Here is a 257012-nt window from a genome sequence, read left to right as displayed (position 1 = left end):
ATTGGAGTGACCTAGCAGATCACCGATCTGGATACACACTGCTTCAGGTAGAATAAACAAACTGATTTTTTAACTGCAAAGATAGATTTTAAGTGATAGGTACAAAGTCAGAGTGGTTACCAAAAGAAAAGAAAATATAAGCATGCAGTCTAAACTCTCAACCCTATTAGACTGGGCAACATCTAGATGAAGCAGTTTTTCTCACCCCATTGGATAGTGCAGTCCTTAATATACAGGTTTGTTCCTTAAACCTGAGCCAATCTCCTCTGTTGGAGTCTTGTCTTCTCAGTGTGTTAGTTGCTTACAGTGAAGGTGAGGGCAGGAGAAGGGCCCAGTATGTGTCCACTGTGTCTGTTTTATACCCTCAGTCCATGTGCTTGGGGAGCACAAGTCCAGGCATGTCTGGGGGCATTGCTGAGTCTCTCCGCGCAAGGTTGAGCAATTCCCCTGGTGTGGCCTCATGCAGGAGAGTCATTGCATTGTAGCTCTCTTGCTGGACAATGACTGTTGGTGGGTTGTTTGACACCCCACCCAGGCGTTGTTACTTTCTTTGCTGTTTCCCCTGGGTAGCTAATATCTGGCTGATTCCCAATTTACAGCATGTTTTATTGACCACCATACAACACAACTCTCATAACTTCATATGCATTAAGGATACACACACACGGATAGAGAAATGACTTTCAGCAGATCATAACCTGTCCCCTGCTACCTTATAAGGCGTGCTTTATATGTAAGATCACGATTATGTGGAAATGAGGAATATGGGGGTACGCTCCCCCAAGGTATAGAATGTCACAGAGCCCACGTGTGGATGTAGTGGCCTAACGTAAGACACCCCATGTTGAAAATGCTGGTGTTGGGGCCTGATTTTCAGAGGTTCTGAAGTCAATGGGAGTTGGGGTGCTCAATATCAGCTCGTAGGTATTGAAGGTAGGATAACCAAAGGACCCAGAATTAGAAGCCACTTTTGAAAATTTGTCTCTGAATGACTTGCCTAAGGTCCTCCAGTGAGTCAGCGGCAGAGCAGGACCCAGAACCCTGGCCCCCGTGTCTGTGCTCCCACCAGCTGCACCACACTGTTCCCTGGTGTCAGCTTAAACAGGAAATCCCAGCTACAGCCCCAGCCACTATTGCCTGCAATCAGTGAGCTGTAAGCGAAGAGCCAGTCTTACCTGGGTAAGGTGCCCTTTTGCATCAGTGCAGGCCGTGGGATTCCACCAGGTGATCCAGACATGAAGTGGTGTGAGGAATGCTCAGGGAGCCAGCTGTCTGCATTCTTATAGGGCCCCCATCATCGGGGTATCTGCTTGGCCTTGGTTATGGTGCCAGAGCCCTTCTCCCCATTTTCGTCCTCTCCATTTGACAATACAGAGCTGTCTTTCTCGGTGGACCATCTGCCTTTTCCTTTGTCTGACAGCTGTTCCTGAGTGAGTACTTTCCTGGACTTTCATGTACCTGGGCTTTCATGTACCTTTCAATGATCATTCACAAAGGGTAACCAACACCCACTGTGAGTGTGGCATGGGGGACCAGTTGTTTCCCTTTGCAGTACAGTGCAGTGATCTCCATTCCTCTGTGTCTCATGTTTATGATCAGACCCATGCCTAGACTCTTGTTTGCTTAGATGCTGCTTTCTCCCTCTGGTTTTTGTTTTTTGGTCTTTTTATTCACTCTCTGAAAGTATCATTAACCCCTCAGTGGACACAAAAAGAAGAGTTAAATATTGACTGACTGGGGTACAAATATCCTCTTCAACTCTTGCTAACTTTAAAGTACTTGTTTATTTAGGCCAATTCCAACTGGTGGGCCAGGTCTGCGCAATTAGACCTTGAAAACGTTTAAACACTGCGGCTATTTTAAATGGCTCGAGGTGATGGTGATAATCCATGTTGTTAAAGCAGCAAAGGATTCCAGAGCACTTTGCAAAGGTGCCACCCTGCACATGCAAGCCACCCTCTGACTTCAGTGAATGTCTGCATCCGCAAGGAATGCGAGATGAGAACTTATGCACAGAGAGCACGGCTGAAATGCAGCCATCTCTAGTGTGACCAGGAAGCACACAGCCGTGCGGGGAGGGAAAACTGGGGAGAGAATTTCAGGACACTCCCCTTATGAAATGTACCATGGGATCTTTTTTGTCTCACCAGACCTGTACCCAGTACATCACACACAAGTCTGTCTGTGAAGCTATACATTAAGGCTGAGATTTCAAAATGTTAATTTAATTTTAGCTCAATCTTTAGCTGGTTGAGTTGTAGCCTATATTTGTACCCTGCATCCATGCTAGGGAAAAGGTCAAGTTTAGGTCAGGCTTAGCTAGCACATGTTAAGCTAAACTTAACCTAGACTTGACCACTTTTCCTAGTCATGACAAACCAGAGCAGCCCCAGACTAAAGGAGCATGGAGACATTTCGACCCTTTGGATCTTCCAGAGGAAGGTGGAAGCCCATCGACAGGAGAAAATTTGCCCTGCTACTCCCCATGCTGTGCCTGTCCTGGAGCTGAGTATGAGACTCAGGTACCAGCTTGAAAAGCCTTGAGACTATTCATAAATGCACAATTCACACTGTTTAAATAATAAACTAGCCAGAGGTTCCTGGAGGGGCGGGGGTGTTAATGACCTGATCGTGTCTTTAAGCAGGCAGACCCTTCGCAGCATGTTGTATCAGGATTTATAGCCCCATGTCCTTGGAGCTGTGGTGAAGCTTGCTTTGCCCTCATGCTGCAGGACGAGCTGTTAAGCACTGTGCCTACAGCTACTAGTTCCTAATTGTTCATAGTGTTTGTATATGAAACCTTTGTGCGCTATTGATGTGAGCGTGTTGTTTGATGACACCCACTGTGCGCTAGGGGAGATGCTCGGGGGTCCTCTCTGGGCAGAGCGCCCACATGAGAGAGAAGCCCCTTTGCTTTGTTGGATCTGGTATCCAACCCCTGCTCTGCCTGCCTATGGGGTTGCCACTGTCAGCAGCTCCCGGGGAGTGGAACTTGAAGAGATGAGGCCTGGCAGCTGTGTGAGGCCAAGGAAAAGGTATTGGAGGGGTATTAACTTAGGAACCCTTCTGCTGGAGATGTGCCAACACAAAGTGGGGTGGGTGTTACCTGGGGGGCTAGCTAGTCCCCCAAGCTGACAAGCTCTTAGGCGGTAGGTTCCACTCTTGTTGTTTCACAGGGGGGTGGAGGGTCTGGGGGTGGAGGTTTGGGGGTGCGGCTGTCCCTGCACTCTCTGCCTACTCTCTCCTAGTGAACCCAGGCTGCTGAGGGCAGGGTTTCACACACCGTGTCAAACCCATCTGGCCCCTGCACCACTGAGAATCCCTGGCTAGGCACCATACTCACGCTATGACTTTGCAATGCCAATGGACTTACTGAAACCGAGCTGTCATTTTGTCCCCACTTAAGAGGGAGTGGGGTTGCTGTCCAGGGGAAGGGAAGAACCCTGCTTTGTGAAGGACTCTCGAAGGGGGCAGGGGTTGAGCCAAAAGAGTTTCTGGCCCCTGTAGTGCCCCACAGGGAGATCTTTCCCTTAAGAAATCTGCTGCTTTCTCGGTGTCTTACTCCCTCATGCTTCTGGGGTGTTCCAGAGCTGGGGAAATGCCACCCCGTGCAGTCTGCCGATCGCTGAACGAACAGGAGGTGGGTGAAGCCGTCAGGTAAAGCAAGTGAGGTCTTTGGGGATTTGCAGGAAACTCTGTTTATTGGACCCCTTGGAGCCACATTTGTCAAGAGGCTGCTGTGTTTTTAATTCCTGGCAGTGTTCCCAGACATCTGCCACTGTCCAGCAGAGGTCACATGTGGACTTCAGTCTCAGTCTCAGGGGAGTCTCAGCATTTCCAAATGTTGAGGAATTGGGGCTCCACCATGGAGAGGGGCTCAGCAGAGGCTGGTAAGGTGCCAGTTCGTGTCTGGCTGGAGGATCTGCACTGGGGGGTTTAATGGGCCATCCTTGGATGGTTCGACACTTGGACTGGGGTTACCCAAGGATGTTTTCTACCCAAGCTCCCTCTCTGCCCCCCAGTCATTGTGTCTCGGATCTGCCTCTTGATGGTTGTGTTTCTCAGTGGACTTTGTGATCGATAGGGATATGATTATTACACTTTTGCTATCAGAAGGGCCGTTCAGCACGCCGGAAGGCAATGGAGGTCTTAGCTGTAGAACATAGCAGAGAGAAGATGAGTGTTTTATAAAGGCCGGGATGTTACACCATGGACAGGGCCTGCATGTCAAGCCTGGGACACTCTGACCTTCTCTTATTAGGGAGATTAGAGTTCAGAATACTCTGTGCCATTTGCAGGCAGGCAGGAACATCCAGGGCAAAAACCGCACTATTAATCAGGCCTGAGTGCAGCTAGCTAGCTCACAGGAACCCGAACGGCTTTTTGCTAGCTGTGGACCATGCAGAAACAGTGGCTAAATCAGTGACTCCCAAATGAGTTCTTGTCTCATCTGAGCTAGACCCAAGTCAGGAGCAGCGCTCAGGGCACTGGCTCCCAAACTTAATTGGCTTCAGTGGCGGGGCAAGAGGGACCATGAGAGCAGCCCAGGAAGGTGAAGTCTGTGGACGTGGCTCGGGATTCAACTGCTCCTGCACTTATATGTACAAGATCTCCCCTGGCCTGCTGGCTCCCCGCTGCCCCTGTACTTGTTCTTGAGGTACAATTTGTTTTCTGTTGCTCAGAGCCTGATAATGTTCGATTCAAGAGGAACTTGCTTCAATTTTCTCTCCTATCCCCTATTAGGGAAACAGCAGAGCTGTTATGCCAATTATTGTACACCAGCCCTCCCACTTGGGCTGCTGCTGCTTTCATTTGTTCAGTGCTTCTCTTTTTTTTGTTTTGCAAGGCATGGTGCTTGTGGCTAATGTATTGTTCTCAGAGGTTCTATTGTATGCAATAGCTCTGTACAAAGTGCCTTGTTGATGCCTGGGTTGGGTGGCTGCTGTTTGCCTTGAGTGGCTGCAAATAAACAATGCTGTGCACCTTTGGTGCTCTTTCCCTAGAGACTAATGATGTGCAGTTCCAGGTAGAAATCAATTTTCCAGGACTCCAGACAGTGGCCAAGGCTTTACTAAAGGCCAGAACCAAAGGTGCTGTGTAAATTGCCCCAATATGTGCTGAGCGCAAAGGAGTCAGCTGGTGTAACTGACACACTGAGCAGCTAGAAGAAAGTGCAAGTTACTGTAAGTGGGGTGCGTGTGCTGCTTTAACAGATACCTTGTTAGCTGCTTTTCTGCCTTCCCTTCTCTCCCCTGCTCCCTCAGCATGCATGATACACCAGCTCAGACCCCCGTAGACTGGATGGGCCAGATTCCAAGATGGTGTGTCATCGACGGGGCATGTTCCATGTGGCTAAGTGTTAGCAAGCCTGTTGGGGTCACATCTAAGTCGCATCAGGTTAGGTGCCCTTAGCCTCCCTTCTGAAGTTAGTTTGCATGGCCCAATCCTGCTCCTATTCACTACTGTGAAGATGAAGGCATTCAGCACACTGCAGGCTTTGTTCTTGCATTCGCCCCTGCCTGCCATGGCAAGACCAAAACATGCTGACGTAGTGAACGTCTGTGTCTTTCTCTCCTTTACACAAATGGGCAGCAAAGGTCATCTTCATTGGCCAATGTTAACTAACCCTGAGGGTCTGATGGATAGGCAGAGAGCTCTGAAGTCAGGGAGCGTGAGCTGGACTCTCCTCTGGGGTGAGAAGATATTGTCTCTTCGACACAGCTTTCCTGGAGTTCCCCCATCAGCCACATATGTAAACTCTAACTGTATATCTTTAAAACAACTCAGCAATCAGGGTTTTTGGAGGGGGGCCTTGAAGGTTTGCTTCCTCTGACAACGGCAGGGTGGAAAGGAGTCTCTGAAGGTCGCCGGCAGAGTTCCTGTTGAGCTGATCATTTTAATGCCGATCATATTTAATTGTATTGTTAATGGTTTGTCAGGACATGGGCTAGGGATGACATTTGTTATTTACATCTAAAGACGTCAATAACTTGAAGCTTGTTCCTGCCCAGAGAGAGTTTTTTGTGCCGACTCCTCATGGAAGGTGCTCCGAGACCGTGCTCACAGGCTGCATTGTAAAGCCCTGGAAATATGGGTGGAATGTGGTTGATCTCACGTGTTGCTGATCGCATGACAGGGGCTGTCTTCTAGAAACCAAGGTCGTTAAAAAGACAGCCAGGAACAGGGTTCCCTGTTTGCAGTCACAAGGGGGAAGACATTAGCCTCTGTTCAATCCTTGTCACATTAAAAACCTGCTCTGGCGGTTGTCTGGTAAAGAGCCGCCATTTCACTGAGCTTCATTACCTGTATCCCGTGAGAGGAAGAATGTGCTGTAAACTGATTTGGGCCCCCTGACAGCTAGAAGTGGATATAGTGCCACGCCTGCTTTTGGAACACCAGCGCCTCTTCCTTCGCGTCTCCCAGTCTTTATTTGGGATTGGAACAAAGGCGAGAGACTCTCATGTTCCAGGCTGCAGCAGATTGAACCTGATTGCTCAGGGCTGATCAAACAGTGCACAGTGTTCAGGGTAAGAGCATCACAAGTTCCTTGGCTTTTATGGTAAGGAATGTCTTTTGGACATGGCAAGGCGTGTTAATTAACAATGGTCATTGACTCCAGCTTTGACAAAGATCCAGGCTCTGAGCAGGGAAACGCGCACCCCACCTTTTTCAAAACAAGACTTTTTCCAAGTGGTCTGCACTTGGTATGTTCTGTAGCGCTGGAAGCAACACAAATATGGCAGCTGGAACACTGCCAGCTGAAACAATTGAACAGAGAGATGCACTAGAAACGGAATGGACGACGGACAGGACCAGAAATCTGAATGGAGATTTTCTTGACTTCATACAGGCAAAACTTATGGTAAATAAATGCATTATTCCCTCCCTGTTTTCCCTGTCTAGCTTTTTCTTTTTCCTTGAGTTTAATCAGATTACAATCCTATAAGGACACACAACATCCCATTACATTTTTACTGGTGAACCCCATGGGACAGCAAACCTGTTCTGCTCTTCATAACTGGGATATTTCTGGGCCAAAATCTAAATCCAACTTCTCTCTACCCTACCTTAAAGAGGAATGGATGGGCCACAGGAGAAGCAGAGGCACCATTTGCTATGGGGAAAAGGGGGGGGGGGTGTTGCCCATCCCAGACCTTGTTCCCACCTCAACTTTTCATAGGTCTATATGCTCCACTTCCACCCCACCCCCCGACTTTGCAGGATAAAATATAATCACAAATAATGTTTTATATGCTGACAGAACTTTGGTAGTGACTGGCAGTTATTACCAGCTGCTGAGTGTTCTGGGGTCTGCATGAAATGAACTGGATCCCTGTCCAGTTTGTAGCTGAAAAGTGTCCATGTCATAAATCTACCATGTAAGAGGGTGTCATGTTCTAGGACCCTTCAGAGAACTGTAGAGCTCTTCTGCTGACTCCCCCTGGCAGCCAGATTAGGCAGGTCCTGTTACCAACAGTCCCAGAGTATAGAAGAATTTTAGGGTTTGAGGGCACTAGGGACACAAACTGAGGAGTGCTGCAGGGAAAAGCCCTAGGAATAGTCAAGCTCAGGAGAAAGTTTAGGTTGAGACTTATATTTGTTGCTGTTATTAAAGTAAATAAAAAAAACCTAGGAAGGTGGTGGGAGGAGGTGGAATTTGGTGGCTGGCACCAAGCTCTGTAAAGATGTTCTCATCAGACTTTGGCCTCCTCTGACCGAAATGCTGTGAGATTCGTTAATCTTGTGAGTCTTCTGCTCATGCAGAGGGCTGGTTTGGCGAGACTTCTGCTACATCCAAAAAAGGACTGGAAATGAGCCCCCTTCTTGTTTAAACTCTGGCAAAGAGCCAGTCTATTCAGGCAGACTCTGATCCAGTGATACTTCTCAGATCCAGACACCTTCTCACTGGGCTCTACTTTCTGGTTCTGACTTATCTCTAAATATTTTAATTAATTGGGAAGAACTCAGAATCCCAGTTCCCAGATGTCCTTGACTATAAACGTGATGAAATCGAGGAGTGAATTTGGTGCTATTAATACACAATGCCCATATAATCTAATGATAAGAAGTCTCTGTCCTTTAGAAGGATCTAAGTAAAGCAAGGTCCCAGTGTAATGACGGTTCTCAGGCTGAACTTCCGTGGAGTCGGATGGAAGTCTAATTTGTTCTGTTTATTTTCGCTTTCCAGTTGAATCTGCTTTTATTTAACTCCACATTGAACAGTGATTGAACATTCAGTGGGTCTCATTAAAAAAGCTTTTTGAATTGATTGAATTCAAGCTTCGTTCCCGCACTTCAGCAGATAGATGCTTGAATATGAGTGGTGTCAACTGAACAATGATAATTGCATCACCCTGCTGAGATTGTTACGGTTCAGCTGTAACTTCTATGGTAACAGTTTTCCAACATCTTTTTTCAGGGCTGATGTATACCCGCTTTTGCAATTCTCCTGAGCCTCAGGTCTGCAGGGGTCTGGTTCAGCCACTGGCACAAGTTAGAGCAACCTCAGGGCTTCTCTAACTTTCACCAGCAGGTAATGGCAAAACAGCTGGTGATTATCAGAGCACAAAGGCACTGCAGCTGGGAAAGATGCTATATCTGATGCTAAGTGTAACCTTGGTATGAAATCAGTAGCAACCTCTAGACTGACACCAGATGCATACCCTGATGCATCTGCCAATCCCTGTGACATTATCCAGTGACCTTTAGTGGCTTTGCTCCTCGAGTTAAAAGATAGCTCTCTTCCCTGATTTTAAGAAAACAAAAACGACCTCCCCCTAAATTCTTTTTTTAACCTAGCAATTTTCTCAGTCCATCATTCGTAGCTTTTCCCTCTTCTCTGCTTTGCAAATTTATTTTCCATTACTAAGAAAAAAAATCCCCACCTTTCCATGGAGATGAATGGTTTGTTTGGAATGTGGCAGTTTTCCCCTGTGGTCTGCTTGCATGCCCTTCTTAGCCTTGTTCCCAGCATGGTGCCCCATGCCAGTCTGGCTTAGTCCAGCTGAGACAGCCTGACCATGCACATAGGAGCTGGTCTGCAATCTGCTTGGTATGTAGCCCAAGGAGAGAGACACCCTGGATATTGCTCCAAACAGTAGGGCTGCTCTGAGCCTTTTATCCTGCAGGAATTGAATTCCCTATGAGTATGTATTTTAATGCTGGCTCTTTGTGTGAAATTAATGGGAAAGCATCATCTTTCTGAGCTGAGGAACTCAGGCAGGAAAGCCAGCTTAATGGCAATAAGTGCACATGGGCTGAATGTTCCCGAGGCTTTGAGTGGGAGAAGGTAGCTCATTAGGCCAAGCCACAGAAAGGGCAGTAGCAATTTCTTATGAATTAGCAGGGTGTACTCCAGCACCACCCACAAAGACCGCTCCATCTCAGGTTAGAGCAGCGGGTCCATTTTAACCCCCTGTAGCACAGGACTGTCTACTTCAGAAATGCCCTGGGCCCGACCCTGATGGATCATTCAGCATAACTCCCAGGCTGACTTCAGTCTGGCTAAGTAAGAACCGAAGGGAAGGGCATTTGTGACTCCCAGACAGAGGGGAACTGCTGTCTGAACTGGCAACTCTGACATGAGGGAGGGGGAAGCTGCCTCTGTACCATGTCCCCTCCCTGCCCCTGACCTCATGGGAGAGCAGCTGTAGCTCCAGAGCTCCATGAATGAGTGGAGGGCCAGGAGCCAGGGGAATGTACATCATTGGCCTCCCACCCCAGCAGAAAATAATCACGTTTCTTTACTAATTTTCTTGCAGCTCTCTCCCGGCTGGGGAATTACAGGCCCATCACAGCAGGGCGAAGAGTCCCGCTGTGCAGCAGGGCTATGGAAATGCAGCAGACCTTAACATCTGCTAGCCAGCTGAGAAGACTGGGTGTGCCCACCAGCTGGCAGGCCATGCTCCTTTGGGGGTCACGCTGTCCTCCACTGCATAAGAGCACACCCACTTCCCTTGTGCTCCCAGGGGGCTTGAGCTGGACTCCTGGCCTGGTCCCGTGTGCATGAAGAGTGCTCACTGGAAATGCGTCCCAACATAGAGTTGAGCATTGCAGGGTCATTGGGTCCTTTAGTTTAGTCTCACACTTACACTGGTTTGTCTCCATATCTGGCAGGGAGGCAGACGCTGACAGCCTGGCATCAGCCTTGGTAACCCCAGAGGCAGTCAGCAGCAGCTAAACATCCTCCAAGGCCTGACGGCAGGAGAGGCCAGATAGTCCAGTGGTTATGGCACTAAGCTCAGAGTTGGGTTCAATTTCCCTGCTCCAACACAGGCTTCCTGTGTGATCTTGGGCAAGTCACTTAGCCACTCTGTGCCTCATCTGTAAAGCAGCATGGCCCTGCCTCGAATCCACTGCATTCTAAGTTCTCAGCCTGGGCTCATCACAGATGCTACATGCTGAGGGCCAGGTAAGTACCTGAGATACGGCCTGATGGCTTTGAACTCTGTTGTTCTGAGACATGGAGTGAGGAGGATAAATGGGGATTGGAAGAGGAGTCCGCGCCAGCTGCCCATGGATTGCATTAGGGCAAATGCTTTGCCTGGCACATTCTGATTCAGACATGAGTGGTGAGGCGGAGTGGCAGATGGGCCACTGATTAGCAGCTTATCCTGTTACTCCGTTCCGTGTTTGAGGGAAAGAGCCATGTATTAAGCTCCAAACCGCTGAGGAAAGCGCTGTAATTTTGCATGGAGTTTTGGCGGCTTGCCTCCCACCTCTCTTTGATTTGCTGTTAAGTGAGTAAAAATGCTGCTCCCAGATGTTGATGGAGGATCAGTGAGCTGCATCACAATTCCTGTTTTACTCCAGAGACCATGTCACCCTCTGTCTCGCTGGGTTTTTGCGTCTCGGCTATGGATGTTTACAGCAAGGTGATACTCGTCATGTTGACAGTGCCCAGTCACCTGGGATGCTGCTGGCATTAGGGGGGCATGGAGGCTTAGCTAATCTATAGCTTTCGGAGGCCAGATGTTTGCTTCAGTTGCCAATGGAACTTAACTTACTCGTGGAACTCACTGCCACAATCTACTAGTGAGGCCAAAAGCTTACTAGGCTTCAAAAGGGGATTTGACATTTGGGTCTCTGTCTTAGTCCTTGCGCTGGGTTTGCCCTTCCTTCAGCACAAGGCTCCTGAGGTGCAGATTCCAGCATCGGAGAAGGTTGTACCAGAAAGCATCTGCAATTGTCTGAATGCCCCATGTCTGGAGAAAAGGCTGTGGCCATAGTGGCTGAGGGCTACTGCCTCTGAGGACTGGCCCCTCACAGGGTGCTTTGAGATCCTCAGATGGTAGATGCGATGGAAGGGCTGAGCGGTGGGGTTCATCGCTCAGAGTAATCCTGAGGGTCTGCCTGAGTTTGATGGGCCAGCAAATCAGGACACTTTTATTTCAGTGCGTAACCTGAGGTTACCCTGGTCTGAGAAGGACGGCCTCACTGGTCCTCAGCTTGTTCCGTTGGTGAGATGGGGATAATGTTACTTTCCTACCTCCCAGGGGGCTGGGACAATGAAGGAATGGAGGGGTCTGTGAGGATGAAGAGCACAGTAACAACACAAAGGCTGAGACGGTCAAACAGGGCAGGCAAGTTAGCCGCATGGCTGCCTGAATCTCCTGCACTGCTTTGACATTTCAGTCAGAGCCGCCATAGCTGGGAGTTCTGTGAGCATCAAACACAAGCCACTCTTCTAATGCCTTTGCAGGAGACTTCCTGCCATGTCCAACTTTCCAGACTCTCCCAATTCTGCAAAGGCCATTCTGCCCCATGCACTCTGTCCATGGTCCTGAATCACATCTCACTCTGCTTGTACTCTCCTGTATTGGCTCGGAGAGCCTGACTGGCCTTTCAGCGCCTCACTATTCAGCCACATGTACCTGTGCGAAATCTACTCCGGGGTTAACTCCCTGATTGCTTGAACCCACACAGGGCCTCTGCAGCCTATTGGCTTTGCACAATGTGGTGGTAGTAGGCACTGAGCGTTTCTGGCATAACCTTTCCCAGAACACAGTTGGGGGGGAAAAAGCATTTAAAACTGATCAGAGGGAATCATTACACAGTGCTTAATTAACCTGTGACACTCGCTGCCACAATATATTAGTGAGGCCAAAAGCTTAACAGAATTCAAAAGAGAACTGGAAATTTACATGAATAAGAATATCCACAGTTATACTGGAGAGGGTTAAAAAGCCATACATGATCTAAACCCTCATGCTTCAGGGCATAGGTCAGTCATTAAGTGCCTGGCGTCAGAAAGGAACTTCCCCCGGGGTAAATTTCTCCATAATTCTCTATTGCAGGGATTCCTGGAACTTTCTCTGCAACATCTGGTACTTGCCACTGTCAGAGACAGGTATTGGACTAGATGGTCCATGGGTCTGATCCAGTCTGGCGTTTCTTATCTTCCTAAAGGCAGAGGTAGAAGTAGCATCATTACTGAAGACAGCACGGGGTAAAATTTCCAAAGGTGCTTAGGTGATTCTAGATACATATTGGGATTTCCAAAAGTGCCTAAGCAAGTCAGGTGCCTAACTCCTGGACTAGCAAGAGAACTTCCATGAGGAGTTAGGCACCTAACCTGCTTAGATACATTTAAAAATCCCAACAAGGTTCATCATTAGGCCCCTTAAATGCCTGTGACACTTTGGCCCAGTGTCCCTTTGGGAGAACACACTTGCTCCAACGTCTGGGCTTTACCCCCTTGTGTCTGAAAGCTGCCTTGGAGCGGCATGTTGGTGAAGTAGGGGAACTCTTCAGTGAGTTGGAATGATGCACAGCCACTGCCAACCAGTGTTCCCACTAATTTTTTACCTCCATGTGTGGAATGAATTTTATTATGTGCACCAATATGGAGGTGATGTGTGGTGGGGGTAGGGTCAAGGGGGTTGGAGTGTGGGAGGGGTCTCAGGGCTGGAGCAGAGGGTTGGGGTGTGGGGTGGTTAGGGATCCGGCTGGGGGTGCAGGCTCTAGGCTGGGGCTGGGGATAAGGAGTTTGGGGTGCAGGCTGCCCTGGAGCTGCGGTGGGGAGAGAGGGCTCCCTAAGCCCTCTCTTACTGCAACAGCTCAGGCCGAGGGAGGGGCGCCGCTCCCTGTTCATGGCAGGTCTGGCGGGCCAGGGGAGCAATGCCTCTCCATCTGGGGCTGTGGAAATAGCACCACCGCCCCAGCCTGCGGTCATAAGAATGTAAGAATGGCCATACTAGCTCAGACCAAAGGTCCATCTAGCCCAGTATCCTGTTTCCCAACAGTTGTCAATGCCAGGTGCACAGAGGGAATGAACAGAACAGGTAATCGTCAAGTGATCCATCTCCTGTCGTCCATTCCTAGCTTCTGGCAAACAGAGTCTAGAGACATCGTCATAGTAGCCGCTGATGGACCTATCCTCCATGAATTTATCTAATTCTTTTTTGAACCCTGTTATGGTCTTGGACTTCACAACATCCTCTGGCAAGGAGTTCCACAGGATGACTGTTCGTTGTGTCAAGAAATACTTCCTTTTGTTTGTTTGAACCCTGCTGCCTATTAATTTAACTGGGTGACCCCTAGTTCTTGTGTTATGAGAAGGAGTAAATAACACTTTATTTACTTTCTCCACACCAGTCATGATTTTATAGACCACCATGTCCCTCCTTAGTCGTCTCTTTTCCAAGCTGAAAAATCATAGTCTTATTAATCACTCCTCAAACGGAAGCCATTCCATACCCCTAGTCATTTTTGTTGCCCTTTTCTGAACCTTTTCCAATTCCAATATATCTTTTTTGAGATGGGGTGACCACATCTGCACACAGTATTCCAGATGTGGGCATACCATGGATTTATATAGAGGCAATATATTTTCAGTCTTATTATCTATCCCTTGCTGAATGATTCCAAACATTCTGTTCACTTTTTGATGGCCGCTGCACACTGAGTGAATGTTTTCAGAGAACTATCCACAATGACTCCAAGATCTTTCTTGAGCAGTAACAGCTAATTTAGACCTCATCATTTTATATGTATTGTTGGGATTATGCTTTCCAATGTGCATTACTTTGCATTGATCAACATTGAATTTCATCCACCATTTTGTTGCCCGGTCACTAGTTTTGAGAGATCCCGTTGTCGCTCCTCACAGTCTGCCTGGAACTTACCTATTGTGAGTTTTGTATCATCTGCAAATTTTGCCACCTCACTGTTTACCCCTTTTTCCAGATGATTTATGAATACATTGAATAGGACTGGGCCCAGTACAGACCCCTGGGGGACACCACTATTTACCTCTCTCCATTCTGAAAACTGACCCTTTATTCCTACTTTTTGTTTCCTATCTTTTAACCGGTTACCAATCCACGAGAGGACCTTCCCTCTTATCACGTGCAGCTCCACTACCTGCAGCCTCTCCAGCCCAGCAAAGTTCGGGGGAAGGGGCTGCCCACAGGGTGCCCCCTGGCACAGACCCCCCCCCCCACAACACTGTGGGCACCTCCAGCTTCACGGGCTGCTGGCCAAGTGGGCAACTTTGCATAGGTGGAGGGGAGGCTCTGTCTCCCACCCCCTGCACCCACGGGGGAGGTGCTCACAGGTGGGTTTGAGCTGCCCAGCCCCCACGGGAGGGCTAAAACCACCCTTGGCTGCATCAGCCACTGGAATCGCACCCCCCAGTCGAGCTCTGCGCGTAGGCACACGTGTCCCATGTGCCACGTGGGGGATCAGCCTTTGTTTCCCCGAGCCCACCAGCTGGCTTGCAAGGTTGGGCGAGCTCGGGGGCAGGCCTAGCGGGATGGGGGGCAGTGTGGCATTCCATCCCGCGGGGTGCAGCGGTGTCACGGGAGGCGGCTCAGGCACCTGCCGTTAACTCGCAGTTGCTCATTAAATCCACCAGACGAGTTGGCCGTAGCACAATGGGTCAGGGGTGGCGCTGCTTGTCTCAGGGTTTTAATCCCTCTCCACGGCATGTGACACCACCCCCACCTGGCCCCGGCCCCCGCTGGGCTGGGCTGGGCTGGGGGAGGGGTGCCTCTTCCTGGCTGCAGCAACTCTGGCTGGGCTGGGCTGGGGGAGGGTACCTCTCCCCGCCTGCGCGGCCCTTGATAGGCTGCTGCAAGGCCGCATGGCTGTGCAGCTTAGAGGGATGCTTAGCTGCCAACCATGCTGTTAATAAGTGCTAAACAAGAGCCCTAGGGCAAGCAGGCAGCTCATTGGCAGGCTACCCTCTGGGACAGCTCCAGCAGGAGAATCCTTGCTGTGCCATCTCTCTCCATGCCCCACAGGAACAGCTGATCTTGCCGGCGTGGACAGATGTGTCTGTGAGGGCTCTGAGGTTTCTGCTCTCTGGGCTGTTGACATGAGACATCAGAAGAGGAGGAGGATTTCAATTCCAACTAGTTAACTGCCTCTCCTATCCAAAAGCTTATTCAGCTGGATCCCAGGAGTTTGTCGGGGGAGAGCCCATCTCTCCATTGCATGTTTACCACAATGCTACTTAACAAGCAAGGTGACTCCCATGCACATTGGTGCACACATAATCTGTCCAATTCAAGAGGGAGGCTGCTGGCTCCGAAGCAGAGAAATGCCCGGTACTCCAGCGCTGGCCTGGATATTCTCACCCACTCTGCTCCGTTGCAAGGTTCCATTGTTGGATCATGTGCATGCACGCCCGCATTGCTCTATTTCCCTAGTTAGTACCCTGCTGTACTGGAAGAAAACTTCCTCCCCTAACATAAGATTTACAGGGTCCTTTTTCTCATGCCATCCTCAAATCTCCACTAGCCCAAAAGGGGAAGGATCATGCCTGGATGATATAAGTTCTGCAAGGACCAATCATTCTTGGTCTAATCATGAAAGGGCCATACATCCTCAAGGACCCTCATTTGTGCTCTGTGAATAACAGTGCATGGGTGATTTCTGTGCTTTTGGGATAAACTCACATCCCAATTGTGTATGGCACATACTTCAGAGGCTGACCCTCCCAACCTCTGGACCCGTGAGCTTGTTGTCAGGCCATATCTAGTACCAGGTTGACAGCAGATCCAGGGAACTCATGTGGCACAGATCAGCCTTCAGGAACCCAGAGACCTTTTCGCCTGGTTTAATATAAGGCCAGTACCCCATGTCTGCAGGGTAAATGGCAAAGAATCTAGTTCTGCCCCCATCTTTGGGTAAAGGCCTGCTTTGGGGCAGGAAGCTGTCCAACCCTGTCCCCCTTCACTTAAGGACTGTGTGTTAGAGCTTCCAATAGACTATGGGCAAAATTCAGCCCTCGTGTAAGAGCATCTCAATCTCAATGGAGTGAAGTCTGCTTATAGCAGGGCTGGACTGACTCTCCCAACCCAATAACTCCTGGTGAGCGGGACCAGGGCAGTGGAAACAGGCAGCATATGTTGTCAGGGCTCTCTCTCCATGAGGTTGTTATGGCAATGTTGGTTTGGAGGCCTACCTGCTGCTCGGCAGAAGGCACGCAGCAGGCTGGATTGTTGTTCCGATTGCAGCAGGGCACCAACTGCGCGGCAGCCTTTAAGAACATTGAGCTGGGGAAGCAGTTCAGGAGAATTGAACAGCGAAGTGGCTTCCTGGAGGGTGATTAATCACTGAAAGCCTGCGGCAGTCAGAGCTGTTCCGTAAACAGCTGGTGGTGTGGGGATGGACTCGGCAATATACCTGCCCCAGCCGTGGGGCAGTACCTCACCTGGGAATTGGCAGTGGTCAGATTTTAGAAGCCAACTCCCTTCTCCATCTGTAAAGACAACTACGTGGACAAGACAACAGAGGGTGGACAAGAGTCACCTTGCCCTCTTCTAAATCACCTGGAGGGCTTGCAGCTGAGCATCACACAGCAACTGAGTGTGCAGGCCAGGAACATGGCTTCTGATGGGAGTGTCTCAGGCCTGCCTGGGGGCTGGCAAGGAGAAGGTTAACCTTCCCCTCCTTCCAGCTCGCTGTCCATCTCCCTGAGCAGAGGAAAGAGCACAGGTGCATGTCCTATGTTTAGGTTCTCACAGGGCAGCAGAGCTAGGCTAGCTGTGATGAGTTCAATCCAGCTATAAAGACTCTGCTCTGCTAGGTCGGGTAGGCTAGGCTGATATTAGCAGTCGGTCCTTTTGTGGGTGTAAGGAGGACCTCTAGAAAAAGCCCATGTGTTGCTTAAATCTTGGCTCCACAAAGAAACTCTTCTTTGGTTAAGCTGGTTTAGACCCCAGGCTGAAAGGAACCTCTGAGCTTTTAATTTAAATGACCAGTGGATGGATCAGTTCTTGCTTGGTTGGTGGTTGTTTTCACCAGGGTTGGACACTCAGCTGAGCTTCTAATGGTCAATTGTCAGGAGATAGAAAGCTGGGTGTTACTTGCAGGCTGGTAGCTGTGGAATCTGTGACATCGAGCTATTGCTCCTCCAAGCCTGTAGCATGTGTTATGAAGCTGTGAGGGCAGGATAGACCCCAATTGTACCACTCAGTGGGTGGTTCTGGAAGAACAGGAGCAGTTGCCCCTCACTAATCCACAGCGATAAAAGCTTGGCTCCAGGATAAAGCTAAGCCCCATCCCAGCTAGGTGAGTCAGCAGGATCTTTGTAGTTCACTGTGTTGAAGGCCTGCAGATACCTCAGGCAGGATGAGCAGAGGTGTTTGGCCTCTGGCTATAGCCCTGAAATCATCCCTGTGTGCTACCAAAACGTCTTCTATGCTGTGACCTGGTCTAAGGACTTCAGGATGTTGGCAGCAGTTGGACTGTATTGCTTTGCCCCATCCTCATGCTTTTGCCTTGGAATTTGAGGTAAAGAACAGTGGGTTTGTTGGCATCCAGCACTGGTTTCCTAAGTACTGGCTGGACTTGGGGGGAGCTTGTCTAACGTCCCACGGGTAGCCACAGCACTGATCACTGCCAGCATTAAAAACTACTATGTCATCCAGAGCTGTTCTACCTCAGTTAAATACACATTCAGATGGACCATATGGTGTACATCTCTCACAGTGAGGGTAAATAACCATTGGAATGGGTTAGCAAGGGTGGTAGTGGAATCTCCAAGACAAAGATCTGCTGTAGGAATAACTGTGGGGACATTCTCTGACGTGTGTTGTGGAGGAGGTCAGACAAAATGATCACAATGGTTCCTTCTGGCCTTGGAATCTGTGAAATGAGACCGCATCAAAAACACTAGCAGCTAGTCTACGCTAACGTGTGCAATGGTGGGGAACTTTAAGAAGAGTCTAGTACAGATGGAGCCTTGTCAAGCCTTCCATGGACAAGGTGTTAATGAACCTGTCAGGAGTTGGTCGTGGAAAACCATCCACGACCATCAGTGATGCAGAGATGTGCAGGTGCATGTCTTTAAGAGATTGCCTCAGGTCTGTCCTGCTGGCATTGTAATTGCTTCCTCTGCGACCAAGGATGATCTAGGGGGAGAGTTCTATGCCAAAGTGCCTCACTGACCTATCACTTAATGCATTAGCAGTGCTGTACGTGGGAGGTGGGGACAGTGCCTGGTGTCTAGAGCATTCTCACTGCACCCAGCTACCAGGAGCCTGGCTGCAGCCTGAGTCATTAGTCCCTCTGTTGCGTGAGCCGCAAATTCACATGAAAAGTGAAAGGAAATGAATGTGACTTTAGTGCTTGCACTGACTGGAATAAACACCCAGGAGAGCTTTCAAAAAGGCTGAACTAGGCCAGGGCTTTTTAAAATGAATTCTGTGTCTGGTCTGCTGAGGGGGAGGGTGGAGGGCACTTGAACAAAGCACAAAAGATCTGAAGTGAATCCCAAGCCCCCGTGTGTTCAGAAGGAAGGTAAATTGCAGCATCCTTTGAATGCAGCCCCTGGGGAATTACTGAAAGGACCAAAGTCTGTCACTTTCCAGTTGTTACTTCTCACTGTCTTATGTCATGGAGTAGGTTGTTTTAATCTCCATTGTGTGTGTCCATTGGGTTGTGTCCTACCTGTCTGTGTTTATCGTATCTTACCCTCTCTCCAACTCCAGATCTCCCACATGCACCCTTCAAGTGTCTGGGCATCTTTTGCTCCTGGAGATAGATCTTGTCTTTAAGAATTACACTAGAGGGCTTTATTCACTGACCAGCTAAAGGGTGGAGCAAAATAGAAGCAAGAGTTTTTAAGTGAGGTGAAACTTGTGAGCAGTGAGCTCTTGGGGAGGGGCCTCCCTCTCTCCCCCCGGCGGCACCCTCACCTCACACCGCTGTCACTTCCCTTGCTTCTAGGGCCCCTCTAAGGTCCAGGAAGCCTCCTTGCCTCCCCTGTGGTGGGTGCCAGGGAGGCTGCCATCACGTATGCCCCTCCTCCCCTGCTGCTGCCCATCACTGTAGCCTCAAGGGAGGTGAGGGATAGGGCTGCCCCTTGCCCAGTGTGGGGCAGGAGTGGTGACTGCAGGCAGGGGGGGCCATGCTGGTGGAGGATCCTGCCAGAAAAGGGAAGGGTCCAAGGCGGAAGGGCAGGGTAAGGGCAGCCTGCCCTTCCACTAGTGGATGGGGGGCACTGGGACCCTGTGGCAGCAGTTGATGCCAGGAACCAGAAGAGCCAAAACAGCCTGGAGCTGCAGGGGAGAGGCAGGAATGCTCTGGGACCCCCGGGGGAGGTGCACTGGGGCAGCATGTGGGGGCTGGGGGACACTTGGAGGAGATGCGTGGGGGTGGCAGATGGGGCCGGAGGAGAGATCTGGCCCCAAACATTGATGGAGCTGGGCCCTGAATATTGCTGGAGCCCGTGCACCATGGGCCCATACAACTCGCCGCCCCTGCCTCCTGCATATCCAGCAGTGTATACTGCTTCCAGGGAGAATGTAATGTCTGTGCCGTTTGAGAGAGACAGACTTGCACCAGGCTGCATAGGGACCGTGTCTCTCCAACGGCCATGACGGACGCATGATACAGCTTAACAAAATGATCTTACTGCAAGTTGGGTATCATGTCCAATGACCGCACAATCGATGCAGCTGTGACCCCCCTGGCGGTGGCAACTGTGCACCATGGGGATCACTGGCAAAAAAATTCCTGTATCCTCTACCTTTAAAAACACCTTTGTCCCCCAGGACAGGGTCACTGTCTTGGTCTGGCTGTATAACAACTGCTGGTTGCCACCAATGAAGTTACTTTTGGTAGGTGGGTGCCTGCAAATCAGGCCCCTGTCTGCCGTGGATGCATCTAGCTACACCACACTACACTTAGGTGGCTTCACACTGACTAACAGCACTCAGATTATGCCCCCTTGTGCAGGTCTAACTTGCCATGTAGACACGGTTTGCACACCAAAGGCCTGGTTCGCTGTTGCTCTACACCCTGGGTAGTTACATCAGTGCAAATTGGGTACACAATACTCCCCTTCTGACTTGGCAATGCAAAACCAGGATCTAGGAATGGAAGAGAGTCCCTTGTATTCCACTGGAATAAAACCAGAGGAGAGAGAACCCTCCAAACAGTCCAGGAATCCCTCCCTAACAGGCAAGGGGACCCAGTCCCACCACGGGAAGATCGTTCACAATAGCCCCTTCCTACCATAAGGGTAAGCTTGTCTGTGCGGGAGCCAGCGCTCTCCTGGGGGCTGCTCTGAGACTGTGGGACAAATTCCCACAGGAACTGAGGACCACCCCAAATCTCCCCACTCCAAGTGCTGGGCGCACTTCTCCAGCCTGCCTTCTCCAATATAAACACTGAACATTAACAACCAGAAAATCATTTCACTGCACCCACAATTCTACCCCAAGGAGAGACTGACCCCGGGGGACGGGTTAGTCCTGTCACTTGCTGCAGTACTAGACGATGCTCCATGCTCATGTACTGCAGCGACGGGGGTGGAATGAGAGCCTGGGCCGAACAGAATAGCAGTACCTGGCCCGATTGCACCTGACCAGCCCCTGGCCCATTGCATAAAGGGGATGCTGGAGAGAGCAATTACCTAGAAAAGCCACCCAGGAAAGAGACTCGACAAAACAAAACAGAGCTATTGAAACAGCCTCACTGCAGCAAGCAAATCAGGGTGGGAATGAAATCAAATGGCTCCTCTAAGCCACACAAAGCATCTCCTGTTCTCAAGCCCCCTCACGGTAATGAAACACACCACTGCCGCTGCCCACGGAGTGCCACTCGGGAGGGAAAACAAGAGAGAGGTTACTCGGGTCCCTTTGCTACTCCATCACCAGGCAGCCTAGCAAGGCTTCCTTTGAAGAGCTGTTGACCCTCCGTTTCTCTTGCTTTTTGTCTTCCACATTCCTCCTGTTTTGTTATTCATTAGTCTCACCGCTACCTCCAGGCTTCCCACCTCCCATCAGCATGGCAGCAATGCCAGCCGAAAGCTGGACGGATTGAACAGGCTCTGGTGCCGCATGCTGTACACAGGCAGCGAATGCCTAGTGCCAGTCCCAACTCTGCCACTGATTTGCTGGGTGACCTTGGGCAAGTCCCTTAAGCGTTTCCTCCTCTGTGAAATGGGGGCGATACCTCACAAGGGTGTTGAGGCTCAATTAGCGTCTGCAAAGCGGTCCGAGGTTGCTAGACAAAAGGTGTGGTTTAAGTGGGGGCAGTATGAGTGTAAAGAGACGTGTGACGTTCATCACTTTACCTGCATGCTCAGGATGGGTTATGTAGCTACTGATTACTCTGCTGGGTCTGTGATGGGGGGTATACCAACCCTGCTCTGGCTGAGAAAGGGGTAACACGCTGCTGTGGGCTCGGTCGGCCCCTTCCCGCTATGCCCACAGCAGGTGCCAGGCTTGGAGGAAGAAGTTAAAGGGGAGAGCCCAGCTCAGCAGATCGGGGCCAGGAACAGCCTGAGAGACTGAGGGAAGGTGGTCCTGGCAGGGGGGCTACTTGATTTGCCACCAGTGTCCTGCCTGTTGGTGCTGAATAAACCTGCTGCAGGTGGGCAACTGTAGGGGGCAACAGCCAAATAAAAGACCTTTTGGTTCCTTACACATGACTGCAGAGCTGATGGTGGTTTGCTGGGAGCCCTGATGTTGCCCTGTCTCTGAAGGTCTCAGCTTGCCTGCCGACCTGCGACGGTAGACGACGAACGGTGCTGTCAGGCTCTTCGCTTGGGGAGCAAAATGACGGCATCCCACTGACCGCGTGGTCACCTGTGATGGAATAGGCTCTGTGCAGCCTCTCGTACCGCAAGAGTCAACGCACCAGCCGTAAGCCTGATCTGGGCCCTCGTTCTAAAGACAATGTGACCTAAATGATCATGTGAGCTGCCGGGAGAGGAAATGGATCAAATTCTGAGAACTGCTGTAACAAAATATTTCTAGGGTGAACACCTAATTCCGAAAGGTGCGTCTACAGCGGACAGTGCGTTGTGATTCCTATAGAGGCATCCAGTCAGTTCCATTTCCGAAGGTGAACGGAGAGGTGCCAGGCTGTGATTCCTGTAATGAGATAATGGGCTTAATGGGGGCCCATTTGTGGCTATTACAATCATTTCAGGGATGTGTATATATTTAGTGGCCACTGCAGGGGAGGGGAGCCCCTCCTTTGTCCTTCTGAAGCTAATGCTGAAGGCTTCAATATGTTAAAATCATTTCTGTGAGCAATCGGTTCCATCCCCTGCCCCCAGCCAACACTCCCAGCTCAAACCGAAGAGCAGGTTGACTGACAAGAAGAGACGGGATCAGATCCGAGGGAGAACACTGGACAGGGGACAGATAGGGGGCACACATGGTGGCATTAGTGCAACAGACGATAGGAAATTAACCGGTGATGGGGAAATGCTAAGCAAACAGGGGCCCTTCCAGAAGATCTGGGCAAAGCCTGACTTGCTGGGTGGAGGAGGGAGTGCCTCGGGGTAGCCGTGGATTCAGTGACCAAAGGCGGAGAGGAAATGCAATAAAAATGTCTTTGACCATTTCATCTCGAAGCTGCAAGTGTTTTGTCGGGCAGCTGTTCCCCTGGATACCAGGAATGCAGGAACCAGCCGGCGGCAATTTGCCGCATCCTGTTTCATTTGCTCCCTTTATTACTCATAATTTACTGGGAGCAACCTCAGTCAGCGGCCCTGGTTTCTGTGCCACAGCTGCTTAATGTGACCCGGACCTTTGGTTCCATCAGATGCGCCTGGCCTGGACCGGTCTGTGAGCTCTGAACGAGTCAGTCTCCCTCTATTCACACCCTAGCTCTGCTTTCAATCTGTCTGTCTTCCTGTTTGGCCTGACTCAGCCGGCCTGGAGCTGCTGCTGGGGCTCTGAGATCTGTGGGCAGAGCCCTGTGTGGTTGTAAAGGGAGCAGCCAGGTAGGAGGAGCTTGGCTGCTTGGCACAGGTACCTACTTGGTGCAGTTGCATTGCTCACAAGGGGGTAGCCATTTAGCCCTCCCTCTTATGGGCTTTAGCATGAGGGAGGGAGGGGGGTGGTCTTCTTTCTGCTTGGAGGAGAGACAGAGTGGAGATTGCTAGGCTTGGGGGCAGGGCAAGGGGCAGGCCAGCTCTAGGTTTTTTGCTGCCCCAAGCAAAAAACTTGCCGCCCGAAGCTCCGAGAGTGCAACTGCCAAGCAAAAAAAAAAAAAAGGAATGCGGGAATGCCACCACCACTGGAATTGTGCCACCCCAAGCACGTGCTTGCTTTGCTGGTGCCTAGAGCCGGTCCTGGCAAGGGGGGCAGGGGGGCGACTGGATTTGGAGGGTTTGGCAGGGGAAAGGAGGTTCTCTGAGTTGGAGGCCTGGGAGGGAAGGAGGAGGGGTTGCTGGGTTGGGGCGGAGGCAGGAGTGTGGGGTTGGCTGATGGAAGCTGGATGAGTGGCTCCGTAGCAGCAGAACTGTCCCTTCCAGGAAAACCCTGGGCAGCTCAAGCCCCTACATTCCCCAGCTCCCCCATCCCTCCAAGACAGCCATTACCTCCCCAGCCTCAGCCACTAGTTCATTTCCCGGGGCGAGGGGAAGCTCCCAGGCTGCCAGCCGTCGTGGATACCTGCCTAGACACCAGCTCCCCAGAACAGGTAGTCAAAGCCAGGAGCGCCCCCGGCCAGCTGAGCATGCTGCTTGCAGAGTGCGGGGAGCTGGGGCTGCCGTTGCCCAGGGACACTTGGATCAGCAGCCTGTGCACAAGTGCTCCGTCTGGGAAACTTGCCGGCTGGCCCTTACGTTGAAGGACTGCAGTGATGCTTGCTGGGGCCTGTGTTGGCGGAGGGTCCCTTGGTAGCTGCGGATTTATGCTGAGTCAGCTGTAACCCGCCTCAAACAAAGCAAGGAATTCGCTACTGCTTCCAAGGCCCCACATCTGTCCTTTCACTGGATCAAAATCTTACAGGTAAATTACCCCTCCGCCCCCCCAGCCACCTTGAGGATCCCAGGCCAGCACTGGTGATTGGGGTAGAGAACGGCTGGTGTTGCCCCTGATTTGCATGTGTCTGTATCACATACATGACGGTGACACTCCCATGCGAAATCACAGAGCCATGTAGTATAGTTCATCATGCACCTCTGGCCACTAATCCGCTGTGTGTCATAGACCCTATACTACTAACACCTAATGGAGATTCTTCTTTAGCTCACGCCGTAGAGGCCTATTTGGGTTTTTTTTTGTTTGGAGAACCTGAATTCTATCCAGCCTGTCACCATGAAGTTATGCATGTGCACCACAGGGCTAGCTCTGAAATCTTAGGAGGTGGCAGGTTGCTATGATCTATTTGATATGCTGGTTAAACTTTTAACCTAAGATCCCTTCTCACTAGATCTTAATCTTGAAGCAGAAGCAAAACACATTTTTGCTTTCAGCAGCTGCTGGCTCCAGAGAGACTGTGTTAACCCTTCCCCTTCCAAAGCCCTGTGGTGCGGAGACTCCACCAAACCTTTGTCTTGTTCTTAAGAAACTGCTATATTTTTTTCAGTGGGTCAGAGAGTTCAGAGCCTCACTCCCCTGGCAGCTCATGAGGTTAGCTGGGCATTTAATGACACATTATCCATTTGGTGTTTGTCTTTGGGGGGGTGTTGGTCAGAACAGCCACCCCTCCTGCCTGTATGGAGACAATCTGATGCTTAAACATCAGAAATCTCTGGGAGGGAGCTTAGCAACCCTTCTCCGGAGAAGACTCACAGCACTTAGAAATCATCTGGCCCGGGGGCACAGCTCGACATGATCGGTTTCGTGGCTCCTTCAGTCCCCTTGTTGCTTGTGCACGTGAGCGGTTTAAAGGGCCACACTGTGTGGATTGATCAGAGGCTTCCTGTAAGATACCCTCTTGTAGTAATGTAACTTTTTCCTTACAGTTTCTTCTCTTCAACTGGCCAAAAGTCCCTCTTCCTCCCTGTGGCTTTTGAGAGGAGATGGAACTAATGTGGGGCCCCTAGGGCACTGGATTGGCCTTCCGGCCAGCAGTTGGTATCTAGCAGCACTTTGGCCCATGTGCCCAGGAGGTTGGTGTTCTCAGTCCGGGTCATAGTGGATAGATCTCAGTGCTAAAAGCCATTCTTGTTAGCAATCCCAGCACCAGGGCAGATGTTTGAATGCGCCATGGAATCTTAGCTGGGCCTCATTTCTAGTGAGCATTTGCAGCCATTGGTGTCTAGCCACAAGGGTAGCTGCAACCCTCTGCTGTAGACGGGCTGGGCCATGATTTGCACAGGTGCAGCCTACACTGGTTTCAGGCCAGGGTTTCCACTGGTGCCTCCCCACGGGTGCCTGACATCCCCAGTGCAGAAAAGGCCTAACTCTCCCACCTCCCACTAGAAGTTGTTCTGCCAGCTCAGAATTTCAGCCCTCTGTCTGCTGCCCACACTGTACCTGGCCTACGGGTAGACAGAGGACCGTATTCTCCAGCATTAGCAACCCTGGCCCCTTTCACCAGCACTCCTAAAGCCAGATGTAGGCAGCTAGATAGAGCTACATGGGCTCAGTTCTGCTCAGCTTCAGGCCACTTCTTCAGGTGCCTACGTCTGGATTTAGGTGCCTACCTTTGGGTACCCAAGACTTGACAATGTTGATCCATCATTCACTTAAAATGAGCTACGGGAAAACCTCCTGGCTATTGTTTGGTGCCTTGTCACGGCAAGCTTCTCTGTTCGTACCCTAGCCCTATTATGGATGGCAGCAGCTCCTGTGTGTGTTACTAGCTCATTTTTACCCAGCAGCCCCTTATGGCCACATCTGCACGAGCTGTTTTTCAAAGCAATCTGTTGGGAGGTCATTAGTCCCTCAGACCGAGCTCCTCCTATTCCCGCTGCCCGGCACCCCCGTCTCACCCAGCCTCTGTCCTTTCAGCATCATTTAAAGCTTTGCCACTCCTACCTTGAGTGCTTGGGCTTATTCCCGCTCTTGCCACCTACCTAGCATTGTGCTGGCTTCCAACTAAGTATAATTAAAAAGCAAAACGTAGCAGGGGAGCAAATGAGAAACTCTTTAAGCTTTACAGCCTTCCTTTTTATTCAGGGCTCTGACTCCCCAGTTCAGTCCTGACCAACTGAGCCAAGGTTTATCTGGATGCTAACAAGTCCTTGGTCGTCTTGCAGCTGATGAGTGCTGTCCCTGTGTGCACCTCCCAGGGCCCTCGGATGGAGACGTGACGTTCTGGCAGCTGAGACAGGTCAGGGCTTAAACTTAATGAATAGACTGGTAAAGCCCTGGATGCGGAGTGGAATGGCGGATTTAACCCCTCCTGTGCCAGGCTGTGATGCATGATTTAACTGGGAGGTACCATTGCTTTCCATGGGCTGATACCCATTCCTTTGGGCGGTCTGAGCGGGTGTCCCTTTGCTGAGCCAGTATGTCATGTCCGGCCTCGTGTGCATCTGCCCTGTGCTCTGCCTTGGGCTTGCAAGCTAACACAAGGGGCCGTTTATCTCAAAAGGATGGCTTCTTTCTTTTGAAAATGTCTGGATGTCATGAAGGGAGGGACTCTCAGCACTGTCTTGAACTTGGCATAGCTTAGGGTGGCTTTCTTCCTGCACACCCCTCCTCCCAGGCATCTCAAGCCTGGGCTATGGCACCTCCTGCTGTTTCAGGGCTGAAACTGAAATATGTGTGTCCCCCACCCCCATTGTGTACGGGTTTGTGATTCACGTAGGGGGATTAGAACCAGAGACCACCCAAGCTGGGGTTCACCTCAGATCCACAGATGTCAAAGGCTAATGCACTCGCCCTCTGTGTCCTATAACTGTGTGTATGAGGGTTCGAGGAGCTGCTGGGAGAAGTGGTCTTAGATACCACAGCTCCCGGGGGTTGACAAAAGCCCATATAATGTCTGACCATCTTGGCCGTTTACGCTTGGGTGATGTTGACTATCTTGGTCTGTAGAGTGTACGGGGTGGGAGGTGAGGGGAAAGGGTGGGATTCATCTAGACCAGCAACTAATCTCATGGCGGTAAGAAAAGGGTAACTTTAAGGGATTTAAGTTAAACTTTAACTTTAAGATCCTCAGCTGGAGTCAGTGGAGTTATGACAATTTACACCAGTTGAGGATCTGGCCCTGAGATCTTAAAACTCCTGAATCTGATCCCTGCAACAACTCCCCCCCACCCCCTCCCAAACTCTTCCAGTCAAGGAGAACAAATGTCCAGGCACTAATGTGCCTCTTTTTCCCTTCTTCCACGATGTTAAGTAAAGCAAAGTCTTTCTCTAGTAGGATTTATGGCCCTTCCTTGGGCAGGAGACAGCTAATCGATTTGCATTACCCTGGCTGTCTCGTGAGTCTGTGCGTCATTTCATTTAAAAAAAGAAAAGGCATCTTGAAGAGATGAACTCGGAAACAGCTTCCTCCTTCCCCCTCCCGCTTGATGGAATTGAGCTCTTTTGCAGGGAGCCATGTGTTTAAGAATGTCACCAAGCTTTACATGAATGCACCACCATTTGTCAGAAGGGACCAGATCCTCAAATGTATTTAACTGCCTTACTGCCATTGAAATCAACTGGAGTTAGGTGGCTCCATACCTTTGCAGATCTGGGCCAAGGAGCCCAGAGACGGTGGAGAGTGAGGTGAGATGAGACTAGAACCATGGGATTAGAAGGGTCATCTAGTCTAACCCCCTGCCAAGATGCAGGATTTGTTGTGTCTAAACCATCCAAGACAGACGGCTATTCAGCCTCTGTTTGAAAACCTCCAGGGAAGGAGCTTCCACAACCTCCCTAGGCAGTCTGTGCCATTGGCCGACGGTTCTTACAGTTAGAAAGTTTTTCTTGAGATTTAATCTCAGTCTGCTCTGCTGTAGTTGGAACCCATGGCCTCTTGTCCTGCCCTCTGTGACAAGAGAGAACAACTTTTCTCCATCTTTTTTATGGCAGCCTTTCAAGTATTTGTCCCCCCTTAATCTCCTCTTTTCCAAACTAAACATACCCAGTTCCCAGTGGTGGCAGGTTTGTATAATTTTTGGTGGTGCCTAGAACGGGTCCAAGTCCCGCCCACATCTGCCTTGGACTGAATGCATCTCCAATGAAGTGAGCTGTAGCTCACGAAAGCTTATGCTCAAATAAATTGGTTAGTCTCTAAGGTGCCACAAGTCCTCCTGTTCTTTTTATTAAGAATGCATCCATTGTTGGTTATTATTACACAAAATTAATGGGGTGGGGCCGAGGGCTTTGGAGTGTGGGAGGAGGCTCAGGGTAGGGCAGAGGGTTGGGGTGCAGGGGTGAGGGCTGCGGGGTGGGGCCAGGGATGAGGGGTTCACGATGCAGGAGGGGGCTCAGGGCTGGGGCAGAGGGTTGGGGTGGGGGGGGATGAGGGCTCTGGCTGGGGGTGCGGGCTCTGGGGTGGGGCTGGGGATGAGGGGTAAAATATTCCTTTCCTCTCCCAGGCTGGAGAGCAGGCAGAACTGGATTAGTGACATGGCTGTGCGGAGCATTACTACTGGGGATGTACACGGATTTAACTGGATTTGTTGTTTTAACTATTATACAAATATTTCAGCCTAGTAACCAAGATGAAAGGAATCTAAAAGGAAATCTTCATTAACATGCACAGGGAGGTAAATGTGAAACTCTATTATTGGGGACATGGCCAGCCTGACAGCCATATATTGTAAACAAGTATTTCTTTACCTATTTAAGACTCTCTCACAGTCTCCGCATCTCTTATCTTGGACAATGAAAATCAATTAAGGTGCTTCCAAGTGCTCAGTGCTGTAATGTTTGGGTTGCGAACATGTGATGGAAATTTGTCCTTGCTGTAAAACCAGTGTTTTCAAACTTTGGCATTCCTCAATCCCAGGCATGGGCTAGGAGCACAGCCTGCCTTTATTAATATTGTCTCACTGTTTCCTTGTACTCCCCTGTCTACCTGTCTGTCTGTCTCCATCTGTTGTCTTTTGTCTGATACTTAAATTGGAAGTGCTTTGGGGCAGGGACTATCTTCTTGTTCTGGGTTTGGAGAGCACCTGGCACGATGAGTCCTGGGCCATGACTTGAGCTCCGAGGTGCTGCGGTAATACAAATAATAACTGAGAGAATGAAAAGACTGACGGTAGCTTGGGAAGGGAGTGGAGGCAGAAAAGGCCAAATGGAAGGAAAAGGATAAACTCCAGAGCTTTGCTCCTTGGTGCTTGAGGAAAATTACTCCCTGCTCAAGTCGTTCGGAGTGGCCTGATTGGCGGAGTGGATGATGGTGGCAGAGAAGAAGAATGGGCTGGTAGTTAGGGCACTGGCTTATGAGAGAAGAGACCAGGTTCAAGTCCCTGCTCCACCACAGACTTCCTGTGTGACCTTGGGCAAGTCACTTGGCCTTTCTGTGCCTTAGTTAACTGTAAAATGGGCTGTGCGCTGGTACTTTAGCCGAGAAACTGACAGATGTTGGCGCTACCCAACCTCGGTGTTGGAAATGGGGGATGATGGTAGTGGCAGGATTCAGAGCTCTGCCAGGCATTTCACTTACCCTCCCCCCCGCCCCCGCCATTTATCCGTTACTTTTTACTGTGTCTGTGAGTCACCCCACAGTGGTGGCTCTGGTTGCTCCCAGGTCCCACGGGGTTGGGGCTGGCATCCTGCTCTCACACGGGGCTGGGCCCGGTGCCCTGCTCTGGGCTTTGCAACCTGGCACAAAAGATCTCCAATTTGGCCCGCCCAGCCCTCTGTCATGACCCACTCATCTTGGGGGGCACGAGCGCCACAGCTGTGGGGTGGGCTCCTGCTGGCTGCCGGGATCTGTGTGGCGCTGGAGGCTGGGGCTGAGAGCAGGGAGACAGTCTCTTCCCTGCTGGCAGCTCTTCCCTGCTGGCTGGCACCCAGACGTATGGAGGGGAAGGAGTAATAGCCTGTCTTGAAGGCAGAGGGAGTGAAGGGGTATGCAGTATACTGCAGTCTTTAGTTATATGATCACATGCTATTTTTTCCACAGAGGTTAAAAAGGAATACTGAATAGCTGCTTGTTAAATGAATGCCGTCTCTCCTGGGCACTGAACGAGGCAGCGCTTGTGTGGAAGGAATAGAATAGTATGTGGTCGTGTAACTAAAGCCTATCATAATGCACATACCTAAGGAAGCCCAATTAAGATTCACAGTCACCCTACATTCTGGCATTTCCTTGCTTTTGAGATCTTGAATTTACAGCCTTAATCATGGTTTGTTTGGTTTTTTTTTAAATGCGAACAAGACTCAGTATAGCCCTTCTGGTGTTTAACCCATGCCGTTCTTTCTGATCACCTGCAAAGATGTTCGTGGACAGTTTAGAAATCATGGGCTTCATTTTATTCTCCTTTTTCATTTTACTGCCACGTCTCCTAAGAGTGACGTCAAAGGTACTAATATTAATACTTAGCTCTTGTGAAGCACTTTTCTTCCCAGAGATCTCAGAGCACTTTGTAGAGAAGGATCAGTATAAATCACTCCCATTTTATAGACAGGGAAACTGAGACACAGACAGGGGCAGTGACTGGCTCAACAATGAGTTAATGGCCTTGTAGGCAGAGAATCCAAGTCTCTTGACTTCTAGTCCATTCCTTTACCTATTGGACTATGTGGTTTGTACAGGTAACCCACTAGTAAGTCTGTTACAAGTCCCCCATGTGCCCAATCCACAGAGGCTAGAAAGCCTTGACTCAAGCCATAGCAGCTCATGCTTTTAGCTCTGGCAGTCCCCAATGCAATCCCGGGTCCATTGGCCAAGATGGCAGCTATCACATATGTGTCCAATGTAAGTGTTATTAAAGAAGCTCTGATGGCTGATGGCTATCCCAGGCCCTCATCTGCATTCCTCCTTCCCAATGCTGAGATCTGGAGGAGTTCTCATCGGGACACCACTCATTATGAAGAATTTCCTCAAGTCAGTTGACATGTCAAAAGTTGCTGAGCTCCTAATGTGTGGCACCGTCTGGGAGGAGATGTACAAATATTACTGAGGTATACACAGTGGGCGGGACTAGCCATAGTGACCTCAAGTTGTTCAGGAAGAGAGAAATCAGCTCTTGCTGTAACACAATGGAGCAAACCAGCTCTGCAACAGACTTCTAACCAAAGGACAATGTAAAAGTGATGTGATGTGAATTTTACTAGTAGAGGAGAGAAGTGAGGGGATATCAGTGAACCACACAGAGATCTGGAGGCTGCAATGAAATTAAATATTGCCTTGTATTGTGACAGATTTGTCCATCAGTCTAGTTACCTATATGGTCCCTGATAAGGCAAAGCACAGAAGGATCTATCAAGTGCTGGTTAAACTTTCAGAGTCAGGGAACAGTTTGGGGTGAAGCCAGATTTACCCCCACAAATAAATCACTTGAGTCTCCAGCCCCCCTCATTCTCTTCATCTGTTCTGCCTTTGAACTTTTCCATGGGTGACTAAAATAAGCCAGCAGCTGGTCTCTTGAGACAGAACAAATCCTGCTTCTGAAAGGTGAATCTAGGCAGTGCAAGGAGAGGTCATCCATCAGCCAGAAGAGACTCTCTCAAGCCCAAGAGCAGAGGAGTAGGAGAAGGCTGTTATTAGCCATGTTTCTATGGCTTATTACACGTTTTTCTTTGCCATGAAAGGTTTCAACCAGGAAGATAAATACAGAGATAAATAATGGAGCTGTTTATGCAATCAATGTCTGTGACTTATGCTGGGTGCATGGCTAGACTAAATATAATTATTAATAAAGAAGCATTGGGCAATTTATGGTCCTCGGCATAGGGCTAGCTGGATCTGGTTATAATAAGTTTTAATGGGAAAGATAAAATGTTTGACAGTTAAGTGCTTCTCAGGGGAGGGATCAAAGCAACAGGGACTGGAGAAGGAGCTTGTTGTAAATAGAGTACGTATTCCCAAGGTGTTTAGATCAGAGATGGGCTTCAGCCCAAAACCTGCAGCTAACCACCCTGAACTCTGGGAAATTTCAGATCCAAGGCAGGGTTTGAACTTTGCACCTTGGGGCCATCTCTGGAGCCAGAGCCTGAATTCCTTAATGAAGGCCTGATCCAAAGCCCATTGAAGTCAATGGAAGGGCTTCCATTAATGTAAGATAGGGCCTTCAATCTCCCACTGATGGTTGATTGAGGGTTGCCTTAGTGAAGATTTCAGGATGTGGCCGCAAGGATGGAGCCCCTGAAAAATCTGCAAAGCCCATTTACTGCTACTTCTGGTTCCTTTGAACGTGAACTGATTTATGTAACAGACCAGGGCCAAGTGAGCAGATCCGGCACTTAATATGGTTATAATTATTAATGACTTATGCATCTAGCATCCACAACTGTGCCAAACGCATTTAAAAAGAAATCCAGTCCCAGAAGCTTTGGTATAATCCATGTATCAGATAAGGGTCCTGCAGACTCAAAGGGCTTGAGATCTGGGCTGAAATGTGACTGTTATTGGATGCAGTAACAAAGGAGCAAAGTGTTTTGGCTCTTAGGGATGGGAATGGATGAAGAGTAGAGCAGGCTGGAAACTTTCCGACAAAACTTTTTTTTTTTCCATGGGAAAATGTTAATTCATCAAAACCAAAACTGTTCGCAAGGAAGGGTCGGCTTCCCCAAATCTCCTGATTCGAAGAAAAAAAAATGTGGACAAAAAGTTCAGACATTGTCAAAACATCCTGTTTCAACATTTTCAAAACAAAAAGTTTGGAGTTTTAAAATCTGAAATGATGCTTTATTCCCAAATTTAAGGGCAAAATCAAAATGGTTTGAAATTATCTAAAGGAAGCATTTCAGTTGATCCGAGCCACTTTTTTTTTTCCTTCAGATTATTGGTTCTTGAAAATTTTCAAGATTTTTGTCTTTTTGTCCTGTTTCGGGACAGGAAAAAAAGTCAAAATCTCAAATTCTTGTGGGAAGGGCAAACCATTTCCCTCCCAGTTGTAATGCAGAATAGGTTCTTCAGGAGGATTCTGTATGTCTTTCGTGGTCTCGTACCTCTCAGCGGTGAAGCATGTGGGTTTGTGTTTTTAAGTGCTGCTAATGTCAAATCCCAGAGTGGACATAATAATAGTTTCCAAACAGAGCACTCAACCACTCTCCACAGACTGGGCGCAGCTGTAATTATAAAGCCATTCACAGAGCCCTTCATTCCAAGAGCACGGAGCCTGAGTCGGACTCAGCCTGATGTGAGTATATGCAACTCCCACTTGCAACAGGGCTAAAATTGGTCAACTGTGTTCAAAGGTGTGCGGGGGGACACACCAAATATTGCAGTGTACATCTGGCTGGCTTCTCCTGCAGTATGTCCTACTGCACTCATCATGACATCTCTTAGACATAAAGTGTGGTCTGGAGTCCTAGCACATGCCTGTCTGGGGGGCAGATGAAGAGAAAAACCCCAATCCTCCAGAGGGCATGGCCTCATCATCAACAGAACTAGGTTCTACTCAGGGTCCCTCAATGAACAAAAGAAAAACAACTCCCCACCCCCCCAACAGCTGCTGTACCACCTCTGTCGGATTGTCGGACGCTAAGCAGCGTCTCACCTGTAGAATCTCTCCGGGTGAAAGGAGACAGGACTCGGCTGTGATGAATATAAAGGTGGTTCTTTATTGAGGCAGCTGGACCCAGGCAGACCCTGGGGTTTGCTCTGGCTCTCCAGCTCCCATGCTGGTTACTGCAGCCCATGCTGCCTAATGCAATGATACCCAGACTGCGGCTCACGAGCCAAAAGCGGCTCTTTAATGTGTCTCCTGAGGCTCTTTGCAGCGCATGGTATTAAAACACTGTGTGATTTCATTGTTAACCAATCCAAGTTATTAACCAGTCAGGAGGCTTTTACTCTGCTATTAACTAATTGTAGTTGATAAAATAATAATGCTTGGTCAGTCATTTTGCTGTGAGAATAATATAGATTTCCCCTGTCATACCGTTTAAACATGACTAGATAGTACTATAGTAAATGGAACAATGAATTCACACGACTGTGGCTCTTTTGGGTCATGCTGATCATTTGGCTCCTGAACCGCTGAGGTCTGAGTATCACTGGCCTAGTGTCACAACACGGTGTCAGGACTAAGCATTCATGGAATACAGTGCTGGCTACACTACATGGCGGAGTCAGTATTTACATTGAAGCTCTCCAAGGGGCACTCAGATGCTGCAGAAGAACGGTGATGCAGTGGGTGGTGCTCTTCTAGGTGAGCCGGTACTGAGCCGATGCCCCAGGCTGGCGAGCTACTGAAGGTGCCTTCTCTTGGATGAGATGTCAAGCTCATGTGCTGATTGTCTGTGGCAATTAAAATCCCATGGGTCTTTTTGGCATCAACCCAGGTGCTTTGGTCAAGATAGGTGATTTATATGCCCATTAAGTTCAACTGGATATGTAATTCTTCATTTGCCTCCTAAGATGTCTCGTGTAGGGCTGCTGCTGTATTCCACCATTTCAATGGCACATAGAAAGTGATCTCTCTGGACATTCTGCAAAGCACTTTGAAACACATTGCAATTAAAGGTGCTAATGTATACACAGCATATGAAACAGACCAGGGTGGTAAGTACAGATATATACATTAGGTGAGAATCACAGCTCCACTTATATGACATAAAAGTCCCCATGATCCTGCATCTGGTTAGCACAGCTAATCTCATCAGTGGCAGACTGTCCTCTCAGTAGCAGCACCTGGATAACCCATGCCGCTAAAAATCAGTTTCCCTGGTCCACCTTCCTTTGCAGGTGTTCACACTGTCACCTGCCAGGAAGACTAAACTCACACCCCAAGATTTCATTCCCGGTCCAGACATGCCAATTTTATTAGGGGTATTTGTACCTAGAGGATTGTTTCAGACCCACCTCTGATATATATGGCAATGATCTTCAAAATGGTGGCTGGCTTTGTCGTTCTGTGGAAAAAGGGGACACATGGATAGAACTTAGGCAGTCAGGGATAAGGATGGGAACCATGTGACTGGGCTAGCCACGTGTCCAAAGTGGCCCAAGCCACAGGGATACACTTGAAACATTCACCTTCTTCTTAATACTATTTAACATTTGTGTTGTAATGGCACCTGAAACTCTGGTCAGGATCAGGGCCCTATTGTGCTTGACTCGGTACACACATATATGAAGACATGTTCTCTGACCCCAGTGATCTTACAAGCTAATAACACAGTGATGTATGCAATACAATCAAATACAGAGAATTGTAATATACATTGGTAACTGTTTGTTTGTATTATGGTAGATAAAATGCCAACTTTTCTTAGCTATGCCTCAGCCTAGACTGGCTGGTTGATTCTGGTGGAGGAGGGATTTGAAGGGGAGGGTTAAGGCGGCGGGCTTTCAGGTCAGTTTAAGGCAGGAATTCCAGAGGAGGGGCAGTGAGATGATGTTTGTGTGAGAAGCTGACAAGTGCCTGGCTGAGGCTGTCATCCCCCCAGGAAGGGGGATGAGTGAACTAAGGGGGAGGGATAGAACCGTGAAAGACCTTGAAGGTGAGGGAAAGAAACATCTCAGTTTGGAGCCTGAATCATGTCCAGGGGTGCTGGAAGGGAAGTAGGGTGAAGCGGTTTCCCCTGGCTTGAAGCACTAATAGCAACCCAGTGCCTGGCTGCCGTCATATAAAGGGGTTTGCTGTTTGGTTCAATGACCCTCAGGGCCCCCGCTATAAAAATGGTTCCAGTGACCCTGCTCAAGTACTCAGCAGTAGCAACTAGACACTTACACAGGTGTCACATGGGGTTCAAAGGATCTTCCCAGACACCGAGCCTAATTCAACTAAATGCAGCCTGGAGTCAGGGGGCGTGACTTCCATGGAATTTGCAGTGAGATTAACGGTGGAAGTTGCTCAGAAAATGGCGGTGTAACAACCAATGTGGTGTAACATGAGTGTGTGCAGCAGTCAGGGCAGGTGTGCAAAGCAAGTGACAGGCATTTAAACATTCAGGGAGTGGGAGCATAACAAGCCGGATTCTGCTCTTCTTTTCAGCCAAGGAACTTCACTGGTTTCAGTGGAGTCACTCCAAAGAATCTGGCCTTTAGAGTTCCAAATGTGAGTACAGTCATTCGGTTGGGTCTGAAGAACCTGCAGACCCAACATGATGCCAAAGGGAGTTGGTCAAATTCTTGTTTGTTATGCTAGTGCAACCCTATTTGAAATCTTCCCTTCTGTGCCCCCTGCCCAGGTTCCAACTGAACTGGCCCCTTTCTGCTTGTCGGAGGAGACAAGAGCACTTTGTGTTTCAACCCACTTGTCCTTCCACACATGTTCTCCTCCCTGTCAATCCCACTGTGACAACTTCTCCACCCATACCTTGCGTTGCTATTTACACCGATCAGGCTGGCTGCTGTTTACATGCACTTTGCATGCACTGGTGCAAGTGACCACACCAGGGGCATGGCACCGAAGAACCCAGCTCATAATGCTGCATTTGTGACATCACCGTCATTTCCATTGCAACAGACTTCTGTTATAAATGCAAAAAGGTGAGATCACAGAGAACCTGTGAGAACTGAGCTTCCTTCCTGCACTTTTATATACAAACCCTCTGAAACCTGTCCCCCCAACTCATCCCTTTTGGAGACTCCTGTGTGACAGCAGAAGGGTCACTGAACAAGCCACTCCCCTTTTTTGGCTGTTATAATGGAATGACTTTTACCAGCGCAGCAATGAGCTTCCCCAGTCGGCCACCTGCACCGAAGCAGGATCTTTTCTTTAGAAGTGCAGAGCAATCTGGAGAGAATGTTCTAGGGCCAAGGCTAGTGAGGGGAGCTCTAAAGGTCTCCCACAAGTCTTTCTCCTGCAGCCAAGTGGCTCTGTAAGACTTTCAAAGGTGCAAAATTCTTTCTCAAAGGAAATAAAATAATTTGCTTCCAATCTAACCCCCTCCGCCCCCCCCCCCCACACACACACACTGACTGACCATTATCACAAAGTGGAGGGCCACATACTAGTACGTTTAGGAATTGGTTTGGGGAAAGTAGGTTTTGATCGCTGGAGCTACGTGATGATGCCAAGAGGAGGGCAATGAAACCACATTCCACATAGCCGTCTTAATCATTCACGTGGCTGAGAGACTAGAAAGCATCAGCATTTTAAACGCTGAGATTCCTGTGAGCAGTACATTAAAGCCAAAGTTCAGTCCTACCTGGGTCCACGTGACACTGCCCTAGAGTCAGAAGATTTTTTTTTTTTTTAAGCCACTAGGAAAGAAGTTCCACTAGGTGACATTGAAGGTGATGAAGGAGTTGGCTACTTTCTGCTGGCGCCCTAGCTGCTCCGTCTCCCCCCATGGCTGGCCTGGGATCTGGCAGCTGGTGAAGGACCTGGCAGGTGGGGGCTCGTTGATATGTGTCACTTCAGTCAGATCCGCCTCCAGGGTGCTGACAGTGTTGGTTACCTGTACCACATGTACCTTATTGGCCACCTTCTTGTGCAAGAGGCAGTTGAAGATCTTCTTGAAGCCCTTGCGGAAATGCTTGGAGACCAGGGCATAAACGATGGGGTTGACGCAGGAGTTGGAGTACGAGATCAGGTGCGAGAGGATCCTGAGCACGTAGGTGGCGTGGTTGAAAGGAAAATAGCCGAACCAGACGCACAGGATGATCAGGTGATGGGGCAACCAGCAGAGACAGAAGAGGACCGCTACAATGATGATCATCCTGGTGACCTTGCGCTTGGCCTTCTTGGATTCGGACATATCTTCAATGGGGTCCACGGATGTCCAGAGGTAACGGATAGTCCTCATGTAGGTGAGGCTAAGGATCAGCACTGGGATGACATAGCTGAAGATGAAGGTGCAGATGTCCATGATCTTGCGTTGGGAGATCTTCCAGATGGGATGGCAGACGGTCAGGTTGGCCATCTGGAACTCCTGGTAGTAACTGAGATACGGGCCGGAGAAAATAATGGAAAGACCCCAGATGAGGCAAATGGCTGTGAGCGCATTCCGAGGGGTTCTGAGTTCTCTAGAATGCAAAGGGTATCTAATGGCCAAGTACCTGCAAGGGAGAGAACAGAACAAAACTACAGTTCTATTTAAAACGGAGAAAACACCATCAGGCCAGCTACATGGGGAGAACAGAAGGAGAAAAAGAGTTAAAATGAAAAACTTTGCACTTCTAATGTAATTTCTTGTTTAACTAATTGTCCCATTTCCAAGGGCTTGTCTCCACAGAACCTTTGTGCAAGACACTCCAGGGTGTCTACAGCGCACTAGCCTGCCACGTGCTAACTGGCCAGGCGGACCCTGCTACCACGCACTAAAAGTTCCATGGTGTGCTTTGATGTATTGCTGTCTCAAACTTTTAGTGCATGGTAGCTGGGTCGAAACAGACAATTAGTGCAAGGCTAGCTAGCTAGGATGCTGTAGCGTCATACCCTGGCCTGGTGTCAAATCTCCATGTAGACAATGTGCCTGACCAGGCTGGTAGAGAGGAGATGGTAACTCAAACTTCTCTTTGTCACTGATTTTCACCATGTCTTTTACATTTTATATAATAACAATATATGGGCCACGGCGGCTGAGCTCAGATCCAAATCATTTTTAGGGTGTGATCTGAGTTTAAGGCTGAATTAGGGCTACGAATCTGGTTTGGATTAAATGGCACCTACGTCTTGGAAGCTGCAGTTTCCAAAATGTCAGAATCTTGCAAGCTCACCCACTTACCAGCTCGGTCACCTTGGATGGATACCTAAGCTTATTCTAATGAGATCTTGGTTACATCAAGAACAGAATTAGAAAATAGGGTTCCTCCATTTGGGATCCAACTGGAACCAAAGCCATAGGGTTGAAGAAATTTCAGTTTCTGAAATGCCACCATCCACAAAATCCAAAGGGACTTAAATTTGAACTTCTGGTTTGGCCCATCTCTGTATATGACAATGACATAGTAAAAGCAGCAGACTCAAAGGGCTGTGCTTTCAGCGACTGGTGCTCCCTTGAAAATGCAGCTGCAAAAATGCACATTTGTACTTGTGAATGCAGTGACCTGTTTTATGCACATGCAACTGCTGTTGTTTGTAGGCACATGTTGCTCTGGTCTTTTGACCATGTGGCTCTTTAAGAGATGTAAAATATTTATATCTCATCAGCTCCACATCCGTCAGAGAGCCTCCCCAGGGAATTGGCTCTGAAACAATGGTTGATGGTGCACCGGTGTATGGGCTGGAGAATCATTTTATTTGCCACAGTCAGCTCTCTGATGTCTGCACCTGGCACTGAGGGTGCAAAATTCCTGGTTACCAACAGATCTGTCCTCAGGGAAAGAGCATGACCCATCACTTTTTTAAGGAGAAGAATTTCTCTTTCTCCATCAGGGAGAGGGAACAAGGGCCTGATTCCCCATTTCATTACTGCAATCTATGCTGGTGTAACTGACTTCAGAGGAGTTACACTGGCTTAAAACTGGAGTGACACAGTTAGGAATCAGGGTTAAGGTTTTTCCTTCAGCACTATAAACTTCATTTCCACTGACGCCACTGAGAGTTTTTGCCAGTGACTTTAATAGGAGCAGGAACTTCATCTAATAAAGATGCAGCTTTCCTATCCTTTTCTCATGAAACAGGGCATGCTGCCGACTCTTGGCTACCTCCCATACTGAAGCTCCATTTCAAAACAAGCTTGTGAAGTGCCAAGATGATGACGTGTAATCAGCTGTCCTGTAGATTACACATCTCCCCCTTCCCCAACACCCCATCTCCACCTGGGCCCAAACCACAGAGGATGTGAGTTTGCTGCAGCTCCTAGCTCTCATGCAGAATCCTTCAGCTCAAGCAATAATGGCTCTGACTTTCAGCTTTGTTCTCTGGGGGAAGAGGGGGGTTATTGGGCGGTCATTACATGTGGTTGATATACCATTTTAAAGGGGGGTTTTCATTGTTATTAATTGTAACCATAAATTAGCATAAATTAATAGACTTGCATTGCAAAACCCATCAAACACCTCCCAAAGTATATTCAGTCTTACCACAGGCACAAAGATATCAGCTAGGATTATTGTGTATAATGTTCTGGGGAGGATGTGCAAATAGCTATTGATGTTCAGCCAGCACTAGGTGGCCAATGGGAGGTCAGGGTACCGAGTGCATTGCAGGACTGAGATCTAACTGGTTAGAGACTTCTGCATATAGCTTTACCCTAATCCTGAGCTGCATAAATTTTAAAATGCACATCTAATTCGCAGCAAGCTTTTAAAACATGTTTTTAGCATCGGCCTATGCCCACTAGTGAATTCCTCTTGATGGTTATTACCTGGTAAACAGCCTCCAGATAAAACATGAGAAAGATTCTAGAGGGCTTCTATTTCGAGAGGAACTGATCCATCAAAGTCCCAACCCCACAGCCCTTTTCCCTGAAGCCTGTGGGACCGTTTGCTGGAGTAAGGGTTGTTTTCCGATTGCAGGGTGAAGCCCAAACCCTACAGCTATAGAAAATCCCCCAATTCTGCAGCCTTTGGATTCTCACTGGCAACCAGAGTTGCATTCTTCAGGATCTAACCTTTCCTTTTTGGAGAAGGGGGAGGTGAGGAGAGTCATGAAATTGAAGTTTTCAGAGCTCTGTTTTTCAAGCCTCCCCTGTTTAACCTGATGTCCACTGAAACCAACTAAGGGAAGCCTGCACACCCAGAAAAGTGGAAACTACCCTCTAGCCTCTTCTTTGTGGTTACAGAATTCAGCCCCTCCCGCTGTTGCAATGATGACCATTTAAATGCCAAGTGTCTGAAGTGTATGTCTCTACTACAAGCACTACAGCAACAGAGGAGCCACTGGAATGCAGAGGCTTGCTACAGCGACAGACAGGAAGGGGTTTTCCATCACTGTAGTAAAGCCACCTGCTTGAGAGGTGGCAACTGAGTCAACAGAAGAATTCTTCCATTGACCTAGCGGTGTCTATACCAGGGCTTAGGTCGGCAAACCTATGTCTCTTGGGGCGGGGGGAGGTTAATTTTTCACATCCCTGAGCGACAAAGCTAGGCCAACCTACATTTTAGGTGTAGCTGAGACCTTCATGTGTCATCCAAAAGGTTAGTTCCCCAGAGTGAGTCACTGCAACATAATATTGATGCTCTTGTGGCGAGAAGAGAGCACAGCGGATGGCAAGAAATTCATAAATTTTTTGGCTTGCAAAATTTTACTAGAGAATCGTTGCCATTTCCTACCATTTCACCTCTTACATTTTGGGTCTGATCCTGCAAAGAGCTGAGTGCCCCCTGTGAGGTTCTGGGCACCTTCCACTCCCAAATGAGATGTCACTGATTGAGTCCCTTGTTTCGTACATTACTAACATACTAGTAGCTTGCGTCAAATGCAAGACTGGAAGGGAAATATATCGAGGGGCAGGATTTGACAAGGGAGAGGTACCTCAGAAAATGGAAAGAAATGAGTTGATCCATTTTGTACTACTCTGAGGGTATTTTATGCCAGCCTCATTTCTGGAATCCTTAGTCTTGGACTGACTTGGTTATTGTATCAGAAGACTGGCACCGAAATACTGTGAAGATAGGCACGTTGGAAATGTCATTGAAAGATGAGATTAGTGAGAGATAGTAAACAAGAGGCACAGGGTGTGAGTTTCCTTTAATCTCATTCACAGCTCCCACTGCTTTTCCCTCTGAAAACTATCGTCAGGAACAGCGGGAATACGATGATCACACAGAGGAAAGATGTAAATGATAGTTTAGTAATCTCCCGATTATACATCAAACTCCTGTGGCCTCAGTTCTCTTTTCCCATAGTTCTCAGAAGCTTTACACTGGTGTAACTCCACCGGCGTCCATAGAGTTACTCCTGATTTTACATTGGTGGGAGAGGAGAATCAGGCCCTTCACCTGCTTTAAATATACGTAGACTTGGAAGGATTAGCTTTTTATCAGTAAATGTCATCAAACATTGATTTCACCACTGTAAATATACAAACTGATGAAAAAATACTTCCATTGATAATACTCGAAATATACAGACAGGCAAAGTAAGAAAAATGCTACTTGAGAACATATTAGAGTTTGACGCAAAGCTAGTTACTTTCTATATGTCCACATGTGATGTTGACAATTGGGTTACAAAGCTTTTATATTTTGAATCTCAAAGTCTGTCACTAAATAATTGTCTTCCTGCCCTCTGATTTTCCACAGCTGTGAAAATTTACATCGATTAAAAATAGAAAAAATGCTTAAAAATAAACAGCGATCTTATCTGTCAAAATTATAGAAAAATAAAAACTGAATTCTGCCAAGCTGAATTATACCTGCCCTTCTACGGCTCCTTTGGTGACAAGCGGCTGCTGCATAAAGCAATTATTCATTGCAAAACAAATAAGACATAAAAAATAAAATACAATTTTGTGAAAGGCAAAGAAAAGACAACTTTCTGTCTGGCTTCTGTTCTATAATGGCCTGCCAAGGGTTTGCAAAAAGGGCTTTTGGCATCTTTCTAGTTGGCTCTAAGATCCACAGATCTTGCAGGTTTGAAGTCCTGAACGCCGAGTACTTTTGACTTTAAATAGAAAATATTCTAATAGAAAAGTTTCAAGAGCCACGATTATCTTTCTCGCTGCAAATTAATTACTTCTCGACCTCTTGAATGCTGAATTGGTGGTAGAGATCAGCAGGAGCAAATCACAATTACAAATGTCAAACGCTGCAGGCTGCCTTCGTTAGGGAGAATTCCAATTCCAAACCTCGCTGTTGTACATGACAGTTTTAATTGAAAACCAGCATTCGTTCTAATCTACAGTATTGTCAGGTGCCCCCAGGCCAGCCTGGAATCATCATCTGGCGTTTTAATAATAATAATAATTAATAATAATAGTATTCAATAATGTATGTTAGAGAGAAATGTTCTTTCGAGTAATGCAAATAAAAGGTGTTGGTGAGTGGAAATGTTTAGCTTTCGTAACTTTTTTTTAAAAATTTACCTACTTTGCCATTTATCAAATGCTATTTACAAAGCAGGTGTGATTTCTGTAATTCCTCAAATGAGCTAAGAGCTGCTGCTTACATTACGACATCTATTTCTGAGCCTCTATGCCAAGATCACGGACAGTCATAGCTTGTTTTTCTCTCTGGTTTTGATAACCTGCTCACCTTATCTCCCAAAGCCTTGAGTTAAAACAAACAGGGACAGATTTTGATCTCACTTACATCAGTATAAATCTAGACTGGCTCCAGTGAACTAAATAGCTTTCTCCACATGTACGTCCGTGTACATGAAATCAGAATCTAGCTGCCGGTTTCTTTTGAAATCCTTTCCCCACCCTCCTTGTTGTTCCCACACGTTTCCCAGGAACTTTGTTGTCTTTTAGCAATTCTAGACACTGAAAACTTTCTGATCATCTAGGGCCAGATTGTGAACCCATTCCTTACAATAGTGAGCAGTTACATGTACAAGTAACCTTGTTGTCAGATAAGTAAATGCTCATCGGTAGGCATAAGGGATTCACACTCTGACCCTCAGGAGTTTCTCTGCTGTTAGCTTTACACCAGCATTCTCTTGTTGTCTGCTCTTAAAAACCAACTCTGGCAATGCCCCCAGGAGACTCAGGAAGTGTACACTTCCGAAACCTCCATTTAAATTCTTCAGTTTAATTAACACGCTCCCTTATTTACAAGAGCAAGCTTCCTCTTTTCATGCCCGGCTTTCCTTGGGGATGGGGATGTCTCCACTGTAGCTTCTGTAGGGGAGAGAGACCCGTTTCATGCTAATATTGCCCTTTGGTTTTCATGTGGTTGACCTGCATGCTTCATCCATTTACCCATCGCTGTATCTCTCTGTGGCCCTCAGAGAAAATCATACAGGTGTGACCTGATGTCACAGGTATGTCTTCACAACAGAAACCAAAGGTGTGTTTTTACGTTGAGTTAAAATCCGAGAGAAGGTGAGGCAGTTGTCGTTTTCACGTGGGTGAGCGGGTCGAGTTAAAGGCTATGTCTGTGCAAAAAAGGTGGTGAGGGGCAGTGTTCACTATCCTGCTGTAAAATCTTAGTGGAAATAAGGCACCTGTAGCTCACCCCCTGCTCATGGCTGACCTCACCTACTTTCCCTTGCAGGAAAATCTACAGGTGCCTTGTCTTCATTAGGATTTTGCAGCAGGCTGGCTAATGCGCCTTCGTTATCCTGAGGTAAAAACCCAACTCTCTGGCCGTGGAGACAAAGCCTATATAGTCACATTGGTGCAAACCCGCAACATAGGCCCAGTTGGCACCTAAAATGTAGGTCATCCTTGCTACGTCTCTAAGGGGTGTGAAAAACACACACCTCTGAGAGACATTATTAAACTGACCTAAGCCCAGTGTAGATAGTGCTAGAATTCTTCCATTGACTAGCTACTGACTCTCAGGGGGTGGATTAACTACAGCCAGAGAAAAACTCCTTCTGTCGCTGTAGCAAGTGTCTACACTACAGTGGTTGGTCGATCTAATCTTTAAGTGTAGACTGGGCCCTACCTGAACTCTGCTTAAACCACACCGTTTTCCATTGATGTCCCTCTTTCTCTTTCACTGAAAAACCTCCTGGCCCCTCTGGGGAGCTGAGTCAAGGGAAAGCAGTCGTGCTTCTCCCCTCACTCACACTGATGTAGCACCTCTCCTGTCAATGGACCCACTCCGGCTTTCCTCCCAGGCGCGTGAGAAGAGACTCTGGCCCTGCATGTGGACCACAATTTGGGTGATGACTCTGAACCCTGCCAGCCAGGCTGAGCTCCCAAAAGCACAGTGCTGCTGGTTTCATCTGTCTCTCTCCTTCAGCCACGGGAATGCTTTGGGGTCCTCCGCTCCGTCCCCCTAGCGAATTCATCTACTCTGAGCTGGGCTGGGGCCAGGAACTGGTCCCAGGTAATGTAGCATCCCCAGCTCAGCCGTCTACGGGTGCCTAATCCCCCCCTCTCCCCTGCAGAGCACAGTCCCATTTCCTCTAAGCTGCCTGTTTCCACCACCATGCGAAGACCCGAGCTTGCTGGGGCACTGCAACTTCCAGGAACACCCCCGCCCGCCCTGCAAGAAGCCCTGAGAGCCTTCTGTCCCACTGGGGAGCTCACCTCCTGCTCCCACACTGCACCCCTCTGCTAGCCCTTCCAGTGCAGCTGCTAGTCCCCTCCTGCCCCCGATTCCCTATGCCCTCCAGCTCTCTCTGGTAACTTCTGGGCAGAGCGGGAGAGGTTCTGGCTGGCTGGCCAGGTTGGAAAGTAACCAAGGAAAGTTGCTGAGAGTTATTTGCCAAGGTGGGGGGGGGGCGGGGGCTGGAAGGAGGGCAGCCCCCCTGCTGCCCTGGCCTCTCCGTTTTCCTACCTGTCCAGGGAGACGGTGGCCAGGGTGAAGCTGCTGGCGTACATGGTCAGGTAGATGAAGAAGTGCACGGCTTTGCACAGGAAGGGCCCGAAGACCCAGCCCTCCAGGGTGTAGATGGTGGCTTGGAAGGGCACGCAGCACACGATGAAGCACAGGTCGGCCACGCCCAGGTTGAGGATGAAGAGGTTGGTGGTGTTATTCACCGGCCCGTTCCGCAGCAGCACGGCCAGCACCAGCGAGTTGCCCACCGTGCCCAGCAGGAAGATGAGCGAGTACGCCAGCGGGACGAGCACGGACTCGGGCTGCCAGCCGGCCTCGCCGCCGGACGCGATGAGCTGGGCCAGCGAGCTGTTCATCGCCGCGGTGGCCCCGGCTCCTCCCCAGACACAGCTGCTCAGCGAGGCAGACCCAGGCCGGGGGTGGCGTGGGGCGCCTTGCTCGCTGGCATCCCCCGGGCGCTCTCCGCTCCAGCCCCTGCCCTCATCCGCGCCGCGGAGCCTGGCTTAGTTCGCGGTGCTGCCCGCCGCCCGAGCGGCCCCGGAGCCCTTGGCGCCCTCGCTCGCCCGCGGCTCGGCTTCTCGCCCGGCGCGGGAGCGGGTTCCGCGCGCCGCCTGCTGCCTCTCTCGCCGGAGAGCACCGCGGCGGTCTCTTGAAAGCGATCGGGGGGCGGGGGAGTAAACTTCTCGGCAGTTTTTATTTATTTATTTATCTGTCCCCTCCCTCCTTGCAGCCCAGCGCTCTGTGTGGCTCGGCACCCGGGGGAAAAACTGCATAGATCCGAGCCAGGCTCTGGTTTCCTCAGTGACAAATCCCTGAAATAAAATTAATGCTGTCTGTGGAAACCTAAGGCTGGCCTCCTGGCCGCCCCCAGAACCCTGGTCTGTTCCTTCGTGCCTACACCTCAGGGGGGTCCAGAGGGTGCCCAGGTGAGGGGCAAAGGGCTGCTTTAGTTCTCCTCCTGGGGGTAAAGGGAAATGTTCCTAGTCCAACAATGCCTCCTGTTACCCCAGCAGGCAGTAGCTGTCCCAGGCAGGCTGGCGTTCTGCTTCTGCAAAGGGCTGCTCTGACACGTGTCAGAGCTCTGCGCAGAGCTGGTGTGGAACAGCCTCTGCGGGCTGGATCCAACAGAGCGGCTAGATGCTGGACTATTGATTTGTTTCTATGATCCAGCTATCTCCTGTCTTCTGAGACCGCAGCAGAGGCAAATCCTAGAGTCCCCTGTCCTTCCAACTTGAAGCCAGTGGGAGTTTTGCAAGAGTGAAGGAAAGACTGCAGGAGCTGGATGCAATATCCGATAAATATTAGGCGAATAATATCTGGCCAGTTTTTCTACTGTTATTTCTTTTATTGTGGTAGCATCTCCAGGCCTCATGAGGGCTGCATTTTGCTGGTCACTCCACACACAGAAGATGGTCCCTGCATCAAAACGATCTATTCTGGCTTTCAGGTTGCAGAAGAGTTGTTGGCTTTGTCATCTTTTGAGCAATAAAGAGGAAATCCAGCAAACCCATCCGCAGTGGGAACAAATCCTTTACACCTCTCCTCTCAACCAGCTACAAAATTGCATTTTTTCCCCTCGGTACCTTTCCAAAGTATTTTCTTATCGTCGTAGAACACCATCAATTCTTTGAGTACGTTTCACTTCGCTGATGTTCGCTTGGCTTGGGATTAGTGATCAGTAATAATACAAAGAAATATAATCACTGATACTTTCCACTTTGCACCTAATGACATCAAAGGGCTTTATGAGCATTAACGAAGTAAGCCTCACAGCAACCCTGTGAGGTTCTGTGCACATGGGTAAACTGAGGCACAGAGCAATGAAGTGACTTGCACAAAGTCGGAGGCAAATCAGTTGTAGTGTGGATCTGCTGGCTCCAGTCCTATGTGTTAACCACTAGGCCCTGCGTCTGCATTCAGAGAACAAACACATTGTAGGAAATCCTACTTTGTTCCTGGTCTAATCTTTTACTCTTATCCCAGTGGTCCCTGGAGAATATTTCCAGATGTCCACAAAGGAGCCTTTGTTATTGATGAGGGATACTGGCGATTGCAGATGTGTTCTGTAATTGATGAGATGATAAACTATTAAGAAATGTTTTTAACTCATCAGGAATTTCTTGTTGTCACATATATTTTCTGTAATAATGACTTGGTTGGAAATATCTTTAGTTTATCAGCCATGTAAATTAAGGTACCATCAAGGAATTTCCACTTGTAATTGGGTGGTGGGAGAGGAATTTCCTCTCTTTGTATACACCTGTGGTATATAAGGAACTGAGGTTTTGAGAGTTAGGAGTGAACCCAGCTGCAGAGATGCTTCTCCAGAATCAGTTTGGTAATGTATAACCTTCCTTTTTCTGTATTGTGCAGTGTTAATCTTTGACTAATAATCTTTGATTAATAAATTCCCATTGAGCCCGGAGTCAGCTGGAGTCTTATTAAGAATCAAAATTGTACCCTAACAGCTGTCAAAGATGATAACACTTTTCCACTAAAGAGCAGGGAAGAAGAAAGTCACTCTGGGAGAAAAGTTTCAGAGTAGCAGCCGTGTTAGTCTGTATCCGCAAAAAGAAAAGGAGGACTTGTGGCACCTTAGAGACTAACCAATTTATTTGAGCATAAGCTTTCGTGAGCTACAGCTCACTTCATCGGATGCACGGGAGAAAAGCTATCAATTTGCAAAAAGAGCCTTGCAGCATGGAACTGCCTGAGCCCCCGATTCAGAAATGGACAGCTGCCACTAGACCATGCAAGACCGACATCCTATTGAAAACAAGAGAAAAGGGGGCTGGTTAAGGCCCTGGACTGGGACTCAGGAGATCTGAGTTCAGTTCCCAGCTCAACTACAGACTTTCTGTGTGACCTTGGACAAATCACTAAGTCTCTCTGTGCCTCCTTGTCCATCTGTAAAATGGGAACAATACTTTGTCTCCTCTATTTAGACTATTTCTCACTATGTGTCTGTACAATATCTGGCACAACAGAGCCCTGAGCTACTAGTAGTAAATATTACTACTACCACTATGCGCTACTATAATATGAATAAGAACCCCCTTTTCCATTGTAAAGCCTGTTCCTAGACACTGATCGTTTGTTTTATTGATTTTGCTGGCCCCTCTGTTCCTTCTCAGGCTATTGCAATTGTAAATTGACTTGCAGGGATTTCTTCTCTTTACCATTTGCAGTTATGTGTACACACACTGAGATCTTTTTCAAAGCTTCTTTACAAATGTTTGTGCAAATTGAGGGCTGGATTGATGGTACTGCAGACCGAAGTCTTTCGTTGTATAGATCCTGACCCTTGGAAGAATCACCTCTTGGAGCGAGAAGATAATTCATTCTCCTTAGCCTATTCAGTCCTAGGTCCTTCACTGGAGCTCTAAAAACAACCCACCATTGGTGATGCAAATTCTTACCCATGGGGAATTGAACTGAAACCAGCAAAGTCATTTTGCCTAGGACAGCTAGCAGCCCTCAGATGGTAGAACAACTTTGAGGCACTTCCAAGCTGGGTTTGTAGACTCAGTTTTCCATTTCCTTGCACCTTCTGTCCCTATATCCCATGCATGACCCACTAGCTCCCCCAACAATGCAGTTGTTGTCAAATCACATCAAATCCCCTCTTTCAACCCCTGGCTGCCCCAGAGGATGGAAAAGGTGCCAGTTTCCAAATGGAATCTGTGCAATGAGCCAACTGGTGACAGTTTTATCCTTAGGATTTACAGACTCCAGAGCAGATTCAAAGCCCCTGGCAAACGTAAGCACTTTAAGTATCAAGAGGGAAATGGCATGGTAGAAATGTGCTTGAGCTAAATTCCACCAATTCTTTATCATTCGAGTGAACTCCCTTGACAGAAGACTAGAGAGGATGTTTGTGCTCTGCATATCTCATTTGCAACATAATAGACTTCAGCTGCCTTAATGAGACATATATGAATGAAAACAGCAAGCATTTGTAAAAGGTGTTTTAGCTGAGTCAAATCCCACCTCTCTGCTTGAAATGAACATCACTTTAAAAACATGTTTGGTAAAGAAATGTACTCCAATACAGAGAGTCTCATCTCAAACTTAAGAGCAGGTGGAAACACACTGAATATTAAAAAGAAGACCGAAGTCAAAAACTTAAGATGGAAAGAAAAGATGCAAATTGTGATTTTTCACTTAGGCCCTCATGTCCCCAAGAGGGCGCAAGAGTCAAAGAAAATCAGATATAAACGAGCCTAATTTAGCCCTCTGGAGGAGTAAAAGAATTACAATATAAACTGCTGATTAGATTAGTTTATCACATCACCATCCTGTGCAAATATCCTGCTAGGACATAAACAGAGGCAGAAACCTCCAAGCTTTGGATTACAATACCTGCTGGTTTTATTAGAGCTGGTGCACTAATTACAACTGTTTGAATTCTATTATTATCTTAAATTATTATTATTAAATTAATTAACAAGAGTTGGTATTTATTAATAACCATATTGCAGAAGTGTCTGGAGACTCTAGACCTCCTGGGGGCCCCAATGTGCTAGGGATGGTACAAACACATACAATGTCATGCTAAAAGTTGCCCAAGCATTTCCTTTCTAAGCCTCTTGTTTTCTATTGCTTATGATTTTCTAAAACTTTCAGCTGTAAGGCTGAAATTTTCCAGGGTTGGCCAGGTGAATTTTTATTTATATTTTTCAGACCTTGGGGAACCAAAATGGTGCAGCTATTTCTGCATATGAGAACATTTGGAGGGGGGAATTGTGAATATTTTTTTTAAACCGCTCTAGCTGGATATAGAAAAATGAAATTTGATCGAAGACAGCCCCTGCTGAGAAGTGGCTTTTGAATACAGTATAGTGAAAATTGGGTTTGATTTTTCAGTTATGAGCATTTGACACTGTAATTGGTATGATGTTTTTAGAATTTATTTGCAATGAAGGCGGGTTGTATTTTGCATGCCTAGGGGAAGAGGCACAGGTTCTCCTGGAATGGGTCCTGTTGCACGTTGCATGTGCTGTAAAGCCGTGTTTCTGAAAGGACATGCACACAAGTGGATGCTTGCGAAGATGTGCAGACCCAGTGAAGTCAGTGAGGCTCTGCGTGGGCTCAGGGATCCAACCACATGCATGCAATTACAGGATCAGGACCTAACAATGCATGAGGCCATGTATATAATGCTTTATAAGGTGTGCATATCAGTCCAGTGCACAAAAATAGGCTAGGGCCAATACACACTTTATAAAGAGAGAACATTGCTTCATTCATTGCACATTTTTTGAATAATTACACAGAGTTAAAGAGTTTTACCCAATTTAATTGGCACCAACTCTCTCCCCCTTTCGTTGCAAGACTCATGAGAAGTGTTTTTCTTAAAACCCCATCTCTTGGTCTTACATGAGAATCACTCTCTATTTAGCTGGCCCTCATCACCATAATATCTGAGCACCTCAGTCTGTATCCTCACAACACACCTGTGAAGTAGTGCAGTGCTATTATCCCCATTTTACAGGTGGGGAACTGAGGCACAGAAAGACTAAGTGACTTGCCCAAGGTTACTCAGAAAGCCATGGCAGAGCAGGGATTCTGAATCTGAATCCCATGTCCTAGACTAGTACCCTAACCACTGTACTATCCTTCCCTCTCAACTTTCGTTTTAAGTTTCCAACCCTCATAGAGAAAAGCTTGAAAATGTGACACTGATGTGTCCAAAAGGCCATAAAATTAACAGGCAAATAAAAACAACCTCCACTGTACTATTTGTAAAATATCTGAAAAAATGTAAGCCAATGTCATGATTTCTGAGGGCCTGTCATATGATTTTTGAACACCTGGACTAAGCCATACTGCAATCTACACAATAAGTACAACTTTGAACAATCATAGAAGTGTAGTACTGGAAGCGACCTCAGTAGTTCACCTAGTCCAATATATAACTTTACAATGATTTGAACAGTTAAATAATACAAGGCCACATATGACATAAATTACAGGAAGCAGTGGGGCAAATGCTGTGTATGGTGAATAAGGTTTTGTCTTTGCTGCAGAAAAGGTGTGTCTTTACATCAATTTATTTATCACTGTAAAATTCTAATGGAGACAAGGCATAGGTAGTTTGCACTTTCAGGAACAATCCTGTATCTCCTACCTGTGCTTTACCTCATTTCCTACATCAAAGTAAAATCTAGTGTCTTGTCTCCACTGGAATGTTGCATTGAGATAGAAATCTTTGTGTAAAATCACACTTTTTTTGCAGGGAAGACATGGCTTAAATGAAAGCATCCAGCTATAAATCCAGCACCAGAGGGAAGGAGAGCAGAGATGTGTTTTCAGCTGTGATTTGAAAGGAAATGGAGAAGCAATGAGGCAGGGACACAGCAGGGCGATTGTCCCCAACTATTTCAGCTCACAAAACAAGTATGTAGGAGGACTGGGAAGAGGCTGGATGACTGGCAAGTAGAAAAGTGGCAATGTCTAGGATAAGGATTAAATCCCAGCAGTTTCCAGAGCCCTCTCTCCCCATCCTGTGGGGGCTCCGCAAAGGGAGGGAGGTTACAGTATGGCCCTACATCAGCTAGAGATGGGCCCAAGATGCAAATTGAGGATTGACTCCCTTCCTCCCTGGAGTTATGGGGTGTTGGCACCTGAGGTTGGGGCGCAGCCTGTTAGCTGCAACATTTGTGCCAGGTAGGGTTGCCAACTCTGATTGAAACTATTCGGGGAGATTTTTTCCCCAACATGATGTAATGTCATTTTCTTAAAAATATCTGATTAAAATCTCCCGGATCGCTTTCAATAGTCATCGGGAGATCGATGCCCATTCTGGGAGACTCCAGGCCTATCCTGGAGGGTTGGCAACCCTAGTGCCAGGATTTGGGCTCTGGTTCTCACCCTCCCCTCCCAGCAAAGCGCAGGGCATTCACACCCGGGGGGTTGGCCTGGCGGGTTACAGGTGCAGCCAGACTACCAGCCAGGGTCCAGCTTAGATTCCCACCCGCCCGCAGGACTCAGGCCCAGGGGGCGGGCAAGGCAAATCCGCTGCGCCCTCCAGGGCTTGGTGCCCAGACACCAGGGCGATGGGCACCAGGGCTTCGATCAGCCTGGGGCTCAGGCCCCTGGCAGGGCTGGGGGTGGGGGGCAGCGTGCGTGAGCCCCACCCAGGGCAGGGTGGGGGCGTGACGGGAGGGGCGGATCCTGCAGGGGAGTGGGGAGGAGGGGCTGCCGGCCCCAACTCGAGTGACGACAGCAGCCCTTCCCCCGCCCGCGGGCCGGGCCCAGCTCTCACAACGAGGCCGGAAAGGGCTCAAATAGCAGCTTGGAGCCCGCCCCCAGCTCCCCAGCCTGCCGGGTCCTCCTCTTTCCCAGCTCTCCCCGCGCCATGGCCTCCACGCGCAGCTCTACTCTCCCGGCCCATGATGCTGCGCGGCGGCGGCGCAAGATGGCGGCGGAGCGGCAGGTGGCCGGCGGTGGCGGGGGCCGCCGCGGGGGAGGCGGCGGCGGCGGGGCAGGCCCGGAGGAGAACAAGGAGAATGAGAAGCCCGCGGGGCCGAAGGCGGGGAGCCTCGGGGACAGCCTGGGCCTGGAGAGTATCCTGCCGGGCCGGCCGGGCGGAGGGGCCGCGAGTGAGGACGTGTCAGTCAGGCCGGGCGGCGGGGAAGCCCAGAAAACACCCCCTCCCCCATACACGCGCGCGCTCTGTAAAACGGAGATTTTTTTACAGAGCCGGGTGGATTCCCAGCGTGGCTCCGTGCTCCCTGCCAATGTGTCCACAGGCAGCCCAGCTGTATCTGCCTTGGGTGTTCGCTTTGCACTGTTAACAGACGAGGGTGGGGTATTCGGGAGAGGGGAGAAACAAAAGCGTGGCGGCATGTAGTCATGTGGCTTTGGAAAAAATGCTGGGGAAAGGGACCGGGAAAGCAGCTTTTCTCTCTTTTTCACGTTCCCTCCACACTGATTATTATAAGGGGCAGCTTTCTGTGTTGTAATTAAGTTACATTAACTAGTCAGTTTGGAAAGAGCGGAGACTGGACTTGGCAGGTGGGAAGGGAAGAGTTTCAATTGTACACTATAATGGAAGCATGTTTATGGCTTTATGCATATATAGCCATCCTGTCCAGAGTCTGAAGCTGCCTGCTACGCAAAGACAAATTGGATCGTATTCAGAATACTAGACCTCAGGTTTGAAGTAATTCGTTTGCGTATTTACTGGTATTTCTTGGTACTCTAAGGCTCTCATTCCTGTTTTGATGGGCCCTTGTGCTGGGCATTGCTGAGCTGTCATTCAGTTGTATATTCTTTCATCCGAAATAGAAGTATTTTTGAGATGAGGTGAGGAGTAGTGTGAGATTTGTTATGGGTTAGAACATGGAGAAACAAATGGGAGGTGTCAGGCACTGGCTGGTATTGCTGGGATGTTTTAATAATATAAATTGGTATAGTAGCATTAAAAAAAACACTGGATGACACTGGGTTAGGCTTCTGGTAACATCACCCTGCTTCTGCAGAAAACGGGATGTAAGCTTTTCATCTTTGATGTCAACTATGATTTTATCCTCTTGACACCACCCTTGCAGCCAGTGTAACAAATATCACTAACCCTCAAAAATGGAAAATTCCAGTCTAGATTTTATTTGCTTGGAGTATGGGTATGTGGCATATGAATTTTACTCAATACTAATGTTTGGTTTCTCCAAGAGAACTTGTTATCATGGATAAAATAGGTGAGTGACAGGAACATTAGCAATTACAGTTTTTATCATCCTAGTGTGATAGGTATGTTTTGTGTAGCATGTAACTTCCACAAAAAGCTATGGAGAGCAGAGGATCTTTCCTGGCAGTTATAACTATAATGGAGTTAAGAATCAGAATTGGTAGTTTTAAATAAAGTATTGTATATGGGAGTATCATTATTGTTCTCAGGGGAAAGTAAAGTATTCGGTTTCTCTGAATTTGTAAACAAAATAGCACTTTAACAATTTTTTAAAAATACATAGTAATCCACATAAAGTCCCTTTTATCCACATTTGTATTTTTTATCACACTGTGCAGAGAGCACAAGATGCTTCTAAAATATAGAAAAGCTAGGAATTACTTTGGCTAAGTGAAGCCTCATACATATTGCCATGTGTCAACCTGAAGACTAACCAGAAGCTTGGGATACTGTCCAATCACTGTGAAGGGATCTGTGAGGTAGTTTTTTATAAAGTTGATTTACCTGTTGGTACTTTAATTAAAGCTGTAGGCTTTTTCTTGTGAGACGTTTTAGTGTGAAACTGGCTTAGCTGCACAGCTGTTGCGAAACTGAGTTGTATCTTGCAGTAGGAAGGAATGCAAATTGAAATGAGGACACAAGTCATAATTTAACTTCTGGCTATAGTGATATAATTTAGCATTTGTAGATAAAGTGGCAGCCCCAGTGTCACATCAGTGGTGGTAGGCATGCCCAAATCAACAAAATTGTAAGTAAAAGAGCTCTTATGAATATAGTATAATAATGAATATATTTATATAACTAAACAATCTAAAATTAAAAGAAAATTCAAGGTAAATACTTAGAATTAGGAAAAATTAGAAGAAAAAAGTAATTTGTTGTAAAGCTTCCCCATGCTCCAAAATGAAGACTCCTTTGTTCTATAAATATTAACTAGTGGTGTAATTTTAATAGTTAAGTAGTTCAAGCACTGTATTTTAGGTGTACTTTAAAAGCAGCATCTTTATCTTAAAGTACCTCTGAATGAAAGGGACTTCAATTTTAATTATTTTCTTCCATAACTACTATAATTGGTATTAGTTTTGACAAGATTAGTAGTGCTGATAGGTGCTGTAGGAAATGTAATGTAGGGTTTATATGTAAAGATTGCGGAGATTGATTCTTAAATATAAGTGAGGCACTCTCTGTCCAAAAACACTTCTCTTGAGCTAGATGTTTTCTGCATGTGTCTTTCCCCCAAAATAAAAACACTGATTATCATTTAAATGAATTGAATGAGTAAAATCCATGAGGGTCACCAAAATGTACAGTGCATGTTTCTTTTGTGTAGTATTCATTAATTGAAAGCTTTTTGAGAGTGAAGCAAACACAGGACACTCCAGTAAATCAGTCCATGTTTATGCTAAAGATCGTAATCTTGTCTGGAAACCATTACATGAAAAAAAGAATTGGTATGTAAATGCTGTTACATTGTTCTCCCACAAAACATTTATGGAAGTAATATTAATTTTAATTGTTTTTTAAATTTGCTTTACTAGTTTTCTTTTAACCAATTTTTAGTGCAAAATTAAACCTTAAATTATTCCTACCATCCTTTTTACAGGAATATGTATACTTAGGATATGGTTCACTTGGTGAAGACTGCTTTAGGAAATCACAATGTAGCAATTACAATACATTCAGTAAACTGCCTGTAACACCCTTTTCAGGAGAGATCAAACAATAAAACTCAGCAATGATTCTAAAATTAAAATTTTGCTGGCATAGCTGTGTCAGATCTGGTTTGTTTTTTTTTTTTTTTTTTTTGGCCACATAGCTATACCAACAAAACCGTAGGGTAGACATTGTTATACCAGCATAAATGCTTTTGCTGATATAGCTCATTTCACTCACTGTATTGGAATACTGACAAACACTATTGTGTTGGTATAATTGCATCTACAGTAAAAGGGTTTTGCTGGTATAACTGTACTGGCAGACCTAAGTGTAGACCTGGCCTTAATTTGTATCCATAGGATTCTGAAAAATAAAATATGGTGGTGAGAGAATTTTTGCAGACCAATCAGCTCTTGCATTTCTTGTTGAAAGGTTTCACTAATTCCTCTCTTGTGCACCGGACCAATATCTGTTTTAATGTTTGTGTGTGAGAAAAAATCCTGTAGAGTTCTGTCTTCTCCCATTGGTCTTGGTATGCCATTCTATCCTAAACTAAACTCTGTACAATCATAAATGTTCCTTAATGTGAATTCCAGTCCTTCAGATTATTAAGGAATCCCAACAGCAGCATGGTTTACGGCACGGAGATTTCCAGAGATACAGGTTAGTATGTTAGCAAATAACAGCAAGGCATTTTATATGTAATAGGCAATATACTTACCTTGATTAGTGTAAATCACCATGCCAAGTCAATTTTAGCTCCGAGCATGTTTATGTGCCAGTTTGCTGCCATAGGCAGCAAAAGATGATTACTTTGAAAACCAGTCGCCAAATAAAGAGCCATTGGTAGGGGCCTTACTGTAAATGGATGTCCCCGTTTGTAAATGAAATTAATGCTCTTTGACTAATCAGATTATTAGAATACTGGGGTTAATTGGTTGCTTGGTTTTTGTTCCCTCATATTTTCGTTAATGAGCTCACTAATACCTTGTTAATAGCCACTGAACTTGTCTTAAACTGATTTTTTGTGTGTGCGTGTCTGTGTGTACATTACCTCTTCTAAGAAATCATTTGGAACGCAGAGAGCATCACTCTTTTAGTTAGTCCAAATCAGTGGCCATGACATGTCTGTTTACATATTGCTTTATTGCTACATTTTTCTTGTCTTTTTTAACCATCTGCCATATCTCAGGTTTAATGCTCCTGTTACATTTCTTAAACTTGGCTCTGTATTGTATTGTTTAGAAACGTTCACTCCCAAAAACTTATGTATTGTCATACCAGGTACATTTTGTCCAGCATTTTCTGATTATTTAATATAGGTTGGCAATGGAAGAGGGATACATAGGAGCCAAGTCACATTCTTTGAAAGGACTGATTTTATTTTGTGGTTATTTGCAGGGGTTATTGCTCCCGCAGGCTAAGACGACTCCGAAAAACTCTTAGCTTCAAGATGGGAAATAGACACAAGTTCACAGGGAAGAAAGTAACTGAGGAGATTCTCTCTGACAACAGGTATTCGGCATGGGGAGAATCTGGTGTTGGGTAGCAGTGCATTAGTGAATCACTCCTGGAGGTAATTTATCTTCACATAGGTCACAAATGAAAACAGTTTGGGTGTTCTCCTAGTTCACAGTTCTAAACCACTTACTTTTGTGGAGAGTTTTTAATTTTTTAAGAGTTTTAAAACCTAAAATAAAGACCCAAGTTCAGACTAGAATATGGGGAACTGGGGCATTGATAGTGTAGTGTGATGGGAAAACATAATTCCTGCCCTCACTGCCTGGCCCTAGCTACTGCTGTTGATGCTGGTTTCTTGAGCAGTAAAGTTCAAATATTTTTAGGGGAAGTGCTTTGTCAGCACTTCTTTAGAATAGCCATCTGAATATAGACAACTAAAGTGCTGTTACCAGCACGAATGAGATTGGGGACATGATCCATTATCTTTGAACAGGAACACTTGTTTGCAGTTTGTACTTGTGCCTTCAAAATTCACCAGAATGTCTTTTCTGGTAGAACTGGAGGGTCGCCAGAGCTTTGGGCTCATTTCCCAGCTGCTAGAAACAGTTGATTGTCTGCTTTCTCATCTTTTTTTTCCTCTTTGGGGGGGATGAAAATATGGATTTTTAGCCCATGGGGTTTCTTTCCACCTGGTTTGTGTTAATGTTCTAAAATGCATCTGGTTGTTGAAAATTATTTTTAATTATGTACCCGGAAAAGCAATAAGAGACTATTCTACTTTTAGTCGTCTTCCACAGGAATTTGTGATGCTGCAAAACGGAGACTTAATATCAAATTTTCTTTCACAGCTTTAGAATTTCTGAAGACATCTTTCATTAGTTACATCTCAGTAACAAGCAGCCACACAATAAATAAGATAAACAACAAAATGGGGCCTTGTTTACTTGCTCATGGTTACCTTTAGAAATATAGGCAAAGGCACCGGTGCTTGCGCAAACAAAGCTTTAATTCATAAGGTTTTCTCATTGAGTGATAAAAAGGAACAAAAAAAAAATTATTGGAAAATTGACTCATTTTATTTATAGCCTTCCTGTGTCTGTCCTATAGGTACTTGCTGTTGATACTGATGGATGCAGAGAGAGCCTGGAGCTACGCGATGCAGCTTAAGCAGGAAGCCAACACAGAACCCCGCAAGCGATTTCATTTGCTTTCTCGCCTGCGCAAAGCCGTGAAACACGCTGAGGAGCTGGAGCGCCTATGTGAAAGCAATCGGGTGGATGCCAAGACTAAGCTGGAAGCTCAGGTTACTTGTAACATTCAGTTTTGTTTTATAGCAGAGGCAAAGAAAGGATAAACTAACCTTTTGTTTCTAGTTGAACAAAGGGTCCTTCTTTGTAAACTGACACTAAATTGCCTGCTCTGACTTCAAATTAAGAATGTCCAGGATGATTTTAGTTTACCGGTTATTGAGCTCTACTGTGTGTATAGTTAGACTTGCTAACTAATCCAATCAGTTGGTTGAGCAGTAGCACTAGAAGCTTTACAGTAATGCCTTGAGATCTCAATCGGAATCAGGGTCCAACTGTACATGTGCTGTATAAACACATTAAGCAATGGCCCTTGCCTCAGTTTAATTTAAATTAAGATTAAACAAAGATTTTTTTTTTAATGGGAGGAATAAGGGGAGAGGATGAGGGTACAGCACTCCTTACTCACTTCAGAAAAGAAAGCTGTGCTGTCGTTTTGCTGAGTGCAGCATTCTGAAAACTCATAGGATTGAGCAACGTTTCTTACCAGATGTAAGCTACCAATTTTTTCAGAGTCCTAAAATATATAGTAGAACCTGAGTTACGAACACCAGAATTACAAACTGACCAGTCAGCCCCACACCTCATTTGGAACTGAAGTATCCAGTCAAGAAGCAGCAGAGATAAAACACAGCAAGTCCAGTAAAGTACTGTGGTCAACATAAACCATTAGAAAAAGGAAAGCAGCATTTTTCTTCTGCATAGTAAAGTTTCAAAGCTATATTAAGTCAATGTTCAGTTGTAAACTTTTGAAAGAACAACCTGAACGTTTTGTTCAGAGTTATGAACAACCTCTATTCCCAAGGGGTTCGTAACTCTGAGATTCTACTGTATATCTGGATCACAAGTAATGTGACTGCCTACTGGCCAGTGGAGACAGGAAACAATCATCGCTTTGTGATACTAGCCTCCTATGAAGGGAGCTCTAATAGCTGCTCAGGTGTGATTAAACCTGCCATTTTGTAGCTTTTGTGGGCCTTTGCTGGGCTACAGAAGTATCTTCTGACAACAGCAGTGTGTGAGTAGTGATTGCAAGATAGACCAACTGGCTTGTCTTCATCTCACATCAGGAATTTGTAACTCTCAGTGAAAAAGTGATGCTGTTAACTTGTGCCATGTAAGTGTAAAATCAAAACTGTTTTTCATAGATAACATTGCTTGAATTAGGATTTTTTTTTGTAGTAGCATCAGTGTTAACGGACACACAGAATGGAACTATGCTCACAACAATTAACTTGTCCACTTGTGTTCTGTCTGCAGGCGTACATGGCTTACCTCACAGGAATGCTGCACTTTGAACACCAGGAGTGGAAAGCGGCTATGGAGGCTTTCAACAAATGCAAGTGAGTTTCTCTTCCTTACCATCTTTGTCAACTTGAACTTACTTAATACAATTTGATACAAGAGTAGATAAGTCTAGGTGAGCTGCTTGTTAACCCTAATTGTTTAGTTTCTGCCAGAGTTCTGAAAGCTCTTTGATTGCCGTTGTGCTAACCAGTAGCATGATGATAGAGAGCTGAGCTGTGGTGTTGAAACAGCTTCCCTCAGAGTAATGGTTTAGTGTTCAGCAACCATCCTTTCCCTTAGCAAAGGCTTAATATCCTATTAAAAACAAATGCTACAGTGTAGGTTTTCACTTTCCTGCTGCAGGACGATATATGAAAAACTGGCCAGTGCTTTCACAGAGGAACAGGCTGTGCTATATAATCAGCGCGTGGAGGAGATTTCACCCAACATTCGCTATTGTGCCTATAATATTGGTAAGTAAAGTAGGGGACCAAATACTTAAAGTAAGGATTGCTTGCGAGGCCAGGGTTATTGGAATGTTTATCTTAAACTTGTTGACACATGGGAATGAGTCCATACATAATGCTCTGAGCAAACCCTCCAGACTCATCCATGTGACTGACAAGGCCCTTCAGTTCTGCACCTGATTATCAAAGTGGAATTTATATTGAGTTGTGCAACACTATGGTTTTATGTAGTGTGAATAAATACGTATTCTGGGCAAAATTCATACAAAGTAACTTTTTCCTTCTTCCCAACGTTACCTAAGCGCTAGTTTGTGTTCTAGAGGCCCGGGTCCAAATCCTGTCTTTGTGACAAATGAAAATGAGTTGGATCTCAGACTCAATCTGTCAATTCTCTCTCTCAGGTGACCAGTCTGCTATCAGTGAGTTAATGCAGATGAGACTGAGATCTGGTGGCACAGAGGGTCTTCTTGCTGAAAAATTAGAGGTAATTTACTGCATGCTCCAAAATTTGGAACACATGGTGACCAGCTCACCGTTTTGGCTTTGCTTTTTAAGTTAAATATCCATGCATTGTACAACCAACAGACAGAGGAACAATGTTACTGTATAGGGAGCAAGGTCATATCCTGCAGAAAGTAATGGAACCCTGAAATATACTCCAATCTTTAATTTAAAGTAAATGTGAGGATTATTAATCAAGTATTCAAAAGTTGTGTTCATTTAAATTGTCAGTCATTTACCTCTGTCTGCACTTTTCAGTCACTGATCACCCAGACTCGAGCAAAGCAGGCAGCTACCATGAGTGAGGTGGAATGGAGGGGAAGAACTGTCCCAGTGAAGATAGACAAAGTGAGGATCTTTTTATTGGGGCTGGCAGATAATGAAGCGGCCATTGCTCAGGTAACTAAGAGATCACTTCCAGGTATTCTATGCCAGTGTTCTAATATCTTCTGCTTCTCTAACCTATATGCTGCTGATTGACCTGGACAGACTATCTTATTTGTGTATTGTTGCTGTATGCTGATGTGTTCTACCCCAGAAATAGCTGTATTTAAATGGTGAGTGTAGTAATCTCTGAACATATTTTGTAAATCTCTTTGGGATCTTCAGATGAAAGATGCTGTATACATGAAAATTGATTAGCTACCATTTCCAAAAAAACCCTGGTTCTTTAAATATCACCTGTGCTGGCCATTAGACAGAAGCAAAAGGGCCATGTAACTAGCCCTTTCCATGGAGAAAACAAGTACCGTGCTGTATTGGGGAGCAGATCTGGGAGTTGTGGCATGCTGTTGACTTACATGAACACTATAAAGGAATGGAGGAAAAGATTCCTGATAAATAGCAGGGGCCAAATTCATCCCTGGTGTTACACCGGGGATAAATTTAGCCCCAGATATTTTAGAACTGCCCAATTATCAGAAAACACTTGCAGTCAGAGTAATTCTGTTTGGTTGTGCACAACGAAGACGAGATATTTTTCTTTCCCTGATTATTAGATTTCTCAGGGAAGGGGTTCAGAAATAATGCTCCTGCCTTCCATTGGCTACAGGTCTTGAGCTGCTGCTGTTTGAAGCAGCAGTCTATCTTTAGCAGTCACTGCTGCTTGTTTCTTGGCCTGCTCCTGACTACATCAGAAGTTGGGAAGGCTTTCTCTACAAGCAGGAAGAAAAGTTTAGTGGAGTGGGCACACAGCTCAAATTTGAGTTTTTAAAAAAGACAAAGATCTGATTTAATTCTCTCTAACCTTTATTTTTTACAGAATGGAGACAGTGGGTGGAGGTAGAAAATCATAGCTGTGCTTTAAAGGAAACCTAAGAAATGGAATTTGATTGTGCAGCCTCTAGAAGTTTATTTGTATTGATTTCACCTGAAACTTTTATTTTTATGCAAGCATATTGATTTTTGAATAAGTAGTACTTAAGTTCAAGTTATGGGTTAAATCGATCGTCTCAAAATAGAATTCCCTGCAAGTAATATTGTAGTATGACCAGTAGGTGGTGGTACAGCTTTGCTTTTGTGTTCATCAACTTTATGTCACTTTCTTTTGATAAATGCAGGTTAACCGTTGTTAGGGAGTCTTTCGATTAGCTACCCCCTGCTCTTCGGGTGACCTGTTCCTTATGATGGTGACAGAATGGAATGCTGAATTTGATTCCATCTTGTTCTTTAAATAGTTATTGAAAACTTCTAATGGGCTTCCGGAGGACAATGGTATGACACCAGATTTGACTATCCTTGTTGCTATAGATACAGAGAGGAGTGGTCTCCAGAATTTCATATTGGACTCAGCCAAGAGGGGCTAGTGTCTGAGATTCTTCAGTTGTCCTGTTTGTACAGTAGAACCTCAGTTACGAACACCAGAGTTACGAACATATTAGTCAACCACGCACCTCATTTGGAACCAGAAGTACACAATCAGGCAGCAGCAGAGACCCAAAAAAGCAAATACAGTACTGTACTGTTAAATGTAAATTACTAAAAAATTAAAGGGAAAGTTTAAAAAAAAGACAAGGTAAAGGAACTGTGCTTGTTTTGTTTAAATTAAGATGGTTAAAAGCAGCATTTTTCTTCTGCATAGTAAAGTTTCAAAGCTGTATTAAGTCAATGTTCAGTTTTAAACTTTTGAAAGAACAACCATAACGTTTTGTTTGGAGTTGCAAACTCTGACCAACCTCCATTCCTGGAGTGTTTGTAATTGAGTTTCTACGGTATTGTGGCAGTACCTAAAAGTCCATGCCCCATTGTATCTAGAGACTGCTAAGCTGGGCAGTGCTTGCATTTAACTCCTTTGCTTAAGGTAAAGACTAGATTTTCCTTCAGCTGCATTTGACCAGAAGTGAACATAAACCTATTATACCTTAGTCTTGTGAGTAAAATAAATGCAGAATCTTGGAGTGTGTACTTTTTAGCTGCTTTGTGTTAATTTGGGAAGCAGAGAAAAAATGTTAAAATATGAACTCCAATAGCCAGTTTCATTCAAATTTGACCCGGGTGTTTCTCACTTGTGAGAATTCCCCTGTATAGAGACTAGATGCCATGACTTGAAGGCACATAGCTAACCCATAGCCATGTTGAATTGAAGAGAGTGTAGAGTTTGTAAGTGCTGTAACAATTAGTTCTGTCGCTGTACTTCTTTGTAAGGATTCTGTGATCATCTCTATAGTAGAAGGAGAGCACTGCGTAAATGTGTGGAAGGAAAATAACTTTCAGGGACAGTCCATTATGGATAGAGTGAAAAGGACAAACTAAGATTGGGCATTTCTAAACTTTCAGAACTAGAGCTTTGTCAAGTCAGTTTCAAGCAATTTAGTTCTGTCCCTCATCAAAAACTTGCGCCCGCCCAATGCCAATGTTTGTGTTCATTCTCTCTTGCTCGCTCGCACACATGCGTGCTCCCTTTCCCTCCCTCTCCCCCAAAGGAAAGTATTTATCTTGCTGTACCCTGCTTGTCTTTGTCTGCGCTTGATATTGATATGTGTGTTTTCCTTTCTTTGTGTCCACTGAAGTTGAAATGCTCCTGTGGGTGGAGTTAAGAATGCAGTCAGATGTGTCTTATGTTTCTGGTTATTCACAGCAATTAGTCCTGCCTTAATAATCTTGTTTAAAAAAAAAAAGTTTAAATAAAAGGGTTAAAAATGTTTACAGTCTGCAGGCCTACAGTTTTATAAAGGGGGGAAATAACAAATTCTTGAATGGGTTTGTTAAACCTAATAATTTGGACAGTCTTTGTTGGGAGGATAAACGGTCTGAAAAGCAGTTGAGTTTTATATTTACTGGGTATGTGCAACAGGACTTCTGTCCCAGAGCAAAAAAAGGTAACAAGCTGCATTGGGATAATGCTATTATTTTTAGACCCTTTCAAAACTCTACGCTTCATTGCAGTTTGAATTCAGGGGAAATTAGATTGCTGCAGCAGACTCGAATAATCCGTTTACACAGTGGTGTATTACATGGAATACAGGGCAACAATTTCTTTTTTCCCCAAAGGAATTCTACCCTTTCTAAACCCAAGTGGGCCTTTTGTGAATTCATTTGCAGGCAGTTTTCCTTCCTTTATCAGAGTGGCCTTGCATTTATTTTAAATGATCTTTCACTACTATTTTAAATAGTCATCTAGTTGAAAATGAAGTGAGTTTCTCAGTGGATTGTTCAATTGGTAGCACAATGTGTCAGTCCATTAGGTGAAGATCAGGATCCTCCTGCTTGGATGTTTCAAAAGAGTGTGTATTCTCACTTTTCTTCTCTTCTGAGTGTTTTAGGCACAGCACTGGGAGGCAAGAACTCCTGAGGTCTAACCATGATTCTGACAGACTTCTTGTATGGTGTTGAGGAAATGAACTTTTCTGCCTTGGTTTTACATATTAGTGCAATGCGAGCTTTGTAGTTTTAAAGGTGCTTTAATTGAAGTGCTATTAAAGGATTAGCATTATGGAAGGAAAATGAACTGGATACCTGATTTTAGAAATTCTTACTGCTGTAGTAGAAGTGAGATCAGAATAACAAAACAAATTGAAACTTGCACTCCCATCTAGGGTTCCTAAGACATGATGCATTATCTCAAGTTTCTTGCTACGGGCAGGAATGATTTCTATTAGTGTCCTGAACTGCACTAAGCACAATAAGTGAATAAGGCTAGATCCCATCTATGTTTCCATGGTAATGAATGCAGTATTTTAGCGCACTGACTTCCAAGTTGTTGCTTTATTAACTTGATCCAGGAGCGATGGCATAGGGTAGGCAAGGAAGTGTAAAATACCTTGCTGCTTCTCTGGTTAGTAGCAAGGTGCACCTCTGTTCATCATGTGTGACCAAATCATGTAACCCATAGGTGGATGCCCTGTCTTTGATAGACCTGACAACCTGGGGTTTCCTTATTTGGTTTTTAGATTAGTGTTTAGTTTTCGATCTTTAAGTTACATAAGAGCATATCATTCTTACCAGGTCAGCCTCCTCTCATGTCTGTTTTCAGCATTGTTGATTTTTTTCAGCTAGTTTAGCTTAGCCTTTGATGTCAGGAAGCCCAAGTTATCACCAAAGAGGCTAAAAATGTATCTGGATTGGATCACACATAGTCTGCAAGAGAGGATAGTTTAACAAGGCCAACTGAAAGTGAAATTCCTATCTCCTATCACTCTTACAAATGCAAAGAAATTGAGCTCTCCAAGTGTCATGGATTAACACTACTGTAGCTTTGGTCAGGGAAGGGCAGGCAAACAATAGGGAGCGCTCTGGAATGCTGTCTCTAAATTCTGTGTATTTTTTGATAACAGGAGCCAAGCTTATTTCTCATCTTCTCCCCCCTTGTTTCTTTAATTACCCCTGCTCAAATTTTTCTGTACTGTAAGATAGCTTGTCTATTATTTACTGACCATATCTATTTCAACTGTACGTGCTGTGGAAATGCTCTGGCACTATTCAAAGGGTCGCTTTTGAACCTAGCATTTCTTGTCTGTCCAGAAAGTGCAGAAATATCAGATGACACATTCTTTCAGTAGTTGACCTGTTATGAGAAGAAACATTGCCATTTGTGTGGATGTTTGTAATGAACCAAATGAAATAGAAGGGTTGAGTTTTGAAAATGTGCATTAAACAGTTGTCCACCACTTCCTGCTCTGACCTACTGGAAATCAGGCTGCTGATAAAATGTAGTTCTAAAAGATTGTAACGCAGAAACGATTTCAATTAGAGGATTAATACTAACCTAGCACATCTTCATTTGAGCATAAGCTTTCGTGAGCTACGGCTCACTTCATCGGATGCTCACAAAAGCTTATGCTCAAATAAATTTGTTCGTCTCTAAGGTGCCACAAGTCCTCCTGTTCTTCTTGGGGATACAGACTAACACGGCTGCTACTCTGAAACCTGGCACATCTTGTGACATTGGGGGTTATTTCTATGGGGAAAAAGGAAAAACAGGCCTGGGACTGTGACTGTGTTTACTGTAATGTTTTCTGGTTCATTGTGCTTATGAAAAGAAATTACGTAAGCATTTTGAAGGTACTGGTGAGTTGAGGATTATTAATGGGGACATGGAGACTTTCACCTCTAGGTCACTAGTTTGTATCTTAGTAGCAGAGGGACTATAGATTGACTGGGACATGGAAAATTAACTTAAACTCATATCTAGAAGTGATTTCATTATGTCAAAGTTGAGACTGACAAGACACTGAACTTGAGTTGCCTCTTTTAAAGAGACTTGAGTCTCCTAGGCTGTCATACTGGATCAGCACTCATCTTTCATGCCTTGGGGAAGATTAGCAGTATTTTCACATAAATAGCCTTTCAAACCAAAATTCCAATTTACTTTGCAGCTTTTTCTTAAACAGTTAATGTAGTAAATATTGAGATGTTAAATATGCATTGCAAATGTTGGAGTGTTGTCTAATGCAATTCTCGTGCTCCTGGGTCAGACAAGGGAAATGGAGTAAGACAGTTAATGTTAAATGTAGGGGAACAGGGAGGTTGGCTTGTTTCTTGGCCTGGCAAGCAGTGGGATTGCTGGTGGGCGCCATCCATCTATGAAGGAGTGAGTGCCTGGAGTCCCTTCAAGTTTGTTTAAGGAACAGCTATGACAGATTCTGATGGGTGGTGGTTGTGATGTAACTCATCAAAAATGTCAATGTGTAAATGGCAGCAGAGGGGAAATCAGGCTGTCGACATTTACTCTGCTGAATTTTTACTCCATCATACGTGATTATATATCATCCTCTTTGCATTTTCTTCTGGTGTTCTCAAGTAACAGTATCAATAGGGAGAGAACTCCAGTCTTCAGTATGGACATGCATTCTAGCTCTGCAACCCATTGTGCTACTGATCAGAAATCTGCCAAAATTTCATTCCTCCTTTCAAAGTGTGTAGAATTAATATAGTTTGTAAACGTGAAAACTGGTTTGCACTGTACTGCCTAGAAGGAATTCTTACAAAAACACCTTCCATGCTAGACAACAGTGAAACTTTCAGGCCGTGTAAATGCATCTCTCCTTTTCCTGGAATCTATCTATACCAGCATTGGGGAAACAACGCCTCAAGTTCATCAAACGTGCAGACATGAGTTTTTGCTCTGTAGTACAGTTTTGCTGTTTAGCAACGGTTTGAGCACGTACAATTACATGATCCAGCTACACATTGTGGTCAACATTTTAAAAGCAATAACCTGGCAGAAGTTTGAAAAGACTTAATAAAGGAAGATTAACCAACTCTTCCACAGTACCAGCCTCACTAATAGGAAAATGTGTGTTTTTTGAGAAATACTTATTTTTGTCTCTTTTCTGTTGTATTTAGGCAGAAGGAGAGGAAACAAAGGAACGTCTGTTTGAGTCTTTACTCAGCGAGTGTCGAGATGCCATACAGGCTGTTCGCGAAGAGCTGAAACCAGACCAGGTAAGCACCAAACATATTACTGTTTCCAAAGATAGAGGTGTATAGCATTTCATCTCCTAGCGTCTCTTGTGAAGTTAAACCCACATCTACCATGGCCATAGTTACTTTTGGATCCATCAATAACAAGGTGTGCTGCAGAGTAATTCATCTGTGGCCAAAGTTCCTCTTCATAATTGCACTCTGCCTGGACATCTTCTCCAACATCATCCAATGCGTATTTTATGTATGAGATAATTCAGTTTCCAGATGTCCTTCAAAATTTGGGTTTTCTTATCCTTTTTCTCCAGTTACCAGTTTAAGTAAATCACACACCTTTGTTCCAATTTCTGCAGAAGCAACGGGAACATTCTCTGGAAGTGGATTCTGGGAAAGTGTCCAATATCCAATACCTTCATAGGTAAGAGTGTTTGCATGCTTAGGGCAGTGTTGCATTCCCATGTAGATTTTGAGAATCTCATCTTAATCCTTTGTCTTGGGCCACCTCAGTCTTAAATCACCTAGACCTAGTGGATCAAGTAGAATCTGGTTTTCCCTCATTCGTTTCCCAATGTCCCGTTTTCATGCCTTCCCCTTCCCTCCCTGCCCCAGAACTTGGTCTACCTGGAAATTGGTACACCAGACCCTCGCTAGAATGCGGGATTTGGGATCCATGCCAAGTCCCGTGTTCTAGCAGGGACCACGTTACAATGAAAATTAATGACTGTTACTAAATTTGGGATCCGCGACCGCATTCTGTCGGAATTCGCATTATATAGACGCACATTCTAGCAAGGGTTCAGTGTGGCTAGTGGTGGAAACTCTATCCAAGAACAGCTGTGAATGACTTCTGACAGAATTTCACAGCTTGTGTAAATGATACTTTCTAGTTACCTGACATACATCAAGCTGTCAACAGCCATCAAGCGCAATGAGAGCATGGCAAAAGCTTTGCAGAAGACACTGCTGCAGGAGCAACAGTCAGAGGATGATGGCAAGCGTACAGCACGGCCTCAGGACCTGATTCGCCTGTATGACATCATCTTGCAGGTAATGCCAGGGCAGAAAAATCTGACTTTCCGGTGTCTCACTGAGACTTTTTAAAAATGTAGGGTGCCAAAAGGACGAACCAGGAAGAGGAAGCTATAGTCTGAATTAATGTGATTGGCTGAAAAGGTTCAGTTAAAAGTCCATGGTACCCAGAAACCGCTTAGGAATATTTTAAAAAGTGTATTAAATGTAATCTCAAAATGCTGATTTGACTAAAGTCTTTTGAATCTCATTCCCTAATGCAGAAGTTCCCAAGTGTCCATGTATCACCATGATGCTGTCTCATTTCCAACTGCTAAATTAAATTGACAGCTAAAAGTAACATTAGAAACTTCCCTAATACTATTTCTTTTAAGCAGTTACCATAGTTACCACATGCATGTTCCATTGTTTAGTGGGAAGGGAGATGTTGCATAAAAGAAACTAACAATGTGGTTCTTACTATGAAAGTTTGAGCCCACTGTCCTAATGCATATTTGTGTCAGTAAGCCTTAAACTCTGCCCTTAGGGTGAATCTACACAAGTTTAATTGAATGATGTTCTCAGGTTAATATATCAATAACTAGAAAACATCATTTGCCTAGGCTCTGACTCAGTAAAAGGGCAGCTTTCTTCTTTCACATGCCAGACAAGAGCATTCATTTGCGTTTGCTGCATTCCAATTTTTCTATGCTTCGTACAGAATCTGGTGGAACTGCCACAACTTCCTGGCCTGGAAGAAGATAAGAACTTCCAGAAGGAGATAGGACTGAAGACACTGGTGTATAAGGCTTATAGGTAACCATTTGGAGGGAATAGCAAGGCTGTTTTGTTAGCTGGCAGTAAGCAATAGAATTCTCTAGAGCTAACCGGGCATGAACTCTGGGAAGTCACATAATTAACATTCCAGTGCAACTGCACAGGACTGGATGGGGGAAAGGGTGGGAGACTCTATCTCAGAGTGAAATAAGTGGGACTGCACGTGCAAGCTGAGGAAGAACAGCCTGACCCAGATGTATAGCTCAATATTGGCGCAACCTGTTTAAAACGATATACTTTTAGATATTCAAGAAATATGCTCAAGGCAAAGCAATTAGTCATTGTAAGGGTTAACTTTGTTCCTCATCCTGCCAGGTGTTTCTTCATTGCCCAGTCGTATGTACTGGTGAAAAAGTGGAGTGAAGCCCTTGTTTTGTATGACAGAGTCCTGAAGTATGCCAGTGAAGTCCAGGCCCAGGCTGGTGCTTATAAGAACAGCTTGAAGGTATGAACCAAACTCTTCCACACTTGAGAGTTCAGTTAACTACCAATAACTAAATAGTAGGCCACTATATTTCAAATTTTAAATGGTGGGAAGAATATTGCCTTGAGCTCTGTAACACCTTGTGCTTGCTACAGGCTTTATGATGAAGTATGCTAGTGCAGGCATGGCTCCCTCTGTCCTGCCCTGTATGATTGGAGGGGGAAGCAAAGGAAACCTAGATTTTTTGCAACAAAAGTATCCAATAACTATCAATGACTATTATTAGATACGTAAAGATAGGAATATAGCTGCTGCTTATACAGCTTATCACCAGAGTAACAAGATGCCTACCTATGTAGCTATCCAAAAAAGATTGAGATACTTTTATGTCCACGTGTCTGGATTTCACTTGAAATAAGGTTTATGTGGTACCAAAAGGGCTATTATATATGTTCATCTCTACTCTGAGAATTGATTGGCACTGCTGTAAAGTTCCTAGTTTTGTCAGAGTTGGAGTCTAAATTTTAAACATTTCTGTCCCAATTCTTGTTAAAACTTTGCTTTATATAATTATTTGAGTCTCAGGGGTATTCTTTAATGATCTAGGAGTTGCCTGATGTCCAGGAGCTGATCAATCAAGTGAATGCAGAGAAATACTCCCTGCAGGCAGCTGCTATATTAGGTGAGTTATGCAATCCTGCAGAAGAACTGGCTTCCCTCAAATTCAATCACTTACACATACTGCAGCCACTTAGGCTTTTTCATCTGTAAATGCTACAATACTAAAGTTTGCTTCCCACATGTTTTTCTCGATCTATAGTGTGTCCTGAAAGCTGTTCCTTTCCAATTCCAGCCTCTTCTAGATGCTCTGTGTGGTACCTCTGGGGCTGCCACTGGCAGACTAGAGCCTTCCCAGTTTATTCTGTAATCAGAGGTTTGAAAGATCTTCTGAAGGACTCCTATTCATTTTACCATCCTGCAAAGAGCACTGTTACGAGCACTTCTTAAGTGCCACCAAAGATAAACAGCATCCAGTGTATGGCACCTTCATAGTAGTAGGGTGTGCGTTGAATTTCCTGACTCATCTATTACTTCTCACTGGCTCTGGCTTAACAAGCAGATACTAGGAGGTTCAGTGAAAGAGGAAAGAGCTCTAATTTTATTTTGACACAGTTGTACTGAGTCATCATTCAGTGTCAACTGAATTGGGGAATTTGTGACCTATACCAGCCTGTACTCATCTCTGGCAGACAAGAACTGCTAAATCTGCCTTGCCTGCAGATAGAAAAACCAGGGAAGTATAGATCTGAGGTGGTTGTTGTTTTTTTCCCCCTCCCTAACGTTGTGGACTTGCCACATACCTTGGGGCTTTTTGCCCTCAGCGACTTTCCATATAGCTACCACAGTGCCATGCCTCTGTTGGGACTGGGAGATCCTTTCTGTGCCACTTTAGAAACAGGAAAGGTGGGGTGCTTGTAAACATGACCTCTTTTGACTTACAAATTAAGCAAGTTCTCTGCTAGAATATCCAGTGTTCCATATGCTGAAAAGCATGAGCCCAAAGGTGACTTCTGGACACATCTTATGCGTTTTGACACTAATAGTCTATCTGTCTGCATATTCATATGGCACTTCTGTGAATCTTTCAGATGCAAATGACACCCATGAGACTGAGTCTCCCTCCCAGGTCAAGGATGGCAAGGTGAGTCATGGCTTTGCACACTGGGGTGAAAAGGAGGCAATTTCATTAGCACTAGTTTTTTTCTGCAAGAGGATAATTTTCTAGTAATTGGGAAAAGTAAAGCTTAATTTTAACCTAAGAGTAATCCATGTGTCTATTTTGACAATTTCTATTTTAAATTGTAACTAACCTAAGATGCACACACTTAAGTAAGACCAGTGTGTTCAAAATGGGTTGTGTAATATGGTCGGTTTTGAGTACAGAATAGTCTAAGCTGATTGTTTTCCCTCTCCCCACGAGCACTAAATGGGTGTGTATATGTGGGAGGGAGAGAGGGTTTCTTGTCACCTCAAGGTAGCTAACTGCAGGACTTCAGCTGGTTTGGGTACGGGAAACTGAGGCTGCCACTACATCTTATCTGGAGTCTCCATTTTTGGGTTTACACTGCTGTGCCGAGGGCATGGGAAAGCTGCCTTTAGTCTGCCATACTTTTCTTAGTTAGCTGTGGTGGTGATGAATGAGTACCAGAATGCAGCCAGTCCAGCTGGCTCAATGCCACTGCTCATCCTGCGTGTCTAGATGCTGCTGCTTGGCCATCGGGCCAGCTATGATAGGTCATCAGCTTCTTTAATATTGGTGTCTGGATCTCTTTTCAGCTACTCTCTGAACGGTTTGAGACATTCTGCCTGGATCCCTCTCTTGTCAGCAAACAAGCCAGTCTGGTGCATTTCCCTCCTGGGTTCCAGCCAGTCCCATGCAAACCCTTGTTCTTTGACCTGGCCCTCAACCATGTTGCTTTCCCACCTCTGGAGGACAAGGTGGAGCAGAAAGCGAAGAGTGGTCTCACAGGATATATCAAGGGCATCTTTGGATTCAGAAGTTAACTCGTGGCCTTCAAAGGAGGTCTTATTCTGTTGTGGGAAAGTTCCAACAGGGTCCAGAACATAAATATCTGCGTCTGAAACCAATAAGGGGAGACTCTTACCATCTTCCCTGTGTTGTGTATGTGCCTGTGCACTTGCGTTCTTTCCCAGTGTATTAGAGGAAAACAGTCTACCCCAGGACCATGTGTACTATATAAATGTCTGATAACATCTGGAGCAGAGAAATTCCATTGTCCTCTGAAAAGTTGGAGTTTGCTTTTTGACCAGTGCCCCATTAAGGGTCAATACATACAATCGACCAGGCATAGGCATATCTTGATGTTCATCGATGGTTGATGTTATAATTTGATTCTCTGATCAGAACATTCTTTGGGGGTGGGAGGAGGAGGGCAGGAGAAGGCAGGTGTTGAGGAACCAGAATTCACAAAAGGGTCTGCCTAAGCAAAGCGTATGAAACACTAGCTAGGGAGACTGGATTCCTGCTAGTGTGCCACCTACCACACCCTGACTTAAAAATATATATAGTTATGTAAAGAGAAATCTGTCTTTATTTTTAAAAAATGTTGCATTCAGAAACGAGAGCTGAAACTCTTGTGCTAAGAGCAGGGGTGGTAAATACTTTAATAAATGTTAATGATTACCTAATCTGTGGTGGAGTCTTGTCTGAATTTACACATTGCAGCATCTGTGTCATCCGTCCTCATTGGGACATCTGGGTAAATGCCTAACTACAGTATAGAACCCATTCCAGAAAGGCTGTTCTTGGGAACTTAGTTGCTCATGGGTGGTTTTAAAAGGAGCTGCTCTCAGTCTTCATGGAAAACTGAAAGTCTGTTTATCCTACATGCTCGTTTCCTTTCTTCTCACTTAAGCAGGCTTGCCTGAAAATAAGATGATCTTTGTCTGGAGTTGATCTCCTGCTTATTTCTCATCTTCAGTCTTCTGACTTTGCTATTGCATTTGATTGTTATGGAAATAATTTAAGATGAGGAATAAGTAACAGGAGCCCAGTGGATTTTTAAGCAACAAGATCCTCTCTTGTACTAGGCTACGTTTTTGTAAGATTGCCCAGATGCTATGGTGATGGATGCTTTTGAAATGCAGGTAATTTCATATCGCTGTCTTTAATTTAAAAAAAAAAAAAGGCAGAACTGTTCCTAAATAAAATTTGGAACTTTTCCATAAGCCATGTTTGGGTCTTCACTGAAGTTTACTGTAGTTGGATGCTGAGATGTAGCAGTTTGATAGCCTACAAGTTGTCTTGGTTTTCATACTGCCTCTCGCTGCTGCATTGTTTCAGCATGAGGGCTTGGAAGTCCAGAGGCTGGCAACAAGAAAAACTGGTTTATGCAGATCTGGATTGTGCAGTGTTGGAAATATTCCATTAAAGATGCTTCTCTTCATGAGATTGGAGAGCAATATGGAATTAATATAAGATTTTCCAATTGTTTTTAAACCTAATGTAGACTTGGTATTCCAAGTTGATCTGATTCATTAATTCTTAAAGTACAAGGCAATTTCTTGCAGGAGGATTCCTATGCCTAGAGGTCAAGGGAGTGGTGGGAGGGAAAAGGAAATTGACCCTATTCTCTGTATATTTTACAACGTGAAAATCAAGTGGGTTTCCTGATATTCTGAATCTTCATTTAGTATGTACCTGGGAGGGGGATTTTATAGAAGAAAACAAACTTAAGCTGAAGAAAAGCTGGATGTTAAAGAATATTTTTTAATTGATCAAATGATGAAATTTCAAAAACAGTTGTGGTCCTAGAACACTGATTTCTGTCAGTTCTCCATAAAGCCTGTTTGTTTAATTTAGAATGAAGACAGTCATGTGATACACTGATCCAGCCCTTTTCTGGCAACTTGCCTCATGGTGTTTTTCTTTGATTGTACTTTGCTCTGAACTTCTCTCCTTCTTTTTCAGATTTTACATTATATCAATTTGAGAATTATTTTTCTGTTTGGAATGCAAACTGTTTGTTTGTTCGCCTTCTCCTACCCCAAGTTTATGGGGCTCTGGCCTCATTCCAGTGAAACTTAGGTTGAAGCCAGTTTCTGATTGGTTGCTGTTACAAATGGTTAAAGGCAGTTAGCCTCTTTTTTAAACATCCTGTGACACACAACTGATTAGTTTGGACACACAAGAAATCCTAAAACAATAAAGTTTTATTCCTGATTTCTGTGGCATGTAGTTTATATGAAGCAGAGGAAACACTGAGCATTCGTTACCTAAAGAGTTTTCAGAAGATCAATCTCATGCTATCATCTTTGAGGCTATTCAATCCTGTGACTGGAGAATCAAGAACAATCAATGAAGACTCAAATGTGCACCATTATCAGATATAACTTTGTTCTTTTCCTTCTTAATGCGTTCATATAAAAAAAAAAATAGATCCTAGATTTATAAGCAGTGTGTTGCTCTTTGCATTTTTGAATGACGCAGAAGGAACTGATGAAGCACTAGGAAAATATCCAAAGATAGTAAAAATATGTACTGCTTTCCCTTGAGTAGTTAGTAATTGCTGTCAAGATGAAAACCAGATTGTGTTAAATTTATTGAACTTCCTAGCACAAAGACTGGATTTAGAACTGCTGCCTTAAGGTCTGACAGTATTGGTCATAAGGAAACTAGTGTGGCAGTCTTTGATCGAGGATCTGAAGCATCTACTAATAGAATCTGCAAGGAAGGGCCAAAATCCTCAGCAATGAGTAAAAGGAGTAGGTTGGTCAGCTGTGGTCAATTGCCAAACCTTCACAATGCTTGCACACCCAGAGGCAAAAAGCTGAATTCAGTTCTGATATTTATGACCCTGGTATGTGAACCTTTCCTTCAGCTCTCTTATCAGAGATAGTACAGGGCTCTTGTGATCAGAGCAAAGCTTAATGTTTTACAAACTAGCTGCTGGCCCTAGTGATGAACTTGTTCTATGCTCAAAACACAGCTGTTCGTTGAATTGCTCTTATTTAGACTGCAGAGTTCACTTTGCAGCATTTAGTACCTTTGCAATAATTGAGTGATATCGTACAAGCTAGTTCCCAGACACAATTTCAGTATAATTGTTAGTGGGGAAGAATACACTTTGCATGCAAAATGTTGTTAAATGTAAAGATTTTAAAGGTTGACATAGGAACCTTAATTCTACACGCATTTTTCCTTGTCCATCTATTTGTTGGCTGGAAGAACCTATTTGCTTAAAGCAACTGCTGAAATGTATAATATAAAGGGTGAAATGAAAACTACTGATCAGTCAAGAGGAAGGGATGAAGACTGATGCTATTTTATTTATAAAAATCTGAATGGTACATCTGCCCATTGGAGGCTATCTTCATCTCTAATCACCCTGTCTCAAAAGGGATCCAGCAATAATGGAAAGCTCCAGAAGAGGCCAATGAAAATCATTATAGCTCTGGAACAGCATCTATAAAGAGATTTAAAAGCTTTAGGAATCTTTAGAGAAGACAGGAATAAGAAGTGACACAGGGGCATATGGATGGATAACCTAGAGAAGCTCATTAGGAGATTTAATTTTACCTTTTCTCATAACACAATAGCAAGGGGAATATTGCTGAATTTAAGGTAAATTTTTAAAAGTGGTTAAAAGAAATAAGGTTTTTTACAGAATTATTAACCTGGGGAGCTCTTCATAATTCATTGAGACAACGCTCCTTACAATTTAAAAAAACAAAACAAAAAACTAGGCATGAATAATAGCTACTGTAACTGCCTGGGTTCCCCCTGGACAGATTATGGTATTGTCTTGTTACAGGAGTGTTCCACCTTTCCTTGAAGCCTCTTGTAATGGTCAGTCTTGGAGGTGAGATGAGGCTAGGTGGGCCTTTGTTCTGATGTGGTATGGAAAATCCCTATCTGAATATGCTAGTGGCAAAGAGCAGAGCCCCTTGAACAGGGCATCATTTGACAGGTGAGCATTCCGTGTATGAAAACACTTATTGCCCTGCTTCCTATTCAGGTCCTCCTATTTGCTGGGGCCTGATCTCACATGGTCACTGGTTGTGTTGAATAATGTGTTGAGACTGTTTTGTCTTCTATTGCCCAAGGGATGGGTTGTAGAAGTTAGTTACATTTCATTTACCCCTGAAGTTCATTCTTGCACCCAGAAGTCCAGGCCAAACTAATTCCTCAGTTTGTTTAAAAGGAAGGAAGAGGATTTTTGTGTGGAGAACAGTTGCCAGCTGGTTTGACGACTTTACTTCTGCTCTCCAAGAACTCAGAGAACCCTGTCACATTTCACCTACAGCTGAAAAGAGCCAATGTTGCAACAGAGCTACTCGCCTACGTTTCTGATCCCCGGCAGTTGATCCAACATGCGTATTGTTTCTCCAGCTTGCTGGAGAAGCCTTTATTAGCTTCCATGCTTGTGTGCTGTTGTCTAAAGGACACAGTACTCTTCACCAGCCTTACTGGACTGGCAAGGAGTCTAAACTGCCAGCTACGTTTGAATTATACTCCAGACTGAAGTCTAGATTTTTATCTAATGATGCGGCAACTTCGAAGTTTTAGAGATCTGCTATTGACTCCATGTGGTCATCCCTGTCTTATATCAGGTATTGGATTGGCTGTTTTTAAGAGTAGTAGCAACTGGCACTATGCTTTCAGGTAAGAACCTGCTTTGGGGGAATGTATGGGACCCTAGTACAAGTTATTGTTGCAGCCTTGAGGGTAGCAGGTAGTTTTCTACATCCAGTGTCCGCCCGTGGAATGATGTTGCAGTCCTCAGGGATGTTGCCTGTTCGCTCAGCCACAAGCGAGTTCCACACTTATCAGATGCCTGAAGAAAATTAAAGGTGAGAAGACAATCTACTAATAAGGGGAAATCAATGGAATGTAGGCAGATGACCTCAAGGCCAACCCAAATTCCTTACTCTGCGGAGACTGAGCTTTTTCCCTTGGCTATACCTTCATCAAGGTCTGTTTGGGAGAGTTAACCATGCTTGAATGGTGCGGGCCCTTCTGATTGGGGAGGCGCATACAGGAATAAAAGCATGCAGGTTCCAGTGTAGCAATGATACTTGAAATCTGCTGGAGGGAATGGGAGAACAGTTGTTCCTCCAAAAGAATTCTAGACTGCTGCATTGTGTGCTATGTACTTCACTTCCTCTTTCCCTTGTGCTTTGTTTCAGCTGCATGGAACAGTCAGTAGTTGTTTTGAAATGATTAGTCTCTTCCCCTCCCTCGCGCTGTGTTTTATTGAGGAAATAGAGCTGGTACCAGTGAGCACTGCTGACTGCAGGAGCACAACTCCAGCCCTTCTGATTAAAGGCTGGTTAGAAATTGTGACATGACGAGACAGCTACTGCTCATAAATGGACTACCTTAACTTGCTCCTGCTAACCATCTGTACCCCTTCTTCCCCCTTTACAGTCAGATTTCCATGTGGAGCAGCTTATCTCCGCCTAATATAATTCACTTTGAGGCAATGGAGAACTCTGCTCTGGAAGGACACCACCGGCGGCAAAGGTCTGTACATTCATGCAAAGAATCATGGGCCCTAAATAGAGCTGGCTGGGGATTTTTTTATTAAATGTTTTTGTTAGAAAATGCTGATTTTTATTTTATTTTTATTTTTTAATAAAAAATTGAAACCTTATTTTGACAATTTTCCATAGGAAGGTTTCTCAGGTCCAGATGGAATTTCTGGAGGGGGAAACACAAATCCACACCCCAGAGTATCCAATAGCCCAGGGATTAGGCCACCCCCATGGGATGTGGAAGACCCAGGTTCAAGTCTTGAATCATTGGCTATTGTGGGGTGTTTCACACAAAAAAAGTCTGGTGTTCAAATGTCAAAGTCTCAAAGCTTTTCATGAAAGAGAATTCTTGTTTTCCAGCCAGCCCTAGTTCAGTCTCCTCTGCAAATTGCTCTTCTTTGCTGCCTCACCTAGAACCAAAACAGTAGAAAATATGCAGAGGGACAAGTACGGTGGAACAGGTTTGTGGTACCACCTCTCCCTTGCACAAACCTCTCCTTTCATGTTTCATTGTCATTGGACTAAGAACAGGTTCAGCAAAACATTGTGTTTTTTGTTTTGTTAAGTGTGCCTGCCTCCAATAGAGATTTTGTGTTCCGCTTTGCTGTCCTGATGCAAAGCTATCCCAATTATTGGCTGATTATTAGCTATTCATATTGCGGTACCATCTAGAAGCCATAGTCATGGACCAGGACCACACTGGGCTAGGTGCTCTACACAGCCAGAAAAAAGACCATCCCTGCCCCATAGTGCTTACAGTCAAAATAGCAGTGTCTTGGTTCTTCACCAGTGTAGAATCAATGCTCCAATCTCCCTACCCTCTTTGTGGCGTCTTGGATACCAATGATATTAAAGCACAAGTGCAGTATCAGTTTGACTTACAGGGCTGGTAGTCTTGCCTGTCCTCCTCAACCGTGCTCCTAAATGTTTCTCCAAACTTCTGTGTAAATTGATCCTTTGCTGGTCATGTAAACCAGGGTGAAAATTTTCTAAATCCCTTGCTTTCTCTCATGGGATTGACATAATTCACTATAATCCAGAAGTGGATCTTAAGAACAGAAGGGCAGGTTGCAAATTCAGTATTTGTTGCAAAATGTGCAAGTGTCTGGGTATAACTCCAATTCCACTGATTTAAGGTTGCATCATACTATAAAAGGTATATTCTGTTTTCAAAGAAGAATGTCTGGTGGTCTCTAGACAATACAATTCACTGTCACAATCCATGTCTAGACATCCATGTTGAGAATAGTTATTGAGAGTAAAACTCACTTTGCAGATACGCTTTCTCATAGTTCCCCTTGCAGGGCAGGTGGAGGTATCCTTGTACTGAGACAGACTGTCACTTGCCCAGGGCGAACAGTGAGAATTAGAACTCAAGAGTTCGTGGCTCCCAACCCCATGGTCAATCTGGAAAGCAGACACCCATTGATCGGGGTGACAGTGTATGACTATTTAAAGCCTAGGAGATGATGTACTATGGGTAGATGTGTATGTCTTGAATGTTTGCATTCTGCTTTGAGAAGAGGGACTGGGGGCTTAATTTTCCCAAGCAAAGCCATGAATTAACCAGAAACAAGTGAAGTCTGGGGTGACCACCAATTCTGGGAGGCAGGGGATGAATTACGCTGCCTATTTCTCTGCCATTGGAATATGATGCAATCATTAACACTTCAGCAGCAGCCCTTTAAAAATCAAGCTCTTTAACCTCATTGTCCCTCCATTCCCCCATTTGGAAAATGGGAAGGCTATTGCGTTCCTCCTTTGGTTCCAATGTTGGGAAAGCACTTAGAGGGTCTTGGATGAAAGGCACTGGAAGAGCACATGTACAGGACATGCATCCCTGTGTGACTCATGTTATTAACTCTAGGCATCCTGAGTTTAAGTGTAAAAATGTCACGTTAGTCATCCTTCTCTGACCTGTGCCCAGTAGTGCAGAAAATGGAGAGGGAGCCCAGAGGGAGACACCCCTGGGAGTTTTCTTTTTCCTCTGTATTGTCTGTGCCCACAGGAACTCAGCTGGTAAAGGTTAATAAATCTCAGTAAATCATCACTAACTTCCCCTCCCATGAAACCACATTTGGACTCCAGCCCCTGGGCCCAGTGTGCATATGGATGTAATTAACCCTCCCTCTGCTGCTTCTGAGCTCCAGTGAAACACCATCTGCTCTCGCACGTGTTTGTCCATTTGCAATTCTCCCAAGCAGTCAGGTGGTTTGGGGTGGGGGTGGGGCACAGAGGCAAGGAATCAATTGATACTGGATTGCATTCAATGATGGGCTTGTTTCCATAGTTACCATTGATAGTCATGAAGGAACATGCGGTACCATTGTCTCTGCATTCTGGATTTTGATCTGTTATATTTGCTATATACATTTTACACTCTTCCTTCAAAACTATCCTTAACGGGCCTCTTTAGCCATGATGGCCCCATGCCCTCCCTTCCTGAAACTGTTGCCCTTTGTATTAGGCTGTAAACCATTCAAGTCAGGCCCATATTTATTCTCTTGGGAAAGGCTGATCCCACTGGGTTACTCCATGGAGCCACATTTCCAGAACTTCCTCGTCATTGTGAGTGTCTGTGTGTGTGTCTTTCATAACTGGGCAAAGCAACAGGGGCTACCCAGTAGCTCCTGTATTTCTGTTGTCTTTGCAGCAAAATCTACCTCAGGGTGGGAATACATCTTGCTTTCTGATGGCCATATGTCAGTAACTGATTAATCTACTGTCTCTTTCCACAGCATGGAACTGACTGCAGGCTGGTTTATTCCTTCTTGGCCCATCCGCTGGCTTGACGTAACATCCTCAAATAATCCTTAGGCCAGCCTCCTCTATAGAGAAGGCAGTGTGTCCTAGTTGATAGCACAACAGACTGGGATTTGAGACCTGGCTTCTGTTCCTAGCTCTGCCACTGACCTGCTGGGTGACCTTGGACAAGTCATGTCCGTCCCCCCCCATGCCTCAGTTTCCCCATTTTAAAAATGGAGCTAATGCTACTTACCTTTGTAAAGTGCTTTGAGATCTACTGATAAGTGCTAGATAAGAGCTAGGTATTAATATTTGTCTTTTATCAGAAAGCATTGGGTCTACAAAAAGATATTGATTTCACAGGTTCTCTCAGAATAATCCTAATGCCAACTTCCTCCTTTGAACTGCACTTTTCACTTTTGTTTTACTTCATTTGCCTTCCATTGCACATGAATGTTGCACTAAGCGGCTTGAGGCATGCATGGACATCCGGCCTAAAGGTTTAATTCTCTCTCCCATTGTATGGTTAATTGGCTTAGGTCACACCTTGATTGGAGCAGATCTCTTTACCAAGTTCATGGGACAGTTCACATAAATAAGCAAGCTGGTCAATGAATGCCAACCCATGTGATACAGGCAGGCACCATCTAACGCTATTTAAACAGAGGCAAGTTTTCCAAAGTGTTTTGAGATCCTTTGCTGGAAGCTGCGGTAGATGTGCAACATATTACTGGATTCATTCAGCACTATTGCAGCCTCCTAAATGAGGGCAAAGAGTGTGGCTTCTTGCAATCTGATGGCGAACAATCATCAAGCTATGGCACAAGGAGCTATGGAGAATTCAGGCGGATGTCCTGGCCGCAAGCTCAAAGGCTTAGGATGGGAGGAGAGTGAGGGAAGGCGAAATGAGCAAAGGGCAGGGGGTGCATGAGAGATGCTGGGCAAAAATGTGGAAGGTGCTCTGATGCCTATCGGCATTAGAGGTAGGCTGCCTAAAAGGCTGGATTGCCACTGATAGATGGGGTGTTGGAAATAATTTTGTTGCGTGAAGAAGCAAGAGGGAGCAGGATTTGGTTGTTCCACTGAACAGGTTTTGGAGTGGAAGAGCAATAGCCGATCTGCATCCAGTGTCACACGCTCTGCATCCACAGACTGCTTTGTTGGTTTTGTTTTTATACCTTGTCTTTTCAAGTGCAAGTTGAGAAAGCGAGGATCTGAGGCAGGCTCAATCCTGTGCGAAGCATTAAACCGTTCTCTTGTCATAACCAGCAGCGCTAGCCAGTCTGTCAGACTCTGACCATTTTTGGAAAGGGGGAGGGATGCAAGGGCACTCCCAATGGAAGACCCATCTGCAGCCAATACTGGCAAGTAAAGCGCCCGTTATGTGGTGGATGAGCCACAGGGCCTTAAAAGAACACCACTTGAATGGATTCTGCTCCTTTTGGAGTCTGGAAAAGACTCTTCAGGGCCCAAGAGTTTGATCCAGCTTGCAATAAAGCTTGACTTCGTTGCTGTGTAGGGTCAAGCTCCATTGAAGTCAATAGAAGCCCTTCATGGGGGTTAGATTAGGCCTGCGAAGTGCAGCTAGAGGTGGCGGGAAATTGTCTTCTAAGTCTGCCTTTCTCTCCACTTCATTGTACTGAGACATTGAACTTCACCAGAGGAACTATTGTCTTTGAAGAAGGCTAGTTCAATTTCCAGGCTGAATGCATCCCTGGGGTCCCATGTAAAACTCTGCTGTGTCCTCCTTAATCCAGCATTTGATTAGCTTGAGAGAAATCAAAGCACTGCACTCAATCACTTTCATGCTGCTCTGAGCACTGAATAAATCAATCCTGCAATCTCCTAGTCTTTATCTCCCGTAGGGCTGCTGCTTCTGGACTTTCCAATCGTTAAAGGGGGGAAAGAAATGACTTGAACAGTTGGAGACTTTAAATTGCATAATGATGGCAAGATAGAGAAAGAATAGGTGTCCTGTTTTCTTACTGGTGCAGCAATTTGTAAGGGTTCCTGTTGGCTTGAATGAAAACAGCACTGTGGGGACAAAAAGGGAGGAGAAATGACAGGCACTGCAGGCAGATGCTATGCTCCAGGGCTGGCATCTGTTTAACTTTACAAAGCTGGCAGAAATAGGGACACCAGCGCCTGGGTGATTTGGGAGCTTTTGAGAGTTTTAGCCCAAGTGCCATAGAAATTCAATAGGATTCTAGCTCCTCAGTCACTCCAGTGCTTTTGAAAAGTGTCCCCGGTGTAAACAGGTGTCCTCTAAATTAGACAAGGGGCCTGATTGTGTCAGCCTCCGCTGGGGTAACTCCATTACTCTTGCTGGAGTCGCTTCTGACATGCAATGCGGGGAGGAAGACCGTGCCCTGGTGCTATAGTGGCTGGTCAGACTCACTACTCCAAGCACCTCCTTTTCCCACAACAGCCCTTGGCCAGTTCAGCTTTGTCAGCTCTTTTCCCAGCAGATCACCTGGGTACCATACTGTGCGGTTGTCCCTGGGATGAACTCCTGAACCACCCCCTGCCTCTTTGGGGTCAAAGGACTAGAAGCGGTTACCTTACTCCTGCTGAGTAGCCCTTAATTCTGTGAAGAGTCTTACTGAAGTCACTGAGACTGCTCATGGAGGAAGTCGCTACTCACTGCGAGTCCAATTATCCGGTCACCAAAATGTCTGAGATTTCAACTTTTGGTTTAAAATCTGGGATGGGGAAGAAAGTCCGTCTTGAACTCTCATGGAGAGAGGAATAAGATTTCCTGGCTAGCTCTGCTGTCTGTACCCAGATCACTAGATGTATTAACTATTGCTATTCCCTGGCATTGGCCACTGTCTGAAGACAAGATACTGGGCTAGATGGATGGACCTTTGGTCTGACTCAGTATGGCCGTTCTTATGTTCTAATGGAGATTGTTGGGTGTACCTTATATCACTAACTGGATAAAGCAATTGGAGATTCATTACCCTTGAAGGCCCAATAAAAATGCAAGTAGTGTAGCTCCATCATTAAGAAAACCTCTGCAGGTACTTCCTGGTTGAGGGCAGTAGTACCAAGCCCCGCAAATTCAGAGAGCCCATAGGCTCCCTGATACCTCTGAGGTATCAACTCGGTCTGGAAGAGCCGGTGTAGTGCTTATTTTAGGAATGTTTCAGCATATCTGAATACCAAGCAACTTGTAATATAACCAGCAGACTAACCCTCCACAGAAATGGGCTGTTCCCAGCTCCAGTCCAGGGTTGGTTTTGTGTCTCTGATATGGTCTGGGACTCACCACTGCAGCACCCCCTGCTGGATGTCCCGGGGATCAGCTCTGCTAGCCAGTGTGCTCTCTTCTGGTGGCATCTTGCCACCGTAACTTCTGCTCCAGGGACCCACGTCATTCCCAGGACCTCAGCGTCCTCTTCGTGACACAACCCCTATGCCGTACTCTGTGCTCCCCCTGATTCCAGGGAGCGTCACAGTTCCTTAGTCCACCTACTTCCTCAGTGATGAGTGGGGGAGGGGGAGGGAACCCAGGCCCGCCCACTACTCTGGGTCCCCTCCCAGGGACCCTGTACATGGCCGCTGCTTGTGGCACCCCCTCTGACTCAGTAGATTTCTCTGGGCCACTTCCCCATGGCCCCAGCACCCTCTTTGCCCTTGCATCAGGACCACAGCCTGCAGATCTCTGCAGCCCACCAGGAGCAGCCTTTAGCTCCCTGGGTCTCTGCCAGCAGCACTGCTCTGTCCAGGGTGTTTGCTGTCTTCAGCCTGCCAGGCAGCCTGTCCATCTCCCTCCTCGAGCTCCAGGGACTGCTGCTCTGTTCTGCAGCCCTTCTGATATGGGTCTGTACAACCCCTCTCTGATTGGCTGCCTCCTGTGCAGCCTCCCCAGGGGCTCTCTTAACCCCTTAGAGCCCAGTGTGGGGCAGGCGCCCCATCACGCTCTGCCACCAAGAGATGGCAGGACTTTGCCATGTTTGGGAAGGATACGCTCCCTGCCATACTTATTAAAGGTTCACCCGATTCCCAGTTGATTGCCATTTTCTGATGCCAAACCTCCTTGCAGTGTTTGGCCCTGGGCTCCCTGTGCCTGAACCGATTCTGCTCCCTGATGTCAAACATCCCCTCCAGTGCTATCATACTGTCTGTAGGAGGGGAAAAGATGCTGCAGGAAAGCGTTGGCTGGAAAGCACGAGCTCAGAGTGTCTGCCTGCTGCCTTGTGCCCACACCCAGCAGTGGCGCCGGGGGGTTTACAAGGCCTGTTTGTAACACTTGTGCTGAGTTACGGTAGGTCAGGGCCTGTTGAACCGGTGCAGCCTACAACGGTTTCTGCCCATTGCACAGGGAGTTACAGCTGCACCAGTTCAGCCAGTTGTCCTAACCCCACCCCCCTCAGTACTTTGCCTTGGAAATGATCTCCTCCTCCTCCCTGGGCACTGTCCCTTCCGGAATGCACTGGTACACCTCCAGCTGTAAGGCATCCTGGGCATGTGGCTCTGCGAGGGTGGAAGTGTAACCATAAAAACAGTGCCAGGAGAACCAAGGCCCTCAGCCATTATGGACAGCAGCTTCCCTGGCTTGATTTTAGACACCCCCTCTGCACTTCAGTGGTAATTCACCTGGGGAAGCCAACAAACAAGCTTGTGTTTCCTTCTTAAATAAAGATCATGCCACCTTATGTTTGCACAGCGTCTACCAGAATAAGATTCCAATGTCGACTCAGCCTCTAGGCATTACGAGAGCGTGAAAATGTGCATTAACCATTCCTCTCTGGTCTATGGCTGTATTACAAAACCACCGCGGCTGCCCAGAAAGGCCTACAACTTCATCAGCACTGGTTGATACAGGTCAGGACCTGAGGTGCTTTGGCACAGTGATATAAGGTGCTGTTGTAAGGTGTAAGCCCAAGGTGCTGTTCAGTAATCACACTGCACCCTAGGTGCTTGAATGAGATCCTCTGTCTTCTGTGAGGAGGTTCGAACTGCCTCTACCTACTAGCACAGGGGCTGCTGCAGCCTCCCTCCCCCAGACCTCCTGTGGAGGAAGCTAAACCAATTGAAAGGACCGTTTCCAATACCACATCTAGCATCTGTCCCCAGCAGACCTGGATCTTCCCCGTGCTCTCAGCCCTTTGCTTCCATGAGCACTAAATATACCCGCAACTTTACCAAAGTCAAAACTAGATTTCACAGAATAGAAAAACTGCTGCACCAGCCACAGGTGAGAAGTCCAAAGACTAAAGATATCTCATGAAAAGAACTGCTGCCACCTTTCTCCTCCAGGTCTCCTAACACTCCCTGCAGCAGATGAGGGATACTAGCCAAAGGAAAGAAATATTTATCTGGGCCCGAGGAGGAGGGTAAGAACAGCCGAAGGGGGAGTAATTAAGGGGGAAATAGTGGTGGGTAGATAAAACTGAAAATGGGAGATAAGAAAATGGGAGATCTTGCTTTATCCCTGGTTCCTTCACTGATTCACTGTGGGGAACTCAGCAAGGTCCTCAAAAATATATCTATATCTCCCATGGAAATAAATGGGAGTTAGGGCCCTAAATACCTTTGAGGAGCTGGGCCTAACGGCCTGGTTCTACCAACCTTTGTTCTGACTGAGCCATACAGTTCTTTGCAAGTAGTCAGAGTCCCTATTGGGTTCAATGGAAATTCAGCATGAGCAATGGTGGTAGAATCAGGCCTCAAGAGACAGACTGACCCACGCCAGAGGTGGGCAGAGGGCAAAGCAGGAACCTTCCTCTTCTCAGGTATGCTCCACTCAAGGCCCAGGAACAGTTTCAGGCCCGTCCTTCCATGTGCTCCCAGTGGTGTGACTCACCCACAGGGAGTGAGGAAGAGGGGGCATGTCTTGTTTGTCTTAAACCTGCTGTATTAATACTCAGCATTCACTGGGGCTTCCAAAGAGAAGGGCTTCCTCTTTCAAGCAGTACAAGCCAAAGTCTTGTTTGTTAATCAACACGTTACATCGATATCTTTACCAGTTGCCACCTGGCTCAAAGGCAGCACTACTCTCTGGCTAACCATTCAGCACATGGCCAGGTCCCCATTCTTGCCACTGAAAATGACTCCAGTAACTGCATAGTGGAGCATGGTTTGCTTTTCTCTCCAATCAGTGCCACGCCCTAACCTAGCTGGCAAAGAGCGCTCAGCTGAGATGCTTGTAATTCTTTGCACTGATTCTGAGATTAGCGCTGTGTTTCTCTTTCTCCCTGCATGCCTGCTGTGTGTGGGACAGGTGCGTCCTGCTGCTGGAGCGGAAAGGTATTTATAGGGCCATTCTTTTGTCAAGAGGCTTTCTTTAAAAGAGGGCTCAATCCAAGATTGGATCCAGCTGGGGAGAAAAGTGCAGGGGCGTTTTGTTGAGTGTGTTGTGGAGAGACAGAGAAACATTTTAGTAACTTAAAGCCCAGCAGATCAGGAATTTCTGCCTCTGCACTCCCACCTGACAAGTGACTGATTGATTAGAGGTGAAAATATTCTGGGAGGGGAGCAGCCCTGGAAAGCATGTCCAGCTATCTGACTATTTTTTTTGTATTTCTGCCTCTGCCCCCATCCCCTCTGTGCCTGTACAACGTTCAAAAAGTATTTCTGGTAGTACATATTTGCCCTAGCTTTACCCCTTGAATAGCAAGGGGCCTGAGTCTCCACTGACTTGTATAAATTTTAACCCAAGATACCTGTGGAAAGTGGGTGCAAAATGCAATCACATGGGACTGAGCATGTTTTACACCCTCATTGTGCAAGTGCAATTGACAGCACAAGGGCCAAGATGGGAGAATCAGACCCTAAATGCCTTAAAAAATCTCCCCTTTTGGTGGATTTTCAGATTTCCTTCCATTTTTAAGACACATGATTTAGACTATAAGCGTCTCAGACTGGGGATTGGCTCTTACTAGGTGTTTGTGCAGTAACTGGCCCAGTAATAATATCTTATCATCCAGAGGTCTCAAAGCACTTTACAAAGGAGGTCAGATGGGGAAACTGAGGTACAGAGAGAAGCCGTGGCTTGTCCGAGGTCACCCACAGGCAAGTGGCAGAAATGGGAATAGAACACAGCTCTCCCAAGTCCCAGTCCAGGGCTCTATCCATTAGGCATCACTCCCTCTAAATGGGACTTTTATCTGAATGGGGACCCCTAGATGCTATTGTAATACAAGTTATAAAAAGCGAGGGCTTCTGTACCACTGTGCAGAGTCTTCTGGGGAGTACAGAGTCTCCACAGTACACTCTGTTGCTCAAGGAAGGATTATGCTACCAAGGCCAATTTACACTGGCCTTCCAGCTCTGTCTAAGAACCGGGGGAGAAATCCTGGCCCTATTGAAATCAATGTCAAAACTCTCATTGACTTCAGTGAGGCCAGGATTGCATCCTATGGCTCCTACTAAACCAATCTATAATCTTCTTTGACCTAGTGGTGAACATCATTTAAAAAAAAAAAAACCTTTTTGAACCATTTTAATCCCACATCCACACCCACCACCCCATCCATTTTTATTAGCTGACTTAGCAGGAGCCATGTTTTAAATTGTATTACACGTGGCCTTCCAATGTGACTGTGAGCCCTGCGCTAGAATAATACCATGCCCTTCGGTTTTACGTATGGTGCTTCAGAAACACTGCCTCCAGCTTCTCAACACTCCTCGGAGTTGGGGTTGCCACCCGTTCTGGTTTTAAGGGGTGCTATTTAGCTGGTGCCTTATGCCCCATGATCCTTATTAAGAAGCCGCTGACCAGAGGAGAGTGTTTTCCACAATGAAATAAAGGATCAGATGCTGTAATAGAAACGTATGATTTTATAGTGTACATAACACATTGTGGGTGACAGCCCTTTAAAAGGGAGGCTTGGTCTATATATTCCCCTCGGGCCTTTCTTGGTAAGTAGGATGGCTGCCGTACCTGTGAGAGAAAGCAGCAGCATTAGCCCCTGTTTTGAGAGGCTGGATTGCTCGTCCAAGTTCACCTAGTGAGTCTGCAGCGGAGCTGGGAACAGAACTCAGAACCAATTGAACGACTTGATCGAAAGGTCCAAAGGCACCAGTATTGCTGCCTAACTGGGAAGCTGCTTTCCCTTTCCTCCTTTCAACAAATGATGTTCCTAATCGGTAGGGAAGAGCTTAGAACTGACATTTAATCAACTGCAGTGGAGTTGCTGGACTCATCCTCTTTTAAGCTGATGATGAGGCAGGATTCTTCCCCCCTACCTGAGAGAAACCTGTGTCTGACTGTGCCAGACAGAGTGTGCAGAGAAACATTCCTCTGAAAAGCAGGGCGGGGTTGCAAGCTCTCCCTCCGGGGCTCTGCACTTTCTACCACAAACTGGTTTTGCTAGTCATTTTTAAAACCAGGCTCTATCCCTGCTTCTGGATCACCGGTTGCTTGGGGAGGAGCCACCCAGAAACTGCTCTTTTAACCCCCATCAGACCTTCCCAGCTGGAGCCTGTCATTCCATCTCGGCAGACTAGAGCAGAGAGGTTGTGCCCTGAAAAGCTCTGTGGACGCCAGGAAGGGAACTAAATTCCTGCCAAGATGTTCAAGGGAGTGGGCAAGGGCTCCCCAAGCAAAGCACCTCCAATCAAGCAAACCAAGTAAGTGTGACTCCTGGCTCCTCTCCGAGCTCTGATGGGGTTAGAGCACGGATGGGAGAAAAGGTATCCAGGGAAGAGGTGGTCTTTCAAATAAACAAGGATGTACAGAATAGCACAGAGGGAAGATCTTCCTACTGAGACCTGAACAAACAAGGTTCTCTTTGGGAATTGCCCGGAAACTTAGCCAAAATCTCCCCTCCCTCTATCGGCTGTGCACTGATTGTCTCCCTGGCACTCCACCCCAGAGGTAGCTGCACAGTTCCTGTCTGAACACCATCTAGTTTGTGACAGGTGTCAGAGTAGCAGCCGTGTTAGTCTGTATCCACAAAAAGAACAGGAGGACTTGTGGCACCTTAGAGACTAACAAATTTATTAGAGCATAAGCTTTTTTAACGCTCTAGGTGCATGCGAGAGATTGCAGTGATTAGCCACCTGGAAGGGGGAGGCATGACCTTAATTCAGGTAAGCGGATGGAAGGCTGTAGTGCAAGAGGCAGCCTCTGGACATGGCTGTTGCCTGTTTCCAAGCGAGGTTCTCAGGCAGACGAACTTCAGCTTATCAAGGTGTAGCTAGACTGTTAATAGCTCAGTGTACCATTTTCAGTGTCTCCAGCCTGTACAGCCCCAGCGGTAGGTGGCAGACGCTGGGGTGATGCTGCCTTACAAGCTGAGATGGACATAAGAGAACGTTAAAACCTTCAGGAAAGGAACCCAAACCAAAGGGTCCAGCTGGCCCTCAGCTCAGAGTTCCCCTGCTCTTGGCTGAATGAAACAGGAGGTGGATGGACTGGGCTGTAAATTGTGGGTATAATTCATTCTGGCTACAGGCATGTAATAGGGTGGCAGAGGTTGCTTCTTTTGGGGGTCTTTAAGCTGGAAGCCAGAGGGCTCCTGATAGGTACAGGCTTCCCTGGGCATCTTTGAGAGGGAGGCCTTGTAAAAAGAGCCCTTTTCCTTATTCATATGGCAGACCCCAGCTCAGGCCTGTTTGCCACCCTCCTCCCTCTCTGCCATGTTTTCTCAGAATCATATTCCAGCTGCTGGGATTCGTTTTAAACGCTGCTCCCTGCCTGGCCACAGGGGAGGAAGGACAAAGCAAGGCCATTTGTAGCTCTACAGAAGCATAAATCGTACAGGGCTGCACATGTTAGCTCAGCCACTGTTTGCCCGAGAAGGGGCCTGAACAGAAAAGCTGATCTGCAGAGTGGGGGCTCTGAGAGCCAGGGCCAGCAGGTTGTCCCATCTACATGTCTATAACTACAGTGTTTAAAAGCAGCTATTCAATTTGGTTGTACCCTGATTAAGCGGGCCAGTGTGTATGGGCCCCAGATCTCCTATAACCAGGTTAAAGAAACAGGCACTTAACTAAATCCTACATTTGCCAATGTGCTGTCTCACGTTAGCCCCCGGCTCCAACGCTCGGCACCTAGCGCAACAGCCTAAGGGCTTGTCTACCCGGGCACTTTACAGGGGTGTGAAAAAACATCCCCCTCAGCACAGCAAGGTTCAGCGCAGTAGCGTGCCAGTGTAGACCGTGCCGGGAGCCGCGCCCCTCGTGGAGGTGGGTTTTTTAGAGCGCTGGGCGAGCTCTCTCCCAGCGCTCTGCCGTGACCACACAAGCCAGGTTAAAGCACTGCCCAGTGTGGCCTAGCCCTGAGTCTCTGAGGGGCCAAGTGCCCACGGCTAACAGTGAAGACAAGGAAGGTTGCAGGCTCTCTCCCTTGGAGACCTAGCTCTGCAATAAGATCCCTACCCAGAGGCCCCCAGCTTGAGTATTTTAGCCTAAATTTCTACAATCTTCTTTGTTCCAACCTGTTTGTGAAGCAATTTGGCCTTGTCCATGTCAGCCAGACCAGGCTGTATTGAAACCTCTGAAATTTGATTTAAACCATCCAAATACCTGTCAGCTGGGCACTTCTGCTGTTAAAGCTTTTCCAGACCTAGTTTACTGTCTCAGTCTGAGATTGCCCCTATATTCCCGGGTAAGAAACTCTGGGCCAAACTGCCCAGCTGCAACTCTGCTGAGGTAAGGAGTCACCCCAGGGACTCTGCCCTGCCTCCTGTGCTGGGTGGAGTGACAGGGCATGCAGCCGTTCTCAGGACAGTCTACCTCCTGCTCAGAAGATCAAGCCAGGCTGCTCGGGTTTATTTAAGGGCACCAGCCTATTGATAAATGATAATGCCTAGCACCTCCAAAGTGTTTTACAAACGTTAACTAATCCAGCCTCGGCCTGTGGGGTTGGTCTGAGATGAAGAAACTAAGGAAGAGAGGTCAAATGGCTTGTCCTACGTCCTGGTGAGAGTTAAGTGTCTCCTGGCTCCCAACCCTGTGCTCAGAGCACCCAAGGGAGGCCTGGTGCTGTATATACGATCAAACACAGGAGGAGGGAGAATTGAATCTGGTCTGGCAGAGCTTGCTGCCATGGGTGCGGGGAATTGGTAGGTTTTTCAGGTGTCTACCAATGAGTCCTGGAGTGGCCGGGTGAGCCTGGGTGTTAACAGACTCTGATTTCCTGGGTATCCTGTTCCTACCACCTCTCTGGAGTAGCCACATTTGAACAAGAAGAACGGTATGGTACCAAGGCAGGACCTATGGAGGGTTTGCAGGATTGGGCTATCAATTGTAGCAGGATGCAGCAGGCAGAGGCCTATGCAGTGTACAGGAGAGGCTCCTATTCATACCAAGATACTAAGCAGGCTTGGGAGCTCTCCAGTGTCCATCCATTCCTTTGATCTGATGCAGAATGAAACAGATTAGCAGCAGCTTTCACTTGGGACTACAAGGAAAATGGCCCATTGTTAGGGGAATTACTAGGGGAATTTGGGGGAGGGGAATAGGAATGATGCTTGTAGCCCTATTGAAGTGCAGCAGGACAGATTAAAGTAAGAGCCGGGAAATTATCATGTTTGTGCTAAAAAGAAAAAGACACTATCCCATCAGGACAACTGGCCTCCTTCACAGAAGGGATGTGTCCTAGGGAGTAAACCAAAGAATAATTAGAATAGTGCTTGATCCCTTCAAAGCATTAGTCCTTACCATCCCATGTGAGGGGTGAAGATTAGTGTCCCCCCTCACTGATGAGGAAATAAACCTCTGCCAACAGGAACACTGGTGCATCCCTATTGCAGTCAACATAGTTGCACCTGAGTAAATTAGGTTAGAATACAACCACATGAGATTAAATGACTTGTCCAGGACTACACTCTTAGGTTCCTGGCTCTGAATATCCTGCCCCATTCGTTAGTTCAACTTGTCTCTTTCCAGGCTCAAATAGTCCATGCTTTAGCTTTTCAACATGAGGACCCTCGCTTCCAGGCTTCCCGCCACCTGGATCATAAATGCTAGGCTCTATATGGGGGTGGCAAGACTGCCCCCAGGATATTTGATCCTCCAGGCTTCATCTGTAGTCAGAAGATATTGACAAAATGGAAGCAGGGGAGAAGAGAGCAACCGGAACTGTCAGCGGGGCTGGAGAGAGTGACTTCTGGGGAAAGGCTGAGTTATGCAGCTAATCAGTCAGCCAGGAGTGGATAGCAGCATAATGCCCGGAGATCTGAAAGGGGTAATCACCACAGACGGAGCGGAATTGGCATTGCCTTTCTGTAAGATGTAACAGTTAATAGAACAGTCTCTCAAGGGAAGGCTGCAATCCGCCCTGATGTCAGGCCTATCCGCTGCTTCAGTGTCCCTTTCCTGGGGTCCCCGATCACGGTCCATATTCTACAAGTACATCCCTTCCTCGGGGTTCTGTGCTGTTAAAATAACAGGTCAGTGTCAACCCAGACTCTATAGTTCATACAGCCCCTTGTTGGGCTCAATAGTTCCTTTCCAAAAGCCAAGTCCTTCTGCCTGGTGTTGCCTAACACCTCTTCCCCGTAAGGTGTCTGTCTGCCCCTGTTCCTCATGGCAGGTGGCCCCTTTCTCTCTGGCTGGGGTGGAGAGCCCCTTCCCAGGTCCTCTCTCATCCCAGATCTCCTGCTGTAGCCTTCCTATTCCCTGCAAGTCTGTGTTCCTCTGGTTGAGCAGGAGGTCTCTCTCATGAGACACAGCACCTCTTCTCTGAGGATCAGGTGACCTCCCATCTACCACCTGAGTCCAGGCCTCAAATGCCATCAACTGCAGAAGCAGTCTAGACCTGGCACAGGCAAGGCTGAGCCCCAAACCCCTTGGCTTTGGAACATTAAACTGAAGATTGTACAAAGCCCTCTCACATACACTGTAGGGAACAGTTATGCTATATGGGGGTGGGGGGTAGTTGGACTAGATGAATGGCTGGGTCTCTAATTTCCATTATTTTGGCTTGGTGGTCCCCTGGCCCAAGGAAGGATGGCTTTTGGATTTCTCCTCTCCTGTTTTCCTGAATGCACACAAGGAGATAATACTCCATGAAGCCTGAGAATAAAGTGATTCGGCCAGCTCTGAAGCCAGTTTGGAAGGGAATGCAGTCCTCACAGTCCATGGGCAAATTACCTTTCATTAGAAGCGATAAACTTTAGATCTGGATGGGAACTCTCCCTAGTTTGGGTAGGGGGTGGCATTCAGGTACATGGTGTTGGTTTGGCCCATTGTATCGAGACGGGTCAGTGCAAATTCTGGCTCCAAATCCAGACTCTCCCAAAGCTCAAGGCTGTTCAGCTGTGGGAGCTTAGCCCAGGCCCATCTCGAGGGCTGTTATTCAGAAGGACAGGGGTGACTTTCCCTTGCCCATACCAGCTGGCTCAGAAATGCAAAAGCGGAATTCGGAACAATTCACTCACTGCTCTGTCTCGACATGCAGCAAGGCAGTGAGTCATGGTCCCCTCCCTGAGCAGAGAGCCAGGGCAGGAATCCTGGGTGGTGCTCAAGTGTTTGCTCTCAGAGCTCCTCCTCATTCCAGAGAAGGGGAGCTGCCAGGGGTGTCAGTGAAGAGTGAGGATCTTGTGTAATGGACTGAAAAATGAAAAAAACAGCCTGGTACATGCACTGACTAAGCAGGAAACAGGGACAGGCTCCTGGCTGGTTGCTCCTTTAAAGTCCCCCTCAGCCCCTACTTTCTAGCCAGGTGCACGGGACAGGCCCACGGCTGCAGCTTCCACAATTTATCCCAGGGTTCTGCAATTTATCCCGCGAGTCTCGCTTCACAGACATGCTGTGCATGTGTTCTCTGCGTACATGTGTATCGCATGGGGGTGAGATCCGCGGACAAAGTGCACTTCCCACCTGGGAAGCGGGGCTGAACTACACAGAGGAGAACAACACTTTACAGCTTTCCAAAAGCTTTGCACACACTAGTCTTCACAATCCCCCGGTAAGTCAGCTCAGGCTCATTTCCCCCCTCTTACAGAAGGGGAAACTGAGGCACAGAGGTGCTGTGACTCTTGCCCAAAGCCACTGAGGGAATCAGGAGCTGCTGATTCTCAGGCCGATGCTGAAAACCGTGGACTACGCCACACTCTTGAGAAATAAAAAGAAAGGGTGAAGCAAACCGATTGAGTGAGAAATGAGAAAGCTGGTGTGAATTGAGCATGAGCTAGAAAGGCATCTCGGAGTGGGCACATGGCTCAGGGCGTGTCTGAGCAGATGAATGAGTGTGCGCCTCTGGCTGATTTTGTGAGTGCGTACCTGTCGCTGTATGTGTGTAGGTGTCTAATGCATGTTAGTGCATGCGCTTCTCAGACAGAACCACATCTCTGACTGCTGCAATGTATGTTTCTGTGTCTTGGCGTGGGTGCACGTCTGAGTGAATCTAGGTAGCTGGCTGTATGTTTCTATTATGTTTTCGTGTCACCTTTGGGCCGAATGCAGCTCTGGTGAAAGCAGGTACAACTCCCACGAACGTTCTTGGTCCAGATTCATTGGTGAGGTGTATTACATGTTGGTGTAAGTTAGCCAGTAAACAGATGTAACTAGCCAAGAAATGTAACTTACATCTATACGGCCGACCTTCCCCCATGCTACTCATTTGTGTGTGTCTCCCCATCCCCACCCCTACACAAGGCTTTATGCAGATTGCACCATCCCCAGTGCTTAAGAAGCAGCCCCCTAATTTGACTTGTGCAGTCCTCTCCAACTACACCAACCATTCCATTTCTTCAGGCTGAAAGTTACATTCATTTTCAGCACCCACCGAGTGCAAGATCACTGCTGGTTATGGTACTGGAGTCCTGTTTTCTGACCAGGAAGCTGACATACACTTGACATCACTGTTTACATCACTGCTGATTTTGGCCCTGTGTGTGTACAGCTAGGACATAAGTGCACCCAGATGCATGTGTGTCTCTGAACAAAGCTTGTGTTTGTATGCCTGACAGGTGAATCTTGTATGTCTCCGTAAGTGCGTGTCTGCGTATTCATGGTGCAGCTCTCTGCCTGTCAGTGGCACCATCTCCACCCTGGAGGTGAAGCAGGTGTTCACCTAGGGCAGAAACGATCAGAAGCAGCAAAATATTCAGTAACTGTGGATAACCGCAGGGCTGGGAGGGACAGGCATTTATTGGCTTGCTGAGGGCGGCAGAGCCGGCTCTGCCTGGATGGGTCCCACACAGTGCCATGTGAGGGCACTCTATAATGCATGGGCAACAATGCCTGAGTGCATTCCCAGGATTTTCACATTAAATGGGATAGGGAACGTGAAGGTAATAAATGGAAATCAGAGAGCAGTGAAATCTGCTTATCGTGTGCGGCAATCTGAAGGAAGCCCAGCAGGGAGGTCTGGCTACAGACACAAGGGACCGGGTTCATTCCTGCATGACTCCAGCTATACACCGGTGAAACTGCACTGAAAACAGCTGGGTTGCATCAGCTGGAGTGATGCAGTGGCGAACGGTGCACAAGGATCCAAAAGGTGGCATTACCACAGCTGGTGATGGGAAACGTGCAGGAGATTGCAACTGCCCAAGCAAGAATCCAGGGAAATGGCAGGGGCCTTGCTTGTCCCAACAGAACGATATTATGGCATTGTTAACGCTCCAACTCCAAAAGACTGAATCTCACCACACCAAGAGCTGCTGTAAAACACACCAGCAGCACTTTGTGTGCAAAAAGCACTCAAAAGAGACGGCAGAGGCGGAAAATGGAGTAAGACGGTTCGTGCGCAATGTTGAACTAAACCTGGGACTGCATGGACCACTCCCCTTTGCTGCCTCGTAGACCTGAGTTTCCTGGAGCCTGAGAGAACCAGATGGTAACGGGCCTGATGAACCCACATCCGTGCGGCTGTTTAGAAGGGCTCCAGCTAGTGAGTGAGACCCACCTCTGCAAGGGTGGTTTGCTTTTATCTACTTGCTTGTTTCTACTTCCCTTCAGGTCCTCGACCAATGAGCTGGCCGTGCTCGTCTCCCGCATGCAGAAGAATGCCGACCAGGTGGAAAAGGACATTCTGGAAACACAGGCCAAGCTCAAGCAGGTAACTGCTGGGCAAAGAGAAGGGTGGCAATGTAGGCATGAGACAAAGGTGCTGGTGGGGAGTAAGGACATCAGCATTTGGCCACATGTAGTGAGGCAGCGAGATGCCATGAAATGCAGTACCAACGACAGTTGTGCAGGTGCTTGCATCAATCATGGCATCTAGGCAATGCCTTCATGGATAACTTTGAGCCGGGATCACTTACAGATAAAAGAGGGGCCTAGATGGTAGGGTAGACTCACTAGGTGAGCCTGTGAAAACCAGGCGTTCGGAGAGATCACACCCTGTATCAATGCTCTGACCTAGATCTCTCGATTGCAAACTAATCCTGGGATCTGGCCTGTGGGGGGCTTTGTGGCTGTTCTCTTTGGATGACAGGATATAAGTAACTACCAGCAGAACAAGGCTTTAGAGTTCCAGCAGGAGAATGCGAAAAACCTGAAGGAAGCTGAGACCCTGCTGAAGGACCTCTTCCTGGATGTGGATAAAGCAAAGAGGCTGAAGCATCCCCAAGCCATCGAAATAGAAAAAGAGTGAGTGGAGAATGCATGTCTCACGCTGCTCTCTTCTGGGCTGGGCACAAAGCTGGGATGAACGGGAGTCTGAAGTATTCTTGACTGAGTGACTTAGTGAGCTGAGCAAAGCAGTCAGGGTCAAGTCCTACCTCTGGCAATTATTAAGATTTATTATTGGTATTGCAGTAGCACCTGGGAACTCCAGTCACTGACCAGGATCCTACTGTGCTAGGCTCTGTACAAACGCAGATCCAAAAGGTGGTCCCTGCCCCAAAGAACTTATGTGACTCTCTGTGACTTTGGTCACTTACCTTCTCTGCCTCAGTTTTCCCATTGATAAACTGGGACTAATACCTCCCTCAGAGGGGTTTTGCAAGGACAGAATAGTAAATGTTCATAAGGGTCTTTGAACATGGAAAGTTTTGTATAAGCTGTAAGCATTGTTGCTGTCTCATGCCTGAAGGTTCTTGTTGTTCTCCACTCTCTAATGCAATAGCTTTTGATTAAATGTTGGTGGAACAAAGCATAAAATATCATGGGGCACATTCCCGAAAGTGCAGCCTGATATCCACACCTATGTTATGTGTGCAGGGACACAGATATTTAGACATCTGAATCCCCCTGTGGGCGCACAAACGAGCCATGTGCACGCACTGCTACTGCGGTAATTGCATGTGCAAATGTGAGCGTATGTGAACAAATAGCATCTAAAAGGGAACGTTTCTGAGCCTCCAATATCCAGACATGTAGCAAACTAGCTACAAAGCTGAAAAATCACCACCTGGCGTATCCTATTGTGTTAGTATTAATACCTCATAGCACTGTTCATTCATAGATCTCAAAGCACGTTGCAAAGGATCATTGTACAGAGGGGAGGCACAGGGAAGCAAAGTGACTTGCCAAAGGTTACCCTGAAAAGTCAGTGGCAGAGCCAGGAATAGAAACCAGGTCTCCTGAGTTCCAGACCAGTGCACTGGGCACTAAGGGTAGGTCTACACTGAGCATCTTTCAGCTGTGCCACTACGGCAGTGCCGTGATAAGGTAGGCAGTGTAGCCGCTCTCTCCTGCCAACAAAATAAAACCACCCCCAACGAGGGGCAGTGGCTTTGTCGGTGGGAGAGAGCGTCTCCCACTGACAAAGCGCTGTCCACACCGACGAAAGTGCAGTGTAGACGTAGCCACCCTGCTTCCTAAAAAGCCCAATGCAACCAGTGGGAGGGCGGTTTCCCTACTGCAGCACAAAGCGGAGCCCTGGAAAAGAGCACCGTGGGTTAAAGCTATATAGTATAGCAGCAGAATAGCTTGAAGCACCATCTCTGACGTGAGTAATCATTTTTAACGCACTCTCCCCCTCTCTAGAATGAAAATCTGAAAGGAAAAATACTCTGTACTCCTTACATTTGGGAGTGATTTAATTTTCCTTCTCGGGAGGGATAAAAGTGCCCCTCCTGAGCTCTGTGCAAGCACCAATGCCTGCGCTCCATTCCCATGCTCCCCCTCGGGCTTAGCTCAGGAGAGAAACCCCCGAGCCAGAGAGCATCTCGGCATGTGCCACGCACCACAAGGGTGGCTGGTGGGTCAAGTGGGGAAAGCAGAACATGCTGGGTTCTCTGGGTGAAATCCTGGCTCCACAAAACTCCCTTTGAGTCCCGTGGGGCTGGGATTTTGCCCTGCATTCTGTTGTAGTCACCACAGAGAATTGGCAATGAGGTGTGCATCTCGTTCCTCCCTCCCTCACATACAGCATCAAGCAGCTCCACGACCGTGTGACACACCAATGTGCCGAATACCGAGATCTCTATGAAAAGTTGAATGTTCCTGAAGGGGGTTCCAAGGTGGACTGGGCCAAAATTCTAGACCAGAAGCAGGTAAAAGCAGCAGTTCCAGCTGCTTTTTGGGGCAGACGCATGCTCTGGGAATGTCGATGCCAGCCCTCCTATATCAGCAAGCAAAACAAGGCCGCTAACATGTCTGAGATTCTATACACACCTACCAACCACTGCCCTCTCCCTTCAGATTAGCCACAGCTGTCAAGTGTGACTCCCTCCGGGGGTGTGGAATGGTATTAGTGGTTTTTTCTAACATCCCATGTGACGGGAGATATTTTTCCGTTCTGAGCATTCGTTGGTGATTTACCATGCTGATCCTGTTTGTGGGGTGAACAGGCTGCCTCTATAACTAGCAGGTGCCCTCGATGAATATTGTGGCCTTTGCTATATTGCAACGTCTGGGTGTGTGTAGCACCCGCGCTTCAGTGAACTTAGACTAATTTGGGCTCCAGCCTGAGCTCTGGGACCCTCCTGCCCCGCAGGCTCCTGCCTGAGCCAGAACAGCTGCACTGCAGCTAAACAGCCCCTTAGCCCAAGCCCCGTGAGACAGAGTCAGCTGGCACAGGCCAGCTGTGGGTTTTTAACTGCTGTGTAGACCCACCCATTGTTGGGCAATGTGGCATGAATATCCGCTCTTTGCCCTCTATGCATTTGACAAATAGCTGAAATGAATAAAAGTAACCAAACATGCTTAGAAATTGGCCATATGGTCTCTTCCCATTTGAAGGGAGGCGTGAGGGTACTGGCCAGTTTCCAATTCCCAGTACCAAAGTGCAGTGGAAAGTTCCCAACGGAACCTTTTGCACTAGCCTCTGGCGGTAGGAAATTAGGGAAGGGTGCTTTCTGTCCCCTAGAGAAAAACACATGCTCACCACACAGCTCATTTGTGTGCAGAAGCAAGTCAACGCAGGACAATATGGCCCCACTGTGCCAGAGCTGGAGAAGCAAATAGCAGAGCACAACATCCTCCAGAAGGAGATAGAAGCCTACGGCCTCCAGATCAAGAACCTCCACAGCCCGGTAAGGTACCCTCCCTCCGTCTCCTACCCCATCTCCACTCATAACGCTGTGAGCCCTACACCCAGTCCTGGTGGGAATCCCAGGGATCCAACGTCTCCATTGTCATTGTCGCCTCCATTCTGTACCATGCTAACACGGCTTCATTCTTGCGATCACAGCCACGCACAGGGCTACTGATCACGTCTGTACTGCACAAGTTAGTATATGGCACTGACTACTCTCCCACAGCCCGGCTTGGCCCAGTGCAAAACCTGGGTGGATTCTTTGGGGTCAGTCTAGTTCAAAATCCGTGCCTGGAACCTGGAGTGGGTCTCACTAAAATATCACTCCAGAATATTTGAACTGTCAAGTGGCCACCATGTGTTGAATGTCACCATAAAAAGAGTTTTTTTTTGTTTTGTTTTTTTGTTTTTTTGAAGCTTTGTTTATTGTTGGCCTTTGGAGGTTCAAGCCTCTCTCCGGCCAACTTTTTGGCCTTTGTTGCCTCTTCTGAGCCCTGTGAGCCCATGAGTAGGCGCCGCTGGTTAAGCGATAACCCAGCTCCATTACCAGAGATTCCTATGGAAGCAATGGGTCCTGGTAACTGTGTGCAGGATCATAGGACATATTTGCTGGGCAGGTAACCAGCGTTACTGTATTTTGTGAGAGAGGGGTGTGGTCTGTTGTTTTTGATCCCAGGCCTGGGAGCCAGAAATGCCTGTCTGTGTGACTTTGGGCAAATCACTTAATCACTTCACGCCTCAGCTTCCCCATTAGTGAAGTGTGAATAACAGCATCCTGCTGAGACACGGTTTAATTAAGGCCTATAAAGTACAGTAAAAGCGCTGATGGTCAGCATCTGCTAACCAGTAGCCAAACACTGAAGCGGATTGACCCAGACAGTGGCATGATCCATGTAGCATCTGGGTTTGCTCCATTTGTCCTGAACAGCAGATAACACGGCTGAGACTGGGCCTGCAACAGCTCTACCAGGAGAGCTAGAAGGAGGTTTTCATTTGGTGGAGACAGCAAGAAAGCTGCCTCAGCTGGAAGCCAGTCTGCGTACTCTGCACAATGGCTCTGGGACGGTTCTTGGGCAGTTTGCAAATGCATGTGCAAGTGTTTATCAAACCCGCAAGTTTACTGACTGCCCTGTTTTCCCTCTTCCTTTGACGGGGGCCGGATAACACCACAGAATGTAGCAGATTTAAAGAGCCAGTACAAGGACTTGCTGGTAAGAGTCTTGCTCAGTGTGATGTGCCTTGCAAGATGTGTTGCTTTGTGTCAGCCTTAGGGAAATAGGCTTGGGCTGGTTCTCTGGATATTCCAACTGGTGGGTGGGTCAGTGCCGTGTCGGTGACCCACTTCCCAGGGCACGGAGGGAACGCAGCAGAGCCTGGGGGCAAAAGCCACTTTGTGTAGCTTCTTCACATCACAGGGCATGATTTTCCCCTCTCTGGGGCAAATCAAGAGCAGCTTCATTGGATCCAGAAGCACTAGGCCAGTGCACGTGAGGAGAATCACACCCGTTGTCTTGTTTGTGACCCCACAGTCCATTTCTCTGGAGAGGATCAAATTGCCACAAGCAGGGGATTATGGGTATGGTTTGGGAATCTGGGGGACCAAACCCCCAGATCCAAACACCCCTAGACCTTGGGGTATTCAAAATCCAGATCCAAATTTTGCAGCGTAAGCCTGTCTCTGATTAGGAGCCCAAATGGGGAATAAGCAGCTGGGGGAGAGGAGTTTGCAACTGTCCTTCCTAGTTAAAACCAAGGAAGGACAAATAGGGCAAATATCCCCCATGGTGGAAACCTTTCTCAGCCTCCCCTGAGGCGTCAACACAGCTTCAGATTCTGGTTTGACAAAAACATCCTGTTTGAAAAGAGTGAGGGAAGAGGGAATGAAAATTACATCAGATAAGAACCGGTGAGGGGCAGCTGTTTGAAAAGGCCTCTGGGGATCTGTTAACAGATGAACAATAACCAAGCAGGGAAGGGACTGGACTCTTCTCAGTCCAGATGCTGACGTCTCCTCTCTTTGATATGAATGGGCAGAAAGCCTCCATCTGGCGAGGGCAGAGCCTGGGCAGTCTGTACAACCACCTGCAAGGCTGCACCAAGGAGCTGGGTTACCTCACGGACCAGCAGAACAAAATCCTGAAGCAGGACTGGAGTGACCAAATGGCTGACCTACCGGGCATGCGCCGGGAGTACGAGGTAAATGCTCTGCAGGCCTCTCTGTGTCTGGGAGACGGGGTGTCTCTATTCAGCAAAATCCTCCTCATTTCAGGTTGGAGGAGGATTCTCTCTAGCTGACCTCTCCCCTCCTGGTACAGCTAGCCAGCTAATTAGTTACTAACCCAAAAACAACACCAAGTCACAGAGAACCCGGGAATGAAAACGTAGTTAGGACAAACTTGGCTCTGCTTCGTCTCAGCCAGCCCCATGCATGGCTGTCTCCAGCCTCCCGCCGGCATTTCCACATTGCTGCTTCTTCTCTTTCCCCTGAATGCTTGTGCGTTCACGTGAGCCAGGTGACCACTATTTCACACCCTGGAAACTGCCATTTCTCTGCCACGCTGACTCGGGCAGCCTGACTTGTGACCCAGGCATTTAAATCCCTTCACTTCTCCTGCAGAACTTCAAGGCTAATGAGCTGCTTAACCAGGAGGAGTATGTGAACCAGCTCCAGGATGACGGAGACAGGATGATTGAACTGAAGCACCCCGCTGTGGAGCCGATACAGGTAGGGGACCCAGGTTGGAGCCTGCTTTCCTTCCCCCACCCTGCCATACTGAGTTGCCCTCCAAGACACTGGCTCCAAAGTCATGCACCAAGGAGGGGCATGAAGCGAGACTTCCCTTCAGAGAGACTCCCTTTGATACAAGACCCACGGAAGGAAGAGCTGATTTTGCAGAGTATGTTCTCCCTGCCCCAGACAAAGGTCTGTGTACACAACAAAAGCTCTGCGTGGGCTAGCCAGCCCGAGCTAGCCTGAATCCAGCTCGCGCAGCTTCAGCCTGGGCAGTATAAGCCCAGCAAGGAGTCTGGGTACGAGCTCGGCTCGCTAGCTCTGCTGTCTTCACTGCTGTTGTTACCCACGCTAGCTGAATTCAGGCTGAATTCACTGTTGCTGTGTAGACAGCCCTTAGATCAGATTCCTGCTTGTTGAGGCCCTTTCAAGTGAGCACTTGATGAAGGGAACTAATCTGTGTGCAACCTGAGCGTAACTTACATCAGCTTGTCAGCTGGTGAGGATCAAATTCGCCCCCGGGGTAAGCAGGCTCAGTCCCCATTGTTTTCAGTCGGAGTTACCCTTGCTTACACAAGGGTCTGAATTTGATCCCTACAGGACTTAACTTGCCTTGAAGTCAAAGGGAGCTGCATCTGCTTACATCAAGGCTGATTTTAGCCATGTTAGCATGAGTAAAATCATGTGAGGAGCTGCTTTATCATCCAGCCCTTCTATCTATCGCTCTACCTGCTAACATACCCTCTGTCTGTCTCCTCGGCATGTCAGTTACACCAGGATTGCACTGCCACTGAATAACAAGTCAGTGCAAGTCACCATCAGTGCCACTTCGACACACACGCACTCCCTGACCAGCTCACACCTGCTGTGTAAATTGCACCATCACTGCTGATTTGGGGCCTCAAAAATTCTCCTGGCTGCTTTGGGCCCTACTTTTTCCAGCAAGCTGAATGATCAAATGCAGCAGAAAGTCAATCTGTTTAAAAGGCTAAATCGGGGATAGTCAACCTTCAGTCCTGAATGCTGTCTCAGCAGCTGCTCCCTTCCAGGGCAAGGGAAGGGAACAGACCTGTTGCACCAGTACGGTATGGTCTGGGGGGTTGGTTTTGTTTCTTATGGAGCAGGTTTTTCCTGTGGCTGCGCGACTGAGAACACAGTTCTGGCCGACTCTGGAAGACTCTCTTTATAAAAGCTGGATATGCTGCAGTCTAAGGGTTGAGTTTTCCTGCATAAGAGAGACAGTCTGTAAAAACAAGTCCATCCTGAAAAGATAAAAAAGGCCTTAGCTTCTAGGGTGTGGACACCAGGTAACCGAATCTGGGCTTCAGCCTCTCCCATCTGAACCCGACCAAGGCCACAAGAGAAGAGGAAGTCCTTTCCCTGATCCATGAATCAGGGAAACAAAAGTTGCTAGAGTGGTTGAAGTGAGGTCACAAGGTCCTCTTGACCTCTCACCCTTCTGTTAGAGCTGCCATCTTCCCCTCATGGAAATCCCTTTCCCTCCCTCCCCCATGTGTGTCATTCAGCGCTTGCATCACAGCATCTCCTCCAGGGCTGAGAGTATTGACCGACTGTTCCAGACCAACGGGAATCTGAGAGCAATACAGACTGCTTGCATCCCATTGGAAATCATATAAATATGATGCTCTCAGCCTTCAGCCAGTCCCGAGAGAAGCAATGCCCTCGAGCACTAGAGATGATGCTCATTTGAAGGGCTGTATTTTTTTTCAGAGATGACCGCAATGCTGCAGATACGGTTATGCATCTGCAATTAAACATGGGTGCAAATCTGCATCCACAACACTGGAGTCGGAGTTGAGGCCCTGTTAGAAACGGGGGCCTAAAAATGTAAGGTGGCTGTTCACTGTCTCTTGCAGGATCATGCTCTGGCTCTGAATGTTCTTTCCCCGCCGTCTCTCTTAGGGCTTAGCCGCAGTTGCTAGCTGCTGCTGTGATCTCTGGGACTTGAGGAGATGCAGAGAGGAAACACAAGGGCTAGGGGAGTTACGACTAGAAGGACACAGGTTAGAACTGCTTCTGTCCCACTGCAGGCTCACCAGGAAGCCTTGAGGAACGAGTGGCAGAATTTCCTCAACCTCTGCATCTGCCAGGAGAGTCAGCTGAAGAGCGTGGAGAGCTACAAGAAGGTACAATGGGTCCAGCAGAAGGCAAAATGACTTGCCACAGGGAACTTTTTGCCAGGGGGCGTGTGCAAAATTTGTCATCTGGTGGGGATCACACTTGGCCCCGGGGGCAAGCAGGCTCAGCCCCCGTTGGCCCTGGACTCCAGGTCATGCCGTGGGTCTGCTGGACAATGGGAAAGTATGGGGAGCCCTGGCTTCCATCTGGTCTGGGTCAAAGTTCGACATCCCACTGGAATGTGCTGCTGGGGATACGCAGAGGCGTGAGCCTCTGTGTTACCTCTCTGCCTGAGCAAGAGTGAGATTTTCTGGAGATCAGCTCCCTGCCACGCCAGCCTGTCTGCCTCCCAGCCAGCTCCTCAAGGCTCTCCCTGCCCAAACCTCGCCTAGTAGTACAGGCACCAACTTTCAGCTTTCCCCAGGGGTGCTCCACCCCAAGACCCCGCCCCCATTCTGCCCCTTCCCCCAAGGCCCCACCCTCGCTCCACCTCTTCCTGCCCCCGCTCCACCCCCTCCTCCAAGGCCCCTCCCCGACCTTGTCCTCACTCCGCCTCTTCCCACCCCTGCTCCTTTCCCTCCCCCTCCAGTGCCTCCCGCCTGCTGCTGAACAGCTGATTGGCAGTGGGTGGGAGGCGCTGGGGGTGGGGGAGGAGCTGATCAGCGAGACCTGCCAAACAGCTGACCAGTGGGTGGCTGGTGGGTGCTGAGCACCCCCTATTTTTCCCCCTGGAGGCGCTCCAGCCCCAGAGCACCCGGTGAGTCGGCACCTACGCCTAGCAGGCAACAATCGGGGACGTCCAACCCCTGAGCTCGTCAGGGATGTTTCTCTGCAATGCACAGCCCCATCACTCTATGCTCACAGAAGATATTAAGTTTGCTGCTCTTTTAAAGAGTCAGCACAGTACAGCTTACTAAGTTAAGTGAGGTCAATATACCCTTCCTTTCCAACACAGCACTCAATTGGTTTGTAGTAAATGTAAAACAAGTTTATTAAACAGAAATCCTAGGTTACTTTAAGTGATATCAAGTATAAGGAGCAAAGGTAGGAAAGGAACAGACAATAGGTAAAAATGTGCTTTCTAATGGCTCAGACCCAGCTTAACAACATCCAGACTTTGCTCAAGGTAGTTTATTCACCAGTCTTCTTTATTCAGTAATAGCTGGCTAGCTTTTTAGCCAGGATCCCCACAGAGTCCATGGCGCCTCATCTCCTCAGGTGAAGGATAATCCAAAATCTTTGTCTGTCCTTACAGCTCAAAGTCTGCCTTTGTTTCAAGACTCAAATTGATCCAGTCTCCTGGGGGTGGAGGCAATTCCATTTTGATTAAAGTGTCCCCCGGTGTGTTCCAATGTGATGCTTTCGGCTGCAATTTTACAATGTAAATGTTTTCCTCCTGCAATCTTTGATAAAAAATGAATAGCCCATTGAATTTGGCCACACCTGGTTTGAGGTGTTGGCCTCTTTCCTTTGTCTTGAGAAAACCAGCTTATCTAACCCCACCTCCCCCCGCAACATGCCTGGTTTAAACAGCTTTTAGTCACAGCCTTTAAAGCAAAATATCAGTGAGTAGCCATAATTCCACATGCAGCACTGGCACGTACATTTCACAATGATATTATTGACTGTGTGGTGTTAGTTTTTAGAGACCCCTCACAAGACATATTTTGTGCCAATATCATTGCAGTGGTGTGTCGGGTGTGAATACAGAGGTGCCCACCTGTGCTCCACTAGTCTCTGCTGAAGGATCTGTACCCAGTTTAGGTTTGGCTTCAGAAATCAGAGGAGTCTTCACTGTTGATTTAAGCTTCGTTGATGGAGCCAGGTAGTTAGGATTACAAAGAGGTGGCTGATTAGACGATGCCAAAGGTTGGTAATATGTAGGGTTAATATTTCTGTGATTAGGGAGAGGTTGATTAGAGGTGGGGTAGCAATGGACAAGTCATTCATTTGAATTGTTAATTGGAGTGGCTAGAGGCATTCCATATGTGTGGTCAGTGCCGAAGCCTGAGCAAAAAGTGGCTTGACTTTGTATGAAATGTCGTTGGGATCTCGAAAAGATCTTGCAGTCGCTCACTATATTAAAAAGTGGCAGTGCAGGCTCTTCATCCCCGCTGCCACGATGGGCAAAAACAGCCCAGCACTCAAAGCTCTCAAACTCTCCATTGATGCAGGAAGGGGTGAACGCCCTGACGCCACCTGTAGGGTCACGCCAGAGATTAATGGATTTGCAGGATTAAGCCAGGTCTGGGAACTTCATGACAAGGCGCCTGGTGCAATGCTATTAATCAGGGTCACTCTGGCGGGTGTAGCAGCCCTCAGTAGACGATGCATGTTCAACAAGGATGACGAGGTCAGCAGATCAGGGTTATTTAGCTGTCGTGATTAAGTTAAATGGAGTTATGGGTTAGGCTCAGGTTTGAGGATCGACAGTAGGGCTTACTTAATGAGCACAGAGATGCTGATGCCCAGCCTTCATGGTCTCCCAGCATCTTCTGACTATCCTTTGGCTTGTGTCTTCAGTTTCAGGAGGATGCTGACACTGTGAGCCAGACACTGAAGAAGCTGAACTTGGACCTGGATACAAAATACAGCAAGTTCAACAAAGACAGTCCCGGGGTGGTGTCTGATTTACTGCACCAGCTGGAGGTGAGGACTACTGGGGGGCTAATACAGCCGAGCAGCGTCTTGTGTCTCACTTGCAGACTGGACGCTACGACACCTTTCTAGGATCACCGTAAAATGAGGATCGCCAAGTATAAATTGTGAGCAAAGCCCCCCCCACCCCAAAAGGATTGTCCCGGGCTGTATATTAATGAGTTAAATACCTGGGGCAACATTTCACCCACCGTCACTCTCATGCAGCCCCTGACCTGCAGCCGTTCGGGTGCTAGAGAGCACCCTGTCTGACCTGGTGGGAAGCAGTCCCTGTGGAGGGGTTGTTACAGTAGGTAGTTTGCAGAGACACTCCCCATAGGAGGAAAGCACCAGAATCGCCGTCGGAGGATGAGGAAAAGGGGTGAAGGTGCCTTTAGAAGACTCTGTGCGTTGAACAGGAAGGGCCATGGAGAGCTCATTGGGTCACTCTTGTCCAGCTGGCAGTGAGCTATCCGCTAGCCCTGCTAGCTGAAGGAGAGCGGGAAAAAGGGTAGAGGAGAAAAACAAAGAAGGGAGGAAAAAAGAGAAATGGTTTTGGTGAATAGTTGGAAGCTCTTGTCATGCTTCTGAATCTTTCTGGTACAGCTCTCTCCCCACAGGCTTTGTGTTCTGCGAATGAATAACCCCAAAGTACCCACCACCTCTAGGTCCCAAACATGCCATGCTGTCTCTACGCTGAATTATTCACCCAAGTGCTGGCCTGGTAGGAATCTCTGCCTCTTCTCTTTATTTAGAATGAGGAGAAGACTGTGAAACAAGCCGGAAAAAGCATTGCTGAGCTGAAGAGGAAGAGCTCGGAGATCAGCCCTCTGAAACTGCGCAGAACCTGCCCCTCCCAACCACTTGCCCTGGACACCCTCTGTGACTGGGCCTCTGGTGACGTAAGGAAACGTTCTTACCCTTTGGAGAGGAGTGGTATTGGATTCCTCTTTGGGACGTATCCCCAGCGTTGTCTGCTTTTGAATTTCCAATGTGCCCTTCACTGTGGCACTAGGAACCATTCCCCTTAGTTTGTCTTCATTGGAGAAAATGGCCGGTAGTTTAAAACCAAACATACCCATTGTCCCAGGTTCATCAAAGCATTTGAGAAATGCCTATTGAGAACACTGGCAACTTTTGTCTTCCTTGTGCCGTGGGTTGGCTTCATTTGCTGCTCCCCTTCTTAGTTCCAGAGTTGATGATCCCTTTTTGAATGTAGAGATCCTATTCAGAGGATCATGAGCCAATTGCTAACCTGAAACACCCTCCTACCTGGTGGGAAACAGAGGCCCACCTGCTGAAGCATTTCCAGTGGGGAATGCATACCTCAGTGCCCAGGTGTCTGCTCTGCCATGGACGTGTATATATGTTGATTTATGTCTTCACACCAACTAACCACACTGGTCTCCCAGGGGATAATGTGGAGCAGCTGAGTTTCCTAGATGAGACAGGAGCATCTTGAGGACAGTCAGACCACAAATCCTGATGAATGCAAAAAGTTTGGTCTCGTTAGGAGACTTCAGAAAGCCTCCTCTGTTACCCGGGAGCCCTGAAAATGCAGATTGGGAGTCAGAGCTAGGGAATCGAATCCTTTCTCTGTTCTTTCCAGGTGCAGCTCAGCCGAGGTGAGAAGTACACTCTGAAAGACAACAGGAACCCGGAGAACTGGGTGGTGCAGAGCAGCACTGGGGTGACAAAGACAGCTCCTGCTGCTTGCTTCTTCATACCTCCTCCAGACCCAGAGGCCACTGACAGAGTTAACAAGTGAGTATGCAGTGGAGTGTGAACCAGAGAGGAGAATGAATACACCCTAGCTCCAGTCTTTATATTCATTTAGGAGTTATGTTTACTGTAGGTCACCTACTTTTTCTCCCTACCAGTGCAGGATTGTTCCCTATTCTACGTTATTCTAGTGCTTTGTCCAGTTCTAAATGCCACCAAGCAATGGGGTTTCTACCACTTCCCTTGAGGGAGATATTCCACAGTCCACAGACCTCACTGTCAAGAAGTTTTCATGACATTCAGCCTAAATTTCTCTGTCTTACATCTTGTCTCAACACACAAGCTGCACCAGTTTGACTAAATCTTTTTAGAATCTGATTTAGTTAAATCCTCACTGCTCCCTTGTGTGGACATTTCTAAATCAGTTTAAGAGTGCCTTATATTGATTAAGTTTCAGAGTAACAGCCGTGTTAGTCTGTATTCGTAAAAAGAAAAGGAGTACTTGTGGCACCTTAGAGACGCTCAAATAAACTGGTTAGTCTCTAAGGTGCCACAAGTACTCCTTTTCTTTTTATATTGATTAAGTTTAAGTTAATTCCTTACCTACTTAAACTAAGCCAATATGAAGCTAAATCAACACTCTTAAGCCAACTTAAGAGTGTTCACGTAAGGGGACTGCACTGATTTACCTAACGCAGTTTCTAAACCGATTTCATTAAATCAGTGCAACTTGTGAGTTTAGACAATACCCAAAGCCCATTTTCAAAAGAGATTTAGGCACTTTTGAAAATGGTACCCCCAGCCTTTATTTCATTCCTCCCAATTACCTACCACTAGAATCACCTTAAATAATTCCTGTCCCTCCTTGGTGCTTGTGAATTTCACGTGCAGTAAAAAATGTTTGATTTGAAAATTTTGCAGCACACTGCCTTGCATTATGTGTCTTGATGACACCGCGCAATGACTGCCCCCCAGTGCCCTGTCAGATGTATTTCCCCTGCAGAGCCACCTCTAGCACTTTGTTTTACTGATGCCTCCAGGGACATTTGCTACCCTTCCTATGCCCCAGGCCTGTGAACCAGTCACTCGTTTGTATTGCTTTCCAGTGTGTTTCACAGCTTTTACTTCCCCTGCACAGGGATACGCAGGAGAACACATAGCATGGTCCTCGGACGAGGCTTGCAGTGTAGTCATCGCTGTACTGAAGGATACCCGTTTGAGGCCATCTACACAAAACTAGGGATGACTGTTTTCAGGCACTGTGTTTAGTAACAGGAATTAGTTCGGGGCCTTCAAAAGTCCCTGCAAATTGCTCTTTGCAAAAGTCACTTTTCAACAATCCCTGGCTTTTGCTCCCATTCCCAGTTCTCCCCTGAAGTCAAACTGTTCTGACAAATTAGAGTTGTGCCATTTCCAGATGTCATGGGAGTAACAGTGTCAGCACTGGGAGCCGTTAGACTTCCAGTTAAACCTGCTCAAAGGTAATTAAGTGACGCCTTCCCTGGAACAGGTAACTGCACTGTGCTCAGGTGAGGCCCGTCTCTGGATGAGGTGTGTAAGCAGGTTTTATGCAGGCTAGTTTCTATTCCTGATAACTCCTGTGCTGGGGGTGATGCTCCCTTCTTTCGCTTGTAGGCTGGAAGGTGAATTGGACACAGTGAAGCAGAAGAGAGCGACAGTTCAGAACTCCCTGAAAAGCAGCCAGAAGGAGCCAGTTAAGCCCAGCCAGCAGGGTACGTCAGGTTATTAACTGCTCTCTAGCTTAACATAAAAAGCTACCCCGCAAAGTGAGATCACTGGTCTCATTTTGTTTGACTTTACTGAAACTTGCCGAGTCTACAAAAGCTAGTAATTCAGTGAATGCTGTAGACTCAGCTTTTAAACTTGGGTGTCTCAGCAGGATGCCTACCTGCGGGCACTCGTGGGCATGCCAAACCACAAGTACACGTTGGCATGTGGATGTAGTTGGTCTAGTGCTTAGAGGAGAGGACTGGATATTGGGATCTCTGACTTCTAGCCCTGGCCCTGCCATAGAATCTCTGGGTGACCCCCGGCAAGTCACTTTGCCTCTGTGCTGCTGTTTGAAAATCTCTTGAGACCTCGCCACACAAGGGAGAAGTGCGGCGTATCTGCCGAGTGTTTTGAGATCCTTGGGTGAAAGGTGCTGCAGAAGGGCTGAGTCCACATTTGAAAGTTGGCTTCCCCGGCTCTTTTCCATCAGCAAACTCTGTTCGCTGACTGACGGATAAGGAGGCTGCAGAGGGACAACTCATGCAGCAAAAAAACAAACAAGGTCAACAACTCTCTTACCCAAACAAGTTACTTTGCTGGCCGTGGAGCAGCCCTTTGCAGATCTGAGCCATCAGCCCCCTGCAGCGCTGAGTTATCTGCATGTAGGAGGCACTGCAAGGTGCAGTGGAAAGCTCTGACCCAGACTCAGAATCTGTGTCCAAACCCACATGATGGATTAAATACACCACACCTCACTCCAGCATAATCCATTTGAAGCAGATGCTTACAGGTGGTGTCTCAATGAAAGGGTAGCTGAGGGCCAAGCGGCCGGGCCTGTATATCAGAGATCTAGGGAGAAAGGTTAAGATAACCCAGAGTGTGATGCCAGATGGGACAGTGCACTGATTCGATATCAATTTGTCATTCCAGCACCAATCAGAAGTCCCACCCTTGCGCAGGATGACCCCCAAGCTGACCAGCTCCTCTCTAAACTGAATAAAATTAGCGGGGACTTGGTCGAAGTGGAGAAGGAGATTTTTAGCCGGGTGAGGTCCCCGGTAAGCCACAGTGCCCCGACAGAGGACCTCCACAAAAGGATCCAGGACCAGGAGGTGAGGGCTGAGGAGCACAGAGAACGGGTTGATCGTGGTAGCTGGCTCCAATAGTTGGAGCAGAACTGAACTGACAGAAACCATGTAGGCGTTAGCCCCGCCGCTCCAAAGAGAAAAGGAGAGAACTTGCTGATGCTGCTGCAGAGACCTCTGCTGGCTTCAGCGCTCAGAAAGAGGCCTGCTGGAGGTTGTTACAGTGCAGGTCTGACTCGGGGGGAAATACGGGCACTTCCACTGCTGAACCGGTGATGTTCCCTGTACTTTAGGAATGGTCCTTATGGGAGGTGACCTGAGAAGACAAATGCGCTCTCGGCATAAACCCTGCAGTTCTGTCCCCTCCTTTGGGCTTCGATCTGGTTCGGTGTCTGTTCAGTGCTGATTATGTCTTCTGCTGCGGGTCTGTGTCCTGCCCTGGGTGGACTCGAACTGTTGGGTTTCTCTCCTTTCTGGCTTTGCTCCGCTCTGTGCCGTGGATACGTGGTCCCAGCCTGGCTCAGCCAAGGCCTCCCAGCAGATTCCGCTGTATCGCATTGGCTTAACACTGAGCTTCTGTGTGTTCAGTGAGTCTGGGAATTTCTGTTGCTGTGTTAGGGAACAACAAAGAGACTTCAGGGCATTGGGGCAGAGAAGGAAGCCATGCAGAAGGAGTGTGAGGCCTTCCTGTCCAAGAAATCCACCGGCATCGCCGCCTCTCAGCTCCCCGTGACTCTGAACAACGTCAAGAACAAGTATAATGACGTCAAGATGCTGTCCAGTCTGTATGGTGAGAAGTAAGTGGAGACCGTAACCCTAGATTGGTAGGAGCAGAGCTGTATGAAACTGCTCAGCAGGGTCTTACAAAGTTCTGCCCACAAATCTTTTGTGTTTTGTCCTGAGCAATTTAGGAGGAACCTCAGATTTCACTCTTCTGTACGAATACATAAATAAATGGTCTTCTTTTTAAAAAAATCAAAGCCATGGGAAATGTTGCTCTTTGAATTTGAAATCTTTTTTTTTTTTTTAAACTCAGATGGCCTCATTTTCACTAGAAAAGAGGCCTATTTCCAGGTGGAAAATTCACAAAATATGATGAAATTTTCTGCACAATGGGGCCATTTTTGAGTTTCTAATAAAATACAATCCTCCCCCTCCCCCCCCCGCCATTTTGATTGTTGTTTTATCTGTATTCTTAGAGGCCCCAAATGAGATGAAGACCACATTGTGCTGAGCACTCTACAGTGCCCTCCTAACGATCAGGATACAGATTTCTGGCAAACCAGGATTACCCCCCAGTTTGAATATGTGCAGGGGTTTAGACGATGTTTCCATTTCGTAAAAACGCAGCAAGGTGAATCAGCTGCTGTAGTTTGAAATTTCTCCTAGAACAACCCAATGGGCAGGTGGACACACCTGCCGACCTCTCCTAGGGCTCATTATCCTGTTCTTCTGTCTGTAAGGCTGCGCTCAGGAGCCAAGCGGGGCTGGGTGTCAAGGACAGGGTGTGTTTGCAAGGCCAACTTCCTAAAGGTCTGCATTGTGCAATGAGAGCAAGTCCCCTGCAGTTAGTCAGGAGCCTGGCTCCAGGGCAGACTCTGAGAAGCGAGGGGAGCAATGTGTGTCCTTTGTAGCTAGTCACATGCCACCATCTCTCTGCCTCCTCAGAGCCAAGGCTTCCCTGAACCTGGAGAACCAGATAGAGATCACGGATGAGATCATCAGCAGCTTTGAGTCCAAGCTGGCTCAGGACAGCACCATCCCAGCCTCTCCCAACGCCCTGCAGGATCGTGCCAGTGAGCTGCAGGTGAGGGAGCCTTTGCCTTCTTGACGGCAATGAGAAGGATACGGGCACAGTAAGAGATGGAGTCAGGTAACCTGGGCTCTGTTTATCCCATTGTTAGTGTTCATAAGAGACTTGGATGGCCACACCTCACAGTAGGCCACGGACTCGTTCGTCTAGACCACCATTGCTGAACCTTTTCAGGCTGGTTTCAGAGTAGCAGCCGGGTTAGTCTGTATCCGCAAAAAGAACAGGAGGACTTGTGGCACCTGAGAGGCTAACAAATTTATTTGAGCATGAGCTTTCGTGAGCTACAGCTCACTTCATCGGCTCACGAAAGCTGATGCTCAAATAAATTTGTTAGTCTCTAAGGTGCCACAAGTCCTCCTGTTCTTTTCAGGCTGCTGACCCCTTATTTGAAGTCAAAAATGTTCCCAACCGCCTGATGTTTCTGTAGCTGTAAGAGCAAAAAATGGATCAAGGCTAGCAGTGCTAGGGCTGCGGGGGTGCGTGTTTGGGGAAGCTGGCACTGGCAGAGAATACTGATGTTGAAGGGTCAGGGCACGCGGGGAGTGAGATTTTCTTTGCTTTAGGTTGTAGTAACATTTTCAATACCTCACGACCCTCCTGATGGCCTTTCGGGACCCCCCCGCCACACACACCCCAGGGAGCGCAACCCGCCACCCAAGATACACTGCTGTAAATGGGCTTCCATAGTGTCTGCAGACTAGATCACTTTTGCCATTTCAGAAGCTGCTGTTTATTGGTAGGTGGATAATAGGATACATCTGTCACAGTTGCTGAGCAGCAGCTGTAAGAACCGACTCCCACCCCAGAGATCTAAACCATCTGCCTGTGTACCTCACCAAACACTCCCCTAGTCGATCTGCCCCAGCACCCCACAATCAGCTACCCTTCTGTGCACCCTTTCTCCATCTACCCGTGTCCCAGCCCCAGTCTCTCTGCCCTACAGTTAACTCCCCCTTTACTCACTGTGACTATTTTTCCAATGCCTCCTCTGGCTCTCTGGACCCCACCCATGCCAGCCCCTTTCTCTCTTTCCCCATCTCTCCAGCTGATTCCCGAAGTCTTCCCCCAACATCTGTCCCTCACACACCTCTGCGTCAAAGAGCCACCCTTGCGCTCAGCAACGTTTGCATTCTACCAAGCCCCGCCACGAACCCGCAGTGGATTTTTTCTGTATCAGTATCCCCGTCGCTACTGAGGATAAAGATGTTGGGGTGGAAGGAGAAGCTCCTTTCATTCTCTTCTGCCCCACTGAGCCAGTGACTCCCCCTCTGGGACACCGACGGCCTCACAGGGCCAGGGCCAGGTGTTGGGGAGGCGGCGTGAGCGGGCCCACTGACACTCATCCAGCATCTTCTTCCTTCCCAGAGGCTGAAGCAGGATCAGGTCGCCCGGCAGGACTGTGTGCTGAAGCTGAACCGCAGCCTCAAGGACGCTGAGCACAGCTGCAGCGCTGTGCAGAACAACTTCCAGGAGTTCTGCCCGGACCTCCCCCGGCAGAAGCGGGAGGTCCAGCTCCTCAACGACCGCTACCACGCTGTGGCCAACCAGCTGGATCACCGGTGAGCAGCACAGCCTCCGTCACGTGGGATCAGGGTGGGGGCTGGGATTTGGGCAGGCCAGCCGGAAGAGAATTGGGTCCATCCCCCAAACCCAAATTTACCTGACTCACTTGAAGGGCCAGCTTTCGGATTTGGGACCCTCTGGGGAGATCTTCTGGCCTCCCCTTTGTCCCAGGACCCCAGGCCAGTGTAGCATGGGATCCAGCGTGCCCAGCTGTGGCATGCTGTGCAGCAATCTTGTGTACAGTGTAGGCTTCGCCTCTGTGGTGTGACGACTGGGGAGAGCGCGGTTTGCTCATGCCCTCCCCTCTCCCAGTTGCCACTGTAGATGTGCAGGCAGTTGCAGAGTTCACCCAGCAGGAAGGGCAATCGGCCTCCTGACTTTAAAACTTCCCCTCTCCATAACCACATTCAGTCTGTCGTGTACTCCTTGTACACGGGTAGGTTGCAGGGCTGCTACTAACAGGTCAAGCTCCTTTCCCAGATATGGGCTGGTTACAGAGCTTCCCTTTTATAAAGCAGGGGTGGCCAAACTGGGGCTCGCAAGCCACACGTGGCTGTTTTACCATTAAAATGCAGCTTGCAAGCCCCCTCCATTCTCCACCTACCAGACTGGTGGGGGAGGGAGCGAGCTCGGGACCTCTGCCTTGCAGTGGGGTAGGAGCTTCTGCCCAGTGGTGAGGAGGGGCTTGGGGGTCGGGGCTCAGCCCTGCGGGGTGCACCTGCCAGGGCTCAGGCCTTCAGCAGAAGTGGGGCTGAAGCTCCGAGCTCCAGCTCCTGGAAGGTGTGTTCTGGCTCTCAAACTTCTGAAGATTGTCGTGTGGGACTTGGAGGGCCAGTAAGTTCGGCCACCCCGATCTAAAGAGAGATACACAGATGTGTTCTCTATAAGAATATTAAATGCATGGCCAGCTACACCTGGTATATGCTCAGGTGAGGTATGCAGTGTCGTTAGCCATGTCGGTCCCAGGATATTAGAGAGACAGGTTGTGAGGTAACATCTGTTATTGGACCAAATTCTGTTGGTGAGAGAGACAAGCTTTCTAGCAACACAGATTAGGGCTGGGAAAGATACTCCCAGCATCACAGCAAAATGCAAGGTGGAACAGATATTTTAGTTAGCGTAAGTAGTTAGCACATATTGTAAGGGACCATTCCAGGTAGAGTGGCCCGTTAACACCTCTGCAGTCAGAGGACAAAAAGAGGGGGTTAGTGGATCAGAGATTGTTGTAATAAACTGTAAATCCAGCGTCTCTGTTTGGCCATGATTTTTAGTGTCTAGCAGAGTAATGAATTTAAGCTCCCCGGCTCCCATCTTTTGAAAGTGAAACCAGACAATCACCATGCTCCTGAATGAACTCAAACAGGAAAATGATAAAAGACAAGACCCTGTCACCTGTGGGTGAACACCTTTCGCAAAGCGATCTCTCTCTATCCGTCCTCATTCTCAAAGGAAACCTGCACAACACTTACAATATGTACTAAACAATCAGTTCCCCCTTGCATTTTGCTGTGAGGCTGGGCATACCTTTCCCAGCCCTGAAGAAGAGCTTTGTGTGTCTCTCTCCCCAGTAAAATGTATTTCCTCCCCCAGCTTGTCTCTCAGGTAAGGTATGTTACACATGTTGCCACTTAGGGTTGAACATGATAATACAGTTTAGCATTCATTACACACTCTACTAGAGAGAGCTGTGCTGCCAGCCAAGCCTTCCTGCTTACTGGCCTACTAACCACCTCTTTAATTACCCTGGTTTCCTCCGCCCTGGTCCGCCACCTACCCAGGGAGAAGACCCTCCGGAACACCAACCTCACCTACCAGCAGTTTCAAAACTCCAACGAGAACATGATGTTCTGGATGAACAACCTGCCCAAGCACGACGTCAAGACCACGGATGGGCCGAGCCAGATCAATTTCAAGCTGCAGGCACAGAAGGTGAGCCTCCTGCCAGACCTCGGGACACATACAGATGTGGGGAGGGGAAAGAAGTGTCCCTGGTTTCACCTGGAACCTACGTGGAGTGGTAACTGCCGCCCTGCTTCTCCTTCCGTGCTTCACCTGTGGCAGTGAATGACTAGCGCAGAAAAGGCAGGACCTTGCCTGATGCAGAGGGCATCTTGCAACAAGAGAGCAGGGTAGGGAATTCAGGGTGGGCAGATCCTGCATCTATGAGCATGCTGCTGCATGGCCTTCAAAGCCCAGGTGGCCCTCGCGAAGCATCTCCTGCCAGCTGCCCTCTCCCATTCATACCAGGAATTGGCTGCTAATCTCTATAGCTGCCAACATCCTCGATTGACCCAGTGCTATGCTGAGGAAAGAGGTGGCCTCTCAGATGAGACCCTCTGAGCAAACACCAAGAGCCGGTAGGCGGTCGCCCCTCCATGCCGTAACTGAGCTCTATCAGCCAAGGGGAAAAGAGACCAGGTGGCTCCAGGATTCTGATCTCTTATCCAGGCACACAAGGCCAGAGCTCAGTCACCTCCATTATTTGACATTACTACCTCCATCCCCATAGCTTGGAGCTCTTCAGAGTCCATTGCTGAGAGATGGGTCAGCTTGTGCCATTAACCAGACAGAAATGCCAGACTGCAGCTGTGTCATACTCTCTTTGCCAAGAGCATTTCCCCATGCCCTCGATGGCATCTTTGTTCCCTTCTGATGGGAATCCCTGGAGAAGCAGCTTCACTTTCCCTCCCTGACTGCCTTCTGTTTGAAAGCATCCTGTCCTTACTGAGAGCTTTGTTGAGATGCAAGTACTCAGGTCCTGTCTCCTTCTCCCACAGAGGCTGGTGGAGGAAATCCAGGGCAAGGAGTCTGAGAAGAACGCAGTGGTCAAACTATCCCAGACTGTGCAGTCTGCTCTCAACGTACGTTTGGGTTTTGCCGTGTGGCTCTGCCATCTAGTCTTGCCCAGCAGAGACCCAATCTGACCTCTTTGTCTCCACTTGTAATAGGACTATGAAATTCAGGCAGGCAAATACTGCTCTTCTCTGGACCCCACCCTGAGCGCTTCCGCTGCCAAAAGACTGCGTGTCACCCCACTGCAAGAGAGCATCCAGGCCCAGGTGAGACCTTGAGACAAAGGCCTGGAGCCATATTGAGGCCTGGTGTTAGGAGATGCAGTTTCATTGACCTCCATGTGGTTTCACCTGCTTACACCTTGTTTGAAATCAACCTCCAGTTTCTCCTCTTTCCTTGGGGAGGTATTGATTGTTCCTCCAATTTCCCACCCCCCTCTCTCACTGCAGCCAGTGATAGGGTTGCCAGGTGTCCGGTTTTCTACTAGAACATCCTGTCTGCTGGAGCTCTGCGCGGCTCCTGGAAGCAGTGGCATGTCTCCCCTCCGGCTCCTATGTGGGCAGCCAGGGGACTCTGCATGCTTCTCCCGCCCCAAGCGCTGGTTCCACAGCTCCCATTGGCCAGGAACCGCAGCCAATGGGAGCTGTGGGGGTGATGCATGCAGACGGGGCAGTGCCGCCTGGCCACACCTCCGCATAGGAGTCGGTGGGGGGACATGTCGCTGCTTTTGGGAGCCACCTGAGATAAGCGCCACCCGGAGCTTGCACCCCTGGCCCCCTCCGATGCCCCAACTCCCTGTCCCAGCCCTGGTTCCCCCTCTGTCCCAGCCCGAAGCACCCTCCTGCATCCCAAACCTCTCATCCCCAGTTCCACCCCATGCCCCAACTCCCTACCCCAGCCCTGATCCCCCTCCCGTACTCTAAACCCCTCATTTCTGGCCCCACCCTGGAGTCCACACTCTGAGCCAGAGCCCTCACCCCATCCCGTACCCCAGCCCCCTGAGCCAGCCTGGTGGAAATGAGCAAGTGAGTGAGGGTGAGAAGAGCGAGCAACCGAGGGAGGGGGGATGGAGTGAGTGGAGGGTGGGGCCTCGGAGGAGGGGCAGGGCAGGGGGCGGGGCAAGGGTGTTCGGTTTTGTGCGAGTAGAAAGTTGGCAACCCTACTGTGATTGTCCTACTCCTGAAGCAGAAGCCGTGCTGCTGGTGTGCCTGAGTCTAATAGCACTGGACAAAGCAGTATATGAAATACCAGCATAGAGATAATTACTTTGCGTGGATATTGCTGATGGTGTCTTCCTTACCATGCGGCCAATGAAGACACCTGTTAAAAGGACAGGTGTGTTGGGTTGCATGGGCCATTCGCTGCTGCTAGAATAGCTGATGCTCTCCTGTGAACACTATTTTTCCCTACAGCGTTGCTGTAGTTTTCACTTCCAAGACGTCGACAAGAACTACAAATCAGAACTATTTAGCCCTCTTCCTAGGGCTCGGCAAACAATTTGGCAATTGAATCCAAACCAAATTCATGTAGATGGTTCTGGTTCCACACAGAAAAATCCCAACCTCCTCTTCTGAGTGGGCTCAGAGCAGCTCCTCAGACCATCCACCCAGCCCTAGAGCAGCCTCTGGCATGAATGAAAAGTAACCGTTCCCTTGCTGGCATTCTGAATATTGCTGCTGAGGGCTGCATTTGTCTTCCAGTTCCAAGCTTTTGGCTTGAGCGTGTCCAGGCTGCTATATATGGGTTCAGCTGGTGCTTGCGTGTTAATAGGCCTGGCACCTGCCAAGAACGTTACTTGGGCCCGCTGTGACCAGTAAGTGTTCCTGCTTTGTAGCTGGCCGTATGGGAGTGTATCGTGTAGGACTTAGACTGTGAGACAGAGTCCCCTGTTCTATTCCCAGTTCTGCCACTGACTTGCTGCATGACCCCGAGACTAGTCTCTTAACCACCCCATGCCTCAGTTTCAGCTATAAAATCAGGGGTGATGATAACATCACAGAGGTATCATATAGCTTAGTTAAAGGTTGTAAAGTTCTTTGAGAGCCTCACGTTACAACTACTGCACAGAGGATGAGTAGGTCGGGAGGGTGGAGAGGCGGGAGGAATACAGTATGTCTAATAAGCCAGATCACAGGCGACTTCCCAAATCATTCTTGCTGTTTCTGTTTAGGAGAATGACGTGACAAAACTCTACACAGAGACAGCAGCAGAAAACAAGCAGCAGCTCAGCCGGCTGGAGTTTGCCAAGAAGGTGGTAGAGAAGGTATCTGCAAACTGTTCTAACCTTTTTTCTAGCAAACATGCCCTACCTGCAAGGTGGGAAAGAAGTCACTTATCAGTGTGAGGCAGCAGAATTGTTCAGGGTCCTGCCTCAAGCTGTGATTTCAGCAGATTTCAAAGTCAACAGGGTTTGGATGTGGATGGAAACCTCTCGAAGGGGGGACCCATTGTGCTAGAGGCAGTAGTCCTGGTGAACCAGTAGATGGCACTGTTCCCACTGAGTCAGCAGGGAACTCTGCCTCAGCATGGCATGTGGGGCGTTGCACTGCTGACCAAAGACGCCATCTTCCCAGTGAGCCATAAACCGAGGTCCTGCCCATGTGTGGCCACTGAGTGTATTAACAAATGTTTGTTTTCAATGGGAAAAAAGGGATCCAGAATTAAGATTATTAACTAGTGTTCACAGCTCAGTCTAACCAATGCTTAGATACTAAGAATTTCAGAGAGAGAACCACCCAACAGCCTGTATCCCAGCATGGTAGGAATTTAGCATTTCCTCTTGCTGGACAACCCTAAAGAGACAAATACCCTAAAGATCATATTAGTTTATAACTCCAATATTGCTCGATTTGTTTCGGAGAACATTACCCCAACCACATCCATTTTTGCTTATTTTGTTTAATCAAAGGTTAAGTGATTCTTGTCCGTTAGAAAGTACCGAGAGTTCTATACCAGTTTTGTCTGCTACCACCTATTCCCGTTCTCCAACTGGCCAGCATTGTAAGACTTTAGGATTCAGGGAAAGGGCCACCGATGCCATGCTCTAAGAGTGATGTCAACTCCTTGTCTTTCTAATGAACTTCTTGCTTTCTCCTTGCAGAAGGAAGTAAAAGAGGAGATGCAGGCAGAACACGAGCAAATGCAACAGTCAGAAAATCTGGCTCAGTCAACAAGAGAATCAAAGGCACTGAAACTGCAGCTGGAGGAGGAAAGAAGCAAAGTGGCCAAGGTTCAGCAGGACCTGGAAGAACACAGAAACAGGCTTCTGCTGCTGAAGACTCAAAGGCCCATTGAAAGAGTGGAAGAAAAGGAGGTGGTCGAATACTACCGAGACCCGAAACTGGAGAGCAACTTGGCTAAGATGGCGCATCAGATTAAGGATGAGAGCAGAAAAAGGGACAGCCTGCAGGCGGATATTGAAATGAAGAACAAGAAGCTCATCCAGATGGAGAAAGAGAGGAAGGCGGTTGAGGCCCAGCTGCTTACCAAAGAGGTCACTAAAATCGAGAGGGATCCAAACCTGGATAACCAAGCAGCTAGCCTCCATGCAGAAATCAAGCATCTCCGAGAACAGAGCTCTGCTGCTTCCTCTGAACTTGAACGGCTGAGGAAAGAGCTGTGCGTTCTGGAGCAGAAGCAGCCCAACATCCGAGAGAAAGTGGTAGTGAAAGAGTTGATCAAGCTGGAAAAGGATCCGGAGATGCTAAAGGCCGTCAGGACATTGCAGATGGAAATTGACAAAGAAACCTACAACAGGAAATCTGTGGAGGACACGATAATCAAACTGAATAGTAGGATCGAGGAGCTGGAAAGGCTGATTGAAGCAACAGAACCCAAAATCATTGTCAAGGAGGTGAAGAAGGTGGAACAGGATCCAGAGCTGCTGAAAGAGTCTTCCAAGCTTAGAACTCTCATTGAAGAAGAGAGGAACAAGAACCTGATGTTAACAGGAGAGCTGGCAGAGCTGCAAAGCAAATACATCATTGCAGAGAGGCAAAAACCTAAGGTAGAGATTAAAGAAAGAGTCAATGAGATTTTTGTGGTAAATCCAGAGACAGAGAAGGAAATCACTTGCCTGAAGAAGGAGCTCCAAGAAGTTACTAGTAAAAGGACAAAGATTGACAAGGAGGTGGAAGAGGCCTTGTCTGAGCTGAATATCCTCCGGTCTCAGAAACCGACTGTGGAGTATAAGGAGGTGATCCAGGAAGTGGTGAAACTTGAGAAAAGCCCAGAGATCCTTAGAGAAATTGACAGGCTGAAGGAACAGCTCAATGAGTTGGTGAACACAAATGGCAGGTCCCAGGAGCAGCTCATCCGGCTGCAGGGCGAAAGGGATGAATGGAAAAGGGAAAGGTCCAAGGTTGAAACCAAGCTGGTCAACAAGGAAGTTGTCCGATATGAGAATGACCCACTCTTGGAAAAAGAAGCTGATCGCCTACGTCAAGAGGTGCGCAATGTGTCTCAGAAAAGGAGAGCAGTTGAGGAAACCGTCTATGACTTGCAGAACAAGTACATACTGCTGGAGAGGAGGAAGCCCGAAGAAAAGGTGGTGGTCCATGAGGTGATTCTCACCCAAAAGGATCCAAAGCTCAGGGATGAGCACAACAGGTTGAGCCGGAGTTTGGACGAGGAAGTGAGCAACAGGCGTCATGTAGAACGTGAGGTACAGCATCTTCGGTCTGTGGTGGAAGAGAAAGAGAAGCTGCTTAACTTCCAGGAAGATCGAAACAAGAGGCTTGCATTAGAAAAGGAGCTGCGTCAAATAACCATGAGAATAAAGGAAATAGAGGAAAGCCCCGCACCGGTGCAAGAGAAGATCATCATGGAAGAAGTGGTCAAGTTAGAGAAAGATCCGGTGCTTGAGAAGGCTGCTAATGAACTGCGTCTGGAGCTGGACAATGAAAAGATGCAGGTTCTGAACCTGCAGAGGGAGTGCAAGAACCTGCAGGTGCAGACTGACATTCTGCAGAAAACAAAATCGCAGGAGAAGACCATCTACAAGGAGGTTATCAGAGTGGAGAAAGACAGAGTGCTAGAGAATGAACGTGCACGGATTTGGGAGCTGCTGAGCAGAGAGAGAACTGCACGGCAAAATGCAGAAGAGGACATACGACGACTCAAGGAGAAAATAGAGAGAGCTGAAGGCATGAAAAGGACCTGGTCCCGTGAGGAAGCTGATCTCCAGAAAGCACGAAACCTGGCAATTCAAGAGAGAGCCAACCTGGAGAGTGAGCTCAGGGAACTGGAAAGGCAGAAGCAGCAGAAAGTCCTCATCCTCCGAGAGGAGTCCAAGCTCCTCAGCCAAAAGACAGAGAATGACAGGCAAAAAAAGATGCAGCGTGAGCAAGAACTTTCCCTCCTGGAGGCAGCTATCCTAAGGGAGAAGGACCAGATCTACGAAAAAGAAAGGTCCATCCGGGAACTCCAGTCTGGGGTCAACCGGGAAGAAATGAGCCACGAGACCCAGATGAGAGAGACTAATCTCTCCACTAAAATCTCCATTGTGGACCCTGAGACGGGGAAGGATATGTCTCCTTATGAGGCCTACAAAAGAGGAACCATAGACAGAAACCAATACATCCAGCTGCAAGAATTAGAGTGCGACTGGGAGGAAATCACTACCTTGGGCCCCAACGGGGATGTTTCTGTCCTCCTCGACAGGAAGAGTGGGAAACAATACTCCATCGAGGATGCCCTGAGGTTTAGGAAGATTACGAAAGAGGAGTACCAGTTGTACAGGGATGGCAAGATCCCAATCTCGGAGTTTGCTCTGCTGGTAGCAGGGGAAGCCAAGCCTCCCTCCTCTATGTCCATTGGCTCCATCATCTCCAAGTCTCCACTTCCATCTCCGACAATGCAGCAGAAGACCCAAAGCTTCTTTCCTCCGAACTTGCAGAAAAGCTTCTGCGATGACACCTTTCCCATTGCCGGAGTGTTCGACACTGCCACCGACACCAAGTGCAACATAAGAACTGCTGTCATCAAGAAGATGGTGGATCCCATGACCGCTCAAAAGCTGCTGGAGGCCCAGGCTGCAACTGGGGGCATTGTAGACCTCATCACGTGGGATCGGTATTCTGTCCACAAAGCCATAGACAGAGGGCTGATAGACAACACCTATATGCAGAGGCTGCTGAACGCCCAGAAAGCTTTCACAGGTGTAGAGGACCCAGTGACCAAGAAGAGGCTGTCTGTCGGGGAGGCAGTTCAGAAAGGATGGATGACCAAGGACAGTGCCTTCCCCTGCCTACAGGTCCAACACCTGACCGGGGGGCTCATTGATCCCAAGAAAACCGGTCGCATCCCAGTGTCAGAAGCTGTCCAGACAGGCATGATTAGCGATGACCTGGCTAAGATGCTCCAGGATGAGCCCAACTACGAGAAGGATCTTGTTGACCCAGTCACCAAGGAAAAGATGAATTACAAAGAAGCCATGACTCGTTGCCGGAAAGATCCTCTGAGCGGCCTGCTGCTGCTCCCAGCCGCCTCCGAGGGATTTCAGTTTCATCGCCCCGAGCACCATTCTCCCATGCTGTCACGATTCAGGCACTAAGACAAGCTCCATGTTCTCGCCAATTCCACAATGATCTTAAGCCCCTGTGGTACTCACAGATGAACAGACTGCCTAGCATTTCTGGCTGTGTACTAGTCTAATGAGCTAATCTTGCTTCCCCATAACTGGGGCAACAGAGGAAGACAAGGCATTCATTGGGGTGAAAGGGTTCTAGCACAGGCATCTGTGCCCGGTTTGGACAGTAATGGGGATTTTGTTTCAAGAAATATGCTTGTAGTAGTTTAAACTGTGTGACTTCCTGTCACCTTGAAGTGGGGGGAGGGTGTCAAGGGGCTAATGTGCTCCCAAGTTTGTTCATTCTTATGCACGCAATAAAACTAGAAGGTGTCTCTCCACTGTTGTGTTATCTTTGAAAATGGAGAATGTCCCCACCCACCCTTCAGTGTAGATCTAAACACACCTGTCTTAAGCACCAGGGCCCAGATCCTCAAAGGTATGTGGGCATCCAACTCCCCTGGTCATTTAGGTGCCTTTGAGGAGCTGGCCCTATATTCCTTAACACTATAGACCCAGCATAATGTTTCCAGAAGTGGCTAAGTGAGTTAGACACGGAGGAGTGAACGTCAATGGGACTTGGGCCAAGTGCCTTTTTACAGTGCTCAACCCCTGCTGAAATGAAAGGATCACTTCTGCATTTCATGATTCAAAGTGCCTGTACCCTGTCCTAATGGGTGCAGGAGACTGTCAGGGTTTTTTTAAACTTCTCTAATCATCTGTGGGTTGGAATCAGATGCTTGTCAGTTGATTTCCTGTGATGGTTGCCTGGGTCTTTTGAACAGGGGGCAGACAGACATTCAGCTCATGAATGAAGGCAGTTGACTGGTACACTAGAATCTTACAGGCTTTCAGTCAGGTTCCTGGTTTAGTGCCTGTCAGCACTAGCTCCTGTTCTACCCTGCACCAGCTAACGGGCTTTTATAGCCCTGCAGATTCCCAGCAGGCTTGTAGCCAGCCAATTACAGAGGACCTCCCTCTCTAAAGCTGCCTCAGGTAGTAGCCTCCTTCTGTCTTCCAGCAGCTGTATAACAAGTCTCGGGTATTTCTCCAGGGTCTGCAGCTCAGGAAGCTGAGGGTCTCCCCTGCAGACGGTGTAACTGTGCTGCAACCTCTGAGCTTTCCTGGACAGGTGAGTCAACTTTTCAGTTAATCATCTGTCGGCAAGGGCTAAAAAGCCTGCAGCACCATTCACCCCTATGCTGCTCCCTTTCCCAGCTCACTAAGGGGACATGCCCCCTTGCATACATTAAAAAGAAAAGGAGGACTTGTGGCACCTTAGAGACTAACCCATTTATTTGAGCATAAGTACTCCTTTTCTTTTTGCGAATACAGACTAACACGGCTGTTACTCTGAAACCTCGCATACATTGGTACTGCTTTAAAAATGTTAAATAATTGCCCTTCGGTGCTGACAAATACGGTGTAATTAAATGATTGTGAGTTTTGTAACTTAGGTGCATACTTAATTGCTCTATATAATTTGCTCTCTGATTTACTGTCAGGAGTAACAGATATTTACCAAGGGATGGGCAAACTGGTTTAGAGGCAGGAAGCTGATCAAGCAGTCTCTGGTGTACTGTGTTCAGCTTGCAGTCCCCTTCGAAGGACTAGGTATGAACTGCGCTACTGACCCCAGTCCACTTTCCTGACCCAAAGATGCTCAGGATCGGCAATGAACAGTTCATGCACCGCACCACACCACACAGTCCTGGAATTTCAGCAGTGAGCATCACACCAGTATTTCAATCTGTTCCACAGGGCTAGGGGTTCCCTCCAGCTAAAGATTTGGCAACAAAGTCTGAACTAGCTTATTTAGCAGATTTTGCCTCTTTTCTTTCTCATGAAATTTCCATGAGCAGGTCATGAGTTTCTCAGATTTGCTATTCAAAGGGTAATTGACACACATCATTACTCTAGGAATTGGTCATTCATGTTTGACATGCAAGTTGTGTTGCTTGATTGGCATGGGTCAGATAAGTCACGTGGTATTCTCTCCCCTCCAGGATTGGATGAGAACACAGGTACTACTCCCCATGTACTGATTAAAAACAAACCCAGCATTGTCCAATCAAAGTGACTTAAAAATTGGAATAAATAGCTGCAAAGAATTCTTTTGGCATCATTCATCTATATCTAGGAAATACTTTGCCTCTACAAGTTAGAGACTATAAAATGTCACTAAAATACAACCTTGCACCCACTATTTTTGTGACAGTCTTAGCTGCTGCTTTCCTAGGAGAGCGGCAATGAGGACAGGAGCGCTGGGGGTATTTGTATAGTGGGAGTGCTGAGAGCTATTGAACCAAACTAAACCCTGAATATAATGGAAACCACCTCAAACCAGGGGATGCTAGTTCCAGCACCTATGAATGAGGATTCAGCAGGGTCCTCATTCCTTAGGAATGAGCAAATCTGAAAGTAATCCTTGAATGTGGACAGCCTAGCTCTCCTAAGGCAGCTGTTCCACGAGGTCTTCTGCCAATGGGTTGTTTTATTGGCAGTGTTGTAGCTATGTGGGTCCCAGGACATTAGAGAGACAAAATGGGTGAGGCAACTTCTGTTGGGTCAATAAAAGATATTACCTCACCTACCTTGTCTCTGGGATTTTTAAAATCCAATGATAGGAATGAGAGGGTTTAGATATCCCTGCTGGCCTCCAAATCTGCACTGTGAGTACAAGATCGATTGGTACTGGGGAAGAAAAGGCCAATGGTTCAGTGTTACACTGCTACTTGACCGCAGTTACCTTCAACAGCTGGAGAAAGAGGATATAGCTCCCCCTAGAGTAATGCTGAAAGAGGTGTAGGGATATCTGTTACGAATCAGAAATATTGCAAAAGGGGGAGAGTACAAACTTGTACCCCGCTGGAATGATGAGCCGCTGGTTCAGCGTTACACTGCTACTTGACCGCAGTTACCTTCCACAGCTGGAAAAAGAGGATATAGATCCCCATAGAGTAATGCTGTTTAATTCATTTATCAGAGTTTCTGCAGCCCCCTTTTTACGGCAGGTTGGAAAACAAAATACGGAACAAAGTAACTCATCTGTCCTCAGAGTATTTCAGAAAATAAAACTTAGACTCATACCAGCTTTTATTTGAAAGAAACTCCGTTTCTCCCTGCAGCAGCGATATCTTTATGTTCTCTGTCCATTATTCCACAAAACACTATTGGATGCGTCAGCATCTGACCGTTCTGCCCTGAATGAAGAAGGTGACAAAGGGAAAAGAGAAGGCCTGTAATAAAGAAATGGACCAGCTGGATAGGCCGGTGCTGTGGACACAGGTCGAGGTTTTGGCATACAGGAGAGATTGTCAGATTCCATCACTGCCCTGGTCCAGGGGGTGGCTGAACAATTGAGCAGCCTATAACATAAACAACGAAGACTGAGGAACAGTGTTTATTTTCTTTACTGGAGGAGAGAAGTCCCACAACTGCATCAAAAACTGGTGCTAAATCGCTCGGAAGATAAACAGTAAAATATTTTCAAAGCCACCCAAGTGACTCAACTTCTTTTGTTTGGCCAGCAAAAGGGCGTGTTCTCCAGAACTGTGTGACTTCACACACTGCCATCGTGGGAGCCTTTGGCTTCTCTTTCACGCACGATGAAGATCGTTCTTAAGATATTTTCACTTGCTGTTTAACTCGGAATTAAAACTCTAAAATTCTTAAACAATTGAACACAAAGACTTATCTAATACTAACAGCCTCTCTTCTTCTTAATAGCAATAAACAGTGGCGCTCCTGGCTGTCTGCAGGAGACTCTCCCGGCTGCTTTAGGTCAAGCACTGCCCGATGCTGGGAGGGAAGCTGATAAATCTCTTTGCAATGGGCTATCTGAATTACAGCCAGGACTGGGTGCTGAAAAGACAAGCAATCTACATTGCACCAACCACCACTTTTGCTACGCTCCCAGCCAAGGGGACAAGGATTCTGAAGTTGCTCTCTAGTGTGAGAATTTAGTGTCCCCCAGTCAGTATTGCAGGCTGATGGATGGTGCCCTCAGGCCCGTCCCTATCACATGTAACAACTACCTCAAGAAGGCTCTAACGGCCCTAACACATACCCCCAGCAATGGGCTGAGAGCATCCAAACACCTCTGTCTAAATGAGAACTAACACTTCCCTCCAGCTTCCTTTGTAATACGGAGGCATTTCAACCCCAGCCAGCCTCTTTGCTCAGCCACCAGAGAGGGAAAATGCACTGATGCACAGAGCTCAGCATCAGGAATACAGGAGGCGCTGCATCCTTTCATCTGCAGTGTTTCTGCAGCACGTGCTGGTCTTTGGGGTCGCGGGGGCTTTGCCAGAAGAAGTACTGGTGGTTCAGGGCTGCCTTTGCTGAAATGCGCCTGTTGGGGTCATACAGTAGCAACTGCTGCAAAAGAAAACCAAGAGGATTTGGGTTTTTGTTTTTTTTTTTTAAAGCAGGATGTTTAATTGAACCAAATGCAAAAGCTTTCAAATAGCGCAAGCCAGTGTCGCTTCCCCTCTGCTAGACTCTGGCCTCCAAAGAGAACCAATTATTATATGGTGCCTTTATCCGCTGGCCCAAGAGGGCTTTCCTGACTTTAATCAGGTGTGGCGATATCTAAGTTGAGTAGCTAGAGATTGATATCCCCATTTTCCAGATGTGGAAACTGAGGTCCACAGAAGTTGTGATTCGCCTAAGGTCACAGAGAAGCAGGGCTTGGTACGGAACCCAGATCTGCTAGTTGCTAGGCTGGTGCCCAACCACCAAGCCACATGGTTTCCCAATTATTTAGAAAAAGGAGGGCACCCCAAAATGTCCTCTATGGGCTGCAGTCATGGCCCTTGCCTGTCTGAGTTGGATCAGAGCCGGCCCATTGTGCCCCGAGCATGTGCAGGGTAGGAGTCTGTTCCAGACAAGCACGCTGGCCACACTGCTGCAGTTGTATTTCATAGTACTCCTCCGCACCCCCCCCGGTAAATCACTGCCCAATAACCCGTCATCCTGGATCAAAAAAATCACAGGCAAAGGAACCCTGTAAATGGTGAAATCCCTTCGACCAGCTTATGTTTCCTAGAGGGTTCTACTAAGGATAGTTTTAAACAGCTGCTCCATGACTAGAGGATTTTCTTACTCTATTTACTAAGGGGAAAAAACACTACAGCATGAATGTGTATTGAGATTGATCAATATACACCCATCCTGCACCACAGCTACTGTGTAGCAACTTAGCAACCTAAGTCACTAGCTCTGATGCTGAATGGGACTGGGAATCTGTTGTTAAGAACAAGATTCTATGTGCAGTCATCACACATACAGCCTAAGTTTGTACGTTTTTCAGTGTGCAAGACATAGGAGGGACGTTAGAAGAGAAAAACAGCAATCCCCCCAATACTCCAGCCCTCTGAATCTTTTTAGGTGCTCAGATACCACAGAGCTGCATGTGCTACAGGAACCTGAATAGAAAAGGTTCATAGCGTTTACGGCCAAAAGAGACCGTTACGATCATAGTGTAACCGCCCAGTAGAACTAATCCCTCTTCCCATGCGGGAACCTTTGTGTCCAGTGGCTCCAAAATACAAGAGTACGGTTCAGGGGTGAGGCAAAACACACACACCACCTGACCTGCTATTCATCATTTCAGCTGAACACATTCTCCCCCTTTGCCCTGCTGGAAAGAGCTGAGCCCCTCAACGCCTGCCCAGAACTCACCGCCAGTAAGTCTCGCCCATCCCGATCCAAGTTCGGAATGATCTCCTTCATCTCTTTTCTCGCCCACCGGGGAAAGTTTCCTTTATAGTCGGGAAGCTGGGTCACCCCTGGCCACGCTGCCTCGGTGGGCGTGCCCAGGGTGCGGAAAATCCGGAAGAGCTGGTCAATTTCAGAATCCCCCGGAAACAGGGCTTTTCTTGTCACCTGGGAACATCAAAAGCACCAGATCCAGGCCATTAAGTCTCCTTCACATTATTCCCTAATAAGAATAACGTTCGTCTCTGATGTAGGGCAATCCCGCCCATGGCAAAGTAACACTAGGGAAGTGTTTAGTGACTGTCTAGAATACAGTAAGTGTTCGGGAAAGTTAAATAACATTGCATCTGCTCGTCCTCTGCATTCCACCACCCCCACCCCGGGCTCTGTTCCTGTCTCTCTCGTATAGGTACAAACACATGCGCGTTCCCCTCCGCATATTTCTCTACCACCTGCTCCCCTTCTCCGCTCCCCTTGCAGATTGTGTCCAGCTGCACAAGCTCCCTCCCCGTTGATGGCTCTGTTCCCTGACGGCATCCTCTGCTTCTGCCCCTCTAATGTAGCAGCAGCCCCTAGTGGTGGCAGCTAGGTCCGTCTTCTCCTTGTTCCAAGCTGCTTTTAAAGGAATCCAGACTTTCTGGCATATGAGGTGAAATGCCAGCTCTCCACAGACCACAGCGTGAGAACCTCAGACGCAGGTGGACACGAGCTCTGTAATGCAGTCTTCTTCCTGCACCCAGCTCTTAGCAGCACCTATCCAAGCACTGAGGTTAAAATAGGGTGACCATATTTCCCCAAAGGGAAAACAGGACACCGCACGGGGCCAGCCTGAGGCCCTCCTGCCACCAGCCTGGGGCCACCCTGAGCCCACCTGCTTGGGGCCAGCCCAAGGCCCGCCTCTACCCCCCGCATGGGCCAGCCCAAGAGCCCCTGCTGCCCACCCACCCACACAGGGCTGGCTCAGCCCAAGCTGCTCTCCCAAGGCCTCCCTCCCACGCAGGACTGGCATTGCCGCTCTCCCCCCGGCATGTTCCTCTGCACCCCGCTAGGCAAAAGGCAAGAGTGGGCGTTTGTCCCGTTTGCTCTTGTCAACCGATGATCAACTGGCCAGAGCAAACGGGACAAATGCCCAGTTTTACCAGAACTATTGGGGCAGCCAGGACAGGGCTTCAAAAGGGACTCTTGTGACTATACGTCCCGTTTTGGCCAGTGTGGGTTAAAATCCACCCTGCTGCAGAGGGCAGTTTTTGGAAGATTTAAGCCTGCATACAGAGAGAAATGGGCTGTAAGTGGGGGCTAGTTCTTGTGCTGGGGTCTGCCTGCGGGGAGTGAATTTTACTCTGAATGCACAATTAAGAAGCTGCTGACTTCCTAGCCGCCTTTTCCATGGTGTACTCCCAGTGCCGCCCAGGACCATGGTAAGAAATGGGTAAGTGTGAGCCTGCGTGAGCTGGCTTGAGATGTTAAAAAGAAGGGACCATTCGCTTAGAAAGTGGTTAAACCTATTCTACCATTTCTGCAAAGATACAGCCAATGCTCCAGACATCCACTGCAGTCGAATAGTATTTACATCCCAGCAAGATTTCGGGGGCCCGGTACCATAAGGTTACCACCTACAAGAAACCAAAACAAAAGCATTAGTCCAGGGGGAGACAATTATTTTTTGTCGAGGTCCAGACTCAGGACCAGAAAATTAAAAAAAGTAAATAAGATGTTGGGGTCTGTTCAAAAGCGTCTGGTGGTCTAGATCTGGCCCACGATCCACCTATTGACTACCCCTTCTTTAGTCTAGTTTCACTTGGCAGGTACACACAGTTCTCTGCTCTTAGCAAGGGACAGTTCCTGCTGTGTTCAGCTTGGAAAGATTCTTTATGTACAACATCCATCTATGCCCTTTCCAACCACACAGGATGTGTCATGTAATCAACAGGGAAGGCCACTGTAGTGAACGATACACAGATTTTACAGTGATGGGCGTATTAGAAATTCATAGATTACATTATTTTTCGTAGGAGTCAAATAATTCAGATTAGATAAACCAGAGAGAGAGAGTGGCACTAAAATACCCAGGTGAAGGCACCTTAGATCAGATGGGACATAGCCATTACCTCGTGAGTGTAAGTCCGCAGTGGAACCCCGAAGGCTCTAGCCAGACCAAAATCTGCCAGTTTGATGGCTCCCACTTCGTTGATAAGCAAATTCTGAGGCTTTAAGTCTCTATGAATGACTCTGTGTGAGTGACAGAAATTCACACCCTGCAGCAGCTGGAACAGATAGCTCTAAAAGGAGAGATTTCAGACATCCATGCAATGAGACAGTGTGGAAAACTGGGCTTGTTTAAATTACAACCTTTGAAATACGGTAGATCTTCATTAAGGAAGTGTCCAACGTCTGTATGGAAAATATTTCACAGTTGCAATATAACTTCAAAAAAGAACTAGATAAATTCATGGAGGTCCATCAATGGCTATTAGCCAGGATGGGCAGGAATGATGTCCCTTGCCTCTGTTTGCCAGAAGCAGGGAATGAGCGACAGGGGATGGATCACTTGATGATTACCTGCTCTGTTCATTCCCTCTGGGGCACCTGGCATTGGCGACTGTCGGAAGACAGGATACTGGGCTAGATGGACCTTTGATCTGACCCAGCAGGGCCATTCTTATGTTCTTAACTTCTCCCCCACAGCCCAGATACTGTCACTCCAGCGCCATCCAAGCCCATGACAGAGGTTCTGACCACAACCCAGCAAGACACTGAAATGTTCCTGTCCCTGCTGTCTTGGGGAGGGAAGGAGTCAAATCCACGGTGTGCTGACAATGACACTGCCAGCAGCGTGTTGCTCAATATAAAAATAATTAGCAGTAGCTCCCTGGACTGTCTCCCCCAACTTCACTTTGTTTTGTTGTTGGTCCATCAAGCTGAGAGGTCTGGAAATGGCTGGGAAATTAACAAACTAGACAATACTGTCTAGAATTGTTCAGATCAAACAGCATCTTGGGCCTGACTTGCAGAAGTGCTGAGCACTCACAGCTCCCACTGCCTTCTGTGGGAGTCAGTTAATTACTATGGCAGCTTACCAACAATTTCCGCTATCGGTATAAAGTCTAACACACAGCTGAGCAGTTCTGGGTCCATCCAGCAGAGGGCAGCAGGTATAAACACGGCTTTAACTGCCTGTAGGTATTTTGCCAAGGTGGCACTCTTACTTCTCTAAACTTTGTACCTTTACCAAACTTAACGGGAGCTCCCCTGTCCGAGACGAGTCCATGTACTTTTTCAAGTCCTGATTCAGATACTCAAACACCAAATACAGCTTCTTCTGACTGTGCACAACATCTAGAAGCCTAAGAACAAAACACAACCACAACCTGTCTTATTAAAAACAGTCCTGACCAGCTTTATACAGCAGTGCTCCAAACCGATACTTATTTCTGTAATGAAAGAAGCGGTAGAACAGGACAGTGGGTAACATATATAGGGTTCTCTTCTAGCAATCCCTCTGCTAGCTTCTTTTCCTCAGCAGCTGAATGGAATAGGATTTATTTGAAATGCCTCGCACCTTACTAGCTATTATCTAACTTCTCTACATTATATTAGCAGCAGCTAGTTTGTAAATGGGACAATAGGGCCAGATCTCCAATTTGTGTAACTTGGCACAGCTCCATTGAAAGGCAGAGCTATGCCAGTTGAGGAGCTGGCCCGTTGTGTCTGGTAAGACTGGAGGGAAGAGTTTAGTGGGGGGGGGGCAAACCAGCCTGCATGTGAATGGGCATTCCTGAAAAGAACAAGGACAGCCTGATGAAAGCAAAAATGTAGCCAATACGCACTAGGTGGGTCCTGGTGGATTCTCCATCACTGACCATTTTTAAATCCAGATGGGAGCTCGGCTCTCGGAATTATTGTGGGGCAGTTCTCCGGCCTGTGCTGGACAGGAGGTCAGACTAGATGATCACAACGGTCCCTTCTGGCCTTGGAATCTATTGGTACGTCGACACAGCAATACAAATCCCAGAGCACCGAGTCTTGGAACCTGGGTCAGCTGACTTGGGCTTCCAGGGCTCCGGCTGCAGCTCCGTAAAACTGCAGTGTAGATGTGCGGCCTTGGCTCTGAGACCCTCGCCCCCTCATGGGTTCTCCAGCCTGAGCCCAAACGTCTACACTGCAGATTTATAGCCCCCGTGAGCCTGAGTCTGCTGACCCGGGCTGGCCGTGGCTCTTTCGTGAATGTGTAGCTGTACTACGAATCTCGTTAAGGGTGACTGTCACCTGCAGCCCTCTGCTGCTGCTGCTCTCCAAAATAGCAACTCCTGAGCAGCAGCTCTGGCCTGGATTTTAAGGAGGGGAGAGGAAATCTTACTTGCGAAGGTCTTTCAGAAAGGAGTCAGCATTGGCCAGGAAAGCTTGGCTAATGCTGAGGAAAGGGGCGAAGTTAACCAACCCGCCGAGAGTTGGAACCCTGCTGTAAGACACCCTGGTGTTTTTCATAGCCAAAGCATGGCATTCGGTTCCCTTAGCCATCTATCTCCACTTCTGTTTGTTTGGTGTCTGATTGTCAACACCCAGACATATTTTTACATCATGTTTCCTGCATTTGAATTTTTCCACCAAAGTCTCGCAGCCACAATCGTCTTCTCCATTAGCTCAGCAAGGTGACCACGTTTTAAAAAAAACAAAAACACTAAGGAAATTTCCAGGGGGAAAAAACGTTTAAGATGCCCAGTGGAGAAAAAGGCCGTTAAGTTCTCTACAGCACTAATGCAACCGCAGAAGGAAAAAACACATGAAGACTACGGACTTGTAAACATGCTCCACTTTGAACGCTAATTCACACTCTTCACCGCGATTGTTCCTCTGATTTTTAAGGTCCAGACACTTCTTAATGTGCGTCTGTGTCTAAAAATACAATCCATCAACCGGAACTGTGGCCTTTTCTGTTGCCCTGTGTCAGGGTAATGACTGTATAACACTCAGGGACTTTGATCGGCACTTACTGTTTGAAAAATAGCTAAGTGAGTGGTTATGGCGGAGAGCAAGCAGAAAACCATTTTTTTATAAGTGACTGACTGGCAAATGCCTTGTCCGTTGCCTTTTTATCAACAACCCTTTTACTTGGCACGCACAAAGCTGGGACACGTTTGTTTACATCTTTATGCTCCTCAGCTTGACACAACTGCACTTGATCAGTTGTGAATGAGTCGTATTGCAATGACCTGACTGCCCCAATTCCATGGCCAGACTGAGTGCTTCTCTTACCTCACAATGTTTGGATGCTTAAGTTCTTTGAGCAGAGAGATTTCTCGGATTGCTGTACTCGGAACCCCTTCTGTCTCCCTGTGGGGAAAACAGACTTTATTGCAATCCCATTATTTCCTGGGGTGACATTAGCAGGTAAATGCCAATTCAGCTGGTCATGTGGCTCAAGGACATCTTCCTTTCCGACATTTCTTTTTGGTGGATACCCACAGGGGCTTAGGACAGAAAATATAAGGTTTCTCGATCTAGGACCCTCTCCATATATATCTAGACAACTTAGGCCGAGATTTTCAGGAGAGCTCAGGATCAGATTTTCAAGTGGTCAGCACACATAACTGAGGCCAGCTTTTCAAAAGAGCTCAGTCATACATGTCATCGTGGGTGAGGAGTGCTCCTGAAAATCTGGCCTTTCTTTATATGGCTGAGGGAGAGCCCCAAGCCCTGGTTGTCCCATTGGCATGCGCAGAGTCAGCCTAGCCAAGTTCCAACAAGTGTTGGCCCTGGTTTGAGGCTGTCCATGCTAGGGAGAGAACTGCTTTAAAACCAGCTTGGGGAGGAGCACGCAGAGGGGAATGTTATGACGAGGAGTGTAAAGCAGGCCAGTTTCTGTGCCACAGAAACTGATCTTAGAATATTTGTTCTCAGACTGACGCATGTTTCCCATTCCTGTCAGGGAGCTTTTAGCTTGTCATGCTGATCAGTGAGTTTGAATGAGGCGCGAGGATTGTGTGCAGTTAAGAAGGTTAGGCCTTGTCTACAGTGAAGCACAAACAGGCCTGGCTAGATTATGGTTCTCGAGTATGGTTTGGGCACAGCTGTGCTTGATAACGATTTCAAGCTTGACTGGAGAGAGCACTGTTTGCTGCTCCCTTTCAGATGGGGTTTTTATCCTAAGGGGTCTAAACTGTGCTATAGACAGGCCCAGCAGGGCACTATCGTGGCTTCTTACTGCTGTGATGTGGGTTGCCTAACCATGTTACAACAGTAGCTGTGTTGGGAAAACATATCAGACAAGGTTACAAACCCTAGCGTTGGCATGACCCTAGAGGTCTGGCTTCAGGGTGGAAAGTGTAAGTTGGGAGCGTGGATTTCAGACACTCACGAATCCAGACGGATCTTCTTCAGAGCCACCAGCTGGCCTGTCCGTTTGTTCCTTGCCTTGTACACCACTCCGTAGGTGCCTTCCCCAATCTTCTCCACCTTCTGGAACACATCCTGGAATGTGTCCATGGTCCGTCGGCTGAAACATTCCTCCATTCATTAGTCAGAGTCCCCCTTTGCCATTTCAGTCCCACACATTTTAACATTGCCCTCTGCTCTGGAGTACCAACAAGCCCCGCCCTTCAATGGACATCCCAGGAACTGAAGGTAGTATTGGATGGAAAAAGGTATTGGAATTGCATTAACCCCTCCCATAGCAATATCCCGTCCGTTCCCTAACCCCTGCAAAGAAAACTCCCCTTAATAATACCCCACATTGTAACCACATTCAACAGCCGAGAGACATGTCTCATGGCAGTGCTACTCTATAAATAAACGTGCACATCCCAAGTTGTGCTACATACTATACAAAGGCAGGGAAGATGTTTGCCCCCCAGTGCAATACCTCCAAGCTGTTTCAATCCAGTGCATCGAGCAATTCACAAATACCCTGGGTTCAATTTCTCATGCACACGTAAGTAACTAAATACCCCTCCTGAATTAAATAATACAGTTATTAGGCGAATACGTTGAAGAAAATGACTAGTCAGAGGACTGGATTGATCCTGGCCATCTAAGATCAGTCTCTCTCTCTCTCTCAAAGATGCCTGTCTCCAGTGTCCTCCTGTGACTTTGAACAAGCCACTTATTTACCCTGCCTCACCTTCCCCTTCTGTCAGATGGGCTTGAGGGCTGTGAGAATGAGTTACGAATTAAAAGCCCTCTTAGTGCTAAGTATTACTGCTATTTACATCTTATCAGTTCAATACCATCTGCTCTATTTTCAACCAACAGTCTCCTAATTAGGTGTACAACCATTTGTCGTTTCCCAGCCCGAGTAGCCCCAGCCCTCCCTGTATTAAACTTCCTAAAGACGACTCTGATGGCCTGTAGAAAATGGTCCAGCTGCAAGCGTGTCCCTTGTGATGGGCCACATTTACTGTATTGGTCTTCCCCCTGTATTTTCTATGGCTAGCATTTCTGCATGAAAACTGGACTCTGCAGCCTGTGGGGAAAGAGATCTAATACTTTAAAGATGGATTTGCCATAATATACATAATATACCAGCTTTCCTTCAATATTTAACGTAAATACTGTGAGGTTGGAGGGTAGATTTTAAGGCAGGCAGGCAGCCCCTCCTAGGCAGGCTGTGCAGTTTCTGCACTCAGTTTCCTGCATCCAGTGTGAAATGGCTGTCTCCCCTCCATGTCCACTGTATGCTCCTGCCCATGTGCTCCTCTCACCTTCTCAATGTAGCCTTCTTGCTGATCTACAGGGTTGCCAAAGGGTCAAAATTGATTCCACTCTCATGCCCAGATCATTTGACCACTAGGGGGAGACATAATTTAAAATGTTATAGTGTCTGAGTTACAAACAAATGCACTTGCTGGTGCTGGCCACTGCTGGGGTAAAAGGAGGAAAGAATTTTGTTCCTCTAAGTGGCATTCACACCCTTCCAGCTGTTAGCCGGCTGGGGAGGATGACAACCCAGACAAGGGACACAAGCAGAATTGCAGTGGAAGAAATGTAACATGATGGGGGATCAACTTAGTTATCCCGTTTTCCACAATCTTTAGTATAATGGCTAACAAAATAGGTATGATAATAAAAGTGGGAGATTGACAGCGACTGTCCAAGAAACAAGTCACTTAGGGGCTCCATGCTGCAGGACTGCTGAGAACAGTGCAGGGACAGAGCGTATGCTCCTTGGGGCAGGGAGTCGCTCTTTGTTCTGTGTTAATACGGCACCTAGCACAATGGAGTCCTGGTCCGTGACCAGAGCACCTCGGCACGACCATAATACAAATAACTTTAATAAACACCTTTATGCCTTGCAAAATGGTCAGCAAACATCTACCAGCCCAAGGAGACTCTGTCTGCCCTTAGTAAGATGATGGGGGAGGAGGGATTTTTTTTTTACTTACCAGTCCAAAAAAAATTTGATTTTGGCTTGCAGTATTCTGTAAGGCTGCCTCAAGAGGCTCTCAATTCCAATGTATAGCAAAGGGAAGAGGCCTCTTTATGCCACATTTACTGTATTAGTCACAGTTCTATTCCTTGGCGACTCTCTCCCATGACCTCTCACGATGTGAAATGGCAAGGCATACATGGGTGGTACACTCCATTGACTGCACAGATCTTTGGCATGGAGGGCAAGGCTGTAAGAATAATGACCTAAAATGTCCTCAGTTGTTGCACAGCTGGGCTAGTAGCTTAAAAACTAATAGCCCAAATTAAGATGGTTCAGGCCACCCACAAAATAATTGTATCTGAATGTTACTAGGAAATTGTAATGTCTGCATGCTCTAGTCCAGGCCTTTGGGAGAACCAGACTACCTTTCAAGGCTCCATCTCAGGTTTTACAGTGAGCCCAGCGCACATGAAGACAAGGCTTAATAACTGTGTGAATAAACATACAAGATAGTAAGCTGCACAAATTATAGGCAAGTCTCAGGCTTTGGTTTCAGGCACCAGGTAATGTGGAACCTAATATACACCTAACTCTCTCTGGCTTCCATATTGGGAATTCTCTAGCTAGATTTCAGAGAGGTAGCCGTTTTAGGGCGTATCAGCAAAAACAACGAGGAGTCCTTGTGGCACCTTAGAGACTAACACATTTATTTGGGCATAAGCTTTCGTGGGCTAGAACCCACTTCATCAGCTGCATCTAGCTAGAGTTTCTTTTATTGTACATCACCACAGATTCTACAAGCCAAACAAGTAACTGAAGTGCACAGTGTTGTCCAGTTGGATGTCACAGTGAATGCTGCTCCCCACCTCTCCTTGGGAGGTTTTCTAGAGCAGTTGAGTTTGTTTGTTTTTTTTATTCCCCTCCCACAGACATTCTCTTTCCTCGCCCCATGTTAATGTTTGTCTGTCTTCATTTACAGCTGTATGGCTTTGGTAAACAGATGGGTCTTGCAGTGTGTTTTGAAGGTAGACAAGCCTTGATGTAGTCTCATGTCGTCCTTGTCCCGTAGCTCTTCCAAAGCCAGGTACCCTTGAAAGAGACCCATTATTAAAGAACAACACCCGGACTCAGTTCCCCCGTGTCTTCAGAAGAATTATAGCAGGGATGAATTCAGGCTCCTTGTCATAAATATAAAGGGAATGGTAACCACCTTTCTGTATACAATGCTATAAAATCCCTCCTGGCCAGAGGCAAAATGCTTTTACCTGTAAAGGGTTAAGAAGCTAAGGTAACCTCGCTGGCACCTGACCCAAAATGACCAATGAGGGGACAAGATACTTTCAATTCTGGAGCGGGGGGGAGAAAGGTTTTTGTCTGTCTGTGTGATACCTTTGCCGGGAACAGATCAAGGATGCAAGCCCTTCAACTCCTGTAAAGTTAGTAAGTAATCTAGCTTGAAAATGCACTAGGTTTTCTTTGTTTGGCTTGTAAATTCGCTGTGCTGGAGGGAATGTGTATTCCTGGTTTTGTGTCTTTTTGTAACTTAAGGTTTTGCCTAGAGGGATTCTCTATGTTTTGAATCTGATTACACTGTAAAGTATTTACCATGCTGATTTTACAGAGGTGATTCTTTTACCTTTTCTTTAAATAAAATTCTTCTTTTAAGAACCTGATTGATTTTTCATTGTTCTTAATATCCAAGGGTTTGGGTCTGTGTTCACCTGTACCAATTGGTGAGGATATTATTATCAAGCCTTCCCCAGGGAAGGGGGTGTAGGGCTTGGGGGGATATTTTGGGGGAATAGGACTCCAAGTGGTCCTTTCCCTGTTCTTTGTTAAAGCACTTGGTGGTGGCAGCATACTGTTCAAGGCCAAGGCAAAGTTTGTACCTTGGGGAAGTTTTTAACCTAAGCTGGTAAGAATAAGCTTAGGGGATCTTTCATGCGGGTCCCCACATCTGTACCCTAGAGTTCAGAGTGGGGAGGGAACCCTGACACCCCTTAACAAGAATGTAGTTTTTGATCACTGACAGAACCAGGCTGCATGCTCTTTTCATCTCCTTTATTTATGAACACTTCAGTCAAAGAACATGTGCAATACAATAATAAATCAGAGACAATTTAGGTTTGCTTAAAGGAAAGCACCCCCAAGATTGGACTTTCCCTTACAGGATGAGAGCAGGAGAGGGAAACAAATGACTAACTTCCATCTGCAGGGCACCATGATTTTATATTTCAGAATTCATTTGGTCAAATTCCTTCCTCAAACGCACACACCCAACTCCCACTGACGTCAACAGACACTGTCCATGCTCGTCTCAGTCTGCGATATTGACTTTAACTGCAAAGATGCACCAACTAGTGTAATAAACGGCTGCGCCATTTTCTTGTTTCTAGAAACCTGGGTTCAAATCCTGACTCAGCTCTTGAGGGATGGGGATTTGGTCTTGTCCTCTGGGCACATTTTCTTAAAGTTGCATTCAATTCAGCGTGCTTCCCAGCCTCTTTTCCAGACAGGCTTGAGCACTGGAACCATGGGAGTTTGTAAGGGTCAGGACTGAGGTGCACTGGCAGAGCTGCATGGGGCCCAGGACTGGAATAGTGGAGGGTATTTCAGGTTAGGTCTAAGGCTTATTGACAGAGGTGTGAGGGCAAACCCGCTTAAACCACTGGTATCCCCGACTTTCACAGGCTCTCAGTTCATCCCCATTGATGTGACGGGACAGAAAAGAGTGATAAAAATGAGCCCCTGAAAACACCTAAGGCAAATGCACGTTCGGAGAACATCCAAAACCTGAAACACCGTGGAAAGGGACAACAACCTCGGAACCGGACTGGGGCTCATGGTGCCAAAACAGCAAAAGATCAGCGGGGTGCAGAGAAGGACGGAAGGCAGGTGATGCATTTGAGACGTGGACTCAGTCCAGCCACACCTTCCTCCAGCAAGGCTAGGAGGCGCTGCTCTCCACCCGCCCCTGTCTCTCTTGGAAATATCGCCGCTGTTCCCGTATTGCCTGCTCCAGCAAGGGCAGATTCATCCCTTCCACGCACGTCAGCACCCGAGCCTTCAGCACAGGCCTCTCACCTGCAAATATAAAATAACGAGCGCAGCTTCTCAAGAGGAGAAGTGTTACGTAGCATCTTTTGCAAAGACTGAACCCCCACTGATACATACTCTGACTTGAAAGAGAAATTGAGAAAGAGGCAGGAGAAAATAAGGCCTTCAGCTGAACTTCAAAAATAGGCGGAGAGCGACTGAAGCAGAGAGTTAGGGGGAGATTGTTCCATAGAGCAGGAGCTGTGGCAGGCCAGGAGTCCTGGGTTCTGAAACTAGCCCTGTCGCTGTCTAGCTGCGTGACTTTCTGGTCTTAGTCCTGTTTCATTGCCTCACCCGCAAAAGGGGAACAATTCCCTGTGGTGCTGTGAGACTGAAATCATTCATGTTTAGCCTGTGCTTGGAGACAGTCAGCTGGAAGGCAATCCAGAAGGGCACGGTGTTAGAAATCATGTCTGTAACAAGTCTCAAACTAATTAAGAATTCCAATCATTGATCATTATGATTACAAGGCGTTGCCTGGGACAAAGCCGCTCAGCTTCACTTGGCAGTCGTAAAGCCAAGCCAAGATTTGCTTTTAACATCTTATAATGCAAATGAAATGATCCTCAGGGCACGAGAGCAAATTATATATGGTGCCCTTCATCACCGAGCTTGTCGGATTGCTTTAACTCCTCACATTCCATGCCTTGGAGTGAGGAGGTATTTGTGACGCTCTGAGGGAAGGAGAAGAGACACAAAGATTTCTAAGCTGTGGCTCAAGGTAAACAGCATGTTGCAATATAGTGAGTTAAGTGTGTTTGCAAAATACAAAATACAGACAAGGAAAGGCAATTAAAGGCTATTGAAAATTTATTGAAAATTATTGAAAATTTAGGGTTGGGATAGAAAGATGGGGGGGGGGTGGAATTATCCTTAATTTCCTAGGGTACATGTGCAGATACACATCCCTGCTGCTTTAGCTGTGTGGAAATGCACCTTGCTCACTGTGTTGGCTGCTCAATGCACAAGCATCGGGTCCTGTTTGTGGAGCTATGCGAATCCCAAATGATGAGGACAGAAAATATTAATTTGTCTCTGTGGCACTTTCCCTCAGAGGATCTCCAAGCACTTTATATGCTAATCAGTCCTCACAACAACACTGTTAGCCTAATAATTATCATCCTCATTTTACAGGTGGGGAAACTGAGGCACGGGGCGGGGCATGACTTTCCCAAGGTCACATAAGGAGTCAATGACAGAGTCAGAAATAGAACCCAGATCTCCTAACTTTCAGTCCTGTACTTTAAAACCAACCTTCCTCCCTATAACATAGGTTCACCGCAATTCATTTCAGCTAAAACATTCATTTTAAAATACACTTGTTGGTTTTAACACCTATGCTTTAAATGAGCGAAATGATATTACTCCAAGATCAAATGTGTCTTTTAATGTTGCCACTTTCTAAGCCTTTGAAACACAAACACACTGAGCTGCACTTGGCCATCCCAAGCCTCCACCGAGTATACCAGTTTCCCTGTAACCAACTGATTAATTGCATAGTGCTATCAAAGAGCAGCAATCACAGGGTTCAGAGATAAGGCTATCTTATAGAGAGGAAATGTCCTTTATCATAACCACAAAAGTAATAATATTTGGCATTTCTATAGCATCTTTCACACGCCAATCTCAAAGTACTTTATGAAGGTGGATAAGGATATTCTACATGGGGAAACCGAGGCATGGGGCGGTGGCGTGATTTGCCCAAGATCACACAGGAAGTCAGTGGCAGAGTTGGGAATAGAATCTGTTCTAACCATAAAACATGCTGTGTCTCACAATGAGTTTGAATGATTTTCTTCACCTAATACAACAGCTGCTTTGGGTGGAGAGAGAGAGCACAGGAGGCCAGAGGCCTAACCGGTGCATGGTTTTTTCCTTTCTCCACCCCGCCACAGACAAACAGACAGTTCCTCCTTTCACATAAGGAGAAAACAAAGAGGCACTTACCATCCCTCTGCTCAGTCTCTCCCAGAGCCACATATAGGGATCCAAGCTGGGCTTGGAACGGTTCCACAAACTTGGTGCAAACACAGACCTGGTGCTGGACTGAACTGCGCAGGGCTGTCAGGATGGCTTCAGACTGGACCACGTCGTAACAGTATAACCTGAAACACAATCGATTCAGTGAACTCAGCATCAGGGACCCTAAAAAGTGAGTTGGGAGGCTGCAAGAAAAAAGGAGAAACAGACGTGATAGAGACACTGTTGAAAGTAGTGTTGGCCTGAAAAAAGCTGCTCTCACCTGCCAAATGTTCGCAGTGTCTCCCCATCTGCGACTGATCCAGAGTTAATCTCCCAAGGAAAATAAAAAACACCAGGACTGGGCAGCATCTTGCAGAGCTGCTGCTGCACGTTCCACAAGACGACAAAATTCTAGCCAGGTATTTAAAGGGATGTTAGTCAACCTTCATAGGCCACAAAATGTGCCTACAAAAAACCCAATGGATGCATTAAGGCCTTATGTATAAATAGATTTTCTCTCGATTGAGAGGTTTAACAATAATCGCTAAGTACTATCTTCAAAGTGTCACACAAACTTTAATTCTCACAACAGCTCTGAGACAGGAACAGACTTACCCCATTTCACAGATGGGGGTAAATTGAAGCGCAGAGAGAATAAGATTTGCCACACAGTGGGTGAGCAAAAAAGCTGGGATTAAAGGATTTGGGAGCTTCTTGCTCCCAGCCTTGAGATCAAACCACTAGATTACACTGCCTCTCTGAATATTCCTTGGGTCCTGAAGAGCCTATACAGAGGTGACTGTGGTAGTGTGTGTACACAACACTGTAACCTCCATAGTAACTAAGGCCCCAAAATTGAGTTATTGCTATTTAATACCCAGGCAAGTATTAAAACCTTTTAGTAAAGACGGACCAGAGAGCTGACATACTAAAAGCCCAAGGTCGAACAGCGAGATTTATCCCATAGTCTGCAGAAACCCAGAGTGGCTCCAGCCTTTCACGAAGGTGTACTGCTGGTGCAGCTAAAGAGACTTGCGCTTTTTCCCTGTGAACTAATGAACTGAAAATCAATCGTATAATATCAAATACTGATATTACAGGATGTGCCACGTATAGCTGTAAAATGGGGGACCTGATAGATTCTAATACTCTAATTTAAAATGCGTATACAGGCAGTCCTCGAGTACAAAGGAAGTCAACTGTAAGTAATACAGCTTTGGGCAAAATATTGTAAACTTTAGGAACAGGATTTGCCTCATGGGAAAGAAAGAGGCTGAATTCCTATTGGTTTATTTTAGTTAAAGTAATAAAGTGAAGCAGTAAGGCTAAATAAGCATGCTATCAAGTTAGTGAAATACACCTGTGCTAAAAAAAAAAAAAGGCAGTAAATAAAAAGAAACGAGTCAAATAGTGTGTTTATAATTATAAGGACAGTTGATCACCCAGTGGAATAATCCAAAATGTAACTGTTTGGTTAATAATGCACAGACTCCGCTCAGCCATACATGCTGAGGTCCAACCATTGTTGTTAAAATAAGGATAACAGAAATGGAAGATGGATACGCTGTTCTGGCCTGCTGGAGAACCACAGTTCTTGAAGTGACTTTGCACTGTGTAATGGACTGCTAAAACAACCTTAAAGAGCATCAAAGAATATGGAAGATCTTTGTATAAATTATATGAACTTTAAACTGGACTTTTCAGCAGCTAGCAGAATGTTGATGGAGAAACTGCAACTTGAGCAAGCATAACTGCAAAACTGGCCAAAAGTATGCACCCCAGATGGAAAGCAACTTAAAGAGAGTGTTCAAGGTATGTCCCAAGGTGGCTGTACCAATAGTTCTGGTTACCTTGTCTTACACAAGCTGGTCTGACACGATGCGTTGCACAAAGGGACTGGAAAAATTCCAGTTCCAGCTGCAAGAACACAAAAGCTCATATTTTGTTCCCTGACTGGGTTGTGAGAGAGCGTGACTCACTTTGAGCTAATATTTCAAAACTTCAGAAGGATGGGTCACCAAATGATTAGTCCATGGCAGTACTTCCAAGAGGAACCAAGGTGGACCACATAGCAAAAATAGGCCTGTCTCCTTCAACACATAGCTTCCCGAAAGCTGAGGACACTGAGAAGGGAGAAGACTGAGGTCCTGGGCCAGCCATATGGAAGCTCTCTGACATTAAGTACTTATCTCAGATAGGCACTTCTAACTGTCTTTCTATTTTCCAGGCATTTCCAGCCATATTGGGTGTGTGTGTGTGATAAGATCTGGTGATAAGTAATGTTACAGACTGACTATATCCTGGACAAATCTTATGGAATTAAGCTAAACTTTACTGAATTAAATTAAACCTTATTGAATTAGGTTGAATATCTTTTGGCTCTATTGTATTATTTAAAATGCAATTGTGGTGTTGTAGGATTGTATGTATCTTTTCTGGGGACTTGACTAATGTAAATGTTAGGAACGTCAAAGGACTTTTTGGGACAGTGCGTAGAAAGAGGATTTCCTAGGAAATACCTGGGCAGTGAGGGGCATGCAAGTGACCCACTTCAGATCCATCCTTCTGAAGCTACAACCTGCAGAGAGAAGCTAATTGTCTGCTATTTTACCAGCTCCTGAGATCAAAGACCCCTGAGCTATACAAAAGGTGGACTAAACATGTCATGAGTGTGCCAGTTCTGAGCCGAGGCTGTTAGGAACTTGACAACAAGAGACCCCATTGGAGTCTGAACGACTTGTTTGCCAGTTGTCACCAGTCACTTGTTGGAGACAGCGGGGGGCAGGGGGGTGATCTCTAGTAAGCTTATTGGCATGTGTGTAGGTTCTTTTATTGGTTTTAATGTTTCCTCTGTAGTGCTTTTTACCTTAAGAATAAAGTAAGCTTGCATAGGAAGTCCTGTGTGGTATCTTATAACTGTAGCCATTACACCTGATAAACATCTTTGAAGAGAAACCAAGCAGGCCTGTTTAAGCAGACTGGCTTTTCTGGGAATAACACTGTGAAGGCAGGGTACTGTTCAGCTTGGACGTACCCTGATCAGAAGGCAGTGAAACGTGGGTTTCCACCCATCGGAGGTGATTGCCAGGGGAGCTGAAAGCCTGAGAGTGAGTGAAAACAGGTGCATCTACCCTGAACTCTGACAAGTAACACACAGACTTTTTCTTAGGTGATGACCCAAATCAGTCAGTTGACTACATCCTGAAGCTAAGTACCTATTAGTAAGAAAGCATACGTGCTTGTGTGTGTGTTTTAAAGACCGTCACAGACGTGTGGGTGTCTTTTTTTGTAACAGGTTCCAATCAAGATTGCTGCAGAATAGTTTTAAAACTGAACAAGTTACTTTTGTTAACTGGGATTATAGAACACGGTGCATATATCTACCACAGTTAATGGTTTCACCCAGCCTTTCAAGTTCTAGGTGTATACAGACATAAGACACAGTGTGCAAGCTTTTTGAACTGCACGCAGTCTGTCTCAAACAGTCAATTATCTTAGGTCGTTAGAAGGGTTAGTCACATCCTTCAACGAAAATAATTCATTGGGAAATAGGCTAAAAGGGTTTCTTAATGTAGATCTATTGGGAAGAAGACCTTGGTGATTTGGCATGTAAGTAACTTACCAAATTTGTTTTGTGATCTAGCGGTGGATGGTTTTTCCTCTGAGTTAGCAGCACTAGAGTTGATAACCAAATGGCATGAGTAAGGCGCTATCCTGAGAGACTCTGTCAAAAATCTAAACGAAGTCACCTTTCCAAATTAGTGATTAGTAATGTTTTCTACTGCGGCTGTGTAACTTGATTCCGAAATCTGAAGGGCTATACTGACTAATTTTCTAACTTAGTAGTAAACAGAAAATAAATGGAGTTAGACCTACCTACACCCAGTCTGAATTTGACCTATAGGTTCTACAAATGAAGGAGTCCTGGTCAAGATTGTTCCCTGTTGTACATTTACCTCTGTATTGAATCCATTGAATCAAATGGGCTTCATGCACTTCCCTTGAGAAATTATTTAGTAGCCCCCACTGTCATGTTACAGAAAACTTGGTTCAGAAGTAGCAGACAGGAAAATCGCACCTTACTATTCTCACCTCTGGCATGTTTGGATCAGGCTATTTAGGGTTTACTATAGGAATTAAAGTTTCAGGAATCATTGTAAAGCCACCTTCCTGGGTGGAGCCTGTATCACCTCAGCTATAATAATACTTTACACTAATGTTGCCTTCCATAAAGGGATCTCAAAGTCTTTTGCAAACATTAATTAAGAGTCTCCCAACACCACTCTAGGGACAAAAATATTTACCTCTCTCATTTACACATGGGGAAATTGAGGTTAAAGGATCTGCCCATGTTTATACAGCAGATAAGTGGTAGGTATTTTTACCCTAGAAACCGAACACAGGAGTCCGAACTCTCGGTCTTGTTCTGCAGCCATATGACCTTATTTCCTCCTGTGACAGAGACTGTCAAAAAGTGGCAAGTACTGCTGGAACACTTGTGAGATCAGCAACCTCCTGCTGCTTCAGTATATGTATATGGGAGTTAGGCTCCTTAACTCCATTTTAAGGGCTTTCATACGCAAATATCTCTCCCCACAGGCCTAATCCAAAATCAATGGAAGCTCACTAGTTGGCTTCACTAGATCCCAGGAGCCGAGCACATGGAGTAGTAATTTCTCCTTTCAAACTACACTTCCTGATGCCCTCAGTGGCGTATGTGCAACGTGCCAGCCATTTAAGGGTGTCATCATCAGCCAAGTGGAGAACCAGAAGCCCGCTGTCAAAATAAATCAGTGATGCTCTCAAAGTAGCCCACAGGACCTCCCCCAACACCCTGAGTCACCACCTCTTGCTTAGAGACTAAAACATACCCCTGTCCAAAGTTTCCCCCATGCCACACTTTGCACACCCACACCTCCTGCTGGCAGGGCCCCCGCAGTACGCCAGCCTGTTGTGCACAGGAGCTCCTTCCCCAGGAGACAGTGGGAAGCAGGAGTGAAGCTCCTCATAGCCAGGAGAAAAGGGGAGCAAAGATTCCATCACCCCACCCCATTCCCGATCAGCTTCCTCTCCCCAGGCCTGAAGGGTACATAAGGTCTCTGCATCCCATGCAGCCCCTCCAGGCCTTGGTGAGGAGATAAAGATTGCGGCAGCTGGGCCCATTGAAAAGGCTACAGGGCAGCACTAACTAACTTTGGCAGAGAGGCACAAACTGATTTGGAGAGCGGGAAGCAGCATTAGGGTTGTCAGGCGTACGGTTTTCGACCGGAACGTTCAGTTGAAAAGGGACCCTGGCAGCTCTGGTCAGCACCACCGACCGGGCCATTAAAAGTCCAGCCGGCGGCGCAGCAGGGCTAAGGCAGGCTCCCTGCCTCCCCTGGCTCCACGCACTCCCAGAAGCAGCTGGCATATCACACAGGGGTGATCAGGCATGCTGCCACTGCCCCCAGCACCGGCTCCACAGCTCCCATTGGCCGGGAATTGCGGCCAGTGGGAGCTGTGGAGGGGGTGGCTGCACCTGCAGGCACCGTGCAGAACCACTTGGATCCTCTGCCTAGGGGCGGGACACGCCAGCCACTTCCTGGAGCAGTACGGAGCCAGGGCAGGCTGGGAGCCTGCCTTAGCCCCGCTGTGCCGCCGACCGGGAGCCACCTGAGGTAAGCACTGGCCAGAGACTGGGCCCCAATCCCTTTCCCGATCCCCTTCCATCACCCCGATCCCCTGCCCAACGTCGGAACGCCCCCCGCACTCCAACTCCCTCCCAGAGTCCACACCCCAACCCCCTACCCCAGCCCTAAGCCCCCTCCCACACTCCAAACCCCTCATCCGCAGCCCAATCACAGAGCCCACACCCCCAGATGGAGCCCTTACCCCCTCCTGTATCCCTGCCCCAGCCCGGAGCCCCCTTCTCCACCCCAAACCCCTCATCCCTGGCCCCACCCCAGAGTCCTCACCCCCTCCCACATCCCTGCCCCAGCCCAGAGCCCCCTCCTGCATCCTGAACACCTCATTTCTGGCCCCACCCTGGAGCCTGCACCCTCAGCTGGAGCCCTCACCCCCTTCCACACTCCAATGCCCTGCCCCAGCCCAGTGAAAATGAGGGAGGAGGGCTGAAGTGAGTGGGGCGGGCACATTTTGTGTCACGTGTCTGTTTCTTTCCACAGGGTTCCCCTTAGCTCACAGCTGGGGCATGAGGCACCCTATCCCCCACCTTTTTGCCTCCGATTTCTCTTTCAGGGTCTTTGGGGCTTGCTCTGTGGGTTTTTTGACCCTCCTTCATTCTCTTGGGACCCTTGGGGGAGAGGTCATACAATGCACTGTCCCTAGGGTGACCAGACGTCCTAATATTATCGGGACAGTCCTGATTTTAGGGGACTTGTCCCGCATCCTGACCTTACATCAGACGGGACACACTTTGTCCCGATATCGGGACCGTCTGGTGGAGAAGGATCGCAGGCTGCTGCCGGCGCCGCTCACCACTTCTTCCTGGGGCAGCTCCTGGCACCCGCCCGCTGGCAGGAGCCTGCAGTGCAGCCCCAGGCACAGAGGTGGCGAGGGGGTCTCTGCTGCGTGCTGCAGGGGCGGGGCTTGCAGGAACCGGCAGCAGGCAGAGAACCCCCCCGACCAGAGGGACCTGCCTGCGGGATGCTTCCCGGGACAGGAGCCGTCCCAGGTAAGCACCGCTGGGACTCCCCACCTCGCCCCTGGCAGGTCCCTCTGGCTCTTGGAGGGGGGGGGGGTCCCTGCATGCTGCTGGCGCCTGCAAGCCCCGCTCCGCGGCTCCAGCAGCTTCCATTGGTGCTTTTCCCGGAGCTCGCGCTTGTGGTGGGCGCAGCACATGGAGAGTCTGGAGACTCCCCTCGCCCCTCTGACCCTAGGATCCAGAGACCTCCCAGCAGGGCCGGTGAGTACGGCCAGGGAAGGTGGCAGGGTGTGATGGTGAGTGTCAGGGAGGTGTGTGGGGGGTGCTGGGCAGTGGGGGAGGTTTGTGTGTGTCAGGGCACTGGGGGTCTGTGTGGGGCATTGTTTAGTTGTGGTGGTGGGGTTGTGGGGAAGGGCACTGGGAGGGCAGAAGGGGAAATCTGTGTGTATTGGGAAACTAGCGAGTGGGGGGGTTCTGTGTGGGGTGCTGGGCAGCTGTGGTGGGGCTGTGGGCAGGGGGGGCACTGGGTGGAGTGTGTGTGTACACAGCACTCTGAATTTGTGGTGGAAGGGTTGTAGGGGGTCTCTGGGCATAGTGGATCCAGGGGGCGCTGGGCAGGGGAGCTGTGTGGCACAGCATGGGCCCACTTCCAACAGGAAGGGGCACGCTGGTCGCACAGGGCCAGGCGGACCAGTGTGCCTCTGGCTCCGGTCGGGGCTGTGCACCTGTGTCTGTCTCTTCCTCTTCCCCCCACTCCCCCTTCCCTTCCCTTCCCCACTCACCCAATGTGTCCTGATATTTCACTCTTTGCGATCTGGTCACCCTAACTGTCCCTTACCTCTCTCCCTGGGACGTTTGCTTACACACAGACACCAGGAACTTGGAAGCTAGGGAGAGCTCTGCAATAAATCTCCTCCCCCTGGCTTCCCACGTGGTCAGGCGCCTGGCCACATGATTAGAAGAAAGCGCTTAGCCCAGTCTTCCCTTGCTGGTGGCCCCTGCAAAGCCCTGCAGAGGAGCTTGTGCCAGTGAATGTGTGTAGGAGCGGGTTCTCGCAGCTATTTAAAGAATATCTGTCTCCCTTAATTACTCCCTCTGCTTTGTGCCAATGATGTGTTGCAACCCAAGGCTTTAATAGTTACTGGCTCCTTCCCACATATTTCTGAAAATTTTATTACACAGGTGCATAGGACAGGGGGCAATCACAGTTCCTGAAGGTAGGAGACTAGATATGCATCTAAAATGGAGAAATCTAGGCTAGTAATTTATGTTTAGTACCTATACGATGTTATGAAGCTAATGGGCTGCACTTCGTCCTTTTCACCAGATATATTTTATTTGTGTTGATTTTAAAATTAAATTGTGAAATAATCTTCGTGGAGAGGTACAAGTTTGGTGGATAGGGCAGGGAACTGGGAACACCACCTGGATTATTATTTCCAGCTGTGATGCTACTGGCAGTGGACTAATCTATGGTCAGTTTGAATGCCCATTTATCTAATTTAGTTTGAAAATTGATTTAGTTAAATCGATGCAGTTTTTGGTGTGAACACTCTTAAATCAGCTTAAGAATGCTTTTGATCAAATTAGTTTATTTGCATTGCAGTGCCTAGCATAATAGCGCCCAGACCTGTTTGCAATATCTTAAATAACAAATGTGCAATTAATAATAGAATGCTATAGCTGTGGTGTATAAAGCCCTGCAAGTTTATGTTTCTGTTTTGATTTACTGCTGTGCCTCTCAAGGTGTGCATGGGATCGCCAGTAGTATCCTGCTGTCATTGCACAGCTAATGCCCTGCTAGAGCCCTAAATTGTCACTGTTCTTTGCAATTAATTAACCTGACTGCACGAACTGCATCACAGAGCCCTGAAATAGTTACTTGTTGCAATGCATTTAGTTCCACCCGTTGTATATGCAGTGTGGGACTGATTGTGATTTCAACAACAAAAACTCGCATGGCATATTATGCAACTGATACCAAAGTTCAAAACCACAAGAACCTCAGGGGCCTTTTGGACGTATATCCAGCAATCTGATCAGGCTGTAGCTCTGCATGTCACTTGTGTCTATTTGTCAATGCTATCCATTCCTGCCATGGCAGCTAGTTCCTTCACAATGCAGATGATCAGATTTAGGGTCTGGTTTTTTCCCGTTGTGTTTTAAGACACAGCCTCTTAACCTGTTGATCTTCCCCCTCCTGAGCACAATGGCTCCCCGCATCAACCTTTCCCGGATCTGTAGTGTTCCCCTCAAGGGTTGTCACCTCCTAGGCCGTGGTCCCCCAGTTCCAGTCCTTAATTTGTAATGAAAGAGGTGCCGCAGCTCAAGCAATGTTTGTTACTTTCATAACCCATACAGCAAACCCAGGGCGGGGTCCCAGGCCTGGCACACATTAAGCACCGCCTGACTGGCTATTTGGCCAGCGCCCACTCCACCTTTGCAGCTTGCGCTCGGGTGCAGGAACTGCTGCGGCAGATCACACCGCTGACGGTGGCGGCACCAGCGAACGAACCCCGGCCCCGCCCCCTGCAAAGCGCTAGGCTACAACGCAGCCACCGAGCCCCGACACAAACCCATGCGCATGCGCGCGCCTGACGGAGGGCGGAGGGGGAATTGCCTTGTCTGCGGTGAGTGACGGAGCCGCGCGCCAATCGCTTTCTCTCCGGGTCGCCGCCCTTCCATGTCGCACGCTAGTGGGCGGGGCGGGAGCCCGGCTCGCTGTTGCCTGGCCGCTGTCGGCGTTGCTGCTCAGTCAGGCTGTGCGAGACCTGGAGGGGGGGTCACGGAGTCGGGGAGTTGCCGCCGCCATGAACAAGGATCTGCGCAGGGAGCGTGACTCGGCCTCCTTCAATCCCGAGCTCCTCACCCACATTCTGGATGGGGGCGCCGAGCGGACCCGGCGCCGCAGGGAGATTGGTGAGAGCCTGAGCCCGCCCCTCCTCCTCCTCACGGGATGGAGCCCCTCCCCCACGGGCTCTGAGGGGACCCCCCCCCTCACGGGACGGAGCCCCTCCCCCACGGGCTCTGAGGGGACCCCCTCCTCCTCCTCACGGGACGGAGCCCCTCCCCCACGGGCTCTGAGGGGACCCCCCCCTCCTCCTCCTCACGGGACGGAGCCCCTCCCCCACGGGCTCTGAGGGGACCCCCCCCTCCTCCTCCTCACGGGACGGAGCCCCTCCCCCACGGGCTCTGAGGGGACCCCCTCCTCCTCCTCACGGGACGGAGCCCCTCCCCCACGGGCTCTGAGGGGACCCCCTCCTCCTCCTCACGGGATGGAGCCCCTCCCCCACGGGCTCTGAGGGGACCCCCCCCCCCTCCTCACGGGACGGAGCCCCTCCCCCACGGGCTCTGAGGGGACCCCCTCCTCCTCCTCACGGGACGGAGCCCCTCCCCCACGGGCTCTGAGGGGACCCCCTCCTCCTCCTCACGGGACGGAGCCCCTCCCCCACGGGCTCTGAGGGGACCCCCCTCCTCACGTTGGGGTACTTCCCCCGTGCCCACTCTGAGACCCCCACTGGATCCTGGGGAGCTCCCATTCCTGTGTGTGTGCTATCCCGGGGAGCTCATCTGGCGGGTCGGTAGTATTGCCCTTCTCCCCGCCGGGTAAGTTGGACACCACATATGGGAAAATCCTCCAGCTTCTGTCCCTAGATAAGGGAAGGCGCTCATAGGTATGTGGTTGATATTGCTTCCCGTCCCCCGCCTTATACCTAGGGGCCCCATATGGGACTGTGGGAAAGGATAGTCCAGTGGTTAGGGCACTAGCTTAGGCATGGGTTTGTTTCCTTGTTCTGCCACAGACTTCCTGCGTGACCTTGAGCAAGACATTTAGCCTCTCTGTGCCTCAGTTCCCCACTTGTAAAATGTGGCTAATGTAGCACTTCTTTACCTAACAGGGGTGTTACAAGGCTAGATACACTAAAGATTGGAAGGCACTCAGTACTATAATAACGGGAACCATATGAGTACCTTTGTGCCCAGTGGTGCCATACCAGTGAATTACTGACTAAAAGGTGTTTGAACATACACTTAATGTGAAAATGATCCACGGCAAGAAGTATTTTGACTAGCAGATGCACCTGAACTTGCTTCAGATTTTAGTATTTCAGGGCTGGGCATAACAATCCTTATAGTTTTACTCTTCCTCATGGGATGACTGTCTTGCTCTTTTGACCCTTAATTCCTTTTCTGTTCTTCCATTGTGCCTTCAGAAGCCTTAGTTCTGAATGATCCAGACTTCCAGCATGAGGATTTGAATTTCCTCTCCCGCAGCCAGCGCTATGAGATGGCCATCAGGAAGAGCGCTCTGATGGTGATGAAGCTAAGAGAGTATGGGATTGCAGATCCTGATGAAATCTACTGGTTTAAAAGGTACCTGACTCTGATGCAAAGCAGATTGTAGAAGAAAATTCTTCTGCATCATCAATGAAATCAGATCCTTTTTTTTTTTTCCTTCAGTTTTGTAAAGCAAACTAAGAACCTGAGCCAAAGCCCCCATGTCTTGACTTCAGTGATCTTTGACGCAAGCCCTAATTCTCTAGGGATCAAATCTATTGACTACAGTGTCCTTTTCATCAGACTGCTTTATTATAAACCTAGCAATGATAAAATCTTCTGTAATGCCAAAGATAGTAAAAATTTCCCTTAAGCTGAAAATCTGGCTCTTAGTCATTCTAAATTAACCATAAGGAATTAACTATTTTGACTGTTTTAATTAATGGGGTAAATGAGACCACTGTCTTTAATGTACTTCTATGAAGCTGATTACTTCACTTTAAATAGAGCCAGGGGTGAAAGTGAGCCGGTATGGGCCGGTACCGTGTATCGGTAAGAACCCGCACCGGCCCATACCCACGGCAGCGCTTTAATGGTCCTGCCTCCCCTGTCGGCGGCCCTGCTGGTATGGACCCTACCAGCAGGGCCGCCGACAGGGGCTGGGGAAGGAGCAGCAAGGATTCTCAAAGTGCTGCTGCGGCAAACGACTGTCCTTAAAGTGCTGCCACGGCAGCACTTTAACGTTGCTCCCCCTTCCCCCCCCCTCCCCCATTGGTGGGGCCGCCGATGCGGGGGCGGGGGGGTGCAGCAATGTTAAGACACTGCTGCAGTAAAGGACCCTGCAGCAGTTTAATGTCCCTGCCCCTTTTGCCCCCCTCCTGGCCATCAACGGGGGTGGGGGGAGCAAAGGGTGCAGCTGCCCTGGGACTGGCGATTTAAAAGGGCCCAGGGCTCCAGACACCGCTGCTGCTACTGCAACAGTGGTGTCCGGAGCCCCAGGCCCGATAAATCAACACGGGAGCCATGGGCAGCACGGGCCAGGCGGCCTGGAAGGGCTGGCTGGGGGATGCTGACCCCCCCAACCCCGCTCCTTCCGGGGGCCAGAGCCGCCCCGGCTGCATACTGGTAAGTGTCCTCAGTTACTTTCACCCCTGAATAGAGCTATTGTATTGTCATTGTTGAAGAGGTTCTAAGACAATTTTCAGACAAAACAACCTTTGGGTTTGAAATGTTTCCTTTTAGCCCAAAGAATTAAAGTCTGACCTTTCGTTTAGCTGATCTCTTATATTTTTTGCATTAACCAAAGTTGGGGGGGGAAAGTCTTTGAAAACTGAATTAGACAGAGTCTAACTTGCCATGAACTTAGCCCTGAATATGGTTAAGCACCTTTGACACAGTTTAAGAAACTTAGTTGAGAAATCAATTAACTTTCAGTTAACTCCTTCAAATAGTGACTGCAAAGCTGCATACCTAGGTGCAAAGGCATGAGGGTACCTGGAGATGTAATCATTTAAATAAACAAGTATGCATCTGATTGTACCCACTAAAGGCTCAGTCCAACTCCTATTGAAATCCATGGAAATGCTGGATTGGACAGATAGGCCAAATTTGTTAAGATTCACTGTCCCATCAAAAATGGTTGTAGTTCCCAAGATAAATCAGGGGACTCTAAATCTCTTGACATAGCTGTTCTGGAAAGTGATTCTTTTGGAAGTGCTCTTTCAACACTGAATATATCTTTTTTTATGTATATTCAAATTCATTGTTGATTAGAAAATTACAGATACTGTATGGCAAACTCTAATTCACTTGTCTTTTTTTTTTTTTTTTTATGGAGAAGTAAAATACTATCACTTCTCAATTATTCTTATGGAAAAAATAGGCAAGTAGATCTTGTGCCCTTGGGTAACAAATTTTCATGATTTTTTGCAGTGTAAATACTGTATATTGGGAACAGCTGATAAAACTATTTTTACAGTAATTGAAGGAGTGTTCTCAGCTACATGTGTAACAGGATACATTTGATCTTTAATGTACAGACTTGGATTTATAGATGTATTTGGGGTCCAGTGAATTACTCGAACATAAATGAATAAGAGTATTTAGTATTTTATATATGAAATATAATTCAGATATTTGTACATACTAGTTCCTATCTTCTCTCTTGTTAGGTAGCCCTCTTTGTATATTTTCTGAATTGTACAAAACATTATAATTCTTCTAATGAGGAAATTCAGAGTGGTGGTGGTGTTTGCACTAACAATCCTATGTTGTTGCGGTGTTATGGATGATAATGTAGGACTGGATCTAAATTCCACTGAAGTCAGTAGACCATAAATTCAAATGGGTTGCGGATCAGTCTCTAACTGCAAAATTCAGGAAGTCCAAAGTTGTTGTTCTGGCAACAGCCTTAGCTTCTTCATATGTCACACATAATTAATGCAGAAAACTTAGCATATGCAGTAACAAAGTACAATACTATATTTATGTTTATATGAAGTAGGGATTTACGTGGAAACTGTAACTGAGTTTCCAGGTACTCTTAGCATTTAAATTGTTTAACATAATATTCTACTAATATACAGGAGGATTTTGGCATTGAGTTAATATACAGAAGAAATTAAGGGGACGATTTCACTTGCTTTACAACTGACAAAATGGGAGCAGATGCTGAAATTTGTGCTGAGCAAAAGTCGTTGTCTCCTCCTCCCTCTCCTCCCTCTCCTCCCTCCACCTCCGTAATCAAAGATAATATGTAACTATACTTGAGGCAAACTATAACAAAGTCCAGTAATTGCTCAGCTGATTTCTGGCTAGAGTTCAGTGTTTGTTTTTGAGTATCCTCCATTTGTCATGTAACTAAGTTGTGTACAAGGGCTAGTAGCATAAGATTCTGTTACTGAATTGCTACATAATTTTGGGCAACTTTTCACTTGTTACTTCATTTTCCTGATCTGTCAAATGGGAATAATACTTCAACAGGGGTATTGTGAGGGTTCACTAACATTCTGGAAATAGTTTGTGGTGCTTTATCTAAGGGATTATCCACGCAGGGAGTTAGTGAAATAGCTGTTGTGCTTTCAGTTCACACCTTAACTTATTTTGTAAGAGCTTCCCCACATAGACAAAAGCTAAGTGCAAAGTTTTTACTATGGTTACTAGTCAGACTCTCAGTTATGGAAGTTGAAATATTTTTGTAACAAACCTTGTTTTCACACACTAAATGTTCTAAAAAAAATTCAGCTTTTTGGTTGAAATTTTCTGTCTACAGGGGAATTGTTTTTGAAAATTTGAGCAAATTCCTTTCAGTAGCTTATGTATCCTTCAGGAACTTTTTAAAAAACAAAAAAAGGACAGAACTTTGAACTTGGGAGTTTGGTATGTGACTACCCCTTGTTGAACTACCTTCATCATCACGCTAGGAAGGTGGGAAGAACTGATTGGCTAACAATCAATTGGAAAATACTTCTAAACATGCTTAATGAACATCTGTTAAGTCTTAGAGAGTATTAAACCCCTTTGGGGAATCAGAGAATGGAGAGTGCATTTCCAGACCTGTATAGTGTCTCTGGATATTCTGGGACCAACATGGCTACAACTACACTGCATACATTCAATATGGAGAGTGAGACCAGGTTCAGGAATCAAACTTGAATGCCCAGGATTAGTGGAACTGAGTCAACTGCCCTGTGTTAGGGAACCCTGGGCTTGAGTGTTTACATTGTATTTTAACCCTATGTTAAGACTTTTCTAATCCAGGTTTGAACCTAGAGCTCTGGCATCCACACTGCAGTGTGCAGACCCAAGTCAAAGTAACCATATCCCAGCATCCCTAGCCTCCCCCACCCTCAGGAATGTGGCTGCTCTAGCTCTAGGGTGGTAGCGCACTGTGGGAAAACTTTATTCCCCTCTCTGCACATTGCCAGGAAGCAGCTGGCTTTGCACAAGGTTTGATGGTTCTCTCTCCATTGCAAACCCAGGAGGCTCACTGATAGTGTGCTTGCAGATCAGTGATCAGAAGAGACTGGGTTAACGCTGACCTGAGCCGTTTACAGAGCGGGACGGCTTCCATTTTCAATCTGGATTCCAGATTGTTGAGATAGAGGATTAAGGAAGTTGTTCCATGGAATTGTGGGATACTTCCAGCCAACTCCCGGGACCCGAGTCAAGCAGTGTAGCGTCTATGCTGCAAAGCAATAGGGCTCATACCCTGGGTCCCAGCTTAACTCGAGCTCACACCCTCCAGCCCTGCAGGGTCCTGGGACCCTAGTTCTGAGCCCTGGGTTAGCACAATTGTAGTGTAGATGCAAGGGGAGGGGGGGCTTAGGCTTAAACCCAGGCTAAAGCTCAGGCTTACATTGCAGTGTAGGCATACCCATAGAACCAGGTGCATTGATTGGAATAAAAATAACTTTGCCCAGTTTATTCATGATTTAGATCAGCAAGCAGGAAACCTTGATTTAAATTGTTTTTTGCGCTTATACATTTTAGTTATTTTCCTAGAGAAAGCTTGACTTTTATTGTTTGGTAACCACTGACAGGGTAACAAGCCTTGTTACTGAGGAGGAAGTAGTAGATGTGGTATTATCCTGACTTTAGTAAGGCTTTTGATACTGTCTCTCATGACTTTCTCATAAACAAACTAGGGAAAACTAGCCTATATGGAGCTACTATAAGGTGGGTGCATAACTGGCTGGAAAACCATTCCCAAAAAGTAGTTATCAGTGGTTCACAGTCAAGCTGGAAGAGCATATTGAGTGGGGTCTGGTTCTGTTCAAGGTCTTCTTAAATGATTTGGATAATGACATAGAGAGTACACTTATAAAGTTTGCAGATGTTCCCAAGCTTGGAGGGAATGCAAGTGTTTTGGAGGATACAATTAAAATTCAAAATGGTCTGGACAAATTGGATAAATGGTGTGATGTAAATAGAATGAAATTCAATAAGGACAAATACAAAGTACTCCACTTAAGAAGGAACAATCAGTTGCATGCATACAAAAAGGGAAATGACTGCTTAGGAAGGAGTACTGCAGAAAAGGATCTGGGGCGTTATAGTGCATCGATAGCTAAATATGAGTCAACAGTGTAACACCGTTGCGAAAAAAGTAAACATTCTGGTATGTATCAGCAGGAGTGTTTTAAGCGACACAGGAGAAGTAATTCTTCCACTCTACTCTGTGCTGATAAGGCCTCAGCTCGAGTATTGTGTCCAGTTCTGGATATCACATTTCAGAAAAGATTTGACTTTCTCCAATTTGTGCGCAAGGAGAGCAACAAAAATGATTAAAGGTGTAGAAAACATGACCTATGAGAGTAAAAAATTGTTCTAATTAACCTCTGAGAATAGGACAAGAAGCAATGGGTTTAAATTGCAGCAAGGGAGGTTTGAGTTGTACATTAGGAAAAACTTCCTAAGTGTCAGGGTAGTTAAACACTGGAACAAATTGCCTAGGGAGGTTGTGGAATCTCTGTTATTGGCAGTTTTTAAGAACAGGTTAGACAAACACCTGTCAAGTTATGGTCTGGTTATTGGTGCTGCCTTGAGTGCAGGGGACTAGACTAGATGACTTCTCGAGGTCCCTTCCAGGTCTACTCTTCTGATTCAATGTTGACTTGCAAATAAATATAGTCTTTGCACTAAATTTGGTAGGTGTGGGGTTTGGGGTTTTTTTTTTTTAAACTAACCAGGAAGGTACACTATATCTATAGACATTTATTTAAGCAATTATATAAGTTATCGTACATTTATTCAGAGTCTGAATTTGTACAATTTTATTATTTTAGAAAATGGTAAATCATGCATTTCTTATTTACTAGATGATTAATTTTTGCTTATTTGTATGAAGCTCTGTTTGGATGGAAATTCAAATTCACTTAAATATACAAAAAACATTTTAAAGTTTTAGTTTTCTTTAACGAAGCTTTCTGATAAGGATAAAAATTTTATCAAAGCATGTTTTGCATTTAAAACTAACTTTCTTTAATAAATCAGTATTATCTGTAGTTGGTGAAATGAACAGATTGCTTCTAATCACTGTGTCCTTTGAGATTTTTGAACTAGTAGATCTCTTCTTTCCACCTAGTTTTTATTAATACATTGGAAGAGGGAAAACAAGCTTTACTGCTTTTTCAACTCTGATTCCTTAATTTTGAATGAACTAGTCATTGAACCAAACTAGTTGAATTATCTAAATGAAGAAAATATTTTCTCTGCATCTGCAGATGAGGCTACTGCTTTCAAAAGCAAGTTTAGTGCTTCAACAAACTCTGATTGCAGTTACTTAGTCAGCGACTTCCACCAGTTCAGTGGTTTGACTTTCTTTATAACTCAGCAACAAATATGCACTGCTTAGTATTTTTCAAATTAATTAAAATTATTTTAATAGATTGAATAAGTTTAGGCCTTAATATAGGTTGTCCTAATTTAAATTTAAATTTGTTTTTAAATAAACCTGTTTTTAATTTAAATTTAAAAAATTATTTTTATTGTTTTTAATCTACCCTGCATAGAGAAATCGAAAAGTATTGAACATATTTTAAAACTGTCTAGAATTTCCGTTAGGATGTACAGAATGTCTTGATTAAGAGTTTACTGAACTCAGTGATGAGATTGTTTTTCTCCTTTCTCCTCCCATTATTATAGTTACACTATTTTACATAATACCATCTGTATCTGATCCTGTACAATAAGTAATGCATATCTAACAAATGATTTGTTGTCCTGAAGCACTTACACCGAAGGGACAAGTCTGTACCATCCAGAGGAGGTGTGTTCGTGGTTGCTGGAATGCTTAGCAGAACAAATGAATACTGGAGAGCTTTTAGAAAAGAAGGTGCCTTGCAGATCCAAATTAGAGCCCATTTAATCTTGATGACATGCAGGAAACTGGGAGTGGGTGAATGGAGACAACAAGAACAGTTGGGAGAAACTTAGCCAGAGTGGAAAAGGAGACCGGGGTAGGGGTTGTGTGTGCGCGCACTCACGGTCTCTCTCTCGCTTTCTGGTGTCTTCTCTCTGCATGCATCATGCTTACAATTAAGATTCAGAACATTTTGCATCATACAGAACCTCAATACTGTGGCAAGGCCCCCCAATTACCATGCATAGTAGTGTCCCAGTGTCCACCACTGTATTCAGCAATGGTGGATAGGTACATCACTTGGATTTTTCTGTTACTATTTTTTGCAAAACAGTTCATTGCACTGTCCCTTTAAATTTTAGAATTAACATCATACTGAACTCAATGGAAGCAGCTCAGACCTCAGTCCTATCGCTTCAAGCTGTTTGTAGGCTGAGGAAGTCACTAAACTAAGTCATTCGGAGGGTTATCTCAACAATCCAAAAGGCTAGAAAAGATTTTTTTAAAGTAAAAGCTAAAAGCCTATAAGCAAGTTCTGCAGTGGCGATAGGAGGATGGATTTCACTGGCTGTGGAATCTCAGAAAACACAGGGCCTTGTTTATAACATACTTTGTTTCCAGATATGGAGATTAATAAGTTGTGGTAAGATACCAAGATCATGTATTTTACTGTGGCGGTTGTCACTGGTTGCTTTGAAATTTGAAAAATCTACATTACCAAACAGTGAGATAGAAATTATCTATCTTGTCTTCCTCCCATCCTGCCTTCTGGGGGCTCTAACAAAGAGTCTTGTCTTCATTTTCAGCCCATGATGTTCAAGCAAAAAGCTCTAGTGTATATCCATGTTCTCACTTTTATGGGTAGAATTTAAGATGTTTTCTATATACAGCAACATTTTTCTTTGTGAAAGGAGTTGGAGGTGGCATTCACTTCCAGCAAGAAAATAAGTCCTGTCATCTAAGCAGCGTCCATGTTGCTCATTTTGGTTATTCTCTCCTTTCTGGGCCATGAAATCATGGGTTCAGGTCCCACAGCTGGACTTCAGCTTGTATGTCACACAGATCAGTACTGTACTAGAAGTTGGGGTGGGCTTTAAGCTAAAGTTTTGACTACTTTGTCTGTGATAGTTCCATCTATTTTGTTATGATTTTCATCACAAATTGTCATCAGAGTAGGCCAGTTCTTAATAAATAGGTCAGCCACTGAATTCTGTCATACATCTTGGGGGATGTATGATGGATCCTCCTGCTCTTTTCAGTGAAACTGAAGCAAAGTGGTGGTTATGGAATTATTTTGCAATTTCAGTAACATTTCCTTTATTCGTGGAGTTATACTTAAGTCTTTGGCTAAAAGATGCATCAAATGAGCACTGCACCCATATGTTGCAAGTTTCAGGTTCCCTTCCTTATCTCTATGTATCTTCTCACCTTTGCTGCACTTGCTGCATTGTCGGTGACAAAGATATATACTTGACTCTTGAATATTTGTTCAGTTTGTTATAGCTTTTACTGCTGCTACTTTAAGTATTCTGCTGTATCAGTTGTTTTTGTAAGCTAGACAACGCCATCTCCTATTGTGACACAAGCACTTATTACAGGAGCACTGCCACGCATCATGACTCAGATTAATGAATTTTCCATCAGTGTTCTTTGCACACTGTTCAATTTCCCCCTCAGAAACTTTCTCCAGCAATGTCTGCTCGGCGGGTGGAGTGTAGCCTTGTGGTAATGATTGAACTATGTCAATGAAATGTTTGTTCTGAACAAGACAAAAGGGAGAACTTGTTGCACAAATCAAGGAATCAATATTTTCGTCTATGGAATCTTGCTGGAATTTGCTGGTCCTGACTATAAACTAATCCACGGTTTTAATGAGTGATAAAGACTTTTTTATATATATACAGGTAATTTACTGTCTGACATATGTTTAGTTGTAGCACTAGTGGTGGTACCAGCAGATGACTGTAAGGCTGTAGACATTGCAGATGGTGGACATTCATAACCCCTTATGTCTGAGCTGGACCGTGGAAAAAAAATGGTTTTTAATTATGAAGCTTCCTGGGTTGCATGGTGTGTAGGTATGTAAAATCCTGTCCAGCTCCTCAAAAAATACACGTTACATGTCACCTGCCAGATTTTTTTTCCTGTTCCATTTTAATAAAGTTGCAAACAGCTCAGGAGCACGTATATCTGGCAGTGTTAGGCATTCTGGTTATGGCCCTTCACAGACATCTGCCTAACAATGTCCATAAAAAGGTCTTTATTCCAGTGGTTGGCCACAAGAGTTTCCCGCACCAAAGCTTCTCCCCAGATGACAATAAAATCCAGTGTCTCGGTGTGGCTCCAAGCAGCTGCTCAAGGCATGTTGTAGGGTTTCTGGAGTATTATCACGGCTCTTCTTATAAACTGGAATCCAGAAGTGAATGGATAATATCTGGCTATGTGCCAGCTTATAAACAGGGAAGGGAACATCCAGTCAACTTGACCAAAGAGGAGGGGAAGGCACACAGGTAAACCGGTCAGTAACGGTCGCCCACAAAGCTGTTTGGGATAGCCATTTGGAAGACTGTCAAAGTAGTTTGCTGCAGCATTGCATGCACATGAACAGAAGACCAGACTAACTTACTTTGCAACAAAGTTAGTTCACTTTGAAAGAGAACTTCAGAGTTTGCAATACATGCAGAGTCCGTGCTCTACAATGAATTGCATTGCATGTGTGCAAGCATTTTCGAAGCAGATTAACTCAAAAAAGCTGTGGATTAAACTCCTTGTATAGACAAGCCCTAAGTGAGAAAGAGACTGTTTACTTCACTGATATGAAACTAACATCAAAATGAAATCTGTCAGGGTCCAAGCAGTTTTTCCTATTCCAGGGGTGTGTGTGTGTGTATTTTCTGGTCACTGGTTGGGACAAATGAGAGTGCTCTGTGTTTCTGCTTGTCCTGGACATTCCAGTTTTAGAGGATTAACTGATCAGATACTGGTGTGATCAAGAAATGAAAAGAGCACTTAATCAATAAACGTAAGTTCTACAAAATGTCAAAGGGAAAGTAGTTACCTTACAATCCATATAACTTGTGGACTAACACTTTTCAGCATGTTGTTTGTCCTGTCTGAATTAATTCTGCATGTTAGTATGTAATGTACTCTTGCCTCTCTCTTTCACAGTAATATGTCTGCATTGTCTTCCCTCCAGACCAGTTATCTCTCAAATACTATTCTGTTCAGTTTAGTGAAATAATACCTTGCATTTTGAGTGAAGATGTCTATTCACAATGTCCAACTTTAGCATTCCCTCAAACCCCTCATAATTGGAATGGTATGATTGAAACTGAAGAGCAGCTGTAATGATAAAAGTTCATGATCTTGTCACTGGTGTAAGCAGACAAAGATAACACAATCAGAGCACTTGTACTGAAAGAAGCATGGACCATTCATTAAGAAGCTTCTTCCTTCCTAATCCCTGAATGCTCCTAATTGATAGTGGCCTTTTTAGAATGGCTGCACTTCCTTAAAGCAAACCCCATGCTGGAACGAGACACCCATGCCTCACCACTGTTCCAGTTACCAGCTCTATTGGGCTTTGAGTCAGGAAAGCGACATGTTTTCAGTCAAAGCCAGATATCTGAATTTCAGCTGAACTTATTAAAACTAATGGTATGCCCCTCATTTTAAGGGTCCTCAATTCCAGGCTTCCACTGAGTCCAAGAAGTAGAGCAAGATTTTTGTGATTAATATAATAGGAGCCAAAAATTGCAGGAAGAAGGAACTGTTCAGAAGGTATTGGTTCATTCCCCATTAGCACTGCTTATGATTTCTACATGTCTGAGGTTTACTACTGAGACTTTTAAGTGCACAAACACCAAAAGCATAAGTGAGTCTACTGTGTACAGCTGCTGGAGATGGAGGAAAGCTGTTTCAGGAGCACACTTAAAGTAAGGCTGAGACCTTGATCCTTCTTTTTCTCTCCTGCAGCACCTGCCAGGGCTCTTTTGTTCAACCTTTAGGTCTCCACTTCAGCATGTTTACATACACCTTACAGAACCAATGCACTGTTGCTCAGCAAGACAAATGGCTACCTGCGACCTATGGACTCCAGATAATTGGAACCTATGCCCAGACTGAGATGGGCCACGGTTAGTTCCTTTTAGAAACCAGTGGGTAACCTCTGTGCTGTGACTCCAGCTAATAAATTGGTGGTGATGCTCTGTAGTTAAAATCTAAAGGGTGAAAGATACAATAAATAAAAATTTAACAATACCAAAAAAACCCCACACCCCAAAGGCCAGTTGACCATTAAGGCCACAGTAGAGTTCTTCTACCGGTTGACAACACAGTGTCTCACTCACAAATGGCTTTAATTATGACTTTTTAAAAAAAATGCACCTCCTGCTTGCTCACTAACTTAATAGTTGTTAAAACAAAGATTAAAAGATGAGGTTTTTGCCCATAGGAGCTTGAACATTCTGTTGATTATGGTACAAAGGACAGACAGGAGTCAGCAGTAGCTCTATTTGTGCCTGAATTTAAGGTATGTAAGTTGCAAAGTTAGGCTAATGCATTGATGAGCAGCCTAAATAACTCAGCCATATGTCTTTAGGTATAATGTAGCTTGATGAAGTTGTGCATCACATGTTTGTGAAAGACTGGTTATTGCTGTGCTCTGTCCCAAGCACTGTTTGTTCTAGGGGTAACTGCATTTAGTTATATATTTTCATGGAAAGTTCCTGTTTTATAGGGAAAAAGCCCTGTTCCTACTTTCTGAATTTATCAAAACACAAGAACTGATCATGGACCCAGGGAATCCTATTCCCTAAGCAGCACAGTGCCCAAGACTGCAAATTATACAAGTCCCAGCAAGAGAAGTTTCAGTGGCTGAGAAAATGAAATGGTTCTCTTTTTACACTTCCTGAATTCAAACCTGGAATGTGCCCAACATACGGTAATTTGCCAGACCAGATGGCAAAACCCATGGCTTAGATCTCAGTTACTTTGGTTACTACTACATATGCCAGCTGAAAATGCAAAGAAGAGTTACCTGATGGAATTCTTCACATCACTCTGTTAAATCTGCAGGCTCCAACTCTAAACCAAACTAGCTAAAGACCAGAAGTTGTGAAACGAGTGGATGATAGCCTATGAATAAACAATTGCTTGCTGATTTTGTTTCCTTTCCCCAACAAGTTTTAAATCAAATCTGTCTTTCTACAAAAGTGATTTGGTTTTGCATGCTTTGTGATTGACCTATCCCTCGGTGACTTTCTTCCCTGGGTGTGGGTCGGTTTGCTTGTAATGTTCACCATGTTGTGTGACTAGCATATTGATTGAATGATATACCTAACACAGCTAGTGAGAGTGATGGTATATTGGAGCAACTCACAATTTCAGTGTCAAAAACTGATTCTTAACATGTCTGTAAGGCATTTCTGCTGTGAATGTTGGATAATTACTATAATATTGCACAGGCTGCATTGATGATATCTGGCTTCTAGTTAATACATTTTTTTAGCCTGATATTTATAGTGGCTTCGGTGGTTCATGATAGGTAATGGGATAGGAGTCATTATCCAGTCCAGAATGGCAGTGATTAATAGGTGTTGGTATCAGGTTCAGTAGCCTACGTGAAATGAGTTGGTTTTCAGTCCATTTTATTGTGAATAGGTGTTCATTTAAAACACCATATTTGGGGGCAATTGTCAGTCTGGAATGGCACATGGAAGCCTTTTCTCACCTCCAAAATGATCCTCTCTAGCACATGGTTGAGGCTCATTGATGAAGTGGAGTTGAGGGACTATTGTATTGTCACCACCTGTACTGTATCTGTTGTGTTGTTTAGATAAGGATTTCAGTCTTCATGACTAGGGTCTTACCAAATTCGTGGTCCGTTTTGGTCAATTTTCACGGTCGTAGGATTTTAAAAATAATAAATTTCATGATTTCAGCTATTTAAATCTGAAACTTCACAGTGTTGTAATTGTAGGGGTCCTGAGCTAAAGAGGAGTTGGGGTGGGGGGGGTCACAAAGTTATTGTGTGGGGGGGGTGGGGTATGGTACTGCTACCCTTTCTTCTGCGCTGCTGCTGGCAGCAGCTCTGCCTTCAGAGCTGGGCTGCTGAAAAGCAGCGGCTGCTGGCTGGGAGCCCAGCTCTGATGGCAGAGCCACCACCATCAGCACAGAAGTAAGGATGACAGGGTATGGTATTGCCACTCTTACTTCGGCGCTGCTGGCTGCAGAGCTGGGCTGTCAGTCAGCAGCCACCACTCTCCAGCTGCCCAGCTCTGAAGGCAGCAGCACAGAAGTAAGGGTGGCCTGGTATGGTATTGCTACCCTTACTAATTCACTGCTGCTGGCAGGGCGCTGCCTTCAGAGCTGGGTGTCCAGCCAACAGCCGCTGCGCTCTGGCTGCCCAGCTCTGAATACAGCACGGAAGTAAGGGTGGCAATACTGTGCTCCCCCCCCCCCCCCCCCCCAAAAAAAAAAATAACCTTGTGACCACCACCACACCCTCCCCGCAACTCTTTTGGGTCAGGACTCCCAATCTGAGAAATGCTGGTCTCTCCCCATGAAATCCCTATAGTATAGGGTAAAAGCACACAAAAGACCAGATTTCACAGTCCATGATGCATTTTTCATGGCCGTGAATTTGGTAGGGCCCTATTCATGACAGTCACCTGAGCACCTTTCACCAGCACTAAACTCACTTAAAAGCCTGATGTTTCTAATGTTAAAGTGACCATTAAGTCTAACCCAGCTGGGTTACTATATAAGGCATGGGGTGTTACAAAATATTGCTGTCTAACAATTTCTTTTGGATCTTCACTATAACAAGCCCAGAAATTAGGGTTGCCAGCCCTCTGGGATTGGCCTGTAGTCTCCAGGAATTAAAGATGAATCTTTAATTAAAGATTATGTCATGTGATAAAATCTCCAGGAATACATCCAACCAAAATTGGCAACCCTACCAGAAATGCCAAAGTAGAAAGAATTGCTGTTACCAGGAAACTCTGTGTGTAAAAGAACATGCCAGTGTATAGTGAAGTGCATCTATATCTAGTACAGAGAATACTCTAATCCATTCTGTCAAGTATTCCAGCCCTTTAAGGGTCTAGTTGAGACCAGTGCTTTTTCAGGAACCCAAATCTGTCACCTGAAAAATACGTTCATTCTATGAATGACTTGGCAAAAAACTACATATTTGTAGAGTGTAAAATATAGGTTCTGGACATGTTGTCTTTAGAGGATCAACACTTCTGCAATATCTGCATCCCAGCCACTCTAGTGCTTTTCCCTCTTCACTATGTGCTGGTGTCAGCAGTTGAGAAATAATCCTACCCTCTCACTACTACTTTCCAACAAATGAGGAAATGTTTTTCACCAAAGTATCCAAAATGTCCTTTTGTGAAACCTCTTACAAGAAGTTCCAATTGGATGAATTATCTTGTGAGACTTCAAAACAAAGAAACAATCTTAGGTTATCACAGTTGGGAGATTTGGGGGTCAAAGAGAAACAGTTCTCTAAGTAGTTGAAGGTATCGAAACTATTAAGGGTTGTTAATAATAATACATTACATTTTCTGGTGTCCAAAGACTTCTGGACTCTAGAACTAAAAATAACCTGATAACCAGTATCTGAGAGAATTTGGAGTCGGCTAGATGAAGTGGGAGGTACGCATTATAATAAAGCATGTTTGATTGGGGGCGGGGGCTCTGTTCTGGTGATGCCTTGACTGATAAATGTTTTTTCACACACAGCTGCAGTTGCAGTCACTAGCTTTGACTGATTGCTTAAGCAGAGCACTGTCCTTTTTTGTTTGAAGTTTTCTAAAGAGCAGACAAAATTTTAGCAAAAGAGGCTGTGTTGGAGGATGGAGGAGATCATAGTTGGAACTCAAGTCCATATATGCTACATATGTCTAATTTGCAAGTCCAAAGCAAAATCTAAAACATTAACAGCTATGACAAGTTTAAGAAATCTAGATGGAAGCATTGCTCTTTCTGCTGAAACAAGTGGGACTTCGAGTGGTAAGGGGTTTGAGTACTTCCTGGAACCCCATTCAAACCATGAAGATGTGTAGACTTGCCTCAGTTCCAAAATAATCCAGTCGAACTTCATCCAACCAGCTCTGTCTTAAACTAAAACACAACCTGACTCATGCCAGTCTTTTATCCATTTTAAATTCAAATGTGTACTTGCTTCCAGAATCTTCTTTCTCACTGGTTTGTATTAACTCTCTATACTAGCCAATATGCTACATCAGAAATAGATTTTCCTCTTTAAACTGGAGCCGAAGCTAAAAAGGGGAGTGTTGCAAATGCTGCCCTGCTTAGCAAAGAGGAAAATGCACTGCAGTGTGATTGAGTATGCAAGATTTCTTTATAATACAGACCAGGACAGTGCTTTGGTTTTCTGAAATTTGCATGCTAAATTCTTAACACAATTCTTTTTTTTTTTTCCCCCCCTCAATCTTCACCTTCAACATCACGCTTGCTTCCTTCCCATAATATTCCCTTCACATTCCCACGCCTCGGCATTTTGGCACAGCTCTATTCATCGTGGACGGCCTGAGCCTCTGGACCTCCACCTGGGCATGTTCTTGCCCACCCTCCTCACCCAGGCAACCCTGGAACAGCAGGACCGGTTCTTCATGCCTGCCTGGAATCTGGAGATCATTGGCACTTATGCTCAAACCGAGATGGGCCATGGTACAGTACATTCGCTCAAAGTATATTCACAAACGTGGTTTTCTGTACAGAGGATGTTTATCTGCATGGGGAAGATATCATGCGCTTTCCAGAATCTCTGCAGGTGCAGTTCTGGTCATGGGGAAAAGTGTACACTCTCTGGAATTTTAAATAGTTCACATGTATATGCATAGTACCACTCTGTTTAATGTTTGATCTCTAAGAGTTTCTGATGTGTCCATCACTGTGGTATCTGGGTGTATTTGATATTCAGTTGTCACTCAGGGAGACTGTGATTAATGAAAATAGTCTGTTTATATGGATGTGTTGATAAGAGCATATTGCAGCTTCTAGACCCACGTGAATTTCCAGAATGACTTCTGCCTCTTCCTGATCAGTTTGGTTGCTCTACTTGGCATTCAGCTGGAAGGCAGGAGTGCAGACCTTTACAGAGCCTGAAAGAGAGAATTTTCATTTGGGGCTGACCATAGTTTGGAGATCACCTGCGTAAGCCCAGTATCTGCACCCACATTTCTCTTTTAAGTTCCCTCTTTTTCTTCCTACCGTGGCATGTTCTTTTCATCATCAAGAATTGAATGTTTTTTTCTCCTTTGTCCATCCACTTCTCGCTCAGTTAGTTTTACAGGTGCCTTTCCTCTGCTTACAGGCTTAGGGAGAGGTGATGGATACTCAATGTTTTCTCATCATTTTTTTTTTTCCCCCAACCAAACTTTAATGTCCCTGGCAATGACCTAGTTTCCTAGCCCTAGGCACAAGTGAGCATTTGCTGAAGTCTTGCAAGATCAGTGGGGACCATGTGTATGTGTCACACAACTTCACAACACGTGAGCACGTTCTACCTGGGAGACGTTTGTTTTTGAAACTTGTCAGTAGGAAAATGTTTTGAATAGTGAGCTTGGATCTATCCTTCACCGACAGTGAGACAGACATCAAGTGACAATGAAGACTGACTTGCAGATATTTTAGTAGTAAAAGCACAGTCATTTGAAATGAGAGGCGTATGTACAATCAGGTTTGAAGCTTATGATGGTCGGGGTGGCCTGGCAATTCAGTAAGGGAGTATTAAGTTGTCTATGGAGACACCAGAGTTAGAACTACAAACTTTGGAAATTAGTGCATGGACACATCATGGTAGGGTCAGGCCTCTTGATGAAATACGCATGTAGTGTCAATGGTTCTGTAATGGTCTGCCACTCTGGAGCATCAAGTCAGTCCCACGACTGGTCATCTACATCTGGAGTTAAATTGACTGGACACCAGTGCAGGGAATATCATCTGGCAGATATAGCTGCCTTCAGTTTGCGTGAAGTGAGGACTTGGGACTAGGGGAGTGGAAGCAGTTAATGGAACTGTTACCTTCAGCCTATTGTAGGTGCCCGAAAAATCTTCAGTAATCTAGCGTATATGTGCTCTTGTATTCTCACGTGGATTTGGGAGAAACTGCTCTATCAGATGAGTGGGATACAAGCCCATTGGAGAGGGAATAATGATGGTAGCACTTCTGAGACCATGTTTTGTTAAATGCATGTGACTTTGTTTTGCAACTAATCAGATTCCAGTGTCAGTGTAATCAGGGTAAGATATGACATTGTAGATCATTTCTTGATCATATGCTTCTTGATGCAAAACAAGCAAAGTGTCAAGGTGGAGGTGCTTGAAAACTAAAGGGCCTAATTTTGGAACAACCTGGATACTGGCACTTGTATCATTTGAAATAATTTTACATTTCTGGCTTGGTGCCCAGGCAGTCAGATTAATAACTCCCATACTTCTAAAATGCCATGCTCTTAAGTGTACACTGTGGTGCGCCCTCTCTACCTTTTGGGTTATATCGTTTGCTGCATCACTGCTGGAGTTCAGCAATTCATTGTTCAGTTCTGTTTCTGTTGTCATCTGTGACTGTTAAAATATAATGTGCTAACTACCCATAGGAACTCATCTTCGAGGCTTGGAAACCACTGCCACCTATGACCCCACAACCCAGGAATTCATTCTCAACAGCCCCACTGTGACTTCCATTAAGTGGTGGCCAGGTGGACGTAAGTGAATCACTGTGTATTTGAACTTGGAAGCTAAAGGAGGCACTCTCCTGTCTGTAGGAGGTGGTTATTCATATCCATGTTAGGACTGCTGCATCTGGAAGGTAGTGACTGGAAATTGGTACAGAAGGAAGTAGCGTGTAGAGCTAAATCATTCTTCAGCCAAGTAGGAAACTTATCAAAGTTCAGCTGTAATCTTGGATCATCAAATTTCTTTGGGCATTTTTTTGAGTTGTTACACAACATGAGTTTAGTATGACTTTAATCTGAAGTTTTATCCCCTGTGTATTTGAAGCCTCTCCTTCATTTCTGATGTAGGCAGAGCCCCTTTGACTTCAGTAGGAGTCTTGCTAAGGAATTGTTTAGTACTGAATGTGATTCTTGAGACAGTCATGAAGCTGCTTCACACACAACATAAGTGACTTTAATGAGAGTTCCATTTGTGAGCCAGCTATGGGATCAGACCCTTAATTAGCATTGAAGAGCTAATATATAGTAGAGCTCGTCAAATCTCACATGGTGTTTTATCGAAGAGAGAGTATTAAAATGATATTTTTTTTCTCTGCTCTTGCAGTTGGAAAGACCTCAAACCATGCCATAGTTCTGGCTCAGCTCTATACCCAGGGCCAATGCAAAGGGCTGCATGCCTTCATTGTACCCATACGGCAGCTGGGCACCCATGAGCCCTTGCCAGGTAAGAGTCTACATTGGGGTTTAGCACTGTTGGGAAACAAAGGGTCAACACATTGTCAGGCCATATAGCTTTGCAAGGATTGTTAACATACATGGCTTATTTTTCAGACTGAACTCAGATAGGAAGTGCATTTCAGAACTATAACACTTCAACACAAGTGTGTGGATAGATCTTGTGTGGCTCTAGAAGCCTGAGGGCTCTTACCTTATGACTTAAAATGACATGGCCAATCTAGTGGTTTAGTGGTAACCGAAAGTGGAGGTTAGTTTGGGATATGACCATGTTGCTGTACTCCCAAGCTGGAAGTGCTGTAGAGACCACATGCTCCTCTCCCCAAGAGAGAAGGAAGTCCTTGCATCGTTCTCTAGCCAGGAGTGGCACTGACAAATTTTGGAGAGCGTTCCCCCAATCCCTGTATTATAGAATGGGATGTGGAATATGAAGATCCTTGTGGGTTTTCATCCACACTCTTGCAATAAGAGGACAGGATAATGTTACGTCTGCTTATCTGCTGCCATTCATATCAGAATGCCAAGAGCTCCCAGAAATCTAGACAGCCTGCTTATTGAAGGGTTAGGTCTTTCACCTGTTGTTAATTCTGACTCCTTCCCACTGTTCTATGGCAGGTATTACTGTGGGTGACATCGGGCCAAAATTTGGTTATGATGAAATGGATAATGGCTACTTAAAAATGGACAAGTTCCGCATTCCCCGGGAGAACATGCTGATGAAGTACGCCAAGGTAAAGGAGTGAGCTCTGGAGCCAGTCATTAACAGCTCTTTTGTAGTGAGCTGGCACAGAGTTTTCAACATACTTTAACGCTTCCCTCTCTGGGTTAAATCTGTCCCCATTGCTTACCAGTGGGTTCTCTGTGGAATCATCTGACCATGAGGATCCCCTTATTTTTCGTTTTCCACCCTGAAAATCCTACATCACAGCTATCATTTTTGCTGTCTAGAGAAGCAAACTTGCCTCCTTTAGGACCCTGTCAAAGTCAACCCTTAACTGGCCAGAGGGGTTGCTACTGAGCTATGCATGGAAGAAATGATACTCTTGTATTGTCCTAGGATCTCCACAGGCCTTCCAGCCCTCTATTATAAAGCCAGGAGCAAGAAGGGTTTGTTTCTTAATCTCCAGAACTTCCTCCAACTCTGACTAAATGGATCTTATTACTAAGGCTATGTTTTAATCACGGGTATTTTTAGTAAAAGGCATGAACAGGTCACAGTCAGTAAACAAAAATTCACATGACCTGTCCATAACTTTTACTCTATACCCCTGACTAAAACTTGGGTGGGGGGACAGGGATGGCCTGTGCGGGGTGGGGTTGGGGGCACAGGGGCAGGCTCCCTACCCAGCACCTGAGAAGCGGCGACCCCAGCTCCTAGCTCAGGGATCTCAAACTGAAATCACCATGAGGGCCACATGAGGACTAGTACATTGGCCTGAGGGCCGCATCACTCAAACCTTCCATGAGGCCCCGCCTCTGCCCCACCTCTTCCCACCCTTCCCTTCCCCAAATCCCCGCCCTGGCCCCACCTCTTCTCCGCCTCCTCTCCTGAGTGCGCCATGTCCCTGCTTCTCCCATCTCCCTCCTGGAAAGTGCTAAGCACCACCAAACAGCTGTTTGGCGGCGGGAAAGGACTGGGAGGTAGGGGAAGACTGCTCCAGCGGCAACCGGTGCAACTGGCCCAGGGGTTGCCCGAGCTGCTCAGGCGGCTCCTGGGCCAGCCGCACCCGGCTGCTGCAGAAGTCACGGAGGTCATGGAAAGTCATGGAATCCGTGACCTCCATGACAAACACGGAGCCTTACTTATTGCTAAGGTGTAACTGTCAGTTGATCCCTGTGCAACTCTTTGTTTCAAATAACCCCCTTCACTTCACATCCCATGGTTCCCATGAGCAAGTTCAGTATATTTCGTTTCTGTAGCTGCTCTTAATCCCAAATCACTCTGAACTATTCACAGTCACTTTGCACAACAGGGGTGGATGTGGCAGCCGTTTAACACACACCACTGCCACCATACAATAAGCTTGCTTAGGAAGTGAGGAAGAATACTGCATCCATCAGAAACTAAAGCAGGAATTTAGAGGCAGAATGGAATTATCCAAATTGGAATATGACCAGCTATGGCCATTAACAGCTCTTCCATAGGAAAAGTGCATGAGATCTTTAATGACCATTTTAGGACTCATCCAAAAGGCAACTCCTCAGGCAAGCACCCTGTGACTGCAATTAATTACTGACTCAGAGGGAAGAGTGCCATCCACTGAATTATTAGCACTTCCTGTAGAGCCTTGGGTTTATCTTTAGGAGTTTCTCATGCAAGTATTGCTAAGGAGTAGATGACCTCTTTAGGTCCCTTCAATCCCACTTTTCTATGATTCTAAGACCTGTGCCTTATTACATGTGACTTAATGTGGTTAGAGTCCAATCTGATATAGCTGAAGACCATCGAATTATTGCTTGCACAGGACTCTCTAGAATAGTAACTCTGCTCTCCATGATGCACTGAGAAAAATGTCAAAACATTTAGAACAGTAGACATAAGTTTGATCACTTTTACGAGAACATCTGTTGGTTTGCCTTTTTCTTGAATGTGCAAGGAACTTGAGATAAATATGTCACTGTCTCTGCAGCCCTCATCCTTTTGCTTGCAGCTACTACAGTGAGAACCACGCTAAAACTCTTCAAGTGAGGTAGGGGACATTACACTTGTGACATGGTGTTCTTTGACAAAGGCTTGTGAAGGGTAGATGCCACTTGGTAAGTGTGCTCATGTACATTCTGTTCCACAGCAAGGTGGCAGCTGCTGCTGGAATTTAGAAGGCAGGAAACCCCTTGGGTCACCATCCTGTCTTTCTGTTAGGTTGAACCAGATGGCACATACGTGAAACCACTCAGTGACAAGCTGACTTATGGGACCATGGTGTTCATCCGATCCCTCATTGTGGGGGATTCTGCTCGCTCATTGTCCAGGGCTTGTACCATTGCCATCCGCTACAGTTCAGTGAGGCACCAGTCTGAGCTAAAGCCAGGGTAAGTGTAGTGGCTGCAGTGAAATGAAGGGCCTGCCTGTGTCATGAGGTGAAATGCCAAAAATAAATGGATGTTAGACAAAAGGCAAGCATTTTGGGGAGGGCTGGGGATGCAGATTGTGGATGATGCAGTTTACTGTGGCAATTGAAAGAGAAGTACAGATGCCTCCTCACTCCTAGCTGGAGCTGACTGAAATGCAGGATTTCCGGTTTGCAGAAAACTTTGTGGTTTGTAAATGTGATGTCATTCCAAATGGGAATGAAATTAAATGTATTTGAAATTTTCATGAACCCAAAATTCTGGGGGGGTGAAAATTCTCATACAATGCGTGGTGTTTCCAAAAAGAAATCTACTCCAGGGACCTGGACAGCTGCTGAGTGAAATTGACCTCCTTGTCTTTTTCACCCCTGTTATTAATGGTTAAAATGAAATAATTAATCTGCAGCTGTCTAGGCCTCACCCCACACTTGACTGGCATTGCAGGGAGCCAGCAGGAATCCCTGGGTGTCCCCACATACTGGCTGCTGGAGGAGGTGACTGCAGGGCTGGGAGTGGAGCTGGTTGAAGGTTTTTCAGCAGAAAATCAAAGTGACAGTTCTATGGCTCCTTGCGTTTAATGCTCTTGTCAATTCCACTTTCCTGGAGGACTGCCAAGGCAGAGAAGGCCCCATGATGCCCTGCCTCCAAATCTCTGGGAGCCACTGAGGCAGAGAAACCCACCATTCCAGAGCTTCCAGATTACTTGTTGTGGGAAACACGAGTCTGAAAGCTCTGGCTCTAATAGAGTCTTGAGTCTTGACTCTGCAGCAACCAACCTGGAAGCCCTGAGAACTCTGCCTTGAACTGGGACTGTCAGGACTTCCAAGCTCCCTGGCACAGAGCCAGGGTCTGCAGCTCTGGGGCACTAGAATTTACAACCCTCATTATGGACTCAAGTATGTGTAGGTAAGCTCTTACTGTTACACAGGATGTCTGCAGAAACTTGGCAGCAGTCACAGTAATGACTCTCATGTATTGCTATAGGGAACCGGAGCCCCAGATCTTGGACTATCAAACCCAACAATACAAACTCTTTCCTCTCCTGGCAACTGCCTTTGCCTTTCACTTTGTTGGAGCCTACATGAAAAAGACCTATCAGCGCATCACTGGTGACATCAACCAGGGAGACCTGAGCGAGCTGCCAGAGGTAATTATCCTGTCTGAAAACTGGAGGGTGATTCTGATACTTTATGTAAAAGCTGCTGTGGCCTGTGAGCTAATGGTCCCCAGTCCTCTTGGGCAAGCAATAGAGGCTTTGAGATTTTCAAATCCAGAGGTTCTAGATTCAATCCCTGCTGATAATTCACCCAGAGGCCTCATTCCATTTGCATCTATATACTATACTGCATCTTTAAAAAATGTGAGTTAGTGACTCACCCAAGATCACCCAGAATGAGGCTTTGCTGAGCTGGGAATGGAACCCAGCAGTCTTGACTTCAAGTCCTCTATTGTAGCCACTGGACCATGCTTCCAATGAACCAGGGAAGAATTGCTGTTAATCAAAGATATTGGCAGAACTAAGAACTTTGTGGGAGTGGGGTTGTAAGGTGCAATCACTTAGTGGGTGGCCGAAGGAATACGGTGAAATGACAATATGCAGTGGAAACCCATCTTTGTCTTGTAGACTAGACAAAGCATTGGAGTATACACTGTAAAGAATATGGCATAGGTAGAGAGAAATGAGCTGTATGACCTAATAAGTATTTTCTAGCACTAACTTCTGATATTATAACTGAGGTCAACAAAAGGTAAAGATTGAATAACACTATGAGAAGCAGCAGGTAGATGGTGCTGATTGTACAGTATAATTATTCTGTTGGCTGCCACTGAAGCCCATCATGCTTGTGAGCTAATAGTGGAAATGCAAACTGGGCGGCATCTGTGGTAAAGCAGTGACCTAATGGAATAGACTTGGCAGCTACCAGTTCTGCTTTTCTCCCTTAGCTCCACGCGTTGTCTGCAGGGCTAAAGGCATTCACTTCATGGACAGCCAACGCTGGCATTGAAGAATGTCGAATGGCATGTGGTGGGCATGGCTACTCTCGTTGCAGTGGCCTTCCTGATATCTATGTTAATTTCACCCCATCCTGCACCTACGAGGGAGAAAACACTGTCATGATGTTGCAGACTGCTAGGTGAGGTGACTTCTTTCAAGAGATCTCCCTACTTAGTCGTTAGTTGCCTGGAGAGATGGTCAGAAGGGCACACAGACCACCTGTCCACTACCACCTAACTTGCAATATTCCCTCTCTTGGATCTATATATTTCTGTCCCCTTCTCTGGCTTCTGCTATAACTGCAAGTATATGCAACTCCTATATATTGGCTAGTAGTTCTACAGACTAAACCCAAAAGTTAATCTGTCTACTCTGTATCCAAATGAATGGGGCAATGCAATCTTTCTTTTTTTTTTTTTTTTATTCAGGTTCCTGATCAAAAGTTACACCCAGGTTAGTTCAGGTCACCTGGTTAGTGGCATGGTGTCTTACCTTAACGACCTCTCAGGGCAACACATCCAGCCACAGCAGGTGGCTGCTAGGTCTACAACGGTACACATCAATGATCCAGCCAGCTTGATGGAGGTGTATAAACTGCGGGCATCAAGGTGAGTTCACACGTAATGCAAAGAACTATGCATTACTAAAATGCTGTAGAGTGTTTATGTTGGTGAGAAATGTGATAGCGCTAAGCTATTCTGTTAGTGCAGCAGCATGCAACGTATGGTCTGCAGACCACATCTGTCCAAGTGAAATATCTTGTAATCTTCAAGAAGTGATGCTTTCTGCTAGGTGTAACCTAATCCCAGGTACTTAAAGTTTCAAAAAACTCTTGACCATCTAAATTCAACACAATTTAAGCACTTGAGCTCCCTGTGCAGCTGGTTTGAGGGTTTTTTGGTGTAAATTCAAACTTGCAGATGCCAAAATTAATCAAACTGCAGTTACCTTCCTGGAGAGGTTAAAATAGTGGTGACTACAGACCTGGTGCAGAGGAGAGTCAATATAAAGCCCTACATCTGGGGAGGGGAAAAATAAATAGCACAGGTACTAAATGGGGACATGAGGCTGCTTGAGTATTTCCATCTCATTAAAATGAGGTTTATTTTTATCCTGTTTCCTTAAAGCTGTCCTAATACTACTCTGATGTAGCCATGCCATCCTAGTTGCACGAATGAACATGTGGGTTCTGGAACAGCAAATGTTGGGATGGGGTGAGAATTGAGCTCCTTAGTGCCTAATGCATCAGTAAGACATCAGCCAGTTTCTGTGAATTTTCTGTAGTTGGTATGAGGTCACTTTGCAGACTCTGTTTCTCTTCACCCACCCTCCCCACACACCTTGTGTAAAACAGACTTGTTGAAGCAGCAGCAAAGAACTTGAAAGCTGAGCTGAACCGCAGGAAGAGCCAGGAAGATGCCTGGAACCGAACCTCTGTTGACCTGGTGCGAGCATCTGAGGTCAGTAATGTCACTAAATAAGCATATTTTAGAAGCATCTCAACTCTACATTCTCCTGTCTTCGGCTTCTGACCTTGAATTCCCTACTGTTGGGGTTGTTTTTTTTATACCACTTTTGCAGGCACACTGTCACTATGTGGTGGTGAAGCTTTTCACAGCACAGCTCTCAGGAATTAATGATGCAGCTGTCCATGCTGTGATGAACAATCTGTGTCTCCTGTATGCACTCTATGGAATCAGTAAGCACACAGGGGATTTTCTGCAGGTCAGTATCACAGTTTAGTATCGGTGCTCAGACCAAGTGTAAGTAGTCTCTTGGTCTATTAAAGGCTATGATTAAGTGTCTTGATGTGTTTGGTCTTTTGGCCCCGAGATGAAAGCCTTGTCTGTGTCTCTTGGACACAGAAGTGCAAACTTTATCTTTTAAGTTATATCTGTTCTTATCAGTTTAATATCCCAGATCTCAAGGGCCACAGTGCTCTGGTCTGAAGTTACCATGAAATGGAAGACAACTGCCATTGCCTGGAGTGTTCAGGCTTGTGAGCTCCAGGGGTAAGCCTGGCATAAGGCAGAACTATTTCAGAGGAGGCGCTAGAATTAGCTTCCTTTTGCAGCCCTCCAAAGGCAGAGTTGGATGGCCATTAGGATATGGTCAAAGATTCATCTCTTTAGACCGGCTTCTTGTTTTCGGGTCAGTGACTGGTAGGTTGCATAGTATCAAGCAGGGAGATAATATGAGATGGATATCATGCACATGTGATGATGCCAGTAATTGTTTACACACCCCAGCATGGGCGGTACCTATTTGTAAATAAGCACAGAAGAAAAGGGCCTGGCCTTCAAAACCTTTCATCTAGATCAGTCTCCTGTCTGAGTATCCAAGTGGTCTGATCCAAGCTACTTCTCTCTCTCTCAACTCCTATGGTGCTGGAGCATACTTGTACAAACAGTGGTGTTTGTAAGTTCATGCTGACATAAGTGTGGTCTCTCATTGCCGCTTCCTCCATTTACAAAACAGAGTTATGAAAACAGGAAGGATTTAATATAATGCAGGTGCTAAGAGAACTTCTGATTTTGGGGGTTAAAATACAGGCATTTTCATTCTTTGGAGTCCCCTCACTAAGCGGAAATAGGCTGAAGGGATGGTCGTCTTCCTCCTGTCTAGAAGACCAATGCAATTACTTAGCATTTTACTATCTCTAATATTTTGACATACTGGCCTTCCCTGTAGGGGAGAGTTGACCTGCAGTCTAGTCTCTCACAAAGAACCATGAGAGTTTATGCGTGTAATTAGATTCTGTTCTGATAAGTTTCTTGGCTTTTGTCCCAGGCGGGCATTTTGACAGATGCACAGGTTACTCAGGTGTACCAGCGTGTGAAGGAGCTTCTGGCTGCAATCCGTCCCAATGCTGTAGCACTAGTTGATGCCTTTGATTTTCATGATGATCACCTTGGATCTGTGCTTGGCCGGTATGATGGCAACATCTACGAGAATATGTTTGAATGGGCAAAGAAATCCCCACTAAACAAAACAGAGGTAAGGATGAACCCTTATTTCTCCCTCCTAGTTCCTACTCTACTTGTCATGGAGCCAAATGATTCAGCCCAAAGCAACTGCAGCTACAAAAGCCCTGCTGGAAGATTCTGCAAAAAACAAATGCCTTTACAAAGTGTGACTATTTTTAATGAGGAAAGAAACTGACAGTTGCCCTCTAGGTTTCTGAGAATATCTGCTGCATTTCTGAATCCGTTTATAGCTGCTGTAGTCAAAAACCAGAGACCTATCCAGTAAGGTGCCAGGGACAGTTCTCCATCTTGGAAAACAGGATTGAATACAATACCCTGCCAATATACTGTAGCTTTCTTTTGCCTTGTTTAGGTCCATAGTTGATTAGGTATCTTGAACCTGAGGCTAAGCCAGACTTGTAAACACTGCTAGGAATCCCAACAGGGTCAATCAGCCCTTTGTTCTCTCAGGATCAACTGGGAACATGCAGTTTCCTGTGGGAATTCAATGTTTTTTAAACAGACTTGTCCACTCTCCATAGACATTAAAGATTCCAGTGCCCTTCTTGTGAGGAATAGTTGGGGAAGGCAGTTTGTTCCTGTATTCTGGCCAGATTTCCCCCTTTTTGACTGCTACCAGCATACTGCAGAGGTGGCTGTTTAACTGGTTCTCTATTTGTATAGATACATTTTGATCCTGCAGGAAATGTGTTTAAAAATAAAAACATAACAAGAAAATTATTTTTATCTAATTTCCCTTTTTTCCCCCCTACAGGTTCATGAGTCTTTCCAGAAGCATCTGAAGCCAATGCAAGCCAAGCTGTGAAAATGTTTTTTAAAAACACACTATTGTCCAGCTCTCTAAATTGGATGTCATTGCTTTCCGTCAGGCACCTGAATCAAATCTTTGAAATCCCAATAACTGTAGGGCAGTAAATAATTGTAGCCTCTCTTTCCATTTTTATATATTGACAGGGTGGGATGGGGGAAATTAGAGAAATTGTATAAGAAGGGGTGTGTGTTTTTTTTTTAAAGTGCAATTATAATCCTTGAGAAATGTACCTTTTTAAGCATTGGGGAAAGTTGTACAGATTCATGTAAGGCTTCCATTTGTGAAGCTGCTAACTGCAGAGGTCATTCATCTGGAAAGCATAGTAGGATTTTACTACTAAGTAGTTAACTGCATTCAGGCAATAGCTGCTGACGAACAGCTATGTCTTGTTAAAAACACTTTTAACTCAGCAACACCCTTCTGCCAACATGGTGTACCCCTACGTACACACACAGCTGCTGTCTGAATCCTCCTGCATCTTGCTATGCACAGTGACACCTACATGAACTAGTCAGGATTCAAGGGTTTACACAGGGAGTTGTTGGGTCTTAATCAAAGCTCTGTGATATTCTCCATTTTAATCCATCTCTCTCCCAGTTTCTTACTGCTGTTTCCCTGGGCACAGCACTGTCCTTTCAGCAGGGGTGCCTGAACCTCCTTCCTGGCAGCAGGACCTTCCAGATGCAGTTTGGAATTATATCCCCTTTTTTTCTCTGGAGCTCAGCCTCAATCAAATCATCCACTGAGCTTTCTCCATGGTATTCCATTCCATCCTTTCTTCCTTCAACCTGCAAACACCCTCTTTACACCCCCATATCCCATGTCCATCACTGGCACACTCCCCTCTTTGAGGCTCTCAACTAATAGCAGCTGTGGAGAGAAAACAGCCAGGAGCAAGCTAATGGGAGTTCTGCCATCTTTTTAATCTTTAGCATTTCTACAGTACTTCACATCTGCAAAGCACTTAACAAATACTAATATATAGGTGTGTCAAAAGCCAGATTTGCTGGTGGGAAATTGCAAACCTGACCAGTTGTGCAACTAGTGCTTGCCAGTATTTGAAAGCAAAAGTTGGCTGGATTGGGGTCTTTTACCCCCATTGGTCTTGCTCTGTGATGTACTGTATCCAAACGTGTGTTGCATGGAAACTCTCAACAGTCTCTCCTAGTGCAGTGGTTCTCAAACTTATTTGATCAGGCCCTCCTTTGTGTCTGTAATTGTTTATACGCCCCAGTATATATACCACCAGCCAGCTCTGAAGGCAGAGCAGCGGCTGCTGGCTGGGCACCCAGCTCTGAAGGCAATGGCGTGCCAGCAGCAGCACTGAAGTAAGGGTTGCAATGCCCCAATGAGGTGAGGGTTTGAGCAACGCGGGGAAGGAAAGTCTGAGACCACATGGTGAGGCTCCAGCTGCCCCCTTTATTCCTGCCTCTTGTGTGTGCACAGCCCTTCTGCATGAGCCCTAGCCACCCGGGGCTAACAGCCAGCGCTCTTTTAAAAAAACAAAAACAAAACAAAAAAGCCTTGACAGATTCCTGCGCCTCTCTTGGGAAGCCCACCCCATAGTTTGAGAACTGCTGTCCTGGTGGAACATCTGTCATCTTTTCCCCATTAACTTCCAATGAGCTTTCTCTGAAATGTTTTAAAATGTCCCTTTTAGTACTGAAGTGAGACTTACACAATTTCTTTCTCTATTAACGGATTAAAGACTTAGCTTTTAACTAATCCTCTGTGAAATTTTATCTGTCACTAAAACCAGAAAACGGTTTCTTAAGTTTGTCCTTTTACAGAAATCTTTTTTCCAAAACAAGTGAAGAACAACAACTTTGACTTTAAAGAGCTCCCTTTAGGATAAACCGTAATCCTCTGGGCCCGAGATGGGAGAAGGTGGGTCTCTCAGGTTTTGGCACCCTGTTGTGAAAGTGTCTAGCTTTGGACAACATTTCCACAAAGGCATTTTTGCACTAATCTCTTCAACTAGAAAGGGTAGCTCAGTGTATTAAACCTGGACTGAAATACATAATAAAAAAAAAAAAATCAAAACTTTTTGCTGCTGAACCTTCCAGGTCAAATGTATCTTCTGTGCTGTTCAATATAATAAGTGTGCCCTTGCCTTCCACTTAATTCAGTGGAACACTGTTGACAAGGAGCATTGGAGAATCAGCAGGGGAAGGGTTAAAGATTGATAAAGAGAACATCACTAGCAGAATATATGTACAGACTTAAACTACAGAAACTCATTTTCAAACAAAACAGTTGCAAATTCTTTCATTTTCTAACTCTTGTGCATGTGTCTGCATTGATTTTTCTAACACATTGAAGTAGAATAGTCTATTAAACTGATAAGATTGGAGCCAAACTGGGCTTTTTTTGGTAGGGACAGGTTCTAGAGCTGCTGTTATCAACCAGTAGTATAAGAAATCAGATGACTTCATCTTTCAGCCCAACTTTATTACTAAACTTCCCAAAACAGTCTGTCAAATAAGTTTGTTTTCAATTAACTTAATTTTTAATGTGACCTTCTATTTAGATTCTCAGCGCACTCTAGAACAGTAAACACAATATAGCATGGTACTAATGATAAAGTAAAGGTAGCTAGAAACTTCTTCATTGAGCAGAAGCCTTTTTAAAAAAAAATTGCCAACACAAATATCACCTCATTTAAAAAATAAAATAGGGCAAAACTATCATAATTGTTAGCAAATGGCGTCTGCTTTGTTTATTTCTAATGAGCTATGACAATTTTAATGATTCACCCAATCTTTTCTGAATTGATTGCTAGTTAATCCTCTTAAAAACAAAATATTACCACTTGGCAGAAATGATAAATTGTAGTATTGATAATGGCTGAAGCATGTCAGTTTATAGCTTGTCATGGTGCTCTACCATGTTAACTCATCACTCTTGCACAACAAAGTTAATTCATTGTTTCCTGAAGTGTAATACTATCTATTTATCTTAAGCAAGTGACTGCTAGGGCCTGGTCTACACTGGAAAATTAGATCTGTTTAACTGTTGATCAGGGGTGTGAAAAATCTGCATCCCTGAGCAGAGCTGTTAAGCCGACATCAGTCCCTGTGTAGATAGCACTGGGTCGATGGAAGAATTCTACCATCAATGTAGCTACCATCTTTCATGGAGGTGTATAACCTAGGCTGATGGGAGAACCCCTTCCATCAGCTAAGGTAGCATGTATGCCGAAGCACTACAGCAACGCAGCTGTGCCAGTGTAGTATTTTAAATGTAGACAAGCGCTAAGTCAAATAATTACATTGCTTGTCAAAATATTTGCTGCTCATAATCATGCAATTTATAGGCTACTGAATTGGGTTTCATTGAACACAAGATCTCTGAGATTTTGCTATTTTAATTAGGGGATGCTTCTCAGCAAAGACTGAAAGTCATCCAACGAAAGCACCTGCACCACTCTCTCTCCAGACATTTTAAATGACTGGAAAAACATAGTGAAGGGAACAATTATGTACTTGCCTCAGAAGCTGGACTAGATAGGAAAGACATTAGCTATCTCTTAATTTCTGTTCAATGCTAGTTTGAAGGTAAATCCTGTGTTCACGTGAGCTCTGTCATGCTTGTTAAAATGCTGCTTCCAGCAGTTTCAATCAAGTTTGGGGCAGAGATAGGTGGCTTGAACTACTTTTGGCAAACTATATTTCTTGCCCCTTAGATTTGATCACTCTCAACCTGTCTGGTATGAAATTTCTGTTGGAGTGATTGTTTAAGAAATGGATACTGTTTCTTGTAAAAACAGTGCAACATTTAAATTAAATGTTGCACTGTTCACAAAAAACATACATTTGCAATTTTTCTATGGTTTAGTGGTAAAGATTTCCCCCATCTGCCATGTGTGTCAGTTCAAGTTGTTCCTCTGCTACATTTGCTAAAGCAGTAAGTACAAAGACTGTATCTTAAGACCAATATACACTTGAGAGCTTTGGCTCATGTAGGGCTGCTTCAAATACCTGGCAAGTTGGTAAAGCCTCATATCTACTACACAAGTGTTTGTATTGGTTCCCAAGTGTTCACGAGCTAGGCAAGTCTAACTGGTCCACTCAGCACTGGTTCAGTCTAAACTGTTGGTACGTAGATGGGCAGTACTGGCCTTACTGCCACCCTGCTTCAAAGGCTCCTGGCTCCTGTACTCAAATAGAGGCCTTGCCTACACTTCCATAACCCCTCTGCACCAGTTATATTTGCAAGTTCTATTCACTGTGTGAGGCATTCTATGGGATAACTTTAAGAAGACACTTCCCTGTAATCTCTTATACTTCAAGATAGTTACAGGCACAATTGACTGCAAAGAGTTACAATAGAGATTTCACAAAACTGGGTGACTGGGCAACAAAAAGGCAGATAAAATTCAATGTTGTGAAGTGCAAAGTAATGCACATTGGGAAAAAATCCTAACTGTACAAACAAAATGATGGGGTCTAAATGAGCTGTTACCACTCAAGAAAGAGATCTTGGAGTCGTCCTGGATAGTTCCCTGAAAACAGCTTTTGTGACTGCTGTTGCACATTGATCAGATAACAGAAGGTTAGGAACCATTTGGACAAAGGTAATAACAGAAAGTATGGTGTCTCTGTATAAATCCATGGTATGCCCGCCCATTGAATCCTGCTTGTAGTTCTGGTCACCTCCTCTCACAAAAGATGTGTTAAAATGGGGAAAGTTGCAGAGAAGGGCAATGAAAATGATTAGGGGTATGGAACAGCTTCCATCTGAGGAGAGATGGAAAAATACTAGGCTCTTCTGCTTGAAAAAGAGATGAGGGGGGTGGGGAAATACAGCACAGGTCTATAAAACCACCCATGGAGTGGAGAAAATGAATAGGGAAGGGTTAGTTATCTGCCCCCTTCACAGAGCAGAGGGCCACTAGATGAAATTAAGATCAAGTTTAAAACAAAAGGAAGTACCTCACACAATGCACGGTCAACCAGTGGGACTCAGTGCCAGGAGATGTTGTGAAGGCTAAAAGTATAAGGGCGTGCAAAAAAGAATTAGATCAGTTCATGGAGGGCAGGTCCATCAATGACTACTAGCCAAGAGGGGCAGGGATGCAGCCCCATGCTCCAACCGTCAGAAAGTGGGACTGGCCAACAAGGCATCACTTAAATTGCCATGTTCTATTCATTCCCTCAGGAGTATCTGATGCTGGCCACCATCTGAGGCAGGATACTGGCCTAGGTGGACCATTGATCTGACACCAGTGTGACTATGTTCAATTAATATACTTTCTCCCTAGCGTCTGCTTCTGAGTGAGCTCACTGTGTTCTTAAGTAGGCTTCCCCTTTTCTACTTACTGGAGATTAGAGGAGGGCATCTATTCAGGAGTTAATCTAGGTGCTTCTGGACTAAAGCAGACACCAAAGCCCTTCGTGGGCATCTGCATTAATGAACTCCATCACCCAGCTTAGTGTATACCTAGAGTTCTTAAATGTGTGTCCTCATCTTCCATCTGGGAAGCCTGCATGTCTAGAAAGCGGGCTTTGGGCTCTACCAATACTTGCATCACCATGGAGTAGTGTCCTTTTCAGCTGCCATTTGCTTGTGCGAGCACAGAGTGGACATAGGTACCAGCTACAGCCTAGCACTTAAGAGAAACCCAATGTCTGAAACTCTTCAATCTGAGGTTTCAGAGTAGCAGACATGTTAGTCTGTATCTGCAAAAAGAAAAGGAGTACTTGTGGCACCTTAGAGACTAACAAATTTATTTGAGCATAAGCTTTCGTGACCTACAGCTCACTTCATCGGATGCATTCAGTGTCTGTGTGTGGTCGTGGCCTCAACTCAATAAAGTTCCTCAGCCAGTAGATACCTGATCAGTTCTGAGAAATCTGTCCACCAGCTCGGCCTATCCTGCCATTTGAGCAAGCCACTTGCAAATACCATTTCCCCAACCCTGTCTCAGTGAGTACTTAGCCGCTGGGAGCGTGCAGCCTTCTTTCTCACTCTGCTCCCAGCTACATACTATTCCACTACCTGGGCACCACCACCACTCCCCAGGCTTGTTTCCCTTCTACCTTGGATGTGCTCCCCAGCCACCTGGTCCTATTCTCCCCCTGCAAGCCTGACCTGCTTCCTCTTTCCCTGCTCCCCTTGACATTCCTTTCCCACTGCTGATCTCTCTTCCTTGAGGTTAACTCCAGTTTCTTTGTCTGCTCCCAGCTTAAAGGCCCCTGGCGGCTCCGGTCAGCACCGCCGACTGGGCCATTAAAAGTCTGGTCGGTGGTGCCGCGGGTCTAAGGCAGGCTAGTCCCTACCTGTTCTGGCACCGCGCTGCACCCCGAAAGCGGCCAGCAGGTCTGGCTCCTAGATGGGGGGCTCCGTGTGCTGCCCCCACCCTGAGCACTGGCTCTGCACTCCCATTGGCAGGGAACTGCGGTCAATGGGAGCTGGGGGAGGCAGTGCCTGAGCGTGAGAGCAGTGCGCAGAGCCTCCTGCCCCCAATCTAGGAGCCAGACCTAGTGGCCATTTCTGGGGCACAGTGCAGTGTCAGGACAGGCAGGGATCCTGCCTTAGCCCTGCCTGGGAGCCACCCAAGATAAGCTCACACTCCAACCCTAGCCCCTGCCCCAGTCCTGAGCCTGCCCCCCTAAACCCAGAGCCCCCTCCTGCATCCCAAACCCCTCATCCCCAGCTCCACCCCAGAGCCTGCACCCCCAGCCAGAGCCCTCACCCCCCCTGCACCCCACTCCCCCATCCCAGAGCCCCCTCCCACACCCTGAACCCCTCATCCGCAGCCCCACCCTAGAGCCTGCACCCCCAGCCCAGAGCCTCTACCCCTTCCGCACCTCAACCCCCTGCCTCAACCCGCAGCCCCCTCCCACACTCCGAATCTCTCTGCTCTACCCCCTAGCCTGGAGCCCCCTTCTTCACCTCAAACCCCTCAAGCAGGCACCCACAGCCTATACCCCCTCCCACACCCCAACCCCCTTCCTCAACCTGCAGCCCCTTCCCACAGTCTGAATCCATTGGCCCCACTCCCCAGCCTGGAGCCCCCTCCTGCCCCTCAAAGCCCTCACCCCCAGCCCAGAGCCCACTCCCACACCCGAACCCACTCCCACTTCTGCCCACCCCCCGAGCCCCCCAGGCAGCCGCAGACCCTGCAGTTAGGTGCTTCTCTCTTCCAGGCCATGGCCTTAAATACCTGAGAGGCCCACCCCCTGCAGCAGGGCCCCCCAATTCCTATGCACCTCTCAGCTAGCAGATATTCATGCAGAAGGTGCAGCCAGGATGATTTCGGAGGCTGGGGCGCCAGAAGTTCCCCAGTCTCTGAGCAGCAGCTCTCCACTCTCCCCCGCCCCAATGGGGGTCTCATCAGCCCGGGCAGCTTCTCCACTCCCTCCCCCTCCCTTTCCTGTTGATGACCCCAAAAGAATGCTGGGAGATGTAGTTCCTTTCCTGCTCCAGAGCCGACTCTCCAGGCAGGGAGCTGGCCAAGGAACTACAACTCCCGGGGTCCCCTGGGCTCCCGGGGTCCCAGGCAGGATCCCTGCGGCCAGAGGGTGAGAGCTGGAGCGTTGTTGCCTGTCTCCGGGCGCGGGGGGTGGCACAGTGTATCAGGACCCTGGATACAATGTATCATATCCGGGGCGGTCTGCGCGTCCCAGGGGCTGGCCGGGCCTGGGGGGCGGGGGGGGCTGTTCTGTGGGACTGGAGGCTGGGCGCTATGGTAACCAGGGTGCTCCGCTGTCGCTCTGCGGGCGTTATCCAGGGCGGGCCGGGGTGGGCCATAGAGCCAGAGCCGTGGGGGTGCAGTGAAAGCAGGGGGAGAGACCCCCGGCTAGCCAGGGGCAGGGCTGGGGGCGCTCTGAGGCCATCAGATCAGCTGCTTGGGGGCGTCACCTTCTGTACCAGCCCCTGGCTAGTCGGTCGGTGTCTGAGCCCCTGGAAACCCTCCAGCCCTTCCTGCTGCTGGAAGGCGCTTTTCTCTCTGTTCCCCTCCTCCCACCTGCTGCTCTTCCCTCTCCACCCCCCATAGCTCCTCTCCCTCTGCTGCTGCTCGGAGCTTTCCCCCGGAGCAGCTGGGTGAGTGACACCCGTGTCAGCAGCGTCAGTTTCGTTGCTGCCCAGGGGGTTCTGAAAAGCCCTGGTGGAAATGGACGCGACTGGAAGGTGGACGGCCCTGAGCAGTAACCGGGGCAATGGAACTGTCTGTCTGCAGACTCAGGAAGAGATCGCTGATCCGGCGCGCAGAACTACCAGGGCTAGAAACACTCCTGAAAGTTTGCACAAGCTGCTAAACCAGATTGCTCCATTCGCTAGGGAAAGTTGCTACTCACCACTGGCAAGTGGACAGTGGGTTTTAACTCCTGTAGGAGGCACTTGCCTCCAGTCGGGATGGCAGCGATAATGACTCGAATGAAGTGTGACCTAAATGCCGTCTGCAGGGCCTGTGTTTACTAAAGAGGACACAGGTCACAGACAAGACCAAGGCCCAGCATTCAGGGTGCCACCCTGAGCCAAGCTGTATGTGGACATATCAGGTCCCAGCATGCGGTGCTCCATCCTGATGCAAGCGGTAGATGCATGTTGCGCTTGGGAACTTGAAGCCCACATCCCTACTTCAGGGGTTACTGTTGCTGCAGGCTGTATTCTGTGTGTTAAAGGGCTGCTTGGCTCAAGGAGCATCACATGGTGGACCTGCAGTCTTTTCAGTCCACATCAGTGTATTACTGGACCGATCACATCAAGAGCATCTTTGCATGCTGGGATCTGGAGTCTCTGTGGGCTATACCTCTTTAAATCAAATCAAGGGTGATTATAATCTGCTCCATTTTACACAAATTGAGTGTGACCTTCCCAATCCTGGCAAGGTGCTTAATTTAATGTGAGAGGAAGGATACTCCGGGGTTTTGGGAACAGCAGAAGATGTGGATTATATTCCTAGCCTTGCCCGTGGCTTGCCATTTGACTTGATTTACTTACCACACTAATATCTGGGTGCTGTTTGACAAGCAATCCAGAAAGATAAGCAGACAGGCAAATCACTGACACTCTCTCAGTGCCTAAATTTACATGTATGAAACAAGGATAATCACATTTACCAACAACACAGGTGTATTTCAAGGCTTAATTAACTTGTTAATGTCTTTGAAGCATTTTATGGTTTTCCTAAGGAAATCATGTTATTCTAATGAGCGAGTGAGTTTAAGAAAGCAGAGAGGTGGAAAACGTGACATGTCTCAATTGCAAAAGGAATTCCATTTCACAAAGCTCCTGTTGAGCATGAAGGTGAATGAGGAAATTTTAACTCTCCCTTTCACTTAGGTGAGGCTCAAGTACATATGAGCGCTGTACTAAAGGATTCTGCAGTATGTGAAGGTGAAGACTGAAGGGCTGTATAAACTGAATCACCTGTGAGGGAGAACTGTTGGAAGCCATGCGATGGTAAGGATAAAGTAAACACTATTGGATAGCAGTCTCCTGTCCTCTAGAACAGAATCACTTTGATTTCATTTCTGTGACATGCACTGGCTCAGGTGTGCTGGTAGGTTTTGATGGCAAATCCTGTCTGCTCAGAAGGAACTGTGCTAGTTGCAGTCTCCTATAGTAATCTTTGTTCATTACCTGGTGCAGACTCGATTGAGGAGGATTTCTAGTGTTGTTTGGGGTTGTGTGGAGGAGTCTGACTTCCTAGATGGACAAGTCAGAGTTCACTGTGGTGATCGTGACATGTCAGATGTGGGATGAATCTGGCCCATGAATTATCTGAGCTGCAGTTCTGTGATGCGGAGAATTAACGTCTTGCATGAAAAGCCCAAGTTAGACGACAAGTCTTACTTTCAGTGCTTTTATTCTTGTAACGAGGGAACTTTTCTTTTTCTGTTAGGCTGCAAAACCCAAGAAAGGTTTAAAAGGTACGTGCACTCATATGTTTCTCACTACGATACCCTTTGGGCTGTCTGAGAAGAGGTGGGGTAGAGGTAAGCCCACGCTAAGGTGTCACTGACACACCCACAGGTACAAGGGGGAATCCTGGCTACTGGCTTCAGGTTCCTTGTCTCCAAGATATGAACATGCAAAGTGTTAGTATTGCTTGTGTTAAGGCATTGCTGAATCAGCAGGGAAAATCAGCTTCCTCTTAAATCAGGCAACCTTGCACATAGGGGCATGTTTCCCCTCCCATGGGGACTTATGCAGATCCAGTGGAGACTATAACTTTATCACACTCAACTTGTTCTTTCCCTCCCATCAGCCTCAGTTGATATGACAGAAGCTGTCTCTCCCCATTGTATGCTGCCACAGTACAGAACAACTTCTGGCTTTCTAAGCCTCTGTGGGTCCTTCACATATTTTAGGATGAGAGCCTCATTAGATTACTTTAATCTCTGCATGTGCCCAGCGACTGAGTAATGGGGGGCATCTTGCAAATCTAGTAAATAAAGAAATCCCCTACTTTGGCCAGGTGAGGGCAAACTTCTCTATCGAGAGCCCCACCTGGGCCACACTTTCTTATGTTCAGAATATATCGGCTGAAAACTTGGCCCTGCTGAAGTCAGTGGAAGTTTTGCCATCAACTTCAATGAGGCCAGCATTTCACCCATCATCTTTAGGCTGACCAGGAGGAACCCCAGACCTTATGCTGATGACGTATGACCAAATGTTTGTCCTTGAGATTGGAGGCTTTCAGTTATACCAAGTGCTCTCTGAATGTATGAAAAACTGCTTCTATTCCACATGTTGCCCAGCTCCCCTGATGAGATGGCCTTGCTGTGTTTCATTCTAGGTTCCATCCAGGACATGCTCAGTGACCTCCTGGGAGATGATGGTAAATGCTCTTTCACTGACATTGAGAAAGAAGCCTCTTCCGCGCCCCGCCCCCCCCCCCGCCCGCATCAACCCTGCCCTCTAGTGACCCCCTCTGGGTAAAAGGGATGTTCAATTTCCATGAAGTCCATTCAGTCCTTGGCTCCTCAGCTGACATGGACATCAATTGAGGGGGAGGGGTCAGTAGTGGAGGTGGTACTTGATATGCAGCTTTTGGAGCAAAGGTCTGGATCAAGTTCCATATTCTCCATGATTTGTTTCTAGATGAAATCCCCATTAAATCCAACAAGCCTTCCCAGCACTCTGGGGGCAGTGGAAGGAGATCCAGGGAAATTGTCTCCAAAGCCAGCAAAAAGTGAGTACGTCTGAATCACGCTATTAAATAAGAGATTGAAGAGGGAAACTTTGCTGTTCGCTGGTGTCCCGGCACCCACGAGCTCCTCAGCCATGTCTTGTGTTTCATGTCTTGCTACTTGTCATTTATTTTTGGACTTTACAGTTATTGCTTTAGGGGGAGATTTTTCAAGGCACAACTAGGAGTTTGGTGCCCAAATTCCTCTCAAATTTCCATCCCTCTGACAGGTGTATTCTTCCCTCCGTTACACCTGCACCAGGCTACTGAAATAATAGGACCCCATTTAATAAGGTTGTGCAGGTGGTGCTGAGGGCAGCGTTTAGCTCTGTCTGAAGAAATAGCCATCCTAGCCCTAGCATAACTCCACCTAAACTCCTCTTGTAAGAGTCAGAATAACTCCCGCCCTGCAGGGACGTCTCCCAGTCTTCTCTCCCTGTCAGTGAGACATGTCCCACCTTCAGACCGCAAATGGCTGCTGCAGTAAGCTCCCACCAGACCTCCTTTCTTGGGACTGTGTGCCGCGAGTCGCAGGGCAGTTCCTAATCCTCCTGCTTCTGTTGCAGGTCTGTTTTGGAGGATGGTGTCTTCAGCAAGATGGCTGCAGAGGACGGTGCAGAAGCAGAGGTGAACTAAGGCCTGGGGGGGCTGAGAAGGGGGAGAGTGTGTGTGTGAGTGAGATGAGGTTCCTAATGAACACACAACCAAATTCAGCCCTGCTGTAATTTCACTGAAGCCAGCTGAGTTCCCGTAGGGATTCCTTTAATTCTAGGAGTCCCATTGACTGCAGATCTTATTTGGACGTCCCTCTAGTTGTTGCAAAATGAGGACGGATGCTTGCATGGATGGTGAGAGAATGAGAAGCAAACATCCTAGTTGGTGCTGAGCCCTGGTGGGTGACTTACAGGCATTAATTGTATTCCAGTGTATCACATAGCACTATTTGGTGATAAGCAAAGCAAGAATCCAGATTGTCTTCCTGGTGTAGTGTCGCTTCCACCAATCACTGTCCAATGACAGCAAGGAAACAAAGTTCCTTGGTTCCAGGGTTTCCCAAACATGCATGTTCTCCTAAGGAACTGAAAAATTTCCAGGTCTCAGAGGACATAATGCGAGGATCTCAAAGCACTTTACAAACAGGACTCAAATATGCCTTATAGTGCTCCTGGGAGTTGCATGTGTATTATTACACATGAGGAAAGCTGAGGTGCAGAGAGTTGAAGTGACTTGCCCAGGATCACAGTGAATCCGTGGTAGAGTCAGGAACAGAACCCAGAAGTCGTGACTCCTAGGCTCCTTGTGTAACTGCTGTAGACACGCTACCTCCACTGTAACCTGGTCAGTCTGAGTCCCTGGTGCTTTATTTTAAATGCAGACAGGACAGCCTGTCTGATTTACTTACTGGCTCATTTCCACGTTGGACTAGATATAGAATAGATGGCATTTCACAATGAATGCAGAGTGTGCCAAGGCAAGTGAAAATACTTAAGCAAAATAAAAACATGCCTTTTATGTGTATTGGGCTTTCTTGAGCCTCCTCTGGTGCTACATGCGTCCGACTGCATGTTAGTGCGATCTCATCTCTCCTGACTTTGCATGCAGGGATCCGACCTCTCAGATGTAGACCCACAAGCTTTGCTGGAGACCCTGAAGGTAAGTGAATAAAACATTACTAGTCTTCGAACTGCACTGACCATGGCTGTGACATGCTGGAACTAACCTCAGACTTCTCCCTCCTGGGGTACGTCTACGCTGCAGTCTGAGAGGTGACTGCAGCACGCGTAGATGTACCAAGGCTAGCTTTGACCTATCTAGCTCGAATAATGATAGCAGTGAAGCTGCGGCAAGGCGAGCTAATGGCTCGAGTACACCCACAGGAACCCGGACAGGCTTGTGCAGTCCCTGTTGCCACCTGCTCCCCCACTTCACTGCTGTGGTTACGCAAGCTAGCTAGGTCAAAGCTAGCTTGTGTATATCTGTCTAGGCTGCAGTCACGCCTCTGATTGCTGTATAGACACGCCCTTGGTCTCCATCCCAGTGCCTCTGAATCCGTGTTTAATTGTAACCTCTTCCTCCAAGAGCTTTTCTTCATAGAAACCCATGTTTCTGAGACCCGGCAATGAACTTGATGTGCGTGCAGAAGGCTTGCAGCGTCAGGCCTCCATTTATTTTTCCTCCTTAAGTATTTCCCAGCCACATCCAGTTACAAACCTCCCCACTGCTGAGTATTGGAAAATAGGGAGGCCAGCACATTTGCTGGCGTTGACATGTGCTTTCTGTGGCAGTCTTTGCCACTCCCTGTGGGCCCCCGCCCCAGGTGAAGAATGCAGGCTGGGTGGGTCTGCTGCCCTTGCTTCTCTGGGGAGTGATTTGGATTCGAGCTGGACTGGGAACCAGGTCGGGGATGAAGGTCCACTGGCCACCCTGTGGATAAACCCTTCCAGAGCAGAGAGGAGGGCCCTGAGAACACCATCCCTGGCCAGCAGATAAGAAAGGCAGCATGTGTTTTAGTTTAAATGTTCATATTCACGTGTTCAGAAATATCCTGTCAAAACAGGGCGTCTCCACCTGCCCTGCTGCCTGAGCACCAGGGCATCAGCTCATTTCTTCTTGCTCCCATGTATGTTCTTTTTATTCCCAGATGGATGACATGGAAGCTGATCTCCTAGGCATAAAGAAGTCTGGTTCTGGGGCTGGGAGGACAACAGCAAAGGGTTCCGACAACCTTGAATCCTCAGGTGACCTGGCAAAAACTGCAGGGAAGCTAAAGACTGTTGAGAAAGGTGAGTGTGATGAGCTAACCCTCTGCTAGCGCTTCCTTTATACCCGGCCTGGCCGATTGCGGAAGGGCTTTGAATGAAGCTGTTGCCCTCTGGGACTTTGAATCTTTGATTCTAGAATATCCTCAGGGACAGGGACTGTCCCATGACCAAAGCTGGATTTTATCTGTTTTACACCAGATCCGGGGCCTAAAAATATGTTCAGTGGCTCGCGTTCGTGAACATTAAAAACATAGAGTTTTGTTTGTGTTTGTACAGCGCCTAGCACAATGGGGTCCTGGGCCATGGCTGGGGCTGCTCGGCACTACAATACTATAATAAAAGAGTGACGGTTCCCTACCTAGAACCAGCCCTTGCTACTCTCTTACGTGCAGTGATAAACCTAGGGGCACCCAGACTTTGCCCAGCCAAGGGCCACACAGGCTACTTGCCCAGAGTCTGTGGCTTGCACCTTATTCTCATGCCACGAAGCAGACTGTAGCTGTCGTCCTCTTCAGACACAGGTGCTGCACCAGGAAACTTCAGGTCCCAGTATGCAGTGATCTCTGCCTGGATCCAATCAGACAGGCTGCCCGGGGGAGATGGAGCACAGCTCACTGAGACCTGTAGGCTGTGTGGCACCGTACACCTGCGTTAAAGATGAATGTGGCTCTGGATCACATTGGGGCACTATAGGTGGCATATGACCTGCTGGCATGCATTAGCCGTGCCTGGAAACACTTATAATAAACTCCATGAACGGTGATATCCAGCCTCTTAGGGTGGGGCTGCTCCCAAACAGATCGTGTTCAAAGTGGACTTGACGTGGGTCCTTTCTGAGCAGTGTGGCTTGAACCTACTGTAGAAGACAGTTGGAGGCACAGATTATAATGAGAGACAAAATGGAGCTGCAGCGTTCAGACCCACAGCAGAACGTTGCACAAGTTGGTGGCTAAGTTTTCGGCCTCACTGGTTTATAAAGGGTCCATCTACCAACTAAGGATCAGGATCAGAACACCACCAGAGGGGAGCTGTTTGCATGAGGAGCCCGCATCAAAGATATTCCAACCCTTGAATCCCTCGGGGAAATTGTGTGTTGTTATATGTACTCTGCAGCAACCTGAGAGAGTAAAATAGGCTCCTAGCTGGAAATAATAACCCTGTATTTACTCTGAATAGATTATTTCCATATGCGGGGAGAGGGTGGAGCATGCACAGTGAAGAGGCTCTGCCTGTCTGTCTGAAACCCCCCTATCTGATGTTTTTTACAGGAGAGTCTGCCACTGGAATTGACAAGAAACCCCTCTCCACTCCCGCCACCCCCCAGCGGCAGTACAAGAAGTTTTCCTTTGAAGGTAGGATTTGGGCGGGTACAGGTGTGGGCATTCAGCTCTCACAGCTTGACTCTCACCTTTAATTTACGGGGAAACTAGTAGATCTTCATCTCCTTTAAGGATAAGTTTGCTGGAAGAGTCGCCAGGTAACAGGGCACAGACAGAATCTTTCTCCTTTAGATCACCAGTTTAAACCTCCTCCACCTCAAAGTACCACGAGGGTGACGTGTGGGAAATGATCTCCTACTGCGGTTCCTAATGTGTCCGTAGCACAAAAATCATCTGTCGGATTGGTAGAGAATCCAAGGACTACATGGGCCATGAACACCGAGTACCTTCTCGTGCCCAACAGTGCCCTCTGCAGGTTGGAGCTGAGGCAAACTGGGCTCATGGGGCACTGTGAGAATCCGATACATGTTCTCTAGACACCACTCTCCAGCACTAAATTCACGTAAATCTTGCTGCCAAAGGTATATGAGAGGAACATACGGTAGAAAAAACTCTACAGCAGTTTGTCATGGTAACGGGAGAAAACCATGCCTTAGAGATAAAGGACTGTGGGGGTGTGAATTTGACTTCAGTTCATTACTCTGCCCTGCATCTTCTTCCCTCCCATTTCTCTTTACTCAATAAACAATGAGGATGAGTCTAAAAAACAACCACATAAGAGAATAGGGAACCTGGCTTAAAAATATCCTATAGTGGGGTGTGTGGGTGGGCTCTGGTCTCTGGATGGGATTCCTGGGAGTACTATATTTAGGATTATATTGTCACATGTCTTTTTAAATGATAATCGATGTAACACACTGAGATCTTTGTATAGAACGTTTTATAGAGGTATAGTGCTTGACAAGCATTAATAGTTTAAATGCCCCCCACCCCTGTGAGGTGTTACAGATGGTGAAACTGAGGCGCAGCACCTGGAAATAGAATCCACGTCTCCTGCTTTTCCAGTCCTATGCTTTAACCAGGAGTCTATGCTCCCTGTTCTAGGGCCTACTGAAATCAGTGGAAAGAATCCCAGTGACTTCACTCGGCTTTGGATCAGGCCAATAGACGGCTATCTATGGGGCTGAGATAATGTGAGAACTGGCCTTCTCGTGGCATTTCCATACCTGGACAGGGCAAGTGCGAAGAGAGGGCCCGATCTCAGGTGATTGCCCCATAAATGATCCCTTAAGGGAAGACAATAGGGTAGAAAATCATGAACATATATAGAACTCTTGAGATACTGGACGTCACCCAAATCCAGACAGATTCAAGTGTAACGGGTTCCTTGCAGAATCTGAATTCACAGCTGTGTTTTATCACTAGTGGAAGCTGCCATCCAAGGAATAGGCATTTTGAGACTGTCCCGATTCACATGGCACCGACGTTGAGGTCATAGGAGAGATCCAAGACTTTATGGCAAAAATAGGCTAAACTGTCTTTCCCAATGACAATATAGCTCAACTTCCAACTCCAGGAGGAGTTTGCTCCCAAGCGCTCATACTGACACAAGGACCCACTGAATTTTGCCAGTAACTCCAACAGGAGCAAGATCTGGCTAATGCAGAATCCTCAGTTATAGATGATGGTCTCAATATTTAGCTCTTTGCAGATAGTCCAGCTCCAAGAAGACAATTTCCAAAGACCAATTGTTTTTTCTCCTTTTATTCCCATGGGGCGATTGCTAGATTTAGACGATCCTTTGGCAGGGCTTTTATCGGATGAGGAGGAAGATGGTGCTAAGAAGTTACCTCCAACAGGCACCAAAAGTAGCCCTGAAAGACATACTGGACCAGCCAAAGGTATGGAGTCACGCTAGAATTATACCCTATCCACAGAACTAGTTTGGGCTGCTCCGTAATTTGCTTCAGTAGCATGAACACCCTGCTTTTCCCACCTTTTAAATCATTGACCTGTCAATTTTACTGGGGCTCCCTGGGTATTAGACATTCTCACTATCGACAAGTGGGACAGTAGATTAATGAACTCGCCTTTCGCCTCTGTGGACTTGGGTTCAAATCCTAGCTTTAGTCTCACCCCTAATGGATTTTTAATCAAGGCATATTTAGTATCTCTGGGGTGGCCCTGGATTGGGATAGTGAGGGCACTGCAGGTCAAGCTGGGTTCTGGTGGTAGAGCGGCTGGGAAAGAGGGGAACATCCAGGACTAGTATAGCGGGAAGTGCTGCAATTCAGGACTGAGGTGGGAGTGCAAAAGCAAAGTCTGGAGTAGCCGGGGCTGCTGTAGGTCTGAGATACATTGGTAGAGCTGGGGGCAGACTGAGATAGCAGGAATCCTACAAAGCAGGATTGAGAGCCTGCAACATCCCCAGTGCTAACAAGTGCTAAATAACGTCTCCTTGTTAATGGTCACCAAATTCATCAAAAGATGCATTTTACAAAAGAGCGAGAGAGCGTGCCGCAAAGCAGCGCACTAATGCTTTGTCACTTCCTAGTGATTTGTTCTTTGGCTTCAAAAGAACCATTTACGGGGGACTGTGTCAAAGATCCCAACCCTGGGTCGAGCGTTATGTGTCATTTAAACTAGCGCTGTAGACCCAGTGGTCTCTGCTAAGAAAGATCTTCCTTCCGTTTAACAGGGACGTCTCTCTCCTCAGCTCCTGGCCATGCTGTTGCTCCCGTGCGGAGGAGGGAGGAGCTGACATTTGAAGATGATGGGGATGACCTGATGGACGCGCTGGGGTTTGGCGAGGGTCCGAGGGGAGAGCTGAAGCAGGAGAGGAAAGGAGAAGAGTAAGGAGTTGCTAGGGAATACAGAGTGACTCATGAGATAGTCACACTGGGTTTCAATCATTAAGGGCCTTGGATTGAAAAAGTGCAGAAGAACATTACAAGTACTTTGTTACCCCAGATCTATGTGGGCATGAAAGGCATGAATCACCTGAGCGGACTCACTGCGATGACTATTCTGTATCCCTGCAGTGGTCTCAAAGGCCGGGTCTGCACTTAAAAATTAGATCGGCCTAGCGATGTCCCTCAGGGCTACGAAAAATTTCTCCCGCTGAGCACCGTAGTTAGGTTGACCTAACCCCTACTGGAGGCACGGCTAGATCGGCAAAAGACCTAGCGACCACCTCTCAGAGAGGTGGATTAGCTACACTGACAGAAAGCCCCTTCCCTCAGTGCGGGCAGCGTCTGCGCTGCAGAGGTGTAGTTGCTGTGCCGTAGTAGCGCTTGAAGTGCAGACAGGACGGAAGCCGTGGACAAAGGGGGAAGGTACTGAAGTTCTGATCACGTATCCAGCTCTACCGTGGGCTTGTCTACTAAAATGGTCAGTGATGAAATAGTTAACTTTGGTCCCATTTAAACTGTTGTGATTTTTAATTATTTGTATTGCAGTTGCACCTAGCAACCGCACTCATGGGGGCCCCATTGTGCCAGGCGCTGTACAAAAACAGCACAAAAGGACGGTCCCTACCCCAAAGAACTTCCAGTCTAAGTAACACCCTGTTGAGATGAACAGGAGCAAATCTCACCCTTCAGAGCTATTGTTTCAGGCTAGCTGGCTGCAGACTCATTCAGGCTGTCCTGCAATGGGTCAGGGTTGGAAATATTTCCTTGCAACTGTAAGGGCTAGAAGTTTAATTTCATAGGTGTATATATATAGGTGTATTTAAAAAAAAGAAGAACCAGAAGCAGCTCAGACTGTGAGAGACGTGCTAGAAGGTCATGCCAGCCGCTCCCACGTCAGCTCTTGAATGCAGCCTCGTTTGCCCGCAGAGGGAAACAGACAGTGCTTCAATGATTTCCACCCCCGCCTAGACGCTTGTAATTCTTTTTGCCCTCTGGCAGGGAAGAGCCCCGCCCTGCCCGCTCCAAGCTGGAGGAGTTGTTGGGAAGTGGGACCGCAGCCAAGCTTCTGGAGCAACCGACCACAGGAGAACGCAAGGAGTTCAAACTGGATACAAAATACCAACAGCAACCTGGTGAGTAAAGCCAGAAGCTTGCCGATTTAGCAACACTGTGGAGGGTGGCAATTTTTTGCTATGTTGCTATACTGGTAAAAGCGCTAGCATAGACAGTTATACCAGCATAAAAGTGCTTTTGCGGGCATAGGGTATTTTGCTCAGGGAACTAGTATAAGCTATACCAGCAAAAACACTTTCATGACTGTCGGTCTGCATTCACACTGGGAGGGTGTGACATACCCAGGGTATAATCTAGACTAATGAATAGCTGTGTCGCCCCTGCTCTCTTACCTGGCGTGCCCTTCACATTGCTTTGCTGCTGTCACCTCCAGTCTGGAGTGCTCCCAAACAGCCTCCAGCATGTAAATTACTCCCAGCTACGTCAGCCTGTGAGTAACTGCAGCCAAACAGCCACGCCTGGGCTCATACCAGCTCTGGGTGTAGTACAGGATGACCCCAACTCACTCCCAGTTAGATAAAACAGTAAAACAAAGGCATTAACTACAAAGAGAGAGATTTTCAGTGAATAAAGCAATGAGGCGTAGAAGCCAGAAATGGTTACATGAAAAGTAAAGTTAAAATGCAACCAGTGCCTAACCAAGCAACCTATGTTAAATTCGAAGCAAAGTTTTTCTTGCCACATGCGCTCAAGTCTTATTGGCCAAACTTCTTAGGCCTGGACCCCTTCTTCAGTTTAATGGCTGCTTCCTTTGTCTCTTCTTGTGCGGTGAATCAATGAGCAGAGAGGAGAGGGTACCTCGGGGCGCTTATTCCTCCTTTTTATAGTGTCAGTCCCTCTCTTGGAAAACATTTCCTGCTGAGATTCAGGAGACAGAGTGTCTACATGTAAGGATGTTTCCTGCTGGTTTTCCCCACCTGTTTGAACTCCCTTTGTCTCTCTTCCTGCTTGATGACTCTGTTTACTGCTTAAAGACAAATGAAGCAGAGCACACATTCCTTTGTTTGAGATAGACCGGTTTGCTAACCTCAGTTTGGAACATGCGTTAATAACGGCTTACAGGGAAATCTGATAACTTCACATACAATGTTGCCACACATATTTTATCAAGACAATATTGACCAGCAAATTATGAGTCTTCAAATGACACCTTACAAGACGTACCTTGTACAAAGATAGTTACAGCAGGGTGTGGGCATGGGGTACGTTCTGTGGGGGTTTGCCAGCATAGCAAGACCAATATAGCTAGACAAGCCAACTTTTGTAGTTTAGGCAGGGCCTAAGCGAATTACAATGAAACTCCCATACAACAGACAAAAGCGAGAGCATGTGAGTGTGTGCTGATGCAGCCTGCTTGCCTACAGGGGACTGACTTTAGTCTCCACTTGTCTAAACAGATAAGGAAAACGTTTGGGACAATGAGGATTTCACCTTCGGAGCCTACCAGCCCACCCTGGCCTCCACACCCGAGGGCCGGCGGTCAAGACGACAATCTGTCAGGTATGTGTTTTATATCTGATGCCTGCCTGTGTCTGCCACACTAACCACTGGGCCATGTTGCCTCCCAGCAGGGAACTGCCGAAGTCCTAGCGCACTCAGCTTTGTGTGTTCATCTCTCTCTCCCGTTGCAGGTTTTCAGCAGAGAATATCAATGAACTGAAAATGGACCAAAGGTCCAAACCAACCACTCCAGCCATCACGAGCCCCATGCGAGGCAGTAAGACTGGTGCTGACTGGCTGGGCTTGAAAGATGAGGACTTTATCGATTTGGACCCTCCATCTCTAACCAAGGATGCCGCCAAAGGTAGTCCCGCGGCAGCCCCTTTGAACAAGCCCTCCAGCTCCTCAGCCACCAAGCAGCCCAGCCCAGCCAGCCAGCTCCTTCCTGGGACAAAGCCAGCTGCAGAGGAAGCATCAGCTAAACCCAGACCACTTGAGGAGGAGGATGATAGCTGGCTGAATAATGCCTTGTCTCGAAAAAAATCCCAGGTGCAGGGGAAGGTCCAGGAGAAAAGGGCTGGGGCCTCGGGCTCCCTGAGACAGGACGACGAGGTGGACCCCGTTACTGTTACCAGGTAAAGACATGCCAGTGGGCTGCTTTTCAGAGGTGTAGAGCTCCTGCAGCTCCCACTGGCTTCACTGGGAGGTCGCTAGTGCTCAGCACCTCTGAAAAACTGGGCCATTCTTAAGGGCCTAACTTTAGGAACCCAAGTGTGACTATTTTTGCCTACAGAAATAGAGCTGGGATAAGAACATAGGATTTCCTAGCTTCCAGGTCAATTTGGAGTCCAGACCATGCTGCCTTTCATTTCAGCTGCAATGGACATTATGCAGGCTGCCATTGTAACTGTGTAAAGGCTACAGTGATTTACTCCAGGAAGCCTGGGTCAATGATCCAGAAGCCACCAAAAATTCAAACCAATTTTGTTTTCTTTTCTGCCTTTTTCCTGATTCAATAACTCCTTGCCCTTAACTTGTAAGTTACAAGCAAAGTCCCTCCACCCTTCTTCAGTTATATGATCCTAGTCGCTATGATAATATAAATAATAATATTAACAATGAGCATGAAAAAATTATAAGAAAACTAAGGAAATTCCCAGGCAAAATCTTCGTGAACATAGAGTTAAGGCTGAGAACAAATTGGCTATGGCTTGTGCTGCCCAAAGCAGGACTGATGACTATAATTAGGAAGAGCCTGTCAGACAAAAGTGAGGTATCTTGGTAGCTTATGGTCACAGTTTACTGTTGTGTGCATTTGCTCCTTCAGTCTTTGAAATTAAAGACAAATCTACACTGCGAAATTAAATTGATTTAATTTACGTTGACGCAGAGCCACCGCAGTAATTAAATTGTTTTTGTATGTCCACGCTAACTCCTTCTGTTAGTGGTGTGTGTCCTCACCAGGAGCGCTTGCTTCGGCTGTCAGTGTGGGGCACTGACAGCCGGAACAGTCTGAAGTAAGCAACACAGTGTCTAAACTGACACTACATCGACCCAAGCACTGCTGCTCTCACAGAGGTGGAGTTATTAAGTTGGTGTAGTGGGCAACTGACCTCGGCGGGAGCAACATTGTAGTGTAGGCGCTTACAGAGTTAGGTCAATATAAGCTGCCTTACATCAACCTAACTCTGTAGTGTAGATCAGGCCTAAATGTTTCAAACCAAGTGAATGCTGAATACTTCCATAGCTCTGTTAGGAGGAAGAGATTGCTTTTGACAGAAGGGAGACCTTCACTGTCTTTGAGGTTGCAAGATACAGTTGTAGCTGACACTGGAGGATTGTGGCCTCCATCACTGTCAATTTATATTAAGATTCTTTGCTCTTTCATATAAGTGACTCTTGTTTTCAGCCAACAAGCTCCCTCTGTGAGAGAGCCTCAGCGGTCTGCTGTCCCAGAAGATAAGTCCACCAGGATGGAAGACTCAGGGTATGTCTTCACTATAGCTATACCTGCTAATCTGCCTTTTCAACAGGAACTGCTGAAATGAATTAAAAGGGTGTCAGACGTGAGAGTGTTGGGCGTTGAAATGTGGTAAATAAAAAACAATTATTTAAAAAAAAATTAAAATAGTTTTTTATTTAAATCGGATTTTTAAACTTAAATCAGATGTTTTTGATTTACGTTAAATGCATATTTTTTAAAATAAACCTATTCAAAATTAAATGTGAAACTGATCATTTATGTTAATTCCTAAACTTCTTATAATTTATTAAAATCATTTAAATTAAATACAAACATAATTAAGCAGTACATGTGTGTTGTCAAATTTTAAAGAAAGACCACTGAACCGGTGGAAGTCACTGGCTAAGAGCATGGAACCAGAGTTTGTTGAAGTGCTAAACCAGCTTTTGACAGCAGTGTAGCCTCTTCTGCATGTGCGGAGAGAATATTTTCTTCATTTCAGATTATTCAACTAGTTTAGTTCAATGACTGGTTCATTCAAAGTTAAGACACTTTCAACTTTTTGGAGTTGAAAAAACAGAAAACTTGCTTTCCTCTTTCAATGTAGGAATAAAAACTAGGTGTTGAGACTATGAGATCTACTAGTTCTAAAATCTTGCAGGACATGGTGACCAGAAACAATCAATTGAATTCTCGAAATACAGATAATACTTGCTTTGTTTCATAAATTAGTTAGTTTGAAATGCAAACTGTTGTGATAAACTTTTTTTCTTATGTATCCAACACATTTAAGGTCATTTTATTAAATTAAAACCAATTAAAATTTCTGGTTTTGTGCATTTTTAATTAAATTTAAATTTTCATCCAAACAGAGCTTGATACAAATCACAAGTAAAAAATTAATCATCAGCTAATAAATAAGTAATGCCTCATTCACCATTTTCTAACATAATAAAGAAATGTAAAAATTAAGACTCTCTGAATAAATGGAAGTTTAAGCTGTATAATTGCTTAACTAACTATGTACAGATATAGTGCATCCTCCTGCGTGGCAAAAAGAAGCACCAAATTTAGAGTCAAGTCTATGCAATTCAATATATTTAATGGTTACCAACCAATGAGAATCAACTTCTTTTTAGGAAAATAATGAAAAATTACGAATGTAAAACATGATTAAAATCAATTATTTAGATCAAAGTTTCCTGCATGCTCTGATATAAATGGATGATTTAAATTACTTTGATTTTCTGGTTACTTATCTAAATCATTTTGATTTAAGTCAGTCCATGACTGCATGAGGGTAGGCAGGAAGAGAACTTTGTGGTGGCTTTTGATTGTTATAAATCCGTGATGTGCATGAACAGTGAGATCGGGTGCAGTATGTTTTAAAGAAATCACCTTGGATTGACAACTCCAACTTTTGACCTTTGAACACCCCCCCTCCCCTTTGTGACTCCACGTGCAGGAATCCATATGCCTGGTGCTTTACAAAACTACTGACCGGATGTTTTGTGAAACACTCTTCTTACAAAAGCTATGCATGTTAACTGGAAAATACCCCTTTAATCTCTCTTTCCCCACACGCCCTGCAATGGGGCTATATAATAGCATTCCTAGTTACTTATCTACTCTATGCATCCCACAGGTATCCTGGTCCATGGCTAACCACTCAGAAACAAGCCTCATCTCTTACATCTGAGTCCAGGAAAGGGGCACCTCCTGGAGACACCAGTCACGCCGGTATGTTTCACATCCCAGATTGGCCCAGCTACTGGGGAGGCAACACATATTGTTGACGCACCTAGCTGAGTGATCAGGAGCCAGAGAGAGACATTGTGTAACCTGGAGGATTCCCAAATTCTACTCTCTCTCCCAGGATGGGAAATACAAAGTTTTATCTTTTAAAGTGAAATTATGTCTGCATCATTGCCCTTGAAGGTGAGATGAAAATGGGGAAAAGATGGGCCTAGCAAGGTTTCCAGGTCGTGTATCAAAAAGGTTTCATTACGAAATCTGAAAAGCCCAAACGTATTTGCTGTGATGTCTGTAGGGACCCTTGAGGCTTGCCCACAATTGAATGGTAGACGAATGTGTGGTTGATCACATGTTCGTATTCTCTCTCTGTCAGCTGGAAGGGGTCAAATCCCCACAGGTCTCAGCCCCCTGCCATCCCCACACTCTCTGAGTGTGGACAGAGTCCTCTCCAATTACAGCCCCTGGATGCTAGTTTAGTGTCTGGCATTGCTTCTTTCCATCACCCCTCTGGTCTTGAGGAAGGGCCAGACCTGAGCAGCCATGCTTTCCTTGACACGCTAGCAGTAGGATAACTAGTCCTCAGGCTTCCTCAGTCACCTCTGCTCTTCATCCTCCTCTTCCACAATCCTCTCACCTCCTTGGATTACCGTACCTAAACATTCAACCTCATCCCTTCGCTGCTTTGCATCCCAGTGTTAGCCCGTTAGGGTATGTCTACACAGCAAAGAAAAACCCATGGCTGTCCTGTGCCAGCCGACTCAGGCTCGCGGGGCTTGGGCTGCAGGGCTGTGTCAATGCTGTGTAGACACCTGGGCTCTGGCTGGAGTCCAGACTCTAGGACCCTGCAATGAAACAGCCCCACAGCCTTAGCTGAGTTGGCTGGCATGGGCCAGCCGCGGGTGTCTAGTTGCTGTAAAGACATACCCTCGTTGTCCTACCCACCCCCAGTCCAAGGACACGGGGACATGGGTAACCGTCAGCCATCTGCAGCCACTACCTGTTATTCCCATCTCAGTGCCAGCTGTTACAGAGCACTGCCCCCTGTTGGCGCATATGTGTAACTTTTCTCCATTAAATATACAGTAGAAGCTCAGAGTTACGAACACCTCGGAAATGGAGGTTGTTCGTAACTCTGAAATGTTCATAACTGTGAACAAAACATTATGATTCTTTCAAAAGTTTACAACTGAGCATTGACTTAACACAGCTTTGAAACTTTACTACGCAGAAGAAAAATGCTGCTTTTAACCATCTTAATTTAAATGAAATAAGCACAAGAAACAGTTTCCTTACCTTGCCAAATCTTTTTTTTAAACTTTCCCTTTATTTTTTTAGTAGTTTACATTTAACACAGTACTGTACAGCATTTGTGTTCTGGGTTTTTTTTGTCTCTGCTGGTGCCCAATTATGTACTTCCAGTTCCAAATGAGGTGTGTGGTTGACCGGTCAGTTGGTAACTCTGGTGTTCGTAATGCTGAGGTACTACTGTATTAAAAGAGACTGGACGTTATGCAGTCGGGAGGTAGCAGACAGTGGCCTCAGTGGTGTGTCAAAGGGATGACATCAAAGCCAACGGGGGTGGGAGATATTTTCCATTTAGGTGTCCAGGTGATGTTGGGTTGGAGCCTGGAAAGGGCACATAACATGAAGGGTTCAAAGCAAATGCATGTGGTTAGCTGTGTGACTTAAGGGTAGCTGTGCAGGCTGTGGGAGGCAGATGCTGGTGGGAGCCAGATGCCCCTTTCTCTTGCTACTGGCGGAGGGCTGGCATGTCGCAGAGGAAACTCACTGGGCTTGCGCGTGGAGGGTGATGATGTCCTCTCTTTCCAGCTGGTTGTCTCACATGAGGTCAATAATCTGCCTCCTGTCTGGAGGGTGAGCACCATGATGAGGCTGGCCAAGCAGGAAGGAATTGGAGGGGGGTGCAGAAATGGTGGCCCTTGGGTTGGAAGGGAAGAGCTTGCTGACCCGGCCAGGACCTGCACTACATGCCTGGGTCCCTGGAAGCAAGTAGTATGGCCTGATTTCCTAGAGGTGCTGAGCACTTGCGGGTCTTAGTGATTTTGGTGTGGGATGTGGATGAAAATCAGGCCAGTGCTGCATATCGAGCACCTGCCATGTGTCAGTCCATATGCATGGAGTAGAAATCTGTCCCAGTCAGCTCCTTGGCAGGGATGTAGCAAGGCAGGTGAAGGGACAAATGCGCATAAAGCATTCAAGGAGGCACTTGTGGGGTCCAAGGGTTTCATTAAAGATACATCTTTCTTGAGTGCCCAGAGGACCTTCCAGCCCCTCAAGGCTCCACTCTGCCCATGTGGTCTGGAGTACCTGCCCCCCACTGCTTCAGTGGCTGGAGCTCTTATGACACTAGCATGTCCTCATCATGCTGAAGCAGCACACCTATGGAAGGGTTTCATTTATTTCTGCCAGGCTTCCAATGCTACTGTCTCCCTGAAAATGCCTAAGTCCACTGCCATGTCTGAGTGTTAAATGTGTTGAATTTTCTCCACCTGCAGCTTCTCTCCAAGGACATCCAGAGGGTCTGGGGTTTTCCACACTAACTCCGGTAGGTGTGAGATGCTACAACACCGATCATGGTGTATTGGGGATAATACACCCCTACCTGTACTGTCATTTTTCAGTGGCTAAAATGCAGGAATCGGGAGTGGGAAGTGGGAATCGGGAAGTGGGAATCGGGAGTCTGCGTTCTGCTCCCTGCTGTCTCACTGATTAGCTAATGTGACCTAGGGCAAGTCACTTCTATTCCCCATGCCTCAGTTTCTTCAGCAGTAGAAGGGGTGAAATAACACTCCCTTACTTCCTTTCCAGGGGTCCTGTGAGGTTTTAAGTAGGGTTTACAAAATGCTTTGAGGCCCTTCACTAGAACTGCTCAGAATACATTTGTGAGTGTAGTAATTAATAATGAGACTTGAATTCTAGCTAATTATTGGGTTTTACATTGCCAGGTTTTCTTAGTTTTGAGGTGAAAGGACTGTGTGTGTGTGTGTGTGTGCGCGCGTGCAAGTTAAGGGGGAAAATTATCACAGCTTTTAAAAATGAGTGTGTCCTGGAATCCTTACTTAGCTTTCAAGACCTCACTGAGAAGCCGAAGCTGGACCTTCTGGGTCCTTTTCATTTCCTGCCCTTCATTATGGGGCGGGGGGGGGGGGTGTATGTTTTAATTACAAAGAATTGATCCTATTACTCCTGAGTCTATCTCCAGCAATAAGACCGAACTAAACTCCGAGTCTGTTCCATTGCCTGCTCTGGGGCAGGTTGGAAGTCTCCTGTCCTGTCCATGCTGCCTTCTGGGGCAGGACCCTTTGGAGGTTTCATAGAGAGGTATTCTTCTGGAAGAAAGGATCCAGATTTGCAGTGGGGTAAGATCAGAGAAGGATTGGCAAGCCTAGAGGAGGGGCGCAAAGTAGGACCAGAATTAATGGCAGCCATTGTAGGGGTTTCCCAGGCTCAGTAGAGTTAAGAGGTTCCCCACAGGGGTGGAGGCCTTTAAGAGGAGAATTTGGCTGAGCTTTTCCCTGTTTCATTGCAGGTTGCCCTGTCTGGGGCTCCTCTCCAGCAGGTTCTAGTGCCGCAGCAGGTGAGGACAGGGCGTGGCTTCTGCAGAGGAGGACACTGCATCCTGCTGGGCTGACAGGGTGCTTCTGCCACTCTTCATTCTAAAAGGGCTTGGTTTTGTCTCCCCACCCCTCGGTGCTCTCCCTTTGCAGCTCCTGCAGGCCGAGCCCCTGGCCCTGAGCTTGCTGAACGCCAGTGAGTACGAGAAGAGGCTGGTGGCTTTGCAGGTACAGCTGAGGGAGAATGCAGCAAGGCACCAGGAGGAACTGCTGAGTGCCCAGACTCGTCTCGCCGAGCTGGAGAGCCAGGTGAGGGACCCAGCCTGCTGGACTGAGGGCAGAGGCAGGATTGGTGTCTCTGTATTCGCACCAGTCTTGCCACTGGGGCCAAGCTAGGAGTGATTGTACTGGGCTGTGATAGTAACAGTTAGGAAGGAAATACCTGGGCTCCAAAGGGCAGCAGGATTAGGGGTGCCAGAGACATGGGGTAACAGAGGTCTGTCTGCTGAGGTACAGTCTGCTGAGGGCCACAGGGAGGACTCACAGAGATGTTCGAGCCATACCCCTCCTAGTAAAGCCTCAAGATTCCTGCTTTCTGTGCACACCTGCTGGCTGCCACCCAGTGAGCTATCCCTGCACTAAGGGTGAATGCTGACATCCTCCATGTGTACTAGTTTGTTCTGTGGGGACCTGACTGCAAGCCAGCCGACATCCCTCAGGGTACAGTCTGGACTGTTGAACCACTGGGTCCCTTTAACTCTCCAGCCCGGGTGCCTTTTACGCTGCCTTGCTAGTGACAAGCAGCCTCTCCAGGCTATGCTCACACACAGCCATTAGCATGGATGCTCTCCCAGACACTCACAAACTACATACAGGGCAAATTCCCCAGCTTTGTACCCCAGGAATGTGTTTCTTGCACTGCTCAGGCCCCACCCCCACCCCCCGCTCCCAAACAGTGCAAGCTCATGGAAAGTCCATCATTCCATCAAAGGGAATGATTATGCACCAGCCCTTGTTAACCTGAGTAGAGATTCTCCAAACACTTCAATCAAAATATGCTGGTTTAGGTAAAAGAATAAAACAAGTTCATTAACTAGAGAAAGATAGATTTTAAGTGAGTATAAGGGGTAAAGGCATAAAAGTCAGAATTGGTTACAAAAGAAATAAAAGAGAAACATGCAAGCTATTTCCTGACTTAAATGTTACCAAGCTAAACAAGATTTGAAAGCAAAAGGATTTCTCTGACCCAAAACTTTCAGCAGCCCATGCTGACTGGAAAGCCTTCCAGGTTGGACTGCTCCCCTCAGTTCAGTGATGATTCTTTGTCTTTCAAATGATCTTGCTATCATGAGCAGAGATTAAGGGTGGAGAGGTAGCCAGATGCCTTTTCCCCCCCCCTTCTTATATCCTGACCCTTTTCACTGGAAAAGTCCTTGCTGGTGTAACGCCAACAGACCCCAGTCGTCGGCAGGCGGGATCAAACCTGGGACCTCTGGAGCTTAGTGCACAAATCTCTACCACATGAGCTAAAAGCCAACTGGCTGTTACCAGACTCATTTTATCTCTCTCTTTAAGTGGTCTCAGTGCCACTAGGTGGGACAGACTACCACACCCAGAAGGTATGTGGGTTACATACTTCCCCTAGCTGAGGAAGCAGGTCCCGAGCTTCAGAGTCTCCCCAGTTGAAATCCCGGACGAGCCCCCGCTTGTAACACTGACAGACCCTGGTCATCAGTGGGTGGAATCTAACCTGGGATCTCTGGAGCTTAGTGTATGAGCCTCTGCCACATGAGCTAAAAGCCAACTGGCTGTTAGCTAAGGCTGTAGAGCAGACTGGTTCGTTTTTTCTCTCTCTCTCTCTCCATCTATCCATCTATCCAAGTGGTCTTGGTTCCACGAGATGGGACAGAACACCACACCCAGGAGGTGTGTGGGTTACACTGGGACAGGGGGCCATGCAGTTCTATTGCGTACGTGCCCTGCCAGCTGTCCTGCAGATGAACTGTAAATACTTTGTTTATAACTCCCCTGCTGGTGAATTTCTAATTGAACAAGTAATGGCCTTTTAGCACCTAGCTGGCATGCTAGTGTGCCTTTGTCTTTGAGAAAAATGGTCTGTTTAATGAAAGTGATGGTCTCAAGGAGGAACTGTTCCCATTATGTGGCATTAATTCAGATGGCATCAAGAACTACAGTATCCAGTTACCCAGCACTACAGTATATTTCAGTAACAATCCTAAGTAAAATCTCATAGGTCCATGTACAACGCTGATACACAAATTTTAGCATGACAATGATGTACAGTAGATTATGCATTTTCAAATGATACCTCACAATGCATACTTTGTACAAAATATATCCTCCTCCTATAGAATTGGTGAGCTTGGGCTCCACGGTGTCACATGGGGTACAGTGTCTCACCCCAGCCAAGAAGGGGGTTTTTTAAGCTCATCTTGGTGACTTTCCACATCAGGTGCGGAAGCTGGAGCTGGAGAGGAATCAGCAGAAGCTGCTCCTGGAGAGTCTACAGCAGCGTCATGAGGAAGACTTGGAACTCGTTGACAATGCACACAGGTATCGTGGGCCTCCACCCCAGGGACATGCACACCAGGGACATGGACCTTTGCCCCCGCACTCAGGGTCCTGCCTGATGCACAGCATACCTGGGGTGTGTAGTGCCCTGCTTACAGCATTGGCCCAGCTTATAGTTGGAGCAGGGGACCAGGCATCAGGGTGCTACTTCCAGATCTCCTGCTGACATGCCGTGTGACTTTGAGCACAACACTTCACAGCTCTGTGCCTCAGTTTCCCAACCTGTAAAAGGGGATTTGATCCCCTTTGTGAAGTGCTTTGAGATCTAGTGATGAAAAGCGCTATATAATATATATACAAAAATATAAAGAGCTGGGTATTATTATTTATTTACTGTTAAATCAGCAGCAGATACCTAAACTGGCACTTAAATTAGGGTCCTGCATTTGAAAGTTGGCCCCTAAGCATCATATTTCAGATCAGAACCACCCATTAGCACCCCAGCCCAGCAGGCACCATGCCAACAGCTCCTCCAGCCTCCGTGTGTCTCCTCGTGGGCAGGAGCCGTGTGAAGGTGATGGAGGAATCTTCCCGGCAGCGCGAGATGAGGCTGCGGCAGGAGAACGAGGAACTGGCGGCGCAGTACCTGTCCCACTGCCAAGGCACAGAGCGGGCCAAGTCAGAGCTCCTGGCACAGCAGCAGCGCAGGCTGGCAGAGGTGGAGCAGGAGAAGGTCCAGGAGGTGGAGAGGCTGCGGGAGCTGCAGCGGTAAGGAGGGCCGGGGAGGGGACAGCCAGCCTGGCAGGGGGCATCCGGGGTCCAAATTATTCTCCTCCCAAAGGGGCCAAAGCTCTTGGAATCCGTGTCCGAGCAGATGGGAAAATGGGCCCAGCTGGGATCGTGGTGTCAGGACAAGTCAGGCTTGTGCAATGGTGTGAAGAATAACCCCAGCCCTGGTGGGAAGCGATTAAAGGTTTGTCCCGATCTCCTGAGTTATGCAGCTAGCCACGAGCATTTGCATCTGCTTGTGAGGAGGCTGAGCTACTCTCACTGGCAGGCAGCAAGCCCCTGGGTACGGGCTCCAATGGCCCGCATCACCCGAGACAGGTACGCGTGGGACTGTCACTGCACGGCACAGGGACCTGCATCTGCGTAGGGTCCTTTGGGCTGCACGGCCGTTATTGTCCCCCATCCACCCTTCTGCTCGTGCCTGGGCAGGAAGGAGCAGATTTCCTCTAGGAATGAGTTGTCTCCATGGGCTTACACAGTGACCATCCACAAATGCCTGCAGCCGGGGGCCGAGATCAGCCGTTCAGCTCTCGCTGTGTGTTTCTCTGGGTTCTTGGCAACGAGGGCTGTGTGTCTGAGCACCAACTGTGGCATATGTGGCAGGGAACGTAAGTAACTAGATGTGGTTAACGGGCTCCTCCCCTCTGAGTCCTACAGGGCATCCATTCTGGAGATGCGCAAAGACCATGAAGAGCAGCTACAGAGGCTGAAACGACTGAAAGATCAGGAGATTGACGCGGTAACGAGTGCTACCTCCCATACCAGGTACCGGCTGTCACCCAGCATGGCCTCCTTCCCTTGGTCCTTCAGCTCCCCACCCGCCCACCATAGACCGTGATGGGAGGTTGGGTTCCTCTTCTGGTTCTGAAGGAGAAGAGCAAGCAGCTGAGTAGGTTGCTTCTTCCCTTCAGGGCTCAGAGAGTCTCTGAAAAACAGAGTTGCTACAGAGCTGGGATGCTCTCTCGCAGCAAGCTCCATAAACCTGACAGCTCTCCATGGGACGGCTGGGGAATAGTCACTCGCACCCAGACTCGATGGTCCCTTCTGACCTTGGAATCTATGGGCACGGTCCCCAAGCGGAGGGCTGTCTGCAGGGGAAGTCAGGGCTGGGGTGCTGGGAGGAACCCAACCAGAGGGAGAACACCTGACGTCAATGATGTGTTTGCACAGAAGCCGCTGGCTCAGCGAGTAAATTGCCCTCACCAACTCTCAAGTTCTGTCAGTCAATAAATGAGCTTTGTTTGAAGGACTCCACATTACCCCCGAGAAAAAGTAGCTCCTGTCCTTTGCTGCTACCGAGGGGAGGGGTTAACTGAGCAAGAGAGGTTCAGGACAAAGCTATCGTACCCACTCAAGTTCCTAGGCAAGGCAGTGCATATTTATTGCCCAGGAAGCCACCCATTGCCCTGGAGTTGGGCTCAAAATCTAAGGTTTTGTTTTAAAGTAAATCTTTCTAGCCCCTTGTCACATGAAGATAACGTTGAAAACATGAACCCAGTGTGAACCGATGCAGCTACCACATAACTGTGGCCCTGCCGCTTCCTCTTGTAGGTCTTTGAACGGCATCATTGAGCAGATGGAGAAGTTTTCCAGTAACCTGAATGACCTCTCCTACAAGGTGGAGGCTACCCACCACAACACGTCGCAGGAGCTCGAGATTGGAGCCCGTCAGCGGGATGAACAGCTCAGGGGTACCTGCTTTTTATTTTTTCTAGCAATCACGGTCATGGTTATTTATAACAGTAGCAGCTAGGGGCCCCAACCTCAATCAGAGCCCCATTGTATGCACACACAGTCACTGCCCCCAAAGAACTTACAGTCCAAAAGGAGATGTGTGTTGTGGAAGCATCTAGGAGCCCTAATCACGGACCAGGTCCCATTGTGCTAGGCACTGTACAAACATAGAGCAAGATAATCTCTGCCCCATTTACACACAGGGAACTGAGGCACAGAGAGAGATTAAATGACTTGCCCAAAAGCACATAGGGAGTCTGTGGCAGAGAATTAGATCCAGATCCCTGTCCAGTGTCTTAATCACAAGATCATCCTTCCGCTCCAGAAGATGTTCCCATCTGTGTGTCTCTTACGCCCTTACCTTTCTGAAAAGAACAATGGCTTGCCCAGGGCTGTACCTGAGCAAGACAACTGCGCCAAAGATCCTCTGTGCTGAAAGCGGCTCCCCGGGAATGTCCTGTAGCCAGACAGCACTCCCAGCGGAGGATCCATCCCAGCTAGCTGGGACTGAGGGTCAGTTCCCAGCTGTTGTAAACCAGCACAGCACCATTGGAGTGACGCTGATTTAAACCAGCTGAGGATCCGGCGCTGCAACTTTTGTGCAAGACAGACACAGTGGTGGCTTGCGCTGGACTGTGGGATTAGCCTCTGAATGGCTGCAGTTTGCTGCACGGTGGTTTTTCTCCCCTCAGTGCTGCAGGACAGACTGACGCGGCAGCAAAGGGACATGGAGGAGGAGCGGAGCCGGCTGCAGGAGGTCATTGCTAAAATGGAGGCCAGGCTGAGTGAGCAAACTCGTCTCCTGGAGCAGGTGAGGCGAGGCCTACAACCTGTGTCTTCAGCCTCTGTTTGATAACGGCTCTGGCGGGGGGCCTGCATGTTCTGTAGCCAATACGGGAACTCCCCTTAACCTACGGACAGCCATGGCGAGAGGCCAGGTTTTTTTTTCCACAGGTGAAAAACTGTCTTCCTGTTTGGTGGGGGAAAAAATCAGGGCAGGGCCTGAACCTCCAAGGCTCAGGCCCTGCCCTGAAGTCAAAGAAAATGGAGGTGGTGGTGGAAAAATATCTGCTTCTGTCAAGGTTCGTTCCCCATTCTGAACTCTAGGGTACAGATGTGGGGACCTGCATGAAAACCTCCTAAGCTTACTTTTACCAGCTTAGGTTAAAACTTCCCCAAGGTACAAACTATTTTACCCTTTGCCCTTGGACTTTCGCTGCCACCACCAAATGTCTAACCGGGTTTTTGGGAAAGAGTTGTTTGGAAACATCTTTCCCCGCAAAATCCTCCCAACCTTTGCACCCCACTTCCTGGGGAAGGTTTGGTAAAAATCCTCACCAATTTGCATAGGTGACCACAGGCCCAAACCCTTGGATCTTAAGAACAATGAAAAAGCATTCAGTTTCTGAAAAGAAGAATTTTAATAGAAGTAAAAAGAATCACCTCTGTAAAATCAGGATGATAAATACCTTACAGGGTAATTAAATTAAAAACATAGAGAATCCCTCTAGGCAAAACCTTAAGTTACAAAAAGACACAACAGACAGGAATATCCATTCCTTTCAGCACATCTTAATTTCTCAGCCATTTAAAGAAATCATAATCTAACGCATATCTAGCTAGATTACTTACTAAATGCTAAGACTCCATTCCTGTTCTGTCCCCGGCAAAAGCATCACCCAGACAGACCCAGATGCTTTGTTTTTATTTTTCCCCCCTCCAGCTTTGAAAGTATCTTGTCTCCTCATTGGTCATTGTGGTCAGGTGCCAGTGAGGTTATCCTAGCTTCTTAACCCATTACAGGTGAAAGGGTTTTTCCTCTGGCCAGGAGGGATTTTAAAGGTGTTTACCCTTCCCTTTATATTTATGACGGCTTCCGTTTAAGGCATGATTGGATCATAGGCTCACGTAACCCATGCATTGCTTTGCCCCAGCTGCTGTTGTCTCCACACTCTAGGAACGCTGGAGGGTGACAGCAGAACAAGCCAAAGTGGAATCTCTACAGCGTTCGCTAGAGGAACAGCGGAGGGTGATGACCCAGCAGCTGACCATGGAAAGGGAAGAGCTAGAGCGGGCAAAGGTCAGGTGTCCTGATGTTTAACAAAGGTGATGGTCTCAAGGAGGTAGCGTTCCCAGTATGTAGCATTAATTCAGATGGCATCAAGACCAGGAGAAAAGCTGGCAAAAGAGCACAGGACAAAGGGCAGGATGGAAATAATAGATTTCAGCATAGCTCAGGAAGATTAACCTAACAGGAGTAGAAGATTTGGGGTGGGAAGCAGTTCCCCTTGGAGATTAACCACTTGGGACTTCAGTGAGGCATCACGGTACCGTCAGCTTTACTTGGCAGTATCTTGCCCTCCTGCTCAATCAGAACCATAAGCCAGCATGTGAACCTATCCGACTTCACTTGTAACTTTTGGGCAAGGCGCACATGCTCCTGGAGCTGGAGCATTTCGTGTTTGCTGGGATAGCACCTATCTGCTCTTCCCAGAGATGTGGCACGGTGATTGACAGCGTGCATGACAGAGGCGGCGTCAGGATGGCATGAGGTCAGCAAGAAGGTGGTAGGCTTGTCTGGGTTTTGCAGACATTGATTGTTGCACAGAGTGACACGCACTAGGTTGCAACAATGACACGCACTAGGTCACGTGTGCGAGACAAGCCACAGATTGTGGCTGAAGGCAGGAAAAAAATGTCAAGTGGAGGGTACTAGTCGCTCGGTACTTTTAAAACCCACTGCTGTAACGCTTCCCTCCTGGAAAGCACTCCCGTTTAAACTCAGTAGATGTTTGATAGAGACTTCACCAAAGGGTGGTGACATCTGTTACTACCTCTGCTTCATTGCTGTGTTGTGGGAACAGTGCAAAACCCTGCCCCACTGGTACAGAGAGGGGGTTCCACTGTCTGGATACAAGAATGATACCCAGTCCCCAGGAGCAGCAGCAGGAATCTTAGTAGCAGGAATCCTTTTCAGTCTGTAGAACACCGTAAGGAGCCCCTTTTCTGCTCTTCCTGGTGGAAGGGGTACTCTCTGTGACCTCAAGCCAACCTTCCCTACATCTCTCTGGTTTGGAGGACTTGGTTGCATCTCTCTCATGCTTTGCTCCCGCAGAATGTCTTGCTGGAGGAGCAGAAGTCGGTCATGCAGAAGTGCGCAGAGGAGCGTCGAAAGCTCGCCATGGAGTGGTCGGAGTTCCATACCCAGCAGAAGCTGAGCAAGGAGCGGACAGAGCGTGACGTCGACCGCGCCCTGCAGATAGACTCCCAGAGGGAATGTGCCATCGTGACCCTGGCAAAGGTACCCCGGTGAAGCAAGTTCCTGTTTCAGTCCTTCAGGGCTTGAATTCCGCTTTGTCAGCTGATGGGTTAGAGCAGCTGGACAGACTGACAGAGCTTCGTTGACATGTTTCTTCCCCAGCCACTCAGTGATTCCACATGGTAACGATGTAAATTCCTTCCTGCATCCTCCCCCCTACCTCCGTGTGGTCCCTGCGCTGCCCCCTTTGAGCATCACCATGGGGAAATCTCTCTCTCTCTCCAGGTACACAGATGATGGCAGTGTAAGAGCAGATCTCATTGTTGGAGTATTCTATAAATCGCTGGGTGGTGACTCGTAATTCAGTGCTAATATTATTACTGCTGACAAATTACCAGCATTGGTGCATGTTCTCGGCATCAGGGACGTAGCTGCTGGGGCAGGGAAGGAGGGGTGCAGTGTGTGGTGGTCTCCCACCCCACTAGCTGTGGGTTGTTGAGCAGCACAGCCGTCTCAGCAGGGTGAATGCAGCACTTTGCCTGTAGCATGTGTTCCTGCCATGGGAAGGCGTCTTCTGTGGGGGGAAATGGAGCCCTGAATCATGTAGGTGAAGTGAAACCTTCCAACCCTTCCTCTGACTGGCCCAGATTCCTGAGCCAGCTGCTCTGTCTGGGCAGGGTGAAGGAAAGAGCCTGCACGCTAATGCTTGGGGACCTTCCCCTGCACAACAAAGCCAGCGCTCTAGTAAGTGTACAGCAGGGAACAATCCTCCAGTGGGCAAGGAGTTTGGGGGGCGGGGGGGAGGGGGGCGATCTTCTATCATGGATCTCTTGGAGCACTTGGGTTGAGTGCTTGGGAGAGGAGCCAATATAGAGCCACCACAGATGCTCTCTTCCTAGGAACAAGCAGATCTGAAAATCAAGGCCAGTGAGCTGCGGGCTAAGGAGGAGCAGCTGGCTAGAGAAAGGGAATCTGTGGAGCAAGAGAGGCAGGAGCTGAGACTCGAGAAGGAAAGGGTGAATGCAGCCGCTTTGCACGTCAGACAGAGGGCAGAGGAGATTGACAGCATGAGCAAGGTAGGAAGGACCACGACTCCTCCTCTCTTCACCCCTTGCAGTCAGTGCACCCACAGTCCTTCCCCATTAGAATCCAGGAAAGGCCACACAGGAAGTGGAGGCAGCGGTGGTGTAGGGACTTGAGAATGGGGCCTCAGTTCCCCACTCTTCCACTGACATCCTGCGGGTGCCCTTGGGCCCCTCAACTATCTCTCTGTGCCTTGGTTCTCCATCTGTGATAGGGGGAGAGTGATAGCTCCCTCCTTTGATAAAACCCGTGGGGCTCTCTGGCTGAAGAGCTATAGAAGTCAGCAGCCAGGAGCGATGGTTCTTGACATGAATGTTCATTAGTTGTTTAGCACTTTAAAACAACAGAGACTTGCTTCACAATACAAGGATCTGTGTGTCTGATACATAGTGAGGGAGGCGGCGGAGAGTACCCGGATGGCTCAGGAGGTAAGAGATGGGATACAGAGCCCTCCACCTCTGACACAGATTCAAATCCAGGCCAGATCCCTGGCAACCAAGAGCCATTCCTATCTGGTGGCTGTTGGGTGGCCTGTGTGAAATGAACTTGGTCTCACTTGAGTTCCCAGTGGAACAAGCCTTGACAGAGGAGCCATGGAGATGGAGCAACCCACTCAGTCCTTGAGAGATCCCCCAGGTCCTGGTTGAGACCCATGAGTGGCGTGGCCTAGGGGAAGCTTATCCTGCCGCTGCACCTGCCTTACTAGCATGGTGGGTAAGCAGAGGATGAGTGTGTCCAGGACGTCATGGTCTCACACAAAATGACCCGGGGTTTCCAGAGGCGTTTCCACTCTCTTTCTCCTCCCCGCTGGGCGCCGTCACGCCCTTGCTTCCCCGGCCCCCAACCACGCTCTGTGTTGCTGTGTCCCCCAGCTGTCCTCGCAGAAGTACGAGGAGGGGGAGAGAGCCCTGCTGGAGGCGAAGAAGGTGGAGTCAGAACATCAGACGAGGCTGCGTACCGTGCAGCAGCGGCTGGAGCGGCTGAGGCAGCAGGAGCAGCACCTGCAGCAGGCAATTAGATCCTCGCGCTTCCCCTCTCTTTTTTCTATGTGCCGCAACATGCCGGACCGTATTAAACCAGCCTTTCTCCCTTCCTCTCTCTCTCCTCGGGCGGGGTAGGAGCACCAGAACCTGGCTCATCAAAGGAGACAGCTTGAACAGCTGCGAGAAGAGCTTCCGAACAACCCGGTGCAGTTCCTGACCAAGCCCCGGGTGACACACCCAGGTGCTCAAACCATGAGCCTCTCCACCATGCACTGTAAGCTGCTCCTTCACACCTGCCAGCAGAAAAGCTCTTGAGTGGTTGTTCTCAGTAATTGCTCTCTATAAATACAGCAGCGGGGAAGCCCAGGAAGGAAGAAGAGCTATTTAACCTAAAGGACAATGTTGGCTCTAGAATAAATTGGAATAAACTGGCCATGATGACAGTTAGGCTGGAAATTTAGAAGCAGGTTTCTAACCATCAGAGGAGAGAGGTTGGGGAACAGTCTCCAGTAGGAGGAGTGGAGGCAAGAAACCAAACTAGTTTTTAGGTGGAGTTTGATAAATGTATGACCAGGACGATGTGCCAGCGATGTCTGTGATAGCAGGCGACTGGACTCAGTGACCCAAGAGGCCCTCTCCAGTCCCGTGTTCCTGTGAGCAAGGAAATGAGAGGAAAGGCATGTCTACACTATGGCACTGCAGCTATGACACTGTAGTGCAGACACTTCCTATATCAACAGAAGGAGGTTTTCCGTCAGCGTAGTTAATCCCTCTCTCCAAAAGTGAGTCGCAAAGTCAACAGAAAAATTCTTCTGTCAGCCTAGCCGGGTCTACACCAGGGGTCAGGTCAACCTAGCTACAGCGCTTGGGGCACGACATTTTTCGCAGCCCTGAGCGACAACCCTGGGTTGATCTAATTTGTAAGTGTGGACCAGGCCAAAGGGACAGCACCTGCTGCATCTTTGTCTCATAGGCGGGGTGGGCATCTCTGTGGTTCAGCTCTCTGGCTTTCAAAGGATAAAGACCTGAGTCGAGTTCTGAAGTCACCTCTTCACAAGAGGGAGCTGGGCTTGTGGTCAGAGCAAGGGATTGGAGTCAGGACTCCTGGGTTCCATTCCTGCCTCCGCCACTGACTTGCTGCATTGGACAGGGAAAATTGGTTAACTTCCCTTAATTTCCCCTTCTGTAAAATGGGACCCATGAGTTACCTACTCCAGAGGGTTAATTAAATGTTTGTAAATTGCTCTAGGATTCTTGCATGAAAGAGGCTATAGAAGTGCCACATAATCATTATAATCAATCCCCACAATTTCCTCAGGTCCCAGGCTGGGAAGAGGGACTGCCATGCTCCACCAGGACATGAAAACACAGGAACAGCAGTAATACTAGGAAAGCTTAGTGGGTCCAACTTCCCTCCCTCCCTCTGAGTCTCTCTGTATAGAAGACACGTATGTCCCACGTTGCTCTAACCGTGTGTGTATTCTTCACTATTGTGCTTCCTTGGCAGATTTCCCCCCTCCTGTTATCACGTTACCTTGGCACAACTCTGGCAGTACAGGGGGCACCCAGGGCACAGCAGGAGTGGGACCCGCTGAGTTGTATGCCAGACTAGTGCTGCTGAAGCACACAGCTGAGCGGGTAAGATGAGCTTCCATAGCATTTGGTCAGAGGTAAAAGGGACCCAACATCAGGTCTGCTCCTGAGCTGTGCTGGAAAGGTTTTGGCTTTGAAACCATTCAGACTCTCCCAGGAAGAGAGAAAGTGAGGGCTCAGTGCCACCTGCCGATGGATGGATTTTTCTCTGAAGGTTGTTGCTGGGCAGTGAAGCTGTTTGTTCTGTGCTGTGCTGCAAAAGGGTCATTTTAGAGACCAGACACCCTGGTGTCTCCCTGATACACTTAAAGCAGAAGTGGATGAACAACAGACGTAATAACTGTCATAAATTCTTGGACAATCAGATCGTCAAAGCTACCAGTTGGCTTGCCCCATTTGGGCTGCAAGTTATCAGCCTTATTCACCACTGGAGTGGGGTGAATTTACTGCTCCAGACCCAGTTTTCTGAGATCCTCAGATGGAAGATGCTATATCAAGGTGGTTAATCCCTGTTCTTTTGGTGCTTTGAGGTTCCCATTCTCTCCAGATTCTCCAGTCACTCGCCTGCTCTTCCCCCACCATCCCTGCATAATTGGGATTCTGCTTTGATCCCTTAGAATCGTCATGTTCCTATCAAGGAAAGAAAGGTTATTCACGTTGTCTGTGTGGATCCCATTCAAGGTGCACATGTGCCTCATGCATGCCTTAACTGGGATCCACACAGACCAGACATTTTGGAGAACCACAGTTACTATAAAGTAAGTACCTGTGCTTGCTGGTGCACTCCCCTCTCAAAGCCTAGGCTTTGACTGCTTTTGATACTTCCCTTATATGTCAGTTCCCAAGACAGTGATGATCTATCAGGCATGTGGGCATCTGTACTCTACCTTCAGGGAGTTCCAGCCACAACCAGTGATGGCCCTTCCCATCTCTCTCTGCAGGACCGGGATTTCTTGGAAGATGAGCAGTTCTTTCTAGAGACCCTGAAAAAAGCTTCCTACAACATGTCATCCCAGACAGCATGAGGAGTTCAGCCCCAGGTGCAGCACTGGGTGAGCTGGCTTTTTCTACAAAGACGACAGGGGATTTTGTAATGTAAAAAAATCCAAAAATGAATGGATGGAAAAACAAATGGTCAGATACATTCAGCCAGGCAGCAGCTAGTTTAAAAAACAAAACAAAACCAAAAAACCCCTTTGCGTGTGAATTTTTAACTACGTCCGACTGAGAGCCCTACAGCCTAAAGCCTTCCATTACTTCAGCTGTGAGCCCTTCAGAGCCTGAACTGTCTTTTCATTATCTCTCTCTCTCTCTTGGTTTTATGCTGTTGCCTATTGCCGTAGTGTCGAAGCACCTTCCGCGTACAACAGCCTGGCAATAGCGAAGTCCTTAGGGGTCTCCATGGAGTCACTGGCCCATGTGAGAGCACCTAGAGATCTTCACACACACCACCAGGACAGGTACAGCATGGGCTGAACCAGTGCAAACTTTCCATGCATTGCCCTGCATTGCACTCAATCATGACCAGCAGGAAGCACCTCCTCAGCCTGAGAAGGTAGTTCAGTCTCCGTGGACCATTTATAATTTATCCTATCTCTTGGCACCTTTGTTGAGAGCCTCAAGTGTGGTAGTGGGTTATGGTGATGTGCACACTTGTGCGCTGGGAAATGGCCTAAGACCCACCACGCTCATTTCACATTAGCCATGAACCAGCCAGTGGGTGGCTCATCCACTGCTAGGGTTGCCAACTTTCTAATTGCACAAAACTGAACACCATTGCCCCGCCCCTTCCTCAAGGCCCCGCCCCCACTCACTCCAGCCCCTCTCCATCCATTGCTCGCTCTCCCATACCCTCACTCATTTTCACTGGCAACCCTATCTGCTGTACCATGGCCGTGTCTAAGGCTGGATGTTGAGTGATAAGGGAAGAGGGAAGGAGACAAGAAGGAACAAAGTTCTCGTGATTTAGGAATAGTTCACTTCACTTCCACTGCATCTCGGTGTTTTTGATGCTTTGCTATCTTCCCTCTGCCCTTTCATAGCAATCATGGGCTGGGTTAGAGCCTTGCAACCTAACCTGACCCTAACCCTACAACACCTGACTTCAAGTGCCAGTGTGACACTGCCTGATGGTACCCAGGGGTGTGAGGCACCTCGCTACCCCTGCCCTTAGCATGAGAGAGCCTGATCTGTGCCATAGGATCAGCTCCCCAACCCTGGCCATGGGCAACAAAAGCATTTCTCTCCAGGCCTATGCAGGCCCCGCTCTCTCTACAGGCTAGTGCTGGGCACATTCCAACCCTTGCATACCCAGCCCCTGTTCCCCTGGGGACTTGCAGAATTCACAGGCATGCTGCTTCCACAGAAGAGTACTGCCCGGCTTACCCATGTCCCTTCAGATCGCTGCTCCGTTTAACACAGCACTGAGATATTTTTGTAGTGAAAACAAGGAACAGTTTATTTAGCGAAATATGGTCATGTAGTAACAAGTAGAAGTTTTGGAAGCAAATGGTTATATGTAAAATAGGGCTGTAGATTAATCGCAGTTAACTGATGCAATTAACTCAAAAAAAACTAATCGTGAGTAAAAAAATTAATCGCAGTTTTAATCGCACTGTTAAAGAACAGAATACCAACTGAAATGTATTAAATATTTTGGATGTTTTTCTACATTTTCAATTATCTGATTTCAGTTTATAACACAGAATACAAAGTGTACACTGCTCACTTTTTATATTATTTTTATTACAAATATTTGCACTGTAAAAATGATAGACTATTTTCAGTTCACCTCATACAGGTACTGTAGTGCAGCGTCTACTGTGAACGTGCTGTAATTGAAATCAATATATTTGAAAATGTAGACGACATCCAAAAATATTTAAATATATGGTATTCTGTTATTGTTTAACAGAGCGATTAATCACGATTAATTGTTTTAATCGATTGACAGCCCTAATGTAAAATAAAATCATAACCGCATACTAGAGCCTAGACTGCCATGGCTAGTTACATGCATGTCTTATAGTATTGCTCACCAATGTTTCTCAGCCAGCGAGGCTGTGAGCCCTTTTGCCTCAAACAAGTCACACGTTCAGCTTGTCTCCTCCATGAAGGGTGTCTTTCTGCACCATAAGTTACACCACCTCCAATCTCTTGGCTTTACCTGTAAACAGGATCTCCCCTGCTATTTTTCCTGTGTGCTCCTTTCTTGTCGACTTTACAATCTCTTCAGTAGCGTCCGGCTTAGTCAAGCAAATAGACTTACAGCGTTAGAAATGCAATACATCATGACCAGCCAGAGACGCAAACATTTCCTCCCCTCTGCCTGTCCAAAATCTGTTTCTCACCTTCTGGTGGCCAGTTTTAACTTAAGAATATTGTTTTCAGTACAAATCTCTCTTAACTATCCTCCGTACACGCACTTTGTAATAATTATGGTGCCCGATGGGCCACTGGCTCTCGGTGGAGACCTTGCATGCCACCCTTTGGCAAACAGTTATGCACGTACCTGGCCCAGGGGATCCCTTACGCGCTCTGCTAGTTGGCATCAAGAGGTCCCTGGGTCACAGTCAGGTTTGGGTTGAGTCTGAAATACAACCCGATACTCTTGGGCTTGGGTCAGGTCGTCTCTGATCCCCTCCTCCCACCCATGGGGTCAGTGCAGGCAGGCAGTGCTCTGCCTGCTGGGGAGTTTGTTGATGAGTCCCAGCACCTCTCACTCCACAGCACAGCGAGGCAGCGGTAGGCCGCAGGCGTGGCACATACAACGGCTGCTGCGTTCCCTGCCCCGACAGGAGGCAGTTGGAGACAGATCACTGGCCCCTGGTGTGGGGAGTAGGAAGCCCCACCAGGCTGAGCCCCACGGGCGAGGCAGCAGCAGTGCTGATGAAGGTTCAAGGGAAGGGTTGGGTTTGAATGACTCAGGATTGGGTCAGGTTTGGGTGGCTGTGGTCTAGATGGGTTCGGGCCAGGCTTTAGGCCTGAGCAGGCTAGCAGAGATGCTGTGGGCTGCTGGCAGGTTCCGTACCTTTGGAGAAGAAGCTAGTTTGACTGGGAAGGGGAATTACGTTATTGGGGTTGGTAAAGGCGCATAGAGCCTTCCAGTGCTGGGTCACTGCTTCAAATCCAGCCGAGGACCCTCGTGTCTGCTGAATGTTGTGGATTCTCTCTCGGCCACGCATGTTCCGATTAGCCTGGCTTCCTGGCTGCTGATGCAGCATGGGAGGTGTCTCTTTGTTGCCGTCGTGAGTGATTTAGTCAGAGAGCCATGGTGCTGCTCTCACATTAATACCAGAGCCGTTCTCCCACTCTGCTGTAAGAACACGATGACCTTGGATAAAGAACACAAGAGCCTCTTAGCTGCTAACGAAGGGGAAGAGTGCTAGCCGTGCCAAATGTTTTCTGCTAGTCTGAAGACAAGCTTCAATTTTCATAACTCTCAAATGCAGCATGTACCCAAAGGGAGAAACTGGTCTCTTTGCATCTGCTCCTCACCACCCCCAGCTTTTGCTTTTATATTTTAAATAATACAGTAAAATCCAAATGCCTTGTAAGAAGAACAAAAGCCCTAGCCACTGAACAGAAGCTAGCGAAAGAACAGGACTCTTTCCTTTTCTTGGCTGCCCTATGGAGTAATTTACAGGGGGCTGTGCATTTAACTGCCCTTGTCATGCTCCATTATCATCCATTTGCCAACCCATCAAGGAGAGAAATGCTGCTTATTTGGGGTGCCATTTACGTGCTGAGTGATTGGAAGCAAAGAGAAGCTGAAGATAATGGGGACGGACAGATTCAAATACCACAGATTGGGTTCTTATCTCGTTACGCGCGTGTAAATCTGGAGCAACTCAAATTGACTTCAGCGGAGTAACTCTAGATTGGTGTCAGCTCAGAATCTAGCCCTGTGCTTCTGTCGGAGTGAATTAAGGTGCAGCAGGGGACTAATGGGGCTTGGACAGCGCCACGATCAGCTTCTGTGCCTGTGTGTTATCGATCCCACAGTCTTCGAGTACAGCAGTGGCACTGGCATTGTTCTGTTGGAGACAAAGGAGGAGACTATTTGGGGGGCGGGGGGGGGGGATGATTGACCTTTTTGGAGACAAGGCTGGTTTGATTCAGGGTCTAAATTGTTTCTGTGACTCCTCCTGTAATTGAGCTATTTGTGGCCTTTGTTGCAGAGATGAGCCAGAGAGGATGGCAGGTGCTGCTCTCAGTGACATCTGTGCAATGCCGCTGAAGACAGGGAGAGGTGGAGTCAGTGGTGGAGCTGAGAAAAGAACCCAACGGGCTCATGTAAACCCCTGTGCACCAACACATTCAAATTAATCCAGATGCTACTTTTCGCATCCCTCCCCCCCACCGTGTTTGGGTGCTGCATCTTGCCCGCTACTGCACGCTCACAGCTGAAGGAGAATGTGTTGCCTAGGGGTTTCAGTACTGGACAGTGAGGGAGGCAACACTCCTGGGTTCTAGTCCCAGCTCTGCCACTGATTCACAATGTGACTTGGCTCCCTTTACATGCAAGTGTGTCCCAGTCGGGTCAAAGACCCCCTGAGCCAATGGCACACTGGGCTGATGCAGTTAAGGCACATGAGTTTCAAAGCCACCGCTGCCCAAGGAAGTGATGTGGTCAGCATCATGCCCTCCCTCCTTCGACTGCCCTAACTCGATGAGTCGAGTACCCGTTTTGCAAGTGGGTGAACTGGAGGTGGTCTTGCAGAGGGAGATCAAGTGAGACTCAAACCCACAACCTACAGGATTGTAGGTGAGGCCTTATCCACTCAGTGTTACTTGAGCTTAGATGGGGGGCTTCTCATTATGTTTCTGCTCTTTACACATAGCTGAGCTGGCTGTGGGAAAACCCTAATCCCCTGCTCTAGCCCTTCCACGGAAGGAGCTGAGCTGATCCCCCCCAGTACCGCCCTATGGGCTATTATATTGCGAATCAATGGCACCTCCTCAAAGCAAACAGCAGGTTGGCCTGAATTCCCTCTTCCTGTTGCTGCCAAGAGACACAATAGCCATCCGAAGTGGTTATATAGGCTAATGTGATCATACGCCAGCCCAGCTGCTCAGCCTGTAAAACAAGAAGGAAATGGGTGCAAAGAAGACACAAGCATCTCAGCTGTTTCAGTGTGTAGCTCTGTATGAAGAACTACACTGTACCTTGACATTCAAGCCTTAGGAAGGTCTGTGTTGACCATGAAAAAGCATGCTGGATTCATCTTTCCAATCCTGCTGTCTGGACTGGCCTTGCTTTCTCTTGCCACATCCAGTGCAGCCTCCCCAGGTTCAGTGTTCATGTCAAAGTGCTGGGGATCCCACCTCTTCCCAGGGGAAACTAATCCACCCCCTTGCTGTTAGGAACCACTTGCTGATGGGCCCCCTAGATTTGCCCATCGCTTTACAAACAATCCACTTTCATAAATTCAAAGGGAAGGTGGCTGGTTTCACCCAATTTCCCCTGTCCAGTGAAACAACTGTACTTCTTTTATTAGAAGGTTGGAACAGATAATTAGGCTGGAGTGGGGAACGGCTATAACATTGGTTTCTGACTATAGTGCTGGAGCGTGGCCTCTCGCTCAGTCCTTTGAAATGTTCTGTCTGCAATCTATACTTCGTGCTGTTACTATACTGAGCCTGACCTCCTTTGCGAAGAGCTTTGAGATTTACTGATGAAAAGTGCTAGTTGAAATTATTATTATTAAGATATTATTATTAAGTCTTTCCTTCTCTGTGATTCCAGTTTCTCAGCTACCAAAGTTTGGGTTCCATTCCTGCTGTTGCACTGACCTCTGGTGGCTTGGGAAGAATTGGAAAGGACAGCTAGCCCATGCCCCTTCTTTCAAAGTATTCTTCAACTCTGTCTGATTCACACATAAGCTTCTGCCCAGTACAGGAGCCTGGCTGTGACAATTCCCCTTGCCACCTTGCAGAGATTGATGCTCTTGTGTGAGTGGAAGCTTGCCAGCATTTGATGCAGTTTTACTAATTCTGGCCCCGATCCATGGGTGTGGACCGCAACACAGAGCTCCACTATAAACAAAGGGGCTCTCTGCAGGCGCAGGGGTCTGTCTGCAGGGGTCCCATTTCAGGAGCCTTAGTGCACAGTAGAACTACAAATATAACCACAAAGCAGTTAAACTTTGATGCATGGAGAGGACCTAACTGTATCCCCCTTATTTATTTCTGTAATGGGCCACAAGGGAGATGGTTTTGCTCTGAGTAGTTTCTCACGCAGCTCCCTTCATCTCAATTGACCAACTCTTCATTTAATTACATCCCTTCCTAGCTCTCTTTATTTCTAATTAAGACAATTTGTCAGGTAATTACAATCATGTTTGTCTTTGAGACACTCAATGACCTGGGCCCAGGGTATCCGAAAGATTGGAAAGCTCCAGGATGAAGACCATAGTTATCAATGGCACTCCTCTGGCAATGGCAGGTTCCAGCTTTCCTGTGTCGGAAACTCAGCGTTCTTGGGGGCCAGTCCCAGCCTGTGAAATGAACTGGCCCAGGAACTAAGGACGACCACTCACCTCACCACCTCCACTCCAAGTGTAAGACACCTGTCTTCTCAAACAAACCCAGAGCAGCGTGTACATTTAAAAAAAAATCCTCCACAAAATAAAGCCCACCATTGCATACACAGTTCTCCGCCGAGAGAGAACAAACTGTGTAACAGATGTTAGTCACAGTGCTCAGCAGAAGGCACATTAAGGTGAGAACCTATATAGAGGAGAATAGGCTGCAGAGCATAAATTCCTTCTACTAGGACAATACAAGGCTGTTCTGTTCTAGGACGGCGCTGAATGATACAGTAACAGGAGAGATGGAGAAGACCTTTAGGTCATCCAGTCCATCCCCTCTGCTACTGCAGGACAGAGTGGTATATATGGTAGTGAGACAGGAAAAACTAAATGCCACATTGCACATGTGCTCACACTAGAGCTTTAGGGAATCCTGCTTTGTGCTGGGGTTTTTATGCTAATGAGGGGCCCTGAAATGCACACAGTATTGCAGATGCAGTCACATCAGAACCCCAAAGTGGAGGATTACTGCCTCTCAGCTCTGTGAACTGAGGAGTCAAGTAACATGTACTGTCCACAATTGGGACATAAAAACTGCCAGACTGGACCAGACCCATGATCCATGTAGTCAGTCCCGTATCCTGTCTCTGCCAGCAGACAGCATCTGGGAGTGAACCGATGAAGTGAGCTGTAGCTCATGAAAGCTTATGCTCAAATAAATTTGTTAGTCTCTAAGGTGCCACAAGTACTCCTTTTCTTTTTGCGAATACAGACTAACGCGGCTGCTACTCTGAAACCTAGAGGGGATGTGATCCGTGTACTGCTTTGGGATGAAGGCAGTATTGCCAACCTCAAGCATTCAAAAATCATATCAGGCCCCCAACATTTCATGGGATTTAAAAAAAAACTAATAATGTGGGAGTTCTATTAATTTGTCATCTGGTTTCTGAATCTTTTGGTTGCACTCACTTCCATTTTCAAGTTTTTCTCTGAAAAAAAAATCACAAGGACTAGAAACTTTAAAAAAAAAAAAAAGATAGATTCTCACATGATCACCTGACTCCAGCAGTTCGAGCTTTACGAAATATATCAACAATTGTGGGATCGGTGATACAATCACAAGAGCTAGCAATGCTGGAAAAGGCACCATCATCTTTACCAAGCAACAGCTAGTAGCCCTGCTTGTAGGTAAGGTTGCCCAGCAGTTCCCTTTATATAGCAATGAGAATGCCTCAACGCTCCTCCCAGGCTCCTGGCGTGGTCTCCACCAGCAAGCCCCCTGCCCTTCGCTGCAGCAACCGACCAGCCAAACTCCTCCTGCGAGTGACACGCCAGCCTACAGCTGTTAATCAGGACCCCATTTTGTAGCTGGCAATCATACTTGCCTTGGTGAAATAAATACATGGCAGCGCTCTGCCTGGGGTTGGAGTGTCTAGTCCTTCACCCCATGATGAGGCTGTACCTGCCTTTTAGGTATATTTTGTAACATTTTTAGTCAGGCACTAGCTTGGACAGCCCTTCCAGGCCCGTCTCTCGCACATGCAATGCGGGGCATGCTGTACCCCGGCGGGGGCTTCCAGTCATCGGCGTCGCAGCGCTGGCAAAATGGCGGCGCCCTTACTGAGCGCGGCGCTGTACGGAATACGGACCGGGCGGGCGTTCAGCACCGCTGGTGAGTGACCGCTCTTATCCCCGGAGCCACTCGGCGCTCGGGCCCCTGGGGCTGACTCGCCGGGCGGAGCGGGAGCACGGGGCCTGGTGCGCCCGGGGTGGGGGGCTGAGCTCTCGGATGCCTGAGTTCCCGAGATACATATGGGGGCAGCCGCCTGTCCTGGGATTCCGGGGTGGGTGGGCTCTCGGACACCTGGGTTCCCTTCTCCCTCGCTGTGTGCGGGAGGCTTGTGTCCCAGGGTTTCAGAGAGGGGCAGCGGCTCGGACGCCTGGGTTCCCTTCCTAGCTGTCACTCGCTGTACAGGGCGGCCATCTGTCCCAGGGTTTCAGAGCGGGGACAGCCCTTTGCACATCTGGGTTCCCTTGCCAGCTCCCACTTGCTGTGTGGGGCGGTTGCCTGTCCTGAGCTGCCCCAGTCCCTAGTAATGACAGACATGCAGCTTGCTGGATGTTCCGGGGCCTGTAACCCCCTGTAGGGCCATGGTGGCATCAGAGTGCTAGTTCAGTGTGGTGGTGACATCTCTCTGCCTGCTGTAGTGACTGCGAGTGACATAGCAGGAGTGCAGTGGGATGGGGAATTGATGTAGCATCTCAGCACATGGTCACCCTGTTGCTGTGCTGGCCATTGGGGGCTCGCTTCCTTCCTTACCCATTTGTAAAACATGCATAAAGAACACTGGCCTGTGCAGCTACAAGTAGGGTTCCCACCTGCTCTGAATTTGGGGGGTAATATCAAACTTACTGCACTGATCCCATGGTGTGCTGGATCACCCCCAAAATTACTAGGGGCTGAGAATAAGCAACGTATTTTGGTCTTAATATAAATTCAAAGCCCTCCACAGAACTGGCTCAGGTTACTGGAGAAACAATCCATTTCTGTGTGGCCATGACTATCCTCAATAGTTATGTAATGGAAAGGTCCACTTGTAAGCACGAGGAATGGCACTGTCTCAGCAGCTGGCCCGGGACGGTAGAACTTGGTCCTGGAACCCATCGGAGTGTTCACATATTTCGCTGCCTTGAAAACAATTTTTTAAAAGTGTATGTGGGGGAAGAGGGGTAATTTAAAAACACACCAAGGAGGAAAACCTACCCTTCCCCCAAAATTAAACTGCCCAGGTACCATGGTAATGAGCAGAGTGTATAAACCTCAGTAGAGTGTGTTGGAAATGGTAGAAACTTGTCCTTGATATCAAAGTTTGTTTTTTTTCGCACTTTTCCCTTAAGGATGTTAAAGTACTGTACAAAGGTCAATGGATTGAGCCTCACATGCACTGCTGTATATCATCATCTTACGGATAGAGAAGCTGAGAGAACAGAAATTAAGCTTCTGCCCCGAGGCTACAGCAGGCTGGGGGTACAGCTGGGAATAGAACCCAGGTCTCCTAACTTCCAGGCCTATGCTGTAGTCACAAAACCATCCTTGTATTGTTCGTCCAGTCTAAGCCTGCTCTGATCTTGTCTGTCTAGCATGTGATTGTCAGTGTCTTTGGAAAATGAAAACCTCCTGTGTTTTCAGCTGCTCTCTGCAAGCGGGCAGCCCCTCTAGGGCCAATGCCTAATGAAGACATAGATGTCAGCAACTTGGAGACATTGGAGAAATACCGCAGCTTCACTCGCTATTTCAAAATAGCTGAAAAGGAGAGTAAGAAGACTCACTGGTGGCAAACATACAGGAAGCATATCACACCAGAGCAAGGTACCCAAGGGGAAGGAGACGAGTTACTTTCCAATTCTGTTGCTGGAGGGAAGAGGGAGCTGTTTGTAGGCCAGTAGTTATGCATGTAGCACCAAAATGTGCTCCACAAGGGATTGATCAAATACTTGTGTAGATAGTAGACCCCTTGCTGCTGTAGAAATTTGCAAAGGCTATGCTCCCTTCAAGGAAACTGACTAGAATTTTCCTCTTAAAGGAAAGGGATTGCCAGATGCAACTAAATCTTTGTCTTCGTTTGACTCAAAGATGAGGGAGGAGAGTAAGGAAGCTATTTCTTGTGGCTCCTGTAATACAAAGGAAAATAAACGATAAGGTCTCCAAGCTTTCCTTTTGAAGTTTGCAGGTTTTTAGTGTCTAATGATGTATTATATTTATTTTAATTCATAAAACAGGTAGTGAGCACCCACCCTGTGCTCACAGGCCCAGATCCTCAAAGACAGGAGCTGAAATGCCCTTGGGCCTGAGTGCCTTTCCACCACTTAGTTTTCAGTTAACCAAGCCAGATAATGAGCTGTGTTTCACACCTAAAAGTAAATAACCACCTACAAGCATTGTAAACTCAAAATTCCCTTCTTGTAAAAGGCATAACAGCTCATAACCTCTCCAACCCATCCTTTCCCAAATGCTATAGAGTAAAGTCATCTCAAAAGAGCATCTGACTTATTATTCTCATTTATCTAACAATAACCCTAATAGACAAAGATTGAGGGACCTGGTTTTATATAATGCCATAGTGAGGTGAAAGACACATCCAGCTGTCCTTTGTAAGGAGGTAATATTATAAGCCAGATATTGTTTGAGTGCTGTCAGTGTGCTTGACATTGTATAAACATAAGGAAGATACAGTCCCAAAATTTAGTCTAAATTAGACCCACAATACAGCTTAGGTGATTGTAAAGCAGGGAGTGGAAATACCCATGGGTGTATCTTTAGACCTGTTTAGCGGGCTTGATACTTACTCAAGCAAAACTCAGTCTTAAATGAGCTTCAGCGAGAGTGTGAAGTACTTTTTATCGTTAGATGTCTCCAAATCTTTTACAAAGCATTGTTAGATACTGGGGTTGTAATGGTTGCATAGACAGAATAGCCAACACGCATGCACTGGCTCCCCGATTGACTAGAGCATCAGAATCAGTTGTACTGAGAAGTCGTGGCTAACGTTCCACTTGAGTTATTCCCTACGTGCTTTCTGGGAAAGTGCCTTGGGATTTTTATCTTCTACGAGATACTGGCAGAAGGGACCCTGTTCCATGTCCCACTTGAAGGAGGGCACCTGTAACAGGATTGTGCTTTAGTAGTAGCACTGACAACACTAAATGTTTCAATGGTATCAGAGTCTCTCACTTGCCGGGCAGCTAGATTATATGGCGTGGACCAAATACTATCCCAGTCTTGTTATGAGTTCCATGCAGGCACAGGGCTCTGTCTGCACAGAGCTCATTGCAGGATCAGGGCTTATGTCTGTAATTCATCTGATTGTTTGTATCCCTCATTCATTTTTGGTTTGTCTGTCACAGTTGCCCATGACTGCTGGACAGAAAGAACAGAATGGGGCTTATTTTAGGTTTCTCACTTACATGATTTTGACCTTAGATGAAGAGGCAAAGATAGACATTGGCCTGCCTTACTACAGACCACCACGGGCAAAGCAACTGAAGGAGAGAAAAGAGATATTGAAACAGAACCGCCAGAGTGTGGAAATGGAAAGAGCATCCCGCCTCAGGACATGTATGTACCCTGCAGTCTTGGTTTCCTCTTCTTCTGTATCTGTGGTGGCTTTGACAACCCTTCCACGTATCTCACTACTCCTTATTTGCAATTGCAGTGGTGATTCCACTTGACGAAGTCAAGGCAGAGTGGGAGAAAACCAATGGCCTGTTGCATAAGCAGCGTGTCGCTGAGCACTACGGGATATACCGCGATATGTTTGACAAAGCCATATTCGTCCCCAGAGTGGTTCTGCGGGTAGAATACAACCTAGATGATGAGCATGTCATGCCAGTATATCATGGGAACTTTGTGACGCCCACCGAGGTATCTTATAATTGATCACTAGGAAGTGTGCCCACACAAGGTTTAACCAGCCTGACAGCACAGACATTTACTGTAAGAGGAATGTTCTTTTACAATGGAAAATCATATGCTTTAGAGATACTTCTAGTTAAGATAAGGAAAGAGCATTACAATGGATTCATTTTTAAATGAAATGGCAAACTTGCTTTTAATAAAACTCCCCTGCCTTTCCTGATGGAAATTGGTTCGCTCTGTGGCAAAGCCAGATTTGATTTGTTCTGTCGGGGCTGTTTTTATTGTACAGGTTATGTCCGAGTGACTAATTCAGATTCTCTGGTTTTCAAAAAGAAACTAATTTTAATGCAAACAATCCTTTGGAGCTTTTACTGGAGATTCTTACGTTCGTGACTGTCTCGTTACGTTGCTTATTTAGGCTTCCAGTCCCCCAGAAGTGATATATGAGGTAGATGAAGGCTCCCTGTGGACTCTGCTGCTCACTAATCTGGGTGTGTATCAAGACTTTCAAGAACTGCCTTAAACTGGATGTTTCTACCCTCTTTTTGTTTTGAAAATCTTATTACTTTGGGCTGCCTAACCTGAGCGATGCAGCTGGATGGTCATTCCGTAGGGATTGTTCAGCCACACCTGCAAAATCACTCCAGAAACTGTGCATAGAATGGAAAGATCTGCTTGGCAGAAGGTGGTGGAGCTGTATGAAGGAATAGCAATACTCTGCTCCTCTGGCCCACCTTTAATCGGGGGGATTAGTCATTTTGCAAAATGACATGTGAATGCTAAATAGTGTCACAATATTCTTTACATACGCTGAAGAGTTCAGCCTTGCAAAATCTCTGTGAGGATGGCAATACTGTGCCCATTTTTCAGGCAGAGAAATAGAGAATGGTGAAATGATTTGCCCAGTGTCTGACACACTGAAAGGGAAGCCAGGAAAAGAAAGCTGGTTTCCTGACTCCCAATCTTGTGCGTAACTGGAAGACTGTCCTCCTCTGCACGTCTCATACACAGAGCTTTATATTTCCAAAATGTTCTTACCAACATTAACTGATTTCCACAACATCCTCGTGAAGTAGGTAAGTCAGTATCTCTGTCCCTGTTTTATGGATTAGGGAATCGAGGTGCAGCAACGTTAAGTGACTCACCCACGGTCACGTAGTGAGTCTGTGTCGACACAGAGGTTGGAACTCAGGGGTTGCTGGCTCACAGCCTTGACCTCCATCCTCTGGGGACTTGTTCCAGTTGTTCTTCTGACACAATAAAGGGTTGGTAGAGAGCAGCTGAAAGGTCTGGAGAAATCATCCCCTTTTCCTGTTGGACCTAGGGAATTCTGGCTTTGGAGAAGATCCTATCAATAAGGCAGCAGGCGAACAAATAGTACTGTCATTAAGACATGTTTTTCTCTGTGTGTGTGCGCAGATGGACACCTGCGAGACGCTGATTCTGAGTACGTCCACTGGCTGGTGTGAGTATTGCAAACCAATACATCTGTGCAATGCATGTGGATCAGGGACTTCAGCCCCGGCCTCCTAAGCCCTGTGAGAGGAAAAATAGTCAAAGAAATGGTGAAAGAGCTTCCCGACAGAGCTTTGAAATGTTGTTGCCACAAAGACAAAATCTGTGAAACATCGACTTGGCTTTTCCCTGATCATCTGGCCTGCGTAGTGCTGGTCAGACATCTGTCCTGGAGCACTGTTAACGCTAAAGCTAGAGCAGTTCCAGTAATTGTTACTGTTTTCTGTTTAGATCTATGGATGTGATTTGCTGCTTCCCTTGACTAGGTCTGTCTCCAGTAGCTGCATGCTTGCTATGACAGGGAACAGCCCACAGCTACACAATGGGAGAGCAGGCCACAGATCTTCCCACGCACAACTTCAGTGCTATGGTTTTGATCAGAGATGGTGAAAAGAAAAGAAAACCAGTCACTTGGATAATGACTGAAAAATTTCTTGCACTTCACAGGACTAACATTCCAGGCAACAACATAGATTCGGGGAAAGAGATTTGCCATTACTTCCCCCCATTCCCTGCCAAGGGAACTGGCTACCACCGCTTTGTCTTCCTCCTCTTCAAGCAGGACCAACCAATCGATTTCACTGAAGATGTTCGGCCGACCCCATGGTAACTTTGAATCTTGAATCCCTGTCAGGTTCTTGTGCCCTGTGTGATCATAGCACACAAAGCTGATCTCTAAACTGTTTTCAGAGAGCAGCGGGATTTTTTCATTTTACTCACTGAGATTACTTGTAACAATAACTGACCGTAATTGAAAGGTGATTTCCCTCTGTTTCAGCTTGTTTCCTTTGCACTTTGGACAGTGCTGGCTGCATAGTCAGTTTTGCTGTTTCCCTTGCTTATTTGTTTCCACCAACAAAACAAATCCTCTGCAGGTTGTATGCGCAGCTGGTCTGTGAAGACACATGATAGTATTACTGCTACCACAGCCTGCCCCATTTCGCCCACCTGTTATACCTTTTCTTAAATGAAGGCCCCAGTCCTGTAGGGGGATCAGTATGGAAGACGCTTGCACCTCCATGGCATCCCATTGACTTTGCCAGTAGAACAGGATGTTAAGAAAATGACTTGCCAGATTGAAGTGACAAGGCCAATTTATGTATGGCTGGTATGCTTCCACCTCAGGCTGCCTAGGGAGTTTGACTTTCAATAGCCATGTAGGTTTCTCTCCTGGGGTCTGTTTCTTCTCTATCTCTGCAGAATCTGTGGTGATGCTGGATTGTTAGCCATGAAAAAGAGAGACCCATCCCTGTATTCCTGTCTTGTTTTCAGCCACAGTCTCAAGATGAGAACCTTCAAGACATTTGACTTCTACAAGAAGCACCAGAACGATATGACGCCAGCTGGGCTGGCATTTTTCCAGTGCCAATGGGATGATGCCGTTACTAACATCTTTCACAACCATCTCAGTAAGAAACTCACTTTATAGGGGTACAGGGCAGTGGCTGTTGCATGGGGCGGGGGTCCCCAGTCAAGCATAACTAAATGTATCCTGTAGGAGACAAAGTCATTTGATAGGACCTGGAGTTGGGAAAGGAGGACAAGGGGATGAAAGCTGTTTGCTCAAATGTCACACACTTGACTTAAATCAACCAGGGCCATGCGGGCTCTCTGTGATGGAGCAGATGAGGGTTCCTGGAGGCATGGGCATGTCTGAGCGTGGGGTGAATGCTAAGGCCGGTTCTGAATGTCCCCCTTTGGGACAGTTGCTCTAACTGGTTTCTAGATAGCCACGTATCACTAGCACTTTAGTTTGACACTGGGAACATTTACAGTTGAGAATTAAAAGCAGTCGCCCTCTCTTTCAAAGGTTGCAGTGTGCCCATGGCAGTCTAAGGGAACAGCCTTACTGTGGTGGGCTTTGAATCCCATTTCAACTGGGCACTTTAAAATAACAATGGGAGATCACATGGTGGAGAGAACTACACGTGTGTTTTTGATCTATCGTTAGTCTCCCGTTCTGCCCAACGAGGGAGACGTGGCATCTTCGGAACGATGGAGAGTGGGCGGGGCCTGGTGTGTTGGTGTGCAGGGTTAGGTTTTGAGCTGTCTCTTGGCTAATGTTCAGCATTGTCCCTTTGCAGACATGAAGGAGCCAGTGTTTGAGTTTGTGCGGCCCCCTGTCTATCACCCCCGTCAGAAGAAGTTTCCGCACCTGCAGCCTCTGAGGTACCTGGATAGGTACAGGGACAGCCACGAGCCCACGTATGGCATTTACTGAGGAGTTTGCCACCTCTCCAGGAGCTCCAGGCCATTGGGGCAGGAATACTCTATCTTCTCCAGATGCGTCAAATGACTGTGCTGTCTGGGATGCTCCATGTCTCTGGGAGAGGGGAGTGGGGACTTCTGGAATCACAGCATTGGCAGTTACCTGGTCAAAAGCCTTGTTAATAGAGAGTATTTAGGGCCATGAGAGCGTATCCATCTCCCCTCTGATGTCCTCCAAGGGCACCGTGTCTCACGTCACTGCAGGAGCCAGAGGTCTAAGCATAGGTGTACCAAGGCTGACTCAGTCTGGTTAGCCAGTTCAGATCATGTATTTGTGCAGTGACAGAAAAATAACCTCATCTAAATCCAACCCAGTGATTTGTGCAACCTGGCAGAGGCAGAACTGTCCATCCGGTCCGTCTCCTCTTTCCCCTGCCATGAACTTCCCAGTGCTGGGATCCTGAGCGGCATCCTTCATATTTTCGTACAGATATTTAAAAAATCTGAATAAACCCTTTCCAAGCGAAGCTGGTGACGTGACTGGGTGAGAGTCGCTGTCAGCTTTGGGGAACCCACGGGGCTCCTGCCAGCAGCTAATGCAGCAGTTCGAAATGTATCGGGTTCTTTGTGCATTTCAGGACTGATGGGATCAATGCTCGATGCTGAACGGCAGCCTCCTGCTGCTCTGGACCCTCACTCCCCCGCCCCTCTTGGTCACTGCCATGTGGGAGGAAATGCTGGTACAGCGGGGGTTTGAAATAGAGGTCACATTAGGATGACCAGGCTGCCTCGAGTTTGAGAATGGGAGTGAAGGGACTGGGTCCTACCCCCAAATTAAGAGAACAGAAACTCCAGGTATGGTCCAAACTCGCCTCCTTCCCCGTAGGCCATGGACGAGGTCTGTATGTTGTTAGTAGATATGGATCAAAACCAGAACTCAAATCTGCCTGGGTTTGGGCTGAGAGCCGTTGGCACGCCAGCGGGTATGGGATGCTTACATCACAGGCAGCAGTGCAACTGCTGTGTAAATACACGGTGCCTTCCAATCACCAGTACTCTGACTCCAGCACCTATCCCCAACCTTAAATTAGCCCCCCCTCCCTCTCCCTATAATATCAACACACCTGCTTCAACTCTCCAGGACTCCAGCTGTGTATTCCCTGCAATAGCTCCTGTTCACAGGGGCTGCCTGTCACTGTATCTGAGGTATCCCTCTTGTTAAAGGAGTAAGAGTACCGACAAAAGACATTTAGTGGCTGAGTATCCGCCCTTCTACATAACTATTTCTGTGCCACAATGATGGATGCACCAACGGCTGGGCCAGCAGGCTGCCCTGGGATTTCTTCTTTCTGCTGCCTCAGGCAGCCTACAAATCTCTGCTCAGAGTGCAATACCTCTCTGAGGGTGGGACACGGCTGCTGAGGGAGCACAGGGAGTTTATTGGCCACTCTCTGTCTGTATTGGGATACAGTTGGCCTGATTTTCCTCTAAATCAAACCACAGACCACCTGGTGCTGCAGGGAGAGTACAAGCAGCAGCTTACTTGATATGTGGGGAGTCTGTGTAGCCTGGAGTCTTGCAGAAATAAGAGCCTCAGAGAGAGGTCTTTAGAGGGGAGAGTGGAGGCCTGGGGGGAAGAGTAGGGAGCAGGGACAGAGAGGGGATAGGTGGGGAGGGAAGCAGCCCCCTGGAGTATGGAGTGGTGGTGGGGGAAATCAGGGACTGTTTATAACAAACTCTGGGTTTTTCAGCTCAACCTCTGCAAATATTGACCCTGGCAGGAGAAGGACTGGGGGTCTCTGTGTACGGCGCTGCCACTGGTTTTGCAAGGGGCAGAATTCTGGCTGGGGCTGGAGCCAGTCACCCTAGATGTCAGACTCTCCAGCCCAGTTTTGCATTTGAGACTTTGGAGTGGCTGCCTGTCCCCATTGCCCAACCTGGAGCTGAGCAGCCAATCAGAACCGCTGCAGGAAGAGCTCTTTCCCCCTCCTCCAGCAACCCAAACATTTTCAGAGGAGGGACCTGCGGGGGGTCCCCCTTTCCTCTCCTTTGAGCAATGGGGACAGCTCCTCTGGTACTTCCCTGCTACCAGCCGGCCTAGGGCAAAGGGAGATGACGAGCCCCTGGATATGCCCCCTCCCAGCTGCAGCCACGGAGCAGAGGTGAAGCTGGCAACACTGGGGGTGGGGTGTGTGAACTGATGGGGACCAAATTAATTGCTGGGCAGGAGGTGGGTTAGATGGGTGGGAGGAGCTCCTGCACAAGGGCTAAAATTGCCTGTCCCAGTAAATTTGGGAGGGTGGGCAACACTAATTGTGCACACACACACGGGGGCCGGGCAGGGGGAGTTCAACAATCAAAAGATGGGACAAAAAATTCGCAATACCGTGTAATCTTTTTCTTTAAAAATCTCATGAGTTTTGATGTCCTGAGGTTGGCAAGGAGCCCTGGGTTTTTCAGCTCAGCCTCTGCAAATATTGACTGTGGAAGGAGAAACACCCTGGGGGGGTGTGTTTGGAAGGGGGGCAGTGATTCCCAGCCGGCAGCTTGGGCGGGGGTTGGGGGGTGAGGTGTGGGGGAGTTCAGATGGGGGTGGAGTGTGAACTCCTGGGGCTAGGCGGAAAGGGGATGGGGGGCAAGTTAATGATTACCTGGAGCAGGGGTGGCCAACCTGAGCCTGAGAAAGAGCCAGAATTTACCAATGTACATTGCCAAAGAGCCACAGTAATATGGCAGCAGCCCCTCATCGGCTTCCCACCCCCCCTGCTCCTAGAGCCTCCCACCCACCAGCAGCCGTGCTCCCCGCTCCATCCCTCCCTCCCTGCACCTCCTGGTCAGCCGCTTCCTGGCGAGGGGGAAGGAGCGAGGGCAGTGCAGGCTCAGGGGAGAGGGTGGGAAAGGGTGGAGTGGGGGCAGGGCCTGTGGCAGAGCCAGGGGTTGAGCAGTGAGCACCCCCCGGCTCACTGGAAAGTTGGCGCCTGTAGCTCCAGCCCCGGAGTCAGTGCCTGTACCAGGAGCCGCACGTGAACTTGTGAAGAGCCGTGTGGCTCCGGAGCCACAGGCCGACCACCCCTGACCTGGAGGGTAAAGGACAAAGCCGCTAGCCTCTGAGTACCATACAGAGGCAACTGGCTTTTTATTATTTCCAGAGCACTGTGTGCAAATATGGGGATTTTATAACAAGTAGTAAGGAAACCGAGCAAGTGAAGCTCTCCCCCGGCGACAGAGCGTGACTACACTGCCCACGTCACAGCGCCAGCCGCGGCCACGCTGTAAGGCGGGCAGTGTGCTCACACCCTAATAAACCAAGCGGAGCCCTCGCTGAAAGAGCTTGCAGCCCGAAGGCACTTAGGAGCAAAACAGCAAGAATGTACAGCTGCTGGCATGTGTTATGGCCTTGATCTCATGGCAGGAGGGGGAAGTGCCTTGCATCATGCACCAGCAGCTCTCTCTGCACCATTCCCCCTCTGACTCCTCCCCGGAGACAATTAAAGTGGTAACAGCAGAAAGATCATTGGGTCCCAGGAGAACACAGGCTGTTTTGTTACCTAGGATCAGTAATTCCAGTTGTTAGTGAATTTGGGGCCCATGCTCAGTCGAGGCAGTGGCCTCCGAGTTAGTGATCTGCACTGCTGTGCTTTGTTATTATGGGGGCGGGGTGGGAGGCATTGCTCCGAGGTTAGGCTTTGCAATGATTTCCCAAATGCATGACGCAACCTCTTGCAGGAGCTCTGCCTTCCCATATTGACGGGACACAGGGGGGAAATGCAACATCCTGTTATGAAGTTGCATTGAAACATGTTACATTTCAGCTTTGCTAGCAATCCCTCCCCAGTGATCAAGGCACCTGACCAGTGCTAGGGTTATGTATGGCTAGAGATGCTCTGTGCAGGAAATTTGGTTTTGCCAGGCTCAGCTTCCTCACACCAGCAGGGGGCAGGAGTGCTGCATCGAAAACACATGGAGAGTGTCTCAGGTAGGTCCTCTCTGGTTTGCCAAGGGCTCTGACAGAGGCCCAGACTGTGGTCCCTGTAACAGAAAAGTGGGTGGTGAGGGGATGCAGGGATGCCTGGATTGTAAAGGACATCCCAGTCCTTGGAGAAAATAGACATTCAGGCTGAAAGCTGAGACTCCCGTCAACGGCTAAACAGAAAACAAGGGACTCCAAAAAATTAGCCAGCAGCACGCTGCTGAGTGAAGGCAGCTTTTTCAGACACCCAGGCAGCCGGCAGGCTGTGGAGTTGGGGGATATGAAAACCACAAAACCCACTTGAGAGAGCTGAGAACATGCGTTGATGAACCACAATGCAGCCGGCCTGTGTGTCTCTTTAAGAGCTTGCTTGGCTCTGTGCCATCTCTGTGCCCGTCCCTCCTCTCTGCGATACGTAGCTCTGTCCTAGCCTCCTCGCACGCTGCTGTCTGTGAGTTCCTTCTCTGGCTCATCAGGATGGCCTCTCAAGGCCCCCGGAAGCTGGAGGAGAAGCTGGTCTGCTCCATCTGCCTGGAGATGTTTGGGACAGCGGTGACCATGCCCTGTGGGCACAACTTCTGCATGAAGTGTATCAACAACCACTGGGACAAGGAAGAGAAGGAGGCTTCTCCGGACAAGAAGGACTACACCTGCCCCGACTGCAGGCAACACTTCAAGAAGCGGCAGGAGCTCAGGAAGAACGTCGCCCTTTGCAGCGTGGTGGAGCTGATCAGGTCTGGGGAAGTGCAGGCCTCCAGCACCGAGAGGAAAACCCCCGCCAACGGAGCGAGGTGCTCCAGACATGGGCGGCCCCTGGAGCTGTACTGCCGAGAGGACAAAATGTGCATCTGCTGCGTATGCACAGTGAAGGAGTGCCGGGACCACCACAGGGTCTTGTTCGAGGAGGAGCGCAAGAGAAAGGAGGTAGGTCTCCCCTGTGATCTGCTCCCAGTCTGCAGGGCCATGGCGAGAGAGATCAGCTCTCCTGCCTGGCTCTGTGTCAGTCCTGCAGTTGGGTGAGTGTGCTCTCCTCGTTGAAGCAGAAGTTTGGTGCCCGGGATGCTATTCCTGACCCTGGCTTGTGGGGCTGTGTGGCCTTGGCTAAGTCGTTTACCCTCTGCATGCCTCAGGTTCCCTGTCTGTAAAAGAGGCAGTGAATCCATGCCCCTCTCTGATGACCCTTGGATGAAAGGAGAAAGAGATACAAGCGCAAAATATTCACATATTTTAACTAGACCAAGGCTCAGCAGAACTGGCAGCTATTGCAGCGTGTTTGGACGCTAAATAGTTAATATGGCTGGTATGCTGTCTGGTAACCAGCTCCTGGACTTCCTCCCAGCTTCCATGTGCGCGCGCACCAAGTCCCGAGCTGTACAGGGAGACGCAACAGACCTTAGAACATACGCAGCATCTAGCTGAGAAGGTTTGACTGTGATGGGGTGTTAAGCCATGGCCAAAGGAATAAGTTTTATTTAGGGATCAGAGTCCTCTGCTGGTTGGATGCACCTGCTGCCTGGGATGTCAGGGGAGGGATCCAGCCTTGCAGAGGTGGAAGGACTGTGTCCAAATTCCTATTGCCTGGTGCTGCCTTTTAGCAACCCAGTGCTGTAGCCAGTACGCAGCATCCAAGCTGAGCCGTTTCCTCTGAGTGTGTGTGTAAGGTGGAGCTAGGAGAATTTGCAGAAGGGAAATAAAAGGGTTTCTAGGTCAGGTAGCCCTCTCCAGAGACCTGCATTCTGTTCCCATGTGACCCAGGACAATGCCCTTCCCCCTCCGTGCCTCAGTTTCCCCCGCTGTAAAAATAGAATGCTGATACTTACCTTCCTTTGTGAGGTGCTTTGAGACCCGTGCACTCAAAGTGCTGGAAAAAAGCTAAATATCCCCATTGCTCAGGAGGGTGGAATAAAGGAGGATGTGAAAGGCTGTGGGAGCTTTTGCTGGGGAGTGCGGTTTGCTGGGGGATCTGTGCAGGGTATATGAATATTTGCAAAGGGGATAAATGTTGTCAAAGTGCTGAGGGTGCCCTGGGTGGCAGGGGCACGTGTTATTCTGTGCACACTGATGGATAGTAATGGGTGGTTATTGGAAGCGAGCTGGTCAGTGAGGTAAAGTTACTGTACTGCTGTGGTGGGTTGTTAGAAAGTCTTGTTTGAATGTATCGGGGAAACTCAATGGGGGGCTGTGGGCAGGGCACACAGGAAAGACACACACCAGAACCTGTGAACAGGCCCAGGCACACACTTGGAAGACACCGTTGCAAGCTGGATCCTGTCCATGGGTGGCAGGTGAACCGCGGGCTTGAGGAAGCTAGCCCCCCACCCTTCCCCAGCCCTGGAGGGCCAGGCAGGCAGCGTGCCTCCCACCCCCAGCTAGGGTTGCTAGGTGTCCGGTTTTCGACCGGAACACCCAGTTAAAAAGGGACCTTGGTGGCTTGGGTCAGCACTGCTGACCGGGCCGTTAAAAGTCTGGCCGACAGTACAGCAAGGCTAAGGCAGACTCCCTACCTGGCTCTGTGTGGTTCCCCAGAAGTGGCAACATGTCCCTCGGCTCCTAGGTGGAGGCGCTGCCCCCATCCTGAGTGCCAGCACCGCAGCTCCCTTTGGCTGGGAATTGTGGCCAATGGAAGCTGCGGGGGCGGGTGCCTGCAGGTGAAGGCAGTGCGCAGAGATGCCTTGGAGCCGAGGGACATGTCGCCGCTTCCAGGGAGCCGCCCGAGGTAAGCACCCTAAACCCCTGCCCCAGCCTGGAGCCCCTTCCCGCACCCTGAATCCCTCATTTCTGGCCCCCTCCCGGAGCCAACACCCCCTCCCATGCCACAACCCCTGGTTTCAGCCCTGAGCTCCCCCCTGCACCCCCTAGCGCACCCTAACCCCTCAGCCCCAGCTCGGAACCCCCTCCCGCACTCCAAGCACCTTATCCCCGGCCCCACCCCAGAGCCCGCACCCCCAGCCAAAGCTCTCCCCTCTCCCATACCCCACTCCCCAGCCTGGAGCCCCCTTCTGTACCCTGAACCCCTCATTTCTGGCCCAATCCTGGAGCCCTCACTGACTCCTGCATCCCAACCCCCTGCCCCAGCCCAGTGAAAATGAGCAAGTGAGTGAGGGTCGGGGAGAGTGAACGACAGAGGGAGGGGGGATGGAGTGAGTGGGGGTTGGGCCTCAGGGAAGGGGTGGAATGGGGTGGAGCCTCAGGGAAGGGGCGGTCAGGGTAAGGGTGTTCGGTTTTGTGCGATTAGAAAGTTGACAGCCCTACCCCAGCCCGAGCGCCGGGCGGGCAGTGTGACCCCGAGCGCCAGAGCACCAGGCAGGCAACATGAGCACCAGCTCCAGTTGCCCAGAGTCCCTGGCCACAGGCCATCCCCCACTAGCCCCAGCTCTGGCCACGGGGGAAGGAAGAGCTGCAGCAGAGAGTGGCAGGAAGCAGGAGAGGTCTGGGGATGAAGCGTGGGCGGTAGGCTAACCAGATAGCAAGTGTGAAAAATCGGGACTGGGGTGGGAGGTAATAGGAGCCTATATAAGAAAAAGCCCCAAATATCAGGACTGTCCCTATAAAATCGGGACATCTGGTCACCCTAGTGGGCAGGGGCATGCAGGGCTGTTTGGGGAGACTCCACCTTCCCCAGCCTTTGATACTTGCTGCCCATGATCATATCTCCAGCAAGCCACAAGCCTCATTCTGCCAGGCTGGAAACTAGGGAGCCAAAGGACATGAGGCAGTCAAAAAGCCCGTCTTTGGAAAGGAGGAGCCGGGTTACTGTCAGGAGCTGTCCAGAGAGACAGGGTGACAGAGAGAGAGACTGAGGAGGGGGTCTAAGTAAGACATTGGGCCTTCACAGAGCCAGGCAATGGTGAGCCTCAGAGCAAAGCCAGAGACGGGTCCGCTCTGGGCTGTTCTGTGGTGTTTAAGATCTGTTTTCTCGTAAATGCTTTTAGCCTCCTGTGCTGTAAGGAGGCTGTTTGGTCACTGCATTGACCACTGTCTGTGCTCTCAGAGGGACCTGAGCTGCAGGCTCTGAGCCAAGTCCTGGTTGATCACAGGGGACTGGAGCCCAGAGCCTAGTCTGAGAGTGGGAGAATCGCGTGATTCCAGGTGACGAGAACATGGGGAGATCAGAGGGGCAGTTTGCCCACTACCTGTGGCACTGAATATTGTCTCACATTACACTTCGGGATCTGGCCTCTTTTGCAGGTCCTTTTAGAAGAGTCTCTGGCGAAAACCCAGGAGGAGACCGTAAAGACCGAGGAGGAGATCCACAAACTGGAGGAACAAACTGGCACCATAAAGGTAGTAAGGCAAAGGCAGTCACCCCTCCCCACAGCTGGGATGCTAGGGGCTGGCGCCAACTGCTGCTCCTTCTGGATAGGGCTCGGGGAGGAAGCCACCCAACTGCTGTCATGTCAATTCTTTGTTTCGTCATTTCCAATGATTTTTTTTTTCTACCCAGGATTCTTCAGAGAGGCTGAAATCGGGGATTTTGCAGAAGTTTGCCCACCTGATGAAAGAGCTGGAGGAGTGCAAGAGAGGGGCCGTGGACAAGATAGAGCAAGAGCAGGCCACTGCCCTAGGGCAAGTGGAGGAGAACTGGAGCCAGCTGCAGGATCATCTGGCCATGCTCACCCAACACCAGCAAAAGGCCCAGGAGCTGCTGACCTGTGTGGACGACATGAAATTCCTAGAGGTATTGGTGCCCGCCCAGCCATGAGTGGGGGAGCTACGACTACCCTGTGGCCATTGGCCTGGCCACGTGTAGGCCAAAGGCAATTTCACTCTGTGTATAATGCACTGTCCACACAGGCAGCTGAACCAGTCTCAAAGCTAACTAAGAGGGTGCATAACATCTGCTCACGAAGAGAGCCTCAGGTGTGTGGAGGATAGGTCCATTAATGGCTATCAGCCAAGATGGGCAGGGATGCAACCCCATGCTCTGGATGTCTCTAGCCTCTGACTTCCAGAGCTGGGAGTGGACGACAGGGGATGGCTCACTCATTGATTGCCTGTTCTATTCATTCCCTCTGAGCACCTGGCATTGGCCACAGTCAGAAGACAGGATAGTGGGCTAGGTGGACCATTCATCTGACCCAGTCTGGCCGTTCTTGTGTTCCTAGACCCTCTACACTATGTCCAGCCAGAACCATGTTAGAGACGACTCCCCCCCACACACACACACACCCATCTCTCCCTTCCCTGCACGCGCACAGTGGAAACTAAGTCTGAGTCTATAAAGTGGCTGGCTGGCAATTTTAACGTAGAGTATGGACTAGAGATGGGCCTAATCGAATTCCTGACTCTGAAACATTGGTGTGCCCGAAACGTGACCCTGGGCATGGATCCAGCCGTTTATGAATAGCCCCCACTTTTCCAAGGAGCGAAAGTCAAATCCAAGTACAGAACAGCCCCGCACTTTTCAGTCAGGATCCAGAGTCTGTTTGCAGCTGAAAAGGGCCCATTGTCAGCCGAATCCAACCTTCTTCCGTGAGTGCCCTTGACACAGTGGGGCCTGAACTCTGAGACATTGCAGCTCTGCCCTCCTCCGGTGGTTTGTAAAGGACTCTTGTGCACGGGTGTGCGGGCAGAACCGAAGCAACCCCATGCCCACGCTCGGTGCTCCTCAGCTTTGCTGCAGCTGCTCCTGGGAAACACCTTCTTGCAGGAAGATGGTGGGCGTGAGCTCCCCCTAGAGGACTGCATGAGGCATTCAAAGGATGTAACTAATTCTATCGAATGCCATGTTACAAGCTTCAGAGTAGCAGCCGTGTTAGTCTGTATCCGCAAAAAGAACAGGAGGACTTGTGGCACCTTAGAGACTATTTGAGCTGTAGCTCACGAAAGCTTATGCTCAAATAAATTTGTTAGTCGCTAAGGTGCCACAAGTCCTCCTTTTCTTTTTGATGTTACAAGCTGACAACATATCCTTGCTTGGGGTGCTGTGTTCAGTTTGGGTCCCTCCCTTTCCAAACAATACAGAAAGATCCAGATGAGGGCAATGGAAATGGTTAGAGGCCTGTGGGAGAAGGAAGAGGATTCATTTTAGGGTTGCCAACTTTCTAACTGCTGAAAACTGGGCACCCTGCTTCACCCCTGCCCCACCTCTTCCCCAGGCCCTGCCCCTGCTCACTCCTCCCCTGTTCTGGGACTCACCTGCCACCTGCAGAGCTGGGAGGAGCTGACATGGAGCCTTCCCGCCTGCCCAATTGGGGCGAAGGGGGGGCGTTGGCCCCCAGAGCAAGGGGCCGGGGTGGGGAAATTGGAGCAGATAAGATCTCTCTCTCTCACACACACACACACCCACCCACCCACCCCCTCTCTGCCAGAGAGGCTGGAGCCAGCCGGGAGCAGCCAGCCATTTCTGTCCATGAGCAACTCCGCCAGGCTCCAGCTGCAACTGCTGTGCATCCCGCCCTATGGAGGCGGAGGCGGAGGCCAGTTACTGTGGGTAACAGGACTTTTCGTGTCCAGTCAGCACTGCTGACTGGACACTGCCAGGTTCCCTTTTCGACTGAACTTTCCAGTTGAAAACCGGACACCTGGCAGCCCTAATTAGACTGTTCTACCCCAGTGCTACTCCGTAAAGGCCCCTGTACAGAGGAACATCACCCATTCTGACCGTGATAGGAGCAGTGGGTGCAGCTGAACACAGCTGCCCAGGACAAGCCCTTCAGCACCATGAAGTAGCAGAGAGTTCCTGGAGCAGATGACTTGGGGAAGTGGATGCAGAAGCCAGGGGTCATGATGACTGTGAGAAGGGGGTTTCTGAGCTGTTGTGCCACTGAGCCTCAGATCTGAATGCCGGTATGTGCTGCATTTCCTCTCCTCTTCCTGTCCCATGCAGGAATTCCTGCTGCTCCCTTCTCCGGGCAGCCTGGGAGTTTTGCCAGCTGTTGAGTTCAATGTGGCCAGCACGGTAGATCCCACTGCTAAGATCCTCACCAAGGTCTCTAAGCTTTTGCTGGAGGATTTGCCCAACTCTCTGAACCCAAAGGCGGCTGATGCTGAAACCAAAGGTAAGCTCTTCCCTTGGGGACCTTCCCCCCACTGCCCAGCTGGACACCAAGTCACTGTCCCACCCCTGCCTGTATAAATCACCTCTCTGCAGTGGAACTGCTGTAGATATGTTGGGCCAACGTGCAAGGGGGCGTGGTGGAGGGGACGTCTCACCATTCACATCACAAGAATCCCCCCCTACCCCCACACGTGGCACTAGAGGGGCCCCTTGTTGGCTTGGCCAGGTTTTTGTTACCAGATCTACTGCAGTAGCCTGAAGGTTGGGCCCCATTGTGCTAGGTGCTGTACAAACAAATAGCAGATGACAGTCTGAAAGACATAACAGGCAGATGAGTTGAACAAGTTGGTGTCCGGTGCTTAGCACCCATTACTTTAGCATCACACCCACTAATGGATTTAGCATCGTGGCACCCCTGTGAGTAGATTAAGTGACTTGCCCAAGATCACACAGGGAGCGTGTAGCAGAGCAGGGAACTGACCCAGGTCTCCCTCCAAAGTCCCAGGTTGGCATCCTGACCGCTGAGCCATCTGTCCCCTCAGACAAGCAGGCTGGGTGGGTGGGGGGCCAGGAGATGTAATGGGATGTGCCAGTTCTTAGGGGGTCAGGAGATTGATTCCAGCTCCCCAGTCTAGCTCTGATCAGGGTCTGCTTTACTGCATGCACTGGGGCTCTTGTGTATAGACATGGGCTCCCTGGCAGGCCTAGCTGGACCCACTCCCTTGGCTGTAAAAACATCAGAGTGACAGAGCTGGAGTTTTTGTTAAACCCTCGTTTCCTTCCTCCCACCGCAGAGACACACAGACGGGTGGCTGCGACTGAGTGTCAGAGCCGGACTGTGCTTCTGAAATCCCGCCCAGATGCCTCTGTCTGTGGGAACAGTTCCCTCCTTGTATCTAGAGCTTTCCCTTTCTCTTTTGCTCTGCAGAGTCAGCGGAGCCAAAGGCGCTTGCTGTGGTGAAGGCAGGTCCAGCTCTTCCCGAGTGTGAATTAAGAGCGGAGCTTCTGAGGGGTGAGGCAGTTCTGGGTCTGAGTGCAGCTCAGAATAACACGTGCTGGGAGCCGGCCATGCGGCTGGGTGGGAAGAGTAGGAAAGTGTGCCTGTAACCTATGAAGGGGACTGGTGTTTCCTTCTTGGACTGGTAACAATATAGCAATTTAGCAAGCCAAGGCCGTGCCTTAGGGGGCTCTGAAAGAGCTTCCAAAGAGTTACCATTTTAGAGGAAAATCTGCAATCCCTAGGCAGGATGGCTTTGTGTGGCTAAAGTGATCTGGATTTTACCCCTGCCTCTGACACGGGCTTCCTGGGTGAGTTTGGGCACTGCTGTTATCTCAGCTGCCCTAACAATAGGGGATCAGAATACTCGGTTGCCTCACAAAGGGGCGGGGGTTTCAGTCATCCACCCCCCCCACCTCCGCTTCTCTCCCTGGCAAGCATCAGGTGCCTGCTCCCGCCCAGCCATATTTAGGCACAGAACTTTCCCAGGGGAGTGCTGAGAAGTTCAATCACTGCAAGCAGCTGCCAGGCTCCTGGCACAGAGCGGGGATTCGTCTTGGCTGGTCATGTCTGAACTGCATGCCTCCGGGCACAGCATAGAATTGAAGTGACTGGGCAGCCAGTCCACAGAGAGCTGCTCCAGACATAGGGAAAAGGGGTAGCACCCTCCCAGTACATTTGACCCTCCCCAACCCACCCTGCCTCAAATCTTAATTGATCCGGGCAGTCTCCTGGACTCTGCTCCCTTGTTTTAAGAACTTTGTGTCTCCCTGGATGTTATCGCTTTACATCTTTTCCCTCTGAACAATCACCCCGCTGGGTCTATCAGACGGTCTCCAGTTTGGCTTGTTTAGCTCCTGCTTTCAAATAATGGGCAGTGCGGACTATTGTGCCCAGGTCCACAATGAAAACCCGGCCCTCTGAGAAAGGGGCATAGCCCAGTGGTCTGAGCAAGGGGCTGAGAGCCAGGAACTTCTGGCTTCTGTTCTCAGCTCTGATGCCAATTCCTAGAATGCCCTTTTAACCCTCTCCACCCCAGCTTCCCCATCTGTAAAACAGGGATATTAGTATTTACTACACACGTTTCTAATATACCCATCACCACAGTGCCTGGAAGATCAATCATTAATACTTACAGCGCAGGGCTGTTACAGGGATTGGTTAATGTCTGTAAAGAGATGTGTTAATAAGCAGTGCCATATAATGTTTGAAACATTATTAATTGTAATAATGTTATTTATTATTAAAAAATAAAGGTCCATAGGAGCTAACTGAGCAAGGTTATCTCCAGGCAGGACTCCAATGACTGGGGAGCAGTAGCACCCCAACAGGGGTCAGTGCATCTACTGGGAAATGCTGGGGATAGTGGGAAATGCTATGAAATAGTTCTTAGAACCAGAACAAAGACAGTGCTGGCAGAAGGCCACTGGCAGCATCCTCTTCCTCCTCCTCTCAGAGGATCTCAAAGCACTTTGCAAAAATTAATTAATTTAACCTCCTGATACCCCCCTGAGTATCTCTATTCCCATTTTACTGCTGGGGAAACTGAGGCATGGGGAGGGGACATGACTTGCCCGAAGTTGCACAGTGTGCCCATGCAAGAGCCAGGAACAGAACCTAGAGCTCATGACTCCCAGTCCTGTGCCTTACCCTCAAAATCGCTTCTTCCACCCAAACGGGCTTTGTGTTTTCCATCTTCAGAGAATTTTACATAGCTGAGGGATGCTCAGCCTGGACTCCTGTCATAGGCAGGGGGTGGGGGTTGGGGAGGAGCAAGGTTAAAGGAAAATTAAATTGTTTTAGTCCCCCTGGTTTACACTGTGGATGTCCATGTTGCCCACAGATCATCAAAATTTGACCTTCGACCCAGACACAGCCAATAAGTACCTGCAGCTGTCCAATCAGAACCAAAAGGCCAAGCACACCCATTCTCCTGATGGCCTTTGTCAGGATCATGCCGACAGGTTTGAGCTGTGGCAGGTTCTGTGCAGCCAAAGCTATAGCCAAGGCCGCCACTACTGGGAAGTCAGGATCTCCAGCCACTCCATCATCCTAGGTGTGACATACAAGAAAATCCAGAGGAAGAAGCAAGCTGGTCGCTCCTTCAGCATCGGGCTGGATGGATTGTCCTGGGGGCTGCAGATCCGGGAGGACTGCTACTTGGCATGGCACGAGGGCCAGTCACATAAGATCATGGAGCCCTTGTACAAATGCCTCGGAGTCAGCCTGGACTATGGCACAGGCGTCCTGTCGTTCTATGGCATCGGGGACAAGATGAAGCTCCTCCACTCTTTCCACTGTGTCTTCACTGAGCCCCTCTACCCAGTCTTCTGGCTCTGCGAAGGCAGAACCGTCACCCTTTGCCAACAGAACTGAGCCAGCAGCTGGGATGCAGAAGCCAAGCCATAGCCAGCGGGGCGTATCCTATCTTGCAGCCAGCTGCCTGGCTTTATTCGGTGGGCAGCCTACTAAAGCTACAGCCAGGACTGGAGGTGTCACAATGCCGTTGGTTTGACAGGGCCGAGGCGACGGGGTTGCAATGAATTAAAGACGGGGAGATGAGGCAGGGAGCCTGAAAAGCAAAGAAACATGACTGGAATGAAAACTGCCCAAGTAGTTCAGCCATATGTAAATTAGAGTTGGGTGGCAGGAGACCTGCTTCCTTACCTGTCACAAGGATCCCCTGGTGGAAGAGCGGAAGCTAGTGGGAGTCACAAGGCACCTGGCATCTGTCTTGTTGCATGTGGAACGGCATTGCCTGTTTCCAGCCCCCGTGACGTAACAGGGAGAAGTTAGGGTCCTGTGGTGGCACCAGTGAAAGGGCTGCTGTTTGGGAGGCTCTGATGAGATGGTGGCAGGAGGGGAGATAGCACAGCTTGGTGTCCCAACCCTCACTTTCTCTGCCTCCCAGAACCTTGGACGGTCACCTCCTGCTTTTTGTTCTGCAGAGCAGTTGCTGTCAGAGAGGGGCCCTTGCATAGGCGCCGACTCCATGGTGCTCCAGCCCCGGAGCACCCACGTAAAAAAAACCAGTGGGTGCTCAGCACCCACCGGCAGCCTCCCGGATCAGCTCTGCCTCCTCCCCCTCCCTCCCAGCACCTCCCGCCCTCCTCGATCAGCTGTTCAGCCGCCTGCAGGAGGCACTGGGGAGGAGCGGGGGCAGGAAGAGGTGGGGGAGGGGGCAGAACGGGGTGGGAAGAGGCAGGGTGCGGGAGGGGTTTGGGGACTCAGAACATTTAGAGCACAGCGGGGGTGGGGGATGAGAGGGAAGTGGACTTTTCCCTCTGCTCCGGGGACAGTCAATTCCTGTGGTTGGGTTCTACTTGTTTTTAAAAGTCCCCATCTGCAATAAAGCTCCATTTTCTAATGCTGTGAGAGTTCGCCTGGGAGCTCAGGCCTGGTGAAAGGTGCTGGATCGCCAGACAGCCTGGAGGAGGAAGTTCTAGCTATCCACCAACCAGACCCAATGTGGGCAGCAGTAGGGTGAGCTTCCCATCCCCCTGGCCTGGCCATGTGCCTCCCCAGGGGTCCCGTCCCATCCCTTCTGTGTGTGTCCTTGTCTCGGCTGATGGACTCCCTGAGGGAGATGAACGTGTTTCTTCATTTCAGCCAGCGTGGTTTGGAAATGTAAGAGTTTTTAAAAAGAAAAAGAAAAGAAAAAAAAGAAAAGGAACCTTGTACCCCACAAAACAACTACCCGCTCCAGCAGCCCCTGCACTGGGCAGCACGGGGCTGTTCCTTTAACTGGCCAGGACTTTGCTCTTCCCCATCACTCGAACCAGGCTGCGCTGAAGGGTGAGGCTGTGCCGTGCTGGGTGGCAGGGGAGTGTTGTGTAGCGCCGGTGCTGTTACCCTGCTTTGACAGGCCACCGAGCGGTTGGAAGCAACGGCCGACCACGTCCAGCCTGTGAGCCTGCCCCTCATCCCATCTGCGTCCTCCACAGCTCCCTTCCCGCCTGCACAGCTTCACCTCCCAGCCACGTGGTTGAAGCGACCTCTAGGGGGCGTATCTTTTCCAGGATAAAGATTTGTTGCTCTCTTGCAGCTAGTGGGTGTCTGGTATCAGGGCCCTGGGTGATGCTCAGCAGAGAGGCTCACGGAAGTATTGATGTACTAAATCTCCAGGGAAGTCCCCTACCCACATCCACTTTACACCAGGAGTGGATTTGGCCCAATGACTCTGCTGTGGCTGCTGGACTCTCACAGGTAATTTGCCTCTCCAGCTGCCCTGTTTGAAATGAGTTTGACCCTGATCCAGTTCCCAGCGGCCAGGTATCCACATCCCAAAATACCACCACCGCAGCTGGCCTGACTTGGTGCCCGTGTTGGCAGCCTCACTGGAGATGGTAAAGGCTGAATGGGCCTGAAGCCTGAACGCGGTCTCCCGCCTGCCCCCCTACTTCACAGTGGACAGAGGTGCATGCGTGGGGAAGCCTCCGTTGCCACTCCCTGAGCCATGCCATGTCTGTGCATCAATACAAGGCAGCTACGCCCTGTCTCCTAGCTCCCAAAGGGTCCATTATAAACCCCCTCTGTCCATATTCCACTCACACCTGTCCCAAACCCATCCCTCATGGCTCTGGGGCAATCAATCACCCCCTCACCCACCCCTCTTGGCAAACATGTCCTGCTCAGGAAAGATGCCTCCTGGTCCGTGAGCTCGTCCCAGACAGTGCCACTCTGAGCCCTGGCACTACCCCCGGGCCTGCTCCCTGCCTGTGGAAGATGTTGCTCTGCCCCCGGGCAACTCCTTGAACAGCCCTGTGGCTTGGGCCAGCAAGGTGGGTTTGCAGACAAAGCTGAGACTGAATTCAGATTCCCCCCCTTGCCTCAGCTTCCTTCTCTGACCATCCTGTTTCCCTCCAGGTCAGGGGTGGCTCCGGAGCCACATGCGGCTCTTCCGAAGTTAATATGCGGCTCCTTGTATAGGCACCGACTCCAGGGCTGGAGCTACAGCTGCCAACTTTCCAATGTGCCGGAGGGTGCTCACTGCTCAGCCCCTGGCTCTGCCACAGGCCCTGCCCCCCACCCCGAGCCTGCACTGCCCTTGGTCCACCCCATTCCCCCCCAGAGCCTCCTGCACGCCATGAAACAGCTGATCCAGAGGTGCGGGGAGGGAGGGGAATGTGGTGCGGGGAGCTGCTGAGGAGCTGCTGATGTATTACTGTGGCTCTTTGGCAATGTACATTGGTAAATTCTGGCTCCTTCTCAGGCTGGCCATCCCTGCTCTAGGGTTAGTGCTTCTTTCTTCCCCACCCCCCATCCAACTGTGGAGATTGGGGCATCCCACTGGATCTGCATGGGAGGAAGGGAGTTGGCAGGAAAAAGGTGGGGAGTAAGTTCACTAGGCCCCTACTGCCCCATCTGTGCCCACCTCAAGCAACCCCCGCTGCAAACGCTCTCCTGCCCGGCTTTCCATCCACCGTCATGCTTCCGTGTCAATGTCCAATCACTCCCTCGCAGAGGTTGGCTCAGGCAGGGTCCATGCGAGCTAGGCCCCCGGGTTGGGCAGGCAGGGCTGCAGAAGGGAGAGTAGCAGGGACTGTCCCATGCAGAGCTGGTTGCTGCTGGCCAACTGCCAGGCTGGAGCAGCAGGGCTGCCTGACTTGGGAGGAAGCTCAAAGACTCGGGTGGGAGGAAAATGAGCCAGTTAGGCTGAAGGCTGGGAGGGAGGCTCTGCCCTGCAGGGAGACCTGGGCTGCAAGGGGGATGGGAGGGGGGAGAAGTGGCAGAATTTTGGGGATCCAAGTCTCCATATAGCTTTTATTTTTCCCTGTTCAGGAGGACAAAAGTTAGGCAGCAAATCACCCAGCTCCTTAGCCTGGGTACTGCCCCATAGCTCTGGCTCTCCACAGAGCCCCTGTCCAACTCCCTTCACCTGGGTGGCATCTGGAGCAGCCATGGAAGGGGGCACCCTTCCTGAAACTGGCTGGCCATTTGCCTCCTGCCCTCTGCTGAGGCTGCACTGTCCCCTGTCACACCAGCTCCCATGCTCGGAAGAACATGAATAGCAGATGGCCATATTCAACACTGGCGGCTATCGGCTTCAATGAAGCAGCGCCCGCCTCCGCCAGCAGTGATTTTGGCCTGGGGCATGCAAGGCGCCAGGCCAGGGGGGCTGACTCAGAGAGGGAGGGAAGGAATCTGTCTCACACCCCCAGCAGAAAGGGTTTGGGACGACATGAGAAGGAAAAGGCCTGAATCTCATTGCTCTGCTTGCTTCGAAGCCAACCAAGGGTGTGGCGTTTTCAAACCTTAAAACCAAACACACAGAAAACTGGCTGTCCAGCAGGAGATATTTATACAACTGACCTGATACTAGAGAAATAAAAATGGCCTGATATCAATGGCTGGCCTAGTCACTGGATTCCAGCACATAAAAATTCGAGAGACTGGCACTGTGTAACTACCC

At 47.6% G+C, this 257012-nt stretch overlaps 8 protein-coding genes across 21 annotated transcripts; 5 read left to right on the top strand and 3 right to left on the bottom strand.

Moving 5' to 3' along the window:
• Window positions 1–33801: 33801 nt before the first annotated feature.
• Window positions 33802–46108, bottom strand: GALR2 (galanin receptor 2). The gene is made up of 2 exons (XM_007072594.3): window positions 45493–46108; window positions 33802–38211 (listed from the first exon to the last, which is right to left on the bottom strand). Exons 1-2 carry the CDS (start codon window positions 45846–45848, stop codon window positions 37431–37433), a joined length of 1137 nt encoding a protein of 378 aa, XP_007072656.1. The 5' UTR covers window positions 45849–46108; the 3' UTR covers window positions 33802–37430.
• Window positions 46109–52812: 6704 nt separating this feature from the next.
• Window positions 52813–73203, top strand: SRP68 (signal recognition particle 68). Its single transcript, XM_007072542.3, has 16 exons — window positions 52813–53060; window positions 56437–56503; window positions 57242–57355; window positions 58409–58604; window positions 59869–59951; window positions 60259–60368; window positions 60764–60846; window positions 61122–61262; window positions 67647–67745; window positions 68078–68142; window positions 68612–68771; window positions 69454–69548; window positions 69885–70014; window positions 70600–70675; window positions 71643–71695; window positions 72331–73203. The coding sequence occupies exons 1-16, from the start codon at window positions 52853–52855 to the stop codon at window positions 72556–72558; spliced, it is 1908 nt and encodes a 635-aa protein (XP_007072604.3). The 5' UTR covers window positions 52813–52852; the 3' UTR covers window positions 72559–73203.
• Window positions 73204–88948: 15745 nt separating this feature from the next.
• On the top strand, window positions 88949–125247 carry EVPL (envoplakin). Its single transcript, XM_037913260.2, has 22 exons — window positions 88949–89376; window positions 96661–96760; window positions 97139–97293; window positions 99020–99143; window positions 99999–100124; window positions 101299–101337; window positions 102161–102322; window positions 102744–102851; window positions 104909–105004; window positions 107520–107645; window positions 108389–108535; window positions 109243–109397; window positions 110991–111088; window positions 112017–112198; window positions 112790–112968; window positions 113840–113978; window positions 115350–115543; window positions 117326–117476; window positions 118325–118408; window positions 118496–118606; window positions 120511–120603; window positions 121441–125247. Exons 1-22 carry the CDS (start codon window positions 89318–89320, stop codon window positions 124891–124893), a joined length of 6081 nt encoding a protein of 2026 aa, XP_037769188.1. The 5' UTR covers window positions 88949–89317; the 3' UTR covers window positions 124894–125247.
• A 2739-nt stretch (window positions 125248–127986) lies between these two features.
• Window positions 127987–144173, bottom strand: CDK3 (cyclin dependent kinase 3). Of its 4 annotated transcripts, none has more exons than XM_037914044.1 (9): window positions 144038–144094; window positions 138327–138411; window positions 136985–137122; window positions 135883–135960; window positions 133853–133973; window positions 132738–132908; window positions 132141–132242; window positions 130594–130797; window positions 127987–129288 (listed from the first exon to the last, which is right to left on the bottom strand). In XM_037914044.1, exons 3-9 carry the CDS (start codon window positions 137110–137112, stop codon window positions 129163–129165), a joined length of 930 nt encoding a protein of 309 aa, XP_037769972.1. In that variant the 5' UTR covers window positions 137113–137122; window positions 138327–138411; window positions 144038–144094; the 3' UTR covers window positions 127987–129162. The 4 variants fall into 4 exon arrangements, with proteins under 4 accessions (XP_037769972.1, XP_037769971.1, XP_037769974.1 ...); XM_037914043.1 differs by lacking the exon at window positions 144038–144094 and adding an exon at window positions 139008–139158; XM_037914046.1 differs by lacking the exon at window positions 144038–144094 and adding an exon at window positions 139008–139158 and having other exon boundaries at window positions 127987–129285.
• Window positions 141041–151728, bottom strand: TEN1 (TEN1 subunit of CST complex). 3 transcript variants are annotated; one of them, XM_043528445.1, is made up of 5 exons: window positions 151478–151569; window positions 147675–147727; window positions 144333–144517; window positions 144038–144195; window positions 141041–142078 (listed from the first exon to the last, which is right to left on the bottom strand). In XM_043528445.1, exons 3-5 carry the CDS (start codon window positions 144419–144421, stop codon window positions 141942–141944), a joined length of 384 nt encoding a protein of 127 aa, XP_043384380.1. In that variant the 5' UTR covers window positions 144422–144517; window positions 147675–147727; window positions 151478–151569; the 3' UTR covers window positions 141041–141941. The 3 variants fall into 3 exon arrangements, with proteins under 3 accessions (XP_043384380.1, XP_007072607.1, XP_027690537.1); XM_007072545.4 differs by lacking the exon at window positions 147675–147727 and having other exon boundaries at window positions 151534–151728; XM_027834736.3 differs by lacking the exon at window positions 147675–147727 and having other exon boundaries at window positions 151478–151625.
• A 1392-nt stretch (window positions 151729–153120) lies between these two features.
• Window positions 153121–183870, top strand: ACOX1 (acyl-CoA oxidase 1). 3 transcript variants are annotated; one of them, XM_007072546.4, is made up of 14 exons: window positions 153121–153614; window positions 154910–155069; window positions 170378–170538; window positions 172470–172577; window positions 173152–173271; window positions 173898–174013; window positions 176143–176312; window positions 177336–177498; window positions 178296–178486; window positions 178776–178955; window positions 179702–179807; window positions 179929–180072; window positions 181138–181344; window positions 182089–183870. In XM_007072546.4, exons 1-14 carry the CDS (start codon window positions 153506–153508, stop codon window positions 182137–182139), a joined length of 1986 nt encoding a protein of 661 aa, XP_007072608.2. In that variant the 5' UTR covers window positions 153121–153505; the 3' UTR covers window positions 182140–183870. The 3 variants fall into 3 exon arrangements, with proteins under 3 accessions (XP_007072608.2, XP_027690491.2, XP_043384378.1); XM_027834690.3 differs by lacking the exon at window positions 170378–170538 and adding an exon at window positions 165811–165971 and having other exon boundaries at window positions 153390–153614; XM_043528443.1 differs by lacking the exon at window positions 170378–170538 and having other exon boundaries at window positions 153456–153614.
• A 5664-nt stretch (window positions 183871–189534) lies between these two features.
• LOC102942873 (39S ribosomal protein L38, mitochondrial) lies at window positions 189535–239160 on the top strand. Of its 7 annotated transcripts, XM_043528442.1 has the most exons (36): window positions 191437–191556; window positions 191999–192026; window positions 192896–192937; window positions 193201–193291; window positions 193855–193915; window positions 194891–194942; window positions 195928–196071; window positions 197319–197402; window positions 199058–199171; window positions 199969–200122; window positions 201182–201315; window positions 202654–202756; window positions 202888–203331; window positions 204606–204683; window positions 206305–206399; window positions 208931–208980; window positions 209965–210012; window positions 210143–210298; window positions 212463–212563; window positions 213083–213289; window positions 213968–214075; window positions 214862–215001; window positions 215737–215855; window positions 217002–217124; window positions 218160–218345; window positions 219203–219379; window positions 220259–220396; window positions 220505–220643; window positions 232685–232864; window positions 234476–234610; window positions 234708–234916; window positions 235329–235401; window positions 236330–236375; window positions 236873–237031; window positions 237698–237834; window positions 238510–239160. In XM_043528442.1, exons 1-36 carry the CDS (start codon window positions 191554–191556, stop codon window positions 238644–238646), a joined length of 4395 nt encoding a protein of 1464 aa, XP_043384377.1. In that variant the 5' UTR covers window positions 191437–191553; the 3' UTR covers window positions 238647–239160. The 7 variants fall into 7 exon arrangements, with proteins under 7 accessions (XP_043384375.1, XP_037770169.1, XP_037770170.1 ...); XM_043528440.1 differs by lacking the exons at window positions 232685–232864; window positions 234476–234610; window positions 234708–234916; ... (3 more) ...; window positions 237698–237834; window positions 238510–239160 and adding exons at window positions 189535–189671; window positions 221877–222007; window positions 222904–223014; window positions 228711–230475; XM_037914241.2 differs by lacking the exons at window positions 232685–232864; window positions 234476–234610; window positions 234708–234916; ... (3 more) ...; window positions 237698–237834; window positions 238510–239160 and adding exons at window positions 189535–189671; window positions 221877–222007; window positions 222904–223014; window positions 223306–224580.
• A 3134-nt stretch (window positions 239161–242294) lies between these two features.
• TRIM65 (tripartite motif containing 65) lies at window positions 242295–253967 on the top strand. Its single transcript, XM_037914360.2, has 7 exons — window positions 242295–242609; window positions 243080–243527; window positions 246792–246887; window positions 247048–247281; window positions 249433–249604; window positions 250532–250615; window positions 252444–253967. The coding sequence occupies exons 1-7, from the start codon at window positions 242503–242505 to the stop codon at window positions 252974–252976; spliced, it is 1674 nt and encodes a 557-aa protein (XP_037770288.1). The 5' UTR covers window positions 242295–242502; the 3' UTR covers window positions 252977–253967.
• The last annotated feature ends 3045 nt before the right edge of the window (window positions 253968–257012 follow it).

This window comes from Chelonia mydas, chromosome 14, assembly GCF_015237465.2.
Source record: "Chelonia mydas isolate rCheMyd1 chromosome 14, rCheMyd1.pri.v2, whole genome shotgun sequence".
NCBI classification, from domain to species: domain Eukaryota; kingdom Metazoa; phylum Chordata; order Testudines; family Cheloniidae; genus Chelonia; species Chelonia mydas.
The sequence above is the reverse complement of the archived record's forward strand: the minus strand, read 5'-3'. Positions and strand labels throughout refer to the sequence as shown.

Bases quoted from the DNA above. Each gene is read 5' to 3' on its own strand.
- GALR2 (XM_007072594.3), bottom strand. From the start codon at position 45,848: ATGAACAGCTCGCTGGCCCAGCTCATCGCGTCCGGCGGCGAGGCCGGC. The intron at 38,212-45,492 runs GTAGGAAAACGG...TCTCCCTTGCAG, and splicing joins GCCACCGTCTCCCTGGACAG to GTACTTGGCCATTAGATACC.
- SRP68 (XM_007072542.3), top strand. From the start codon at position 52,853: ATGGCCTCCACGCGCAGCTCTACTCTCCCGGCCCATGATGCTGCGCGG. The intron at 60,369-60,763 runs GTAAGTAAAGTA...TCTCTCTCTCAG, and splicing joins CTATTGTGCCTATAATATTG to GTGACCAGTCTGCTATCAGT. The intron at 60,847-61,121 runs GTAATTTACTGC...TGCACTTTTCAG, and splicing joins TTCTTGCTGAAAAATTAGAG to TCACTGATCACCCAGACTCG.
- EVPL (XM_037913260.2), top strand. From the start codon at position 89,318: ATGTTCAAGGGAGTGGGCAAGGGCTCCCCAAGCAAAGCACCTCCAATC. The intron at 89,377-96,660 runs GTAAGTGTGACT...ACTTCCCTTCAG, and splicing joins CCTCCAATCAAGCAAACCAA to GTCCTCGACCAATGAGCTGG. The intron at 118,409-118,495 runs GTACGTTTGGGT...CACTTGTAATAG, and splicing joins CTGTGCAGTCTGCTCTCAAC to GACTATGAAATTCAGGCAGG.
- CDK3 (XM_037914045.1), bottom strand. From the start codon at position 137,112: ATGGACACATTCCAGGATGTGTTCCAGAAGGTGGAGAAGATTGGGGAA. The intron at 135,961-136,984 runs GTGAGTGTCTGA...TTTTCCCCACAG, and splicing joins AAGAAGATCCGTCTGGATTC to GGAGACAGAAGGGGTTCCGA. The intron at 132,243-132,737 runs GTAATGGCTATG...GGTTTCTTGTAG, and splicing joins TGCGGACTTACACTCACGAG to GTGGTAACCTTATGGTACCG.
- TEN1 (XM_007072545.4), bottom strand. From the start codon at position 144,421: ATGCTGCCCAGTCCTGGTGTTTTTTATTTTCCTTGGGAGATTAACTCT. The intron at 144,196-144,332 runs GTGAGAGCAGCT...ATTGTGTTTCAG, and splicing joins ACACTGCGAACATTTGGCAG to GTTATACTGTTACGACGTGG. The intron at 142,079-144,037 runs GTAAGTGCCTCT...TTATATTTGCAG, and splicing joins AGAGACTGAGCAGAGGGATG to GTGAGAGGCCTGTGCTGAAG.
- ACOX1 (XM_007072546.4), top strand. From the start codon at position 153,506: ATGAACAAGGATCTGCGCAGGGAGCGTGACTCGGCCTCCTTCAATCCC. The intron at 155,070-170,377 runs GTACCTGACTCT...ATTTTGGCACAG, and splicing joins GAAATCTACTGGTTTAAAAG to CTCTATTCATCGTGGACGGC. The intron at 179,808-179,928 runs GTCAGTAATGTC...CCACTTTTGCAG, and splicing joins ACCTGGTGCGAGCATCTGAG to GCACACTGTCACTATGTGGT.
- LOC102942873 (XM_043528442.1), top strand. The intron at 192,938-193,200 runs GTAAATGCTCTT...ATTTGTTTCTAG, and splicing joins TGACCTCCTGGGAGATGATG to ATGAAATCCCCATTAAATCC. The intron at 212,564-213,082 runs GTATCGTGGGCC...CCTCGTGGGCAG, and splicing joins CTCGTTGACAATGCACACAG to GAGCCGTGTGAAGGTGATGG.
- TRIM65 (XM_037914360.2), top strand. From the start codon at position 242,503: ATGGCTAGAGATGCTCTGTGCAGGAAATTTGGTTTTGCCAGGCTCAGC. The intron at 242,610-243,079 runs GTAGGTCCTCTC...CTGGCTCATCAG, and splicing joins ACACATGGAGAGTGTCTCAG to GATGGCCTCTCAAGGCCCCC. The intron at 247,282-249,432 runs GTATTGGTGCCC...TGTCCCATGCAG, and splicing joins ACGACATGAAATTCCTAGAG to GAATTCCTGCTGCTCCCTTC.